This window comes from Oncorhynchus gorbuscha, linkage group LG21 (assembly GCF_021184085.1).
Source record: "Oncorhynchus gorbuscha isolate QuinsamMale2020 ecotype Even-year linkage group LG21, OgorEven_v1.0, whole genome shotgun sequence".
NCBI lineage: Eukaryota > Metazoa > Chordata > Actinopteri > Salmoniformes > Salmonidae > Oncorhynchus > Oncorhynchus gorbuscha.
In genome coordinates, this window is record NC_060193.1 from 40,490,882 (window position 1) to 40,779,239 (window position 288,358).

The window sequence follows — 288,358 nt, forward strand, 5'->3', positions numbered from 1 at the left end:
ATGGCCCTATCCCTCACCCTCCAATCCAACAGGTCCCAGAAGTGTTCAATGGGACTGAGATCCGGGCTCTTCGCTGACCATGGCAGAACATTGACATTCATGTCTTGCAAAAAATCATGCACAGCACTAGCAGTATGGCTGGTGGCATTGTCATGCTGGAGGGTCATGTCAGGATGAGCCTGCAGGAAGGGTACCACATGAGAGAGGAGAATGTCTTCCCTGTAACGCACAGCGTTGAGATTGCCTGCACTGACAAGCTCAGTCCGATGATGCTGTGAAACACCGCCCCAGACCATGACGGACCCTCCACCTCCAAATCGATCCCGCTCCAGAGTACAGGCCTTGTTGTATCGCTAATTCCTTTGACAATAAATTTGAATCCGACCATCACCCCCAGTGAGAAGAAACTGCGACTCTTCAGTAAAGAGCACTTTTTTGCTAGTCCTGTCTGGTCCAGTGACGGTGGGTTTGTGACCGTTGTTGCCAGTGATGTCTGGTGAGGACCTGCCTTACAACAGGCCTACAAGCTCTCAGTCCAGCCTCTCTCAGCCTCTGTGCTTTCCTGGTGTAATTTGAGCAGTTCAAATCAAATCAAATCAAATTTTATTTGTCACATACACATGGTTAGCAGATGTTAATGCGAGTGTAGCGAAATGCTTGTGCTTCTAGTTCCGACAATGCAGTGATAACCAACAAGTAATCTAACTAACAATTCCAAATTGTTGTTGTTGCCATCCTGTACCTGTCCCGCAGATGTGATGTTCGACTGTACCGATCCTGTGCAGGTGTTGTTACACGTGGTCTGCCACTGTGAGGACGATCAGCTGTCCGTCCTGTCTCTCCTGTCTCCCTGTTGCGCTGTCTTAGGCGTCTTACAATACGGACATTGCAATTTATTGCCCTGGCCACATCTGCAGTCCTCATGCCTCCTTGCAGCATGCTTAAGGCACGTTCACGCAGATGAGCAGGGTTCCCTGGGCATCTTTCTTTTTGTGTTTTTCAGAGTCAGTAGAATGGCCTCTTTAGTGTTTAGTTTTCATAACTGTGACCTCAATTGCCTACCGTTTGTAAACTGTTAGTGTCTTAACGACCGTTCCACAGGTGCATGTTTATTAATTGTTCATGGTTCATTGAACAAACATGGGAAACAGTGTTTAAACCCTTTAAAATGAAGATCTGTGAAGTTATTTGGATTTTTACGAATTATCATTGAAAAACAGGGTCCTGAAAAAGGGACATTTCTTTATTTGCTGAGTTTATTTGACTGTGCATGACTGCACTTTAGTGTGTCATCCTGCAGCACAGCATTTTGGGGAAAGTTTGGTTCAGGTCCAATATTGGCTATGCACCCAAGAGGGCCATCCTAGAGATGTTTTAAAGTAATAGAATATAATTTACAAACTGGGTGATTCGAGCCCTGAATGCTGTTTGGCAGACAGCCGTGGTATATCAGATCGTATACCACCGGTATAACAAACCATTTATTTTTACTGCTCTAATTATGTTCGTAACCAGATTATAATAGCAATAAGGCACCTCAGGGTTTGTGGCATATGGGCAGTATAACACGGCTAAGGGCTGTGTCCAAGTACTCTGCATTGCGTCATGCAATAAAAACAGCCCTTAGTCATGGTATATTGTCCATATACCAATCCCCCCCCCCTGGGCCTTATTGCTTAAATTTATCCAAAGCGATTTCAGTCATGTGTGCATACATTTGAGTATGGGTGGTCCCGTGAATCTAACACACTATCCTGGCATTAGAATGCTCTTCCAAGAAGCTTGACATGGTTTTAAATTCATTGTGAAGCCTCAATTGAATATGATTTCTAAAGTCTTTATTCGGCAGTGCTTATGCCACCCTTTATAAAGCACAGGTTTATGCCATATTTAACATAGTGGGTTTTGTCACATTTGGCTAGTAGATACCCATAGATTTCCAGTCATTGTGCTAACGCTAGTTAGCATTGGCTCGCAAAGCCACCTGAAACTTCCTGCATACTTGACACAGAGACATACAAATGGTATCTACAAGTTCATCTGAATCTGGGGAAGTAGATACAGGGAAGTAGATATACATTGCCAAAATCACAAAGTATACCTTTAATCCCCACATTAAATAAATTATTTCCCCACTCACAATAGCAAGAGAACCTGGAAAAGGTCTACATTTTTCTCTATATACATATATGTATATGCATTTATTTATTTAAAAATAAAAAATAATAATTTCTCCCCAATTTCGTGGTATCCAATTGTTAGTAGTTACTATCTTGTCTCATCGCTACAACTCCCGTACAGGCTCGGGAGAGACGAAGGTCAAAAGCTGTGCGTCCTGCGAAACACAACCCAACCAGGCCGCACTGCTCCTTAACACAGCGTGCATCCAACCCGGAGGCCAGCCGCACCAATGTGTTGGAGGAAACACCGTGCACCTGTCGACCTGGTTAGTGTGCACTGCGCCCGACCCGCACAGGAGTCGCTAGTGCGCCATGAGACAAGGATATCCCTACCGGCCAAACCCTCCCTAACCCGGATGACGCTAGGCCAATTGTGCATCACCCCATGGACCTCCCGGTCGCGGCCAGCTGCGACAGTTTTATATATTTTTTAACCTATATTTAACTGTGATTGAGGCACCCTTACCAAAAAACAGGCTTCTGGCAAACAATTGTGGCAAATATTTTGCCAATTTGCCCCAAATTTGCGCCAAGCTCATATTTTCACATGCAAATGATTTTTGTGGCAACATGATTCCATATATGTTATTTCATCATTTTGATGTCTTCACTATTATTCTACAATGTAGAAAATAGTAAACATATAGAAAAACCCTGGAATGAGTGGGTGTGTCCAAACCTTTGACTGGTACTGTATCTATGACTAAAAAAAATCCATGTGTACGTGTGTGTAGAGTGCGTGTCTTATCCGTAGAATGTATGCACACATGACTGTAAGTCGCTTTGGATAAAAGCGTCTGCTGTGTTTTATCATGTGTATGTGTTTCTGTGCCTGTGTGTGTGTGTGTGTGTGTGTGTGTGTGTGTGTGTGTGTGTGTGTGTGTGTGTGTGTGTGTGTGTGTGTGTGTGTGTGTGTGTGTGTGTGTGTGTGTGTGTGTGTGTGTGTGTGTGTGTGTGTGTGTGTGTGTGTGTGTGTGTGTCTTCACAGTCCCCACTGTTCCATAAGGTGTATTTTTAACTGATTCTAGTGCTTTCATCAGTTACCTGATGTGGAACAGAGTTCCATGTAGCCATAGCTCTATGCAGTACTGTGCGCCTCCCATGAATTATTCTTGAATTGGGGACTGTGAAGAGACCTTTTGGTGGCATGTCTTGTGGGACATACATGGGTTTCAAAGCAGCTAGTAGTGTGAACAGACACCTTTTTACATTCGATATGTGAACACTTCTTATAAATACAAGTAGTGATGAAGTCAATCTCTCCTACACTTTGAGACATGAGAGATTCACAGTAAATGCATATTGTTAATGTCAGCTCTCCATGTACATTTAAGGGCCAGCCGTGCTGCCCTGTTCTGAGTAAACATTAGAGATGGCAGACTTGTGGAAGTACTTTGTCTAAAGCTTGTTGAATGCAGGGCACTGAAACAATCAGAAAACACAAAACAAAAACAACATTAAGATAGAGAAAACAATTACTCAAAACATGTTCTATTTTGGCATCTTGAAATGTGGACTGGGAGGCTAATGGGCAGGTTTGGCTTTGGAAAAGCAGGGTCAGCTGTTAAAAAATGGTGCTGATGTTGCTATGCTTCTCACTTAATAAATTGGAATTCTATATATTTTTCAGCATGGAAACAATTGTATCAATGCTGTATAAACAAACAATTTAGCTAGCAGAAACTGGGATTTAGGCCTACTAATTCTACATTTAAATGTGTACCTAGAGAGCCACAGTATACACAATTTTTCTCCAGTCGAGCCTCAACACAATTGATTCAAACGGATCAACTAAATATGATCTTCTGTCTATACTGGGGACGTCATCATCAAGAGCCAGTTGCCTACTAGTTGTCTATTCTTCCTGACTCCAGTGTATAAGGCTTGGGTGGAAGAAAAGCTAAATCAAATGTTATGTTTATGGAAATTGATATTAATTTTTCAAAAAAGTATTATTGTTAACTTACATCAAGGCCATACATGCAAGAAGTATTAACCCTGTGCACCCATATTTCTCTGATCCTCACTTTGATTGAAGGTCTCAATTTGTATTTTTGCCTGGTAACTGCTTCTAGAAAGAGCAGTTGGTTCAAAGAAAATGAGTTGGCTACAATTATGAGAATAATACATGCATTTGCTTACCTTATCAAGACGATACACAAATGTATCACAACAAAGAGTGTTATGAGGGAGTGCACCACAAACATCTTTCCAGGGTGTTGATGTATCCTCATTCCCATTTAACCTCTTTCAACACCATGGGTAGAGAAAAGGTATCCATCTGCAAAAGCAAAGTTTTGCTGTGATGTCAAGTCAGCTCATATTGTTGCTACCCTTAGCTTTTGTGCTAGCTAATATGCTACTCAACAGTGACACAAGGATATTAAAATGCATATACAAAGCCTTCAGAAAGTTTCCCATCCGTGGACTTATTTAAAATTGATTAAATATAGATTTTGTTTTGTCACTGGCCTACACACAATAACCCATCATTTCAAATTAGATTTTTTTTTACATTCTAAATGTTTACAAATTCATAAAAATTGAAAGCTGAAATGTCTTGACTCTTGAAGAACAATCTGGCCTTAATAACCATGTGCTCTTTCCATCCAGCACAGCCTGAAGAGGACTGACAACTCATCAGAGCCTGGTTCCTCTCTAGGTTTCTGCTGATGTAAGAAGGGCTTAATAAATACATTTGATTGATTGATCGAGTCAATACGTATTCAACCCCTTTGTTAAGGCGTGCCTAAATAACTTCAGAATAAAATAGTTGCTTTAACAAGTCACCGAAGTTCATGGACTGACTGTGTGCAATAATAGTGTTTAACATGATTTTTGAATGTCTACCTCATCTCTGTACCCCACACATACATTTATCTGTAAGGTCCCTCAGTCAAGCAGTGAATTTCAAACAAAGATTCAACCACAAATACTAGAGAGGTTTTCCAATGGCTCGCAAAGAAGGGCACCTATTGGTAGATGGGTAAAATACAAAAAGCAGATATTTAATATCCTTTTGAGCATGGTGAAGTTAATTAATTAATTACACTTTGGATGGTGTATCAATGCACCAAGTCACTACAAAGATATGTGGGTCCTTCCTAACAGTTGCCAGAGAGGAAGGAAACAGCTCAGGGATTTCACCATGAGGCCAAAGGTGAATTTATCACAGTTACAGAGTTTAAATGGCTGTGATAGGCGAAAACTGAGGATGGATCAACAACATTGTAGTTACTCCACAATACTAACCGAATTGACAGAGTGAAAAGAAGGAAGCCTGTTAAGAAAAGCATTCCAAAATAAGAATCATGTTTAAAATGTAACTGCAAAAAAATGTGGCAAAGCAATTAACTTTTTGTTCTAAATATAAAGTGGTAAGTTTGGGGCAAATACAATACAATACTTTACAGAGTACGACTCTCCACATTTTCAAACATGGTGGTGGCTGCATCCTTTTTATGGGTATGCTTCTAATTGCCAAGGACTGGTGAGTTTTTCCAGAATAAAAAAAATAAACAGAATGGAGCTAAGCACAGGGAAAATCCTAGAGGAAAACCTGGTTCAGTCTGCTTTCCACCAGACCCTGGGAGATTACTTCACCTTTCAGTAGGACAATAACCTAAAACACAAGGCCAAATCTACACGGGAGTTGCTTACCAAGAAGACGGTGAATATTCCTGCATGGCCAAGTTACAGTTTTGTCTTAAATCTACTTGAAAATCTATGGCAAGGCCTGAAAATGGTTATCTAGCAATGATCAACAACCAATTTGACAGAGCTTGAAGAATTTTGACAGGAGTAATGGGCAAATGTTGCACAATCCAGGTGTGGAAAGCTCTTACCCAGAAAGACTTACCCCGAAAGACTCAAAGCTGTAATTGATTCCAAAGGGCCATTTACAAAGTGTTGACTCAGGGGTGTGAAAACTTATGTAAATTAGATATTTGTGTATTTCATTTCCTATAAATGTACAGACATTTCTTAAAACATGTTTTGACTTTGTCATTAATGGGTATTGAGTGCAGATGTCATGTTTTGTCTTATATTGTCTTGTCATTTTGCTTTTCCCTCTGTTCGTTTTCCCCCTGCTGGTCTTTTTAGGTTCGTTCCCCTTTTTCTCTCTCCCTTCCTCTCTCTCTTCTCTCTATCGTTCCGTTCCTGCTCCCAGCTGTTCCTATTCCCCTAATCAATCATTTAGTCTTCCCACACCTGTTCCCTATCTTTTTCCCTGATTAGAGTCCCTATTTCTCCCCTTGTTTTCCGTTTCTGCCCTGTCGGATCCTTGTCTATTGTTCACCGTGCTGTGTCTTTGTATCGCCCTGTCGTGTCGTGTTTCCCTCAGATGCTGCGTGGTGAGCAGGTGTCTGAGTCTGCTACGGTCAAGTGCCTTCCCGAGGCAACCTGCAGTTCATGATCGAGTCTCCAGTCTGTTCTCGTCATTACGAGTGGAATTGTGCTTTATGATTGTATATTTACTTTACTGGATTAAAGACTCTGTTTTCGCCAAGTCGCTTTTGGGTCCTCATTCACCTGCATAACAGCAGATGCATGATTTGTTTATTTTTTAATCAATTTTGAATTCAGGCTGTAACACAACAAAATTATCAAGTGCTATGAATACTTTCTGAAGGTACTGTAGATTTTAAAAGACAGCCACGTCTTCACCAAAAAATATGTGTTGAAAATATCCAGCAAATCATGAATTCGCAAGCTAGCTATCACATGCAAAAAAAATATATGATAGCTAACTTTAGCTAGTTAAGCGCTAGATACTAGCTAGCTAGCCAGTCAGTGGCATTGACAGTGTCACGTTCTGACCTTTATTTCCTTTGTTTTGTCTTTATTTAGTATGGTCAGGGCATGAGTTGGGGTGGGCAGTCTATGCTTGTTTTTCTATGTTTGGTTTCTGTTTCGGCCTAGTATGGTTCTCAATCAGAGGCAGGTGTCGTTAGTTGTCTCTGATTGAGAATCATACTTAGGTAGCCTGGGTTTCACTTTTGAGTTGTGGGTGTTTATTTCCGTGTGAATGTTTGTTGCCACATGGTACTGTTTCGGTTTTCGTTCATGTTCACGTTTATTGTTTTATATTTCATAGCGTTCAGTTATGAATAAACGTTATGGTCACTTACCACGCTGCGCATTGGTCCTCCGATCCTTCTCGCTACTCCTCCTCAGAAGAGGAGGAAGAATTCTGTTACAGACAGGTTGAAACTGATATAAAAATATGTGTTTCACTCTATCCCATGAAACATGACATTGCTAACCAGGCATTAATTAGCTAACACATTAAAAATGTATTAGGAAGTTTAATTAATAAGTTTAGACACTCCCCGGACAACATTGCAAGGTAGCTATATCCTTGGTCTCCATTAGCAACATATTTTTCTTCTCCCTCTGACTCGTCGTCAATGGTTGCTGGTTTGGAACACGTGTGTTCACCAGAGACGTCTACTGGTAAACTGTTTGCTACTAGTGGCCACAGATTCAAATATAATCTTGAGAGAATTGTTTGCAAAAAAATTGTTTGGCACCAATAATATTTATTGCCACTAGAGGCAAAGGTTTTCTGGCAACATTTTGTGGCACACTATTTAGTTTGTATCAAATTGGCCACAAACATGTGGTAAATTTGCAGCAATTTTGGTAAGGACACTGCTTATATGTTGAGATCAGTTTAATGAAATATGTCTGCCCGATTGAGCGATCATCAAGCATATGGGGTAATTACCTCAGTCATTCTTTGAACGACTCTTTGATCCATAGGTCTCCACTTAACACTGCAGCTGTCATGCCTGCTCCCACTCTCCCTCCCTGGTGCACGGCAAGGCTCCCCAGCATTACGCACTCCTGCCACCTGCCTTTCCCCGTCACGCACATCAGCGTATTATTTGACTCAATCACCTGTTTATTACTTCCCCTATATCTGTCAGTTCCCCATCCCTGTTCCCCGCTGCTGCTTTAATTGTAATTTGTCCTTGTATACCAATGTGCTGACTCTGCTCCTGTCCTGTTCTCTGTCTATTCCTAATTAAATGTCAACTCCCCATACCTGCTTCTCGAATCCAGAATCGGTCCCTACAGTAGCTAAATTCCTATCATTGTCAGGGTGAAGTCAGGGGTCATTGGGATCGACATCACTGCATAGTGAGCACAATAGCACGGGACTGTTCTCTTGGAGGTTGATTTGAAGAGGGGCCACTATTGCCTTCCTCCTAGACGGCAGCCCGAGCAATGACCCATCATACCCTCCCCAACACACCTCACCCCCTTCAAGCCTCCTGCCCAGGCCCAAACCACAGCCTGTCATACACCCCTCCTCGCCTGGTGATGGAATCGCAGTGATTAGAAATGTACTCCTACGGTTCTCTGAGCTCACCCCCCAGTCCAGAATGGCCATCACTTAACTCTCTGAGTGAAGTAAGAGGGTTTGTCAGGCGTTTAGCATAGGACTGGATTTGTCAGGCCCCAGCCCAGAGGTTGCAGCAAAGCAGCAGCCTTTTCACAGTTGACTTGGCAGCATGGTTATAAAAATGCCACATGACTTTACCGGGTCAGAACACCAGGGCTTGCCTGAATAGGCCCCATCTAGTCCAAATACTGTACAAGACAGGGACACAGTGCTTTGTAGAATGTTTACGATCTCTGCCCTTGCCATTGACTTCTTCTGCTTTGTTCTCCACCTTCATTCTCTCTCCCTCTTTCTTTCCACAGAGTCCTCTGTCATTTACAAGAGAACATCAGAGGTTCCTCAAAATAGCTTTTCCTTGTGCTTAGATAAAAGTGAACCTACTGAACAGTGTCCCAGAAATCAATGATCTGTCTGCAATTATGACTCACCATGGTCGCTTTGATTGAAGTCAGATCATCGATTTCTGGGACTGTTCAGTAGGTTCACTTTTATCTAAGCACTAAGGAAATGCTCTTTTGAGGAACCTCTGTTCTCCTATAAATGACAGAGGACTCTGTGGAAAGAGAGAGAGAGATAGAAAGAGAGGTCAGGTATATGCTGGAATATAACAGTAGGTAAAGGCATTCATGAGATGCAGAAGTCAACTGATATTCTATTGTGTGTCGTCTGTAATTATGACTCACCTTGGTCGCTTTGATTGAAGTTTACAGACGATAGAATGTCAGTTTACTTTTGCATCTCATGAATGCCTTTACTTACTGTTCTCTTCCAGCATATTCCTGTCTGTGTCACGTGTGCTCCCCCCTCAAGCCTCACCTCAAGGTCACCAGGCTGCTCATTAAGGCGTACACCTGTCACCATCGTTACACGCATTAGTGCAATATTACATTCCCTGATTACCTGCCCTATATATATATATGTCACTCCCCTTGGTTCATTCCCCAGGCGTCATTGTTTCTGTTTCATGTCTGTGCGTTGTTCGTATTTCTTGTTTTGAGTTATGTTGCGTTTTTTTCATTAAAACACTCACTCCCTGAACTTGCTTCCCGACTCAGCGCACAACGTTACAGTCTGTGTCAAACAGTACTATAATTATAGTAATGATTAACATTGACACGGACATCCATCTCAGTTGTTTGTGTACTTGCAATATTTACAGTGCCTTGCGAAAGTATTCGGCCCCCTTGAACTTTGCGACCTTTTGTTTAAAGCTTGGGAAATCTTTTTGTATCCAAATCCGGCTTTAAACTTCTTCACAACAGTATCTCGGACCTGCCTGGTGTGTTCCTTGTTCTTCATGATGCTCTCTGCGCTTTTAACGGATCTCTGAGACTATCACAGTGCAGGTGCATTTATATGGAGACTTGATTACACACAGGTGGATTGTATTTATCATCATTAGTCATTTAGGTCAACATTGGATCATTCAGAGATCCTCACTGAACTTCTGGAGAGGATTTGCTGCACTGAAAGTAAAGGGGCTGAATAATTTTGCACGCCCAATTTTTCTGTTTTTGATTTGTTAAAAAAGTTTGAAATATCCAATAAATGTCGTTCCACTTCATGATTGTGTCCCACTTGTTGATTCTTTACAAAAAAATACAGTTTTATATCTTTATGTTCGAAGCCTGTAATGTGGCAAAAGGTCGCAAAGTTCAAGGGGGCCGAATACTTTCGCAAGGCACTGTACATTACGTTTTATAGTTATGTTGAAATTGAAATGGGGCTCAGGTGGTTTTTAAAATGATTGCTGGGAATATAAAGTTGTCAATCAAAAAACAATCACATCAACATTTATGTAAACGCAAATAATTCAAATCACAAGGAAAAGTTCTCCAAGTTTCAGGAAGACAATGTGGATATTTGTGATTTAGGGCTGATGCACATAGTGGTCAGTGCTGAGGGTAGTAGAGCATTATGGCAGGGCAGAGCACAGAGAAAGCTGCCGATACTGTTTATATAAATTATTATGTATGGTCCTGTCACGAGTGGCGCTCGGCGGTCGTCGTCACCGGCCTATTAGCTGCCACTGATCGTCTTTCCTCCCCCTCCTTGTATGTTGATTGGTAGCACCTGTTTATATATGATTAGTTTGTCTTTATTAGACAGCCGGCCCGCATGGTTGTTGTGCGGGATTATTTCAGTGTAATCTTCGGCTCTGTTGTAGAGGAACGTGTTAGTGCCTGGTCGTGACTTTTCCGTCGTACATTTTCATTCCCTGTGTTTGGGGCCATTACTATTGTGAACACCCTGTGGTGCGTTGGTGCTATTAAAGACGCACAGCATTGCACTCTCTGTCTCCTGCGTTTGACTCCACACCCACGACACCCACAGCATTACAGGTCCTGTGTGGTTCAGTTGGTAGAGCATGGCACTTGCACTGATAGAGTCGTGGGTTTCATTCCCCCCTGTGGCCACCCATATGAAAAAATCTTTGCATGCACTTTAGTAAGTCACTTTGGATAAAGCATCTGCTAAATGGCATATATTATATAAATAATCAAAGTAACTGGTTATCACCACACACAGATCTTACAGTTGCTGTAATATTATCAAATTATGTCTATATTAACATGACCTTCGATTGGCATCATCAATCTCGAATTCATTCAAGTCTTCTTACAAAATCGAATGTCCAAATAACTACTGTGATTTACCGTCGGATAAAACAAGTGTTTAAAATACCCAATTACGAAGGAGCTATTAATTAATTTTATGCGACAATAAAATATCAGAGCTTACCAGTGAGAGCTAAAATCAGCGGGAGGAGTAACATTTGTAAGCAGCTGAGCACTCACATTTCTATACAGTCCCTCTGCATCATCTGAGATGGTCAAATACAGCTATATTACCAAACAAAGCGTTGGTTCACTTTTAAGCATTGTATAGCCGCACTTCATCAATTTAACAAAAAATGCCCTCCCACCCCATAAAAAAACATCCAAAAAGCAGTACTTTCACAAACTATCCACTAATCCCTCTGACAGTAGAAAAAGACTAACCAAGCCTTTCTCCTCCAACCTTGGGCAGTTCCTTCAAGGTTGCGACAGGATATTTGAATGTGTTATAGCTCATCTAGTGGAGAAAGTTAAGTTTGGAGCAATGATATTGGTCAGGGGGATGAGGGGAAGAGGGGAATGGGAACTCTTGGTAATCGGCCAAGCACACACACACACCTTTCACAGTCCCTCCACAGAACTTTGAGGGAATGTTGCACCTCACCCTCTGAGGCTAATTCCAGGAGCCTGTGTCATTCAGTCACACTCTGTGTGTAATTGTCGAGTCTGACTGAGCAATTGTCAGCGATGGCTCATGTGTTATTATCACTATCTCTCTTCAGCGAAGATGTGCTGCGTTTAATCACAACGTTCATCACCGAGGGGATACTAATATATATATATACAGTATATACAGTATCAATGTCTTATTTCTCTAAAATGGCTTCCTCTGAACAATGTCTTATAAGCGTGTCAGAAGCACTTGATGATCAACTGTACTGTACGGCTGCTTTCACATACAGAGAGAATCCTTGACAGAGAGGTGAGGCAGGCTTGGCACAAGACAGAGCGAGAGAGAGAGCGAGAGAGAGTGAGAGAGAGAGAGAGAGAGGGTCTGTAGCAGGGGTGAGTATGGTGCTGGACTAGCTCGTACCAGAGAAAAGTATTTCAGACACACACACACAGGCCTACCTCCCTATGTTCTCTAACCTCCTCTCACGGTTGCAACTCTTGCTCTTAGCAGTAATATGAATTGGATAACAACACCTTGTCCTGTGTCTAAAGGCACCATCAGGAATACTCCTAATAACCTCTTTGCTTAGCAGCCTTTTCTTCATGGCCTTCAAGATAACTAGCCATCATGTTCAAAATAACTACTGTACACTACATTACCAAAAGTATGTGAAAACCTGCTCATCGAATATCTCATTTCAAAATCATGGACAATAATATGTGGTAGGAACACACCTATGCTGCTATAAGAGCCTCCACTCTTCTGGGGTTTTCCACTAGATGTTGGAACATTGCTGCGGGGACTTGCTTCCATTCAGCCACAGTGAGGTTGGTCAATGATGTTCGGTGATTAGGCCTGGCTTTCAGTCATTGTTCCAATTCATCCCAAAGGTGTTCAATGGGGTTGAGATCAGGGCTCTGAGTAGTTCTGTCAAGTTCTTCCACACCGATCTCGACATTTCCGTTTGGACCTTGCTTTGTGCACAGAGGCATTGTCATGCTAAAACAAGAAAGGGCCTTCCCCAAACTGTTGCCACAAAGTTGGAAGCACAGGATTGTCTACAATGTCATTGTATGCTGTAGCTTTAAGATATCCCTACACAGGAACTAAGGGGCCTAGCAAAAACAATGAAAAACAGCCCCAGACCATTATTCTTCCTCCACCAAACTTTACAGTTGTCACTTTGCATTTGGGCAGGTAGCGTTCTCCTGGAATCCTCCAAACCCAGATTCATCCGTCGGACTGCCAGATGGTGATGCATGATTCATCACTCCAGAGAATGCGTTTCCACTGCTCCAGAGTACAATGGCGATGAGCTTTACCCCACTTCAGCCTAAGCTTGGCATTGCACATAGTAATCTTTCGCTTGTGTGCGGCTGCTCAGACATGGAAACCCATTTCATGAATCTCCTGATGAACAGTTCTTGTGCTGAGTGTTGCAACCGAGAACAGAATATTTTTACACGCAACACGCTTTCAGCACTCGGCGGTTCCATTCTGTGAGCTTGTGTGGCCTACCACCCTGCTTTGAGCCGTTGTTAGTCCTAGACGTTTCCACTTCACAATAACAGCACTTACATTTGACCGGGGCAGCACTAGCCAAATCAAATCATATCAAATTGTATTGGTCACAATACACGTATTTAGCAGATGCTATTGCGGTTGTAGCGAAATGCTTGTGTTTCTAGCTCCAACAGTGCTGTAATATCTAACAAGTAATATCTAACAATTTCCCAACAATATACTCAATACACACAAATCTAAGTAAAGGAATGGAATTAAGAATAAGAATTAAATATTTAGAGGAGCAATGTCAGCACAACATAGACTAAGATAGAATAGAATACAGTGCATACATATAAGATTAATAATGTTGAAATATTTTGCATTACCAAAGTGTCTAGTGTTCCATTATTAAAGTGGCCAGTGATTTCAAGTTTATGTATATAGGGCAGCAGCCTCCAATGTGCTAGTGATTGCAATTAAACAGTCTGATAACCTTGAGATAGAAGCTGTTTTTCAGTCTTTCGGTCCCAGCTTTGACGCACCTGTACTGACCTCGCCTTCTGGATGATAGCAGGGTGAACAGGCAGTTTCTCAGGTGCATGTTGTCCTTGATGAGCTTTTTGGCCTTCCTGTGACATCGGGTGCTGTAGATGTCGAGGAGGGCAGGTAGTTTTCCCCTGGCGATGCGTTGGGCACCACCCTCTGGAAAGCCCTTCGGTTGCGTGCGGTGCCGTTGCCAAACCAGGTGATAAATCCTGACAGGATGCTCTCGACTGTGCATCTGTAAAAGTTTGAAGGTTTTAGGCGCCAAGACAAATTTCATCAGCCTCCTGAGGTTGAAGAGGTGTTGTGCCTTCTTCACCTCGCTGTCTGTGTGGGTGGACTATTTCAGTTTGTCAGTGATGTGTACATTTAAGTCACTGACTGACTTGAAACTTTCCTCCTTCTCCCTCTGCTGTTTCCTGAAGTCCACAATCAGCTCCTTTGTTTTGTTGACATTGAGTGAGAGGTTATTTTCCTGGCACCACACACCCAATGCCCTCACCTCCTCCCTGTAGGCTGTCTCGTCATTGTTGGTAATCAGGCCTACTACTGTTGTGTCATCTGAAAACTTGATGATTGAGTTGGAGGCGTGCGTGACCACGCAGTCATGGGTGAACAGGGAGTACAGGAGGGGGCTTGAGTACGCACCCTTGTGAGTCCCCAGTGTTGAGGATCAGCAAAGTGGAGGTGTTGTTTCCTACTCTCACCACCTAGGAGCGGCCCGTCAGGAAGTCCAGGACCAAGTTGTACAGGGTGGGGTTCAGACCCAGGGCCTTGAGCATAATGATGCGCTTGGAGGGTACTAGGATGTTGAATGCTGAGCAACAGTCAATGAACAGTATTCTTACATAGGTATTCCTCTTCTCCAGATGAGATAGGGCAGCGTGCAGTGCAATCACGATTGCATCGTTTGTCGATCTATTGGGGTGGTAAGCAAATTGAAGTGGGTCTAGGGTGTCAGGTAATGTAGAGGTGATATGATCCTTGACAAGCCTCTCAAAGCACTTCATGATGACCGAAGGGAGTGCTACAGGGTGAAAGTCATTTAGCTCAGTTACCTTTGCTTATTGGGTACAGGAGCATTGGTGGCCTTTTCGAAGCATGTGGGGAAAGCAGACTGGGATAGGGGGAGTTTGAATATGTCCGTAAACACTCCAGCCAGCTGGTCTACGCATTCTCTGAAGATGCGGCTAGGGATGCCGTCTGGGCCGGCAGCCTTGTGAGGATTAGCACTCTTAAATGTCTTACGTCGGCCACAGAGAAGGAGAGGTCACAGTCCTTGTTTAGCGGGCCACGTCGGGGGCACTGTGTTATCTTCCAAGCGGATGAAGAAGGTGTTTAGCTTGTCTGGAAGCAAGACGTCAGTGTCCGATGTGTCTGGTTTTCCCTTTGTACTCCTTGATTGTCTGTAGACCCTGCCAGATATGTCTTGTGTCTGAGCCATTGAATTGCGACTCCACTTACTCTCTATACTAACGTTTTGCCTGTTTGATTGTCTTACAGAGGGAATAACTGCACTGTTTGTATTCGGCCATATTTCCAGTCACCTTGCCCTGTTTAAATGCCGTGGCTTGCACTTTCAGTTTTGCGCAAATGCTGCCATCTATCCATGGTTTCTGGTTAGTGTAGGTTTAAATAGTCACAGTTGGTACAACATTTCCTATACACTTCCTGATAGACAAATACACCGACATGGTGACTGAATTTATATGTAATGCTCGGAAGCTACCCAGAACATATCCCAGTTTGCATGATCAAAACAGTCTTGAAGCATGGATTCCAATTGGTCAGACCAGCAATAGTCCTTAGCATGGGTACTTCCTTTTTGAGTTTCTGCCTACAGGAAGGGAAGAGCAAAATGGAGTCGTGTTGAGATTTGCCAAAGGGAGGGTGGGGGAGGGGGCATTTTAGCCATTCCGGAAGTTGGAGTAGCAGTGGTCGAGTGTTTTACCAGCGCGAGTACTACAGTCAATGTGTTGATAGATTTTTTGTAAAATGTTCCTCAAATTTGCTTTGTTAAAATCTCCAGCTACAATAAAAGCTATCTCAGGATATGTGGTCTCCAGTTTGCATAGTCCAGTGAAGCTATTTGTAGGGCCGTCATGGTACTGGCTTGGGGGGGAAGATACACATATATATGCCCTTAACCAACACAAAAACATCCTATGGCGTTCTGCATTAGCATCGAACAGACCTCGTGATATGCAGCTGTTCAGGAAAGCTAGAAACCATTATACACAGGCAGTTAGAAAAGCCAAGGCTATCTTTTTCAAGCAGAAATTCGCTTCCTGCAACACTAACTCAAAAAAAGTTCTGGGACACTGTAAAGTCCATGGAGAATAAGAACACCTCCCAGCTGCCCACTGCACTGAAGATAGGAAACACTGTCACCACTGATAAATCCACCATAATTGAGAATTTCAATAAGCATTTTTCTACGGCTGGCCATGCTTTCCATCTGGCTACTCCTACCCCGGTCAACAGCACTGCACCCCCCACAGCAACTCGCCCAAGCCTTCCCCATTTCTCCTTCTCCCAAATCCGTTCAGCTGATGTTCTGAAAGAGCTGCAAAATCTGGACCCCTACAAATCAGCCGGGCTAGACAATCTGGACCCTTTCTTTCTAAAATAATCTGCCAAAATTGTTGCCACCCCTCTTACTAGCCTGTTCAACCTCTCTTTCGTGTCGTCTGAGATTCCCAAAGATTGGAAAGCAGCTGCGGTCATCCCCCTTTTCAAAGGGGGGGGGACATTCTTGACCCAAACTGCTACAGACCTATATCTATCCTACCATGCCTTTCTAAAGGTCTTCGAAAGCCAAGTCAACAAACAGATTACCGACCATTTCGAATCTCACCATACCTTCTCTGCTATGCAATCTGGTTTCAGAGCTGGTCATGGGTGCACCTCAGCCACGCTCAAGGTCCTAAACGATATCTTAACCGCCATCAATAAGAAACATTACTGTGCAGCCGTATTCATTGATCTGGCCAAGGCTTTCGACTCTGTCAATCACAACATTCTTATTGGCAGACTCGACAGCCTTGGTTTCTCAAATGATTGCCTCGCCTGGTTCACCAACTACTTCTCTGATAGAGTTCAGTGTGTCAAATCAGAGGGTCTGCTGTCCGGACCTCTGGCAGTCTCTATGGGGGTGCCACAGGGTTCAATTATTGGACCGACTCTCTTCTCTGTATACATCAATGAGGTCGCTCTTGCTGCTGGTGAGTCTCTGATCCACCTCTATGCAGACAACACAATTCTGTATACTTCTGGCCCTTCTTTGGACACTGTATTAACAACTCTCCAGGCAAGCTTCAAACAACTCTCCTTCCGTGGCCTCCAATTGCTCTTAAATACAAGTAAAACTAAATACATGCTCTTTAACCGATCGCTACCTGCACCTGCCCGCCTGTCCAACATCACTACTCTGGACGGCTCTGACTTAGAATACGTGGACAACTACAAATACTTAGGTGTCTAGTTAGACTGTAAACTCTCCTTCCAGACCCATATCAAACATTTCCAATCCAAAGTTAAATCTAGAATTGGCTTCCTATTTCGCAACAACTACCTCTTTCCCGACTGTATATAATTAATTTATTTATTTTGCTCCTTTGCACCCCATTATTTTTATTCATTCTATCACTGCAAATCTACCATTCCAGTGTTTTACTTGCTATATTGTATTAACTTTGCCACCATGGCCTTTTTTTGCCTTTACCTCCCTTATCTCACCTCATTTGCTCACATCGTATATAGACTTGTTTATACTGTATTATTGACTGTATGTTTGTTTTACTCCATGTGTAACTCTGTGTCGTTGTATGTGTCGAACTGCTATGCTTTATCTTGGCCAGGTCGCAATTGCAAATGAGAACTCGTTCTCAACTTGCCTACCTAGTTAAATAAAGGTGAAATAAATAAAATAAATAAATAAATAAAATACACGGCTGTGTCTATAACCGAAAATAATTATCTTGGGAGGTAATACGGTCGGCATTTATTGTGAGGTATTCTAGGTCACGTGAACAAAATCACACCATGTGTAGTTAATCATGAAACATACAATCCCGCCCTTCTTCTTCCCAGAGAGATATTTATTCCTGTCTAAGCGATGGACTGAGAAGCCACCAAGCTGTATGGACTCAGACAGTACTGTATATCCCGAGAGAGCCATGTTTCCGAAAAAACAGAGTAAGTCCTCAGCCTGAGCTCTTCAACATTACTATCCAGAGACTGAACATTAGCGAGTAATCGGCGCACTCCAAGAAGTCCACTCCGAATACATCCTCTCCGCCGGTGTCCTTTGGGATCGGCTTCTGCAATCATTTATATTTCCCTGGGGGATACGAACAAAGGATCCGATTCGGGAAAGTCATAATGCTTGTGAGTTACCGCCACTCTGATATCCAAAAGTTATTCTCAGCTGAATGCAATAACACAAAATAATTCTGAGAAAGTAATGTAAGAAGTAACACATAAACAAAAATACTGCAAAGTATTGAAACTGCCGAATACACCGATTTGAAGTGGTGTCCACATACTTTTATATATTCAGTTGAAATTTTAAGTTTACATATACCATAGCCAAATACATTTAAACTCAGTTTTTAACAATTCCTGACATTTAATCTTAGTAAAAATTGCCTCTCTTAGATCAGATAGGATCACCACTTTATTTTAAGAATGTGAAATTTCAGAATAATAGTAGATAGAATTCTTTATTTCAGCTTTTCAGAATGCTGTTAATTTCAGCTATTTCGTTCATCACATTCCCAGTGGGTCAGAAGTTTACATACACTCAATTAGTATTTGGTAGCATTGCCTTTAAATTGTTTAACTTGGGTCAAACGTTTCAGGTAGCCTTCCACAAGCTTCCCACAATAAGTTGGGTGAATTTTGGCACATTCTTCCTGACAGAGCTAGTGTAACTGAGTCAGGTTTGTAGGCCTCCTTGCTCTCACACGCTTTTTCAGTTCTGCCCACAAATTGTCTATGGGATTGAGGTCAGGGCTTTATGATGGCCACTCCAATACCTTGACTTTGTGGTCCTTAAGCCATTGTGCCACAATTTTGGAAGTATGCTTAGGGTCATTGTCCATTTGGAAGACCCATTTGTGACCAAGCTTTAACTTCCTGACTGATGTCTTGAGATGTTGCTTCAATATATCCACATACTTTTCTATCCTCATGATGCCATCTATTTTGTGAAGTGCACTAGTCCCTCCTACAGAAAAGCACCTCCACAACATGATGCTGCCACCCCCGTGCTTCACAGTTGAGATGGTGTTTTTTGGCTTGCAAGGTTCCCCCTTTTCCTCCAATCATAACGATGGTCATTATGGCCAAACAGTTATATTTTGTTTCATCAGACCAGAGGACATTTCTCCAAAAGTACGACCTTTGTCCCCATGTGCAGTTGCAAACTGTAGTCTGGCATTTTATTGCGGTTTTTGAGCAGTGGCTTCTTCCTTGCTGAACGACCTTTCAGGTTATGTCGATATAGGACTCGTTTTACTGTGGATATAGATACTTTTAGACCTGTTTCCTCCAGCACTTCACAAGGTCCTTTGCAGTTGTTCTGGGATTGATTTGCACTTTTCGCACCAAAGTACATTCATCTCTAGGAGACAGAACATGTCTCCTTGCTGAGCAGTGTGACGGCTGCGTGGTCCCATGGTGTTTATACTTGCGTACTATTGTTTGTACAGATGATTGTGGTAGCTTCAGGCGATGAACCAGACTTTTTTTAAAGTATTGGCTGATTTATTTTGATTTTTCCATCATGTCAAGCAAAGAGGCACTGAGTTTGAAGGTAGGCCTTGAAATAAATCCACAGGTGCCTCCGATTGACTCAAATTATGTCAATTAGCCTATCAGAAGCTTCTAAAGCCATGACATAATTTTCTGCATTTTCCTAGCTGTTTAAAGGCACAGTCAACTTAGTGTATTTAAACTTCTGACCCACTGGAATTGTGAAAATATTTGTCTGTAAACAATTGTTGGAAAAATGACTTGTGTCATGCACAAAGTAGATGTCCTAACTGACTTACCAAAACTATAGTTTGTTAACAAGTAATTTGGGAAGTATTTGAAAATCTAGCTTTAATGACTTTAACCTAAACTTCCGACTTCAACTATATAGTATATCTGCAGACATACATGGAAAGCAAATTTGCTAAATAATAGTTAAAGTGTGGGTCTGGTCTGATGTGACATTTATGCTTAAATCCAAAAATGAAACAAAAAATGGGCTAAAACATCATAATCAGTGAAGACATCTCATGGATACATTCACAACCTAAAATTGACACTACTCCACATGGCACACAACAATTCTAAAGGAAAACACACAAAATCCAATTTAATTTGTTTCATCTTTCAGTCCAGACCTTTAAGGCTAGGTGTCCCGCTAAAGAGACAACTTCCGGTTAAAGTGGAGGGCCCACAATTCAAATAAATAATCATAAAAATTATGGATATTAAACATTTAGGAACATACAAGTGTCTTATATCGGTTAAAAGCTTATTCTTTTTAATCTAACTGCACTGCCCGAATTACAATACGCTTTACAGTGAAAGCATTTTAATGCCCTGTGATTGTTGAGGACGGCACCCCACATCAAAATATTTTTCCATCAGCACAGGTTTCATAAATTCACAAATAGTGGTTAAATATTCACCTACTTTAAAAAAATCTTTCTCTGGTATGTCATCCAAAGAGGCCCAGCTACAACATGTTGTGTCGTTTTGTTAGATAAAATCCTTCTTTATATCCCAAAAAGTCTGTTTAGTTCGTGCCATCTATTTAAGTAATCCACTTGTTCAACATGCAAAGAAAGGCATCCAAAAAACTACCGCTAAACTTTGTTAAAACAAGTCAAAATACATTTCTATGTAATCCTCAGGTATCCTAAAATGTAATTAAATTATACTATTTCATATGGAAAGAAGTATGTTCAATAGAAAAACGATATTAGCAGCTGCGCGTCATCTTCGTTGCACGTGGATAGACTAATTTCCAAAACTGTATCCCAGTACTAAAACTCATAATTCTTCTTTGGGAAGAAACCAGCCTGAAACATTGAACAAAGACTACTGACATCCAGTGGAACCCATCGGAATTGCATACTAGGAGCTAGATAAACATTTTTCCCTATACGTTCTAATGGAAGAGCATGGGCTCTCAAAAAAAATAATTCTGGTTGGTTTTCTCCTCCCATATCTACTGTGTTATAGTCTCCTACATTATTTTTAAAAATTCTACAAACTTCAGAGTGTTTTCTTTACAATGGTACCAATTACATGCATATCCTGGCTTCAGGGCCTGAGCAACAGGCAGTTTACGTTGGGCACGTCAATCAGGCAGAAATAGAGAAAAATAGAGGCTAGCCTGAGTTAGTGTTTAATGCTCTGATTTCTCCACTTTCACAGGACATATTCTATTCAATAATTTTGAATGGTGTAAAATGTTTTTGAATAAGACAAAGGACATGTCACATGTATCAGTTTGTAGCATATTGTTGATTTATGTATTATTTATTTTATTTAGCCATCATAATTAATATCTTATCATATAGGCTATATCTCATATGCGGGTTTGGATGAGGCTGGGATACCTTGTTAGCGTCCCAACTATCTGACCATCAGATGCATAATCTCTAACACGTTATCACATCAAGATCACTTATTTTGTCATTAAACCGCACATAAGTGCACGGCGCAGTCAAGGAGAAAAAGTAGGACAACCGTCTGGTAAGGTAGTACAGTAGCCCCCTGAATCCTGCGGGTGAGCATGCGTAGAAAGATTGCAACCGAACATGAATCACATCGCCGTCCAACATTTGGAGCGAACAACAACGCAACGTTATCATCAGTGTTTGACTCGGCATTCCACTGGCATCTGTTGGAAAATTTGCCTATCACTTGTCCACAGGTAAGGATATATAACGTTTATTTAAATAGCTTGACAAATGCAGTGCGCAAGTTTTGTTCTTACTTCTACCCTGGCTGTTGATCGGAAAGAGTAACTTTAATGTCAAAGAGAAATGTCAAACAGCGTTTTTAATGTATGTTGTGGCTGTTTTGTTCACGAGCGAATAATCTGTCAGTGCCCAAAAAAATAATATGATAATGTGCCTGACACTGTTCAAATTTATCCGGTCTATTTCAGGACATCTTACCTGGTCATACATTAAGACAGTCTACAGTAGTGCATTTTGTTCCACCCCAGAATTGGGATCTTGGTTATAGTTGCCAGCATGATGATATATGTTCTGGTATTTCTGGCTTTGTGTACCTTTGGCGTCATAAAATCCAAAAGCTATCCGTTTGTTTTGTGTAAGAGCTCAATTATGAAAAAAGGTGTTTTGCGACACTCAAACTTTTATCTCAATGGGGGATTCAGATACTGTAGATTTCAGCCACGTTTTGATTTTAATCCTCTCTGGTCCATCTCAGTCTGGTCTATTTATGTAGTATAAATATGTATCCAGATACGTACCTTTCATTAAAAGCTTTCCTGCTGTGCTTGGACACTTGGACCAACCTACGTTATCAGGAGTGCTGAGTGCTGTTCTCTTTGTATTTTGTAATTCACAACAAGTGTGTGTCAAATTTAGCACTCACCAGTCCATTGAGAGCCAGAGAGAGTGTGTAAAACGTAACACCTTTTAAAACAGATTACAGTTGTCCTCACATAAGAAAGAAAAAAAGGTGCCAAGTTCACATAATTCTACTGTTAGCTGGTTATGTGTTGCTATTTCTGGGTATCAAACAAGTCACACATGGAAAAATTACTCATTTAACATATCTCAAGCACTGTGTCTGAAGCATTCAGATCATTGAAGAATACTAATGTAATGCAGCTCATGCTGTTTGGTATAGAGGGCACTTTATGACCTCCCAAGAGGTGTTTGCAAATGTGTGAATATGGAGCGAGATTCATATTTGTATTACCAGGTAAGGATCTGTTTTGTATATATGTTATGTAGATCATTAGTAGGTTTGTAATGCTGCCAGAGCGCATGTCAGCGGCTCTCCCTTACTTTTTTCAATTTGAGAATACATGAAGCTGGTAAAACTATTTACTTAAAAATGATAGAATGACAAACAAAATAAATATGTATAGCAGCCTAGAGGTAGGCCTAGCTACAATGTGGTTTCTTCCTTGTCTTCTCTATGGTGGTGGAGGGAATGATGAAGAACTATAGGCTATTTGTGTGAACTGCGGAGGCCCATCACATGTTTTACCACTTTGGCCAATCAGAACGTTGATAAAAAGCTGCTGTTTTCGGTGCGTTCCGACATGTGGGCATTTCTGCATCTGCAGTAACCCCTCTTTATACTTCAACTGGTTAATATTTAATTTAGGACAGGTGGGAGGAGAGGGTGTTCCAGTACAGTAAGTGGTGTTAATGCACAATAATGTTGGATGCCAGCCACCGATAATCCCCAGGCTCTGTCGTAACCGGCCGTGACCGGGAGGTCTGTGGAGCGACGCACAATTGGCCTAGCATCGTCCAGGTTAGGGAGGGGTTGGCCGGTAGGGATATCCTTGTCTCATCACGCACCAGCAACTCCAGTGGCGTGCCGGGCGCAGTGCGTGCTAACCAAGGTTGCCAGGTGCACTGTGTTTCCTCCGACACACTGGTGCGGCTGGCTTCCGGGTTGGATGCGCGCTGTGTTAAGAAGCAGTGCGGCTTGGTTGGGTGGTGTATCGGAGGACGCATGACTTTCAACCTTCGTCTCTCCCGTGCCCGTACGGGAGTTGTAGCGATGAGACAAGATAGTAGCTACTAAAACACTTGGATACCATGAAATTGGGGAGAAAACGGGGTAAAAAATAATAATAATAAAAGAAGGGGCGGAGGCGAATACGGTAGCTAGCTTGCTGGCTTGCTGTACACTGGTACAGTGTCCTTCGCCCCCACAGTTCTGTTAACAACAGCGAGGGCAGGTGCTCGGCACGCGGGAGCAAAGGACACTGTGTGCTAGCTTAGCCAGCTAGTCCTAAGGTGGACTCTAGTACACAGCAGCTGGGAGGTGAGCAAGCTAACAAGCATACTGTGTCACTAACTATCAAGCTAGCTATTATACGGTGTTGCCCAAGCCTCGTGTGCTAGAGGGAGACGGTGATGACCTGTAGACAGGGTACTTCACCCCCACCTGTCGCAGACAGTTTTCTCTGGTACACAGCAGGCGGGAGCGACACAGTGTGCTAGCTAGCTAACTAGAAAGCTAGCACACTGTGTCACTAACTAGTATACGGTGTCACCCTAGGCTCCTGTCTGCTGTGCTAGTGGGAGGCAGGGAAAACTGGAAGAGAGTGTCCTTCGTCCCCACCTATCGGGCACTGACTGAGGGCAGGTGGGAGGGAAGGACACTGTTGAAAATGTGAATGCATTTAGGTTATAGAACAACAGGTTTTTACCTCATCAGCTCGGGGATTTGATCCAGCAACCTTTCGGCTCCTGGCCCAACGCTCTAACCACTAGGCTACCGGCTGCTCCAAGATTCGTTCCCATACCAGGAGTCGAATCTGGGCCGCCAGGGTAAAAACCACGAATCCTAACCGCTAGACCATATGGGAAATGCATGAAGAGCGTCTGCTAAATGACTTAAATGTAAATGTAAATGTAATACACCACACCAAAAGCTTGATTTTTATGGGTGTTTTAAAACTATTTTCCTGCAATTCTATGTTGTAAAGATTTATGTTTACTACTTGGCCAATTGATTTGATAGGTGGGAAATGTTCTTGTTACTTATGCTCATGCTAGTCACATTAGCTCAACAGTCCTGAGGGTGAACCACCAATCTGTAGAGATCCTTAAGAGGATTTATTAACCTCTAAAGGACCATTGCCACCTAAAGCGCAACTCTAAATTGTGCCTAGATTCCTAAGTCATATTGGCCTTTCTCATGCATTTCAAAGATGATGGAACCAAAAATAATGCATGTTTTTGTCTTTGTATTATCTTTTACCAGATATGTGTCATTCGCCTACATTCATTTCACATTTCCACAAACTTCAAAGTGTTTCCTTTCAAATGGTATCAATCATATGCATATCATTGCTTCAGGTCCTGAGCTACAGGTAGTTAGATTTGGGTATGTCATTTTAGGTGACATTTTAGAAAAAGGGTCCGATCCTTAAGAGGTCCTTTAAACAGTAACAGCAGCATAGGCGATGAGTCAAAATAGTTAGTGCAAAAAGGGCAAATGCAGATAGTTAACTATTTAGCAGTTTCCATTCCAAGTGGTGATGCTGCACGTCAAGATGCTCTCAATGGTGCAGCTGTAGAATGTTTTGAGGATCTGAGGGCCCATGCCAAATCTTTTCAGCATCCTGATGGGGAAGAGGTGTTGTCATGCCCTCTTCAGGACTGTGTTGGTGTGTGTGAACTAGGGCTGGGTGATATGGCCAAAATATCATATCTCTTTCTAAATTTAGTTTATAAATAGTGAGTGACCCTAGGGTGGCAACACATACGTTCTAAGTGATTTCAATGTGTCTTTTTCCATTCTGATTGTTTTATACTGTTCAGTTCAACTTCAACTGAAAATAATTTTTAGCATTTTCATCAACTTCTGCATTTCGGGCACTCATTTCAGATCATTTCCACACTGCCACGTAGGGCTGCACGATATGGCCAAACAATCTAAGCTGTATTTCTAACCAAATGTTGCAATTGCGATGTTAATTGCGATTTAGAGCAACACACTTGGGTAAGCTGTTGAAATAACGGAAATAGAATGATAATTCAAATTCTATAGTTAGAATATAATAGTGGGCATTTTCAATAGTGTTTGACATGACAACGAATGAAAATGAAGAGTAGGAACCAAAGTGTTTAAGTGTTTCCTTGTGGACTGTATAATCTTTGGATGCATTTCATGTTTTCTCTTAGCTACAAGATGTAGCTGACATATTCTTGCTTCGCATATTCCTCTTTGATTTAGAAGATACTGTTGCAAAAACATGCTGATTTAGGTCTACATCATCACTGGTATTATCAGGCTGTATAGCTAATTGGGTTCGCTCTGACTCAGTACAAGTATTAGCTAGCTAGCAATTAGCATTAGCAATTAGTATGGACTATTAGCGGATAACAAGATTGTATTCAGCAAGTTGGGCATCAATCTAGCTGTTTCCAGATGTAAGAAGTCACAAACTAATAGTGTAATTACAGAATGCTAGTGGATTTACCATTGAAGTCAGAAGTTTACATATACCTTAACCAAATACATTTAAACTCAGTTTTCATAATTACTGACATTTTCATGCTAGTAAAAATTCCCGGTCTTAGGATCACCACTTTATTTTTAGAATGTGAAATGTCATAATAATAAAAAGATCTCATCCAGGCCTGACTGTTTGACTCTAAATACCTTGCTTGTTGTGGTAATAATCCTTCTCAGCATGTTTCTCTGGCTAACAGTGGTATTGCCAAATCAACAAACAATACAAAAAGTTAAAATACTCTCATTAAAAGATTTGTAAAAGAGAGTCAATATAGTAGTCTACATTAAAATATCCCAGCTTTTTGAGAAAGTTCAGTCTCTATTGGCTCTTTTTGTAGATCAGGTCTGTACATTTACTCCACTGAAGCTTATTGTCCAAAAGGACACCCAGATAATTGTATTCCTCTACAATTTCTATATTCTGACCTCTGACAGATGTTGCAGAGGTAGGTGTTGTACGCTTCCTGAAGTCTCTGCACATCTATTTGGTCTTGTTGGTATTGAGGACCAAGTGTGATTCCTAACACCACTCTACAAAGTCATCATGGACCGGGCCATGATGTTCTTCGTCATCATGCAACAAGCTGATCAATGCAGTGTCATCAGCGAACTTAACGAGGAACTAGTACAACTGTTACTGTACAGGAGTGGGGACAAAACACATCTCTGAGGAGAGCCTGTGTTGGTATTGCGTATATCCGACACGCGGGGACCTATTTTGAGCGTTGGCTCAGGAAGTCCAACAGCCACAAAACCAGCCCCCCCATCTAAGGAGACGTCCCGAATGACATTCTGGCACAGAGACTAAGGCTGGATTGTGTTGAAGGCAGAAGAAAAGTCAACAAACAGAACCCTGACATGGGATTTGGCACCCTCTAAATGTCTATAGACCATGTTAAGGAGGGTAAGAATGGCATCATCAACTCTGCTAGGCTGATAGGCAAACTGAAATGGGTCGAGAAGCTTCTGGGTGACACTGAGTATGACTTTTCGCAATTTTCTCAAGGCATTCCATTACTAAGGATGTCAAGGCGACAGAGCTGTAGTACAGAGGGATTAAATGCTTTAGGAAATGGTATAATTATTGTTTTTCCACAATACTGGCACGTGTTGCTGGTCGAGTGAGGATTGGAAAATGTCTGTTTAACACCAGCCAATTGTTCAGCACAGTGCTTTACCACACGTCCACTTATTTTTGTCTGGGCCTGGGCTTTTGTATACGTTAAATCCCCTGAACAACATTAAAACATCAGACTGTTTAACAAATACTCTCTCAAACATTTGTAATGATGCTTCCATTTAAAAATATATTTTTTTACCTCCGACACAAAGTTGTCCGATTCAAATCTTGAGAAGAAAACATTCAGTTCATTAGCCATGTTCTGGCCCTCATATCCCCCAAGATCTGCACTGTTTTTTTCCACTGCCTATATGGGGGGTACTAGCCATGGATTTAATCCCTTGCCAGTCCGCCCTTGGGTTTCTTGAGAGGGTCCTCTCCACCCTTTGCTTATATGCCTCCTTGTCCACCAGTATCTGTCTTTTGATCTCACATTGTATATCCCTTAAAGCCTGTCTATCACCCACAGCATGAACTGTCTTCTTCCTAGCAAGTAGCGATTTTAGATATTTTGATACCCAAGGGTTATTGTTAGGGAATACAATACAGGTTTTAGTAGACACAACTGACTCAACACAAGTTTACGTAGTCTGAAATAACATCTGTGAGTTCATCAAGATCAGAGCTGCTGTGCTCAAATACCTCCCACATTGTACAGTCAAAACACCCCTGGAGACAAGTGATACTGTTGTCATTCAAGATCTGGACAGTTCTAACAGTGGGTTTCTCCCTCTCCAGGAGCTGACAATAGATTGGCCTGAGGTAGACCACATTGTGGTCTGATGTCCCCAGGGGAGGTCTGGTGGTGGAAGAGAACGCATTTGGTATTGTCCCATAAGCACAAATCAAGAGTCCTATTTTTGCTAGTGTGACGTTTCACATACTGGTGGTATGTGCGCAGGACTTTGCAAGGTATAGTTGTTAAAATCCCTTAAAATAAATTTGGGAGCGTCGGTGGAGATGGATTCCAGTTTATGTGACAGATTATAAATGATCTCTGATGCCTTTTTTATATTAGCTTTCGGTTGAATGTGCACAACGGTCACAAACAATTGGGGGAACTCACAGGGCAGATGGTAAGGTCGCAGTGATACAGAAAACAATAGTATGGGTCTTGCCTGTCCTAGCCACTCGGGGGGCTCACCATCTAACGCTTCTAGCCCCTTCTATTTAATGGTATCTGTTGCTTTTATACATGTCTTGCTACTCAAGTTGTCTTAATTCTCGCTCAGAAAGCATCTGTGGCTTATTTTTCAAATTGGCATGTTTATTGTTTCTAAATTTCTTCACGAGTGAAGGTTTCAACGAGTTGTGAGAGTACTTTTGCACGTATAACACACTGTGGCTGAGGAAAGGCACTACTCCCAATATAAGTGAACCCCACATGTGGAATTACTAATGCTTGCATTGGATGTGCTCGTGGAAGCGGAACAACTTGTTTCGTCGACACGTGCAGGTGTAGAACTGCTGGTAGAAACAGTACTACCACCAGTAGAGCTGGAATGTGTCTCTATGGATGCGGGCATTACTACTTCTTTTTTTTACCATTTTATGCATTTTTGAGCAAAAAGAATGAGCAGCAGCTACGTTTGGCTACATACGGACCGTTAGTGGAATTCCCGTGAGAGAGTAACGGTTAATGTGATTGGATTATTTATTTGACTAGGCTACCTGTATTTGACATGGTGTTGTTATTTCGCTGACCACTAGATGGCTACATTTTATTTTTGGGCAGTGAAACAAGGCTACTCAGGCAAGAATAAAACCTCACAAATGTATAGCACCGTTGGACGGCAGTGTGCGCACCCATGGGGGACACGTACCCCAGTTTGAGAATACCTGTTGTAGATTACAGCATGCCCTTGTTTTGCTGTAGGTAAGCACACTGTTCAAAGAAATAGGATATTAGCTGCGTATCCCAACTCCCGAAGTGACTTGGCTATGTTTTAGAAATGACTGGGAATCTGGTCAAAACAGTCCATGTATTTCAAATTGGAAATCGGAGGTGGATACTTTGAAAACAGGGTTATGTTAAGTTGGCACCAAACAGTAAAAACTGTGAAATTGAGAGGTATCTCTAATTGTCAAATAAGAAGTGCTTGTTTTCATTTTCTGAAACATTTTGCTACAGTATGCTCTTGTGAACATGACCCAGGCCTCCTGGTAGATACAGGGTGAACTCGGATGCTGCAGGGGCCCCTATACTCGGCCTCCAGGGTTCTCTATATGGCCTGCGCATGATTGAGAAGATGGTGTGGGAAGATTCATACTGTTTGTGAATGTGCCATTTAGGCAAATCCCACTCCCATGAGAAAAGTGCAATCCAGGTGAGCTGTGCTGACTCTAGCCGTGAGGTCAACCTCCATCCCCCCCTATCCATTCCCACTTCCCCCTTTCCCTCTCTCTCCCAGGTGTGCACTGTCTACTAGATAAGAAAGCGTCAGGTGCACCATGGGAAAATAAGTCATAAATCAGCAGAATAGGCCTGGGAAAAATTATAGATGCAGGGCTATGCACGTGAAATGCAGAAGCACAAAAAAACACTTTGAATGCAAACTATGAACTTGACTTGATACTTTCGTATGTTAGAATGGACCCGGACGATGTTGGGCCAATTGTGTTCCGCCCTATGGGACTCCAATCACGGCCCGATTTGAAACAGCCTGGATTCAAACCAGGGATTGTAGTGGCACCTCTTGCACTGAGATGCAGTGCCTTAGACCGCTGCGTCACTCGGCAGCGACCCCGTAATGGGTTGCTCTGTGATCGCTGTGAGATCCTATACCAGCTTTTGTTTACTGTAGTGGTTCTCATTGACTGGTATGAGACTGGACTGTTGTGCCTTTTTACTGTGAGGGTGGGGTTCATTAGGCACTAGACAGAGAAACTGACAGACAGCCAGGGAACACCTGGACCTGTAAGAAACGCTCATTTACATGTTCTGTTGATTGCCCTCATGAACACAACACTGAAGTAGAGTGTTTTTGCACAGTAGTGGGGATAAGTAGTTCAACAAGCTAGAATTGGGAATACCTTACTATTTGAATGAGCATTTGAGTTGAAGTATCCTGAAGGCTACAATATAGAAATCAACAATTGTAATGTTAATAGGTCAAATGTATGCAATATTGGAATGCTTTCATAACCTTACAATTTACATTTACATTTAGCAGGCGCTCTTATCCAGAGCGACTTAGTTAGTGCATTCATCTTAAGTTAGCTAGGTGAGACAACTACAAATCACAGTCGTAGTAAGTCTTTTTTTTCTCAGTGAAGGAGTTATCAGCAAAGTCAGTGCTATTACGAAAAGACAAGTGCAGTAAAAAACAAACATTTATGGGGGTAACAATGAGATGTCTTATTTAAGATACTCTTTGAATAGGTAGGGTTTCAGAAGTTTTCAGAAGATGGGCAGTGACTGCTGTCCTAGTGTTAGGGGGAAGCTTGTTCCACCATTGGGGTGCCAGGACAGAGAAGACCTTTTAATTAGGCTGGGATGGCCAAGAGACCAGACGTGGCAGAAAGGAGTGCTCCCGTTGCGGTGTGGGGTTTGAGCATAGCCTGAAGGTAGAGGGGGGCAGTTCCCATTGCTGCTCCGTAGGCAACCCTCATGGTGTTGTGGTGGATTCAAGCTTCGAATGGAAGCCAGTGGAATGTGCAGAGGAGTGAGGTGACCTGGGAGAACTTGGAAAGGTTGAACACCAAGTTGCAGGGTTTTGATGGCGCAAGCAGGGATCCCAGCCAACAGAGAGTTGCAGTAGTCCAGACGGGAGATGACAAGTGCCTGGATTAGGACCTGTGCCGCTTCCTGTATGAAGAAAGGTTGTACTCTACGGATTCAACTCTATAGTATGTACCGATCTTTGAGTTTGCCACATTATGTTGCTCTAACATTAGTAAAAAGGTGTTGAGATTTATTTTGAGTCCAAATCTAGACACCACTATCAGCATAAATCAGAGAAATGAGATTCAAAGCTACAGACTACATTGTTATCATGTGGAGTCCCCCCCCACCCCCATGTACTTTACCATTGCCTTTGCATTGTGGGGCCTTGTGTTCACCATGAAATGTACATGTTTATACGACACTCGACGGAGCCCGCCATAGAGGTTGCTGCGTAGTGAACTGCACATAAATAAATTGGCTCCATGTCTCGGGTGTCTCGGCGGACCTAAACAAATGGTCGCTGTGGAGATGAACTAGGATATTGGGAAGGTCAGATGGTTCCAGCAATTAGCTGCAAGGATACGGAGAGTGAAGGAGTCTAGGTCTACGTCCCAACTGGCACCCTATTCCATATGTAGTGCATTACTTTTGATCAGGCTCTTGTCAAAAGTAGAGCAGTATGTAGTAGAGGTCGACCGATTACGATTTTTCAACACCAATACCAATTATTGGAGGACCCCCCCACAAAAAAACGGTACCGATTAATTGGCCGATTTTTAAAATGTGTGTGGGGATATATATACACATTTTTGTAATAATGACAATTGCAACAATACTGAATGAACAATGAACACTTTTTTTATTTGAACTTAATACATATGGGTGTTCTTAAGGTGATTCCACAGGTTGGTGGTATTGTTCCGGGCAGCCGAGCGGAAATGGAGGAAAACTCGCCTCCCTGCGGACCTGGCATCCTTTCACTCCCTCCTCTCTACATTTTCCTCCTCTGTCTCTGCTGCTAAAGCCACTTTCTACCACTCTAAATTCCAAGCATCTGCCTCTAACCCTAGGAAGCTCTTTGCCACCTCCTCCCTCCTGAATCCCCCCCCCCCTCCTCCCTCTCTGCAGATGACTTCGTCAACCATTTTGAAAAGAAGGTCGACGACATCCGATCCTCGTTTGCTAAGTCAAACGACACCGCTGGTTCTGCTCACACTGCCCTACCCTGTGCTCTGACCTCTTTCTCCCCTCTCTCTCCTGATGAAATCTCGCGTCTTGTGACGGCCGGCCGCCCAACAACCTGCCCGCTTGACCCTATCCCCTCCTCTCTTCTCCAGACCATTTCCGGAGACCTTCTCCCTTACCTCACCTCGCTCATCAACTCATCCCTGACCACTGGCTACGTCCCTTCCGTCTTCAAGAGAGCGAGAGTTGCACCCCTTCTGAAAAAACCTACACTCGATCCCTCCGATGTCAACAATTACAGACCAGTATCCCTTCTTTCTTTTCTCTCCAAAACTCTTGAACGTGCCGTCCTTGGCCAGCTCTCGCTATCTCTCTATGAATGACCTTCTTGATCCAAATCAGTCAGGTTTCAAGACTATTCATTCAACTGAGACTGCTCTCCTCTGTATCACGGAGGCGCTCCGCACTGCTAAAGCTAACTCTCTCTCCTCTGCTCTCATCCTTCTAGATCTATCGGCTGCCTTCGATACTGTGAACCATCAGATCCTCCTCTCCACCCTCTCCGAGTTGGGCATCTCCGGCGCGGCCCACGCTTGGATTGCGTCCTACCTGACAGGTCGCTCCTACCAGGTGGCGTGGCGAGAATCTGTCTCCTCACCACGCGCTCTCACCACTGGTGTCCCCCAGGGCTCTGTTCTAGGCCCTCTCCTATTCTCGCTATACACCAAGTCACTTGGCTCTGTCATAACCTCACATGGTCTCTCCTATCATTGCTATGCAGACGACACACAATTAATCTTCTCCTTTCCCCCTTCTGATGACCAGGTGGCGAATCGCATCTCTGCATGTCTGGCAGACATATCAGTGTGGATGACGGATCACCACCTCAAGCTGAACCTCGGCAAGATGGAGCTGATCTTCCTCCCGGGGAAGGACTGCCCGTTCCATGATCTCGCCATCACGGTTGACAACTCCATTGTGTCCTCCTCCCAAAGCGCTAAGAACCTTGGCGTGATCCTGGACAACACCCTGTCGTTCTCAACCAACATCAAGGCGGTGGCCCGTTCCTGTAGGTTCATGCTCTACAACATCCGCAGAGTACGACCCTGCCTCACACAGGAAGCGGCGCAGGTCCTAATCCAGGCACTTGTCATCTCCCGTCTGGATTACTGCAACTCGCTGTTGGCTGGGCTCCCTGCCTGTGCCATTAAACCCCTTCAACTCATCCAGAACGCCGCAGCCCGTCTGGTGTTCAACCTTCCCAAGTTCTCTCACGTCACCCCGCTCCTCCGTTCTCTCCACTGGCTTCCAGTTGAAGCTCGCATCCGCTACAAGACCATGGTGCTTGCCTACGGAGTTGTGAGGGGAACGGCACCTCAGTACCTCCAGGCTCTGATCAGGCCCTACACCCAAACAAGGGCACTGCGTTCATCCACCTCTGGCCTGCTCGCCTCCCTACCACTGAGGAAGTACAGCTCCCGCTCAGCCCAGTCAAAACTGTTCGCTGCTCTGGCCCCCCAATGGTGGAACAAACTCCCTCACGACGCCAGGACAGCGGAGTCAATCACCACCTTCTGGAGACACCTGAAACCCCACCTCTTTAAGGAATACCTAGGATAGGATAAGTAATCCCTCTCACCCCCCCCTTTAAGATTTAGATGCACTATTGTAAAGTGTCTGTTCCACTGGATGTCATAAGGTGAATGCACCAATTTGTAAGTCGCTCTGGATAAGAGCGTCTGCTAAATGACTTAAATGTAAATGTAATGTAAATGTTTGATTTAGCCGTTGCTGACCCCATGCTTACATCTTTATCACAAATATGACACCTTGCTTTGCCTGGTGCCAATTCCATGTAATAGTCCCACACTGGTGCACTGCTTTTCTCTGCCATCTGTAAAACACACACAGCTCTGAAGTGACAATGATACTGAAGAGTCTGCTTAGGAGACAAATTATCTCAATTGTTTGAATAAAAATAGAGTTTAAGTTACCTGTGATGAATGTTGAAAACAAAAACTGTAATTTCTACGTGCAGGAAATCCTATTTTATTTTAATAATGGACATGGTAAGAATTGACTACCAAAGTGCGAGTTATAATTCCCATGACACCAAGCAAAATCTGAAAAGCGGTTCCTTACACCACCTTGGCAATTTTATAACTGTGTAGATATCCATAGGACAAGGTAACTCTGATCAATATTGGCTAAATATAAGCGAATATCACAGACCTTATTTGAAGTAGATCAAGACATTCTCTATGGAAGACATGAACGGTAAAATAACGAAGGAACCCCTTTCAAGTTCAGCCGCAAGTTATTACAGGAATTATAACGCGTCGACTATTTCTCTCTAAACCATATACCTTTGACTATTACGAGCCTGCTGCTGCCTACCACCCCTCAATCAGACTGCTCTATCAAATATCAAATCATAGACTTAACTATAATAATCACACAGAAATACGAGCCTTCGGTCAAATCCGGAAACTATCACCTCAAACAAAACGTTTATTCTGTTCTGTATTTTATCTAACGGGTGGCAACCATGAGTCTAAATATTCTGCCAAATTAGTTCGCAAAAAGCCAGGCGGCCCAAACTGTTGCATATACCCTGACTCTGCGTGCAATGAACGCAAGAGAAGTGACACAATTTCACCTGGTTAATATTGCCTGCTATCCTGGATTTCTTTTAGCTAAATATACAGGTTTAAAAATATATATTTGTGTATTGATTTAAAAAAAGGCATTGATGTTTATGGTTAAGTACACATTGGAGCAACGACAGTCGTTTGATTGATTTGTTTTTTATAAGATAACTTTAATGCTAGCTAGCAACGTACCTTGGCTTACTGCATTCGCGTAACAAGCAGGCCCCTCATGAGGCAGGTGGTTAGAGAGTTGGACTAGTTAACTTTAAGGTAGCAAGATTTGATCCCCCGAGCTGACTTGGTAAAAAACTGTCGTTCTGCCTCGTTCCTATGCCGTCATTGAAAATAAGAATGTGTTCTTAACTGACTTGCCAAGTTAAATAAAGATTAAATAAAGGTGTAAATAAAAAAAGCAAGGAAATTCGGCGCCCAAAATACCGATTTCCAATTGTTATGAAAACAACTTGAAATTGGCCCTAATTAATCAGCCATTCCGATTTAATCGGTCGACCTATGTAGGGAATAGCGTGCCAGTTAGATGCAGCCTGGGAGCTCGGAGGGGCGGTGCAAGAAGACGGGAGGGCTGGGGAAGACCCCTACTGTTGGGTGATTAATTCATCATTCCTGTCAGCTACAGAGCTATTATGGGTAGAGAACAGAGGGAAAAAGGAGTTCTTGAACAGCAATGGTCTATGTAAACTCATGTCATTAGCACACACACACCCACACACCCACCCCCCCAAAAAACACCTACGTCTATCCGTTGGCCTTCTCACAGATGCGTGAGGAGAGGGCAGGCAAGTAGAGGTATGCTGTGAACCGTAGTTCATCTCAGGTTGCCAGTGACTATATGCTAGCCCATCTTGTGTAAGGTTCTCTTTATTGGTTTGGTCATTTTGTCCTGCTCTGCCCTTCAGTTGAGCTGTAGAAGCTACCCCTGCACTCCCCCACTCTGCGCTTCCCCCATAGGTTAAAGATGCCAATCTAGGCCCCTCTCTGGCTGTCAGATCTGGAGGTCACGTCCCCCACAACATCGACAGCCCTTAGATGTGAATGTGTGATAGTGCAGATGTAAATGTGTGATAATTCACTCAATGCCCATCAAGGGCAGAGTGAAGGAGAGGAGTTGACGCATATTTGACTGCTGGAGTGCAGAGCAAGAGGCTGCCACCCTCCTCTCTGTTACCTCACCCTCTCCACACTCTCTGCTCTAGCAAAGGCTATTATGTAACTTCAAAACATGGCTCATTCTCCCTTGTTTTCGAAGAGGTATAACTATTCCCTGGGCTGCCTTCGCTTCATTAAACTGAGGTCAGGTTATGTGGCATGTTGAAGCTCTGCCAGTCATCAGGTCTGTTTGGAGAGGCAGTCAGATGGAAAACACTCCTCACAACAAGGCACTGGTTGCAAACGCAGCCCTGTCTCCCACACAATACTTCAACTCAGTCCAGTAGTATTTTCATACCTACAGTAGCATCTGGGTCATATTCATTAGTGCACACTGCTTCAAACCCTTTTGCAACGGAAAAGGAAAACAAGCATTCAGGTTACCCTCTCTGTTACATTGTGTTTTTAAAATTTGGTACCTGATTAACAAAACCCAGTCAGCAGATGATTCTCTGAAGACCACAAGGCCAACTTAACAGAAGTGATGTCATGGAGTAAAGGTCTACAGAGCCAAAATAGCTTCAATCAGTCCACTTAATCCTATGTTGTGCCGGAATACTTACTAATCAATGTTTACAATCAATATAAAATTGATTTGTCAGCCTGTTTAAGCAACGACTAACTTCATTAACTGATTATCTTAAATTCAATGAATTACAGGCAAACTGAATAGCAGTCAGTCCCATAAATGCCCTACATTTATTAATATGTTTCTGAACAGGGCAGAGGTCACCTCAAGTAAGAAAGTAAAGAGTTATTGCATGAAGTAGATAGAAAGAAGGTAGAGGTCTCTTCAGTAAGGTATAGGAGCTGAAGGCACACATCCAAACACGTAACTGGTGCAGACCAACCTCATAAGGTTATGATTATATACTGCAGAGTTAACCTTTAGCACCTCCAGTGGTGTAAAATACTTCAGTAAAAATAATACTTTAAAGTACTACTTAAGAAGTTGTTTTTGGGCATCTGTACTTTACTATTTATGTTTTGGACAATTTATACTTTAACTCCACTACATTTTTAATGATAATAACACTTTTTATGCCATACATTTTTCCTGACACCCAAAAGTTATATTTTTTATGCTTAGCAGTACAGAAAAATGGTCCAATTCACATGCTTATCAAGAGAACATCCTTGGTGATCCCAACTGTCTTCAATCTGGAGAACTCTAAACTAAACACACATGCTTCATTTGCTAATTATGTTGGAGTGTGCCCCCTGGATATCCGTAAAAATAAAAAAATAAAAATTGCTCCATCTGGTTTGCTTAATATAAGGAATTTGAAATTATGTATACTGTTATTTTTGACACATTAATACATTTGAGGGATTACATTTACTTTGATACTTAAGTATATTTAAAACCAATTACTTTTAGACTTTTACTCAAGTAGTATTTTACTGGATGACTCACTTTTACTTAAGTCATTTTTCTATTAAGATATCTTTACTTTTACTCAAGTATGACAATTGGGTACTTTTTCCACCACTGAGTACCACACATTACTTGTAGCTGAAACATTTTTTAATGACATGAATCAGCATTAGCTGACACTTCAACCGTCTTTAGTTTCACCTTTAGTACCCGCAGTGACTCTTTATCAACTCTTTGCTCGTAAATGGCAGAATAAAATCCCTCTACTCCTTAACTGTGTCACATCCTCCAACGGACACTTCCTCATTTCCACTATGGCGGAGAACGAGAGAGCAGGGAAAGGGCTCCAGTAGATTATGTGTTTAATTACTTCCACAGTAGGAGATTCACAGGCCAGCAGAAAGCCCCTCTACAGCTGAGACCATAATAATAGAATGATTTTAGAATGGACAATCCCATTCAAGTGAATATCCTGTGATTGGGTGGACAGGCAGCTATATTGATTTTGAAGATATTCCTGGAGGTTTAAGTGGACCGAAGTTTTTTTGGGGCTCTGTTGACCTTTCTCTATAGCAGCACTTCTTTTAAGATGACCTTGTGATCGTTAACAGAGATGAATCTGTATCTCAACCTGGGTTGTGTTCATTAGGCCCCAACCAAAGAAAATGGACAGAGACAGGAAGGGAGTACCTGGACAATAAGAAACGCTCCATTCAAGTAAGAAAATACAAGTAAAGAGTTATTTCATAAAGTAGATCGAAAGCAGGTAGAGGTCTCTTCAGTAAGGTAGCACACACCGAAACACATAAGCAATTTCAAATAACAAAATCGAATTAGATTCACTACCCTTAACTCCATAAAGAAAAATAATTGTAGCCATACGGTCATAGTAAAATAGACTTATAACAGCCTAGCCTTAGTCATATGCAACGCCCTCTCCTTCTTCCCATTTGGTCCAAATCACAAATAGGGCTAAGAACTAGAAGCTTCATAATAATCATCAATATTACAAATTACCTTCAAATCAGTATTACAAATTACTTTAAATTCATTTTTAAAATGTCTTTCCAGTGAGGGTGATCAAACCACATTGGAAAGTCAGGACAGAGATCATACAAACCCTTCAAAGAGGTTTCTTAAAATATTAGACAAACATTTAATATCCCAGATTTCCAGTAAGTTCCCAGTACATGTCTTATCAAAATAATTCACGTTTTCAATTAAAACTCAAAAAAGAAAAACTTCCATGAGTGTGTGTGTGCCTCTTTAAAATACCTTGGCACGAAGACAAAAGGAAAACTCACTAAACCCAAATGAAATAGAACACTCACAATAAATCAAATGTAGTATTTTAAAAACACCAACAAATTGTCATATCAGGTGTGTTGTGTGTGTGTGTGAGTATTTGCAAAACTAAAGGTAAAAACAAACAAAAATGGTCAGGCCTTATTTAATTTGGCAGTGTATGGCCTTAATCTCACTCACTACTCTCCCCAAGACCATAGCCCCAGGAAACATTTCAAAGAGAGAAAATGACTACATTATCCTGGGAAAAAAATAAAAAATGTCCATTTCATTAGCATTCACTATAATATCAAAATCAGTAACCCAAAGGTTTATGATAAGTCCATTGTACTCCCTCAAATCATGAATCGTTTGTTTTAATGTACCGCAGTGCTTATGTGCGCTCAATTTAGCATGTGCTACCCTTAGACTCTGTGGCGAGATACATTTTGCTGTGTATAACAATTCACTCCCATATTATGACTGGTCTCTTTTTCATAACCATATAACATTATTCTGGTATCGTTACTAAATGTACTACTTTTTTAACTATCACAAATGTCAATTTCTCAGCGTAAGGAATCAGTGATATCTGATCCCAGGCATCTATTAAAGTAGTTTGAGACATGGTCTCCTACGTCTCCCTTAAGGGTTTGTTTATTTTAAGTTTCAATTCCACTTAACATACATACTGTAGGGGACTTCCATCAGTCCTGGAAGGGAGAATCCTACTCAAAACACATCAGATAACACTGTTTCAATAACTTCTTATGGCTGCAGGGGCAGTATTGAGTAGCTTGGATGAAATGTGCCCAGAGTAAACGGCCTGCTCCTCAGTCCCAGTTGCTAATATATGCATATTATTAGTAGTATTGGATAGAAAACACTCTGACGTTTCTAAAACTGTTTGAATGATGTCTGTGAGTATAACAGAACTCATATGGCGGGCAAAAAGCTGAGAAGAAATCCAAACAGGAAGTGGGAAATCTGAGATTGGTCGATTTTCAACCCAGCCCCTATTGAATACACAGTGGGATATTAGTTCTGTTGCACTTCCTAAGGCTTCCACTAGATGTCAACCATCTTTAGAAACTTGTTTGGGGATTCTACTGTGAAGTGGGGCCTCATAAGGGCTGTTTGAGCCAGGTCTCTGGCAGATTGCCACAGGCTCTGAGCCACGGTCACGAGAGAGTTAGCTCTCGTTCCATTGCTTTTCGACAGACCTAGGAATTCTCCGGTTGGAATATTATTGAAGTTTTATATTAAAAACATCCTAAAGATTGATTCCATACATCGTTTGACATGTTTCCACGGACAAAATGTTTCCACGGACTAAATCAAACATTTAATGTGGAACTGGGATTCCTGGGAGTGCATTCTGATGAAGATCATCAAAAGTTCAGTGAATATTTATACTGCTATTGAGAACTAATGTTGACTATCCAATATGGCAGATCTTTTTGGCTGCTTTGTTGCATGGTTTGCTTTTTCCGTAAAGTTTTGTGAAATCTGACACAGGGGTAGCATTAAGGAGAATGTATCGATATTTCCATGTCTAACAATTGTATTTTCATCGACATTAATGAGTATTACTGTAAAATGATGTGGCTCTCTGCAATATCACAGGATGTTTTTGGAACTAGTGAACATAACGTGCCAATGTATACTGAGATTTTTTAAAATATAAATATGCACTTTATCGAACAAAACATATGTATTGTGTAACATGAAGTCCTATGAGTGTCATCTGATGAAGATCATCAAACGTTAGTGATTCATTTTCTCTTTTTGCGACTCCTCTCTTTGGCTGGAAAAATGGCTGAATTTTTCTGTGACTTGGCGGTGACCTAACATAATCGTTTGTGGTGCTTTCTCTGTAAAGCCTATTTGAAATCTGACACTTTGGTGGGATTAACAACAAGATTATCTTAAATGGTATAAGATACATGTATGTTTGAGGAATTTTAGTAATGAGATTTCTGTAGTTTGAATTTGGCGCTCTGCACTTTCACTGGCTGTTGTCATATCAATCCTGTTAACGGGATTGCAGCCCTAAGAAGTTAACCTGTTAAGTCGACCCTCTACTTTTTCGAACATTCTGTTAAAAATCGTGCAGCATTTCAGCGCCCTGCTACTCATGCCAGGAATATAGTATATGCATATGATTAGTATATGTGGATGGAAAACACTCAGACATTTATAAAACTGGTTAAATCACAGCTGTGACTATAACAGAACGTGCGTTTCATCGAAAAGTGCAGGAATATCTGATCACTGAAAATGGAAAAAAATATCCATCCGCGAATTCAAGGAATTGTTCAAAGTGAATCGAATTAAATGAGGCTGAGGTTGCAGTGCCTACAGCTTCCACACGTTGTCTAGAGTCTTGTCATTTGATTCGCAATTGATTCTTGGTCTAACCGAATCAAGGGAATCGATTCCCTCCGGTCTCCGACCGGATGTTTTGGTCGAGCTCTCTCCAAGACATTTTTTTCGAAACAGACACCTATAGAATTGTCATCGCCTCCTGATGAATTTTATCGCTTATTAACGTGTACTAATACCTAGAGTTGCATTACAAAAGAATTTCGAAGTGTTTTGTGAAAGTTTATCGTCGACTTTTTGAATTTTAAAAAATGACGTTACGTTATGAAACGCTATTTTTTTCCGTTTATCACACAGTCTACATAGAACGATATCTAGGCTATATATGGACCGATTTAACCGAAAAAAGACCCAATAGTGATTATGGGACATCTAGGAGTGCCAACAAAGAAGATGGTCAAAGGTAATGAATGTTTTATATTTTATTGTGCGGTTTGTGTAGCGCCGAATATGCTAATTATTTTGTTTACGTCCCCTGCGGGTCTTTTGTGGTGTTACATGCTATCAGATAATAGCTTCTCATGCTTTCGCCGAAAAGCATTTTAAAAATCTGACTTGTTGCCTGGATTCACAACGAGTGTAGCTTTAATTCAATACCCTGCATGTGTATTTTAATGAACGTTTGAGTTTTAACTAATACTATTAGCATTTAGCGTAGTGCATTTGCATTTCCAGAGCTCTAGATGGGACGCCTGCGTGCCAGGAAGGACCAAGAGGTTAAACACTTGAAACTTCTCTTGAGCTTTTGGTCTCAACTCCTTATTACAGAGAGGTTGCAATAGTATTTTTCTTTTTAACAATCTGCATACATTTGAACTTCAGACCCAAATACAGACAGAAGGCAGACCATTAATGTACAGGCTGAATAGTACTGATCCTTGGGGAACACCCACATCATAATTAAGAGTCGGCGACAGTTAGTTTTGACTGTTACAGTGATGAGACAGCACCAACTTTTTGAAGGTTCTAGATTTGTTAAACAACAGGTTTATATTTTTACTAAATTAATGCGACAGGTTTAAATGATTAGATTACTGGATGACTAATACCAAGGATACAGTCAGCTGCGTGCATGCATTTAGAAAGTTTACAACGCATCTTCCCTTGTGTGCGTCACCTCCCCAGCTACATTGGGGCAAAAAAGTATTTAGTCAGCCACCAATTGTGCAAGTTCTCCCACTGAAGATGAGAGAGGCCTGTAATTTCCATCATAGGTACACTTCAACTATGACAGACAAAAAAAATCCAGAAAATCACATTGTAGGATTTTTAATTAATTTATTTGCAAATTATGGTGGAAAATAAGTATTTGGTCACCTACAAACAAGCAAGATTTCTGGCCGTCACAGATCTGTAACGCCTTCTTTAAGAGGCTCCTCTGTCCTCTACTCGTTACCTGTATTAATGGCACCTGTTTGAACTTGTTATCAGTATAAAAGACACCTGTCCACAACCTCAAACAGTCACACTCCAAACTCCACTATGAACAAGACCAAAGAGCTGTCAAAGGATACCAGAAACAAAATTGTAGACCTGCACCAGGCTGGGAAGACTGAATCTGCAATAGTTAAGCAGCTTGGTTTGAAGAAATCAACTGTGGGAGCAATTATTAGGAAATGGAAGATATGCAAGACCACTGATAATCTCCCTCGATCTGGGGCTGCACGCAAGATCTCACCCCGAGGGGGCAAAATGATCACGAGAACGGTGAGCAAAAATCTCAGAACCACACGGGGGGCCCTAGTGAATGACCTGCAGAGAGCTGGGACCAAAGTAACAAAGCCTACCATCAGTAACACACTACGCCGCCAGGGACTCAAATCCTGCAGTGCCAGACATGTCCCCCTGCTTAAGCCAGTACATGTCCAGGCCCGTCTGAAGTTTGCTATAGAGCATTTGGATGATCCAGAAGAAGATTGGGAGAATGTCATATGGTCAGATGAAACCAAAATATTACTTTTCGGTAAAAACTCAACTCGTCGTGTTTGGAGGACAAAGAATGCTGAGTTGCATCCAAAGAACACCATACCCACTGTGAAGCATGGGGGTGGAAACATCATGCTTTGGGGCTGTTTTTCTGCAAAGGGACCAGGACGATTGATCCATGTAAAGGAAAGAATGAATGGGGCCATGTATCGTGAGATTTTGAGTGAAAACCTCCTTCCATCAGCAAGGGCATTGAAGATGAAACGTGGCTGGGTCTTTCAGCATGACAATGATCCCAAACACACCGCCCGGGCAACGAAGGAGTGGCTTCGTAAGAAGCATTTCAAGGTCCTGGAGTCGCCTAGCCAGTCTCCAGATCTCAACCCCATAGAAAATCTTTGGAGGGAAAAGTCCGTGTTGCCCAGCAACAGCCCCAAAACATCACTGCTGTAGAGGAGATCTGCATGGAGGAATGGGCCAAAATACCAGCAACGGTGTGTGAAAACATTGTGAAGACTTACAGAAAACGTTTGACCTCTTTCATTGCCAACAAAGAGTATATAACAAAGTATTGAGAAACTTTTGTTATTGACCAAATTACTTATTTTCAACCATAATTTGCAAATAAATTCATAAAAATCCTACAATGTGATTTTCTGGATTTTTTTCTTTCTCATTTTGTCTGTCATAGTTGAAGTGTACCTATGATGAAAATTACAGGCCTCATCTTTTTAAGTTGGAGAACTTGCACAATTGGTGGCTGACTAAATACTTTTTTTCCCCACTGTATATATTTTATGACTCCCAATGAGCTTCCCTCTGGCTCCCCTGTGGAATGTCCATGGTCCTCTGTTTGTTAAGCCAGATGTCAGAATCACAACCCTGTCCATCTTCTGTTCTGGGCCTGACCCTGCTCTCCTCCTCTTATCTGATTAGGTCATGGTTTCTAAATTAGCTTGCACACAGTTTCATGCCTAAACTCCATTAATACTCACAGTAATCATTATCTGATTAGGTCATGGTTTCTAAATTAGCTTGCACACAGTTTCATGCCTAAACTCCATTAATACTCACAGTAATCATTCACTAAACAGGATACAAACTACATTTTTTACCTTGAAACATGTTACATTTTAATAGAATCCATCAGTCCCCCCTAGTAAAGACACAACAGTTTATTATCATTAACTGAAGACTGATAGTTTTTATCAAAGATTCTCTGTAATTAGTTATTACGCGATTAGACTGATTAATCATGTAACCGTAATTACTAGGAAGTCGGAGCACCAAGGAAAAATATTCCGATTACAAAGTTATCATTTCCTAAAATAACTTTTCAGATATTTTATCTGATCAATTAGTCTTCGAATTAATGAATAATTTACTTTACCTCACGTTAGTCTCATTCCAAACGTTATTTGCACTAACCCAGTCTTCACTATGAGTCATCCATACATCAATTGTCTTAAATCATTTATTTATTACTAACTAAGTAATTCACAGAAACACATAAACAAACAAACAAACAAGGTAAATGTGGTTACATGAAATGAGAGGAGAATGTGCCCTAGTAGGCTGAACCGGCATGGCGGCTTGTTAGACAAAAGGGGAAGTGGGGGTCGACTAAAGTCACCAAAAAGTGATAATTATAGCAATTGAAATGCTAATCATTTGCACATGAATGGTCACTCATTCGGGAACAATTGCAATCAGTATATATATTTACGCTCAGTGTGTTGTCTTGATCGCTGTTGAAAAGTTTATTTATTTTGTAGAATTGTCCATCTCTCTCTCTCGGTTGTGGTTAGAAGGGATTGTTCAGAGTGACATTCGTAATAGAATAGATGTTTCGGCGGTTGTCGTTCTTTTCTTTGTTCAATGATACCAAATTCCTAGCTGGAGACTAGTAATTAATATCAAAGACTTGTTCTTATTCTGTCGGTATCGATAGTCTAAGAGTTTAACCACGTGGTATGGTTAAAAGATTCAGCAATGGTCTACAACCTTTGTCCTCCTAATGGAGAAAAACACGGTTTTCAAACTTTAGCCATCTCATAATTGAGGTAAGCTCGGTCTACTGATAATTTCTCAAAGTTGGGTTTTATTCGGAATGACAGAAAAGGGGCTGTCCCAGGAGGCCTGACCCTAACTGGGCTCAGGGGCGGTCCTCTGATTTAGTTCAAATCAAAAGGGAATTCTATTTGTCTTTATTAAACAGTCAAATAATATTACACAATTATACAAACAGTATCATACTCATTCATCTTATACAACAATTAGATGTAAAACTCATCTGAGGCTATTATATAAATAGTGTTATGGTAATGTGGCCACACCGTCTCCCATGAGCTTCCCCAAGTTGTGACAAACGGACCAGTTCGTAGCTGGATTCTTCACCGATCTTTTATACTTTCTCCGGAACATGAAATTTGTTCGTACCTCAAGTTCTGTGAGGTGGAAGGATTTCGTTTGTTTCCCATGAAAATCTACTCTCTATACTGTGTGTCCATGAGGAGATTCTCAGGAATTTACGACATCTCTCTGACCACAGCAACCTAGTTGAAGGAGGAAAGGGGGAGGCAGGGAGAGGGGGATGGGCTTGCTATACCCAAAGAGGCCAATGTCATGACAAAACCATAAACACATCGTTTAATATCACTAAACAATCATTCAACTGCTGTTAAGGCTTTCTTCCGTCAAAGGAGATGCAGACCAAAATGCAGCGTGGTTAATTCGATACATGTTTAATAAAAGATAAACATGAACAAATACAAAACAATAAACGTAATGTGAAAACCTAAACAGCCTATTCTGGTGCAAACTAACACAATCACCCACGAAACACTCAAAGAATATGGCTGCCTAAATATGGTTCCCAATCAGAGACAACGATAAACACCTGCCTCTGATTGAGAACCACTCCAGTTAGCCATAGACTATTCTAGACAACCCCACTAACCACAATCTCATGGCCTACAAAAACCCCAAGACAAAACACACCACATAAATAACCCATGTCACACCCTGGCCTGACCAAAATAATGAAGAAAACACAAAATACTAAGACCAGGGCATGACAACTGCCTGCTGCAGACTTTCTTCTTTGGTTTTCTCCAGACCGGAGAGTGTGATAGAATCAACAGACTTGATAGAGAAAAAAGAAAATACTAAACACAAAACAGAAACAAAAAACAATCATAAGTTAAAACAATCCTACATTTTACTGATTATCATAAGCTTCTATGTAGATACATTTATAAACTAAATCTCTGACCACAGCTTGAAGAGCCCGGCTGACGCAATCTCCTGCTACCCATGAACACTATGCCCACTGATATGCTTTTCTGCTAAGGTCCACAAAGATGTTTTTCAGCCAAGTCCTCCTCACTGCGTCCACCTCCTAAAGCTACCCTGAAGACGCGAGCCGGAGCCTGAATCAATTTCACCTCCTACTGTGTCAGTTCCTCACTATAGATGCGTTTCAACAACAAAAAATTTACTATATGGATTCCTAACAATGCCATCAGAGCTACCTCGTAACTGCCAATGCGGCATAATCCAAAATCCACCTTATTTGATTAATAGTCCAATACCATGCTGTTCCTACAGCATCTTCCACAACCTTAAGTGTATTTTGTTATTACTCCCAATGTAACTGCAGTAAGTATTGTTACAGCTGTAACTCTGTCACTGTCAGTAACTTTCATCACTGGCTTTACCGCTAGATCTATGATTGAGTTTGTGAGATATTCTCTGCCTTTTTCCCAGTCCTCTCCTAATGTTTTCCTGACCATCTCATCTATTGCCTCCTTATGTTGTGCTATAGTAGGGACTGGTGGGTAATAATTACCATTACTCGGATCTGGATCACATCTCTCATCCCATTGCATACCTATCCCCCAACCCCTTGTGAAAACCCTGTTTGTGACATAGATTTTAGGGCCTAAAGGTTGTTTTTCCACAATCCCTCTACAAATTCCTGTTAACCGTGTGTTGGTCCCAGTTCTCTGGGAGGTATGTCAATGGATTATCTGCTCTTTGATATGGAGGAGAGAGCAGTGGGTTTGAGAGTGTGTCCATTTCAACATATCTCTGAGTCACATGCTTCCTGATTGTCCGCTGCAACAGATGAGCTGCCACAACTACTGCAAGCTTTTTCCTCTGGGAATACAGCTTCCTGTATACATGGGTCTGTGGCAACCCTCTCAATTGTTGTTCCCTCATCAGTAAAACCGTCACCATATGTGGATATTAAAGTCTGAAATGACTAAACTATTTCAGCGACGGTTATGATCACTCTCCTAGAGTCCTCCATGTTGAGCTTATCCTCATAGTAGTCCTTCCACTCTGCACAGTGGAGTGGTATCATTCTCTAATGAGTCTATCACCCATTTTCTTAATTTATAGGCGAGTCACATTTATTCCTCTATTTCCTGTCCCGGTAAAGACTATGGCCTTGGTTTTCAGAATACCCTGGTGAAGCCTTACATGGGTTACCCCCACATCTGACATCAACACTCCATATAAATGTCCAGTACTTCCCGCACTCTGCCAAAGGCATTGGTGTATATGCGTCTCATGAACTAAAGTAGGGCCTAACCGAGCCTGTAAATGAGCCTTCATCTGCTCATATCCCTCACTTTGCTCATGTCGTTTAACAATAAGGACTATCTGGTCATTATACTCTCTTTGCATAATATCATCCAGGGTCTGATTACCCCAACAAGCTATTTCTCACCAGGCCCTTAGCCTCTCACTATCTAAAATCTTCCCAGACCATTTCATTCCTGTTGGTGTTGGGTAATATGGGGTGACAGGTATGTAAAACCTCTTGCTCCGATATAATCTCCTCTTTTGTTTCTGTAGCTTCACCTGGCTTGACGTCCTGTGTCGTATAACTCTCAAAAGTGTTGTCCTCTGCCTACACTAACTTGAATGTTATTCATTGAACTGCTGTTCTTATATCTGGAGTCTATCGCACGCAATGCCAAGTTGAGGGAGGGTCGAGAATCTGGTTTCATCCCTCAAACTATCTGTTCCACTGCGCTCTTTAGAAATGCATGTTCGTAAGAGAACCGTCCTCTTATCAGAACGTCCTACGTCTAGGACACTAGACCTATTTTCCAATGGTGCCTCCCATATCCCCATGCCCTTATTATTAGTCACGCTCATGGCTTCAGCAACTTTGGATGTTACTCTCTCCCAATGAACCCGAGTATCGAGCTATCCACTCTATATGAAGTGGTATTTGGATTTTCTCCCCTTGGAGTAGTAGTGATTATAGCAGCTGCCGCAAAAACTACCCCAACTAAAAAATGTCCCTAGGCCCCACATTAATGCCCTTCTACAGTGTGATCTACACTCCTTTTCCATTATCACCTCTATCAAATCTTGCTCTAGCCTCTCCCAATTTTGACTCCCATCTAATTTCCCCTGACCCATACAGCCTTTCATCAATTCATTAAATCTATTTCAGAATATGACGAAATATGCCTCACAAGATTAAAACATTTCCCCCAATCCTCCATTGTCTTTGATTCTCGCAAGGATTTTCCAACCCCCCCCCCATTTGGCTCCACATCCATCCATGTCAAATTATTTGGATATTGTTACTGGATCTATATTCAATGACATGGTTAATAGCTTTATCGCCTTAGATGATGACAATATTACCCTGCTAAATTAAGTTGTTTCCTGTCGCAAATGTAGCATATATCTTATCTTATTTAATCCCTGGCATCTTAAAATGTTGCGTGAGACGTGTCCTCCCACGTCTCCCTTCACGTAACTCTATGAACCACTATTGATCGAACTGAGGCCATACAACGCTATTTAAAAGTTTCCTGCTCCTCTGCCTTCAACAGTTGCTCTGTTCTTTGGTTAAAGATGCAAACACTTGCATTGCTGCATTCTCTCCAAATGCACCGGGTGTAGTCGGCTCCATTACTACTCTACACTCATTCTTCCAATGGCCCCACATCTAAAACAGGGATCTATCACCTTAGAAACCAGGGTCTGGCCCTGAGCCATCGCTCCCTGGTACCTTATGGAACAGAAACGCCAACTCATGCTATGGAATGCGGTCACCCAAAGCATCGTACATCTTCTGTCAGCATTAAGCCCCCCCAGAGGCCCACTTTCAGTTCACACAGACACAATAGAGTTATAAGAACCATCGATGTTGCATTAAACAACCATTGATGCAATACAGTATTATAGGAATCTTGCAGACCATCATGAGGTTATGATTGTATAGAATTAACCTTCAGTACCAGCAGTGTTAAAACATTTAGGTAAAAACTTGTTCTACTTACGAAGTTGTTTTGGGGTATCTGTACTTTACTATTTATATTTTGTGTTCATTAAGCCCCAACCGAAGAAAATGGACGGAGACAGGAAGGGAGTACCTGGACAATAAGAAACACTCCTTTTCATGTAGAAAAGTCAAATGAATACTTAGACAAGGAGTACCTGGACAAAAAGAAACACTCCTTTTCATTTTCCGTTGCAAAGCTTCCTGCCCGAATGAACATGACCCAGGTGATTTTGATTTCTTAATGTACATAATGGCAATCCAGCATAGAGTCCCCACAGGGTAGTCTATGCAGTCTGCATATTTGTGGAAATTAATTGGACTTTATTACTGCAATCCCTGGGGTGGAAATTAAGAGCACACAAACATAATAACAACACATTATAAACAGTATTGGTCCACTCCACTCTCAGTGATGTGTGTGTGTGCCATCACTGACATGTCCACCTCAATGTATTGTTTTATTGACAGCTAAGTCAGAAGGCAGAGAGTAGGGGCTGAGGTGAGGTCTGGAGTCGGCAGTACAACTAGGCCAGACTTCGGCACGGGCGTGTTTGTGAGTAAGAGAGAGTCATACAGTCCTACTGACATTGGTTTTGCATGCAGCAAGTGTGTCCGTCAGAGTAATGATATCATGCTCGGCCGGATGCTGTGCTGAGCAGGTGCATACACCGCAGACACTTTGACCTCTGACACTCCACATGCCAGCGTGGCAGATGGAGGAGAGTTTAGTCCTACCCACCCCCCCCCCCCCTCCCCAAAACCCCTCCTCCCACCGACCGACCATCATCACCTTGTCCACAGCCCTCCGAGGAGAAACTAAATGAAATGTTCCGTCACTGTGTTGGCGCTGCCTCCTCTTCTCCTGGTTCCCTGCCTGGCCATTACCTCACAGCCCTGTGTCGGCACAAAACCTGGCTACATGCATGGCCCGAGTTTCACTAAGTACCTCCCTATGGAGAGACAGTATGGCCAAGCCGCTAGGGAAAAAGACAAGGCATCAAAAGGATGCTGATTCAAGCCCCTATTTGGGATTTGAAGCCCCTTTTGGGATACATAAGTTTTATACAATTGTTTGTTGTTTATCACAGTGAATATATATATATATATATATATATATCGCTTTCATCCTTTGTTTTCTGTTTGGAACAGAGGTATTGTGGACATGTGAAGACTAATTTGCTGAATGAAAAAAAAAAACCTGAGGCAAGTACTGACCTGGATGGGAGAATTAAGGGTTGTTGTCTCCAGCTGTTACCCTCCTCATAGGGATTGTTAGCAAACACAGAGGTTGAGTCCTGAATGGAACCCTGTTCCCTTTATGGTACACTACATTTGGCTAGTGCCCATAGGGCTTTAGTCAAAGTAGTGCACTATAAAGGGAATATGGTGCCATTTGGGATGCATCCAGAAGCACTGGAGAGATTAGTCAAATAAGATTATTTAACTTGATTTGGAAAGATGAGTAGAAAATGTTTTGTACCTTTTCAGAAATATAAAATACAACTGTATTGTCCATATGTTACACCGCCGAAAGATGGACATTTGTCTTCTGCTCCATTCTCAACCCATGCATCCCTGTTGATATTTTAAGTCGAAATTGTGCACCAATATTGAATTATAAAAGCCTGTTATATTAAATGAATTGCCTTTTAATAAAGAACACATTCATTTTAATATGAATAAAGGCTTGGTAAAGTGCCAACAATCTGCATTTTGACATGTCCCTAATGTTTTCCAATTTCTAGGAAGATTTGTACACACTTAACAAAAATTAATATCATTGTAAAGTTACTTTGTTACCATTTCTGAAGATGATTATTAATTTCACATGATTCGTTTTCATTTGTCCTTCATTTTAAGGTCAACTCTGTCACGTGAACTGAACTCTTGTTTTAATATGGTGAAAATATTCCTTTCAAAAAATGTTCAAACGAAACATTGAACATCTAATAGTCAAATCATTATGTAATGGCCAGTGAGCTGATTCTACTCTTTTTGGAAATTTTCTGGTGTTTTGTGGTGGAAAACTGAGCGGGTCGAACACATGTCAACTCTGTTACCCATAGACAGATAGGCCATTTGAGTTTTTTGTCAAACTTGCATTCAATTGCCCTCCCTGTTGCATACAACAAGCTTCCATTTCCCCTGTCACTATGGGATTTATGACCGATTTAAGATTACGTCAACCCTGTTACTTTAATTGACACCAGTCAGGGGTGGACATGGGAAATCAGCAAATTATATCACAAATTGGCTTAAACTACGATGCATTGTATTGAAAACTTTTTTCAACTGTTAATTTGTATCTGTCCCTAGTCTATTCAAAACATCTATTTGAAAATGAAGACAGAAAATATTCAAGTTAGATACATGTTAACTTAAGTAGTAACTGACTCCCATTGAATAATTACCAACCTTTGAAAGCAGTAAGGAAATTCCAAGGTAACTTAGACTTGTCCAGGGGCGCGCCATTCACTGGGGACATAATCCCCCCACATTCTGAAAGTGCATTTTTGTCCCCGTCCCCTGGAGTTTAATCATTGCACTGTGATACAAAAAGCAGAACCGGGGTGCCTTAGGACCACGCAGACACCTCAGAGCGGTTGGGTAGGCTGTTTGGTGGTTTTCCCAGACTGGATTTAGGTTGGCGCGGATACCACAGAGCGTGCGAACAGAGGTAGTTGTTGTCTATGTGTGTTTTGCTTTTTATCAGAGTTGTAAAGCAAGCAGAGCAGAAACTGGCTACTCTTTATTTGGCTAATGAAGCTGGCAAGGTAACTGCTGTTTGACTTAACAGGAAACAAGTGTTTGCTCTGTGCTGAACTGGTAGTGTAACAGACATGTAAAGTAAGCTAATGTTTCATCCCCTCTTGACTGAAGTTCTGTCTGAAGTGAATTAACTAGCTAGCTAGCTACAATAGCCAGTTCAGCTGTAGCCTCGAGCTATCTGCGAGGTAGCAGTATCTAACAGCTGTTGTATGTATGGTCATGTTTTGTAGTCTTTGTTTTGTCCCCTGCCTTTTGTTAAAAATCGCGCAACATTTCAGCGCCCTGCTATTCATGCCAGGAATATAGTATATGCATATGATTATATGTGGATAGAAAACACTCAGACGTTTCTAAAACTGGTTAAATCACGGCTGTGACTATAACAGAACGTGCGTTCCATCGAAAAGTGCAGGAAAATCTGATCACTGAAAATGGGAAAATATATCCATGCGCAACTTCAACCCATTGTTAAAAGTGACCCACATTAAATGGGGCCGAGGTTACAATACCTACAGCTTCCACACGATGTCAACAGTCTTGTCATTTGTCTCGGATTTGTTTCTTGGTCAAACCGAAACAAGGGAGCCGATTTCTTCCGGTCTCCGACAGGATGTTTTGGTTGAGAAATATCCGGACATGATTTCAAGACGTGGAGCTAAAGAATAAACATCGCCCCATGATCATTTTGATAGATTATCAACATTTACTAATACCTAAAGTTGCATTACAAAAGTATTTCGAAGTGTTTTGTGAAAGTTTATCGTCAACTTTTTTCATTTTTAAAAATGACGTTGCGTTATCAAACTCAGTTTTTTCCTTGATTACGCAGTCTTCATTGATCGATATCTAGGCTATATATGGACCGATTACATTGAAAAAAAGACCCAAATAAATGTTTATGGGACATCTAGGAGTGCCAAGAAAGAAGCTCGTCAAAGGTAATGAATGTTTTATATTTTATTTCTGCGTTTTGGGTAGCGCCGGCTAACGCAAAATCAGCCTGTGAAGGCTGGCTAAATTCGGGCAGTGTTCTTTTATCTCAGCATGTCTACAGATTCCCTGTTTTTGTTTGCTTGAGAATGTTGATACTGGAGACTCTTACCTGAATAATCTCTTTAACCAAGCATTTGTGTCTAAGAAATGCTTTGCAATTAATTGGATGGTTGGTTATCCTCCCACGATTAATGGCAGAAATGTCAAGTTATGTATCACTAGATGAATTACAAGATTAAGAGTATACTGTGCAACTTTCATAAGGTCTAGATGCCTTATATAGAATACTGTAAGACAAAAGGAGTCTGTATTGAAAACATGCCCATGTCAGGGGAGATACCTATTTAGGCAATCCCTAGCTACTGGGCTGTTCAGTCCTGGCTCAGGGGGTCTGCCGTACTGTCACTCTGGCCTTTGCCTAACACGCCTGAAACCAATAATGAATGTTTCACTGAGATCCTAAAGCAGACTGGGATGTTGGGTTGGGACGGTGGACCTCTGAGGGCAGGACGAGATGATCCAGCTATATTGTGTACAAGTAAAAAGAGCTCTACAGTAAGATTAGGCCTATGGTATGAATGACAGTGCCTTCTGTAATTATTGGGACAGTGAAGCATTTTTTTTTCTAATTTGGCTCTATGCTCAAAGTTTTGATTTGAAATTAAACATTGACTATGAAGTTAATGTGCAGACAGTCAGCTTTCATTTCAGGGTATTTAAAAAAAATCAATATCGGAAAACTTATTTAAAAATTACAGAACTTTTTGTACATCGTTCCCCCACTGTAGGGAGGCAAAAGTATTTGGACAAATTCACTTATGTCTATTAAGTTAAAGTAGTAAAACGTTAAGTATGTGGTCCCACATTCCATACACACAATGACTACATCAAGCTTGTGACTCTACTAATTTGTTGGATGCATTTGCTGTTTGTTCATCCTGACTGAATAGTGATGAGTGAGAAAGTTTTATATGCACAAATGTCATAACTCCAAGACATGCTAATCTCTCACCAATACAATAATAGGGGAGGTTAGCATTTTTGGGGGGCATGATATTCGTGCGTCTAACCTTCTCACTCCTCATCATTCACAATTCATTCAGGATGATCCATAATCATAGTAACATCCACATTCATGTAAAAGTGTATAGAAATAAGTGATCCCAAAAGGGTCATATTAGATTGTATCAATGCAGGAAATTAGCTTTAGATCCCCCAGACCCCTACCAGGTTGTGTCCCCATGTCCCCCCCACTTCTAAAACCAAAGTTGCACCCCTGGATTTTTCACATTAAAATATACAGTACCAGTCAAATGTTTGGATACACCTACTCATGCATTCCAGGTGACTACCACATTAATTATATTTATCACATGTGACGAAAACAACGGTGAAATGCTTACTTAAAAGCCCTTAATTAAAAAGCAGCAGTAAAATAACAGTAGCGAATACAGGGGGTACCGGTACAGAGTCTATGTTCGGGGGCACAGGTTAGTCAAGGTAATTGATGTAATGTAGTTAGAGTTAGTGGCTATGCATAGATAATATACCCAGAGTAGCAGCAGTGTACTGTATAAGAGGGGTCTGGGTAGCCCTTTGATTAGTCTCCTGAGGGGGAATAGGCTTTACCGTCCCCTCTTCAGGACTGTCTTGGTGTGTTTGGACAATGATAGTTTGTTGGTGATGCAGATACCAAGGAACTAGAAGCTCTCAACCTGCTAGACTACAGCCCCGTCGATAAGAATGGGAGTGTGCTCGGTCCTCCTTTTCCTGTAGTCCACAATCATCTCCTTAGTCTTGATCACATTGATGGAGAGGTTGTTATCCTGGCACCACACGGCCAGTCTCTGACACATAGGCTGTCTCATTGTTGTCGGTGATCAGGCCTACCACTATTGTATCATCGGCAAACTTAATGATGGTGTTAGAGTCTTGCCTAACCATGAAGTCATGAGTGAACAGGGAGTACAGGAGGGGCCTGAGCAGGCACCCCTGAGGGGCACCCTTGTTGAGGATCAGCGTGGCGGATGTGTTGTTACCTACGCTTACCACGTGGGGGTGGCCCGTCAGGAAGTCCAGAATCCAGATGCAGAGGGAGGTGTTTAGTCCCAGGGTCCCAGTAGCCATTTAGGCAGGTTACCTTTGTGTTCTTGGGCACATGGACTAGGGTGGTTTGCTTGAAACATGTTGGGATTGCACACTCAATCAGGGACAGGTTGAAAATGTCAGTGAAGACATTTGCCAGTTGGTCAGTGCATGCTTGGAGTACACGTCCAGGTAATCCGTCTGGCCTTGTGAATGTTGACCTGTTTAAAGGTCTTACTAACATTGGCTACGGAGAGCACAATCACAGTCATCCGGAACAGCCCTGCAAGCCCTGCCACAACCAACGAGCGTCAGCACCGGTGTAATACGATTCAATCAAAACAGTTCTGTAGCTGAGCATCTGTGTCATCTGACCACTTCTTTACTGACCGAGTCACTGGTGCTTCCTGCTTTAGATTTTGCTTGCAAGCAGGAAACAGGAGGATAGAATTATGGTCAGATTTGGAAAGACAGTACCGTGCAGTATCGAAGAGCCCTCACTGCTGCTCGATCATCCTATTTTTCCAAATTAATTCAGGAAAATATGAAAGATCCAGAATTTATTTTTGATACTGTCGCAAAGCTAACAAAAAAAGTAGCGTTCCCTAAGAGAGTAAGGCTTACACTTCAGCAGTAATAAATTCATGAACTTCTTTGAGGAAAATATCATTAGAAAGCAAATTACAAACTCCTAATTAAGTCTGCGTCTTCCTCCAAAGCTCAGTTGTCCTGAGTCTGCACTACTCTGCCAGGACCTAGAATCAAGAGAGACAATCAAGTGTTTTAATGCTATATCTCTTGACACAATGATGAAAATAATCATGGCCTCTAAACCTTGAAGCTGCATACTGGATCCTATTCCAACTAAACTACTCAAAGAGCTGCTTCCTGTGCTTGGCCCTCCTATGTTGAACATAATAAATGTCTCTCTATCCACCGGATATGTAACAAACTCACTAAAAGTGGCAGTAATGAAGCCTCTCTGGAAAAAGCCAAACCTTGACCCAGAAAATATAAAAACTCAAATTGGCCTATATCAAATCTCCCATTCCTCTGAATTTAAAAAAAACTGTTACACGGCAACTCACTGCCTTCCTGAAGACAAACAATGTATATGAAACGCTTCCGTCTGGTTTTAGACCCCATCATAGCACTGAGACTGGACATATGAAGGTGGTAAATTACCTTTAAATGGCGTCAGATCGAGGCTCTGCATCTGTCCTCGTGCTCCTAGACCTTAGTGCTGCTTTTGATACCATCGATCACCACATTCTTTTGGAGAGATTGGAAACCCAATCTGGTCTACACAAGTCTGGTTTAGATCTTTTCTGTCAGAAAGATATCAGTTTGTCTCGGTGAATGGTTTGCCCTCTGCCAAATCAACTGTAAATGTCGGTGTTCCTCAAGGTTCTGTTTTAGGACCACTATTGTTTTGACTATATATTTGACCTCTTGGGGATGTCATTCGAAAACATGTTAACTTTCACTGATATATGGATGACACACAGCTGTACATTTCAATGAAACATGGTAAAGCCCCAATATTGCCCTAGCTGGAAGCCTGTGTTTCAGACATAAGGAAGTGGACGGCTGCAAACTTTCTACTTTTAAATTCGGACAAAACAGATGCTTGTTCTAGGTCTCAAGAAACAGAGACTTTCTGTTGAATCTGACAATTAATCTTGATGGTTGTACAGTCGTCTCAAATAAAACTGTGAAGGACCTCGGCGTTACTCTGGACCCTGATCTCTCTTTTGACGAACATATCAAGACTGTTTCAAGGACAGCTTTTTTCCATTTATGTACCATTGCAAAAATCAGACATTTTCTGTCCAAAAATGATGCAAAAAATGAATCCATGCTTTGTTACTTCTAGGTTAGACTACTGCAATGCTCTACTTTCCAGCTACCTGGATAAAGTACTAAACAAACTTCAGTTAGTGCTAAATACGGCTGCTAGAATCCTGACCAAAAAATGTGATCATATTAATCCAGTGCTAGCCTCCCTACACTGGCTTCCTGTTATGGCAAGGGCTAATTTCAAGGTTTCTCTGCTAACCTACAAAGCATTACATGGGCTTGCTCCTACCTATCTTTGCGATTTGGTCCTGCTGTACATACCTACACGTACGCTGCGGTCACAAGATGCAGGCCTCCTAATTCTCCCTAGAATTTCTAAGCAAACAGCTGGAGGCAAGGCTTTTTCCTACACAGCTCCATTTTTATGAAATGGTCTGCCTACCCATGTGAAAGACACAGACTTGGTCTCTACCTTTAAGTCTTTACTGAAGACTCATCTCTTCAGTAGTGGGGGCAGTGCTATGGCAAAGTGGGTGGGGTTATATCCTGCCTGTTTGGCCCTGTCTGGGGGTATCATCAGATGGGGCCACAGTGTCTCCTGACCCCTCCTGTCTCAGCCTCCAGTATTTATGCTGTAGTAGTTTGTGTGTCGGGGGGCTTATCTTGTCTTATCCGGTGTCCTGTATGAATTTAAATATTCTCTCTCTCTCTCTCTCTCTCTCTCTCTCTCTCTCTCTCTCTCTCTCTCTCTCTCTCTCTCTCTCTCTCTCTCTCTCTCTCTCTCTCTCTCTCTCTCTCTCGACCTGAGTCCTAGGACCATGCTGCTGCTCCAGTTTCAACTGTTCTGCCTGCGGCTATGGAACCCTGACCTGTTCACTGTGATTACTATTATTACTATTATAATCTCCACCCGGCACAGCCAGAAGAGGACTGGCCACCACTCAAATCCTGGTTCCTCTCTAGGTTTTGGCCTTTCTAGGGAGTTTTTCCTCGCCACCATGATTCTACACCTCCATTGCTTGCTGGTTGGGTTTTTAGGCTGGCGGCAGGGTAGCCTAGTGGTTAGAGCGTTGCACTAGTGCCTGGAAGGTTGCAAGTTCAAACCCCCGAGCTGACAAGGTACAAATCTGTCGTTCTGCCCCTGAACAAGCAGTTAACCCACTTTTCCTAGGCTGTCATTGAAAATAAGAATTTAGGCTGGATTTCTGTACAGCACTTTGATATATCAGCTGATGTAAGAAGGGCTATACTGTGGGGCAAAAAAGTATTTAGTCAGCCACCAATTGTGCAAGTTCTCTGTAATTTTCATCATAGGTACACTTCAACTATGACAGACAAAATGAGGGGAAAAAATCCAGAAAATCACATTGTAGGATTTTTTATGAATTTATTTGCAAATGATGGTGGAAAATAAGCCTAAGAAGCCCATGCGCAATGCCAATCTTCGGTTGGAGTGGTGTAAAGCTCATTGCCATTGGACTCTGGAGGAGCAGTTGAAACACACTCTCTGGAGTGATGAGTCACGCTTCACCATCTGGCACTCCGACGGGCGGATCTGGGTTTGGCAGATGCCAGAAGAACGCTACTTGCCCCAGTGCATAGTGCCAACTGTAAAGTTTGGGGGGGGGTAATGGTCTGGGGCTGTTTTTCATGAATTGGCCTTAGTTCCAGTGAAGATAAATCTTAACGCTACAGCATACAATGACATTCTAGGCGATTACCAACCTTGTGGCAACAGTTTGGGGAAGGCCTTTTCCTTATATCAGCATGATAATGCCCCCATGCACAAAATAAGGTCCATACAGAAATGGTTTGGAGAGTGGAGGCTGGTATAGCAAAGGGGGACCAACTCCATATGAATGCCCATGATGTTAGGATGAGATGTTCTACGAGCAGGTGTCCACATACTTTTGGTCATGTTGTGTGTATGTGTGTATATATGTATATATAAAAAATTCATTTTCTTATCATATGAGCATTAATGATTCATTGAACTTGGTTTATTCTGGCACAAAGAACCAAATCAAATCAACCTTTATTTACACAGCCCATTTCAGACATGGACTGCAATGCACTTCACAATATTTTTTTAAATAAAAAAACATTAAAATAAAAACAAATATTTTCTACAGAACATAAGAGGATAAAAATAAAAATAATAACAATAAAAACTGAATGACTACAAGGGACCCTAAAGAAAAGCAAAGCTAAAAAGCTGTGTTTTAAGATCTCTTAAATATATCCACCTTTTCAGCCCTCCTCAGGTTCTCTGGCAGGCTATTGTAGAGGCTGGGGGCTAATAAATAAAGGTTGCCTCTCAATGCCTCTTGGTCCTAGGCTTTGGGATATTTAAACGGTCAGTGCCAGAGAACCTTTTGGCTACATCTCCAACAGAACATGGGAGGGGTCTTGGCAATTTAATGGGCATCGCCCCCACATGACGTCTACTCAAATCACAATGAAGAAAAGAGCTAGGAGGGATTGAGGAGGTAGAGGGGAAGGGAGTTATCAGACCATGAACATGAACACCAGGATACATGGTGGATTGCATCCTGCAAGGGGTGGCTGCAGCATGGCCTTGTCTTAGCTGTTCTGTGGTGCCAGCTTGGCCAGTGGTCTGAACAGAAGTGGACACCAGAGAAGCTCTGTGCAAGGAGTTGTGCCTAATGGAGGCCATGTCAACAGACACGTCATCCAACATTAACACAATTAGAGCTCTGTCTGCAAGTGGTCTACAGTGTTAACCAGAGGAGGAAAAAACAGAATTAACATCCTTGAGGACCTCAGTGTGGTGATGTTTCAGGCGCCACTGGAGAGTGACAGTGAGTTGGTTTTGTTGGTAGTCAAACTGCCTGTCCATGACACCAGTAATATCCCATCTTCGAACTCTCACTGAGCTCTGTCAGCATGGGAGTTAGAGTGGTCAGTGAGTTTCTGAAATCCATTGTACTCTGTTGTTGGTCTTCACTCAGACATTTGAATTTATGGTGGATTAGAGTTTGGAGATGTTGAGTCCGACGAATATCAAGGATGTCACCTTGAAGTTGTAAGACTACAACCTCTGGAGATAAACCGGACCATGGAGGAAGATTGGGTGTCAGAGGGAGGGCTAGCTCAGTACTTCCACACAGATCCCTGTCAATAAGTGAGTAACTGGTTCGACATCCTGTGGTCCAGACCGAACATTCGGATTCCCAGGGTTCAGACAAATTCAGGGCCGTCACAACAGGAGCATCAAAACCTCTACTACCAGGTTCAAGAATAGCTTTTAACCCAGTGCAATCCGCCTGCTAAACCAAGCAACCTGAGCTGGGGTTTTTTTCATCCTACTTTTAGCACTTTGGCACATATGACTGAACTGTTTTTATGACCTTACCACTTAGCACTTTTAATTGATGTTATTTTTATTGTATTTTTACTGTATATGTGTATGTACTGTCCTGTATGTGAGAGAGCCCCAACAAAGATGTCCAATGTATTTATTACTTCTAATGCCTGCAAATGTCAAAGAAACTACTTGAGCATGAACTAATGACGTGTGTGTGTGTGTGTGTGTGTGTGTGTGTGTGTGTGTGTGTGTGTGTGTGTGTGTGTGTGTGTGTGTGTGTGTGTGTGTGTGTGTGTGTGTGTGTGTGTGTGTGTGTGTGTGTGTGTGTGTGTGTGTGTTAATGACCTGCCGCGCGCTTATATGTGTGTGCATTTTGGTTGACTATTTTTTTCGGCATTTTTCAAACGTTCCATCAACATGAAAATATATGTAGCTGCTCTCTTGGGTAAATGAATAAAACTAGCTCCAGAAAGCTAATCGTTTTGAGTGTGAACTGTATTACTGTACTGTATTTTGTTGCTGGATCGAATCCCGGAGCTGACAAGTTACAAATCTGTCGTTCTGCCCTTGAGCAAGGCAGTTAACCCACTGTTCCCCGGGCGCCGAAGACGTGGATGTCGATTAAGGCAGCTGCCCGCACCTCTCTGATTCAGAGGGGTTGGGTTAAATGCGGAAGACACATTTCAGTTGAATACATTGTTGTACAACTGACTAGGTATCCCCCTTTACCTGTATTATATGGACTGGATTTACGCACATTGTTTAAAGCAGAAGAGGACATGCGATTCTGGTGCAGCACATGCGGCCTACAAAATTACAAGTATAGGCTAGCAAATTTTATTGACATTTTTTTAAATATAATATGGGGCTATTTGTCTAATTAGTAGGCTGACACATATAAACCTTTAATAATATTTCCCCTAATGGTATTAGCCTACCTCCTAATTTCCTCTCTATTGTTGCTTAATTCCTCCCTCACTTTCAACAGGTAAATGAAATAAGTTTCGTTAGCCATGTCTTCCTCATTCCAATTGCATCCTTGAACAATATAGGACCAGCAGTAGATGGAGACGGTTTTCACTTCTCTTGACAAAGATTGAATGGTTATGCGTCTGAGTCTGAATCGTTAACTGCTATAGCCTACCGTGCTTGCACGTTCAATCTTCTTTCTCATATATAGGGCTATATCAATCTTGAACAGGATGATCTGTTTTGGTGCAATTTGAATGGAGTTGATAGAGCGAGAGAGAGAGAGACTGCGAGAGGGTCCTCACGTGTGCACCGATTTTTAAAGCAATGACATTCAAGTGATTAACTGTTATAACACTCTGCAGCTGCAATTCATTTTTGGGGATCTTTACAATTAAAAAACAAGGTGAGCATAGGATATGCTGCAGCAACTGTAGGCCTTCCTGTCACAAGAGTGACATGATGAGATGATAGGTCTACATCCATTGTGAATTGCTTTCCATACTGAGATGGGTTGTCTGACCCCACCCTGAGCATTGATTCATCTTGCAGAAGCCGTAGATAAGCAGATTTAGACATTGCATATAATTTAACAGTTCCATTTCATGTAATGCTGTTCATATAAATAATTTATTATAATTCACCAGCTTCTCGCAGTTATTTATCCCGGATAAAGGGAGTGGTAACCGGGTTCCCCGCCATTCAACCCTAGTGTGTATGTGCTTGGATGTGCGCCTGAATGTTTGTAACTGTGTATGCACGAGATGTGTCGCTGTTTGCATGAGAACGTGTGTATCTGGAAGGTTGCGTTAGCAGTTGATGTTATTCTTCAGTAACACACACCCCAAAGCAAATCGTGGGGAGTAAAATATATTTATTCAAAGAGAACAAATCATAGTTGTTATGCTGGAAAGTAGATGTTAGATGTTTATTCTTCCCTGTCCTCCAGTGTTTTCTCCAGGGAACAAAGAGACAGGATGTAGTTTATCCCCAAGCCTGTCACGCCCTGACCTTAGAGAGACATTTTATTTCTCTATTTGGATAGGTCAGGGTGTGATGTGGGGTGGGCATTCTATGTTTTGTTTTCTATGTTTCTTTATTTCTATGTTTTGGCCGGGGTATGGTTCTCAATCAGGGACAGCTGTCTATCGTTGTCTCTGTTTGGGAATCATACTTAGGTAGCCATTTTTCCCTCCTTTCAGTGTGGGTAGTTAACTTTGTTAGTGGCACTTAGCCCTGTAAGATTCATGGTTGTTTCGGTCGTTCGGTTGTTGTTTTGTTGGCGACATTTTTAAATAAAAGGAGAAATGTACGCTCACCACGCTGCACTTTGGTCCACTTATTTTGTCAACCGTGACAAAGCCTAGCCTTTGGTTGACCAATTAGAATTCCTTGCAGTAAAATTGAGCCAATTGCAAAATACCATGTTTTCCATTTCAGGCTCAATGTAAAAACAGTTTGGACCAATGATAACTTGCTATGTGTCCCGGACTGGAATTCCTACACAGATCCAAAATAGATGTTGAACTGAAAAACACGAGTTCCATTCCATTGCTCTCTAGCTCTCTAGCCCTCTTGATCTCTAGTCCTCTGCATTGTGTATTTATATTAGAATATTCTTACAGTTGGGGTGTATCTGTTAAGTACTCAGGCCCCTTGACCTTTTCCACATTTTTATACAAACCTTATTTCAACATTTATTAAATTGTTGTATTTTTCCCTCAACAATCTACACACAATACCCCATAATGACAAAGCAACAATAGGTTTGTAAGAATTTTTGAAAATGTATAAAAACTGAAATATCCCATTTACATAAGTATTCAGACCCTTTACTCAGTACTTTGTTGAAGCAGCTTTGGCAGCGATTGCAGCTTGGAACACCTTTATTTGGGGAGTTTCTCTCATTCTTCTCTGCAGAACCTCACAATCTCTGTCAGCTTAGATGGGGAGTGTTGCTGCACAGCTTTTTTCAGGTCTTTCCAGAGATGTTAGATCGGGTTCAAGTTTGTGATCTGGCTGGGCCACTCTAGGACATTCAGAGACTGAAGACAGTCCTGTGTTGTCTTGGTTGTGTGCTTTGGGTCATTGTCCTGTTGGAAGGTGAACCTTCACCAAAGTCTGAGGTCCAGAGCACTTTGGAGTAGGTTTTCAACAAGGTTCTCTCTGTACTTTGCTCCATACATCTTTGCCTCAATCCTGACGAGTCTCCCAGGCCCTGCCGCTGAATATCATCCACGCAGCATGATGCTGCCACCACCGCGCTTCACCGTAGGGATAGTGCCAGGTTTCCTCCACACGTGACACTTGTCATTGAGGCCAAAGAGTTCAATCTCGGTTTCATCAGATTAAAGAATCTTGTTTCTCCCCCTATTGCTCAGTTTGGCCGAGGGGCCAGCTCAAGGTGATTCCAAACTTTTTCCATTTAAGAATTATAGAGGCCACTGTGTTCTTGGGGATCCTCAATTCTGCAGACATCACCAACGAACTGGTCCAAACACACCAAGACAGTCGTGAAGAGGGCACAACAACACATTTTCCCCCTCAGGAGACTGAAACGATTTTGGCATAGGTCCCCAGATCCTCAAGAAGTTCCACAGCTGCACCATCGAGAGCATCCTGACCTGTTGCATCACTGCCTGGTATGGCAACTGCTCTGTATCTGACCATAAGGTGCTACAGAGGATAGTGTGAATGGCCCAGTACAACACTGGGGCCAAGCTTCCCACCATCCAGGACCTATATAATTGGGGCGGCAGGGTAGCCTAGTGGTTAGAGCATTGGACTAGTAACTGAAAGGTTGCAAGTGCAAATCCCCAAGCCGACAAGGTACAAATCGGTCATTCTGCCCCTGAACAGGCAGTTAACCCACTGTTCCTAGGCCGTCATTGAAAATAAGAATTTGTTCTTAACTGACTTGACTTGTTAAATAAAGGTAAAAAATAAAATAATAATAATAGGCGATGTCAGAGGAAAGCCCAAAAATGGTCAGATACTCCAGTCACCCGAGTCTTAGACTGTTTTCTCTGTTACTGCACGGCAAGTGGGACCGGAGCGCCAAGTCTAGGACCAAAAGGCTCCTTAACAGCTTCTACCCCCAAGCCATAAGACTGCTGAACAATTCATCAAATGACCACCGGACAGTTTACATTGACATTGACTTTTTATAATTTTTTACTTTAGTTTATTAGGTAAATATTTTCTTAACTCGTCTTGAACTGCACTGTTGGTTAAAGGCTTTTAGGTAATCATTTTACTGTAAGGTCTACACTTGTTGTATTCGGCACATGTGACAAAGTTTGATTAGATTTTTTTTGGTACCCTACCCAGATCTGTGCCTCGACACAATCCTTTCTCAGAGCTCTACGGAAAATTCCTTCAACCTCAGGGCTTGTTTTTTGTTCTGACATCCTTTCAAATGTGGGACCTTATATAGACAGGTCTGTGTCTTTCCAAAACATGTCCAATCAACTGAATTTACCACAGGTGGACTCCAATGAAGTTGTAGAAACATCTCAAGAATGATCAATGGAAACAGGATGCACCTGAGCTCAATTTCGAGTCACATAACAAAATATCTGAATAATTATGTAAATAAGGTATTTCTGTGTTTTATTTGTAATAAGTTTGCAAAAATGTCAAACTGTTTTAGCTTTGTTATTATGGGGTATTGTGTGTAGATTGATGTTGGTTTTTTTAAATGTAATCCATTTTGGAATAAGGCTGTAACATAACAAAATGGGGGTAAAGTCAAGGGGTCTGAATACTTTCCGAAGACACTGTTTCCCAGGCCTTTCTGCATGTGAATATGTAGATGTGAGTGGAGGTGACCTGGTGTTTACCAACTAGTTGCTAATCCATTCGGAACGAGCGGAGTGACAGTGCTTTGATAAGCACCAGGTTCACCTCTGGCCCCCGGGAAGCCTGCACCCTCTGTTTAACACAACGAGTGTCTGAGAATCATCATTTTTCATCTCTGTCAAAGAAAAATCACTTGACCTTTTGCTGATAGGCAATTTGGCAGTGAGTAATGCTGGGTCTGGGCTATAGCTTTGTCTTTGTCCCAAATGGCACCCTATACCTGGGATAAAAGTAGCACACTGTATAGGGAATGGGTACCATTTTGGATACACGTTTTGTGTTGACTAGCAGTTTTTGAGTGGAACTCAAAAGTAATGGCCTGTGAAGACTTTGTGCAGAAGGTGACGCTAAAAAAATCGCAACATAAGTTGTGGATATGTGGTTTGGAGAGAAGACTTCTCTCCCTCTGCAGTTACCGTCCTCATATTTTTTGCCTGTATCTATGCTCTTGGTGTTTACCTGAGGAGTTTTGCTATGAAATCCCAGCCGTTTGCACCCGAGTTGGAAAACTGAAAGGCAGCACACTGTGAGATGTCTAAAGAAGACCTTGCCAATTCTGTACCTATTACGCATCTCTTGACTCACCCTGTTCCCCGCTGTGTTAATTTCTAGGTATGAAAAGGCCTCGGAGTCCAACCCAGTTGCTGCAGAAAGGCAGTGGCGGCGGCCATGGCGGAGGCGTGTGCTTGCCCTTCAACCTGTGTGGCGAGCTGCTACAGGAGCCCGAAGAAGGACACCCAGATGGCCCTCAGCAGAAGAAAAGGCTGCTCTACTCCCTCTGCGAGGTGTGCAACCTCCAGCTCAACTCAGCCGCCCAGGCCCAGGTCCACTACAACGGCCGTTCCCACCTGCGCAGGGTCAAGCAGCTCAACAATGGAGAGCTCCCCCCGAGCACAGGCAGCGGCACCAGTCCAGCACCGGCCGGCACTCTCACCTGCTCCAGCACAGGTAAGCTGGGACAACTCGCCATTCACCGATTCACTGGAACATAGAATAAAATAGAATAATATGTTATTAGTCTGTCTACTGAGAGATAATTATTCTGCTCTACTTCCAACACCCAAAGAGTTGTTTGTCTCTGTTCATCTGTCTCTCTCTCTCTGGGCGTGCATGTGTGTGTGTGTGTGTGTGTGTGTGTGGGCACTGTGCACGCATGCAATTGTGGACGGAGGTGTGTGTGTTTTTGTGAGTGAGAGAGAAAAGTACATCGTGTCCTGTGGGTTACTCATGGTGAAGAGATTCCCTGCCCCCCATGGTTGACGAGGCTTGTGATGGGCTGTGCCCTCTCTCTCCCCTGAATTAACCCAGCTGGAGATGCCTGGTTAGGGCCAGAGTCTGAGCATCATGCACCCGCACACCCTAGAGTAACGAGCTCTCACGGAGGAGAGAAGCCATGGAGCTGGGGTTGGAGCTGGGGTTGGAGCTCGGCTAGAGCTGGAGATTGAGGGTCAGGCTGGAGCATAGGCTGTGGGTCAGTTGATGCGGAGGTTGGAGCCCGAAGTCGGGCTGGGGCTGGGATTGTGGGTCGGCTTGGGCTTGAGTTGGAGGTCGACTGTTGCCTGCTCATGGCAGAGCTGCAGCTCAAACACCACTCTCAGTGTATTATTGGTGAGAGAGCAGGGAGGAGAGAGTGAGAGGATTACATAGGTCAGGTGCAGTGGGGCAGAGGAATATAATCACAGTTACCAGGGCAGATGTACTGTAAACAGCATGGAAAGAGCACTTGCGGGTGAAACACCATTTGATAACACTGATGTTGTAGAGGGATGCATTGGGGAAACCAGATTAAACCCTTACGAGTAGAGTAGGTAAGGTTAGATGTTATTAAAAAACATTGAAGCGATTTGTAGAAACATTTAAATGGAACACCACTAGCTAAACAGTAACAGAGTTTTGGAAGAAAATGACTGGGACCATCCAGCAGAACTAGGTTCAAGTATTATTTATTTTCTCTCAGATTATGAACCAATGGAATAGTCCCCCAAAAAATGCTAATCCCACCCATCTGCCACACAATTGATCAAAAAGTATTTGAAAGAAAACAAGCTATGCTATTTGAACCCAGGTCTGTTTTAAAGTCTGTTCATAACTCTCCTTTCAGTCAGGAGGTCCACACTGCTGCTGTTGTGTCTTTGTAGAGCTGTCTGAGCCAAACAAATGTAATTACTGCAGACTCAGGCTAGAACTGGAGATCCTCTGTTATGCAGGTGAATGAGGACCCAAAAGCGACTTGGCGAAAACAGAGTCTTTAATCCAGTTTAAGGAAATAGCAATACTCCTAGACAAATCGGAGCAGTAAATAAAGCATCAGAAACAATTTCACTCGTAATCACGAGAACTGACTGGAGACTCGATAATGAACTGCAGGTTGCCTCGGGAAGGCACTTGACCGTAGCAGACTCAGACACCTGCTCACCACGCAGCATCTGAGGGAAACACGACACGACAGGGCGATACAAAGACACAGCACGGTGAACAGTATACAAGGATCCGACAGGACAGAAACGGAAAACAAGGGGAGAAATAGGGACTCTAATCAGGGGAAAAGATAGGGAACAGGTGTGGGAAGACTAAATGATTGATTAGGGGAATAGGAACAGCTGGGAGCAGGAACGGAACGATAGAGAGAAGAGAGAGAGAGAGGGAGAGAGAAAAAAGGGAACGAACCTAAAAAGACCAGCAGGGGGAAAACGAACAGAGGGAAAAGCAAAATGACAAGACAATATAAGACAAAACATGACATCCTCCTCAGTAATACTATATCATCCTAATCAGGAAGTGATGCAGAGCGCCTGGAAATCTCCTAAAGTCACCACACACCTTGTAAATAAATGAGTCCTTGACCTGCAGTGAACCAATCCGTGGCGTGCCTGGGGCCTGGGCCTTCAGTGAAGTCCTACACAGTCCCACCCAAATTAATCCACCTCTTATTACCATCATTATGATGCCATGGCTCTAGACACTATACATTTAGACAGAAACACCGTATAACCAGGTCGTTGCGTCACCTTGAAATTTACATTTTTATTCAGAGAATTGCAGGGGAAGAGTACAATACCTTTTCATTGTGCAGCTTCGTTGCCCTGCGCGCTTGTTCGTTGAGCTGTAGATCCACTCGGGTGTCCCCAAAAGTTTTCAAAAGCACCATTGCTTGTAAGTGCCCAGCCGTACTTTGGTGTCTCGTTGCTGCCTTTGTTAGACAACTCAGGTTTGCAAAGCCAGTGTGGCTCCAAAAACCAAATTGATCTCTTGCAAATTATAGGCATGAGCAGTCTGGGTCAGCATGTAATGCTCTTGTGCAACAATGTACCAACATCCAGTGGAAAGCCTTCCCAGAATAGTGAAGGCTGTTATAGCAGTAAAGGGGGGACCAACTCCATTAATGGCCATGATTTTTTTGGAATGAGATGCTCAACGAGCAGATGTTCACATACTTTTGGTCTTGTGGTGTAGGTAGCCTAAACAGTACCAACTACCAGCCTACAGGATCCAGATAACACTGGCCTCACCACTAGATGGCAGTGCTGACAAAAAGCAGTAGCCAAGACACTGCACCATAGAGCCGCGGAAAGGGTTTATGGTAAGTGTTGGTGTTATGAATATAAAATATATATATTTGCACAGTAGCCCTTTTTGTCCCATGGTTGATTTAAAAACCAAATAATTGCTGTGGTGACTTTACTCCCCTCACAGGTATATGCTTACAGTGATCAGAATATCAATAATTTGTAGACAAAACAATTTGCCTCGGGTTTTCATTGAAATTCTAGCAATTCTTTGAATTTGACCTTTCATGTTCATTGGCATTTATATGTCATTTGTAAATACAACATTGACATTTCTCTTTGATGAGAGCTCAATAATAGAAATATAGGAATGTCACCGTGCAAATGGTGGGCAACATCATCCGTGTATATACAAAAATATTATCTGAAAGTACAAATGCAATTGTCTTATGTGCATGTATTTAGGCTACACACAAGCACTGAGGTAAAAACGGTTCTGGTGCTTTGGTAGGTTCCTGAGCTCTGAAGCTATTGTACAAGTAAAATGTAAAAGAGTCATGAGCAACAAAGCACATTTTCACCCATAGTCGATTTGCATCACCTCGAGATTAGTATGACAGAAACAATGACCTTATCAAACCTAGGCTGGGAGCATAACTGTTTGGAAAGTCAATTACTTTATTAATTAATGAATGTGTTGTGTCTCTTGGGCCATGCTGTAAATATAATCATGTAATGGGATCTTGATTACCAACAACGACGAGACGGCCTACAGGGAGGAGGTGAGGGGCCTCGGAGTGTGGTGTCAGGAAAGTAACCTCACACTCAATGTCAACAAAACGTGTGTGTGTGTGTGTGTGTGTGCATGCGTATATGCTCGTCTATACATCTCCCAACATTGATGACTAAAAAAACGAACAAACACACGCACAAACACATCCCTCTGCCTGTCCCTGAGGAGAGTGTTTCCGCAGTGTTTTGTCCTTCTCTTCTGATATAGTCATCGAAAAGACTTTCTGAATCGCACCAGTGACTAATCAGTGACTAATTCATTATTCCCCAATTGCACTTCCCAAACAGTGTTGCAATCACATGGTACTGGTACTGTATAATTCAAAGTCATTTGTTCGCCTCTTTATTTACAATTGTAACGGACACAATTTGAAATCGCCCTTCGAGCATGAAAGCAGACATTGGCAAGATGCCAAGTTGGCCCCCTCTTGGTGATAATTGAAGCATTGCATGATTTTGGGGAATAGGGTGCCATTTGGAACGCAACCTTTAATTGATTTACTCACCAGTGAGGGCAATCAGACAGGCTTTATTTGTTTCTGTACTTGGCACGGTCAATGGAGAAATGAGCTGCTAGCTAGGTCAGGGAAACTGCTGACACGTCATTGGGGAGCATCAAGATGCTATTGGGACAGATTGCACAGAGGACATTGGCACTCACTCAGACACACACACTCTTGTGTGCACACACACACACACACACACACACACACACACACACACACACACACACACACACACACACACACACACACACACACACACACACACACACACACACACACACACACACACACACACACACACACACACACACACACACACACACACACACACACACACACACACACACACACACACACACACACAGATGACGGCAAGAGCAGTGCAGCATTCCGGGCTGTGGTGTGGGATCTCTCTATTTACTTTCCATTAAGGACAACTTCTGTTTAGGTTAGAGAAATAATGCACGTGAAAAGTGATCTAATTTTGGTGTGAGTGGCATCCAGTGCCGGTGATTTGGTATTCAGGCACTGTCAAACTGCCTCCTGTCAACAGAAGCAGAGCAGGGTCAACACGGCAGGTTAGGGGGAAGGGAAGCGGGAGGAGAGGGGCGAGGACAGACTGATTTGGGCTTTGGGACCAGTAGGACCTCTAGAGAACGATCTTGAGAGAGCTAGATGTTTGACTGACATTTCTGTTGCTCCTGTCCACCAAGCTCCTTCCTCCCTCTGCCTCAACAGACTCCACTCGGAACACAAGGTCGTTTTCATTAGGACAGGGTATGGAGTACAGCTGGTCCAAATTGCTCCCTATAACCCCTCAATGTGGTTAGCATGTCTGGATAGGTATAAGCAGTGTAGTAGTAAAGCTTCCACCATATTTCTTCCTGCAAGGATTATGGCCAAGTAAAGTGATAGGGAACGAACTGGGACTAGCTTGTTGTGTAGTGTACCCAAGTATAGCGTAGCATTGTGTAGTGTCGAGGGTTGTGGCGGACTGCTGTGCATGCATTGCTTTCACACGCCAAGGTCACTTTCACACTCTAAGTAGCACGTTATTGTCTGCTCTTGTAGATTGACATGAGAGAGAGGTTGAAATATATCCCACATGAAAAAAGTTGTTTGAACCAGCGACACCCCCTATGGCTACTGTCCTTGTATTTCATCATTCTCAGAATTACTCCTGGCCAGCACCATTGACTTGGCAGCACACAGTATATTTGAGGAGCTTTACATAGCCAAGATCTTTTCAGAAGCTTTGTTTTATTTCGGCCATAGTACATCCCTCATGTTTTTCCCCAAGGCTTGAGACATATGTTTGCTATATCAGAAGGTGGAACATTTGTGGCGTTTGGCGCATGTCGAGGCTCTCACTCTGTGTCAGTGAGAACACATGCTCTGTCTCTGTCGGGAGCTCAGTGTTTGTAGTTCTCGTCCGTCATCTCTCTCTCTCTCCTCTCTCACTCTCTCTCTCTATTCAATTTCAATTTAAGGGACTTTCTTGGCATGGGAAACGTGTTTATATTGCCAAAGCAAGTGAAATAGATAGTAAGCAATACAAATGAACAGTAAACATTACACTCACAAAATTTCCAAAAGACATTTCAAATGTCGTATTATATCTGTATACAGTGTTGCAAATAGTTAAAGTACGTGTTAAAGTATTAAAACATAAATATTGGTTGTATTTACAATGGTGTTTGTTCTTCACTGGTCACCATTTTCTTGTGGCAACAGGTCGCAAATCTTGCTGCTGTGATTGCACACTGTGGTATTTGACCCAATAGTTATGGGAGTTTATCAAAATTGGATTTGTTTTCGAATTCTATTTGGGTCTGTGTAATCTGAGGGAAATATGTGTCTCTAATATGGTCATACATTTGGCAGGAGGTTCTCTCTCTCTTTCTCTCTCTCTCTCCCTTTGTCTCTTGGCACAGGCCATGCCATCACACTGTGGCCACGGCCAGGCTCCCTGGTGCTGTGTGCCTGGCTCTCCGTGCCAGTCCTGCTTTATATATCCCATGCCTTGACCGTGCCAGGCCCTGCTGACGCCAGGAAGACCTCAGCCCTCCCACTCCTTCATACAGGGATTAAACTTGGCAACCACTAATAGGGACTCACAGGCACTAAAGGTTCGGAGATTAAAAAGGAAATGCCGATAGGGATATGTCAGTTGAAATTTGATGGAGATGTCTTCTTCCTCTTTAAAAATGCGTATGTGTGTGTGTCACCGGCATACCACGCTTGCTCGCACCTTGCGGGTGGCCCCGCAAAACTACGTGCACGTGTGTCATTTGATTTCTCTCACTTTAAACCGTGTGTGCATACATGTGTGAGAAAGATGACAGAGACTAACAAGAGTAGACAGGCTATCGGCTTGTTAGCTGCTTGGTCAGATAGAGAGGAATGTTATGTTATAACATGTTCTGAACGTCAAACACACTCTCTCACACACACACACACACACACACACACACACACACACACACACACACACACACACACACACACACACACACACACACACACACACACACACACACACACACACACACACACACACACTTATTTACAACTTACTCAGAAGTGTCACTGTGAACTAGTCTCTCCTCACCTCATTTGTTATCTCTAGTGGCATGGCTTATCTGTGTTTGTGTGTACGTGCATGCGTGTGTGTGCGCCTGTGCACGTGTGCGTGCCAGCTTGCGTGTGTGTGTGCGCGTGTCACTCTCTCTTTCTTCCCACTGAGTGAAGGGTTTTGCTCAGGGGGAAATGAGCCAGTGTCTAGGGAGCTGCGGAGGTGTGCTGATCTTAAAGTGTGTTGTCACACTGACGATAAGGCTCAGAGGCAAGGCGCACTAGTTCTTCACCACTCAACACAGTGCAGCATTTCTTTCTCTCGCTCACTCTCTCTCCCTTTCTCTCTCTCCCTCAGCTCTCTCTTTCTCTGTCTGTTCCTCTCCCTTTTCCCCTACTCTCTCTTTCTTAGTCCACCTCTCTCTCCTTCAATCTCCTTCTCTCTGTCTCTCTCTGCCCCCCCTCACACACACACACACACACACACACACACACACACACACACACACACACACACACACACACACACACACACACACACACACACACACACACACACACACACACACACACACACACACACACACACACACACACACACACACACCCACCTCTCTCTCTCTCGATCTCTCTTTTAACATAGGAGGACACAGATTCTATTCAGCATTGGGAGGGAGGAGTTGTGTGTGTGAATATGTGGACCAGTCTACTGAGCCGAGGTGAGCGACGCTGTTCCGTTGTTGCTGATTGTTTTCAGTAGTGATGTGCTTGACAGAATTCGAAGCTGGTAACAGTACAGCAAATGCATGACTTTGAAATTTCTTTCAGTTTATTGATTTCATAGTAGTTGTTCCCTTGCTTTGAGTGAATATGTGTTTGATATACAGTGTCTCTGTTAGGTTACAGTATGCCAACAGATTTTTTGATTTATTGTCTTTTTGTATTGACATTTGAGAAGTATTTTTTTATGATGTATAGTACATTTACATTTACATTTAAGTCATTTAGCAGACGCTCTTATCCAGAGCGACTTACAGTATTTTGAATACACAGTTATGGACAACTCTTTATAGCACACTGTAAAGAGGATGTCGTGAATTTGACAGTAACTTACAGGCAGCTAGTGGTAAGTAAGTTACTGTATTTCATATTGGAGTACAACTACTGTAATCTAAATGCAGTATCAAAGCAATTACTGAGTAATGACACACAGTAAAATACATACCGTAGAATTGATTGTATTATACTGTTTTAAAAAAAGTAAATGCTAATGTAATTGTATAGAATGAATGATTGAATTAGTTAAATTCTTTAAGGGCAGATGGGATTTGTATTTCACAGTATTATACTGTAATTACATGGGATTGGTGCAAGCAGGTTTGTTGATAGCTAATGTGTTTACACATTACAGCATATCAATTCATATTTGGTATGTTAAATCACTTGCACTTCTAGAGGTCTTATCAAATGCTTTCAAATTGGCTGCGACTACAGGGCAACACTGACCAAAAGGACATGTCAAAATGCTCAACAAGGTTTAAGACTTGATGCCATTCCAATCTGTCCCCTATACATTTTCATTTCATGGGGCGCTACTACTACAAACCAGTTCAATTGGTGCAGCATTGTTTAAATATGTTAATGTGCCAGAAACAGCAATACCATGCACCCACTGTTGGTCAAAATGGTTTTGCACAATAACACGTTACTAGGACAGTATTCTGTGGGATGGAATTACTGCACACAAACCTTTCCCACAACGCATCATAGATTACAGTATGCTTCAGTAAATCTTTTTACACTATTTTACTGTTGATAATACCCCAAATTACCAGATAAATGACAGTTTTCCATTAGTGTGTCTGTATGTACTCTACTCATGTACTTGGGAATCAGAAGGTGTGTGTGTGTGTTTGCACACAGCTTGTGACCATAGATTGTTGATACTAGAGTAAGGGCTGTTGTATTCTGTAACAGTCAATCATGACTGTGTGTGTCTGTCTGTGTGAGGGTTTGTGACTGTGTGTGTATTTTCTTTGGTTGTGCGTCTGTGCATGCGTGACTGTGTGTGTTTGTTTGCTGAAAGAGCTATATGGAGTCTGGAGTTTTTTCCTCTGTCATTATGCAGAAAGCTCATTCAATAGGTCAATATCACACCGTCTATCTATGTCTGCCTACCTGTCTGTATGTCTGCCTGTCTGTCTCACCATGGGCCATCAGAAATGAGTGAGGCTGCCCTGAACCCAGTATATTGGTCAATTCTAATGCCTGTTGATTGTATTTATTGGTGTTGTCTGGATTTGAATGTATGTCCAGCATTATACATTATGTTCTTCAAGCTTATGTACTTCAATTACTGTAGATCAATAGACTCAGTATTAATGTGGAGAATAGCTTTAAATCAGCCTTACGGTGGTAGGGGGGGGGGCTCCATATCGCCTTCTCACACCATGTCACTTTTATGGGGGGGGGGCTGAAAAGTAGAGTCAGTCTGCTTAATACTCGCCCCTAGGCTCCCTTATATTGGGTTGCATTCATTAGGGTACGCAGCAAAAAAAGTCTTTAGCATTTTGCAAGGGAAAAAGGAAAATTAACATTTCTATTGGACAAATCCAGGTAGTACCTACCTGTTTCACTCCATTTCCCTTTATTTCGGACCACTTTCTTCTGTTTCTTGCCTAATGAACACGACCCTGTTGGTGTAACGCTTTAGCCTCGCAGTCCACTGCTCCTCCACAGTATAACCAGCTCATAGTCTGGAGGAAGCATGGTGAAATGGTTTCTCAGACGTTTGTCCTCAGACTGGCTGGCTGAAATTAATACAAAAATGTGCATTTTCATGTGCATGTGAGTTCCTCTGGATCCTTTTTATTTGGTCTCTCTGCTGAGTTAACCCACCCGTTGTGTTCCGGTCGAATTGGACCGATTTTACAAGGTTTCTCTCTGAAAAAGGTACACAAGGCATGCGAACACACAAAATATATTTTGATGATTTTCATTACATTTTGGGTTTTTTATTTGACTTTTGTACACCTGTGGTTTTCCTGGTCAAAAATGACCAGTGTATAAATTGAGTGCAGGAACATGCCCATTCATCAGATGGACACACTTCCTCTCCCAGACCCCCACATGCATGTGTGTTTGAGCACACACACACACACCTCACTCCCCTTCTTCTCTTCCGTAGCAACCCCCTACGGGAACCTTTCCCAAATAGAATCTTTCCCCCACGGGAACCACACCTGTTGGCATTCTCACAAACAATCACAACATTTTAACTTTTCTCGCAGCTCTGGAAAATAAAGCTTTTTTGAGGCCTTGCTCACAATTCATTCTGTGGCAGCACAATGACCAACCGATATACCCTATGTGAGGTTCTTGATCATATCTTTTAATCATGACACTGGTGAGGAGGAGAGAGGCCAGGAAACTGACAGTGAAGATGCATTAGAGGAGGAAGTGTCAGAAGTTGAAGACAACACAGAATATGATCCAGACCAAGAGACGACCGATGTGGAACAATCCAGTGATGAGGAAGAGGGCCCTGCTGAGGTTGTTGTTACTCTCCGGGTCAAAGAATGGGAATTTGTCCTGGTCTTCATCCCCACCTGAGAGGAGAGGTCGGCTGTCAGGATGTTATCAGGATGACCCCAGGGCCAACGAGATACGCCATATCCCGGGTTGATGACATAAAATCCTGATTTGAACTGTTTCTTACAGTCAATTGAAACTATAGTGATCAACATGACCAACTTGGAGGGGGAGACACATTTACAAAGACAACTGGAAGTAGGTAGACCAGACAGATGTTCAAGCATTCGTGGGTCTCTTGATTTTGGCTGGCGTATACAGGTCAAGAAACAACCTACCACCAGTTTATGGGATGCAGAGTCTGGTCGTGCCACTATGTCATTTCAGACATTTCACCCGTGTTGTCAATGGTGATTCGCTTCGACAACCATGATGCATGACCAGGCCGCCGTCAACCAGACAAGCTGGCAGCAGTCGGATAGGTTTGGCACAAGTGGGTGGAGAGCCTGCCACTCATCTATAACCCAAGTCCAGGCACATGCAACAACCACCACGCATTTTCCAACATGTGCATGAGAACACACAAAATGTTACCACCATTGATTGACAGATTGTGAACATTTTAATGTTTGTTATTGTTAGTAATACTGTTATTTTTTTACTTTTGTTCTTTAGTGCGTTCAGACATACATTTTGTAATATGGTAAAGTTTTCAAGTGTGGTTTTGGGCCTATGTCCTTTCTTTACTTATAAAATCATACCGGTCAGTTTTGACCGGGAACTCAACCGATGTTATTTTGTGCCACTATTTAAAATGTTGAAATGGTTTCAAAACAAATGTCCTTAATTAACTTTGACACAAAGTGATAAATATCACAATATGTTTCATCTGAGTATTTGTTATAGTCAAAATAATCCAAACATTATGCATTTTCTTTTACTCAAAAACGAGTTGTATGAGCTCAGGTCAATTAATAACAAATAGAAGTTCAAAACGTGTAATGTTCCCAAGAACCTAAGTTGATAAAAAGATCTAACACAACATTAGGTGATAATATGTATAATTATGGCTATATAATCAGCTGTAATGGGGTGGTCATTTAGGACAAGGAACACAGAATGAATTAACATGAAACAAACACAACAGGAGGGTTAATTGAATCTTTGAAGTCTCTTCTGTGATGTTAAGCCCTGAGAACAACTAAGTGGTTGGGGCGGGAAAAATGTAATATAATACACTCATATTCATAGACGGAGCAATGGATGCAAGGATCAATGGCAATATATCATTACTTTAAAAGTCCAAATTTGTATGAACCAATCCCAGATTGCAATTTCAGTACAACTGAAGTGGGTACTTTTTGGAAATTTGTGCGTCTTTCCACGTTAATATGAGAGTTCAATGCAATTTAATCACTTTTAGTCAAGTCAACTCTAACAACCGACACATTGCTGATTTAGTGTTGTACCAAGATCAAATATTAGATGAATAATGTGAGGAATGTCTTTAGAGATCAAATAGTAGCTTTGGTATTGCCAGTAGCGGTGCGTGGGTAAAATCAATGGGGGGGGGGAAAGCCATTTAACAATCTATGTGGTGTTATAATTGTGTTGTTTGCTCTATAACCGGTTCGTTTATATGCCTTGCAACCGTGATATATAGGCCTGAGGCCAAAACAATAAGAATACACAGTGGCAGAATAAATTCAACCACACCTTGGCTTCATCACGAAACCGAAGAGCAACCTCTGTCCGGTAAGGCCTGTTTCAAGCCCAATACAATTAATGGGCAATAGAAAATGTGCGTGTCTGCTATCTGAAAGGTTATAGTTAGTCCTGAGCAATTAGTACTTTTCTAGGTCTGTTCGGTTTCAGTTTGATTATTCAGTTTTGCGGACCCCCACAAGTGTCAGGGGACTCATATAAAGGTAACCGTACTGGTTAAGGAAATGAGCCTCCACCAAAACCTCCAGCGACTGTTCACGGCCCGGAACCTCCACCGACTGTCCGCGGCCCGGAACCTCCAGCGACGGTCAACGGCCCGGAGCCTCCAGCGACGGTCAACGGCCCGGAGCCTCCGCGACGTCAACGGTCCGGAGCCTCCGGTCAACGGTCAACGGTCCGGAGCCACCGGTCAACGGTCCGGAGCCTCCAGCGACGGTCAACGGTCCGGAGCCACCGGTCAACGGTCCGGAGCCACCGGTCAACGGTCCGGAGCCTCCAGCGACGGTCAACGGTCCGGAGCCACCGGTCAACGGTCCGGAGCCACCGGTCAACGGCCGGAGCCATCCTCTGCGCTGGGTGCCCAGTCCAGGCACGGCGTCCAGTCCCGCACCATGGCCGGCGCCTTTCTCTGCTCCGGAGCCGCCACCAACGCTAATTGCCCACCCTAACCCTTCAGTTTTGCGGTCGGCGTCCACACCTTTGGGGGGGGGGGGGGGGGTTCTGTCATGCCCTGACCATAGAGAGCCCTTGGGGTTAGCAACTGCTGAAATAGCTTAGCGCAACAGTCAAATAATATTACTAAAAAGTATTCGTATTCATGAAAACACAAGTGCAATATTGCAAAACACAGCTTAGCTTTTTGTTAATCCACCTGTCGTCTCAGATTTTGAAATTATGCGAAAGCAATCCAAGCGTTTGTGTAAGTTTATCAATAGCCTAGCATAGCATTATGTACACTTAGCTCAGGAAGCTTGGTCACGAAAATCAGAAAAGCAATTAAATTAACCATTTACCTTTTGATCTTCGGATGTTTTCACTCACGAGACTCCCAGTTGCACAACAAATGTTCCCTTTGTTCCATAAAAATTATTTTTATACCCAAAATACCGACGTTTGTTTGTCGCGTTATGTTCAGAAATCCACAGGAAAGAGCGGTCACGACAACGCAGACGGAAATTCCAAATAGTCTTCATAATGTCCACAGAAACATGTCAAACGTTTTTTATAATCATTCCTCAGGTAGTTTTTAAAATATATATTCGATAATATATCAACAGAGTGTGTAGGTTTTTCAATAACAGCGGGAGGAACAATGGCGGCTTTACTCTGTAGCGCAAAAACTCACTCTGAGAGCTCCCACCTATCCACTTACGCAATGTGATCTTTCACGCTCATTTTTCAAAATAAAAGCCTGAAACTATGTCTAAAGACTGACACCTTAGGGAAGCCAGAGAAAAAGGAATATGGTTGATATCCCTTTAAATGGAGGATAGGCATGCATAGGAACAGAAGGGTTTCAAAATAAGAGGCACTTTCTGATTGGATTTTCCTCAGGGTTTCGCCTGCAATATCAGTTCTGTTATACGCACAGACACTAATTTGACAGTTTTGGAAACTTTAGAGTGTGTTCTATCCTAATCTGTCAATAATATGCATATGCTAGCATCTGGTCCTGAGAAATAGGCCATTTTACTTTGGGAATGTTATTTTTTCAAACATAAAAATAGTGCCCCCTAGTTTCAAGAGGTTAACACTTTTTTTGGTTACGACATCATTCCATGTGTTACTTCATAGTTTTGATGTCTTCACTATTACTCTATGGTGTAGCAAATAGTTAAAATGAAGTAGGTGTAGGTTAAAAATAGAAAAAGTAGGTTCAATTGAGTAGGTGTGACCAAACTTTGGACCGGTACGGTGTATATGTATTTATTTCTGTATGTTTTGCCATTTATGAATGTGTTATTCAGTGTGTTTCTCTGGGCTATAGTAGTAATGTCCAAATTCAATATATTATCCCCAAAGAATTATCCCTAAAGGGGTCCTAAAATTCCAAATCAAATAGTTCAATGATCCATAGTGTGACCACCTTAAAACATTCCAATATGTCAGTTTGGGAACCCCCCCCCCCCCCCCCCCCAACGGCTTCGACTTTTAAAATGTAAGGATTAGCCCCTTTTTTTCCCGCATAAAATGACAAAAGTAGTGCGCTATGTAGGGAATAGTGTGCCATTTGAAGAAGCACACTGTATTGGAATAAGGTGCATTTTGGGACACACACACAAAATGCCAAATCCTAGGCACTAGATCCCGAGATCAAGAAGAACCCAATGAAAGTTTCAGAAGGCTCCCACCCAATTACTGGCATTATTCAAATCCCAAGCTTGCTAAACACTGCATTGATAAACGGTACATATATTTGATGTTTATTTCAAGAGCTTGAAGCTTTCAGAAGTTCCCACCTCAGACTGGTCAGACTGAGACATTGAGGGTATTATTATGTTGTGAATGGTGCCAATAAAAATATTGGAATGGTGGACTTGTTACTCTTTGAATTTGTAATTATACAGCACTATAGGTCAAAACACACAGCATTGTAAAAATGCCTTCAATTTGGTTGTTTGTTAGCATTGGCCCAACCACATTCCTTTGTTTGATAAATCCTGACTTTTTGTGTGGTTTGGGTTTTGTTGCACTGCACAGCACACCTATTGTTGGTCTACCTGTCTACCTGTCTGTCTACCTGTCAACCTGTCTGCCTGCCTGGTTGTCTGCCTGTTTTGTCTTTCCTTTGGTCTATTCTCATCTGGCACTGTATGAAGCAAAGCAAAACTGCACTTTTACCAACCTCTTTCCATAGTATGTTCCGTCAGCTCAAATGACAGTGACAGTTGGAGAGCGATGACATCATTGCCTCATTCACACTGTCACACATACAGCACCCCCACCAATGCTGAAAGGGTATTTCAGCACAAAGATTATCTGGAAGGTCTGTCCCGTTCTACTCAATGTTAATGATGTTGTGAACATTGTGGAAATTAAAGCTGGAGTGTAAGAACTGTGATTGATGAGTGTGTCAGCTGTTTGGGATGAAAGGCCATTATCACTGGGAGATACAATTATAGATCATGACACGGTTGAATTTCACTGGGAGCTCTGTTACTTAAGTCTAGTAGCTTAGTCTACACACAGCATCACTCAAGTTGTGTTAAGGGGAATACTTAAGCTTTTGTATTGGTAAGGAGACAGGACAGCATTATGTTAGCCTCAGAACATCTTTACTAAGACAATACTGGATATGGTGTAGAGAGCATATGGGTTCTGTAGCATAAGGCTTCAGCTCTGGTTAATGGTATGATGGTGTGAATAAATAAGAGGTGCTTGTATATGCTTCAATTCAAGATGTCTAAGTCAGGGGTTTCATTGACCCCCACATGACACCATATTCCCTATTTAGTGCACTTCTATTTTAACCAGGGCCCATTGGACTCTGGTCAAAAGTAGTTTAGGTAATAGGTTGCTAATTGAGACACATACCTATAATGCATCCAGGGCGAAACCAGGAGGCAGATGGTATTTATTGAAATACAATGGGCAGGTCGGGTACAGGCAGAAGTTCATAAACCAGGTCAGAGTCCAAAAGGTACAGTGGGGGTAGGCAGGCTCGAGGTCAAGGCAGGCTGAATGGTCAGGCAGGCAAGCTCAGTGTCAAGGCAGGCAGAACTGGTCAAAACCGGGAGGGCTAGGAAAACGGGAGCACAGAAAACACGCTGGTAAGCTTGACAAGACCAGACATACTGGCAACAGACAAACAGAGAACACGGATATAAATACACTTGGGATAATGAGGAAGATGGGCGACACCTGGAGTGGGGTGGCGAAAAGCACAAAGACAGGTGAAACAGATCAAGGTGTGACACATACCTAGTTTTACAGAAGACAAGAAAGGAGTTGTCCTTGGCCACGTTTTATGTTTGGGACCTTGGGAGAGCAAAGACAGCTGCTGTCATCGCTGTGGTTTACCCATGGCATTACGATGGTGGAGTTACAGGCTGGGTTGGGTTACACAGGATAGCATTTATGCCACACATGACATAGGTTCTCCAATATGACCAACCATTCAAAATATATAAGCCTGCTGTTTGTGTGAGAGAGTATATAACCTACACATTTGTATGGGGCCTTTTGTGAAAATCTGACATTTGAGGAGTTGCTTGTGAAGGAAAACCAGATCTGTTTGAAATAAAGGACAAACAGCATTGTATGACCACTACAAACTGGAGAATGGAGTTGCTTAGCAGGTTAAAGGTCACGTATTAGCTTATTTCTGATTTACCAATAGGATGATATAATTGTATTTAATTTCACGTTTGTTTCTCATGTTATGCTTCCCCTTCCACCTCTCGTTCCTCATACTTTTCAATGCACCGCAGGCTGATTCAATCCATTTCCACTAACATTGCTACATGTTCAAAACATTTTTCAGAAAGGAAGTTGAAAGTCAAAAGCAGTACATGCTACAAATTCACACACGGTGAACTATCCCTTGAAAAATCCTCAGGTAAACTTATTTCTGATAACAGAGAATTCAATCTGTATGTGTCTCTCCTTTTTGCAGCCATGGGCTCTTCTCTCTAAAGAGAGATGTTAAATTTAAATATGAGATTCATTTCAAAGGGGATTCAGGATTCCAACAGCAGCACTGAGCACTTTGTCTCTGTACACATATTTGACTTTCTTGTTTGCTACTTCAAAGGCATCATTGTGCTTCTGGCTTGGTGTTCACCAATCGTGTATTCTAGTCCTGACGTTTCTGTCTCGTACCGAATTGTTATTGTGCAAGAAAGTCCTTAGAGAATAAACTGAATGGTGTGATATCATACAATATACAATATTCTTAATGTGAACCCACTTTTTCCTATTTTCTGCAAAATTAAGGATTTATGCTCTTACCAAGGGGGGGGGGGCGAGAAACAGACTTCAATTTGAGGTAAACGCCACTACAGCTTTGATATTCTTCTTTAAATACTGCTGTCAGGAATCCACAGGGAACCATATGGATTTTAGGGTTGAAAATAGTGTGGTTTATTATAATTGCCACTCAAGTTTCCCTTTATAAGACAGTCTGAGGACTCCCAGTTGAAGTCGGAAGTTGACATACACCTTAGCCAAATACATTTAAACTCAGTTTTTCACAATTCCTAACATTTAATCTAAGAATGTTCTGTCGTAGCTTAGTTAGGATCACCACCTTATTTTAAGAATATGAAATGTCAATAACAGGAGAGAGAATTATTTATTTCAACTTTTATTTCTTTCACCACATTCCCAGTGGGTTTGAAGTTTACATACACGCAATTAGTATTTGGTAGCATTGCCTTTAAATTTTTTAACTTGGGTCAAACGTTTCGGGTAGCCTTCCACAAGCTGAATTTTGGCCTATTCCTCCTGACAGAGCTGGTGTAACTGAGTCAGGTTTGTAGGCCTCGTTCCTCGCACACGCTTTTTCAGTTCTGCCCACACATTTTATATTGGATTGAGGTCAGGGCTTTGTGATGGCCACTCCAATACCTTGATTTTTTTGTCTTTAACCTCTCTGGGATATGTGGAACATATGGATTCCCAATGAAAACTCATTGAAAAGAGTGACAACAAAAAAAAAGAGATGTGAATGGTTTGTCCTAGGGGTTTCGCCTGCTAAATAGGTTCTGTTATACTCACAGACATGATTCAAACAGTTTTAGAAACTTCAGAGTGTTTTCCCACCTGACCAAAAGCCAGGGAAAATGCAGAGCGCCAAATTCAAATAAATTACTATAAAAATCAAACTTTCATTAAATCACACATGCAAGATAGCAAATTAAAGCTACACTTGTTGTGAATCCAGCCAACATGACAGATTTCAAAAAGGCTTTTCGGCGAATGCAAATGATGCTACTATCTGAGGATAGCACCTCCGTAAATAAAGAGAGAAAAGCATCTTTCAACCCTGCAGGCACGACACATTTACATTTACATTTACATTTAAGTCATTTAGCATACGCTCTTATCCAGAGCGAACGCAGAAATACAAATATAATTCATGCCTTACCTTTGACGAGCTTCTTTTGTTGGCACTCCAATATGTCCCATAAACATCACAAATGGTCCTTTTTGTTCGATGAATTCCGTCGATATATATCCAAAATGTCTATTTATTTGGCGCGTTTGATCCAGAAAAACACCAGTTCCAACTTGCGCAACGTGACTACAAAATATCTCAAAAGTAACCTGTAAACTTTGCCAAAACAATTCAAACTACTTTTGTAATACAACTTTAGCTATTTTTCTACGCAAATAATCATAACATTGATGACCTGATGATCTGTGTTCAATACCGGAGGAAAACAAACTGGAACTATCTTTCTGGTCACGCGCCTCTATCTAACAGTACACTACAAGTGACCCTCGTTCTGAACAGGGCTACTTCTTCATTACACAAAGGAAAAACCTCAACCAATTTCTAATGACTGGTGGCATCCAGTGGAAGCGGTAGGAACTGCAAGAAGGTCCCTTAAAAATCTGGATTCCCAATGAAAACCCATTGAAAAGTGACAAAAAATAAATAAATCTGAATGGTTTGTCCTCTGGGTTTCGCCTGCTAAATAGGTTCTGTTATACTCGCAGACATGATTCAAACAGTTTTAGAAACTTCAGAGTGTTTTCGATCTAAATATACTAATACTATGCATATCTTATATTCTGGGGATGAGTAGCAGGCAGTTGAATTTGGGCATGCATTTAATCCGGATGTGAAAATACTGCCCCGTCACCAAGAAGTTAAGCCATTTTGCCACAACTTTTTAAGTTTGCTTGTGGTTGCTTCAATATATCCACATACATTTCCAGCCTCATGATGCCATCTATTTTGTGACGTTCACCACTCCCTCTTGCAGCAAAGCACCCCACAACATGATGCTGCCACACCCTTGTTTCACAGTTGGGATGGTGTTCTTCGGCTTGCAAGCCTCCCCCTTTTTCCTCCAAACATAACGATGGTCATTATGGCCAAACAGTTCTATTTTTCTATCATCAGACCAGAGGACATTTCTCCAAAAAGTACGATCTTTGTCCCCATGTGTAGTTGCAAACCTTAGTCTGGCTTTTTTATGGTGGTTTTGGAGCAGTGGCTTCTTTCTTGCTGAGTGGCCTTTCAGGTCATGTCGATATAGAACTTGTTTTACTGTGGATATAGATACTTTTGTACCTGTTTACTCCAGCATCTTCACAAGGTCCTTTGCTGTTGCTCTGGGATTGATTTGCACTTTTCGCACCAAAGTAGGTTCATCTCTAGGAGACAGAACGCGTCTCCTTCCTGAGCGGTGTGACGGCTGCATGGTCCCATGGTGTTTATACCTGTGTACTATTGTTTGTACAGATGAACGTGGTACCTTCAGGCGTTTGGAAATTGCTCCCAAAGATGAACCAGACTTGTGGAGGTCTACAATGTTTTTTCTGATGTCTTGGCCACCTCCTCCCCCCACCGCGCTCCAGCGTGTGTTCCCCTGTCCTCACAGTAGAGCTAGCAGTGACAGCAGAATGCCAAAGTGGACCAGGAGGGGAGTTGCATGGATGCACTCAGGCGTATTCACGATCACACTACATAGTGCAAGCATGCTTTTAGGTGAGTTGGACCGTTGGATTCCTTTTGATTTGATGGGAGCATGCAGTGTGTGGTGAAGGCGTCTGTTGACATGGTGTAGGCAGTTTGTGCTGATGTCAGAACACTCCTGTGTCTGTAGAATTGTCTGGGATTAATTGTTTGTTTGATCTAAATTTGAAAAGGTTTTTGAAATGTGGAAATGTCTTAAGTTGTCCAACCAGGATGTGTTTGAAGACTATATCTGTGCTGTCCTCTGTTACATAATACTTGGTTGTTGTTGCATTCTTATGCATTCTTATTCTTATGTCTTATGTCTCCTACTGTCACCGTGACAGTGTTCCTTAAATGAGCTGCCAGCAGAACAAAGGATGTTGAAGTGAATTGTGAAGGTGTTTGAAAGAGCATTGATGATGATCCTACTTCTGCTTCAAATTCTAGATGGCATTGAGCTGAGAAATCAAGCTGAGAAATTCCCCTCCTGCTGTCAATCGCAGATAGGAGAGTACATCTGAAATAACAATGCGCCACTCTGAATATAGCAGCAATCATCTGTAACATCACCCTGACTGAATGACTGAACTGTCACTTGGCGACTCGATGAAATGGTGTTCGCACCGCTATCGAATAGCTGGTGTAACATACTACCCTGCTGTCCTAGTAGATCTGTTTCCACTGCTAACAGTGAAAGGATGTATTGTGTGTGTGTGTGTGTGTGTGTGTGCGTGGTTGTGTTTGTACGTGAGCATGTGTGTGTGCTTGCGTGTGTGTGCTTGCGTGTGTGTGTCTGTGCGTGTGTGTCTCTGCTTGTGTGTGTGTGTGTGTGTGTGTGTGTGTGTGTGTGTGTGTGTGTGTGTGTGTGTGTGTGTGTGTGTGTGTGTGTGTGTGTGTGTGTGTGTGTGTGTGTGTGTGTGTGGTGTGTGTGTCCTCATAGGGCCCTGGAGAACACCAATGGGGTCTGTACCAGACTGACCCTGAGATAGAGCACTGCTGGGACCACTTGGCCATTCTGGCAAATGGTCCAGGGGGCTAACAGTTACTCCTTTCAGACACTGCTTGGTTAAACTGAGGTATAAATGCCAGCATGTTCAACTGCAGTTGTACAGTTTTGAGCTCATGGCAATATGAGTGTATTACAGTATCTACTTTTATATAGTCTGTTTTGTTACTAATTACAAATTTGCAGCAGTAATTACATTGGTTGTGTCTCCAGCATCTAGGACATAACTTAAGATCTGTGTGCGCGCGTGCTCCTGTTTCACTGCCAGGAGAAAATTAAGGGAAGTTCCTCTCCTTATGTAGGCCCTTTGTTTCCATGGAAATCTTAAAGCTGAAACAACAAGAACATGCCCCTATTAAAATCATTATTTTTTTTACACAGCTTACACTGTTTTGTGATGGGAATTAATTGATTGCTGTAAGCATGTGCTTGCCTATTTGTTTTCTTTGTCAAACCCCTTTGTTCAGAATTTAACATTTGGTTAACTTTGGGAAAGGTGGGGCGCCAGCTCCCCATCTCGACAACATCCGGTGAAATTGCAGAGCGCAAAATTCAAAATACAAATATCGTAATATTAAACATTCATGAAAATACAAGTGTCTTACATCATTTAAAACCTTAACTTCGTGTTAACCCAGCCGCTTTGTCAGATTTCAAAAATCCTTTACGGCGATAGCATACCATGCGATTATCTGAGGACAGCACCCCACACACAAAAGCATTAAAAACATTTTCCAGACCAGCAGAGGAGTCACAAAAGTCAGAAATAGTGATAAAATAAATCACTTACCTTTGAAGATCTTCCTCTGTTTGCAATCCCAAGGGTCCCAGCTACATAACAAATGGTTGTTTTGTTCAATAAAGTCCTTCTTTATATCTCAAAAAAGTCAGTTTAGTTTGCTCGCTTGATTCAGTAATCCACCTGTTCCACTCATCCAAAATGCATACAAAGGAATCCCAAAAGTTATCAATAAACTTTGTCCAAACAAGTCAAACAACGTTTCTAATCAATCCTCAGGTACCCTAATATGTAAATAAATGATCAAATTTAAGACGGAGAATAGTATGTTCATTACTGGAGATAAATAACGAAGTGCAGGCCCTCATCCACGCGCGACAAAACACTACAGTCAAAATGAGAACCACCTAGAAAAACTACAAATGCTAACTTATTTTTCAAAAAACAAGCCTGAAACTGTTTTTAAAGACTTTTGGAATCTGGTGGAAGCCCAAGGAACTGCAATCTGGGAGGTAATTCCTTTGATTTTCCCATAGACCGGCATTTTAAATGATGGTCACCTCAAATAATTCAGGATAGATTCTCATTGGGTTTTTGCCTGCAATATCAGTTCTGTTTTACTTACATACATTACATTATTTTAACAGTTTTAGAAACTTCAGAGTGTTTTCCATCCAATACTACAAATTCTATGCATATCCTAGCTTCTGGGCCTGAGTAACAGGCAGTTTACATGGGAACCTCAATCATCCGAACTTCAGAATACTGCTCCCTAACCCAAAAAAGTTCTAAGGTTAGCTCATTGCATTCAATGAATGCAATGGTAGGCTATGGCATTGTGCTTTATATCTTTACATTGTGTTTCATGCCAGCTTATGAAAAGTGCATCTTGGGCATTTTGTTGATTCCTTTTGGTAATATGTGGTCTCAAAATAGTGAAGAGAATGCAATGGAAGGCAATTTCATTTGATCAATTTTATTGTGTATGCTACTGTATTCAGCATCTCATTTACAGTGTGAGTCATACAACTGTTTTTGTGTTTTGTCTCGTGTTTTTCCCATGTTGAGTGGACTTTTCAAGGGCATAAAGTGCCTTGATATTCATCCAAATGAACGATTTCACTGAGATACACTCTGTGTGTGAGACTAATAGTGTTGTTGGCTGCTAAATGGAGACGGGTTTGCATTTAGCTACAGCTTAGATGTGCCTGGATTGGTGTCTGCAGTGGTTTACCTGCATGTTTGATTCATTGGGCATCGTCGCCTCTTCCTGTCCTCATCTTGTGAACTTCACATCTAAGCATTTTCATGTACTGTATGTATTTCATTGTATTTGTCACTGTTTAATGCAATGACTGGTAACAATGATACTAGGAAATAATAGGAAAATAAAAACCCAATACTTTTTTATTATCCAAAAGTTTTCGAGCAGATGTGAACTTCACAGACCCACACTGACTGGTTCTCTACCACCTTTGGTCTTTAAGTTGGGCCTAATTGCAATGGTAGATTCTATTTCTCATAAAAGCATTACTGTAGCCTGTTTTTCAATTGTTCTGCCACTGGCTTTGACTTATGAAGGCTGTCTGTTTATTTCCCATGTGGAATCTGGACTTTCTTTTTCTATAGAGCAGCATTTCCCAAACTCGGTCCTGGGGAACCCAAGGTTTGCATGTTATGGTTTTTGTCCAAGGACTATACAACTGATTTAAATAATCAACTCATCATCAAGCTTTAATTATTTGAATCAGCTGTGTATTGCTAGTGCAAAAAAAATAAACCTGCACCCCTTAGGGTCCCAAGGACCCGAGTTTGGAAAACGCTTCTGTAGAGAGAGATCCCAGGTACTCCCGTATTTATGGTTTCATTCACACTAGAAATTACTAATATTTTCCACGTTGAGATGAACCACTCTCCTTTCATTTTATTCCAACATGTTGGATTTGTCTTTGCATTTGTCCATATTAGCAAGCAATATTTAATTATGACTTAATTATGTGGAATGTAGCCTCAGTGTTATACACAGATGCTCTGAATTTTAAATGTTTTAAGGAAGTGGAGCATGTTTTCTGTTTAGTGACCCTGTTCACTGCTCTAAACCAACTCTGCCTTATGACTGGCAGCTATCTACTTATTAACCTCTGCTCCCACCAGGTCGTCTGCCTCTGCAATTAAATTAGTCCTCCCTGGCATGCGGACCCAAGTTTGTGATAAGCCCTAATTTAATTTCACCCAGCCTGCATCAGGTGCTTCTAATAGAAGGGAACCTTCAATCTTCTCACAAAATCGTATGTAGCATCCGAACGGTTTGGCCTACAAACTATTATGACCCCTCTATGGAAAGATGAGACTCTCACGAACACATTTGCTCTACGACCCCCACATGTATCTTAGGACTCTGTCTGAGTCGGTACAGCCAATCTGCCAACTTCTGTCTGTAGCGCCCGAACATTTTGAGCTACACACAAATAGACTCTCGCGAGACTCTCACGAACGCATACATGTTGGTTGTTTTGCTCTAGGATGCCCACAGTCCTCAGAAGACCCATTTGAAGGTCCACGGGTACCAGTTGAAAAAATGAATGGAAGTACAGAGCCTTCGGAAAGTATTCAGACCCCTTGACTTTTTTCCACATTTTATTAGGTTAGATCCTTATTTTAATGTCAGGAGTCTGCAAAGCTCTCAAGGCAAAGGGTGGCTACTTTGAAGAATCCCCCCCAAAATAATATTTTTAATGTTTAACACTTTTTTTAGTTACTACATGACTCCATACAGTGCCTTGCAAAAGTATTCACCCCCCTTGCCATTTTTCCTATTTTTTTTTGCATGACAACCTGTAATTTAAATATATTTTTATTTGGATTTCATGGACATACACAAAATTGGTGAAGTGAAATTGAAAAAATTACTTGTTATCAAAAATAAATAAAAAACGGAAAAGTTGCTTTCCTATGCTATGAAGCCCCTAAATAAGATCTGGTGCAACCAATTACCTTCAGAATTCACATAATTAGTTAAATAAAGTCCACCTGTGTGCAAACTAAGAGTCACATGTTCTGTCACATGATCTCATTATATATACAACTGTTCTGGAAGGCCAGAGTCTGCAACAACACCACTAAGCAAGGGGCACCACCAAGCAAGCGACACTATGAAGACCAAGGAGCTCTCCAAACAGGTCAAGTTGTGGAGAAGTACAGATAAGGGTTGGGTTATAAAAAATATCCAAAACTTTGAACATTCCACGGAGCACCATTTTTAAATCCATTATTAAAAAATGGAAAGAATATGGCACCACAATAAACCTGCCAAGAGAGGGCCAAAACTCACAGACCAGGAAAGGAGGGCATTAATCAGAGAGGCAACAAAGATACAAAAGATAACCCTGAAAAAGCTGCAAAGCTCTGTCCATAGGACCAGTTTAAGCCTTACACTCTGCTGGGATTTACGGAAGAGTGGCCAGAAAAGAATAAGAAAACATGTTTTAGTGTTCGCCAAAACGCATGTGGGAGACTCCCAAAACATATGGAAGAAGGTACTCTGGTCAGATGAGGCTAAAATTAAGCTTTTTGGCCATCAAGGAAAATGCTATGTCTGGCGCAAACCGAACACCTCTCATCACCCTGAGAATACCATCCCCACAGTGAAGCGTGGTGGTGGCAGCATCATGCCTTGGGGATGTTTTTCATAAGCAGGGACTGGGAAACCGGTCAGAATTGAAGGAATGATTGATTGTGCTAAATACAGGGGCATTTGTGAGGGAAACCTGTTTCAGTCTTCCAGAGATTTGAGACTCCAGTAGGACAATGACCCTAAGCATATTGCTAAAGCAACACTTGGCACACCTGTATTTGGGGAATTTACCCCATTCTTCTCTGCAGATCCTCTCAATCTCTGTCAGGTTGCTGCACAGCTTTTTTTCGATCAGGTTCAAGTCCGGGCTCTGGCTGGGCCACTCAGAGACATTCAGAGTCCCGAAGCCACTCCTACGTTGTCTTGTCTGTGTGCTTAGGTCATTGTCCTGTTGGAAAGTGAACCTTCGCCCTTGTCTGAGGTCCTGAGTGCTCTGGAGTAGGTTTTCATCAAGGATCTCTCTGTACTTTTCTCCGTTCAAGCTTCACGTCTGGAGGAAACCTGGCACCATTCCTACAGTGAAGCATAGTGGTGGCAGCATTATGCTGTGGGGATGTTTTTCAGCAACAGGGACTGGCAGAGACTAGTCAGGCTTGAAGGAAAGGTGAACGGAGCTTAGTACAGAGAGATCCTTTATGAAGACCAGGTCCTGAGTGCTCACTACATCCAAACCACTTGAAAAATGATCATGTAAATCTGAAATGTCAGACTACAAATTGCAAGACAGATCGCTTTAGGGTAAAATGTTATCAGAATGTGTCATTTGTCCTATTAAACACAAACGATATGTTTCAAGTTAAAATTAGGCAGGTCTGATGCAAAAATAGAAAGTAATTTATTGCTTACTTCCCCCATATTGTATTTTCTTTTAACAAAAAAAGCAGTGTGTAGTTCCCGTAGTTAGCTACACCTCTACATGTCAAAAAAAGTTATTAACCACTGAAAACACTACCTAGATTTGAATTACGTTCAACTACCACCAAGCTACTTCAAAAATGTGATTACATTACTAGTTGAACTACAGTACATATCACTACTCTCCAACACTGTCACTAAAGACAATAATTAGACCTTTGATTTTAGCAATTTAAGACTTAAGACTTGGGGTTATGTCCCTCGAATTGGAACAATGTGTCTGCACTTAACCAGTGGCAGCCAATAGTTTGGGAAGGAAGAGGTTGTGGTAATGTGGTGGCTGTTTGTCTTTTTAACAGAGCTCAGGACTTAATTGTAATAGATGACGTACTGGCTATTTAGCGAACATTGCCAGCTCTGAACAACCAACTGACCAGCATTTACAATTCTTGTCATTTTTAGGTTCCCTCTAGCCTGGTCCCAGATCTGTTTTTTTGCTTTTGTCAACTCCATTGCTGCCATTGTCAAACCATGCTTTTTGTCATGACAATGAGTGACAAGGAGTTGGCATAATGGCACAAACAGACTGGCACTCAGGCTATCTTCCATATCATATGAGATCAAATGTGACCAACCGGCTCTATTCTGTTTTAGGCAGCAAAATTTGAAGTTGTGTTTTTTACATTGTATAAAAGTACAGTCAGATCTACAAAATGGTATATCATACACTACAGTTGAGGAACAATGGGAAAGTAATTCTGCTTTGAAAGTTGAGAAATTTGTTAACCCACTTTTGAGAAAATGGCCCTTGAATGTCTGGGTAATGTCACGCTTGCTCCCGCTCTTCTCCCCCTGGTGCTCGAGGACGCCAGGCTCCCCAGCGTTACACACTCCTGCCAGCATCATTACGCACACCTGCCTTCCCCCATAACGCGCACCAGCGATTATTGCACTCACCTGGACTCAATCACCTCTGTCATTACCTCCCCTATATCTCTCCGTTCCCAGCTTCAAAATTGATTGTCATATGTCCTTGTATACCCGTGTGCTAGCGCTGTTCCTGTCTTGTTCCATGTCTGTTCCAATTAAATGTTTGACTCCCTGTACCTGCTTCTCTACTCCAGTGTCGGTCCTTACAAGTGCACCTACTGGAGAGCTCTTCTTTGTCTACACACATTCATAATCGTCACACACTTAAGCCTTATGCCCACTCATCACTTCAAGGATTCACATGTGAGGCCATGTGCTATACAGAGTAAGTACGGTAGTGTACTAAACAACCAAAGATTTCAAGATTAAAGGCTGGTTTATAATATGTCTATCGACATGTCTGTAGACAGTTGTTGCAGTGACATTATGAACATTCTAGTGTCGTCCGACATCCAACTTGTCGTTGTCTTGATGAAAAAGTATAAACACAAAAATGATCAGGGTTGTTAGTCCAACATATCATAACTGGTGTATTTTAACACGAATAAATCCATTACTGTAAAAATGTATTTTGTGTAAGTCAATCTAACAAACCAATCAACTAAAACCAACTCTCGAAACAATGTTTTGGTTAGATTCTAGCTTGTTAGCTAGAACCCCACTTTTTTTTTGGACCATAACATAAAGCTGACAATGTCTTAACTTTAGCTAATTTGTATTTGTTATTAAAGGAAAATAAACTCGCAACAATAGTTAATGGTGAGCTAATTACAGAAAATAGCTTACAGTTGTGAGTGTGAAGAAATAAAACGAGGGCATTCTACCAGAGAATTTTAGAACTTAGACAATGTCTCATTGGCCTAATGCTATATCCTAATTTGACTTTGGTGCAGTTCATGTTGTTCTTCACATTACCATTAACAGTGACGCTGAGAAAAATGGCTTTACAGATTTTTTCTAGCTAGCAAGTAAATATGTTGTAAGAGAAAAATGCACTGATTTCTCATCTTATTATTAAGTAATGTTTATCATATAAACCATCACCACTGATTTGGAACCAAATGTAAGTTGTTATAACGTCATAACGAGTCAAGCAAAACATGTACAACTGAGAGGAATATGTTAGTTAATATAGAGACAAATGTTTATGCATATGTTATTAACAAAAAGTTAATTTACGAAAATTGCTATTTAGCAAGTTATCTGACTAGTTAACATTAGCCAGCTAGCTAATGTTAGGATAATACATTTGTAATTTGTGTTGTTTAATGTTTTAGGGACTCCTGAGAAAACCAGCAAACCAGACTGTCGTCTTGTGAAACAGTGGATGTAAAGAATCTAGTTTGCTAAAGCATTTACTGCAAATTGAATGTACAATTGTGTAAGCATGCCTTGCAATGCAGATGGAGTAATATAGCTAACTATTTACTTGCTTATTATGTGGTGGAGGATTAAAAATAACTGTATGCCTATGGATGTGTAGCTAGCTACAGTATGTAGCCGATCTGTGTATGGAGCTAAAATGTTAGATTCTGAACTAATATTCATACCAATCTATGAACCTCAGCTATCATAGTTGTTGTATCAAGTCTGGCATTAATGAAGCCTATGTGTAATCGATGTGAAATGGCTAGCTAGTTAGCGGGGTGCGCGCTAATAGTGTTTCTATTGGTGACGTCACTCGCTCTGAGACATTGAAGTAGTTGTTCCTCTTGCTCTGCAAGAGCCATGGCTTTTGTGGAGCGATGCTTCCGAAGGTGGCTGTTGTCTGTGTGCAGAGGGTCCCTGGTTTGAGCCCAGGTAGGGGGAATGAGAGGGACGGAAGCTATACTGTTGCATATAGATAGAGTAGAATATAATATCTTTATTGTGCCAAGGATGCAAGTCCTATATACAAATGTACTGGAGATATTACCACGCATGAGATTCCCACATTGTAGCCTGTACATTGAATATATTCGCTGATCATGTACTCTACCTTGGCAAATAAAGGTGTGGTTCAGGTATGAATCTCTGAGACATTATTTTTCAGTCATATCCAATACCAGGTGTATCAAACTCCATTATTTGAATGATGCTGTGTCTGCATGTATGTATTACAATTATACACTTCAACAGTGTTTACCACTACTGCTCCGAGGTGGGGAGAGAGGTGTAGAAGACAGAAAGGGAAAGAGGGAAGAACAGCGGCAGACAGCTTTACAGTGCTACCCTAAAATTCTCTCCGTTCATCACAATTGCGGTGTCTCCTAACCAGCCTTGGGCCCTCAGATGGCCCAAGGGTTATCTTAAGAGCGGTGAGGTGATGATGACGGGACTGGCTTCCTCTCTCACAACAAAACATACCTGCAGACGAGTGACAGATGGATAGAGAGAGCTCACCTATGATCATGCTGTGCCCTCTGTGTCAGCCAGTTCAGATGTGGGAGGGGTTCACCAAAACAGCTAATATACTGTAACCTTGGGGATTTAGGGAGAAGGGGGAGAGAGATGAAGTGAAGGAGAGACTTGTTGTGTGTGGTCTCACCTGGTGTGCACACTAAGTGGCTACATAGTACTTTATGCTGAAAAACAGACACATGAGGACAAACAATAGAAGATAATGTCAGTAGAAGATCCTGTATGTGACGCAGACACCTATCAGAGTGTACCTGAAACATTTAAATATAAAAGGCTATGTGTCTCACCACTTGGTAATTGCAAGGCTAACCCTCAGGGAAATAATGACTTGGCAGCAACAGACAGCAACACATAGTCTTGTGAAAATGGTTGTGTTTATGTGGTGTAAATCTGAAAATTAGCAGCTGACATCTTAAGGTTTTTTTAAATGAATGAATGTGAAACAGGTTCCATGTAAAACAAGACAGGCAGAGATGGAGAAAAAGAACACAGAACAGTTTAATTACCTCTGGTTATGGACACTTTTGCCAGCAATAAAGCTTCCTCGGCCTGTTCCTCGGACAGTGAACATCTGGCAATATCTACATTTTCGACCCCTTGATCAGCTCGCTCTCTGAAAGTAAAGAAAACAGCTTATTTTTTATAGATGTAAAAACAATAACTGAGTTATGACCGTTGAATCTAAAGCAGCAGATGTCATTTTTAGGATCCGTCAATACAGCCCAGTGCTGCTCACCTGAGATGACTTGTCCGCTTTAACTTCCTTTGTGTCGGGGAAAAAGTTGCCTTCAGAACAATTATTTTTGATTGAAAATAAAGGTTTTGCTCTTGACAAAAAGACACACATGTATCTCCATGGCATATAACAATCTGCACGTGAATGATTATTTTACCTTTATTTAACTAGGCAAGTCAGTTAAAGAATAAATTCTTATTTTCAATGACGGCCTAGGAACAGTGGGTTAACTGCCTCTTCAGGGGCAGATCGAGAGATTTGTACCTTGTCAGCTCGGGGATTTGAACTTGCAACCTTCTGGTTACTAGTCCAACGCTCTAACCACTAAGCTACCCTGCCGCCACTGAATAACCACACCTTCATACAAATCTAATCAAATCAAATCAAATTTTATTTGTCACATACACATGGTTAGCAGATGTTAATGCGAGATGCTTGTGCTTCTAGTTCCGACAATGCAGTGATAACCAACAAGTAATCTAACTAACAATTCCAAAACTACTGTCTTATACACAGTGTAAGGGGATGAGGAATATGTACATAAGGATATATGAATGAGTGATGGTACATAGCAGCATACAGTAGATGGTATTGAGTACAGTATATACATATGAGATGAGTGTGTAGACAAAGTAAACAAAGTGGCATAGTTAGTGGCTAGTGATACATGTATTACATAAGGATGCAGTCGATGATGTAGAGTACAGTATATACATACACATATGAGATGAATAATGTAGGGTAAGTATCATTATATAAGGTAGCATTGTTTAAAGTGGCTAGTGATATATTTACATCATTTCCCATCAATTCCCATTATTAAAGTGGCTGGAGTTGGGTCAGTGTCAATGACAGTGTGTTGGCAGCAGCCACTCAATGTTAGTGGTGGCTGTTTAACAGTCTGATGGCCTTGAGATAGAAGCTGTTTTTCAGTCTCTCGGTCCCAGCTTTGATGCACCTGTACTGACCTCGCCTTCTGGATGATAGCGGGGTGAACAGGCAGTGGTTTGGGTGGTTGATGTCCTTGATGATCTTTATGGCCTTCATATTAGGATGAGGTAGGTAGCAGCAATCGTTGCTAAATAGCTGATGTTTAAAGTTAGTGAGGGAAATGTAAGTCTCCAGCTTCAGCGATTTTTGCAATTCGTTCCAGTCACTGGCAGCAGAGAACTGGAAGGAAAGGCGTTCAAAGGAGGTATTGGCTTTGGGGATGACCAGTGAGATATACCTGCTGGAGCATGTGCTTCAGGTGGGTGTTGTTATCGTGACCAGTGAGCTGAGATAAGGCGGAGCTTTACCTAGCATAGGCTTATAGATGACCTGGAGCCAGTGGGTCTAGTGACAAATATGTAGCGAGGGCCAGCCGACTAGAGCATACAGGTCGCAGCGGTGGGTGGTATAAGGCACTTTGGTAACAAAACGGATGGCACTGTGATAGACTACATCCAATTTGCTGAGTAGAGTATTGGAAGCTATTTTGTAGATGACATCGCCGAAGTTGAGGATCAGTAGGATAGTCAGTTTTACTAGGGTAAGTTTGGCGGCGTGAGTGAATGAGGCTTTGTTGCTGAATAGGAAGCCGACTCTAGATTTGATTTTGGTTTGGAGATGTTTGATATGAGTCTGGAAGGAATTTACAATCTAACCAGACACCTAGGTATTTGTAGTTGTCCGCGTATTCTAGGTCAGAACCGTCCAGAGTAGTTCAGAACATCTGCGATCTGGTTTTGGGTGAAGGAGAAGCTGGGGAGGCTCGGGCAAGTAGCTGCGAGGGGAGCGGAGCTGTTGGTTGGGGTAGCCAGGAGGAAAGCATGGCCAGCCATTGAGAAATGCTTGGTGAAATGTTCGATTATCATGGATTTATTGGTGGTGACCGTGTCACCTAGCCTCAGTGCAGTGGGCAGCTGGGAGGATGTGCTCTTGGTCTCCATGGACTTGACAGTGTTCCAAAACTTTTGGGATTTAGAGCTACAGGATGCACATTTCTGTTTGAAAGAGCTAGCCTTTGCTTTCCTGACTGACTGTGTGTATTGGTTCCTGACTTCCCTGAACAGTTGCATATCGTGAGATTGCGAGCATCTAGCTTAGATTGCAGGACTGCTGGGGTGTTAAGCATATTCCAGTTTAGGTCACCTAACAGAACGAACTCTGAAGATAGATGGGGGGCAATCAATTCACATATGGTGTCCAGTGCACAGCTGGGAGCTGAGGGGGGTCTATAACAGGCAGCAACAGTGAGAGACTTATTTCTGGAGATATTCATTTTAAAATTAGAAACTCGAACTGTTTGGACATAGAACTGGAAAGTATGACAGAACTTTGCAGGCTATCTCTGCAGTAGATTGCAACTCCTCCCCCTTTGGCAGTTCTATCTTGACGGAAAATGTTGTAGTTGGGTATGGACATTTTTTGGTGGCCTTCCTAAGCCAGGATTCAGACACGGCAAGGACATCAGGGTTGGCGGAGTGTGCTAAAGCAGTGAGTAAAACAAATTTAGGGAGGAGGCTTCTGATGTTAACTGTCATGGAACCAAAGCTTTTTCAATTACAGAAGTCAACAAATGAGAGAGCCTGGGGACACGCAGGGCCTGGTTTAGCCTCCACATCACCCGAGGAACAGAAGGATGAGGGTAAGGCTAAAGGCTAGCAAAACTGGTTGTCTAGTGCTTTGGGGACAGAGAATAAAAGGAGCAGATTTCTGGGCGTGGTAGAATAGATTCAGGGCATAATGTGCAGGAAGGGGTATGGTGGAGTGCGGATACAGTGGAGGTAAGCCCAGGCACTGAGTGATGATAAGAGAGGTTGCATCTCTGGACACGCTGGTTATACTGGGTGAGGTCACAGCATGTGTGGGAGGTGGGACAAAGGAGGTATCTAAGGCATGTACAGTGGGACTAGGGGCTCCACAGTAAACTAAAACAATGATAATTACCCTAAACAACAGTATACAAGGCATATTGACATTAGAGAGGCATAAAACGAGGCATAAATCAATCACAGGTGTTGATTGGGAGATTGCTAAGTCATCAACGTGTAAGACAACAAGATCTATTCAGCTAAGACAACAACAACAGGTAAAATGTATGGGCAGGGAGGGTCGGTTAACTACACACAGGGTTAACCACACACAGTTAACTACACAAAGCTAGGGCCGACAGATAAACTTAGGTAAACAAAGTGGAGTACCGTGATAAATGAACAGTCCAGCAGGCATCAGCTATGTAGCCAAGTGATCATAGGGTTCTTACTATGCTTACTACGCTAGCATGCGGGAGACACTGCGTTTAAAGTTAGCAGTCCGGGGTAAGTAGAAGCATCTCCTCCGTCGTCCGGCAAAGACCGGTTGAAGGCACAGCTGATGAAAATACGTCTGCGGGCCACTTGTGGTGGGGCGGGGCGCCGGGCCAGATGGCGAAAGAGGTAGTGTAGATGTGGTAATTTCGTTTGCTAGCCGGGAGATGCGCCTGGCTCAGGGCTAGCTTCGGGGCTGGGTCACTCAGTGGCAGCTAGCTAGATGTGATGATCAATGGTCCAGGTTTTACGGCAGGAATCTGGCGTTGTAGTGGAGAAAAACGGTCCAGGGCTGGCAGGTATTATCCAGGCTAAAATAAATGGTGTGTGCGTGCTGCCATTAAATCATTTTGTTTTGGTTTTGTAATTTGCGCAACATTTCTTTGAATCGTCATTGTGTTTCCTTAGTGACTATTTCAGATTTCAAATTGCCTTGATGTTATTCAGAACAGATGGGGCCGGCTGTTTTTGTCTCTCTCCAGTCTGGCTGTGGAGCTGCGATCACTGCTTTGAATATTGATGTGAGTTCAAAGAGATTGTTAGCATATGTTTCTTTCTGATTACAGCATCACTAATATGACCAGTGTATATCTGCTACTGGTGTGCTGTGCTATAACTTATATTGATATTTGAGCATAATCTCTCAATCATGTTTTAATGAGTAAAATTATACCTGCAAAATGTTACTGTCCATCCATATTTTATTGTTTGACAGATATAGTATGAAATGAAGGGGAGATAGAGAGAAGGGAGCTGCAGTGTATGGCCGGTAGATGCTGAGATTTGTACCATGGCAGGCAGAGGAATCATACACATGCTTTAACGACAAGGCCAGCCTCAGGCACCAATAGCTTTTGTTCAAAACATTTTTTTTCTATGGCCTGACATTGTCAAATTAATATTTCATCAAAAGAGATGAGAGGGATGCTCTATTGCATCGAGAGTTTGGTATGACCTTAGGAAAGAGGATCTAATTGAGGCCGTTAACCTAAAGCTCTGGATTAAGCTGTCAGTTAGCCTGCTCCATGTTTTCAATAATTTTCAATAAACACTCTTTACGTTGACCTTATTCCATGCAGATGTGCATGAGTTATTGGTTCCTTTAAATGACACGGCAAGCTTTTCATCCACTTCAACGGGAATGGCAACTGGAAAATGTTAGATGTCTCAGAGACTTACCTAAAAGGTTGGCTGGTCTAAATTAAAGTCCCGTAAATCACTTCTGTATTCCCTTTTTGTTTGCTAAGCTCTAATGACCTTAACTTTGCTGTTAAAATATAAAAACATGAGATACCATGGGATTGGTTAACCGGAGGTTCCTCAGGTCTCCACCGACATTGGTAAATCCGCATTTAATTTTAAAGCACCTCATACCTGGAACGGATCGGCGTCCTGTCAACGGGACAGTTGTAAATCATGCAGCGCCTTGTGTCACGATCGCAGATTTTAGAGAAGCAATAAATGTCGGTACTTATAAGTGTCTTATATCGGCTGAAAGCTTAAATTCTTGTTAATATAACTGCTTTGTCCAATTTACAGTAGCTATTACTGCGAAAAAAATGCCATGCTATTGTTTGAGGAGAGCTCCTAACAACAAAACACTTTTCACGCACATTAGGTTTGATAAATTCACCTCTGAAGGTGAAACGTGTACTTACATTCTGAAATCTTGCTCTGATCTATCATCTAAAGGGTACCAGAGATAACATGAGTTGTTGTTTTGTTAGAATAAATCATTTTTCATATCCTAAAAAGGTACATATAGCATGCGTGATCGATTTTGTATTTCCACTCGTTCAATTTGCAAAGAAAGGAATCTGTAAAAATCTAACCCTAAACGTTGTGTCAACCAGCCAAATCACATTCGCTTGTATTCCACAGAGATCCTAGAATGTAACCAGACTTCACTATATCATTAGCGGTGTAGTATATCCTATAGGACACTATATTTGGTCAGAGACCGACGCCTTCATGGCACGCCGATGACGCGGGCGTTCTTCACTTGAACGACTCTAACTTTGTCAAATAAGCACCCATCAGGGTCAACAAAGCTAGCTAGATAGCCAATGAGCTGGGCTTTATGGGAGTATCCGGTAACCCTGTATGTGTCCTAAAATGTAGCTACTAACCTTGTACAACAGCATGCCTTTTCCTTTTGGACAAAAATTAGTATTAATGTTCAGAGTTATGAAGTTATAAAAATTGTTTTTTCGCAAATGTTGAACTTATAATATGGCTACTAATACCGGGAAAGTTCAATCAAAGTCCAAGTATACATATTTGACAATATTCTTGCAGAAAAATGTAATATGAATGCAAATGTCTCCTTCACAATTTGCCCAAATGTACCTGGGTGACTTCACACTAGATGTCATGTCGTTCGCTCATACTTCAAGTTATCTGTCTGAAACTTTGCACATACACTGCTGCCATCTGGTGGACACCATCAGACCTACAGAGTGATTTCTTGAACTGGGACCTTTCCCTTGCATTTCAAAGATGGTTGTAGAAAAGAAACGGTTGTTTTTTTCTTAGTATTTTCTTCCACCAGATCTATTGTGTTATATTCTCCTACATTCAATTCACATTTACACAAACTTCAAAGTGTTTACTATCAAACGGTAAATATACATATCCTTGCTTCAGGGCCTGAGCTGAGATAGATTTGGTATGTCATTTTAGGCGAAATTGGGAAAAAAAGGAGACTATCCCTAAGAAGTTTTAACTCTTGAGGTTCCTCAGGTCTCCACCAAACTAGGTGAATCCACATTTAATTTTAACCTCTTAGGGATAGGTGAGACGTCTGCGTCCCACCTAGCCAACAGGAAATGGAAATGAGAAACGCCAAATGCTAATAGTACTCGCTAAAACTCAAACTTTCATTAAAACACACATGCAAGGTACTGAATTTCACTGAATACTTGCGCTCCCAGGTGGCGCAGCAGTCTAAGGCAGTGTCGGCTGTCATTGTAAATAAGAATGTGTTTGTAACTGACTTGCCTAGTTAAATAAAGGTTAAATAAAATAAAATACTTATCCACGCTCCATTTCCTCTTCCTCCGTCCTCTTGATGCCATCCGTAGAAATGAATTACATGTGTGTGCAAGCACTGCTGCAGATATAACCATGGTTTCCTGTGAGTTTGGAAGACATTTACGTATCTGATTTCTCTCTGTCTCATCCTCCCCTCACTATCGCTTTGTCTCTCTCTACTGTTGCTAAATTGTGTTCTCTCTCTCTCTCTCTTTCTGTAGGAAGTGACTTCTATAGCAGCTGTCTCCCGGCGTTGGTGCGGACCCCTCCTGTTATGATGCAGTCCACTCTGGCTATGAAGTCCTTCATGTCCTTCCCGGTGGACACCACATCAGCAGTGGGACTCTTCCCCAACTTCAATACAGTGAGTCTCCTGCTATCACTTCCTATCTCGCTGAACTGCTCTGATCTGAATTGATAAGTGATGCTTTGGGCTGGACAATTAAAGCTAAAGTTGGTGATTGGTACATCCATTTTGGGATTTTAAAACTAATACAAATTAATACAACCTATATACAAATGGCTCATAAGCTTGGATCGACTGTCTTACCCCATCAAAAATGTCTTGTTTTTAGGAGCATTTATGTCCACTTGTTCTCATGTTGTCTTTTTGGTCTCATCTCTTTCACTTCATTCTGTGCTGTGCACACATTCCCATTTACTCACAAACGCCAAGCCCCTTTCCCTGCCACTCACAACAACAAAGGTGAAAGATCACTTCTTCCTTTCTGACAAGCGGTTTTAACTCGCCATTTGCATTTGAGGTTTGATCCAACAAAATCGGTCATAAGGACACTGAAAGACATTTTGACATTATTTGTTAACCTTTCTAACAATACCCTTTTTATGTCTCAACTCCTTAAATTGCATGCAAAACAGACACTACTAAAACAGCACTATTAATGAAAATTGATCCTGGAAAATTCATGCTCAGTTTGTCGTGCAGTACCAAGTACAGTTTGTCGTGCAGTACCAAGTACAGCTTGTCGTGCAGTACCAAGTACAGCTTGTCGTGCAGTACCAAGTACAGCTTGTCGTGCAGTACCAAGTACAGTTTTGTCGTGCAGTACCAAGTACAGTTTTGTCGTGCAGTACCAAGTTCAGCTTGTCGTGCAGTACCAAGTACAGTTTGTCGTGCTGTACCAAGTACAGCTTGTCGTGCTGTACCAAGTACAGCTTGTCGTGCTGTACCAAGTACAGCTTGTCGTGCAGTACCAAGTACAGCTTGTCGTGCAGCTCCAAGTACAGTTTGTCGTGCAGCTCCAAGTACAGTTTGTCGTGCAGTACCAAGTACAGCTTGTCGTGCAGTACCAAGTACAGCTTGTCGTGCAGTACCAAGTACAGCTTGTCGTGCTGTACCATGTACAGCTTGTCGTGTGTGGCATTGCGGTACCAAGTACAGTTTGTCGTGCAGTACCAAGTACAGCTTGTCGTGCAGGACCAAGTACAGCTTGTCGTGCAGTACCAAGTACAGCTTGTCGTGCAGTACCAAGTACAGCTTGTCGTGCAGTACCAAGTACAGCTTGTCGTGCAGTACCATGTACAGCTTGTCGTGTGTGGCATTGCGGTACCAAGCACTGCTCGCAGCATTTTAGCCAAAGACTGTTATACTTTGTTTAGATGTTGAAATCAAGTGGCCTCCCAATTCCGTTACATAATTGCAATTTATGCTTATTGCGCCTATGAAATAACACATATAACACAAATGATAGTCCCACTAAGCCCAAACCAGATGGGATGGTGCATTGCTACTGAATGCTGTGGTAGTCATGCTGGTTAAGTGTGCCTTTAATTCAAAATAAATCACAGACAGTGTCACCAGCAAGGCCACACCATAACACCTCCTTCTGTAACGGCGTTCGTCTGTTGAAAGAAGAGAGTCGGACCGAAATGCAGCGTGTAGGTTACTCATGACTTTAATGAAAGAATCGCGGTACATGAAATAACTGAAACTAAATACAAAAACAACAGAACGGAACGTGAAACTAATTACAGCCTATCTGGTGACTACAACACAGAGACAGGAACAAACACCCACGAAATACAAAGAGAAACTATGGCTCCCTAAATACGGTTACCAATCAGAGACAACAAGGATCACCTGACTCTGATTGAGAATCGCCTCAGGCAGCCAAGCCTATACAACACCCCTAATTAGCCGCGATCCCAAATACTACAAACCCCAATACGAAACACAAAATATAAACCCATGTCACACGCTGGCCTACCCAAACATATAACAAAAACACAAAATACAATGACCAAGGCGTGACAGAACCCCCCCCCCCTAAGGTGCGGACTCTGGGACGCACCTCAAGAGCATAGGGAGGGTCCGGGTGGGCGTCTGTCCATGGTGGCGGTTCTGGCTCGGGACGTGGACCCCACTCCATTAATGTCCTAGTTCCTCCCCTTCGCGTCCTGGGATAATCCACCCTCTCCGCCGACCATGGCCTAATAGTCCTCACCCAGATCCCCACATAACTGAGGGGCATCTCGGGACAGAGGGGCATCTCGGGACAGAGGGGCATCTCGGGACAGAGGGGCATCTCGGGACAGAGGGGCATCTCGGGACAGAGGGGCATCTCGGGACAGAGGGGCATCTCGGGACAGAGGGGCATCTCGGGACAGAGGGGCATCTCGGGACTGAGGAGAAGCCCAGTACTGATAGGAAGCCCAGTACTGATAGGAAGCCCAGTACTGAGAGGAAGCCCAGTACTGAGAGGAAGCTCAGGCAGGTAGTAGGCTCCGGTAAATCCTGGCTGGCTGGCGGAACTGGAAGATTCAGGTTGACAAGCAGATCTGGAAGAGACTGGTTTTCTGGCAGATCTGGAAGAGACTGGTTGTCTGGCGGTGCTGGGCAGACTGGGAGCACTGGCGGCGCTGGGCAGACTGGGAGCACTGGCGGCGCTGGGCAGACTGGGAGCACTGGCGGCGCTGGGCAGACTGGGAGCACTGGCGGCGCTGGGCAGACTGGGAGCACTGGCGGCGCTGAGCAGACTGGGAGCACTGGCGGCGCTGGGCAGACGGGAGACTCCGGCAGCGCAGGAGAGGAGAAAAGCTCTGGCTGCGCTAAACAGGCGGGAGACTCCGACAGCGCAGGAGAGGAGAAAAGCACTGGCTGCGCTGAACAGGCGAGGCGCACTGGAGGCCTGGTGCGTGGTGCTGGAACTGGTGGTACTGGATCGAGGACACGCACAGGAAGCCTGGTGCGGGGAGCTGCTACCGGAGGACTGGTGTGTAGAGGTGGCTCTGGATAGACCGGACCGTGCAGGCGCACTGGAGCTCTTGAGCACCGAGCCTGCCCAAGCTTACCTGGCTCGATGCCCAATCTAGCCCGGCCAATAGGAAGGGCTGGTATGTGCCGCACCGGGCTATGCTCCCGCACTGAAAACACCGTGCGCTCCATAGCATAACACGGTGCCTCCCGGTCTCTCTAGCCCAACGGTGAGCACAGGGAGTTTGCGCAGGTCTCCTACCTGGCATAAACATACTCCCTTCTAGCCCCCCCCCAATAATTTTTTTGGTCTGCTTTTCAGGTTTCCTTGCCAACCGTGTTCCCTCGTATCGTCGGCTCCTATCTCCGGCTGCCTCTGCTCTCCTTATTAGTGCCTCCACCTGTTCCCATGGGAGGCGATCTCTTCCGGCCAATATGTCCTCCCAAGTGTAACAACCTTTACCATCCAACACGTCTTCCCATGTCCATTCTCCTAATAATTCGTCCTCCTTTTGCTGCTCCAGCTGTCTACGTCGTTGCCAGTTTACACGCTGCTCGGTCCGTGAGAGGTGGGTGTTTCTGTAACAGCGTTCGTCTGTTGAAAGAAGAGAGTCGGACCGAAATGCAGCGTGTAGGTTACTCATGACTTTAATGAAAGAATCGCGGTAATGAAATGACTGAAACTAAATACATAAACAACAGAACGGAATGTGAAACTAATTACAGCCTATCTGGTGACTACAACACAGAGACAGGAACAAACACCCACGAAATACAAAGAGAAACTATGGCTCCCTAAATACGGTTCCCAATCAGAGACAACGAGGATCACCTGACTCTGATTGAGAATCGCCTCAGGCAGCCAAGCCTATACAACACCCCTAATTAGCCGCGATCCCAAATACTACAAACCCCAATACGAAACACAACATATAAACCCATGTCACACCCTGGCCTACCCAAACATATAACAAAAACACAAAATACAATGACCAAGGCGTGACACCTCCTCCATGATTTACTGTGGGAAATACACTTGCAGAGATCATCCGTTCACCAACACCGCGTCTCACAAAGACAGCGGTTGGAACCAAAAATCTCTGATTTGGACTCCAAACCAAAGGACAAATTTCCACCCGTCTAATGTCCATTGCTCTTGTTTCTTGGCCCCAGCAAGTCTCTTCTTATTGGTGTCATTTAGTAGTGGTTTCTTTGCAGAAATTATCGACCTGATTCACACAGTCTCCTCTGAACAGTTGATGTGAATTGTGTCTGTTACTTGAACTCTGCGAAGCATTTATTTGGGTTGCAATTTCTGAGACTGGTTACTCTAATGAACTTATCCTCTGCAGCAGAAGTGACTCTGGGTCTTCCTTTCCTGTGGCGGTTCTCATGAGAGCCAGTTTCATCATTGCGCTTGATGGTTTTTGCGACTGCACAAAGTTCCTTAAATTTTCCGTATTGACTGACCAAATTTTCTGTATTGACGGACCTTCGTGTCTTAATGTAATGATGGACTGTCCTTTCTCTTTAATTATTTGAGCTGTTAACCATTTCAGCGTGGATGATCTCCACGTTCTCTGGTCTTGTCCTTTGGTAGAGTTGCCAACCATTTCAACATTTAGCGACAGCTTCCATGTTTTCTGGTCTCAATGGTGGATCATTCAGGTCACAGGTAGAACCACTTCACACACCGGAAGCAACGCGGCGTGTTTTGTTCTAATATAAATTTTGTCGGAAGTAGGTTTTATACTTTCAGTAGAAAAGGGGGCGCGTTCCATGACGCCGTGTAATGTCTTTGCTCACGTGAGCATGGCCACTGACTGATCGTAACTTACTATGAAAAACAATTATGTGTATACTTCTCAATGTGTGTCTCCTGTCTTTCATGAGGTCACCAAATAAAACCAATTCGACATGGTCATTTTTTGCTTCCCCACTGACCGGTTCCACATTCTGAAAAAATTTGGGGATGTAGGAGTTTGTGGGAACAGCTTCTTTGTTCCACTGTGAAGTCCTCTCTCCCCATACTGCATGTCCAAACGGGGAGAGGGTCTCTTCAAGGAATTTACAACCTGCCATTTAGTAATAAAGCTGTGGAGAGATAGAGAAGGGGGGTGGGCGTCATGACAGACGCTTGGCCTGAAGAGCAGTCAGAAGGACCTAGAACTGTTTTGTTTCTCAGTTTTTTTGGCACACAATATTTAATAACGTTATTTTCTGGTTGTGAATTTGTTTTCTGGTTAAGAAGACATCATACAACCAGTTTACAACCAACTAATCAAATCAAAGTTTATTTGTCACGTGCACCGAATACAACAGTGAAATGCTCATTTACAGGATCTAACCAATAGTGCGGAGAAAAAAAGTATGTGTGTGTGTGGTAAGTAAAGAAATAAAACAACAGTAAAAAGACATTTGAAAATAAGAGTAGCAAGTCAATATACAGACACCGGTTAGTCAGACTTATTGAGGTAGTATGTACATTAATGTATAGTTAAAGTGTATAGTTGACTATGCATATAAGATAAACAGAGAGTAGCAGCAGCGTAAAAGAGGGGTTGGGGGGGGGCACACACAATGCAAATAGTCCGGGTAACCATATGGTTACATGTTCAGGAGTCTTATGGCTTTGGGGTAAAAACTGTTGAGAAGCCTTTTTGTCCTAGACTTGGCACGCTGGTTCCGTTTGCCATGCGGTAGTAGAGAGAACAGTCTATGACTGGGGTTGCTGGGGTCTTTGACCATTTTCAGGGCATTCCTCTGGCACCGCCTGGTGTAGAGGTCCTGGATGGCAGGCAGCTTTGCCCCAGTGACGTACTGAGCCCTATGCACTACCCTCTGAAGTGCCTTGCGGTCAGAGGCCGAGGAATTGCCGTACCAGGCAGTGATGCAACTGGTCAGGATGCTCTCAATGTTGCAGCTGTAGAACCTTTTGGGGATCTCAGGACCCATGCAAAATCTTTTTCGTTTCCTGAGGGGAATAGGCTTTGTCGTGCCCTCTTCACGACTAATTTGTTGTTGATGTGGACACCAAGGAATTTGAAGCTCTCAACCTGCGCCAATACAGCCCCATCGATGAGAATGGGGACGTGCTCGGTGCTCCTTTTCCTGTAGTCCACAATCATCTCCTTAGTCTTGGTTACGTTGAGGGATAGGTATTTATTCTGGCACCACCCGGCCAGGTCTCTGGCCTCCTCCCTATAGGCTGTCTTGTCGTTGATGGTGATCACTGTTGTGTCGTTCAGTAAACTTAATGATGGTGTTGGAGTCGTGCCTGGCCATGCAGTCGTGGGTGAAAAGGGAGTACAGGAGGGGACTGAGCTCGCACCCCTGGGGAGCTTCAGTGTTGAGAATCACCGTGGCAGATGTGTTGCTACCTGATCTCTGTTATAACAAGTTAATTAAAGAGACCTTTTTCATGATTTAAAAAATTTGAGAAAAAATATGTCATATAACCAGATGACAACCAGATAGACAGCCTTTTCTGGCTGCTAGAAATATCTTAGTAAAACGTCCTTATATGACCGGTATACAACCTGACCATGCGTTGTAAAATAAAACAGCGTTGTGGTGGAGTGTAAGAGATACTCCGCTGCCCTGGCATGAGGTCAGCAGTGTCCATTCATCTTTCATGGGAACAGCGAGCAGTTGTCCATAGTTATAATTCGCAGTGGTTACTCTTTTTCCGAGCGAAGAGAATAGGCAGGGCAATAGGTGGCATAGTATTGTAGCGTCACGAAAGTCAGAAATAACAATAAAATAAATCGCTTACCATTGAAGATCTTCTTCTGGTGGCAATGCCAAGTGTCCTAACTACCCAGTGAATGTTCGTTTTGTTTGATCAAATCAATTTGTATAGCCTAAGACAAAACATTTGTAAACCGGTTGCGTCGTGATTTCCGTCTCATTCAACTTTGGAAGAAGCGTTCGTAGTAATTACACACACTAAACAATGGTTGGTTTCGTTGCAATCCTCTGGTTGTTACAAACACAAACATACATGATGGTTCTTTTCCCGGGACGTATTGACCGAAAAAACCCGATTTGAAGACACCAATCAATGACCTCATTGGGCACCAATGGTAGGACCGGTCTATCGTTGATTGACTGTATTTTGGCCCAATGACCACTGATCCTCTTGAAATATAGCTTGGAAGATAGCCAATGAGCTGAGGTAAATGGCAATATGTAATGGTTATACGTTCGAAGACCAGCCTTTGTCGTAAACTCTGTGCCAACGACCCCTGCTGTCTCCGGGTCCACACCTACCTGGCCATCTAGAGTTGTGAAGTCAGTGACAAAGAAGAGGAGGTGGGGAAGAGAGAAACCTGCAGACAGAGGTCCACAGGGTCGTTGGCACTCTGTGTTAGAAGATGATGTGGAACCAAATCCACCAGTTTTTAGACCCAAAAGGCAGCCAGGACCTCAACTAACCATGACTGCAAAGTGCAGCCCCCTTCAACTTTTTCAACTGTTTTTCACCTCGTCAGTTGTTGATTCCCTGGTGTCGAACACCAATAAGTATGGGGCTAAGAAGCAGGCAGGAAAGAAAGAGGCATGGAAGACCATTTCCATGTCAGACCTTTTCTGCTACTTTTCAATGGTCATTTACATGGGGCTGGTGAAGTTGAAAACTCTAAGGGACTACTGGAAAACGTCAGCTCTCTATCAACTGCCTTTCCCCATGACTGTCATGTCTTGTAAAAAGGTTTCTATCTCACGGGCGCTTCACATCAGTGACCCAGAAGTTGATGGGGAGAATGACAAGAAGAGAGGCACACCAAGGTTTGATAGGCTCTATAAAATAAAACCTCTCTACCCCAGCATCGTTGATGCCTGCAAGACTTATTTTCAGCCCGCCCAGAACCTGTCCATCGATGCGAGGATGGTAGCCTCAAAGGTCAGAATCAGCCTTGAACAATACATGCGTAACAAGCTGTTTGTTTTGGCTGATTCTGTGTGTGACTACACTTGCATTTTGTTATGAGGGAAAAAACACTTTTGCTACCGGAAATGGACTGAGTTATGAGTTACGGTCATGTGCTCCAGTATCCACAAGTCCTTCAGTGGAGATCACGTCGTCAGGCGTGTGAAGGATGGTGCCGGGGCATGGACCACAAAAAATTCCCCCATTCCAGCTGCTGTGAAGGACTACAACAAGGGCATAGGAGGTGTGGACCGGTCAGATGCGCTGATAGGATACTACAATGTTCTTCACAAGAGCATGAAATGGTACAAAATATTTTTCTATCATTTCATTGACATTGCTGTGGTGAATTCCTTCATCCTCCAGAAGGAAATGGCCAAGAGCTGTGGACAGCCCCCCATCTCACAGTTAGCCTTCGGGGAGATGCTAATCCAGGAGCTTGCTAGCTACAACAAGTCCACTGCAGCACCTTCTGCTCCAACCAGTGGTGTTCACTTGCCCAGATTCATCTCTGTAGGCATGAATGTGCCTCAGGGCAAAAAGGGCACAGTAGGGAGACGTCGTTGTGCCGTTTGTCACAGGAAATGCCCCATCACCTGCACCACCTGTTCGGTAAGCCTCTGCTTTACAGCAGAAAGAGACTGCTGTGGGCCATGGCACCAGCAGCACAATATTGTGTAGAGGACTGAGGGTCTTCACAATATTGTAAATAGTAAAACTTTAAATAGTTACCCTTGTTATTAGTTTGTTTATTATTATTTATTATATTTTATTTTTCATATATATATCTACATTTTTGAGGGTGTGTTAGAATAGCATTTATGTATTTTGTATATAGTTTTTTCCTTCAAAATGTATCACTGTACCAATTCGGCCACTTGGGTACATTTGTGTGGGACACCGGGGTGACTTCATGCTCAATGTAATGTAGCTCGCTCATTTTTGAAGTTATATGTCTAAAACTTTGCTCAGCTATTGTTGCCATCATATGTTCTTCATTCAAATCATCCACAGCATCCTATCTGTATGTTTGGCTGTTCTTGGCCATTTGAAAGATGATGCGGCAACAATAAAAAAAACAGAAAACTTATGTTTATTTCCTTGTATTTTATTCTACCAGATGTATTGTGTTATATTCTCCTACATTCAATTCACATTTCCACAATTCAGAGTGTTTCCTTTCAAATGATACCATCATTTGAATATGCATATCCTTGCCTCTGGGCCTGAGCTACAGGCAGTTTGATTAGGGTAAGTTTTTAGGCGTAAATTGAGAAGAATGGGGGGGTACCCCAAAGAAGTTAAGGTTAGAATTAGTGTTAGTGTTAGAATTAGGGTCAGGAGCTAGGGTTAGTTTTAGGGTTAGGGTAAGAGTACCTGTACAAGATTGTGTGTGTGTGTGTGTGTGTGTGTGTGTGTGTGTGTGTGTGTGTGTGTGTGTGTGTGTGTGTGTGTGTGTGTGTGTGTGTGTGTGTGTGTGTGTGTGTGTGTGTGTGTGTGTGTGTGTGTGTGTGTGTGTGTGTGTGTGTGTGTGTGTGTGTGTGTGTGTGTGTGTGTGTGTGTACTGGGATTCATGTTTGAACCACCAGACTAAAACCTATACACATTGATATGTCTGTTCAGAAAGTGAAAGCCCTTGATTTTCTGGTTGAACTACTGTATCTCCGTTAGTAATCTAAAAGGGCAGTCTGTGTGTGAATGTGTCTGTGTGTGTGTATGCGTGCTTATGTTTGCACACGTAAATATATACACACACTACTTCCTGTGATGAATGACTAGGCAAGACTTCATTAGAACGATTCCGCGTACCCATCTATCAGGCTGATTAGTGGTGTGTGGCTGGGCATGCTGAAAATGATTTCTACATGATTGCATCATAGCCCCAGAGCCGGTGCTTGCCCTCCATTCTGAGACTGTGTAATCAATACTTGTTGGAAAGCAAACACAGCAGATAATGTCTGCGTTCCAAAGGGTAGCCTTTTCCCAATATAGTGCACTTCCTTTGACTAAAGCTCTTTGGACCATGATCAAAGTTGTGCACTAAATAGGGTGCCATTTGGGACGTAGACAATGGGCAACTAGAGGGCAGCCAAGCCAAAAAAAGGCCCTGATCAAAAATTTAACGGACGTGATTCAACTGTATCCAGGGGGCTAGGCAAGAAGTGCTAACTTGACTTATATTAGTGGATGGACAATAAACAAGGTAATAGACAAACACACTCACACACACTCATCCATAGACAGACAGATACCAAAACAAGCAAGCACTCCCAATAGCAAGCCAGCGACAAACCAACACGTGTGAGTGACAAGCCTGAACACACCGACAAGCACATTCGTGACTATTGCCACCGCTTGATCAAATGAGTTTTTCTTGTGCATGCCGTGTCGGAATATATTTGTCTTGTTCCAAGCGTCTGTTACAGTCAGGTGTGTGTTAGGTTGAGCCTATTAGGCTTTAATGGTCTATAACACTGCAACAGCGAGAACCACAGCTTTGCATGTGTGTGTGTGTGCGTGGGAATGTGCGTTTGTGCATCTGTGTCGTTAGTTGCCTTTTTCTGCTAGTGTATGCTACAGCCTGCATCTTTATTTGCTGCTCATGTTTTATGCATCCCACAGCACACAACCTCTTTGTTCCCGCGCCAGGATATGTAAAACTGGCGAGCCTCAGCTCTTCATGCCAAGCATTCCTGACTCCAGACTTGACATTTGCCACACAGGACCTCTCAATGCCTGTTAAGTCAACAAACACTCAAACACTGCACCTCTCCTGTAATGGGGTGCGTGCTGGTGGCTGGGAAGTCAGGCGCAGGAGAATGAACTTGGTATAAACGAAGCAGTTTAATAAGTACTCAGAAACTCCATTAACCAAAATGTACTAAATAAAATAATGGGGTGAAACACCCGTCGTGCACCAGAACATAATCTTGCACAAACATGCAACAAACAATCACCGACAAGGACATGAGGGGAAACAGAGGGTTAAATACACAACATGTAATTGATGGGATTCAAACCAGGTGTGATGTAAGACAAGGCAAAACCAATGGAAAATGAAAAATGGATCAGCGATGAGAGGGACCAACTTCGGCGGAAGTCGTGACATCGCCACTTGTTTTAAACATTATATTCTCTCTCTCTTGCTGCTTTGCTCTGCCCAAATGATAAAGTATTGCTCCTACACATACCCTTATAAGGTGTTTGAGTTAGAACCAGTAGTGGAAAAAATACCCAATTGTCATCACCCAGTAAAATACTACCCGAGTAAAAGTATTTGGTTTTACATATACTTAAGTCTCAAAAGTAAATGTAATTACTAAAATATGCTGAACCCTTTGACGCGTATGATCACGTATTTGTTGAGTGGTCCCTGCAGCGTATGCTCTCCAATATGTGACTGGAACAGTAGCAACAGAATGTACGACGCAACAAGCGCGTCTAAACAGCATTGTTGTCTGAACAACATCTACATGTTTTTTTTGTACTGATGGAAAATTAAGGTCTTAAACTTTATTCCTCAATTTGACCTTTTATTATGAAAGGAACAGAATGTAAAAGATAAATGCGAACTTCATCATCCTAGAAATCACGCGGAACACATCCACAGTCAAACTCATTCCATAAACTGTAATGAATACTCAGGGAGAAAAAGGTGTAGATTCATGCGCAGAGGGCAGCAGGTGTTTATTTCGCCCTCGCAGAACACATGAATCGTGGTCAAATGCAGGCAAGGCAAACAGGCAGGTGAATCAAAACTAGGACTGAAGACTATAACTGGTTCGCACAAACGAGCTAGGAAACGGCTTAGTTGAGTCAAATTGAACAATACCTCACAAAGGCGTGGTCCACTTGTTCAAGGGTCACTGGGATCAGAGGAAGAGGGAAACGGTTCTTGACCGTGACGTCATTCAGGGAACGGTAGTCAATACATGGAGGAAGACCACTGTCCTTTTTTTCCAACGAAGAAGAAGCTGGACGCAGCCGGGGAAGAAGAAGGATGAATGAAACCATTGAGTGTTTTGATTTGAGTGTTTCATTAATGTAGTTCTCCATTGCCTAATTTTCTGGGATAGATAGGGGGTTAACACAGCCCTTTGGTGGGGACACTACAGGGAGTAAGTCAATAGCACAGTCCCCCGGCAATGTGGAGGCAGAGTGGAGGCCTTGATTTTGCTGAAGACATTTCTGTACTGGGAATATTCAGATGGTATGGTGGGTGGCACTGCAGGGTAGGCTGAGACAACTGGTGAAGCAGGTAGAAGACCAGGACAGTAGTTCACCTTGTCGCCACGAGACGGCAGGGTCGTGATGACAAGGCCAGGGGTGTCCGAGGATGAGTAGCTGTTTGGGGGATGAGAGTTCCATGAGTTGAATGGTTTTGGTGTGGAAGACTTCAATCTGGAGGGTGAGGTTGACTATGAAAATAAATAAAGAACCTTTCATAAAAGAGTCTAAATAACAGGTTGCGCTGACAAAAACAAAACACAAGTTAGCGACCTAACAGCTAGACTAGTTTACAATGTACAACTTCTCTGGTGAGCACAAGAGCCTAATGTAATGTTGTTTAGAAAATAAATGTGTGCCAGCAAAGCTAACAACAGCTAAATTCCTTATGATGGCAGCCATGTTTGTTTATGTTTCACCTGGCGAAAACTCCATAATCCCAGAATGCCATTCACTATGAGACGCAAATAAATAAAGTCAAAGACGGCTGCGCCCATTTCCTGGAAAATATTAATTTAATTTAGCCACTTTTCAGCATATCATCGGTGTACTTGTTACAGTGTATACAAGAACCGGAGCACATGGTTAGACAAGTCATTTATATCATAAAGCAAATAAAATATTTTCACCTCACAGCTTATCACATCAAATACAAGCCTACTGCCGAGCCTAACCGTAGTGCATAAGCTAAACAGGGATTAAACTATTTTAGGGGTGTTTGTGAGTGGGGGTAATTTCATTTGTAGGGGATTTTCAAGTCCATGGGGGGTAGAAATGGGGGAAGGTATCGTGGGGGGATATGCTGCAGGAAATATTACTATGATGGAGGATTTATCAATAAATGGGGGGCAAACACAGGATAAGTTTTTAAACCAAATATAAATAAAAACCCTGGAAAGGGGGAGGGTCTGAGCTGGCAACCCTGAGGTACCAAAGTTACAATCTGATGCCGTGTTCAAAACAACTGGGAACTGGGAAATCTCTGACTTCCGACTTCAGTACGTTTAAGACAACTGGGAACTCGGAGAAAAAACAAGCTCCGACTGAGAAAAATTGTTTGGAACGGTCTTCCAACTCGGAATCCCAACTCTGGAACTCGGACCTCTATCTTGAGCTCCGACTTTCCGACCTGAAGATTATTGACATGATTTGACCTAGTATTTTTCCAAGTTCACAGTTGTCTTGAAAGCACCATAAGTCAGTCAAGTGAACTATCCCTTGTTATAACATCTTTGGTCTGACAGACGCTTACATGACAACCAGAATGCATTGTATGATGTCAACAAACATGGCGCCACATATAGCCGGAAAATAGCTTAGCATTAACTCCTCATAATCAGTACAACATTCGAAAAAGTAATGTGTCTGTTACAATCTATACAAGAATTGGAATGCATGATTTGTCACCAGTACTTGAAAACATTTGAATAAAACCGTGAATACATTATGATCCATATATACATATGGTGTGCTACATCAGAAACAGCAACAAAATATACAGCAAATAAGCCACTTACTTTGATAGGAATGCACACATGTCCAAGGTCCAATGTTCAAGGAAAACAACCATGAAGGCAATGCGGGCGCCAGCCAGAAAATGTGCTGGTGGAAAAGATTTGTGCCTGTTCTGACTAGAGATGTGCAATGTCTTTATACTTAATCTGTGGAAACACTAAGGAAGTACTCAGGCTCTCAATGAAGAGAGAATTTTATCCTCTCTGTAAAGCCTCAAACATAAATTGTCCGCAAACAGTGAAATGGGCCACTTCTTATGTGAATTAACGAGGGACGGAACACACCTCAATTCAAACTGTTTTTAGAAAATAAACTTGTTAGAAAATAATTTGAAAATAACAAGTTGAAGCATAGCCTATAGATAATTAGCAGGCAGCGTGCCTTGGTTTGAGGGCAGCGCGGGTAGCTGTCCTGTTGCTGAACAATCACATTTTGGAACAGTGATAGCATTCTGACAGGAGCGACGGTTGGTATATTTGGAACTCAAGCGTGAAAAGGTTCAAGGAAAATTCCACCCCAAACTATCTTTTTTTAAATTTGTTTCATTAGTCCATTGTTGACATAGTCCCAACATGTTTTGCTTGTCAGAAATCAAATTTTCCCTGACATGTAACTTTTAAAATACAGAAATCATCCCCGGTGCATTTTGCATCATGTGATTTCTGTACTTTGAAAGGTACATGTCTTTATAACTTGATTGCTCACAAGCAAAACATTTTGGGACTATGTCAATAATGGACTAATGAAACAAATACCAAAAGATAGATTTGGGGTGGCGTTTTCCTTTAAGTATCAAAAATAAAAGTATGAATAATTTCAAAATCCACAATATAGCAGGGGTGTAAAAGCCATAACATACTCTATATATTTTTCCAGCAGCATACTATGATCGATAATGTCAAAAGTCTAACAAAATAGCTCCCACAATATTTTTATTATCAATTTCTCTCAGCCAATTATCCGCCATTTGTGTAAGTGTCGTGCATATAGAATGCCCTTTCCTATAAGCGTGCTGCAATTCTGTTGTTAATTTATTTACAGTGAAATAGAATTGTATCTGGTCAAACACAATTTCTTCTAAAGGTTTACTAAGAGTTGTTAACAGGCTGATTGATTGGCTATTTGAGCCAGTAAAGAGTGCTTTACTATGCTTGGGTAGTGGAATTACTTTTTCTTCCCTCAAGGCCTGAGGGCACACACTTTTTGTACGTGTAGATTGAAAGATGGCAAAATCATCCGCTATCATCCTCAGTCATTTTCCATCCAAGTTGTCAGACTTAGGTGACTTGGCATTGTTGATCGACGACAAAACAAATCACCTCTTCCACACTCACTTTAAGGATTTCAAAATTACAATGCTTGTCTTTTATAATTTTGTCAGTTAAAGTTGGATGTGTAGGTTCGGTGTTTGTTGCTAGCATGTCATGCCTAAATTGGCTAATCTTGCCAATTAAAAAATGTGTAATTGGCAATATCAGTGGGTTTTGTGATGAATAAGCCTTCTGATTCAATGAATGATGGAGCTGAGTTTGCCTTTTTGCCAAAGATTACATTTAAGGTGCTCAAAAGCTTTTTACTATCATTCTTTATATAATTTAGCTTTGTTTCATAGTATAGTTTCTTATTTTTGTTCTGTTTACTCACGATTTCTCAATTTGCAGTAGGTTCGCCAATTGTTTATGCTGCCAGACTTTTTTGCCATTCCTTTTGCCTTATCCCTCTCAACCATAAAATGTTTCAATTCCTCTTCAATCCATGTGGATTTAAGTTTTTCCAGTCATTTTCTTAACTTTTCTAATATTCTCTTGATAAGTGTGTGAATTGTACAAATGTCCTGCTAAATATTCAAAATATAACTAGTACTTTTGGGTGTCAAGAGAAATAAATGGACTAAAAAGTATACTATTTTCTTGAAAAATGTAGTGAAGTGAAAGTAAAAGTTGTCAAAAGTATAAATAGTCAAGTCCAGAAGATTAAACTACTTAAGTTAATTTCCCTAAAATGTTGTGCACAAAATTGTCAAGATAATCCATCAACCAGACAGGTGTGGCATGTCAAGAAGCTGATTTAAACAGCATGATCATTACACAGGTGCACCTTGTGTTGGGGCCAATAGAAGGCCACTCTAAAATTAGCAGTTTTGTCACACAACACAATGCCACAGATATCTCAAGTTTTGAGGGAGCATGCAATTGGCATGCTGACTGCAGGAATGTCCACCAGATCTGTTACCTGAGAATTGAATGTTAATTTCTCTACAATAATCTGTGACGGGATCATGAGGCCCATTGTCATGTCATTCATCCTCCGCAATCACCTCATGTTTGCTGCTCCATGCTGCAGGATCTGTACACAATTCCTGGAAGCTGAAAATGTCCCAGTTCTTCCGTGGCCTGCATAATCATCAGACATGTCACCCAATGAACATGTTTGGGATGCTCTGGATTGGCATGTACGACAGCGTGTTCCAGTTCCCAGCAAATTCACACAGCCATTGAAGAGGAGTAGGATAAGCATTCCACAGGCCACTGATTAACTTTATGTGAAGGAGATGTGTCACGCTGCATATGGTGGTCACACCAGATACTGACTGCTTTTCTGATCCAGTCCCCTACCTTTTTTTTACATTTACATTTACATCTAAGTAATTTAGCAGACGCTCTTATCCAGAGCGACTTACAAATTGGTGCATTCACCTTATGACATCCAGTGGAACAGTCACTTTACAATAGTGCATCTAAATCTTAAAGGGGGGGGGATACTTATCCTATCCTAGGTATTCCTTAAAGAGGTGGGGTTTCAGGTGTCTCCGGAAGGTGGTGATTGACTCCGCTGTCCTGGCGTCGTGAGGGAGTTTGTTCCACCATTGGGGGGCTAGAGCAGCGAACAGTTTTGACTGGGCTGAGCGGGAGCTGTACTTCCTCAGTGGTAGGGAGGCGAGCAGGCCAGAGGTGGATGAACGCAGTGCCCTTGTTTGGGTGTAGGGCCTGATCAGAGCCTGGTATCTGTGATCAACAGATGCATATCTGTATTCCCAGTCATGTGAAATCGATAGATTAAGGCATAATGAATTCATTTCAATTGACTGATTTCCTTAAATGAACTTTAACTTTATAAACTCTTATCAATTTTAGCTTGTTGCGTTTATATTTTTGTTCAGTACTGTACAGTCGTGGCCAAAAGTTTTGAGAATGACACAAATATTATTAATGTCCACAAAGTTTGCTGCTTCAGTGTCTTTAGGTATTTTTGTCAGATGTTACTATGGAATACTGAAGTATAATTACAAGCATTTCATAAGTGTCAATTTTATTGACAATTACATGAAGTTGATGCAAAGAGTCAATATTTGCAGTGTTGACCCTAAGACCTCTGCAATCTGCCCTGGCATGCTGTCAATTAACTCAATTGATGGCAGCCCATTCTTGCATAATCAATGCTTGGAGTTTGTCGGAATTTTTGTTTATCCTCCCGCCGCTTGAAGATTGACCACAAGTTCTCAATGATTTTCCTGGCCATGGACCCAAAATATCGATGAATTGTTCCCCGAGCCACTTAGTTATCACTTTTGCCTTATGGCAAGGTGCTCCATCTTGTCTTTTACGGACTAGTTTTTTTCCGGTTGCCCCAAGCAATGGGGTAAAGTCAGAGAAAATGACTTTATCCCAGTCCTCAGCAGTCCAATCCCTGCACCTTTTGCAGAATATCAGTCTGTCCCTGATGTTTTTCCTGGAGAGAAGTGGCTTCTTTGCTGCCCTTCTTGACACCAGGCCATCCTCCAAAAGTCTTCGCCTCACTGTGCATGCAGATGCACTCACACCTGTCTGCTGCCATTCCTGAGCAAGCTCTGTACTGGTGGTGCCACGATCCCGCAGCTGAATCAACTTTAGGAGACGGTTCTGGCGCTTGCTGGACTTTCTTGAGCACCCTGAAGCCTTCACAACAATTGAACCACTCTCCTTGAAGTTCTTGATGATCCGATAAATGGTTGATTTAGGTGCAATCTTACTGGCAGCAATATCCTTGCATATGAAGCCCTTTTTGTGCAAAGTAATGATGACGGCACATGTTTCCTTGCAGGTAACCATGTTTGACAGAGGAAGAACAATGATTCCAAGCACCACCCTCCTTTTAAAGCTTCCAGTCTGTTATTCGAACTCAATCAGCATAGAGTGATCTCCAGCCTTGTCCTCATCAACACTCACACCTGTGTTAACGAGAGAATTACTGACATGATGTCAGCTGGTCCTTTTGTGGCAGGGCTGAAATGCAGAGGAAATATTTTGGAGAGATTCAGTTGATTTACATGGCAAAGAGGGACTTTGCAATTAATTGCAATTCATCTGATCACTCTTCATAACATTCTGGAGTATATGCAAATTTTCATCATACAAACTGAGGCAGCAGACTTTGTGAAAAGTATTATTTGTGTCATTCTCAAAACATTTGGCCACAACTATACACCACTGGTTATGACTCATAGCCTTAAGGGGTGCCTGGGAATGGTTAGGCCGGGCAGATGCATTAAAAGATGAGGCGTGACACTCTTTATTATCAAATATACACTCAGTGGCCAGTTTATTAGGTATCCCACGTTTACATGCCTCTAAGAAATCAGGCTATTGTGGAGGAAAAGGGGGTCCAACCCGGTTCTCGCTGTACCTAATGAATTGGCCACTGAGTGTAAATAGTTCATTGTATAACCAAACTTATAAACATACTGTGAAGATCACACCTCATCTTCTAATTCATTGTTCGATTTTTTAAGGTAGCACCAGCAAACACCAGTTTTCTCCTAGCCGAGGATGATGGGAATAGGTTTTTATTGGCTTTGGTACAGGAGTGGAGAGCAGGATGGGGAACATATCTACTATTGAAGTCTGAAAAACACTGAAACCCTGGATAGTACAGTATCTGGCAATAATACATCCCTGGATTATGTTCTATATGATGACAAAGTTTAAATTGATCCAATTGAGTAGAGCACAGAATAAGATCATTTGACAAGGATCGGCACAGTGCATCCTCCCAATCATCATTTGATAAAGGATATATCATCATTGGAATAACATGAATTACATTTTATTAAGAATAACACCACAACATACTGTGTAAATATAACTCATTATTGTGGCATTTAGTGTGGTTTAAATATTGCATGCACACACACACATACACAGACTCACTGCGGAAGGGAGCTAACAGATTGGCATCACTCATGCGTATCGTGAGTGGTAATTATCTTCTTATATGAAGAGTGGCAGCTAAGGTAGTATGAAGAGTAATGAATGTTGTTTTTACACAGGAACAGAAACAATTAGTCACATCCACTAATCCCCACAGCTGTGTGTGTGTGTGTGTGTGTGTGTGTGTGTGTGTGTGTGTGTGTGTGTGTGTGTGTGTGTGTGTGTGTGTGTGTGTGTGTGTGTGTGTGTGTGTGTGTGTGTGTGTGTGTGTGTGTGTGTGTGTGTGTGTGTGTGAGTGTGTGTGTGTGTGTGTGTGTGTGTGAGTGAGTGCGTGAGTGCGCAAACTCACAACCATCCATTTCTGTGTCCATGACGACAGTACACCTAGATCTCAGGAAGGCAGTAGCAACGTACTAAGCTAACATATGGAAATGTTTTAAGATGGTCATACCAAGGATCATTTAGCAATTTGATTTTGAATTTTAGGACCTCTTTAAGTATAATATAAATACATCCATTCATTGTTACCATTCATTGTGTAACAATGAGCATTGGGATTGCAAACAGAGGAAGATTGTCAAAGGTAAACTATTTATTTTATTGCAGTTTGTGATTTTGTTACGCCTGTGCTGGTTGAAATAGTTGTTTTTTATGGGGCTATATCCTCAGATAATCGCATCGTATTCTGTCACAATAAATCATTTTTTAAATCTGACAACGCAGTTGGATTAGCAAGATTCTAGGCTTTTGAAACATGTGAGACACTTGTATTTTCATGAATGTTTAATATGACTATTTATGTAGCGATCACCGTATGTTGTCGAATTTCATCCCGCTACCGGGTTCGGTGCGCAGAGAGGTTAAGCCATTTTGCCACAATTTTGGAAATATGCTTGGGGTCATTGTTCATTTGGAAGACCCATTTAACCCAAGCTTTAACTTCCTGACTGATGTCTTGAGATTTTGCTTCAATATATCCGCAGAATTTTCCATCCTCATGTTGCCATCTATTTTGTGAAGTTCACCAGTTCCTCCTGCAGCAAAGCACCCCCACAACATTATGCTGCTACACCCGTGCTTCACGGTTGGGATGGGGTTCTTCGGCTTGCAAGCCGCCCCCTTTTTCCTCCAAACATAACGATGGTCATTATGGCCAAACAATTCTATTTTTGTTTCATCAGACCAGATGAAATTTCTCCAAAAATACAATATTTGTCCCCATGTGCAGTTGCAAACCATAGTCTGGCTTTTTCATGCCGTTTTTGAGCAGCAGCACAGTGAATTGAGTGTATGTAAACCTCTGAACCACTGGAAATAGTGAAATAGTGAATTATAAGTGAAATAATCTGTCTATAAACAATTGTTGGAAAAATGACTTGTGTCATGCACAAAGTAGATGTCCTAACTGACTTGTCAAAACTATAGTTTTTTAAAAGACATTTGTGGAGTGGTTGAAAAACGAGTTTTAATGACTCCAGCCAAAGTGTATGTAAACTTCCGACTTCAACTGTGCACACATACACATGGAACCGAACCATGGTCTGTAGTGGCGCTTCCAGCACTAAGATGCAATGCCTTAGACAGCTGTGCTACTTGGAAGAATTAAGAACAATATCTTCTTATTTTCACAATACGATGTGGCACATTGACAACTTAAATCGCTTTGAAAAAGAGCCTTCTAATTAGGCTTCATAACTAATGTTAGCCTATCAGAACATAACAAAACAAGACCTTTATGTCCAATATAGAGATAATGAAATAGTTAAATTGAAACTTAAATAAACAATTCCCAGAATCGAATAGGCTATAGGCTCAATCTTCTATCAGCCGTACAGGTTTAGTCTAAACTTTATATGGCCTGCTTATGGTCTAAATGAGCGAAACCCTGAATTAACTAAATGATTGACTGAATTATCGTAATCAAATAGGCCTACCTCCTTGCACGTTCTGCAGGCTGTGTATCCATTTACCTGGTTGTTGGCCTCCACAAAGACTCCAAAATTTCAACATTTCACTCACACAGCACCTGTTTCCACAATAGTGTATTCCACGATCATAACCTTTTTGTTCATTAGCTATTTTAAAGTAAGCTGGGCTAGCCAGGGAAAGTACATTTGGCAACGTGTTGTCGTGTGGGGGGAGGTAATATAAGCTCTGCACGTGGACAAATTAGGAATGTTTTAGCACCACACAAATAATAGACAGTTCCTAGCTCTCGCTGCGTGGCTGTTAGTCTAGGCCTAGGCTACTATGTCTGCCTCACTGCTCACAGAATGGAATTCGCAACACAAAACAACAAGCTCCTGGTTTTGTAAAAAACAAATATTATCTTGATTTCTGACACAATAATTGTTCAATAATTGTTCAGAACCGCAACCGCAGGTTGAAATAATGTTTTCATTCACCCGCCAGCTGAATCTTTTGCGGGTCACCTGCGGGGAACAGTGGGTATCCGACCCAATGCAGGACTCTACTCTGTGCTGTGCTGTAGGGCTAGGTATACTCTTCCACTTCCTTTGACTAACAAAGAGCCCTTTAATTGCAGCACACAGTAAAGAGAAAGGCCAGCCTCTTCCTAACACGGGCATTCTAATGTTGACAACAGCTCCATGGGCTGACGACTATCAGTATATGCACAAACCCGCAGAAGACTAAATAATGAAGCTCTTCAGTTTATAGTACGAGAGAGAATGGGAAGAGAGAGCGATGGAGGGTGAGGGATTGAGAGAGCGAAAAGGGGAGTAGAGCGATATGGGAGGCGAGTTAAAGGGGAGAGAGAGACAGAGGCTCAATCCCCATATTATTACATGTCCCCCCCTTTAGCCGTCCCACTTAGCCCTACCCACTCCATTTTGTGCAATCCCGTGAGCTGGATGGAGAGGAAGTGGTGTCCCGATTGAACTTTGGCATAGTTCCTTTTCATTCTCTAGTTGGCCCTCCATGCAAATCGAATCGAGTTACTGACTTGCTAGCGAGTGGTACCCAAAATTCCCATGAAGCTCAGCAACCCAAGGCTGAAGAGTTGCTTCAGGAAAGATGGCAGCCAAAAACACTAGGATGGAAGCAAATATATGTAATTATAACTTCATAACAAATCATGAAACAAATGTACAGTTAAGAAGAATATGTTAGTTAATAGAGAGACAAATGATTGTGCATATTTAGCAAGCTAGCTGACTGGCTAACTTAGACAGCGAGCTCTATATTTAGCTAGATACAGTTGTCGGAGGTTTACATACACTAAGATTGAAGTCATTAAAAGTCGCTTTTCAACCAATCCACAAATTTCTTGTTAACAAACTATAGTTTTGGCAAGTCGTTTAGGACATCTACTTTGTGCATGACACGTAATTTTTCCAACAATTGTTTACAGACAGATTATTTAATTAATAATTCATTGTATCACAATTCCAGTGGGTCAGAAGTTCACATACACTAAGTTAACTGTGCCTTTAAATAGCTTGGAAAAATCCAGAAAATTATGTCATGGCTTTAGAAGCTTCTGATAGGCTAATTGACATCATTGGAGACAGTGCCTCTTTAATTGACATCATGCGAAAATCAAAAGAAATCAGCCAAGACTTCAGAAAATAATTGTAGACCTCTACAGGTCTGGTTCATCCTTGGGAGCAATTTCCAAACACCTGAAGGTATCACATTAATTTGGACAAACAATACTACACAAGTATAAACACCATGGGACCACACAGCCGTCATACCGCTCAGACGCGTTCTGTCTCCTAGAGATGAACAAACTTTGGTGCGAAAAATCCAAATCAATCCCAGAACAACAGCAAAGAACCTTGTGAAGATACTGGAGGAAACGGGTACAAAATATCTATATCCACAGTAAAACGAGTCCTATATCAACATAACCTGAAAGGCCACTCAGCAAGGAAGAAGCCACTGCTCCAAAACCGCCATAAAAAAGCCAGACTACGGTTTGCAACTGCACATGGGGACAAAGATCGTATTTTTTGGGAGAAATGTCCTCTGGTCTGATGAAACAAAAATAGAACTGTTTGGCCATAGTGACCATCGTTGAGTTTGAAGGAAAAAGGTGGATGCTTGCCAGCTGAAGAACACCATCCCAACCGTGAAGCACGGTGCTGGCAGCATCAAGAAGGCATTATGTGGATATATTGAAGCAACATCTCAAGACATCAGTCAGGAAGTTAAAGCTTGGTCACAAATCGGTCTTCCAAATGGACAATGACTCCAAGCACACAAGTTGTGGCAAAATGGCTGAAAAGGACAACAAGGACAACAAAGTCAAGCTCAGGACCTGAAGCTAGGATATGCATATATATTCTTGATACCATTTGAAAGGAAACACTTTGATGTTTTTAAATGTGAAATTAATGTAGAAGAATAACACATTAGATCTGGTAAAATATAATACAAAGAAAAAATATGCGTTTTTTTGTACCATCATCTTTGAAATGAAGAGAAAGGCCATAATGTTTTATTCCAGCCCAGGCGCAATTTGGATTTGGGCACTAGGTGGCAGCAGTATCTGTTCTAAATGTTGTATCAAGACTGCCCAAATGTGCCTAATTTGTTTATTAACCTCCAGCGACGAGCAATCCCGTATCTGGGAGCGGAATCATAGCCTCAAGCGCATTACCATAACGCAACGTTTCCTGTTCTTGAAAATTGTGAATAAAATCAAATAATTATATTCAAACACAAGCTTAGCCTTTTGTGAACAACACTGTCATCTCAGATTTTCAAAATATGCGTTACAGCCAACGCTAGACAAGCATTTGTGTAAGTTTAGCATGGCAAAATGCTATGCTAGGCTGTGCTGGCAGCAGGCAACATTTTCACAAAAATAATAAAAGCAACCAAATTAAATAATTTACCTTTGAAGAACTTCAGATGCTTTCACTCAGGAGACTCCCAGTTAGATAGCAAATGTTCCTTTTTTCCAAAAATAATATTTTTGTAGGTGACAAACGTCACATTTGTTCATCCTGCTTGGCTGAAAAATCGACCGAAAATACTTAAACTATGACACCAAACTTTTTTCAAAATTTGCTCCATAATACCGACAGAAACACGGCAAACGTTGTTTAGGATCCATCCTCAAGGTGTTTTAAACATATGTATTCGATAATATATCTGTGGAGGCAGTTGGTTTCTCATAAGAAACGATTGGAAAAATGGCTACCTCAGTATTTTCTGCGGGAGACACCATGCGTCCACTCGCCCTATATGGTCTCTTACAGCCATTCTCCAATGGAAATGCCTAAAAAGACGTCAAAATGCTGCAGACACCTTGGGGAAAACGTGGAAAATGTAAGCTGACTCCTAGCTCCTTCACAGCCATATAAGGAGTCATTGGCATGAGGCGGTTTCAAAAAATGCGGCACTTCCTGATTGGATTTTATCTGGGTTTCGCCTGTAACATCAGTTCTGTGGCACTCACAGACAATATCTTTGCAGTTTTGGAAACGTCAGAGTGTTTTCTTTCCCGAGCTGTCAATTATATGCATAGTCGAGCATCTTTTCGTGACAAAATATCTTGTTTAAAACAGGAACGTTTTTCATCCAAAAAGTTAATACATGTTCAAGTTCATAATTGTGCGCTCTCCTCAAACAATAGCATGGTATTCTTTCACTGTAATAGCGACTGTAAATTGGACAGTGTAGTTAGATTAACAATAATTTAAGCTTTCTGCCCATATCAGATATGTCTACGTCCTTGGAAATGTTTTTTGTTACTTACAACTTCATGCTAATCACAATAGCCTACATCACGGTTGGCGACACGCACACCGATTCCGTAGAGGTTAATATTGAACACTAGTCACTTTATTAATGTTCACATACTGCTTTACTCATTTCATATGTATATACTGTATTCTATTCTACTGTATTTTAGTCTATCCCACTCTGACATTGCTCATCCTGATATTATTATATTCCTTAATTCCATCCTTTTATTTTTAGATTTGTGTATATTGTTGTGAATAGTTAGATACTACTGCACTGTTGGAGCTAGGAACCCAAGCGTTTCGCTACACCCGCAATAACATCTGCTAAATATGTGTATGTGACCAATAAAATTGGATTTTATTTCATTTTGATCCCAAATGGCATTTTCCCTGAGCCTTATTGAGCGTGGTTCAGAAGTATGCCTACGGAGCTGTGAGGGGAACGGCACCTCAGTACCTCCAGGCTCTGATCAGGCCCTACACCCAAATAAGGGCACTGCGTTCATCCACCTCTGGCCTGCTCGCCTCCCTACCATTGAGGAAGTACAGTTCCCGCTCAGCCCAGTCAAAACTGTTCGCTGCTCTGGCTCCCCAATGGTGGAACAAACTCCCTCACGACGCCAGGACAGCGGAGTCAATCACCACCTTCCGGAGACACCTGAAACCCCACCTCTTTAAGGAATACCTAGGATAGGATAAAGTAATCCTTCTCACCCCCCCCCCTTAAAATATGTAGATGCACTATTGTAAAGTGGCTGTTCCACTGGATGTCATAAGGTGAATGCACCAATTTGTAAGTCGCTCTGGATAAGAGCGTCTGCTAAATGACTTAAATGTAAATGTAAATGTAAGTAGTGGGATCATTGCACAAATGAGTGCTTTTTGCTTCCCTTTGATATTTTAAGTAGAAATTGTGCACCAATATAATAATAATAATAATATAGTATTTGAAAAGCCTGTTATATTCAGTGTGCCCTTTAATATAGACTAGATGGAGAATTACTATAAATCCAATTTTTTATATTTGAATTAAGACATGCATTAAGACTGCATTTTCACATATTCCTCCATGTACCTTCTGTAATTTCTATGAAGATTTTAAACTAAACCTCAACATTTCTTCAAGTTTTCACTATCATTGTAAATAAATCCCTAGTTATTTTGTCGCTTTGACAAGGTCATTTCTGAAGGGTATTATTTCGTTAATGTGATTAGTGAAAGAAATAATAACCTGTCCCTCATTATAAGGTCAACCCTGTTACGTACTCCTGTTTTAATATGGTAAAACTATTTATTTTAAAAAATCTAAAGAAACATTGAACATCTAATAGTCAAATCATAGTGTCAAAGCAGGTGGGTTGGTTTTTCTCTTTTTGGCCATTTTCTGGTGTTTTAGTAGTGGAAAACTAAGTGGGTCGAAGCATAACACATCAACCCTGTTAGCTAGACAGCTTTTTGTGAAGCTTGATTTCAATTGATCCTCCCTGTTGAACACAACAAGCTTCCATTCCCCCTGTTACAAGGGGATTTATGGCTGATACAACATGAAATCGTCAACCCTGTTACTTTATTTGGTGCTTAACTGGCACTTTTTATTTTTATTTAACCTTTTGAGATGGAAAACATGTTTTTCATTGCATTGAAGATGTGGTCTTTATGACAGAATGTCAAATAGTGGTGAAATCATACGTTTTTTTTCAAGAAGTTTAACATATCAAAAGGCACCGAATTGGTGGATATACCTGGTGCACTAACAAGGGAATAGGATGCAATTTTGGATGCACCCATAGTCTTTGATGCCCAAAAGGGTTATGGTGGTACTCTATCATTGCTTTTATGGGTTTATAACAAACACCCACTTTCTTTTGTTCTTCAATATGGTTTCTTGCTATTCAGTTTCTTTACTTTGAAGGTGAGATCTAAGACAGTGGAACAGAGAGACTGGGACTTTGATTATACTCTTGTCAACTGAACGTTTATTCTATTAAAGGATAATCATTGTGGGTAAACACGTTTGATATTGATCGCTGCTCTGGCATTCACACAGAGAATCAATGACTATGCTGATTTTCCACCTCTCTGCCTCCCTGCTGTTTGCTTTCATCCCTCTAGTGGTTCTAATGGTTTTACTTACATAAACAAAAACTGTTGGTTTGACTTGATATCCCCTGTTTTTCTGTATACACATCTGTGTACATCATCCTTTTTCACCCAAACTCTCTCTCTCTCTCTCTCTCTCTCGCTCTCGCTCTCGCTCTCGCTCTCGCTCTCGCTCTCTCAATCTCCGTCTTCCTCTCCATGCTCTTTCCCTCCCCTCTCTCTCTTTGTCCCATTTCTATCACACAGCGGTGCAACTTTGGTTTTAGAAGTGGGGAGGGGGAAGATCAGCTTTAACATTATCATAAATTAAATTGTGAATTTTAATGCTTGGTTGCAAATCCTTTGCAGGCAATGACTGCCTGAAGTCTGGAACCTATAGACATAGACAGCTGGGTTTCTTCTCTGGTGATACTCTGCCAGGCCTTTACTGCAGCTGTCTTCAATTCCTGCTTGTTCTTGGGGCGTTTTGCCTTCAGCAAGTGAAATTTATGATCAATTGGATTCAGGTCAGGTGATTGACTTGGCCATTGCAGAACATTCCACTTCTTTGCCTTAAAAAAGTATTGGGTTGCTTTCGCAGTATGCTTCGGTCATTGTCCATCTGCACCGTCCAATGAGATTTGAAGCATTTGGCTGAATCTGAGCAGATAATATATAGCCCTAACACGTCAGATTTCATCCTGCCGCTTTTGTCAGCAGTCACATTATCAATAAATACAAAGGGACCAGAATCATTGGCAGCCATACATGCCCACGCCATAACACTACCTCCACCATGCTTCACAGATGAGGTGGTATTTTTCGGATCATGAGCAGTTCCTTCCCTTCTCCATACTCTTCTCTTACCATAATTCTGGTTCAAGTTGATCTTTGTCTCATCTGTCCATAATTTCTGTTCCAAAACTGTACACGCTTTTTTGTTGTTTTTTTGGAAAACTCTCTAATCTGGTCTTCCAGTTTTTGAGGCTTACCAATGGTTTACATCTTTGGTAAACCCTTTTTATTTGGGTCAAAGTAGCAAAAAAATACAACAGCAATTACAAAAGCCATTTCAAGGATTGTTTTATGTTCATTGGAGTGTCACCTATGCCTTTATTTTAGTTATATTCAAGAATAAAGCCAATAATTCATTTTCATTGGGATTCTTATGAATGTACCCTAGTAAAACTGTTGTTTTTTTTTAAAATTCATTTTATGCCCATTTTTCATAATCACAAGGTTATATACACATGCCTAGAGTGGCAGAAATATAACTACGTAGAAAAAAAGACATTTTATTTTGAATACCACATATTTGATGTATCACGTGTACAACTCAACATTTGTTGAAGGTTTTTTACAAAAACTTCCTGCCTTACACTGAAAAAATGAAAATATCTATGAAAATATCTTTCACCTCAACCTTTGAGATTTGTTTTTGTCTCTCTGAGTCAACAAAACAAAGTTATTGTACTTTAATATAAAATACTGATGTTATACTGTATGACAATATTTTGTTACCCTGAATGACACATATCACTATGGCCCACAAATATTGATTAAATGTGATTCCTTCAGCAATAACAATTCTGATCCTATGAACTATTATTAATAGCAGCAAAAGTATTTTTCTTTTAGCAATTATTTAGTTGTTATAAAACTATGTAAAAAAACAGGATAAGATGTAATAAAATGTGCAGGCTAGCTGGTCACTTCCATACTAGAGAGAGAGAGAAATGACCCATATGCCACACCCCTAAAAAACGTGGGTTTTACTATGCAACAAACATAGTTTTTACTGGTACATGAGATACAATTTCATTCACGTTGGATTAAATCAGCATTGAACATTTCAAACAAAACATTAATTTAACATTGTGCAAAAAAACTGTAGTTTTGCTTAAAATCATCACGAAACAGTGGATATCTTTCTCAAATCATATCAGGCATTTGAAAGAAAATGCATAAAAAGTATTCCACCAACATCAAAACAAAACATTTCTGTATTCTGAACATCAGAATATTAACCAAATCCATTGTCTGAACATCAAATGGAACTCATCAACATGACTTGGAATTTGGACTAATAAAGCTCTGTAAACTTTTCCCAGTCAGAGTTGCAGAGTTTTGAATTCCTTCGTTTTAAACGGCTCTGGTTCCTTAACTTGAGGCCACGCAAATGAATTATTTCTTTCAGCTGCTTGTTGCATGCAACATCAGATTGTATTATTGTATGGATTGGTGAATGATCAGGATTGACATCCTTCTTTCTTCTCCGAAAATGTCATAGTTATGACACAGAATAGGATTCGCATCTATTAAATGTTATTAATAGTCTATTGGTAGTAGGCTATACAATGATAACACTTAATAAAAGTTTAAAAGTTAAATCAATTCCATCTCCCTTTCTCTCTCAAACTTGTTTTGTTACTATTTCATTGCTAATGTTAATAATAATCACTTTACTATAATTTGAGCCTACGGCAACACTTTCCGTTGCATTGAGTTGCATTATTACACGATTATTACATGATAGTTAGTTATAATTATGCATTGTTACACTAACTGGTAAATATCAATTAATGCAGGTACACAAATGCAATTTCAAGATACCTACACAAAATGGCTACATAAAATGCCCATCAAACTCCTTCAATTCAAACTTGTACAGTCTTGATTTTTCACAAAAGTGCCCAAAATGTGAGCAGCTATTAACTAATTTAATTCGTAATCCATTTTTTTTATCCATAATTGTGTGTGTGTGTGCGTGCGTGCGTGTGTGTAATATTATATTGACTCATATAATCCATCAGTTATACGTTACCTGCAGTGAAATAAAACATTTACTACAGTGTAATAGTGCAACTTAAAGTTAAGTTTTATCCACCCATCTTTATATCCTATTGTATTCTATTCTGTTGCTGACAGTAGCATGAAACCATGAAAACAAAACCTTGCTTTTCTTCTGGCTATTCTTTCCCCCTTCTCCTTACTAGACAACGGCATCTACAGTATAAAGATCATGTGCCTTGAAATACCTTAATGCCATAAAATAGTTTAAAAGTATATTATTCAGTATTCATACAACAAGTAAATATGAAAGCTACTGTCATTCAGCATAATGGTGACGTTGTGGTATTACATTACATCAGGCCCTACACCCAAACAAGGGCACTGCGTTCATCCACCTCTGGCCTGCTCGCCTCCCTACCACTGAGGAAGTACAGTTCCCGCTCAGCCCAGTCAAAACTATTCGCTGCTCTGGCCCCCCAATGGTGGAACAAACTCCCTCACGACGCCAGGACAGCGGAGTCAATCACCACCTTCCGGAGACACCTGAAACCCCCACCTCTTTAAGGAATACCTAGGATAGGATAAAGTAATCCTTCTCACCCCCCCCCCTTAATAGATTTAGATGCACTATTGTAAAGTGGCTGTTCCACTGGATGTCATGGGGTGAATGCACCAATTTGTAAGTCGCTCTAGATAAGAGCGTCTGCTAAATGACTTAAATGTAAATGTAAATGTACATTAAACTTTTGTTGTGCTGAAGGACAAAGTCTAATACTGAAGAACGGATTTCATACATAAACATATTTAACAGGCAGTTCCTTATAAAGTAATGATCTTGACCTATAAAGACTATCCTTACTTTTCATATTTAATCTAGCTTTTTATAAAATAATAACATAAAAAGTATGTTTTCTGTGTTGTTGTTACAAAGGTTACTAGACGGTGAAAAGGTGAAATCATCAAATATTTCAGAGAGATTTATTCACCTCATCACATTCATAGAGCGTCTTCAATGGGTCTTCTTTGATGTCACACACTGTCACATGATTACCATCATGTGATATGCTTTAAAATGGCTTTTTTCCTTTGTTATACTGAATGACATTGATAAAGGACAAAAGTCCGGACAAAGGTTATTCAAGTTTTTAAATATTTTATTAGAGACTGTATGTAGATACTGTAATATAATAATGCCATGGGTGTTCATTTATATTTTTAGGATGAATTTCTACATTGTAAAAACACATTTATCATTCTAATTTTAACCCGGACAGTTACACTAATGGACATTTTGACACTTTAGACCACAATAACTCCCTTAATTTAATAGTTTGCAAAACAAATATTTCTGGGTCAAAAGAAGGGTAAGAGTTGAGTGATTTAATATTTTATTTATACGTATTTATATTTTGATGTTAAATGAATGGACTTCGGACACCAAATGTACATGTCTCGTCTTTAACCCATTTACTCTGGTGAAGTCTTCTCTTGATTGTTGACTTTGATACAGATATGCCTACCTCCTGGAGGGTGTTCTTAATCTGGCCAACTGTTGGAAGGGTTTATTCTATCATCCACCACCATTGTTTTCTGAGGTCTTTCGGGCCTTTTGGAATTGCTGAGCTCACCATTGCGTTCTTTCTTAAGAATGTACCAAATAGTTTATTTGGCCACACCTACTGTTTTTGCTATCCCTCTGGTGGGTTTGTATTAATTTTTCAGCCTAATGATGGCTTGCTTCACTGGCAGACTGCTTCACTTCACATCAGACTTATTGAGGGTTTACAGCAACAGATTCCAAATGCAAATGGCACACTTGAAATCAACTCCAGACCTTTCATCTGCTTACTTGTAAATGCACTAATGAACACACACCTGGCCATGGAACAGCTGTGCAGCAATTACTTTTGGGTGACAGCTAAAATAATAAGAACTTGGTGAACGTCCAAATATTTATGGACCTGACTGAATGTTTTAGAAAATATATACAGTATCAGTCAAAAGTTTGGGCACCCCTACTCATTCAAGGGTTTTTCTTTACTTTAACTATTTTCTACACTGTAGAATAATAGTGAAGACATCAAAACTATGAAATAACACATATGGAATCATGTAGTAACCAAAAAGGTGTTAAACAAATAAAAAATATATTTTAGATTGTAGATTCTTCAAAGTAGCCAAGAGTGTACAAAGCTGCCTTGGTGACAGCTTTGTACACTCTTGGCATTCTCTCAACCAGCTTCACCTGGAATGCTTTTCAACAGTCTTGAAGGAGTTCTCACATAAGCTGCTTTTCCTTCTCTCTGCGGTCCAACTCATCCCAAACCATCTCAATTGGGTTGAGGTCGGGTGATTGTGGAGGGCAGGTCATCTGATGAAGCACTCCATCACTCTCCTTCTTGGCCAAATAGCCCTAACACAGCCTGGAGGTGTGTTGGGTCATTGTCCTGTTAAAAAACAAATGACTAAGCGCAAACCATTTGGGATGGCGTATCGCTGCAGAATGTTTTGGTAGCCTTGCTGGTTAAGTTTGCTTGGAATTCTAAATAAATCACTGACAGTGTCACCAGCAAACCACCATCACACCTCCTTCTCCATGCTTCACGGTGAGAAACACATAGGCAGAGATCATCTGTTCACCTACTCTGCATATCACAAAGACACGGTGGTTAAAACCAAAAATGTCAAATTTGGACTAATCAGATCAAAGGACAGATTTCCACTGGTCTAATGTCCATTGCTTGTGTTTCTTGACCCAAGCAAGTCTCTTCTTCTTATTGATGTCATTTAGTAATGATTTCGTTCCATGATTTTGACCATGATCGCCTGATTCACGCAGTCTCCTCTGAAAATTGATGTTGAAAGGTGTCTGTTACTTGAACTCTGAAGCATTTATTAGGGCTGCAATTTCTGAGGCTGGTAACTCTAATGAACTTATCCTCTGCAGCAGAGGTGACTCTGGGTCTTCCATTCCTGTGGCGGTCCTCATTGAGAGCAAGTTTCATCATAGGGCTTGATGGTTTTTGTGACTGCACTTGAAGAAACTTTCAAAGCTCTTGAAATTTTCAGAGTTCACTGACCTTTATGTCTTAAAGTAATGATGGACTGTTGATTATCTTTGCTTATTTGTGCTGTTCTTGCCATAATACGAACTTGGTCGGTTACCAAACAGTGCTATCTTATGTATACCAACCATATCTTGTCACAACACAACTGATTGGCTCAAACGCATAAAAAGGAAAGAAATTCCACAAATGAACTTTTAACATGGCACACCTGTTAATTGAAATGCATTCCAGATGACTAACTCATGAAGCTGGTTGAGAGAATGACAAGAGTGTGCCAAGAACCTCAAATATATAAGTATATTTTGATTTGTTTCAAACTTTTTTGGTTACTACATGTTCCCATATGTATTATTTCATAGTTTTGATGTCTTCACTATTATTCTACAATGTAGAAAATAAAATTTAAATAAAGATAAACCCTTGAATGAGTAGGTGTGTCCAATCATTTGACTGGTACTGTATACATTTGAAGTTGGATGTTTACATACACCTGAGCCAAATATATTTAAACTCAGTTTTTCACAATTCCTAACATTGAATCCTAGTACAAATTCCCTGTCTTAGGTCAGTTAGGATCACCACGTTATTTTAAGAATGTGAAATGTCAGAATAATAATCATTATTATTTATTTCAGCTTTTATTTATTTTATCACATTCCCAGTGGGTCCGAAGTTTACACAAGCTTACCACAATAAGTTGGGTGAATTTTGGCCCATTCCTCCTGACAGCTGGTGTAACTGAGTCAGGTTTGTAGGCCTCCTTGCTTGCACACGCTTTTTCAGTTCTGCCCACAAAGTTTCTATGGGATTGAGTTCAGGGCTTTGTGATGGCCACTCTAATACCTTGACTTTGTTGTCCTCAGGCCATTTTACCACAACTTTGGAAGCATGCTTGGGGTCAATATCCATTTGGAAGAACCTTTTGCAAACAGGCTTTAACTTCCTGACTGATTTCTTGAGATGTTGCTTCAATATATCCACATATTTTTCCCACCTCATGATGCCATCTATTTTGTGAAGTGCACCAGTCTCTCCTGCAGCAAAGCACCTCCGCAACATGATGCTGCCATCCTCGAGCTTCACGGTTGGGATGGGGTTCTTCGGCTTGCAAGCCTCCCACCTTTTCCTCCAAACATAATGATAATATAATAATAATAATATATGCCATTTAGCAGACGCTTTTATCCAAAGCGACTTACAGTCATGTGTGCATACATTATGATGGTCATTAGGGCCAAACAGTTCTATTTTTGTTTCACCAGACCAGAGGACATTTCTCCAAAAATGTCCCCTTGTGCAGTTGCAAACCGTAATCTGTCTTTTTTAAGGCAGTTTTGGAGCAGTGGCTTCTTCCTTGCTGAGTGGCCTTTCAGGTTATGTGAATATAGGACTCGTTTTACTGTGGATATAGATACTTTTGTACCTGTTTCCTCCAGCATCTTCACAAGGTCCTTTGCTGTTGTTCTGGGATTGATTTGTACTTTTCGCACCAAAGTACGTTCCAATCTAGGAGACAGAATCCATCTCCTTCCTGAGCGGTATGACGGCTTTTACCTGCATACAATTGTTTGTACAGATGAACGCGGTACCTTCAGGCATTTGGAAATTGCTCCCAAGGATGAAATAGACTTTTGGAGGTCTACAATTTATTTTCTGAGGTCTTGGCTGATTTCTATTGATTTTCCTTGATGTCAATTAAAGAGCCACTGAGTTTGAAGTTAGGCCTTGAAATACAATCCACTGTTACACCTCCACTTGACTCCAATGATGTCAATTAGCCTATCAGAAGCTTCTAAAGCCATTACATAATGTTATAGATTTTTCCAAGCTGTTTAAAGGCACAGTCAACTCAGTGTATGTAAACTTCTGACCCACTGGAATTGTGATGCAGTGAATTATAAGTGAAATAATCTGTCTGTAAACAATTGTTGGAAAAATTACTTGTCATGCACAAAGTATATGTCCTAACTGACCAAAACTATAGTTCATTAACAAGAAATTTGTGGAGTGGTTGAAAAATGAGTTTTAATGATTCCAACCTAAGTGTATGTGAACTTCCGACTTCAACTGTATATATTTATATTTATTTATACTTCTGATAAGTCTCCAGATTCAACATTTCCAAGCAAATAAAAAAAGGGAGAATCTGTAAACATGTTGAAATAAATGAACATACTCTTTGCCAGAATTCAGCCAGCCTTCACAAGACCACAACATATGCAAATATGTCCCCTTTGTGCTTTAAACCTCCAGCAGAATAATACAATTCCTGAGTGCATGATATTCAGTTTCACTGGCATATAGTACATTCAATGGATGGTTTTACCTGCAGTAATTTATGCCAGAGATTACTGCAGTTTAAACTTAAACTGCATAAACTGTAGGTCTACCCATCAATTCGATATGGAACTTTATATCATTCACAACATATACTGCAAAATTCACCTGAGCTCCGTAGACTGGTCTTCCCTGGCTGTCTGACCCTGCTGGGACCCTGTCACTATCTGATCCTGCTAAGACATGATGAGCATAGTGTTGGGTACTGACTGCACTAAAGGGCTGCATTCCCAAGGGATGCCTGTGAGACCTGCGAGTCACCACAGAGATCATTGCGGGGCGGGCAGCTTTTTTCATGCTGCAGGCAGGTGCGGGCGGTCAGACAGACAAAAAATGAAAAATGAAAATAGTTTTGTTGTCCAGCAGATTATTTTTTGAAACGGTCCTTTTTCTGCTTTGTTTGCTTTTGCCTAGCTATTGTATTAAAATCACGTATTTTTCGCACTATTCACACACTCAGAATGCCCAGCTTCACCTTCAGTAGCCTGCCTCTCCTAGTTGGGCGTGAGAGCTCAAGTGCGCCTAGAATGTGTGGTCTCAACTACGTTGTAGTTAAACCTGAATTGGAAATGAACTTAAATATGATTAGACTGTACTTTACTAGTGTCTGTAAATACATATTGATAATGAAAAGAAGCGGAGGGCGCTCACCCAACGTGAGTCAAAGTGAAATTCAAAAAATGTAATCATCATTGAAAAGGAAAAGGCACAACGCAGCACATAAATTGGGCTTCTATGGTAAGCGGAGTGTTGCCCCTTTTTATTTTCAATAAGTATGGATTACCCTAATATTTGTCTATGTCTGCAAATCGTACTCCTAAAAGGTAGGCTATATCATATAGGATTATGCAAAAATCACAGGTGTCGCTGTCATAATTCTCGCTGCTTCCAGTTCAGTAGCCATACTTACGAGATCAGGTGCGCGTTTGCTCCCAATTAAATAGAGTAGGCTATAGGCCGAGGTAAAGATAGTTTTAAGTGGGATATTCGATGGGAATTCGCGCTTTCAAACCTCAATAGCTTTCAAACCACTTGAGCCGCAGACTTCAAATAAATGTCATGATGCTGGGAAAATTATTTTCACCATTTCGACATTAATTCGCTTTCCAAAGCTAATAAACATAGAAATGTGAGCAGCATTTTGTATTCCTAGTTGAATTAGTTAGGGAGTGTAAACAAACTTTTTTTACATTACATTTTTTAAACATTCAATAGGTCCTTGCTCATGTGACCTACTTGACTCAAACAAGGTTCAGAATATCCACTTACTACCCTTCTATATTGCACACCCTTTGGTTTGTCCATTTTCATCTCACACGTTTTTTAAATTCTAATTCTAATTTCAATAGCTCCTTGGTAATGTGACCTACTGACTTCAAACACGGTTCAGAATGTCAACTCAGTGGTCCTACACATTGCACACCCTTTAGTACTATTAAACTATTACTATTGAAAATTTAAATTTAGAAAAATTAATGTAAAATGTGTGAGATGAAAATGGACAAACTAAAGGTGTCCACTGAGTGAACATTCTGAACCTTGTTTCGATTCAATAGGTCAGATGACCAATGAGCTATTGAAATTCAAAAATGTAAATAAATAATTAAAAATAGTGCGAGATGTAAATCGACTAAACAAAAGTGTGGAAAATGTGTGTCTATGCCATCGGGTTAGCTACAACCAGTTTTGAAAGTTTTAGGAGTAATGGTTAAAGAGCTATTGAAATTAGAATATTTTGATTTGTCACTATGTTGACGGTCCCTAACTGCTGTTCGTGGCCATGAGGAAAGCTACAGGCAAATATCAGTCGAATATCCAACCTGAAACACTATTTATCTCGGTGGCTACAACCTGTGTATACATGGGCAGAGAAGCACAGGGCAGTTATCCTAAATAGGCCCACGATAAGGCTATAGGTTAGGCTATAGTTTACTACATTGAATAGTAATAGGCCTAAATATTGATCACACATATTTCACCGTCTGAAAATCTTCCCACTCCTAAAGGATAGGCTATGAAAATAGCTCAAGAGAAAGTGCAAGTGTCTCCAATTCTGCTCTCTTCAAACTACATCTACACATATTGGCTGATATAGCCCAGTAATACAATGCAAGGGCCATGTCAGAATCTCTGGTATTTTAACTTATTTCTTAAGTTATTTTTACACATTTGATATTGCCTATAGGGCGCAAAATCCCTGGGAACATGGCAGGCAAGTGAGCTAAGTCACATACGCCTAAAATAACATTGCGGGACTGCGGTTGGGTTTGAGACCAGTTCTTGCAGTAGGGAGTGGGAGTCCGACAGAAAGCCAACAGGTGCGGGCGGGAGCAGGATGAAGAAATCGGTCCAGCGCAGATCACTACTGTGCACCATGACAGTGAAGCCTGTAATGTTAGAGCTGTTTTTTACTGTGTCAGTGTGAACAGTAGGGAATTAGCTTGGGATACTGACAGATCAATAACGTTACATTGACATACTGACTAATATAACTCTCATAGCACTGAAAAAGCATCCGAATGTCAATCTTCGATTGTATGGCTGATGGTTTCATCGTTTGATTCAGGTCTAGTTTGATTGAGGCAAAAATAATGGTACATCAACTGGCGAAAGCTTGCCAGGTTCATTTACTTCTGAAACATGACAACACAAAGGCTACAAAACTTTTCCATACAAACAACTGCTGTTAGATAACGATATGAGGTGGTTACTCCAACGTCATGACACTACTATCTGACAGATAACTACAGGCTAGGGCTGATCTGGCTGTGGTGGCTACTGTAATTTATTCATTCACCTCAGTCGAAAGGGGATGAAACATGAGATAACGTTACATGTCAGTTACAATACTAGCTCAGCAGCAGTTACCAGCAGTTACCAGCAGTTACCAGCAGTTACCAGCAGTTACCTTGCCAGTTACATCAGTCAACTAAAGAGTAGCAAGTACACACTGATTACTGGGGGTAATTGGGGGGGACATTTCCCACCCGTTGCCAGTCAAAGTTGCGCCCCTGCTCTCACACACACATACTCTCTCTCCTTTTCTCTTTCTCCCCCTTTATTTTTAATCTGGTCTCTATGTGCTCTGCTTGTTCTCCAGATGGACCCTGTGCAGAAGGCCGTAATTAATCACACATTTGGAGTCTCCATCGCGCCGAAGAGAAAGCAAGTTATTTCCTGCAACATCTGCCAACTGCGCTTTAACTCAGATGTGAGTACATGGGAATCCCTTCTCTCTCTCTCCCTCTCTCTCTCTTTCTCTCATGGACAGCTTTGTGCATTGTCATTTGTCTTCAGGTAGCTATATTAAGTGTGTGAAGTGTGTGTTCCCCAGGCAGTCTACTCTAAAGGTTCAGGGAGTACGATAATGTATGATTAATACAATTAATGGTATCAAGACATCTATTTGCTGGCATCCATATTAGGACAAATGTAAGTTGTCAGTAAGTTCTCTGACAGTCAATCAACTCTATAGGATGTTATGGATCATGAGAAGGGGAATTTTTTAAATGTGTTCTTTATTTAACTTTTATTTAACGAGGCTAGTCAGTTAAGAACAAAATCTTATTTACAATGACGGCCTACCCAAGCCAAACCCTTCCCTAACCTGGACGACGCTGGGCCAATTGTGCACCGCCCTATGGGACTCCCGATCACGACCGGTTGTGATACAGTCCGGTATCGAACCAGGGTCTGTAGTGATGCCTCTAGCACGGAGATGCAGTGCCTTAGACTGCTGTGCCACTCGGGAGCTAAAAACAGTGGGGTGGACCACTGTCTCTAGTGGGGCGATTTGCTATTCGTTAACATACTGCTTGTTGTGTCTCCTGTTTAATGCCTCTTGAATTGACAGCAGCTGGGCTCTATTGTCCTCGGTCCAAGTGTTTTCCTCTCTCATACTCTCGCCAGACATGTGAAATGACTGAGGGTGTTTGAGACTGTTGTAGACAGGCATTGTTCAAGAGAGCTTAAGTGTTGCAGTGTATTGTGGAGTTGACATTCTCTGCCCTGTGTAATTAGTTAGCAGTTGACTCTGAAAGGCTCATCAAATAGATGCAGTCAGAGAGAGAGAGAGAGAGAGAGACAGTGACAGTGAGAGGAGGAAAAAAGAGCGAGATCTTGTGAAATAAGCCCTACTGTGGAAGAGGAGGGTTCCACTGTCCTCCACTCATCATGGTCATAAAATCAAACAAACCACAGCACTATGGGTGAAACAGGACTTGGATCATTGACTTTTAAGATTCCTTACCAACTCCTTTGGTACATAATGGAAGTTTCAAGGGAGGGTATTAGGGGAGGTTCTTTCTTGTCAGTGCATTTCAATGATTATCCAAGAATCTTCCGTTTCTACTGAACTGTGGTGCTGAACTCTTATTCCCGACCTCGTCAGTGTTTCGGAGCAAGAGTGCTGATCTAGGATCAATTTTGTATTTTCAATCATGATGAATTAGATTACATGGACATGGGGTGGACCTGATTCTAGATTAGCACTCTTACTCTGAAACGCTTTATGAAAAAAGTTGGTTACTATGTGCCATGGTTATTGTGTGATTGAGAGCATAGCTGATTCAATATCAACAACATTGCAGAGGCATTCCACGCCAGACTACCCAAAATATAATTATGATGTTTTGCGTCTTCCCCAAATTAAATTCATAGAAAGGTCCGGGATTCAATCTGCAATGTACGTTTTAAAGCCAATGTTCCCGTGTTCGCAGAGACCAAATTCACAGGAAATGCTGCAAATGGCAGATTTGGTCACTGATAAGTGCCTAAATTGGAACTTAGTGGCTGTAACATTCTATACAGTACATGATGTCGGAGCCCAGGGTCTCCACTTTACAGCTCTGTATACTATTCAACTGACAGCTGTTCTAAACTTGAGCAGCAAGTGCAACAAGAAGATGCCCCCCATCCTCGCAGCAAATTGGGCTACTTTGGCAAATATTTTGTTGTCTGAGTGAGGGGAATGTGCTCTTTACATTTCCATATTATAAAATTCATGTAATTTACAGTATCAATGTTTATGATCACTATGTTTGATGCACAATTACAAGGATGTCATGGCATTTTTCCTGTGTTGTTCTGAACAGAATGGGCCTATGTTTGTCATATTTTGGAGAAAATGTGCCATGGAACACTCACTTGAATGCACTCATGACTCCATTCTGTGAGCACCAAACGTGTTATGTCTGAAGAGACTTGTGAAAGGCTATCACTGTAAGATCGTATTTTATAGCTAGTCATGTCAGCAATTGAATAAGCTTTCAAATGTTGCCCACCTGACGCAGATTGCGATTTATAGTGGGCTGTTTTTGGATTGCGTAAACAACAGTAATTGTGTGATGGTGGGGATGCAGGGCTGTGTTCCAAACAAAAAACTACAAGAATGCTTGCTTCAGTTCCTCAATGGCACAACCAAACGAGCAAAGAAAATCACATATTAATTAAATTACTTAAGAACTGTGCACACTTTGGAGAGATGTGTGGCCACTTGGAGACACCAGTGAGACCTCTAATTCGAACCCTTGTCATTTTTTGTCTTATGTTGCACTTACCCTAGATTTCCATGAATTCTTATTATATTAATGAATGTATCCAGAGTATTTTCAGATTTCATTATTGACAAATGCTGCAAAAAGTACAGTAAATGTAAAATGCACATTAAACCAACAGTGTAATGTGTGATGTCTGGACTATCATTAAATGTGAAGACGTATTTAAATCAAATCAGTTCTCTAGGTTTAATTATTACGTGATTAAACTAATCCCGTAAACATTAATTAACTAGGAAGTCGGGGCACCACGGGAAAATTAAAATCTGAACTAGAATGTGTAGAGGGAGAAAGTTGGTTTTATGACCCTCACCCAACAGGGCAAAGTCATGACAAATGTTTGGATTCAGTCTTGTGTCAGGTGAACTGTTGTGTCCTCACCTTTTGGTTGAATCATTTCTCCATAATCTCCAAAGTGATCCCTTTCAATTGCTACCATGGTTATGCATATGCTTCTCATATATATTTCAATTTGACCCTTTCCAATACTCACACTCATATTACAGATGGCGTCCTGAGTAAGGCCAAAATGTTTTTAACTTTAATGAATTTTTCTCAAATTATTTTGGATACAGATTTCAAATGTATGCCAAACACCCTTCCCTCAATGACCTTTCTACAGATTTTAAAGAATATCCAAAACATCATGATTATCATTTGGCCAAACCGGCATGCATTTGCCCTGCATTATTGATCAAAGAGAATTTAAAAAAATATATATATAGAAAGTCAGAGGCTGGAAATATATAACTAACTAATACCATTTCTTAAGGATTGAAGGCTCTCAGTGTCACTCTGAATGGGCCTTGTCAGTTTCTGTATAAATTCTATAATCAATGGCTTTGTCAATTTTATATTGCCCTTCATCTCTCTCCATGCAAAACCATGTCATTTAATATTGCCTCGCCCCACTTGTCAGGCGATTCAAACCCCACAGGCTGTGTGGTGTCCTCTGGGAGGCAGGTAGAAAAACAGAGGTACAGTGCATTCGGAAAGTATTCAGATCCTTTGACTTTTTCTACATTACAGCCTTATTCTAAAATTGATTAAATTGTTTTTTTTCCTTCATCAATCTACACACACTACCCCATAACTACAAAGCAAAAACAGGTTTTGAAATGTTTTGCTAATTTATAAAAAAAAAATATTGAAATATCAAATTTATATAATTATTCAGACCTTTTACTCAATAACATTGTTCAAACACCTTTGGCAGTGATTACAGCCTCAGGTTTTCTTGGGTATGAAGCTACAAGCTTGGCACACCTGTATTTGGGGAGTTTATCCCATTCTTCTCTGCAAATCCTCTTAAGCTCTGTCAGGTTGGAATGGGGAGCATCGCTGCACAGCTATGTTCAGGTCTCTCCAGAGAGGTTTGATCGGATTCAAGTTTGGGATCTGGCTGAGCCACTCAAGGACATTCAGAGACTTGTCCCGAAGCCACAATTGCATTGTCTAGGTTGTGTGCTTAGGGTCATTGTCCTGTTGGAAAGGGAACCTTCACCCCAGTTTGAGGTCCTGAGCGCTCTAGAGCAGGTTTTCATCAATGAGCTCTCTGTACTTTGCTCTGTTCATCTCTCCCTCAATCCTGACTAGTCTCCCAGAAACTGCCACTGAAAAACATCCCCACAGCAGGATGCTGCCACTATGCTTCACTGTAGGGATGGTGCTTGGTTTCCTCCAGACATGACGATTGGCATTCAGGCCAAAGAGTTCAATCATGATTTAATCAAACCAGAGAATTTTGTTTCTCATGATCTGAGAGTCTTTAGATGCCTTTTGGCAAACTCCAAGGGGGCTGTCATGTGCCTTTTACTGAGGAGTGGCTTCCGTCTGGCCACTAAAGGCCTGATTGGTGGAGTGAGGCAGAGATGGTTGTCCTTCTGGAAGGTTCTACCATCTCCACAGAGGAACTTTAGAGCTCTGTCAGAGTGACCATCGGGTTCTTAGTCACCTCCCCTGACCAAGACCCTTCTCCCCCAATTGCTCAGTTTGGTCGGGCGAACGGTTCTAGGAAGAGTCTTTGTGGTTCCAAACTTCTTCCATTTAAGAATAATGGAGGCCAATGTGTTCTTGGGGATTTTAAATGCTGCAGACATTTTTCAGTACCCTTCCCCAGATCTGTGCCTCGACACAATCCTGTCTCTGAGCTCCAAAGACAATTCCTTCGACCTCATGGCTCTTAAATGCACTGTCAACTGTGGACATTATATAGACAGGTGTGTGCCTTTCCAAATCATGTACAATCAATTGAATTTACGACAGGTGGAATCCAATCAATTTGTAGAAACATCTCAAGGATGATCAATGGAAACAGGATGCACCTGAGCCCAATTTTTTACATTTAATATATAATATAATATATATCATTTCAAAAAACCTGTTTTCACTTTGTCATTATGGGGTATTGTGTGTAGATTGATGAGGAAATTGTTTTATTTCATCCGTTTTAGAATAAGGCTGTAACGTATCAAAATGTGGAAAAAGTCAAGGGGTCTGAATACTTTCCGAATGCACTGTATTGTCATATTTCTGAGGTGGAATGACAGGTGATTAGGGTCATTTTCATTAGGACACACAATGGAAAACAAAAATGAGCTTTTCTTATTGGACGAGTCTAAGTAGTCCCTCCCTATTTCCGGCTGTTTTCTTCAGTTTGGTGCCTAATAAACACGACTGTGTTTCAGTAAGGATGCATGGAGGGACAGAGACCTGTTAAAGTAGACAGCTAATGGAGGAAACCCAACCAATCATAAATTCAGTAGTGTTTGCAACTTCCTGACATCCCACAAGTTTGCCTCATGCGCGCTTTGGTTAGGGCTGAATATAATTACCTTTGACACTGAAATATGACACTGTGTGTCTGTGTGCCCGTGCGTGTGTGTGTGTACATGCGTGTGTGCGTGCATGCATGCCAAACTTGGTTAAATACTTTTGAAATCATTATAAATATAGGTTTTGAGATTGCCTGGCACAATGGAACCAATAGAATAGTCACAAAAGTGCAAACTGCACCTTCTGCACTTGAAGTAGGCTAAAGCAAATGCTAAAAGTATTTGAAGGGTTTCAAATAGTATTTGAACCCAGGTGTCTGGCGCGTGCATGCGCGTCTGTGTTTGGCACTATAGATTAAAATGTTATTGATATAATCCGGTTCCATGTATGTTCCCCTCAAGGCACGTACTCTGAGTGAAGATCTAACCCCAAGAATATTTCCCAAAGGAAGCTAGTGATGTTAGAGAGCAATTTACAGCATTAAATCCGCTGCCACTGTTATTGTATTTTTGGGGGTGAAGCTTTAGTGAATTGAAAAGGAATGAGATAACCACGAACACTTTGATGTATTACTTCTATGTCTGAATCCCACATGGCACTCTATTCCCTATTTAGTGCAAGACCTATGGGTTCTGGTCAAAAGTAGTGCACTTTATAGGGATAGGGTGCCATTTGGGACGATACCTAAATCTAGACGGCAGAGAATAATCAGATAGGATAGAAGCTGATTCATTGAAGAGACGGAAGAAGCTTTTATTCACTGAAAAGAGGATCCATTGTTCTTTCTACGGAAACTTTATTGAGTAGTTTTATATGTAGGCTTCTACTATACCTGTAGAGTCTCTAAACACTACAGCTATAGTGGCTTCCAAAGAAATAAATTCAGCAAAAAAAGAAACGGGACCCTGTCTTTCAAAAATAATCCATAAAAATCCAAATAGCTTCACAGATCTTCATTGTAAAGGGTTAATTAATTCATTAATTATTAATGAACATGCACCTATGGAATTGTCGTTTAGACACTAACAGCTTACAGACGGTAGGCATTTAAGGTCACAGCCATGAAAACTTAGGACACTAAATAGGCCTTTATACTGAAACACACCAAAAGAAAGGTGCCCAGGGTCACAGCTCATCTGCGTGAACGTGCCTTAGGCATGCAAGGAGGCATGAGGACTGCAGATGTGGCCAGGGCAATAAAATGCAATGTCTGTACTGTGAGACGCCTAAGACAGCGCTACAGGGAGACAGGACGGACAGCTGATCATCCCCGTAGTGGCAGACCATATGCAACAACACCTGCACAGGATTGATACATCCGAACATCACAACTGCGGGACAGGTGCAAGATGGCAACAACAACTGCCCGAGTTACACCAGGAACGCAGAATCCCTCCATCAGTGCTCAGTCTGTCCGCAATAGGCTGAGAGAGGCTGGACATGACTTTTAGGCCTGTTGTAAGGCAGGTCCTCACCAGACATCACCGGCAACAACGTCGCCTATGGGCACAAACCCACCGTAGCTGGACCAGACAGGACTGGTAAAAAAAAGTGCTCTTCACTGATGAGTTGCGGTTTTGTCTCACCAGGGGTGATGGTCAGATTGCCGTTTATGGTCGAAGGAATGAGCATTACACCGAGGCCTGTACTCCGGAGCGGGTTCGATTTATAGGTGTAGGGTCCATCATGGTCTGGGGCGGTGTGTAACAGCATCATCGGACTGAGCTTGTTGTCATTACAGGCAATCTCAACGCTATGCGTCACAGGGAAGACTTACTCCTCCCTCATGTGGTACTCTTCCTGCTAGCTCATCCTGACATGACCCTCCAGCATGACAATGACACCTGCCATACTGCTCATTCTGTGCCTGATTCCCTGCAAGAACGGAATATCCATGGCCATGACCATCGAAGAGCCCGGATCCCATTGAGCACGTCTGGGACCTGTTGGATCGGAGGGTGAGGGATAGGGCCATTCCCCCCAGAAATGTCCGGGAACTTGCAGGTGCCTTGGTGGAAGAGTGGGGTAACATCTCACAGCAAGAACGGGCAAATCTGATGCAGTCACTGAGGAGGAGATGCACTGCAGTACTTAATGCAGCTGGTGGCCACACCAGATACTGACTGTTACTTTGATTTTGACCCTCCCCCCCTTTATTCAGGGACACATTATTCATGTCTGTGGAACTTGCTCAGTTTATGTCTCAGTTGTTGAATCTTGTTTTGTTCATGCGAATATTTAAATGATGTTAAGTTTGCTGAAAATAAACGCAGTTGACAGTGCGAGGACGTTTCTTTTTTTGCTGAGTTTAGAATCAAGATTCTGTTTCTATGGTGGCAGCTATAACAAGGCTGACGTGGCCTGTGATTACACATTTGGTACAAATCAAGGATTATGCCACGCCTCCAATAGCCAGGTATTGCCAGGTGTACAGGGTGAAAGAGGGTAGGAGGGAGCATGAGTTTGCTCTGGAGCACTAGACTGACAAGTGATTCAGATGTCCATGCAAAATCAAGGAGGTATAAAGTATATAGGTAGCCTGGTCCCAGATCTGTTTGTTGCTACAGCAACAAACATACCTATAGCACAAGCATATATGGGACCAGGCTAGAGTAGTAGTGTTGGGGATCTTTACTTGGAATGACTGTGATATGGTTGTCTTACTTACCTTAGTGAAATGCACTGACTGTAAGTTGCTCTGACTAAAATGTCAAATTTAATCCTAGGTCTTCCTCATGTCATGATATTCTCTCTGTAAACCAATAAGGAAACTGTAGTTTTGGGCATGCGTAGGAATGTATTCTTTCTCTGATATTCTGCCCAAACTCTGTATGCCATGGGCTCTCCAACCTTGTTCCTGCAGCTACCCAGTGCATAATTTGGGAAACCAAGTGAAATCTGTTCGGCAACATCGATAGTAACATGTTTTCTCCACAAAACCCATGTCATTTGACTGTAGACAGCCCCTCTATATTTTTTGTTGTACTTTGTACCCCTGATCTCCAATTGGTAGTCCCATCGCTGCAACTCCCGTGTGGACTTAGGAGAGGCGAAGGTTGAGAGCCATGCGTCCTCCAAAACACGACCCTGCCAAGCCGGATTGCTTCTTGACACACTGCTCGCTTAACCCAGAAGCCAGCGGCACTATTGCGTCAGCGGAAACCATACAACTCCAAAGTCAACGTGCATGTGCCCGGCCCACCACAAGGAGTTGCTAGACCGCGATGGGACAAGGACATCCCGCCCTGCCAAACCCTACCCGGACGATTGTGCACCACCTCATGGGTCTCCCGGGTTGTGGCTGGCTGCGATACAGCCTGGTATTGAACCCGGGTCTGTAGTGATGCCTCATGCACTGAGATGTAGTGCCTTAGAATGCTGCGCAAATCGGGAGGCCCTACTTTCACGTTTCGATGTTGGTTTATTGTTTTGTTTTGGAATTTCACCGAAATAAAGATGTGGAACTCTACACATGCGCCTTGGTCCATCTCTCCTCACAATCGTGACAGGATCAAGCAGCGTGTGACAGAGGTAGTTTTGGACCTGGGAAGAAACGTTGTGAGGTTATGAGACCCTTCCTTGGAAGGAGACACAAAGGAAGGTGGAAGGACAGCGATGACGCCGGGGATCTTGGCCACAGAAACCCCAACATTTTATTTTTGGGGGGGGGGGGTGGCACAAGGGGTGGTCGGCGGAGCAGCAAAGAGTGGAAGAGCGGGGCATCAGCCATTTGTGCCAGCTCACCGTGAAGAGCCAGAGACCGTCAGGGAGGTGATGGAGAAGTTGGGAGAGATGAGAGAAATGTTGTGTAGGTGTGTTCTGCACGGCATCCGACCTGAAGAGCCTGTCAGCAGTCTGTTGAGTCCTGTGCCAGTTCTCCACACCCTTCCTGAAGTGCGTGTCACCAGCCCGGTGGCACCTGGCCTCCAGTGCGTCTCCCCCGCCCGGTACTTCCGGTGCCAGCTCCAAGGCTGGTGTCTTCCGATTGCGCCGGTGCCAAGTCCAGGCACGGTATACAGTCCCGCTCCAGGGTAGGAGCCTTCCGCTGCGCCAGTGCCCAGTCAATGCACGGTGTCCAGTCCCGCTCCAGGGCAGGAGCCTTCCTCTGCGCCGGTGCTCAGTCCAGGCACGGCGTCCAGTCCAGCTCCAAGGTTGGAGCCTTCCTCTGCGCCGATGCCCAGTCCTAGCACGGCGTCCAGTCCCGCTCCAAGGCCGGAGCCTTCCTCTGCGCCAGTGCCCAGTCCAGGCACGGCGGCCAGCCCAGCTCCAGGGCCGGAGCCCTCTGCTCCGGTGCCCAGTCCAGGCACGTCCTGTGCCAGCTCCCCGCACTAGCCCTGAAGTGTGTATCACCAGTCCAGTGCCCAGGCCTCCAGTGCATCTCTCCAGCCCGGTCCTTCCTGCGTCGGTGCCCAGTCCAGGCACGGTGTCCAGTCCAGCTCCAAGGCCGGAGCCTTCCTCTGCGCCTGGGTGTCCAGTCCAGGCACGGTATCCAGTCCAGCTCCAAGGCCGGAGCCTTCCTTCTATGTTGGTGTTGTGTATGGTTCCCAATTAGAGGCAGCTGGTAATCGTTGCCTCTAATTGGGGATCATATTTAGGTAGCCATTTTTGTGGGATATTGTTTGTGTGTGTGCTAGTTTCCAGACTTTTTTTTTTTTAAGTTTCACTGAATAAAATACGTGGAACTCAGAACACGCTGCGCCTTGGTCCGTCTCTCATAATGATCGTGATAGATATTCTGTAGCTAAAGGTAATTTGTCAGGCTATTAATTATGAAAACATAAAAATTCCCTATTACTAGGCTATTCAAAATCAAATACAAATTTGCTACAATTTTAGGGTAACTGTAAATCGTCCTGAACAATCAATAAACCAACAGCTCGCCTAGGCCTATACGTTCTCTCCCAGACTCATGGATAAAACATTTGGAGTGTAGTATAAGGTAACCAGTCCATCCAATATGCATTATAATACAATCCACAGTCAAAGATGATTACTAGAATTTGTTTAATTTTGCAATAGATGCTAAACCAATTATGTAACAAAGACATCTTAAATCATTTTTCAAATTTGTATTTCTGCTTTGCGTAATATGCTGTAGGCTAAAGTTGTATAACATCACAGTCATTATTTTAATTTGTGGTTTGAATGGGTGTTTTGAATTAATCATCACCTTTCATTTTGTTAGGCTTTGAAACAACATCCACTTAGTTTCAACCTGTTGTTCAACTTCTTTCTTCAAATGAATCAATCACAGTGAGGTGAGTTGTTAAAGCACATACTATTTTGATGAGTGGCACAGCGGTCTAAGGTACTGCATCTCAGTGCTAGAGGTGTCACTACAGACCCTGGTCAATTCCAGGCTGAATCACAACTGGCTGTGATTGGGAGTCCCATAGGGCCGCGCACTGTGATTGGCCCAGCGTCATCCGGGTTAGGGTTTGGCCGGGGTAGGCCATCCTTGTAAATAAGAATTTGTTCTTAACTGGCTTGCCTAGTTAAATAAAGGTTAAATAAAATAGAGCCCTGAGTACTAGGTCCTTAGCGACCTGATGATTGTTAGGGAGTTGGGTTGTACCAATGTATGTCCAGAGTGCAAGGAGATTACTGTGACTCAATGGTCACATGTAATTGTACTCCGGTCATAACTTATGACTGCCAGTGTGGCAGTAACAGCAACAGCCTTAGGGGGAAATGAACAAGTATGTTCTTGTACACAACCGTTGGTTTAGAGAGTGACTGCTGGGTGTACACTTTGGAAGTGTGTGTGTGTGTGTGTGTGTGTGTGTGTGTGTGTGTGTGTGTGTGTGTGTGTGTGTGTGTGTGTGTGTGTGTGTGTGTGTGTGTGTGTGTGTGTGTGTGTGTGTGTGTGTGTGTGTGTGTGTGAGCCACATGATGAAATCACATGCTATCAATACATTTGGGTTTAAATTTCGCTTTCAAGTTCATTATTTTTGTTTCCAATACTAAGAATTTTGTTCTCTACTTCAGAAGTTTTGCTTGATATTAATGGCACAAAAGTAATTCAGTCTAGAGGATTGCGTCGTATAACAACACTATTACTCTACTGAAGGTATTTATAGTGGCAATCCTTAATTGAAACATTAACTAAGTGTACCCAACACCACAGTTTCAGTAAAGAGCTGAAGGATGTGGCTGGAGAAATGCAACCACTCTCAAATTCATAGACTAAATCAAATCAAATCAAATTGTATTGGTCACATACACATGGTTAGCAGATGATAATGCGAGTGTAGCAACATGCTTGTGCTTCCAGTTCTGACTATGCAGTAAAATCAAACAAGTATCTTACAAATTCACAACAACTACCTTATACACACAAATGTAAAGGGCTGATTAAGAATATGTACATAAAAATATATGGATGAGCGATGGCATAGGCAGATGCAGTAGATGGTGTAGAATACAGTATGTACAGTGCCTTGCGAAAGTATTCGGCCCCCTTGAACTTTGCGACCTTTTGCCACATTTCAGGCTTCAAACATAAAGATATAAAACTGTATTTTTTTTGTGAAGAATCAACAACAAGTGGGACACAATCATGAAGTGGAACGACATTTATTGGATATTTCAAACTTTTTTAAGAAATCAAAAACTGAAAAATTGGGCGTGCAAAATTATTCAGCCCCCTTAAGTTAATACTTTGTAGCGCCACCTTTTGCTGTGATTACAGCTGTAAGTCGCTTGGGGTATGTCTCTATCAGTTTTGCAAGGGGGCCCGAATACTTTCGCAAGGCACTGTATATTCAAACACAAACTTAGCCTTTTGTTAACAACACTGTCATCTCAGATTTTCAAAATATGCGTTACAGCCAAAGCTAGACAAGCATTTGTGTAAGTTTATCATGGCATAATGCTATGCTAGGCTCTGCTGGCAGCAGGCAACATTTTCACAAAAATAAGAAAAGCAACCAAATTAAATAATTTACCTTTGAAGAACTTCAGATGCTTTCACTCAGGAGACTCCCAGTTAGATAGCAAATGTTCCTTTTTTCCAAAAATATTATTTTTGTAGGCGAAATAGCTCCCGTTTCTTCATCATGCTTGGCTGAGAAATCGACTGGAAAATGCTGCAACTATAACGCCAAACTATTTAAAAAATTTGCTCCATAATATCGACAGAAACACGGCAAATGTTGTTCAGGATCTATCCTCAAGGTGTTTTAACATATATATTCGATAATATATCCGTCGAGGCAATTGGTTTCTCATAAGAAGCGATTCGAAAAATGGCTACCTCAGTATTTTACACGAGATTTTCTGCGGGAGACACCATGTGACCACTATATATGGTCCCTTACAGCCATTCTTCAATGGAAATGCCTAAAAAGACGTCACAATGCTGTAGACACCTTGGGGAATATGTGGAAAACGTAAGCTCATTCGTAGCGCATTCACAGCCATATAAGCAGTCATTGGCATGAGGCGGTTTCAAAAAATGCGGCACTTCCTGGTTGGATTTTTATCTGCGTTTCGCCCGTAACATCAGTTCTGTGGCACTCACAGACCATATCTTTGCAGTTTTGGAAACGTCAGAGTGTCTTCTTTCCAAAGCTGTCAATTATATGCATAGTCAAGCATCTTTTCGTGACAAAATATCTTGTTTAAAACGGGAACGTATTTCATCCAAAAATTAAAATGGCTGCATTGCTCCAAAGCACCTCTCGCTCATGTTGCTCTCTCAGATATCTCAAATCTTATTAGCCGATGCCAGTCACATGATCATTTCAGATAAGAAGTAGGTAACAAGTGAATGAAGACAGACACATCAGGGATGCAACTGCGTGTGTCCCTCTTATCAAATTCCGAAGAGCATATTGAAGATGTTAGAAGTGTCCACATTTATCCTACTTTTCATCAGCCAACAAGATGAGTTGGCCTAATGAACAGCAAAAGCACTAGCCTATGTCAATCTACTATTCCTCCATAGTACAAAAGTTGATCTATTCTTGTAGTCAACTTGTCCTTCTGTGCAATAAATTAATATTCCAAACATACTCGCATCAAGAAAACTTTTAAAAGCATTGAGGCTGATGTAACAGATCAGAACCATTTAGCTTAAAATGTTGATAAACTATTAGGCTATTTCTTCACATTATAAGCGCATCAATGCGCACAAGGTAGTAGGCTATAAATGTGAATATTACAAAATAAAATTAATCAGCAGTAATACACTGTTCTCGAAAGTAACAGCAAATGCAATTATGCATGTAGTGCTGTATTATAAAGGTGCATTTTTATGGTGAAAATTATCTTCCCCAAACTTGAAACTCACATGCAGCCTATGTACAGATGCCAGTTAGGCTCTACACCGGTTATAAAGCAGACTAATGTGCTTAATTTTAAGAAGCTATTTGGCCACAATTGTGATACAAACCTTATCAAAACATATAGGCCTATGGTCTAGGCTACATAAGGTGTGTGACTATGATTTGAAAAAGTCGCAATGCTCTGTTTCTTACCTTACTGTACAAGCTGGGCATCATTCACAAGTGAAAATATATCATTCACAAGTGATATATTGTCACCCCATCAGACTCTTGTTAATTTAATGTTGTCTTTACATATACTAAATAATATATGTGTGTAATGATCATATTAATATTAGGACAGTTGATAAATGAATATAGTAGGTGTAACGGCATTCTTCGTTTGTCGAAAGAGAGTCGGACCGAAATGCAGCATAGTGGTTACTCATGTCTTTAATGAACAAAGATCGTGATACATGAAATAACTTATACATATACAAAAACAACAAACAGACCGTGAAACCTATTACAGCCTATCTGGTGAAACTACACAGAGACAGGAACAATCACCCACGAAATACAAAGCGAAACCAGGCTACCTAAATACGGTTCCCAATCAGAGACAACAAGAATCACCTGACTCTGATTGAGAACCGCCTCAGGCAGCCAAGCCTATACAACACCCCTAATCAGCCGCGATCCCAAATACTACAAACCCCAATACGAACATACAATATAGCATAAACCCATGTCACACCCTGGCCTGATCAAATAATTAAAGAAAACACAAAATACTAAGACCAAGGCGTGACAGTAGGCCTAGCCTATAGAAAGCTGATGGGATCATCCTCTTTTTAATAGAGGCTTTCAAAACTCTGTTTTCTCACGCAATTACATAGCCTATAGAATTGTTCTGCAACATGAGCTCATGGGCTCTCATTAAGTGTTTGATAAATATTTTTGAGTGATGAGTGGGACAATAGAGTCCCCAGTACCAGGCAGTTAGCAAGTCTGGTAGGCTACTAATGACCATCAGTAGAATCAGAGCTTAGAGAAGCCTAGTTACCGTCACGTGGAATTTGACCTTGGTCATCATGACTCGTGACTGCTGGTGTGGCGGTAGTAAGGTCACATTAACAGCCCTTGGCCTGCCTGCGTGCGTGGGTGCGTGTGTGTGGCAGTAACCTCTGTGTTAGAAATTAGCCTGACGGAACAGTTAATTTCTTCCCCTTTGTAGAGCCAAGCCGATGCACACTACAAAGGCAGCAAACATGCCAAGAAGTTCAAAGCGCAGGAGACCCCTAAACATAAGACCCTGAAGAACAACAGCACACCCAGCCAGGACAGAGGAAAGAGATTCATATCCTCCACCACCTCCTCTTCCTCCTCCAGTATTGCTGTCACTGCATGCAGCTCTGAACAACCAGGTTAATAGCTCATCTTGTTTAAGGTTGAGTTCCAAATGGCATCCTATTCCCTACACAGTGCATTACTTTTGACTAGAGCCCTATGTGGGCTCTGGTCAAAGGTAGCGCACGATATAGCGAATAGTGTACCATTTGGGACAGGCCCATTGTCTACTCCGAATATTTATGCTGCATGCTCTATACAGCGGTTGTCTTATTGGCCTTTGTCTCAAGCGTTTGGACTTGTGATGATGTTAAGTGTGTTTGTGAATGTGTGTATGTGCTTCTCTGTGTGTTATTGTTATACCTCAGCTTAGAGGAGCTTGTGAACATGTGTCAGGGTCATTTGAATGTGCTGCCTACATCAATGTGCCGCGTTGGATTGCTAAAGTCACTGACAAATGAAAATTATGTTGGATTGCAATACCCATTGATCTGAGTTGGGAATGGTAGGCTACGCTACCACCTGGGCTGTTGCTTGGTTTAATGATAGATGTATTCGTGCTGGATAAGTAGTGGTGGATCCCAATATCAATTATTTGTTATGATATCGATATGAGCAAGGCATATTGTGAATAAGTTTAACCCCGCTACAGCTTAGGGATGTGGCTGGATAAATGTAAGCACCTGCAAATTCATAGACAAAGCTATGGATACAGGGAATGACCTTCCATGATATCAACATTATAGGCAAAGTGGCCATCAACAGTTACATTGTTTACAAACAATGGAGTAAAACAAGCTTATATTTTGGGTTCTGATCGGTCACGACAGTTGAATTAAGCTCATGTGGCATTCAGAATTTACTGTGTATTCTTAAAGAATCCATGGATATATATCATTCATTTATGTACCAATTGCAGATTGCCTGTAAAAAAATATATATATATATACTTTTAAAAAGCACCAATCATCATGTGTACGGTCTGTTCCTCCGCAGGTCAGCTCAAATTTACTGGCTAATTCATAGTCACGAAAAGGAAGAAACCTGTCATGTTTTGTCTTATATTGTCTTGTCATTTTGCTTTTCCTTCTGTTCGTTTTCCCCCTGCTGGTCTTTTTAGGTTCGTTCCCTTTTTCTCTCTCCCTCTCTCTCTCTCTTCTCTCTATCGTTCCGTTCCTGCTCCCAGCTGTTCCTATTCCCCTAATCAATCATTTAGTCTTCCCACACCTGTTCCCTATCTTTTCCCCTGATTAGAGTCCCTATTTCTCCCCTTGTTTTCCGTTTCTGTCCTGTCGGATCCTTGTATACTGTTCACCGTGCTGTGTCTTTGTATCGCCCTGTCGTGTCGTGTTTCCCTCAGATGCTGCGTGGTGAGCAGGTGTCTGAGTCTGCTACGGTCAAGTGCCTTCCCGAGGCAACCTGCAGTTCATTATCGAGTCTCCAGTCAGTTCTCGTGATTACGAGTGAAATTGTTTCTTATGCTTTATTTACCGCTCCGATTTGTCTAGGAGTATTGCTATTTCCTTAAACTGGATTAAAGACTCTGTTTTCGCCAAGTCGCTTTTGGGTCCTCATTCACCTGCATAACAAAACCGGTCCAAAATGGGGAGTCTCTGACTCATCAATCCTGAACAGATGGAAGTAAGATGACGTTAGGTTTGAATAAGGTTAGATAAAACCATAGAGGGAGTCTTTTCTTATGGTAACAACGGCATGTATCAATACCTTACAGACATGCAATTCAGACTAGTTTGAGAGAGAAAAGGCTCTCAACTCATTCATTCAATTGATCACAGATTGCGTGTATCAATGCCAATTCTGTGGCCTGTCGTGGTCAAGGGGTCTAAGCCGCTGCCTCCAGAATACAGCCGTGCAAGCGTGGTTTCGAGCTCGTGTCCTATCTAATAAAACACACACACCAAAAAAGCCCAATACCCCTATTTACTAACTCTGTAGCACAACACTGTGTTAAGTGGGTTATGAGGTGGTTTAACTGTTGTATCTGTTTGATTTCCAGTTAAAATAGGGTCACATCCAAACAATCTCTACACCATGGCGTCTTCAAAATCATTTTTCCCAGCTGCTGGCCTGGCATTGGCGCCCTCATCTATCCTGTGTAAACCTCTGTGTGAGCCCACACCTGCCAGTCCGGCCCCAGAGATGTCAAAGCCCACCCTCGCTAAACCAACCCCAGTGCCTGCTGTGCCTGCTGCCCCCGCCCCGTGCAAGCACTCCGACGAATCAGAGGAGGAGAAGGCCAAGAAGCTTCTCTACTGTTCGTTATGCAAAGTGGCCGTCAACTCCCTCTCCCAGCTTGAGGCCCACAACACAGGTCGGCTAAATGGAATCTACTAGTTGCTAATTGTTGACGTGAAACTTTGGCTATGGTTCATACACTGTACATATAATCTAATAATATGTGTATTGTCTGGGGAGGTGTAATTTCTGTCCATCTATGGGATGTGCCCCTTTTGACTCAAGAGCACCCTTTATACGTGACGAATAGCCTCTTTAATTTGCTTGCTTGTTATTCCACATCCTTACCAGGTTCCAAGCACAAAACGATGCTGGAGGCGAGGGATGGAGCAGGGCCCATCAAAGCCTATCCCAGGCCAGGGGCTAAGCTCAAGGTCCAGGCCACAATCACCAAAGGCTCAGGCCTGCAGAATAAGATGTTTCACTGCGAAATCTGTGATGTCCACGTCAACTCAGAGATCCAGCTCAAACAGGTAAAGAAATAGACAATTACAGACAATCTCAACATTTATTCATTGAATTGATCACAAATCCAAAATAATAATTTTTACCTCTGTACAACAAGTGGATTGAGTTGGCAGAACAATTGCCTCAGTGTGTATGCAACACAACACTCCGTCTTTGTCACAAAATCCTGTACCGCGGTATAGTTTTTTATTTCTACAACTTTTTGTGTATGTTGCCATGCCATTGCCTGTGTAGTCAAATTACATTTGAAATGTCTATAGTATTATATGTCATCTTGCAAAGTTGATCATATGAAGTCTCTAATTCATAGAATATGGACTCCATGAGTCAAACACTAGGCGGGTGGCTTTTATATTTTTCTCCCACAGGTATCTCATAATTACACTGTCAATCTCCACCAAAATTAGCAGTTAATAACTTCACATTTATAATGAACAGGCCTAAGGCATGGGTTGTCATTTTTGGGATGGCCGCAGTGTGTGCAGGCTTTTGTTCCAAATGTTAAAAAACCTGATAAACTAGTCTTGATTTAAAATGTATTATTTCAATCAATCATGTGTTAGTACTGGGCTGGAATAAAAGCCTGCACATACTGCGACCCTGTAAGACCAGAGCTTCCCATCACTGAGATATGTCCTACAATCAACTAGATCAAACTGATTTGTCATGTATTGTCATATATTGTCATGTCTTGTCCCTGTGCTTTCTCTTCTCTTCGTTTCCCCCTGCTGGTCATATTAGGTTTCTTTCTCTCTCTCTATCCCTCTCTCTCTCTATCGTTCCGTTCCTGCTCCCAGCTGTTCCTCATTCTCCTAACGACCTCGTTTACTCTCTCACACCTGTCCCCTATTTTGCCCTCTGATTAGGTCTCTATTTACATTTAACATTACATTTAAGTCATTTAGCAGACGCTCTTATCCAGAGCGACTTACAAATTGGTGCATTCACCTTATGACATCCAGTGGAACAGCCACTTTACAATAGTGCATCTACATATTTTAAGGGGGGTGAGAAGGATTATTTTATCCTATCCTAGGTATTCCTTAAAGAGGTGGGGTTTCAGGTGTCTCCGGAAGGTGGTGATTGACTCCGCTGTCCTGGCATCGTGAGGGAGTTTGTTCCACCATTGGGGAGCCAGAGCAGCGAACAGTTTTGACTGGGCTGAGCGGGAACTGTACTTCCTCAGTGGTAGGGAGGCGAGCAGGTCAGAGGTGGATGAACGCAGTGCCCTTATTTGGGTGTAGGGCCTGATCAGAGCCTGGAGGTACTGAGGTGCCGTTCCCCTCACAGCTCCGTAGGCAAGCACCATGGTCTTGTAGCGGATGCGAGCTTCAACTGGAAGCCAGTGGAGAGAGCGGAGGAGCGGGGTGACGTGAGAGAACTTGGGAAGGTTGAACACTAGACGGGCTGCGGCGTTCTGGATGAGTTGTAGGGGTTTAATGGCACAGGCAGGGAGCCCAGCCAACAGCGAGTTGCAGTAATCCAGACGGGAGATGACAAGTGCCTGGATTAGGACCTGCGCCGCTTCCTGTGTGAGGCAGGGTCGTACTCTGCGGATGTTGTAGAGCATGAACCTACAGGAACGGGCCACCGCCTTGATGTTAGTTGAGAACGACAGGGTGTTGTCCAGGATCACGCCAATGTTCTTAGCGCTCTGGGAGGAGGACACAATGGAGTTGTCAACCGTGATGGCGAGATCATGGAACGGGCAGTCCTTCCCCGGGAGGAAGAGCAGCTCCGTCTTGCCGAAGTTCAGCTTGAGGTGGTGATCCGTCATCCACACTGATATGTCTGCCAGACATGCAGAGATGCGATTCGCCACCTGGTCATCAGAAGGGGGAAAGGAGAAGATTAATTGTGTGTCGTCTGCATAGCACTGATAGGAGAGACCATGTGAGGTTATGACAGAGCCAAGTGACTTGGTGTATAGCGAGAATAGGAGAGGGCCTAGAACAGAGCCCTGGGGGACACCAGTGGTGAGAGCGCATGGTGAGGAGACAGATTCTCGCCACGCCACCTGGTAGGAGCGACCTGTCAGGTAGGACGCAATCCAAGCGTGGGCCACGCCGGAGATGCCCAACTCGGAGAGGGTGGAGAGGAGGATCTGATGGTTCACAGTATCGAAGGCAGCCGATAGATCTAGAAGGATGAGAGCAGAGGAGAGAGAGTTAACTTTAGCGGTGCGGAGCGCCTCCGTGATACAGAGAAGAGCAGTCTCAGTTGAATGACTAGTCTTGAAACCTGACTGATTTGGATCAAGAAGGTCATTCTGAGAGAGATAGCGGGAGATTATTTCTCTCTCGGTTTCTGCCTCTGTCCTTGTCGGATTCTTGTTTGCTGTGTCCTTGTTCCGTCCTGTCGTGTTTTGCCTTTTCATCAGATGCTGCGTGTGAGCAGGTGTCTCTGTCCGCTACGGCCCGCGCCTACCCGAAGGGACCTGCAGTCTGTTGCCGCTTGTCCTGCAATTCTCCTCAACAACTAGAGGATTTATGTTTTCCCTGTTTGGACATCTCCTGTAAAGGATTGAGGATTATGTTTTCCCTGTTTGGACTTTAATAAACTCAGTTTCTGTTAAGTCGCTTTTGGGTCCTCACTCACCTGCATAACAGAAGAATCCGACCAAGAATGGACCCAGCGACTACGGATCCTCGCTACTCAGCCGTCGAGATCCAGGGAGCGATGCTCGGCAGACACGAGCAGGAATTGTCTGCTGCTCGGCATGCCGTTGAGACCCTGGCCGCTCAGGTCTCCAACCTCTCAAAACATTTTCACAATCTCCGTCTCGATCCACCAGCTACTTCCTGGGCTTCCGAGTCTCCGGAGCCCAGAATTAATAACCCACCGTGTTACTCTGGGCAGCCCACTGAATGCCGCTCGTTTCTCACCCAGTGTGATATTGTGTTCTCTCTCCAGCCCAACACATACTCAAGGGGTAGAGCTCGTATCGCCTACGTCATATCTCTCCTTACTGGATGGGCTCGTGAGTGGGGCACGGCAATCTGGGAGGCAAGGGCTGAGTGTACTAACGAGTATCAGAACTTTAAAGAGGAGATGATACAGGTTTTTGATCGTTCAGTTTTTGGGAAAGAAGCTTCCAGGGCCCTGGCTTCCCTATGTCAAGGTAATCAATCCATAACGGATTACTCTATAGAGTTTCGCACTCTTGCTGCCTCCAGTGACTGGAACGAGCCGGCGTTGCTCGCTCGTTTTCTGGAGGGTCTCCACGCTGAGGTTAAGGATGAGATTCTCTCCCGGGAGGTTCCTTCCAGCGTGGATTCTTTGATTGAACTCGCCATCCGCATAGAATGACGGGTAGATCTTCGTCACCGAGCTCGTGGAAGAGAGCTCGCATTAACAGTGTCCCCCCTCTCCGCATCACTACCATCTCCCCCCACTGGCTCAGGTGTTGAGCCCATGCAGCTGGGGGGTATTCGCATCTCAACTAAGGAGAGGGAACGGAGAATCACCAACCGCCTCTGTCTCTATTGCGGTTCCGCTGGACATTTTGTCATTTCATGTCCAGTAAAAGCCAGAGCTCATCAGTAAGCGGAGGGCTACTGGTGAGCGCTACTACTCAGGTCTCTCCATCAAGATCCTGTACTACCTTGTCAGTCCATCTACGCTGGACCGGTTCGGCAGCTTCCTGCAGTGCCTTGATAGACTCTGGGGCTGAGGGCTGTTTTATGGACGAAGCCTGGGCTCGGGAACATGACATTTCTCTCAGACAGTTAGGGGAGCCCACGGCCATGTTCGCCTTGGATGGTAGTCCTCTCCCCAGTATATTATGTGAAACACTACCTTTAACCCTCACTGTTTCTGGTAATCATAGTGAAACCATTTCTTTTTTGATTTTTCGTTCACCTTTTACACCTGTTGTTTTGGGTCATCCCTGGCTAGTGTGTCATAATCCTTCTATTAATTGGTCTAGTAATTCTATCCTATCCTGGAACGTTTCTTGTCATGTGAAATGTTTAATGTCTGCTATCCCTCCTGTTTCTTCTGCTCCCTCTTCACAGGAGGAGCCTGGTGATTTGACAGGGGTGCCGGAGGAATATCATGATCTGCGCACGGTCTTCAGTCGGTCCAGGGCCACCTCCCTTCCTCCTCACCGGTCGTATGATTGTAGTATTGATCTCCTTCCGGGGACCACTCCCCCCCGGGGTAGACTATACTCTCTGTCGGCTCCCGAACGTAAGGGCTCTCGAAGATTATCTGTCTGTTGCTCTCGACGCCGGTACCGTAGTCCCTTCTTCCTCTCCCGCCGGAGCGGGGGGTTTTTTTGTTAAGAAGAAGGACGGTACCCTGCGCCCCTGCGTGGATTATCGAGGGCTGAATGACATAACGGTTAAGAATCGTTATCCGCTTCCCCTTATGTCGTCAGCCTTCGAGATTCTGCAGGGAGCCAGGTTCTTTACTAAGTTGGACCTTCGTAACGCTTACCATCTCGTGCGCATCAGGGAGGGGGACGAGTGGAAAACGGCGTTTAACACTCCGTTAGGGCATTTTGAATACCGGGTTCTGCCGTTCGGTCTCGCTAATGCTCCAGCTGTCTTTCAGGCATTAGTGAATGATGTACTGAGAGACATGCTGAACATCTTTGTTTTCGTTTACCTTGACGATATCCTGATTTTTTCACCGTCACTCCAGATTCATGTTCAGCACGTTCAACGTGTTCTCCAGCGCCTTTTAGAGAATTGTCTTTATGTGAAGGCTGAGAAGTGCGCTTTTCATGTCTCCTCCGTCACATTTCTCGGTTCTGTTATTTCCGCTGAAGTCATTCAGATGGATCCCGCTAAGGTCCATGCTGTCAGCGATTGGCCCGTCCCTAAGTCACGTGTCGAGCTGCAGCGCTTTCTCGGTTTCGCGAATTTCTATCGGCGTTTCATTCGTAATTTCGGTCAAGTGGCAGCTCCTCTCACAGCCCTTACTTCTGTCAAGACGTGCTTTAAGTGGTCCGTTTCCGCCCAGGGAGCTTTTGATCTCCTCAAGAAGCGTTTTACATCCGCTCCTATCCTTGTTACTCCTGACGTCACTAAACAATTCATTGTCGAGGTTGACGTGTCAGAGGTGGGCGTTGGAGCCATTCTGTCCCAGCGCTCCCATTCTGACGATAAGGTCCACCCTTGCGCGTATTTTTCTCATCGCCTGTCGCCGTCGGAACGTAACTATGATGTGGGAAACCGCGAACTGCTCGCCAACCGCTTAGCCCTAGGAGAATGGCGACAGTGGTTGGAGGGGGCGACCGTTCCTTTTGTCGTTTGGACTGACCATAAGAACCTTGAGTACATCCGTTTTGTCAGACGACTCAATGCGCGTCAGGCTCATTGGGCGTTGTTTTTCGCTCGTTTCGAGTTCGTTATTTCTTATCGTCCGGGCACTAAGAACACCAAGCCTGATGCTTTATCCCGTCTCTTCAGTTCTTCTGTAGCCTCTACCGACCCCGAGGGGATTCTCCCTGAGGGGCGTGTTGTCGGGTTGACTGTCTGGGGAATTGAGAGACAGGTAAAGCAAGCACTCACTCACACTCCGTCGCCGCACGCTTGTCCTAGGAACCTTCTTTTCGTTCCCGTTTCTACTCGTCTGGCCGTTCTTCAGTGGGCTCACTCTGCCAAGTTAGCTGGCCACCCCGGCGTTCGGGGTACGCTTGCTTCTATTCACCAGCGTTTTTGGTGGCCTACTCAGGAGCGTGACACGTGCCGTTTCGTGGCTGCTTGTTCGGACTGCGCGCAGACTAAGTCAGGTAACTCTCCTCCTGCCGGTCATCTCAGACCGCTTTCCATGCCCTCTCGACCATGGTCTCACATCGCCTTAGACTTTATTACCGGTCTGCCTTCGTCAGCGGGGAAGACTGTTATTCTAACGGTTGTCGATAGGTTCTCTAAGGCGGCTCATTTTATTCCCCTCACTAAGCTTCCTTCCGCTAAAGAGACGGCACAAATCATCATTGAGAATGTGTTCAGAATTCATGGCCTTCCGTCAGACGCCGTTTCGGACAGGGGTCTGCGATTCACGTCTCAGTTTTGGAGGGAGTTTTGTCGTTTGATTGGGGCTTCCGTCAGTCTCTCTTCCGGTTTTCATCCCCAGTCTAACGGTCAAGCAGAACGGGCCAATCAGACTATTGGTCGCATCTTACGCAGTCTTTCCTTTCGAAACCCTGCGTCTTGGGCAGAACAGCTCCCCTGGGCAGAATACGCTCACAACTCGCTTCCTTCGTCTGCGACCGGGCTATCTCCTTTTCAGAGTAGCCTTGGGTACCAGCCCCCTCTGTTCTCGTCCCAGCTCGCCGAGTCCAGCGTTCCCTCCGCTCAGGCTTTTGTCCAACGTTGTGAGCGCACCTGGAAGAGGGTCAGGTCTGCACTTTGCCGTTATAGGGCGCAGACTGTGAGAGCCGCTAATAAGCGTAGGACTAAGAGTGCTAGGTATTGTCGCGGTCAGAGAGTATGGCTCTCCACTCGTAACCTTCCTCTTACGACAGCAAATTGACCCCGCGGTTCATTGGTCCGTTCCGTATTTCTCAGGTCGTTAATCCTGTCGCAGTGCGACTTCTTCTTCCGCGACATCTTCGTCGCGTCCACCCAGTCTTCCATGTCTCCTGTGTCAAGCCTTTTCTTCGCACCCCCGTTTCTTCTCCCCCCACCCGTCCTTGTCGAGGGCGCACCTATCTACAGGGTCCGGAAGATTATGGACATGCGTTCTCGGGGACGTGGTCACCAGTACTTAGTGGATTGGGAGGGGTACGGTCCTGAGGAGAGGAGTTGGGTTCCATCTCGGGATGTGCTGGACCGTTCGCTGATCGATGATTTCCTCCGTTGCCGCCAGGTTTCCTCCTCGAGTGCGCCAGGAGGCGCTCGGTGAGTGGGGGGGTACTGTCATGTATTGTCATATATTGTCATGTCTTGTCCCTGTGCTTTCTCTTCTCTTCGTTTCCCCCTGCTGGTCGTATTAGGTTTCTTTCTCTCTCTCTATCCCTCTCTCTCTCTATCGTTCCATTCCTGCTCCCAGCTGTTCCTCATTCTCCTAACGACCTTGTTTACTCTCTCACACCTGTCCCCTATTTTGCCCTCTGATTAGGTCTCTATTTCTCTCTCGGTTTCTGCCTCTGTCCTTGTCGGATTCTTGTTTGCTGTGTCCTTGTTCCGTCCTGTCGTGTTTTGCCTTTTCATCAGATGCTGTGTGTGAGCAGGTGTCTCTGTCCGCTACGGCCCGCGCCTACCCGAAGGGACCTGCAGTCTGTTGCCGCTTGTCCTGCAATTCTCCTCAACAACTAGAGGATTTATGTTTTCCCTGTTTGGACATCTCCTGTAAAGGATTGAGGATTATGTTTTCCCTGTTTGGACTTTAATAAACTCAGTTTCTGTTAAGTCGCTTTTGGGTCCTCACTCACCTGCATAACATGATTAGCTCTGAAGAAATACGAAATCAGTGCCAGTTTAGTGATTTTCTTACATCGGCCATATTGAGTTTGTATATACACTATGTTTCAACTGAGTATGAACGACTTTGAAAGGTAATATTTAATGCGCCTACAGGACTTATGTCAACCCTTTTTTGTACTTGTTTCAGCACATTTCCAGTCGCAGGCACAAAGACCGAGTGGCCGGGAAACCCTTGAAGCCCAAATACAGTCCTTACAGCAAGCAGCAACACGGCACCGCCACCACCACACTAGAAGTAAGGCAGTATTATCATCAGTCATTTTCCTCAGTTTTGGTGATTTGTCAAATCTACACTGAGTGCACAAAACATTAAGAACACGGCAGGTAGCCTGGTGGGTAGGAGCGTTTGCCTGTAACCGAAAGGCTGCTGGATCAAATCGCCAAGTTGACAAGGTAAAAATCTGTGATTCTGCCCCTGATCAAGGCAGTTAACCCACTTTTCCCCGTGCGACGATGACGTGGATGTTGATTAAATCAGCCCCCCGCACCTCTCTGACTCAGAGGGGTTGGGTTAAATGTGGAAGATGTATTTCAGTTGAATGCATTCAGTTGTTCAACTGACTAGTTATTTCCTTCCCACCTTCCTAATACTCCACCTTCCACCTTTCCACCTTCCTTTTGCCCTCAGAACAACTTTAATTTGGCAGTGCATGGCCTCTACAAGGTGTCGAAAGCGTTCCATAGGGATGCTAGCCCATGTTGACTCCAATGCTTCCGACAGTTGTGTCAAGTTGGCTGGATGTCCTTTGGGTGGTGAATCAGTCTTGATATACATGAGAAACAGTTGTGTGTGAAAAACCCAGCAGTGTTGCAGTTCTTGACACGCTCCAACCGGTGCGCCTGGCACGTACTACCATACACCGTCCAAAGGCACTTAAATATTTTGTCTTGCACATTCATCCTGTGAATGGCACACATACACATTTCCATGTCTCAATAATCTCAAGGCTTAAAAATCCTTCTTTAACCTGTCTACTACTCTTCGTCTAAACTGATTGAAGTAGATTTAACAAGTGACATCAATAAGGTATCATAGCTTTCACCTCGATTCAGCTGGTCAGTCTGTCATGCAAAGAGCACACTCAGTGTATATACACTATGTTTCCAGATGAAAAGAGAATAGCAACTCACTGAAATAATATCCAGTATCCTGAGATAATGTCCTGAGATAATATCTGTATTAATTCAGTTGACAATGTACAGAATTAACTGTATTATCTCACCCGGTGGCTGTTCTCTTTTAATTGATATTACACATTGCCTATGGGTAGCCTGTTTGAGCAGAGAGGCAAGAATCATCTCTCTGATGGATTCGTTTACAGATTTATTTATTGACTAATCAGTCAATTATAGAATTGGTTAGCATTTACACACCTTGCCCCCATGTGAATTGTTGTGTCTCATGGAGTTGCTCTCTTCCCCTCAGGCTAAACTGGCATTCCAGAAGGACCTTCTGAAGCCCCTGTCTCAGGCTTTCCTCTCCAGCCAGTTCATCCCCACCACAATACCCTCCATCTCCCTCCACCCGCGGCCCAACACCTCCATCTTCCAGAAAGCCGCCCTCCCGCCCTCTTTCCTGCGAGCGGCTCCTGGCCCTATCCGGCCAACAGGAGGGTCCATCCTCTTCGCCCCATACTGACTCCTCATCCCGACCACCTGAGCACCAAGGGAGGTCCAGCTTCGTGTGTACAGTGTCCATATTATGACAGCCTCCGAGTCACAAGTAGTTGGTGTCAAACTGTTCCTCAGAGAGCTCTGAGATGTGTATGAGAGGTGTTACCATGGCAATGTTCACACTGGTGCAGTCAGAATTACGGAGCTTGACCCTTAACCGAGGGGAGCATTGAACTGTCTACACTCTGATTGACTTGAATTACCGCGGTTTCTCGGGCACAATGTAAGGACAACACCAGTCATGTATACGGTGACCTATTAGGACAGCCTCAGTGTCAGGACTTCTTTCAATCTCACCTTACACATGATCGGTGTGAATTTGTGGTAGTGCTGGACAGCAGAGGAAGTGCTGTGTTGTTTTAGACCGATGATGGGGGCTAGCTTGTCTCCAGTGTTTGTATGGTGGAGAAAGCTATGCGATACAGTGCCATGATTGACCTCAAATCAGGCTTTTTTCTAACTCTTGTGGGCTGAACAACTGACACCAGCTGTGATTAACAAATCCACAATAAACATCCCTGCAAAATCTGGGATGTTTTCCTTCGGTCCTTCAATTTCAGTGTTATTATAAGATAAACAACTGTTTGTTTTTCCAAAGACAAAATGGAGAATTGCACATTAATAAATTAACCTGCCTGTTGTCTGGCAGGGACGTCATGGGTATTTGATTTCTATGTGATGTTAACATTTTTGTCAGGGCACTGTATTGTGACCCCTTTAATGCAATAATGTACAGAGTTTAAGATACATGTACAGTATATACAAAACTATGTTCGGTAGTATTGTAACAGAGTACTAGAAATAGAGTTTATGCACACATTGTGGTTTGGAGAGTTCGGAAAATACTGCTTTAAACTTTTTTTTAAATCAAGGAACGAGATATGAATGTTATAATTGTGCTCCTTTAAGTACGGAATTGTGAGCTTAGGATCAAAATGGAAAAACTGCCATCTCTGGATGATACAGTGATGTCCTTTGCTATGCAAGAAGTTGATAACTATTATCACCACATTTTAAGCAATATTGTGTACGGTTTTAACTGCGGCAACAACAGCAAGATTTAACCTGTATGGTGTTAATATTGCGACACCCTCATTCTCAGCAGGACTTGTTTCAATCTTAGCAGGCAGTCCTAATATAGACACCGTCAAACAGAGTTGATTACAATAGAAGGTGGCTAGATGTTTATCCATAGGAATTCTTTGAAGGTATGCCTTCAGAAAGTATTCACACCCATTGACTATTTCCACATTTTGTTGTGTTAGAAAATGGGCTTAAATTGGATTTAATTGTCATTTTTGATAACGATCTACACAAAATGTAATGTGAAAGTGGATATCTTTTTTGAACATTTGTAAAAACTATTCATGAAAAATAAAACACTAATATATCTTGATTAGATACAGTTGAAGTTGGCAGTGTACATACATCTTAGCCAAATACATTTACACTCCGTTTTTCACAATTCTTGACATTTAATCCTAGTAAAAATTCCCTGTCTTAGGTCAGTTAGGATCACCATTCAGAGAAAATGATTTATTTCAGCTTTGATTTATTTCATCGCATTCCCAGTGGGTCAGAAGTTTACATACACTCAATTAGTATTTGGTAGCATTGCCGTTAAATTGTTTAACCTCGGTCAAACATTTCGGGTAGCCTTCCACAAGCTTCCCACAGTAAGTTGGGTCAATTTTGGCCCATTCCTTCAGACAGAGCTGGTGTAACTAAGTCAGGTTTGTAGGCCTCCTCGCTTTTTCAGTTATGCCCACAAATATTCTATAGGATTGAGGTCAGGGCTTTGTGATGGCCACTCCATTACCTTGACTTTGTTGTCCTTAAGCCATTTTTTCAGAATTTTGAAAGTATGCTTGCGGCCATTGTCCATTTGGAAGACCCATTTGTGACCAAGCTTTAACTTCCTGACTGATGTCTTGAGATGTTTGCAAGCCTCCCCCTTGTTCCGCTAAACATAACGATGGTCATTATGGCCAAACAGTTCTATTTGGGTTTCATCAGGCCAGAGGACATTTCTCCCAAAAAGTACAATCTTTGTCCCCATGTGTAGTTGCAAACAGTAGTCTGGCTTTTTTGTGTTGGTTTTGCAGCAGTGGCTTCTTTCTTGCTGAGCGGTCTTTCAGGTTATGTTGATATAGGACTCGTTTGACTGTGGATATAGATACATTTGTACCCGTTTTCTCCAGCATCTTCACAAGGTCCTTTTCTGTTGTTCTGTGATTGATTTGCACTTTTTGCACCAAAGTACATTCATCTCTAGGAGACTGAACGCATCTCCTTCCTGAGCGGTTTGGCAGCTGCGTGGTCCCATGGTGTTTATACTTGCGTACTATTGTTTGTACAGATGAACGTGGTACCTTCAGCCATTTGGAACTTGCTCCCAAGGATGAACCAGACTTGTGGAGGAGGTCTACAATTTTTTTCTGATGCTGATTTCTTTAGATTTTCCCATGATGTCAAGCAAAAAGGCACTGCGTTTGAATCTTCTAAAGCCATGACATCATTTTCTGGAATTTTCCAAGCTGTTTAAAGGCACAGTCAACTTAGTGTATGTAATCTTCTGACCCACTGGAATTGTGATACAGTGAATTATAAGTTAAATAATCTGTCTGTAAACAATTGTTGGAAAAATTACCTGTGTCATGCACAAAGAAGACAGCGGCAATGTACCCTAGTGGTTAGAGTGTTGGACTAGTAACCGAAAGGTTGCAAGTTCAAATCCCCGAGCTGACAAGGTATAAATCTGTTCTGCCCCTGAACAAGGCAGTTAACCCACTGTTCCTAGGCTGTCATTGAAAATAAGAATTTGTTTATAACTGACTTGCCTTGTAAAATAAAAAGTAAAAATATGTCCTAACCTACTTGCCAAAACTATAGTTTCTTAACAATAATTTTTTGGAGTGGTTAAAAAATGAGTTTTAATGACTCCAACATAAGTGTATGTGAAGTAAGTATTCAACCCCATGAGTCAAAACATGCTAGAATCAACTTTGGCAGCAATTACAGCTTTGAAGTCTTTCTGGGTAATGCTCTAAGAGCTTTGCACACCTGGATTGTACAATTTTTGCACATTATTATTTTAAAAAAATGTTCAAGCTCTGTCAAGTTGAGTGTTGGTTATTGCTCAACAGCCATTTTCAAGTATTTTTAAGTCATAACTGAAACTAGGCCAATTAGTAACATTCAATGTCGTCTTGGTAAGCAACTCCAGTGTATATTTGGCCTTTTGTTTTAGGTTTTTGTCCTGCTGAATGGCGAATTTGTTCCCAGTGTCTGTTGGAAAGCAGACTGAACCAGGTTTTCCTCTAGAATTTTGCCTGTGCTTAGCTCTATTCCATTTATTTTTATCCTAAAAACTCCCTAGTCCTTGCTGATGACAAGCATACCTATAGCATCATTCAGCCACCACTTTGCTTGAATATATGGAGAGTGATACTCAGTGATGTGTTTTATGGATTTGCCCCAAACGTAATGCTTTGTATTCAGGACAAAAAGTTAATTTCTTTGCCAAAATGTTTGCAGGTTTACTTTAGTGCCTTATTGTAAACAGGATGCATGTTTTGGAAGATTTTATTCTGTACAGGCTTCCTTCTTTTCACTCTGTCAATTAGGCTAGTATTGTGGAGTAACTACAATGTTGATCCATCCTCAGTTTTCTCCTATCACAGCCATTAACCTATGTGACTGTTTTAAAGTGACCATTGGCGTCATGATTAAATCCTTGAGCAGTTTCCTTCCTCTCCTGCAACTTAGTTAGGAAGGACGTCTGTATCTTTGTAGTGACTGGGTTTATTGATACACCATCCAAAGTGTAATTAATAACTTCACCATGCTCAAAGGGAGTTTTAATGTCTGCTTGTCCCTTGTCTTTGTGGTTGACTCTGTGTTTGAAAGTAATTATTGACTGAGGGTTCTTACAGATAATTGTATGTGTGGGGTACAGAGATTAGGTAGTCTTGCAAAAATCATGTTATTGAGTCCATGCAACTTATTGTGACTTCTTAAGCAGATTTGTACTCCTGAACGTATTTAGTCTTGCCATAACAAAGGGGTTGAATACTTATTGACTCAATACATTTCAGCTTTTCATAAAAATATGTTTTGTAAAAAGCTCTAAAAACATAATTCCACTTTGACATTATGGGATATTGTACATAGGCCAGTGACAAATTTAATACATTTTAAATTCTGGCTGTAACACAAAAAAATGTGGAAAAAGGCAAGGGGTGTGAATCATTTCTTAAGGCACTGTGCCTCTATGGGTCCACAGTGGGATTTGTAATATGGTGTGTTAACCAGAATTTACAAAGTCCTCCTAAAAAAATTGGTACCATACATGGGTATTTCTAGAATATTAAGTCATTTACACTGCTCAGATGAGACAACAGAGGTTATTTGTGAGGATGTGGGGACTTGATAAGTGTATAAGATGTATGTATGAGAAAAAAGTATACATTGAAAGTATTTCAATAAAATAATATATTTGTTTCACAACCACCTCAATGTTGTGGTTTTTACTGCACATTAACAATACTTCTCACCTGTATACAGTATGATAATCCCTGAATTTGAGTGTAAATAGAAATAAATAAAACTGTGTTTGGAAAATGTAGGAGATAATCAATTAAACTACCATCATTATCCACTTATCAGGTGCAATGGAACACGAAATTGCTGCAAGTCTCTTAGGGGTATGTCTCTATAAGCTTGGCACATCTAGCCACTGGGATTTTTGCCCATTCTTCAAGGCAAAACTGCTCCAGCTCCTTCAAGTTGGATGGGTTCTGCTGGTGTACAGCAATCTTTAAGTCATACCACAGATTCTCAATTGGATTGAGGTCTGGGCTTTGACTAGGCCATTCCAAGACATTTAAATGTTTCACCTTAAACCACTCGAGTGTTGCTTTAGCAGTATGCTTAGGGTCATTGTCCTGCTGGAAGGTGAACCTCCGTCCCAGTCTCAAATCTCTGGAAGACTGAAACAGGTTTCCCTCAAAAATGTCCCTGTATTTAGCGCCATCCATTAGCGCCATCAATCATTCTTCTGACCAGCTTCCCAGTCCCTGCCAATGAAAAACATCCCCACAGCATGATGCTGCCACCACCACGCTTCATTATAGGGAAGTGGTTCTCGGGGTGATGAGAGGTGTTGGGTTTGTGCCAGACATAGCGTTTTCCTTGATGGCCAAAAAGCAAAATTTTAGTCTCATCTGACCAGAGTACCTTCTTCCTTATGTTTGGGGAGTCTCCCACATTCCTTTTGGCGAACACCAAACATGTTTGTTTTTTGGCCACTATTCCGTAAATCCCAGCTCTGTGGAGTGTACGGCATAAAGTAGTCCTATGGACAGATACTCTAATCTCCGCTGTGGAGCTTTGCAGCTCATTCGGAGTTATATTTGGTCTCTTTGTTGCCTCTCTGATTAATGCCCTCCTTGCCTGGCCCGTGAGTTTTGGTGGGCGGCCCTTTCTCGGCAGGTTTGTTGTGCAATATTCTTTACATTTTTTTAAATAATGGATTTAATGGTGCTCTGTGGGAGGTTCAACGTTTCTGATACTTCTTTATAACCCAACCCTGATCGGTACTTCTCCACAACTTTGTCTCTGACCTGTTTGGATAGCTCCTTGGTCTTCATAGTGCTGTTTGCTTGGTGGTGCCCCTTGCTTAGTGGTGTTGCAGAATCTGAGATCATGTGACAGATCTTGTGACACTTAGATTGCACACAGGTGGACTTTATTTAACTAATTATGTGACTTCTGAAGGTATTTGGTTGCACCAGATCTTATTTAGGGACTTCATAGCAAAAGGGGTGAATACATATGCACGCACCACTGGTCCATATTTGTTTTTTCTTTCTCGAATTTTTAAAAAATTAATTTTTTTCATTTCACTTCACCAATTTGGACCATTTTGTGTATGTCCATTACATGAAATCCAAATAAAAATACTTGTAAATTACAGGATATATTGCAACAAAATAGGAAAAACGCCATGGGGTGTGAATACTTTACCAAGGCACTGTATGTCATATGGGTTTAACCACAAATGTGAGTAAGTATTAGTGTGACTCATGCGGCAGCAGGATTTCGTTATGCAAGCAGGTTATGTAAAGAACATGTGTGTCTTTTGATCCTCCTGCCGAGTGCTGTGTAAGAAGCTCAGCAGCACTCCACTGACACCACATCTAGCTTATACTCATGTTTACATAAAATCACTTAGTACAGGCTACACTGCATGAGAAAAGCATACAAAAACAAAAATATGCAATGGCTGAAATGACCAGTTAATGTTTTCAGCCATATCAGCGAAATCACCAGACATTTCATATTTAAACCATTTACACATTATCTACATTGGCCATGTTGATCATTTAGTTCTGCAGTATAGCTTTGAGCCTTAATGCTGCTGTTATGACAGGCAAATCTTACCACATATGTCAAAGAACACAATCTTACCCTAGAAAAGCTTTAAGAAATCTTAGGAAAGTATTTTAGCAGTGTGAAAGACTCAAGTCCTCAAGTCTTTTCCCCTTTTTCCTTTGAAGTGAATGCTGAGGTTAAACTGTGGTTGTCATAGTATTATGAAAGCCTTATGTCAGCTTATCTCCTCTTTTCACTCGCGCTTGATGCGGTTGATCCCACTTAAACACTCAGGCCCCATGCATAATGTTGAAAGCAAGTCATTACAGTCAAGAGCGCTGAAAGAGGAACACAAGTGGAACAAGTGTCGCAAATCTCCCTTGATTGCAGCTAATGCCAGATTTAGAAAGCATAGTTCTCTCCCTTCATATTTTTTAAATGTCAGTACTTATTAACTTGCACAATTGATCTGATAGGCATGGTAGGCTGGTTTGTGCTACTGTAGAGTAAGAATTAATAGTAAATACTAAATAACAATAACACTGGGTAGTTCTCATCATTTTATGCTTGGCCCTACATGAAAATGACCTTGCAAATAATCCAATAGTAAATCATAGAAACATGTACAGTATGTAGGCTACTGAATATTAATGCTATGCCTGTAATGAATACAACAGGAGACAGAGAGCTGGTTTCAAGCACATACAAATCATAAAAATCCAGACAGAAAATATTTACACAAGAAGCAATCTAATATCACAGTCAAAACTCTCCGTCGTTTAGTTAAGTTCACCAGGTGTTTATTTGTAAAGGACTACAGGAGGAGGCTGGTAGCTGGGTCCAGGGGCAGGCAGAAGGTCATAAACAAGGGTCCAAAAAGGCAACAGTACAGGCAGGGAGAAGGCTACAGACATTGTCTGGGAGATCAGGCAAGAGATTGATGATAGGAAATCCAACAGGCAAAAGTACAGGCAGTGAATAGGCAAAAAGGCATGGTTAGTGAGGATGGCCAAAACTATGGTACACAGGAGGACTAAAGCGGGCAAACCCATCACTCCAAGTAGACATGTGTATCAACACAAACAATTCCTCACAATGATGGGGTGCTCGGGAACTGAACTAAATAGTGTGTGTAAATTACATACAGGTGTGTGAACAGGTGATCAGAATTCAGGTGATTGGGATCTGGAGAGTGAGCTGCGTTCAGGGGATCTATGTGTTTGAGAGTGTGAGTTGGAAGCCGACGTTACAATGCCTTGAAACACAATTTCTGCCTACTATGAAAAGGACTCCAAATTGCAACATTTTCTCTATATAGTGTACTGACCAGAGTCCTATAGAGCCTGGTGAAAAGTAGAGCTTATATAGAGAATAGGGTGTCATTTGGGATGCAAGCACTTTGTTAACAGTCTGCCTGGAGTGCTTTATATGCACAACCATTAGTCTGTTAATCCTTGTGAGACTGGGAGCAACAGCTCGACTCTAGCCTTCTGTTATGAAAGATGACACCATGGAATCTCTCAGTTTCTCTCAGAGCTAATATCACACTGACATGACTGAACATACCAGAGTATGATACCATTCAGGTAGGAAAGGGAGAATGGACCTCTGTTAAAAACGATTGGGAAAATAAATACAGTAGTTTGCATATGGACATAAACATTTAGAAGAGCATCACTACTTTCAGTTATTCTGGGCTGGCTGCTCACTTCCTCCTGATATAGAAAGCTCTGTGTTAGTCTTATTGAGTTGACCCTGGCATCCTCTCTGCAGGGAAGCCCCATTTTGTTCAGCAGTGAGTAATCCAGACAGAAAATATTTACACAAGAAACAACCTAATATCACACAGTCAATCTCTCAGTCATTTAGTAAGTTCACCATTCTGCGATTCTCCCTCTTAAACATGTCTACTACCAATGTTCATCAGTGCTCAGAAACAACCCCAAGCCCTCCTCCACCTTAGACACTTGAAGATCTGAGAGGATATGCTAATAGCTCTATCTTACCCTTGTTGTGTCTTTGGCTATGCCGGATTCAGTGATATGACATGCTATTCTATAAAATAATTTATCCGTAATTAATATCACCTGATTGAGCTAATCATGTAAATGTAATTAACTAGAGAGTCAGGCACCACAAAATAATGTTTATAGAGCTGTTATCTTCCGAATAAACTCTTAAAGACCTAGTAATATCTACCGGGTGACGCAGTGGCTAAGGGCACACATTGGCGCGGCTGGCTTCTGGGTTGGATGGCGATGTGTTAAGAAGCAGTGCGGCTTGGTTGGGTTGTGTATCGGAGGATGCATGACTTTCTACCTTCGTCTCTCCCGAGCCCGTACGGGAGTTGTAGTGATGAGACAAGATAGTAGCTTGGAATTGGATACCACGAAATTGGGGAGAAAAAGGGGGAAAAAAATAAAATAAATTAAATACATTTTTTTTAATTAAAAGACCTAGTAATATTTTACATAAATAGCAGTCAATATTAATCATCATCTTATTTCAGTCTCATCTGAAAGTTGTAAATTCTTGGTTATCTGCACGGAGCCTGGCTAACAAGTTGAATCAGTAATACAAAATTGGGGTTAATTATTTATTTACTAACTAACTAATCACACAGAATTACATATACAAAGAATGAATTATACCTCGATTACAAATTACGTCATAAAGGAAAACCTCCCTAGCGGAACAGATATGACAGCTGGTTACACAAATGAAAAGAAACTAGGGTGAAACTTTGAGTGAAAGAGCGGGAAGACTGAGGGACACAGGGAGAAGCTGTGCTATCCTAAATACAGTATCTTATGCATTCTAAATTACTGCCCATTTGGAAAAGGAAAATGCAATAAATATTTACTTTGAGCTGCGCTTCGGTAGGTTGGTGGTAGATGGAAGGTCATGTTGCCAAACCAAGTCCTTTGTCCTTTGAAGAATGTCTCTGGTGGTCAATTGGATACGTTGTAATAGAGTCGTTGTGTGATAGACGGGATACTCTGTCTGTTCCTTCCTAACTCTTGTTTGCAGCTTCTGTTGCTAACTCAACGGCTAGTAGGTATCACCTTTGTAGTGAAGAGTTCAAAATTCATACCATTCGCAACCAAAGCTCACACTGATGTTGGCTTCGTTCTGTAGTTATTATCTGAACCATTCTGACATAGGACAGTCGTCCTCACGTCCTCGGAACAGGAGGTTATATTGTCGTCAAGGGCTTATATAGGAAGGGAGAGGAGGGCGTGTTTGAAAAGTTTTATAGCCCATGTCCCTTCACAGGGGCGGGCCACTGATTGAGCAGAGCCCTATCTTATGAAAACCCAAATCTCACATTTTAGAAGCTAAAATCACATTTCATCCCATCACAAATAATTTCATATTCAAACATTTAAATTGAACAACAATTCCATGTGAATCCGATAACTCTGATGTGTAGACTTTCCACTGTAGAGTTTATGTCATCTTATCATTGATGTGAATGTCTCAGATGACAACTGAACTGACATCATATTCATTAATAAGTACCATCGCATATGTTTAATTGATTGGATTGCCAGAATATAGTTCATTTCCCCCCCACCTTCTGATGTTCCCAGAATCTCTATGTTAACCAAGGGTTTTGCAAATGTAACCTCAGTAGGGTAGAGAGAGGGAAAATGGGGGAAGAGGTATTTATGACTGTCATAAACCTAACCCCCAGACCAACGTCATGACACCCTCTTATAGGCTAGGTGGAATAAACAACTGTGCAATCCTCTCACATCTCCACAAGTGCCTAGGCCAGAGGGTAGTGGCGGGCACCTATGTGAAGGTAGCCACAATTAGGATTAGCCACAATAGTAGAATTTACGATTAGCCTCCAAAATAAAAATCACTAATTGAAAGTGATGCAAATGGTTACAAATAGTGTTATCAAGACATATTTGGACGAGGTAGGTAGCCTCAAGGTTAGAGCATTAGATCAGTAACTGAAAGGTTATTGGTTCAAATACCAGATCCAACAAAGTAAAAAAAGAAAATAGAAATCTGTCACTGTGCCTTGCCTAATTTCTGTACAATGGTGCCACTGAGTAGGCTGATACCAACTTCATGGGTGCACAATCCATAGCTTGTACTGTGCATATAAGTACGCCCCCAATGCAATTTTAAATCCACAGTGGAATTTTAACCGACTTTAAAAAAAAAAATATTAACTATTGTCATCTGTTTAATATATATAACAACATTCCAACCTTTGTCATTATCTAGTCCAAATATGATTCCATTATTTTTAATTAGTTTGAATCATTTTCAATTGGGCACTTTTATTTTGGAGGCGATTCTCAAATTCCACCATTGTAGCTAATCCTTATTGTGGCTAGCTTCACACCGGTGTGGCGAGCAAGGAGTTGTTTCTGGATAGGGCCTATAGACCTTTATTCTAAAAGCCTAAAGAGAAGCACATGACTTGTTGCCAGTGTAAACAAGCTGATAAATCACTTCGGGGCGGCAGGAAGCCTAGTGGTTAGAGTGTTGGACTAGTACCCGAAAGGTTGCAAGATCAAATTCCTGAGCTGACAGGGTACAAATGTGTTGTTCTGCCCCTGAACAAGGCAGTTAGCCCACTGTTCCTAGGCCATCATTGAAAATAATAATCTGTTTTTAACTGACTTGCGTAGTTAAATAAAGGTTTAAAAAAAGTTAAAAGATCTATGACAGTTTATTACAGCTCTCAGATGAATGTGTGGCTGATCATTTTGTGAATTCATGCATTTAATGACATCACTCTGTGTTCCACATTTGTTCGATGATGGCTCCTGATTTGGAGCAATTTACAGCCAATCAGTACAATGCAATTCAAAGTGAAAAGCTTTGCAGGCTCATTTCTCCTGAACATAGTCCAATCAAACCATTTCCATTTCACATTCCCTACACTCAATTGCTCCACAGTGACAGTAAGCAGTGAAGTGAGGTGTATATGATAGTACAATGACAACAGACTTTTCTACAGTTCAAATGATCTTGTCACACCAGAATTACACCACATCTCAACTGCAAACGAGAATGATTTTGGAACTGGGCCCTGAACTTGTTTTCATGATAGTATGGCGCCCTCTACTGTTATATGTGATATAACAAAAGCGCATTGAATAAAAAAAAAAATTGTTTTGGACATCCCTTGTGTTTTATGATCTTTGATTATTCCCATTTAATGCTTCTTGTTTGCTTTTACTTCTTTTCATTTTACTATTTTACTGTAAGGTATACTGCAATTTTAAATGCACTGCAATTATAAATGATTTTAAATGCACTGCAATTATAAATTATTTTAAATGCACTTTAAAGCTTGATTTCACTTTTAATTTGACCATCTTTCTGTACTAACTACAGGTGGAAGATCTGATTTAGAATGCAAATAGAGCATTCATCACCACAAAAATGACCAGCCTTTTGTCATGACGTGGCCCTTTCTGGGTATAGATCGTGGCATCCCCCTCTCTATCTCCTACACCCAGGTTCTGTTATCTCAGGTCGTGCATTTCTGGAGGAGACTCACTTCCTTTGGGAATGCAGAAAGAGAGCCACATAGAGAGAACAAAGGATTTCAACATGGCAAACTCCTAAATTTCCAAAATGGGAATTTGATACAAAAGGTCCACTTGTGAGAAGGTGGGAATGGTTCGTGGACACTTAAGGGACGAGTGTGTTTCATTTGGTGACCTCAGAGAGGACAGGAAACACACATAACTATATCTCTGAATATCTAAATTTCTCAATTATGGGGTTTGCATCTAATTCTTGTATAAAATGAATGAGTAAAGATTAAACTATTTGTGAAATTATATAAGTTTTCCTTTAAAGTTTAACTAAGTCATTGGCCCTCCCCCATGAGCACAGACATGATCTGGCGTCATGGAACAGTCCTCTTCTACTGTTACGAATAAAACCACCTCCTGAGGAAATCCTCTTCAGACCACAAAAACAGTATAAGCTAAGGTTGTAATGGTTGTTGAATTCCTAACCATACCACATGGAGCATTGGCTACACAGCTGGAAATGGTTAAACCATGAGACTATCGATTCCTACAGAAAAAGAACAAATCTTAGATAATAATTACTATTCTGCAGCTAGAAATTATGTCAACCTGGGATGTGAAGATAGACAACCACCGAAACATCTATTCTAAATGGTACTCTGAAGTAACCATTCTAACCAGGAAATACTTTGATCTTCAGGGAAGCAGAGAGAGCGACGATGATGAACTGACTCCAACAGACGGACCGGATTCCAACAGAAATCACGACGACACACTGGGCGTAAATATATATTGATTGCAATTATTCCCAAATGAGTGAGCGTTCATGTACAAAGGATTAGCATTTCAATTCATATAATTATCAACTGTGTAGTGATTCCTTTTTGTCTTTCCGGCCTGTTCTCAGTCCACACCCACTTCCCTTTGTCCACCAAGCCGTCATATCAGCTAGCCCACTAGGGAACCTCCCCTATCATTTCCTTGTAACCATAACTGTTGTTTGTTTATGCGTTTCTGTGCGTTTAGTAGGTAAATAAATTATTAATAATAATAATAATAATAATATATGCCATTTAGCAGACGCTTTTATCCAAAGCGACTTACAGTCATGTGTGCATACATTCTACGTATGGGTGGTCCCGGGAATCGAACCCACTACCCTGGCGTTACAAGCGCCATGCTCTACCAACTGAGCTACAGAAGGACCATACTACTATGGATCTTGGTGGGGCGCCGCTGGGGGGTTTTGAGGCCAGAGCTTGGGTGTGCTCTCTCGATTCCCAGGTCAGTGTCGTCTTCAAGTATGCCCTTGAATAGACCCTCCACGAAGTTGGGCGTAGTCTTTTTCTGCGTCCTCTACTACGTTATAAAGTCTAATGTTGTTTCGACGTGAGAAACCTTCGAGTTCTGTCACTTTGGCCTGTAGTGCGTGTTGGCTTTTCAGTGACTGTTCAAGGATTTCCTTGACTGTGGAGGTCCATGTGTCCATTTCCCCAATGCGCTGTTCTGCGTCCCCCATTCTTGTAGATATTCTGTAAAGTTCCATGTGTCCCTTTCCCCAATGCGCTGTTCTGCGTCCCCCATTCTTGTAGATATGCTGTAGAGTTCCATGTGTCCCTTTCCCCAATGCGCTGTTCTGCGTCCCCCATTCTTGTAGATATGCTGTGAAGTTCCATGTGTCTGTTCTGCATCCCCCATTCTTCTAGATATGCTGTAAAGTTCCATGTGTCTGTTCTGCGTCCCCCATTCTTGTAGACATGCTGTGAAGTTCCATGTGTCTCTTCTGCGTCCCCCATTCTTGTAGATATGCTGTGAAGTTCCATGTGTCTGTTCTGCGTCCCCCATTCTTGTAGATATGCTGTGAAGTTCCATGTGTCTGTTCTGCGTCCCCCATTCTTGTAGATATGCTGTGAAGTTCCATGTGCCTTTTCTGCGTCCCCCATTCTTGTAGATATGCTGTGAAGTTCTAATTAGTTTTCTTCCAGTTTCTGGTTAATGTCCTTCTTGAACTCGTTTAGTTCTTTTCTTACATCTTCTCGAAGTTCCTCTCGTAAGCCTGTGAGCGCCTCGCGCAAATCCTCCTTCATCACCTCACGAAATGAGGGTTCTTTTGCTTCTGCTATCTTATTTGCGCTAGCATTAGCCATTTTGGGTTCATCGACGATTATATCTTCTGCTGTCTTGTTACGGGCTGTTGTAGTAGCTCCGAGACCTTTTCCTATTTTCCCCTTCTCCATTTTGCGTAAGTTATTATAATGCTCAGAGTACATACTTGAATTTAGGGGGGGGAAATACCCAACCGATGTGCAGTACGAAAAACTAGGCAGCCATTTCCTAAGTTGCGTCACCAGAAGACGGACAGTTATATAATTTTCATAACAGTACAATAAATTCACAACAGATTTCACAACACATTTTGGTATGACTCAGCAAGGCAACATTCCAGCTTTTCAATCTGTGTCCTGGTAGATATTCACCTTGTTTTTCTATTTTCTTTTTATCTCTAAAGTAATGGAACATTCTGGATGTGAAAAATGTTAAAGACATTCTGTACGTCCAGTTTTTTGGGGAAAATAAATATGTTCAGTTGTTTAGGAACGTCAGAAGCAGAGAGTTGAGGCAAGCTATGTGTGGTGCACTACTTGTGACCAGGGCCCACAGAGCTCTGGTCCAAAGTAGTGCTCTTTATCGGGCAATGGGTGCCATTTTGGGACACAGCCAGTGAGACACCCAGGGAGATAGATGGCTTTAAAACGGGGAGCCTGGGGAAGAGCTCAGCTGATTTGTGTTGTTAACAACTCTGAGCAAAGAGCAGAGTGTTCAGCGGTACAGAGAAGATAAAATAGAAAAAACAAATCATCAACTATTCATTGACGCGAAACTCCGGACCATCAACCATCCAATATGGCTCCGGTCAGCGCCTGATGAGAGATGGCTTTTACCTGTCTGTCTGCGCCTGATGAGAGATGGCTTTTACCTGTCTGTCTGCGCCTGATGAGAGATGGCTTTTACCTGTCTGTCTGCGCCTGATGAGAGATGGCTTTTACCTGTCTGTCTGCGCCTGATGAGAGATGGCTTTTACCTGTCTGTCTGCGCCTGATGAGAGATGCTATTACCTGTCTGTCTGCGCCTGATGAGAGATGCTATTACCTGTCTGTCTGCGCCTGATGAGAGATGCTATTACCTGTCTGTCTGCGCCTGATGAGAGATGCTATTACCTGTCTGTCTGCGCCTGATGAGAGATGCTATTACCTGTCTGTCTGCGCCTGATGAGAGATGCTATTACCTGTCTGTCTGCGCCTGAGCTACTGGCACCAGAAAATGGAACCATATCACACCTATTCTAGCTTCTCTACACTGGCTACCAGTCACTTTTAGAACAGATTTAAAACGTGTATTAATCACGTTTAAGGCTTGTTTTAGCCTCGTCCTATATCTCTGATCTTTCATCGCCCTACGAGTCAGGTCAACGCTAACCGTTCCAAAGTCTTGAAAGTGAAAGGAGACCAGGCATTTTTCATTAGATCAGGCTTGCAGATACAGTGCCTCTTTTTAGATCCCTGCTGAAAACACACTTTTAAAAAGAGGCTTTTAATGTATGACTTCACTGTAGGCAGCCTAGCGGTTGGAGCGTTGGTCTAGTAACCGAGGCGACAAGGTGAAAGATCTGTCAGAGTCCTCCTGTCTATGTTTCTTTCCTTTATTTTATAATGCAAACACTTTTTAACTTGTATTGTAAAGCACTATACCAATTAAGTTATTATGACTACTGTAGAGACATATTGGGGTGTGTGTGTGTGTGTGTGTGTGTGTGTGTGTGTGTGTGTGTGTGTGTGTGTGTGTGTGTGTGTGTGTGTGTGTGTGTGTGTGTGTGTGTGTGTGTGTGTGTGTGTGTGTGTGTGTGTGTGTGTGTGTGTGTGTGTGTGTGTGTGTGTGTGTGTACCTGGTGCAGAGGTAGGTTTAAGACAATTGGTATATGGATGATTCATAGTAAAGGTTGGGTTCGTGCAGATAACCAACAATTTATGACATTTGGAATGAGACTAACCTGAGTTAAATAATAATTCATTAATTATTTTATTTTTATCTTTATCTTTATTTAACCAGGCAAGTCAGTTAATAACACATTTTTATTTTCAATGACGGCCTGGGAACAGTGGGTTAACTGCCTGTTCAGGGGTAGAATGACAAATTTGTACCTTGTCAGCTCGGGGGTTTGAACTCGCAACCTTCCTAGTCCAACGCTCTAACCACTAGGCTACCCTGCCGCCCCTATTAGAAGGCTAATTGATCAGATATTAAAATATCTGAAGAGTTATTTTAGGACAATTATAACTTTGTAATCTGAAGATATTCCTTGGTGCCCCGACTTCCTAGTTAATTAAATTTACATGATTAGTTTAATCATGTAATAATAATTACAGAGAATTGATTTGATAAAATAAGTCTTCACTTTAATGATGCCAAAGACAAAACACTTTCTTTGAAGGAATGAAGTTCCAGTAAGTGACGATAAAACATTAAGGATCTGTTGGTAATAAAATCAAATGGAAAATCAACAAGGAAATGAATCGAATTGACAGCAATCACCTTTTTTTCCCTCTGCACTACATTTTGAGAGTAACAGAATGTTCAGTTCACTTAATTGGCCTTTGTGGGTGTTTGACTCACATTTCTTAGAAATAAAATCAACTGTTGTCAACTATGTGTCCTAAAGACTAGTCTCTCATGACAGGCGTTAACATAGGTGTAACTGAAATATAAAGGTGAATAAAAACACATGGCTGACTGACTGTTTGCTATGATGCTGCAATCAAGAGACAGTTCAGACCTCTTGAGCTGGCTCACCTCGTGATTGACAGGAGGACTATCCTTCAACCACTCCGCTGTCAGGAGGGCAGAAAAGGAACACAGACACCTTACTGTCATAGGATCTGGCCTGCACATGATGCACAGCACTCTGGGCCAGAGTGCTGCAAGACATGCGGTTCAGCTCGGGATCCGACACAACCTTCTGAGATGAGCCTGGACAGTCAACCTCCCTCAGGATCATCAGAGGGGTTTCTGGGGTCGACACACAGGATGGACTCCAAGAGGAATTTAGCCTTGCACCGGTCAGCAGTTCCTGCACGGTGAGTGACTTTGAATTCGGAACCAAGAGATGAAGCTGTAGCCGGGTTGTTACCATTGGAGACTTGAGCAGTATGCTACTGTTACTAGAGACTGAGTTGCATCCTGTGGTAACCTCAGATCCAAGAAAATGCATTTTCTGTCACAAGAGACTATTCCTATGGATTCCTGAAAAGTGAGTAGAGTATTTGGAGATTACAAACTAGGCCTAGTTGAATTTACACTACTTCTAAATAAACTGACATCTTGAATTGAAATGCTGTGAGAAATGTTTTTTTTTACATTTTAGAACTGCTTTTAGGCATAAGCGACAGAAGCTGTAAGTTCAACATTTGGTTGTGCAGCAGCAGTTTTTCTTGTTTTGTCAGTCACTGACAGTCACACAACAGTGCTTTCAGAAAGTATTCATGCCACATGTTGTTGCGGTGTGAACAAACTACTGTACAATTCCTAAGCTATCATTCATTACATTAACACGTAGACCTAGTTCCATGTCAGTGATGCTTTGACCTACTTGCTCTTAAAAGGATCACTTTCCCCCAAAAATCATGTTTGGGTATAAGTCCGCTGTTGATATGGTCCCAAAAATGTTGCATGTCAGCAGGAAGGTTTTTATGATAGAGCTTTTTTTGAGTAAAAAGAAGTTTAAAAAAGCAACCAACGTTTTTTTTAGTAAAAAGCAAAAAATTGGAGATGCAACATGCACCATATTATTGTCCATGGAAGAACGGGCCACAGAGGTCATCCTCAGTGTGGGACCCTTACGGTCACTACACTGACATAGGGAGAATTTCAATTGGATTCCTTGCATCCTCTCGTTGCCTCCTTAAAAACCATTGGATGAGATCAGAAAGGAGGGACCTCCCTTCTGATCTTTCAAACCCCAAAAGGACGCCGAAGGACACAAGGAAAGGCAATTGAGATTCTCATTGTGTGACATGTAGTAAATTGGTCTCCTTCAAAGTGGCAGGTGCGTGCAACCCTGGAGGTCAGGTGCTTGAAATGGGTCATCAATATGTCAGCAGCACCCCCTGCTGGCATAGATATGTGGCTGTGTCACTTCATTGTCGGTACTCTCCGAGAAGCTTAAAACTGACTGGCATCTGAAATTCTTTCACAGATAATGAATGCATTGCATAATTCATCTTATTCTTAAGATGAAAAGGGGTTAGGCTATTTGTGACAGCCTTTCAGAATAGAGACACTATATGACAGGTTAACTGCTAAACTGATCCTAGATCAGCACTTCTACACTGAGGCACTATGAAGATGAGCCCTGCTTCTCATTGCAACATATTTCCAAAGGACATTTTCATAGTGCTAAATAATTGTGGGAAGTGCAAAAAATGCCATAACCCTCATTATATAATCTGGCAGCATACTTTAATTAGGAACTTTTCTTCAACAATGTGTTATATTTTTAAAAAAAAAAAAGGTAATCACCTGCAAGATGAGGTTGACAGTAATTTGACATTGCACAATTATTTTGCATTACGAAAACATCGACCTTTGTCTGTCAGATTTAACAGTATTATGATACAATCAATGTAGAAATGATATACAAACAAGTGATTTCACTTCATCTTTAAGACACATCTTCACATTTTACACATCAACATCATACAGTCACATAACTCCTTCCATGCCCAGAATCTCTGTTAAGGCATTACTCTTTTTTGGTGGATGTAATGAATGGCAAACATAACTTTAAAAAATAACAATAAAAAGTGTCTGTCACATAGCAATATGGTGAACACTGGGGGCGTGCCAAATTTGAAATATTGGGCAAGTTTGTTTTGCATCTCCCAGTGACTTGGGGGGGTGGAGATTTCACTTTAGGACCAATGGAATGGTCTAAAATAGACAAAACTCTGCCCATCCGGGGTACCAGGAGATGCATGTGAACTCAGCCCATTGATGAAAATGTACCCACATCCACACATTCTGAATTGGTCCTTGGCACAGTTAGCAACCCTAACATTTAAGGGTTTTGGTTAAAGGCTAATATGTCCCACCTCTGTGTTTCAAGGACAATGTTTCACTCCATAGTGAATGAACAGTAATGTTGCATATCAAACATTTTATTCCGCAATAATAACATAAAACTTCCTGGAATAGTACAAACATTCAAAAAGGACTTTGTTTTGATCCATAATTCTTAAAGTGCAAAGCAATGCTTCCACAGGAAAAAATACAATACTTTTTGAAAATACCATTAACGCATTGCCAAGCAGTGACTGCATTGCAGTATGTGAGCAATAAAAGCTGGGGAGTGTTCATTAGGCACTGAAGGGAAGAAAATGACAGGGAAGGACAACTAGAGTTGTTCAATAAGAAACACTAATTTTATTTTTTATTTTTACAACGTTTTTCCATTGCGTGCCCTAATGAACACAACCTTAGTAACACCTCACATTACAGTAGCCTCAGATCAGTCTAACTTCAGTAGAGTAACTGAAGTTCCTGATACATTCAGCTATTCACGCTTTAGCCAAGTCATTATTCAGAAAAGATAGACAGTACTATGCCTACAAGTTTGCACAGGCCTACTGACCAGACGGACCAGTCACTTGACAGCAGACGACCAATCTCAACTCCAGGACCTTGATTCACAAAACACTTCGAAAGTCTCTTTATCTGAAGATACTGCAATGTATTTGGTGAGTGACAGGACAGGTCAGATGGACAGGTCAGTATCTGGAGTGTCTGACATAGCTCGGGGACTGGTAGGACTGATGGCACCACACTCCTCGGGGATACTGTGGGAGGAGTCCCCGTTCACACTGGCATTGAGACACAGCACAGCAGTGCCTGTATGGATGAGACAAAATGGAGACCAGGCTCATTTTCAGCAGGAGAATACAGGAGAAAGTATTTTGAAATGGAGGTGCCTCGTCATACATGAACTTGTCCAATTAGAACCCAAAGTGTTTAGGTACGTTGTGCCCTCCCCTACTACACACCAGCCCCGACTAACAACTTAGAAAAAGGGAATGTATGTGTGCAAGAGAAATACTGAACTAACATAACAAAATGCTAAAAAAATACATTTTTTATTTATTTCACCTTTACTTAACCAGGTAGGCTAGTTGAGAACAAGTTCTCATTTACAACTGCGACCTGGCCAAGATAAAGCAAAGCAGTGCGACACAAACAACACAGAGTTACACATGGAATAAACAAACATACAGTCAATAACACAATAGAATAAAAGTTTATATACAGTGTGTGCAAATTAGGTAAGATAAGGGAGGTAAGGCAATAAATAGGCCATAATGGCAAAATAATTACAATTTAGCAATTAAACACTGAAGTGATAGATGTGCAGAAGATGAATGCGCAAGAACAGATACTGGGGTGCAAAGGAGCAAAAATAAATAACAGTATGGGGATGCGGTAGTTGGATGGGCTATTTACAGATGGGCTATGTACAGGTGCAGTGATCTGTGAGCTGCTCTGACAGCTGGTGCTTAAAGTTCGTGAGGGAGATACGAGTCTCCATTTTCAGTGATTTTTGCAATTCATTCCAGTCATTGGCAGCAGAGAACTGGAAGGAAAGGCGGCCAAAAGAGGAATTGGCTTTGGGGGTGACCAGTGAAATATATCTGCTGGAGCGCTTGCTACTGGTGGGTGCTGTATGGTGACCAGTGAGCTGAGATAAGGCGAGGCTTTACCTAGCAAAGACTTGTTGATGACCTGGAGCCAGTGGGTCTGGCGACAAATATGAACCGAGGGCCAGCCAACAATAGCATACAGGTCGCAGTGGTGGGTAATATATGGGGCTTTGGTGACAAAACGGATGGCACTGTGATAGACTGCATCCAATTTCCTGAGTAGAGTGTTGAGGCTATTTTATAAATGACATTGCCGAAGTCAAGGATCGGCAGGATAGTCAGTTTTACGAGGGTATGTTTGGCAGCACGAGTGAAGGATGCTTGGTTGTGAAATAGGAAGCCGATTCTAGATTTAATTTTGGATTGGAGATGCTTAATGTGAGTCTGGAAGGAGAGTTTACAGTCTAAACAGACACATATTCTAAGTCAGAACCGTTCAAAGTAGTGATGCTGGATGGGCGGGCAGGTGCGGGCAGCGATCGGTTGAAGTGCATGCATTTATTTTTACTTCCATTTAGGAGCAGTTGGAGGCCATGGAAGGAGAGTTGGATGGCATTGAATCTCGTCTGGAGGTTAGTTAACACAGTGTCCAAAGAAGGGTCCGAATTATACAGAATGGTGTCGTAAAGGGTAGAGGTGGGATCAAGGAATCACCTGCAGCAAGAGCGACATCATTGATATATAGAGAAAAATGGGTCAGCCCGAGAAGAGACTACCACACCGTGCTTCTACAACTGCATTGCTTGCTGTTTGGAGTTTTAGGCTGGGTTTCTGTACAGCACTTTGATATATCAGCTGATGTAAGGGGGTTATATAAATCAATTTGATTTGATACCAGAGGTCCGGACAACAGGTCCTCTGATTTGACATGTTGAACTCTATCTGAGAAGAAGTTGGTGAACTAGGCGAGGCAGTCATTTGAGAAACCAAGGCTGTTGAGTCTGCCGATAAGAATGTGGTGATTGACAGAGTCGAATGCCTTGGCCAGGTCGATGAATACAGCTGCACAGTATTGTCTCTTATCGATGGTGGATATGATATCATTTAGGACCTTGAGCGAGGCTGAGGTGCACCAATGACCAGCTCGGAAACCAGATTGCATAGCAGAGAAAGTACGGTGGGATTCAAAATGGTCAGTGATCTGTTTGTTAACTTGGCTTTCGAGGACCTTAGAAAGGCAGGGTAGGAATATGAATAAATCAAATGAAAACACATGGAAGATGTCTTGTATGTGAATTCACAAACGTAGAGTCTGAGAAGTGACATAATTTGGTAATTACTGTAATGTTTGAGGGGAGCAGTGTGCGTGTATGTGTTTGTTCGTTCAAATATCTCTTACGGTCCATCTCATAAACACAGCTGTCACTGTGAGCCTCTGTGTCCGAACAAGTCCGTATCCTCCTCTGGGTTGACCTTTGACCTGATAACACACCCTCCTTTGGCGGGAGACCAGACCTGGAAATGACAACGGCTTCACTTAGAAACACAGCTCCAGGGTGAATTTTCCCCTAGATACAGATCTAGGATCAGCTTCCCCAACCCTAACCATTAGTGGAGGAAATATAAAACTGTCCCAAGATCAGCGTCTAAGGACAAATTCACTCTACACCTAGAAGCACACCGGTAATGACAAGGACCTTTGTAGTAGAACCAGCGGAATGTTTTCTGTACGCAATAATACCTGTCGAAGTTGTACGTGCCCGGGTAACTTATGGACCGCTTCATCTGCAAATGAAAAAAGGAAATGGACACCGTTAGTACTTGTGCCTATCACTGAATATTAAGGACTTTAAATTGACAAAATATTATTCCTATATTGTGCCTATTCACAGCAGCATAAAAGCGAACATCCGTAATTGTGGTATATTCCAAAACGGGTGTATAAAAAAGTAAGTAGCATAGGAAACTAAAACACAGTCTTTGTTCAAGTCTACAGAAACGACTTAGTATCTTGTTCAAACAACTTTTAGTATCTTTTTCAAACAATTATCTAATTTGTCATTCAAACGGTAGTACCTATTTAGAAACAAATTAGTATAAGTAGTTTCAACCACTTATCTTGTTTGAATGACAATTGTTATTTTGTCTAATTAGACCTCATTTGTTAGCTTGTCAGACCATGTAATGGTTGTTGCAGCCATTCCATCCATTGATATGATTATTAATTGACAGTTCTTTGATCGTGCAGAGCTGCTTTTGAATGCCAGAGCATGTAAGTAGGCCGCAGAGCGTAATTTGAGCAGATTTTTTAAATGTTGTCGGCCTTCTCTCCCACTCCAATGTCACTCTGGTACTGCTCAGCCACAAGCTCGGGCATGCCCCACCAAGCATTTTGTTTCCTTTATCACTATTTCAATTAGGCCTATTCGGTTGTAATCATTTAGCCTACTCCACCCACCGTAGTAGTCTATATCTAGTTTATATTCTACTTTCTAACTGTAGGAAATGTAATTTCAATTTTGAAGGACTTCAAATGTATTAACATATGTTTTAGGTAGGCAATACATAGGCTACTGTCAAATGTTTTTCTTGGAATAGAAACACCATAACATAAATCAATTTAATTAAGCTAAAATATCAGAAATAAAAAGTAAATAAAAGGCCACTATGAGCTTCTTTTCATAAATAATCATCTCAAACTGCCAGTCAATTGATTTGTGCGCAGCAACAAGCACCAACAAGCTTCACATGTGCAATGAGTGTGGGAAATGTGCTCGACAAATATATTCTAATTATTATAAAAAGACAGAAAAATACACATGTAAAAGCTTAATTACATAAAGGAATATTAGTGAGAATATAGACAAGAGAAAGTAATATATTTGAAAAGCCTCAAATTGAAAAAAAATGCATTGATAAAGCCGCCCCCGTGTGTGGATGTTATTTAAGTAGGGACCGGCACGGAGTTCAGCAGGACCGTGTCAAAAGGCTGCATCTTCGTAGGCCTACACTTCACCACTGCTGGAGGGAATACACAGCCGTCCTTGACTGTGAGCTAGAATTTAAATGTTGAATTTAAATGTGTGCGACACTACACGTAAACAATAGAATCAATGTAGGGAGGTAACGCGATAAGGAAATTGCTTTAGACTGCATTTACCGGTAGGACTAGTTATCTTGCGCGCTCTGGTAGAGAAATAGCCTGTTTAATAGTAGCCTAAAGTAAAGTATCCATCACCAACAAATTCAGGAATTTCAGAGATAATAGGCTGGTTTATGCTGCGAACAACATGCTTTTATCAGCCTACCAGAATCACCTACAAAAACAGGGTTGTGATAGGCCTTTAATTTAATTGTTCTAGCCCACAGTTTATAAAAACAGGGAAAAAATTGATTTAAATCACTGAAATAAAATGAAGCGATAGTAAACTTTGTGTTGGCTAATGGTTTACTGAAACATAAAGGAAGGTATCTGATTTTCAACAGCACCGATGACAATAACCTATTAACTTGATGGAAAGGCAAAAAAATATATATTGATTTGAACGCATCCTTGAGAAGGAGCACTTGAGGGAGAACCATGTGTGATGGATGGAGTGTTGCTAAATAAATCCTTGCATTGCAGGGATCCACTTGATTTTTGAATGACTACCTCATCTATGTACCTCACACATACAGATAATTGTCCCACAGTCGAGCAGTGAATTTCAAACACAGTTTCAACCACAAAGACCAGGGAGGTTTTCCTATGCCTCCCAAAGAAGTGCACCTATTGGTAGATGGATACATTTTTTTTAAACAGACATTGAATATCCTTTTGAGCATGGTGAAGTTATTAATTACACTTTGGATAGTGCATCAACACACACAGTCACTACAAAAATACAGGCATCCTTCCCAACTTAGTTGTCAGGGATTTCAGCACGAGGCTAATGGTGACTTTAAGACAGTTACAGAGTTTAATGGCTGTGATAGGAGAAAACTGAGGATCAATCAACAACATTGTAGTTACTCCACAATGCTAACCTAATTGACAGAGTGAAAAGGAAGCCTGGACAGAATAAAAATATTCCAAAACATGCATCCTGTTTGCAACAAGGCACTAAAGTAATAATGCAAAAAAATATGGCAAAGCAATTCCATTTTTTCCTGATTACAAAGTGTTATGTTTGGGGCAAATCCAATACAACACATTACTGAGTACCACTCTCCATATGTGCAAGCATAGTGGTGGCTGCATCATGTTTTGGGTATGCTTGTCATCATTAAGGACTGGTGAGTTTTTCAGGATAAAAAGAAACAGAATGGAGCTAAGCACAGGCAAAATCCTAGAGAAAAACCTGGTTCAGTCTGCTTTCCACTAGACACTGGGAGATTAATTCAACTTTCAGCAGGACAATAACCTAAAACACAAGGCCAAATCTACACTGGAGTTGTTAACCATGTTCATGAGTGGCCGAGTTACAGTTTTTACTTAAATCTGCTTGAAAATCTATTGGCAAGACATCAAAATGGTTGTCTAGCAATGATCAACAACCAATTTGACAGCATTTGAAGAATTTAGAAAAGAATAACGAGCAAATATTGCACAATCCAGGTGAGGAAAGCTCTTAGAGACTTACCCAAAAAGACTCACATCTGTAATTGCTCCCAAAGATGATTCTAACATGTATTAACTCAGGAGGTTGAATACTTATCTAATCAAGATATTAGTGTTTCAATTGTGAATCATTTATTACAAATGTTATAATTTTTCTTCCACTTTGACTTTACAAAGTATTTTGTGTAGACCGTTTCCATTTTAATCCGACTTTGTAACACAACAAAATGTTGAAAAAGTCAAGGGGTGTAAATACTTTCTGAAGGTATTGTAATTAAACAGTATTTTAGGGAGTGCAGATTACCAGCGTAGAGCTGTTTTTACACAATAATCTGTGTTCTCTTTTGGTGATATCATCATTGCGCATGCCCTTGGTGAGTGTGTTAGATTACAGCCAAACATTGTTTTGTCGAGTTAGTAGTGAGTCTCTTATAGAACTTGGATAATTAAGTTGCCTGAGTAATTCAGTTTTATAGACAGGATATTCTTGTACAGTAAAAGCACCTCTCTTGTCCACTGGGTGGAAGGTTATAGAGGTGTCATTCGGCGGGTAAAGTTATTCCTAACATGGGGAATATGAAATGCAAATCTTTGAAATTGTTGCATGTTGAGTTTATATTCTTGTTCAGCATACATAGGGGACTGTATAGCTGTGCTTTGGATCAAGTCAAGCAAGGATGCAGCAGATAAAATTAGGCACCAAATGGGAGAAAACGGATTGAAACGGAGTGACAACCTGTAATCTTCCAATACGAAATGCTCATTTTGCAATATGTTTTAAAACGTCTGTTGCATGCCCTAATGAACACCCCTGTGATGAAGCTGTACAGAGTATGGTGAAGTTGCCCCTAGACATTGATCATGGGTGAAGTTTTGCATTTGCCCCACCAATTGGATTGGGGAGGGGAATCTGATCCAAGATCTGTACCTAGGGGAAACTTCACTCCGGAGCTAGACAGTACATTGAATACCATCCTACCCGGGCCATCTGTATTGGGGACGGAGAAACAGGGGACATCATCATGTCATCTGGAGGGTTCAACAGCACCATGTCTGTCTTGAACTTGGAGTTGGCCATCTTCATACATTCTTCCAGTGTTTTGATGAAGGTGTTACACGTGGCACTCAGTAAAGAGGACGCCTCATTCAGAGTCTGGAGCAACAAAGAAAAGACAAGGAGAGGCAAATCAGTCAACTACAATTGGAGATAGGGCACGGACGAAAATACAATTCATAAATATACACGGACGAAAATACAATTCATAAATATACACAATATTAAGCCTAATATATTACTACATGTGCCTCAGGCTTTCTTAGCTGGTGTGAAGAAACTACTCCTTAAATTGGCAACACAATTTGTTTCTAAAAAGGGCTTGAAGAGTTTACAATGCTCCAAACTACAACCATTTAGCCACATTTCACGACCCTTTGACTTGGTAGTGAAGGTTACATTTTTAAAATTGGACATACCGGTGAGAGTTGCACATTTTAGCTGGTCACCTCAATCAAAACTTCAAGATGTTTTGGGTGGATAAACCCATGCTTTTGTCAAACAGTAAAGTGCATTATCCTCATGGTTCCTGTCATGAAATTGTCTGCCCTGCCACTGTGCCTGTTTTGACAGGGCCGGCTGATGCAATGAGTGAGTCTCTCACACCCTCTTCTCCCCCCCTCGTGCACCCCGAAAAATGCATTATGATTGTATAACATTTAAAAAATGCAATAGCGGGGGTAAAACAACTTTGGAAGCAAGCCACTGTCCATGCAAGAAAGAGAGGAGGAACTCGGCTTCCTGTAGGTATACTTTTTATTTCTCAACTCTCAATATTTAGCTCAAAGCACACAGTTTTACAATCAAGATGTCTGATATGGCTTTGAAATACGGAGCACACAAACTGCATATCGGCCATCACAAGTGCACTAGGCCTCGTTGGCAACATTTAATATACTGTTAGATTAATACATGGCAACACTAGCAGTAGGTGTTATATTTTTAGTCAGCAACCTAGCTAATGTGTTTGAAATGTTCACTTCCTTAGGTGGTGAATTTAGTACCAATTGAATTCTGGAGTCCTATTTTGACATTAAAACATAACAATAATAATTATCAACCCCAAATTCATGACAATTGCTGGATTATGTTACATATCAAAAATATATTGAATTACGCATTCCTGCTTGGACATGTTATATGTAACAACGTATTTATTGAATACTATAACAGTCCATTACACTAGCATTGTACATCTAAATTACTTTCCATTGCGTGACCCCGCAAAAATGTTGTGGTGCGACCAAATTGCTGCTAGTGCCACCAACTGAAGAAGTTACTGGCTCCAGTGCCACCAGGGGGAAATGTTAGTCTGGAGCTCTGGTTTAACATTTACATTTACATTTAAGTCATTTAGCAGACGCTCTTATCCAGAGCGACTTACAAATTGGTGCATTCACCTTATGACATCCAGTGGAACAGCCACTTTACAATAGTGCATCTAAATATTTTAAGGGGGGAGGGGGGGTGAGAAGGATTACTTTATCCTATCCTAAGTATTCCTTAAAGAGGTGGGGTTTCAGGTGTCTCCGGAAGGTGGTGATTGACTCCGCTGTCCTGGCGTCGTGAGGGAGTTTGTTCCACCATTGGGGAGCCAGAGCAGCGAACAGTTTTGACTGGGCTGAGCGGGAACTGTACTTCCTCAGTGGTAGGGAGACGAGCAGGCCAGAGGTGGATGAACGCAGTGCCCTTATTTGGGTGTAGGGCCTGATCAGAGCCTGGAGGTACTGAGGTGCCGTTCCCCTCACAGCTCCGTAGGCAAGCACCATGGTCTTGTAGCGGATGCGAGCTTCAACTGGAAGCCAGTGGAGAGAGCGGAGGAGCGGGGTGACGTGAGAGAACTTGGGAAGGTTGAACACTAGACGGGCTGCGGCGTTCTGGATGAGTTGTAGGGTTTAATGGCACAGGCAGGGAGCCCAGCCAACAGCGAGTTGCAGTAATCCAGACGGGAGATGACAAGTGCCTGGATTAGGACCTGCGCCGCTTCCTGTGTGAGGCAAGGTCGTACTCTGCGGATGTTGTAGAGCATGAACCTACAGGAACGGGCCACCGCCTTGATGTTAGTTGAGAACGACAGGGTGTTGTCTCACGCCAAGGTTCTTAGCACTCTGGGAGGAGGACACAATGGAGTTGTCAACCGTGATGGCGAGATCATGGAACGGGCAGTCCTTCCCCGGGAGGAAGAGCAGCTCCGTCTTGCCGAAGCTTGAGATGGTGATCCGTCATCCACACTGATATGTCTGCTAGACATGCAGAGATGCGATTCGCCACCTGGTCATCAGAAGGGGGAAAGGAGAAGATTAATTGTGTGTCGTCTGCATAGCAATGATAGGAGAGACCATGTGAGGTTATGACAGAGCCAAGTGACTTGGTGTATAGCGAGAATAGGAGAGGGCCTAGAACAGAGCCCTGGGGGACACCAGTGGTGAGAGCGCGTGGTGAGGAGACAGATTCTCGCCACGCCACCTGGTAGGAGCGACCTGTCAGGTAGGACGCAATCCAAGCGTGGGCCGCGCCAGAGATGCCCAACTCGGAGAGGGTGGAGAGGAGGATCTGATGGTTCACAGTATCGAAGGCAGCCGATAGGTCTAGAAGGATGAGAGCAGAGGAGAGAGAGTTAGCTTTAGCGGTGCGGAGCGCCTCCGTGATACAGAGAAGAGCAGTCTCAGTTGAATGACTAGTCTTGAAACCTGACTGATTTGGATCAAGAAGGTCATTCTGAGAGAGATAGCGGGAGAGCTGACCAAGGACGGCACGTTCAAGAGTTTTGGAGAGAAAAGAAAGAAGGGATACTGGTCTGTAGTTGTTAACATCGGAGGGATCGAGTGTAGGTTTTTTCAGAAGGGGTGCAACTCTCGCTCTCTTGAAGACGGAAGGGATGTAGCCAGCGGTCAGGGATAAGTTGATGAGCGAGGTGAGGTAAGGGAGAAGGTCTCCGGAAATGGTCTGGAGAAGAGAGGAGGGGATAGGGTCGAGCGGGCAGGTTGTTGGGCGGCCGGCCGTCACAAGACGCGAGATTTCATCTGGAGAGAGAGGGGAGAAAGAGGTCAGAGCACAGGGTAGGGCAGTGTGAGCAGAACCAGCAGTGTCGTTTGACTTAGCAAACGAGGATCGGATGTCGTCGACCTTCTTTTCAAAATGGTTGACGAAGTCATCTGCAGAGAGGGGGGGGGGGTAGGGGGAGGAGGATTCAGGAGAGAGGAGAAGGTGGCAAAGAGCTTCCTAGGGTTAGAGGCAGATGCTTGAAATTTAGAGTGGTAGAAAGTGGTTTTAGCAGCAGAGACAGAGGAGGAAAATGTAGAGAGGAGGGAGCGAAAGGATGCCAGGTCCGCAGGGAGGCGAGTTTTCCTCCATTTCCGCTCGGCTGCCCGGAGCCCTGTTCTGTGAGCTCGCAATGAGTCGTCAAGCCACGGAGCGGGAGGGAGGACCGAGCCGGCCTGGAAGATAGGGGACATAGAGAGTCAAAGGATGCAGAAAGGGAGGAGAGGAGCGTTGAGGAGGCAGAATCAGGAGATAGGTTGGAGAAGGTTTGAGCAGAGGGAAGAGATGATAGGATGGAAGAGGAGAGAGTAGCGGGGGAGAGAGAGCGAAGGTTGGGACGGCGCGATACCATCCGAGTAGGGGCAGTGTGGGAAGTGTTGGATGAGAGCGAGAGGGAAAAGGATACAAGGTAGTGGTCGGAGACTTGGAGGGGAGTTGCAATGAGGTTAGTGGAAGAACAGCATCTAGTAAAGATGAGGTCGAGCGTATTGCCTGCCTTGTGAGTAAGTAACATAATTAACTTAATTTCTGTACTCATCAAAACAAATATATATTTTTGTTGACTGTTTTTAATTCCCAACCCTGGGCTTCCAGACACACCACACCAAACACACACAATGAGTGCCTTGCTCAAGGGCAAAACTGCAGTACCAGCTTGCACCAAATATTTTCTTGCCAGCCCAGGGATTCACACCGGCAACCGTCCAGATCTTGGCCTGTCGCTCTGATCTCTATCTAGTACAGTGTCACTACCACGACTTCATTTGGCGTAGATGAAGAGTAAAAGAGCAAATAGGGAAAGGTGGATACCTAGTCAGTTGTACAGGGGGGGGGGGTGTATTTGATCTCCTGCTGATTTTGTACGTTTGCCCACTGACAAAGAAATGATCAGTCTATCATTTTAATGGTGGGTTTATTTGAACAGTGAGAGACAGAATAACATTTTTTGTAAACATGTCAAAAATGTTATAAATTGATTTGCATTTTAATGAGGAAAATAAGTATTTGTCCCCAGATTTCTGGCTCCCAGGTGTCTTTTATACAGGTAACGAGCTGAGATTAGGAGCACACTCTTTAAAGGGAGTGCTCCTAATCACAGCTTGTTACCTGTATAAAAAACAGCTGTCCACAGAAGCAATCAATCAATCAGATTACAAACTCTCCACCATGGCCAAGACCAAAGAGCTCTCCAAGGATGTCAGGGACAAGATTGTAGAGCTACACCTGGGCTACAAGACCATCGCCAAGCAGCTTGGTGAGAAGGAGACAACAGTTGGTCCGATTATTCATAAATGGAAGAAACACAAAAGAACTGTCAATTTCCCTCGGCCTGGGGCTCCATGCAAGATCTCACCTCGTGGAGTTGCAATGATCATGAGAATGGTGAGGAATCAGCCCAGAACTACACGGGAGGATCTTGTCAATGATCTCAAGGCAGCTGGGACCATAGTCACCAAGAAAACACTATGCCGTGAAGGACTGAAATCCTGCAGCACCCGCAAGGTACCCCTGCTCAAGAAAGCACATATACATGCCCATCTGAAGTTAGCCAATGAACATCTGAATGACTCAGAGGACAACTGGGTGAAAGTGTTGTGGTCAGATGAGACCAAAATTGAGCTCTTTGGCATCAACTCAACTCGCTGTGTTTGGAGGAGGAATGCTGCCTATGACCCCAAGAACACCATCTCCACCGTCAAACATGGAGGTAGAAACATTATGCTTTGCGGGTGTTTTTCTGCTAAGGGGACAGGACAACACCACATCAAAGGGACGATGGACGGGGCCATGTACCGTTGGGTGAGAATCTCCTTCCCTCAGCCAGGGCATTGAAAATGGGTCGTGGATGGGTATTCCAGCATGACAATGACTCAAAACACACGCCTAAGGCAACAAAAGAGTGGCTCAAGAAGAAGCACATTGGCTAGGCCACTCCAGGACCTTAGTCTCCAGAACTTAATCCCATAGAAAATCTGTGGAGGGAGCTTGAAGGTTCGAGTTGCCAAACGTCAGCCGTGAAACCTTAATGACTTGGAGAAGATCTGCAAAGAGGAGTGTGACAAAATCCCTCCTGAGATGTGTGCAAACCTGGTGGCCAACTACAAGAAACGTCTGACCTCTGTGATTGCCAACAAGGGTTTTGCCAACAAGGACTAAGTCATGTTTTGCATAGGGGTCAAATACTTATTTCCCTCGTTAAAATGCAAATCAATTTATAACATTTTTGACATGCGTTTTTCTGGATTTTTTTGTTGTTATTCTGTCTCTCACTGTTCAAATAAACCTACCATTAAAGTTATAGACTGATCATTTCTTTGTTAGTGGGCAAACATACAAAATCAGCAGGGGATCAAATACTTTTTTACTTCTCTGTATAACTGAATGCATTCAACTGAGATGTGTCTTTCACATTTAACCCAACCCCTCTGAATCAGAGAGGTGCGGGGGGGCTGCCATAATCAACATCCACGTCTTCGGCGCCTGGGGAACGGTGGGTTAACTGCCTTGTTCAGGGGCAGAAAGACAGATGTTTTTACCTCGTCAGCTCAGGGATTTGATCTAACAACCGTTCAGTTACTGGCCCAATACTCTAACCACTAGCCAACACTTGGGCTGCATCGATATGGCACCCTATTCCATACAGTGCACTACTTTTGACCGGGGCCCATAGGTCTCCGGGCAAATGAAGTGCAGTATGTAGGAAAAAGGGTGCCATTTGGGACACAACCTAGCTAAAACCTTGCAGGTATAGTTACCTCCGAGCTGGAATTGGAGTAGTCTCTTTCCTGGTCCTCCTGGCCCACAGACTCCTGTATCGTGTGGACCTGCTGCATTAGCAAGTCACAGTAGAGACGCAGCTCGGACATCTTTGTTTTCAGAGATTCTGTCGTCTCTGTTATTTCTTCCAATAAAAAAACAGAACACTTATGTTAGTGAGAGGACCTTTAAGGTAAGGTACTGTAACTCTAGCCTGGTCAGTGGTCCTAGATCTGTTGGTGCTCTTCAGTTTCCCCCTAGGATTTTTTTCCAGCAGCAGTGTCAGAGTTAGCGGTGAGGGGGGTCTCCCTTCAGGGGAGATGGGGTCTTTCTTGGGCATACATCTATACATCTCCATATGTTTTTTTACCATTGCGTTTCTGTCATTTGGCATCACAATTCCATAAGGAGTAGTCAGCAAGAGAGCATAAACAGACTGGCATCCAGGCAAAGGTAACACATGATCACTCATCTAAGGGTGTTTTTAGTTTGGTTCCCTTTTTAAGAGCATTGTGAACATAAAGCTCCCCAGGTTCGCTTGTCATTATTCCCGCACCACACAGACTACTGCAACACTGTTTCCCCTGCCCCTCACATTGGTGCCACAAAACAGAGATGATGATGTGAAAGTTCGTGGGAAAAACGTGTGCCGTTATTGGATATTGATTAGCGATTTTCAAGGATGGAAAGAAATTCCCAAATATGTGTAGAGATTTGTACTGGCACGATAATATGTTATTTGTTTGCAATATGTGATATACTCCAATGTAGATTTGGCCATGTGTTTTAGGTTATTGTTCTGCTGAAAGTGAAATTAATTTAAGCAATTATTTTACTGCTGAACTTATTTAGTTAGGCTTGCCATGCCAAAGGGGTTGAGTACTTATTGACTCAAGACATTTCATTTTTAATTCATTGTAAACATTTCAGAAAAACATAATTCCACTTAGACATTATTGGATATTGTTTGTAGGCCAGCGAGAGAGAAATTCAGGTTTACCCTGGGAGCTTGAGTGTGCGGCTCTCTTTATCTATTTTTATAGCCTATTTTTATAGCCTATAGCCTACAGGATGTAACACGACAAAACACGTAAAAAGTCAAGGGGTGTGAATACTTTCTGAAGGCACTGTACATGAATGATCCCAATTCAAGTTCAAAGACGGCGGCAATTAGAGAAAAAAAATGAAAAAGTAGATTGTGCTGATTTATAGGTACATTGAATGAACCGTATCACGTCATAGATTAAAAAGTCTGGGAATAGTGCCCAAACAAAGACGTCATATCTGAATTCCTCCATCTTTATGCACCTTCGCCATTACAGCATTACTTAATCTGCAGTATTCTTCTGCTAATTATTCTGTTACCAATAATATTTACATGCTAATATGTTCTGATTAGAATTGTCTCATCTTTTAACTAAATGCAACCAGTCCTGTCTGGTCCAGCTACGGTGGGTTTGTGTCCATAGGTGACATTGTTGCCAGTGATGCCTGGTGAGGACCTGCCTTACAACAGGCCTACAAGCCCTCAGTCCAGCCTCTCTCTATTGCGTACAGTCTGAGCACTGATGGAGGGATTCTGCGTTCCTGGTGTAACTCGGGCAGTTGTTGTTGCCATCCTGTACCTGTCCCGCAGGTGTGATGTTCGGATGTACCAATCCTGTGTAGGTGTTGTTACATGTGGTCTGCCACTACAGGGATGATCAGCTGTCCATCCTGTCTCCCTGTAGTGCTGTCTTAGGTGTCTCACAGTACGTACATGGCAATTTATTGCCCTGGCCACATCTGCATGCCTCCTTGCAGCATGCCTAAGGCACGGTCACGTAGATGAGCAGGCACCCTGGGCATCTTTGTTTTGGTGTTTTTCAGAGTCAGTAGAAAGGCCTCTTTAGTGTCCTAAGTTTCATAACTGTAACCTTAATTGTCTACAGTCTGTAAGCTGTTAGTGTTTTAATGACCATTCCACAGGTGTATATGTTCATTAATTGTTTATGGTGCATTGAACAAGCATGGGAAACAGTGTTTAAACCCTTTACAATGAAGATCTGTGAAGTTATTTGGATTTTTACGAATTATCTTTGAAAGACAGGATTCTGAAAAAGAGATGTTTCTTTTTTTAGCTGAGTTTATATGCATAAGTGAGTTTGTGTGTGCTAAGGTGCAGAGAATCAGAGCAGGTCGTCAGTCCAGTTCAAGTGTTCAACAGTCTGATGGCTTGTAGACAGAAATTGTCTCTGAGCCTGTTGGTATCTGACTTCATGCTCCATTCCCTCCCTTACCGTAGGGCAGATGGTAACAGCTTGTGGCTGGGGTGTGTGGGGTCCTTGACGATGGGGTCCTTCCTCAGGCAACATTTTGAGTAGATGTCCTGGATGGGTGGGAGTACGGTCCCAGTGATGTATTGGGCCATCTTCACCACCTGCTAGAGGACATTGTGGTCGTGGACGGAGCAATTAACGTACCAGGCCGTGATGCAATTGGTCAGGACGCTCTCGAAGCGGTAAAAGCCCTGACCTCAATCCCATAGAAAATGTGTGGGCAGAACTGAAAAAGCGTGTGCGAGCAAGGAGGCCTACAAACCTGAATCAGTTACACCAGCTCTGTCAGGAGGAATGGGCCAAAATTCACCCAACTTATTATGGGAAGCTTGTGGAAGGCTACACAAAACGTTTGACCCAAATTAAACAATTTAAAAGGCAATGCTATCAAATACTAATTGAGTGTTTGTAAACTTCTGACCGACTGGGAATGTGTTGAAAGAAATAAAAGCTGAAATAAATAATTCTCTACTATTATTCTGACATTTAACATTCTTAAAATAAAGTGGTGATCCTAACTGACCTAAGACAGGGAATTTTTACTTGGATTAAATGTATTTGGCTAAGGTGTATGTAAACTTCTGACATCAACTCTACCTCCTTGCTATAGGCTGACTTGTCGTTATTGGTTAAAAGGCCTACAACCTTGGTGTCGTCAGCAAACTTGATGATGCAGTTGGTGTCGTGCAAAGCCACGCAGTCGTGGGTGAATGGGAAGTACAGCAGAGGACTGAAGAGGGGCCCCTGTTTTAAGAGTCAGTGTAGGGTAGGTGTTGTTGCCAATCCTCACAGCCTGTGGTCTGGCCATCAGGAAGTCTAGGATCCAGTTGCAGAGAGTGGTGTTCAGGCCCAGGGTTCTAAGTTTGGTGTTGAGCTTGGAGGAAACAATATTGTTGAATGCTGAACTGTAGTCAATGAAGAGCATTCTCACATAGATTTTTCTCTTTCTCTTGCCGTTTGAACAGTGATGGAAATAGCATTTTCCGTGGATCTGTTGGAGTGGGTCCAGTGTGCCTGGCATGATGGCCTTGATGTGGGCCATGAACAGCCTCTCAAAGAACTTCACGATGACAGAGGTTAGCGTGACGATAGTTATTTGGGCACAACAGTAAATATACAATTAGGACACTGAATGACAATGCATGAGGGTCAATGTGAGAGGGAGACAAGCACAAAGAAAACGAACAAAGAAAACACTGCTGGGTCATTACCTTTTTCTTTATTGGCCCTCGTGTCAGCAAGGCCAGCTTTGGAACTTCCAAGTGCCACAAGCCACTTCTGTCGTTCGGCAGCATTGACAGCTTTGACGTAAAAATGCTGCTCTCCTGGTATGATCAGTTCCAGTCTGTTATTGTCGGTGGGGTGAACTAATGAAAAATATGTCAACACAACCCTTCAGCACAAGAATCAACCATAAATTGAGATTTCAATAGCAAATACTTCCTGTACTGAGATTAGAGGGGTTTAACTGTCAATCTGGGATTTAAAACAACAATGAAGCAGAAACCCTGCCAATGTTTGGGAAAACAGCTGAGGGATGGGAGTTGAGAAATGTAACCACTATCAAATTCATAGGGTGAGTGGCAACAATATAGGCCTTTCAGAAACAAATCATACCTTTGATTTCACAGACGGACATCTTAATACTTCCTTTGCTCCCTTTGCAGACATCATCTTGAGAATCATAGTAGGAAATTATTCCATCGTCTAAAACAAACCAGCGTGGCTGCCACCCTGTAATCATTTCAGATAAGCTAGGTTAGTTCTTCTTGCACTGACAACTTCTGTTTTTACAGGTTGGTTCTTCCTGTGCAGACAATTGATGAATCAAGCTAGCTAGATATCAACACAACCAACCAGTATTACCAAGAACACCTAGTGAAACATTCTCTTCCAGGTAGCCGGCGGGATAGGTAGCTAGCTAGCACACCGGTAGACAGTATCCCTCGCCCCTGCCTGTCAGGCACTGCTTTTCCGCAGTTCTGTTAACGATGGTGAGGCCAGGTGTTTGGCAAGAGGGAGCAAAATACACTGTGTGCTAGCTAGTTAACTGGGTCATTCCTACATTGCGGTGCCTGTTCTGTCGCCAGGAAATATCAGTTCTTATTTCGTTTAAAATGTGAATCTTAAAAACTTTAAATATGAGATCAGGTGTCCTTTACCTTAAAAACACCCAAGTATGGCTATTGAAAGGGCATTTTATGCATTTTGAATATTTTTTCTGTGGATTTGGGTGTTTTTGCCATGTACCCAGGTGTTATTCATCAATTTCTAATAGAAATATAAGCCAGTCCTAGTTAATAAAATCTCTCAAATGTTTTTTTTCATGATTGTATTTATTTTTATTGCATTTAAAATGTTCTGTGTCCTTTATCACTTTCCACCTTGTTAGTTTGTCGTAATTCTCCTTTAAAGCTGTAAAATGTAACTGTTTGGGTGACCTGACCAAATTCACACATAGAAATGAGTTATAGAGATGTAATTGTCATAGAAAGCAAGTCTATGTGCACTATTTCTATTCAAATCAAATATTATTTGTCACATACACATGGTTAGCAGATGTTAATGCGAGTATAGCGAAATGCTTGTGCTTCTAGTTCCGACAATGCAGTAATAACCAACAAGTAATCTAGCTAACAATTCCAAAACTACAACCTTATGGACACAAGTGTAAGGGGATAAAGAATATGTACATAAAGATATATGAGTGAGTGATGGTACAGAGCGGCATAGGCAAGATACAGTAGATGGTATTGAGTGCAGTATATACATATGAGATGAGTATGTAAACAAAGTGGCATAGTTAAAGTGGCTAGTGATACATGTATTACATAAAGACACAGTAGATGATAGAGTACAGTATATACATATACATATGAGATGAATAATGTAGGGTATGTAAACATTATATTAGGTAGCATTGTTTAAAGTGGCTAGTGATATATTTTACATCATTTCCCATCAATTCCCATTATTAAAGTGGCTGGAGTTGAGTAAGTGTGTTGGCAGCAGCCACTCAATGTTAGTGGTGGCTGTTTAACAGTCTGATGGCCTTGAGATAGAAGCTGTTTTTCAGTCTCTCGGTCCCAGCTTTGATGCACCTGTACTGACCTCGCCTTCTGGATGATAGCGTGGCTCGGGTGGTTGTTGTCCTTGATGATCTTTATGGCCTTCCTGTGACATCGGGTGACATCGGGTGGTGTAGGTGTCCTGGAGGGCAGGAAGTTTGCCCCCGGTGATGCGTTGTGCAGACCTCCCTACCCTCTGGAGAGCCTTATGGTTGTGGGTGGAGCAGTTGCCGTACCAGGCGGTGATACAGCCCGACAGGATGCTCTCGATTGTGCATCTGTAGAAGTTTGTGAGTGCTTTTGGTGACAAGCCAAATTTCTTCAGGCTCCTGAGGTTGAAGAGGCGCTGCTGCGACTTCTTCACGATGCTGTCTGTGTGGGTGGACCAATTCAGCGTGTCTGTAATGTGTACGCCGAGGAACTTAAAACTTACTACCCTCTCCACTACTGTCCCATAAATGTGGATAGGGGGGTGTTCCCTCTGCTGTTTCATGAAGTCCACAATAATCTCCTTAGTTTTGTTGACGTTGAGTGTGAGGTTATTTTCCTGACACCACACTCCGAGGGCCCTCACCTCCTCCCTGTAGGCCGTCTCGTCGTTGTTGGTAATCAAGCCTACCACTGTTGTGTCGTCCGCAAACTTGATGATTGAGTTAGAGGCGTGCGTGGCCACGCAGTCATGGGTCAACAGGGAGTATAGGAGAGGGCTCAGAACACACCCTTGTGGGGCCCCAGTGTTGAGGATCAGCGGGGTGGAAATGTTGTTGCCTACCCTCACCACCTGGGGGAGGCCCGTCAGGAAGTCCAGTACCCAGTTGCACAGGGCGGGGTCGAGACCCAGGGTCTCGATCTTGATTAGAGCTTTATTTGGGCGGTAAGCAAATTGGAGTGGGTCTAGGGTGTCAGGTAGGGTGGAGGTTATATGGTCCTTGACTAGTCTCTCAAAGCACTTCATGATGACGGAAGTGAGTGCTATGGGGGCGGTAGTCGTTTAGCTCAGTTACCTTAGCTTTCTTGGGAACAGGAACAATGGTGGCCCTCTTGAAGCATGTGGGAACAACAGACTGGGATAGGGATTGATTGAAAATGTCCGTAAACACACCAGCCAGCTGGTCTGTCCTCAAAGCAGTATTGTCCTCAAAGCGGGCAAAAACGTTATTTAGTCTGCCTGGGAGCAAGACATCCTGGTCTGTGACTGGGCTGGTTTTCTTTTTGTAATCCGTGATTGACTGTAGACCCTGCCACATACCTCGTGTCTGAACCGTTGATTTGAGATTCTACTTTGTCTCTATACTGACGCTTAGCTTGTTTGATTGCCTTGCGGAGGGAATAGTTACACTGTTTGTATTCAGGCATGTTTCCGGTCACCTTGCCATGATTAAAAGCAGTGGTTCGGGCTTTCAGTTTCTCGCGAATGCTGCCGTCAATCCACGGTTTCTGGTTTGGGAATGTTTTAATCGTTGCTATAGGAACGACATCTTCAACGCACGTTCTAATGAACTCGCTCACCGAATCAGCGTATTCGTCAATGTTGTTGTCTGACGCAATACGAAACATATCCCAGTCCACGTGATGGAAGCAAAACTCTTGAACGTGCCGTCCTTGGTCAGCTCTCCCGCTATCTCTCTCAGAATGACCTTCTTGATCCAAATCAGTCAGGTTTCAAGACTAGTCATTCAACTGAGACTGCTCTTCTCTGTATCACGGAGGCGCTCCGCACCGCTAAAGCTAACTCTCCTCTGCTCTCATCCTTCTAGACCTATCGGCTGCCTTCGATACTGTGAACCATCAGATCCTCCTCTCCACCCTCTCCGAGTTGGGCATCTCCGACGCGGCCCACGCTTGGATTGCGTCCTACCTGACAGGTCGCTCCTACCAGGTGGCGTGGCGAGAATCTGTCTCCTCACCATGCGCTCTCACCACTGGTGTCCCCCAGGGCTCTGTTCTAGGCCCTCTCCTATTCTCGCTATACACCAAGTCACTTGGCTCTGTCATAACCTCACATGGTCTCTCCTATCATTACTATGCAGACGACACACAATTAATCTTCTCCTTTCCCCCTTCTGATGACCAGGTGGCGAATCGCATCTCTGCATGTCTGGCAGACATATCAGTGTGGATGACGGATCACCACCTCAAGCTGAACTTCGGCAAGACGGAGCTGCTCTTCCTCCCGGGGAAGGACTGCCCGTTCCATGATCTCGCCATCACGGTTGACAACTCCATTGTGTCCTCCTCCCAGAGCGCTAAGAACCTTGGCGTGATCCTGGACAACACCCTGTCGTTCTCAACTAACATCAAGGCGGTGGCCCGTTCCTGTAGGTTCATGCTCTACAACATCCGCAGAGTACGACCCTGCCTCACACAGGAAGCGGCGCAGGTCCTAATCCAGGCACTTGTCATCTCCCGTCTGGATTACTGCAACTCGCTGTTGGCTGGGCTCCCTGCCTGTGCCATTAAACCCCTACAACTCATCCAGAACGCCGCAGCCCGTCTAGTGTTCAACCTTCCCAAGTTCTCTCACGTCACCCCGCTCCTCCGCTCTCTCCACTGGCTTCCAGTTGAAGCTCGCATCCGCTACAAGACCATGGTGCTTGCCTACGGAGCTGTGAGGGGAACGGCACCTCAGTACCTCCAGGCTCTGATCAGGCCCTACACCCAAATAAGGGCACTGCGTTCATCCACCTCTGGCCTGCTCGCCTCCCTACCACTGAGGAAGTACAGTTCCCGCTCAGCCCAGTCAAAACTGTTCGCTGCTCTGGCTCCCCAATGGTGGAACAAACTCCCTCACGACGCCAGGACAGCGGAGTCAATCACCACCTTCCGGAGACACCTGAAACCCCACCTCTTTAAGGAATACCTAGGATAGGATAAAGTAATCCTTCTCACCCCCCCCCCTTAAAAGATTTAGATGCACTATTGTAAACATTTACATTTAAGTCATTTAGCAGACGCTCTTATCCAGAGCGACTTACAAATTGGTGCATTCACCTTATGACATCCAGTGGAACAGTCACTTTACAATAGTGCATCTAAATCTTAAAGGGGGGTGAGAGGGAATACTTATCCTATCCTAGGTATTCCTTAAAGAGGTGGGGTTTCAGGTGTCTCCGGAAGGTGTTATTTATGTTATTTAGATGCACTATTGTAAAGTGGTTGTTCCACTGGATGTCATAAGGTGAATGCACCAATTTGTAAGTCGCTCTGGATAAGAGCGTCTGCTAAATGACTTAAATGTAAATGTAAATGTAAGCAGTCTTGGAGTGTGGAATCAGATTGGTCGGACCAGCGTTGAACAGACCTCAGCGCGGGAGCTTCTTGTTTTAGTTTCTGTCTGTAGGCAGGGATCAACAAAATGGAGTCGTGGTCAGCTTTTCCGAAAGGAGGGCGGGACAGGGCCTTATATGCGTCGCGGAAGTTAAAATAGCAGTGATCCAAGGTTTTTCCAGCCCTTGTTGCGCAATCGATATGCTGATAAAATTTAGGGAGTCTTGTTTTCAGATTAGCCTTGTTAAAATCCCCAGCTACAATGAATGCAGCCTCCGGATAAATGGATTCCAGTTTGCAAAGAGTCAAATAAAGTTCGTTCAGAGCCATCTATGTGTCTGCTTGGGGGGGAATATATACGGCTGTGATTATAATCGAAGAGAATTCCCTTGGAAGATAATGCGGTCGACATTTGATTGTGAGGAATTCTAAATCAGGTGAACAGAAGGACTTGAGTACCTGTATGTTGTTATGATCACACCACGTCACGTTAACCATTAAGCATTCGCCCCCGCCCCTCTTCTTACCAGAAAGATGTTTGTTTCTGTCGGCGCGATGCGTGGAGAAACCAGCTGGCTGCACCGATTCCAGTGAGCCATGTTTCCGTGAAGCAAAGAACGTTACAGTCTCTGATGTCCCTCTGGAATGCTACCCTTGCTCGGATTTCATCAACCTTGTTGTCAATAGACTGGGCATTGGCGAGAAGAATGCTAGGGAGTGGTGCACGATGTGCCCGTCACCGGAGTCTGACCAGAAGACCGCTCCGTTTCTCCCTTTTACGACGTCTTTGTTTTGGGTCGCAGGCTGGGATCCATTCCGTTGTCCTGGGTGAAAGGCAGAACACAGGATCCGCTTCGCGAAAGTCATATTCTTGGTCGTACTGATGGTGAGTTGACGCTGCTCTTATGTTCAGTAGTTCTTCTCGACTGTATGTAATGAAACCTAAGATGACTTGGGGTACTAATGTAAGAAATAACACGTAAAAAAAAAAAAACTGCATAGTTTCCTAGGAACGCGAAGCGAGGCGGCCATCTCTGTCGGCGCCGGAAGTATTCTTCCCATTCTTAAATTTAGTTTTAGCCTCGGTTTTGTACACCAGCTTCAAACTGCTGAAAATACTATATTTTTGGTTGTGGAAAATATATTTCGCAACAGTTTAGATGGTACAATGATTCTCTATAACAACCTTGCTTATTTTGTCACATGAACTGAAAATAGCCCATTATATTTGAATTTTAGCAACCAGAAAATGACAGAGCGATTTCTGCATAGCACATCTTTAGATTTGCTTTCAATGACAATATCATATCCATAACACCTATTTCTATGTTCATGTTGTTGTTTGGTGGGAAAACAATGGTGCGAAGCTAAATAAATATAAAACACTTGGTTTGATTTATTTTCCCACGTTTCATGACACTTGTCTGTCTCACACATGCATTTCCACCCTATTGGGCTAAATTAGAGAAGATTTAACATATTTTCTAAATCTTAAAATACATTTCATATAGAAGTTCAAAACCTGTTCAAATGTTTACCATTATGCTAGTTTAATCTCAATCACCCACAGAGTTACGGCTAATTAAGGCTACACATTTCCACCCTGTTAGGTTTTGGCGGTAGGAGGTGGAGATGGGGTATCCACAGGAAAGTGTTGTTTACCCTACTTTTTGTGGTGCGGGTGGGTTCTGTCGTTTGTGTTTTTAATCTGTTGACGCATTGCACGTGATGCTCAATATGTAAAAAATAGCCGAACATAAACGAATGTAGTAGACCGAAGCACATTTCCTCACAATCAGCTGGAAGTGTTTGCCTGTTCGGTTAGGCTCGGCCATATGTAAGTGTTTGTCACATACGAATTGCATCAGTATTGAAAATAAAAACCAGAAATACAAACGATAAACATACCAGCATAGGCCTACTTAATGTCTGGTTGATAACACTACTCTGAATATTTAGTCTCACATTCCTATCTGCAAAAGGACCAACCACACGGACAACCGGTGACGTATTTTATTCAGCATTCTGTCTCAGAGGTCGTGAAAGGAAACTTTCCTGGTCCAAACGCTAATTTCTGTCTAGGGTCTTTAGGCTAGGTTCCACCCTGTTATTATTATGCAATAAGTATGGGATTATGCACCTAAAATAGATCAAGTGCCTTAGTTTGACCAATATGTTTTTCTGAAAGTCAAAGATGTGCTTTTTCTGAATAAAAATACAAATATTTGTTTTGTATTCCAAAATTATGAGGTCCAAAAGGTACTGTAATGTAGGTATGACCCAGCTAGGAGGACTCCGATACACAGCAGGCCGGAGATAGGGTGACACCGATAAATATCTAGGACACTTGTATTTCCCTTTTGACAACATTTTAATCGCATAGACAAATCAGGGGAAATCCAGAATATCAAAAGTGTCACAGAAGCATGAATATGGCGTGCACGCAGGAACGCCCCGAATTGCAGGTCGCAATCATACACAATTGACTAGTGTGGGCAGACTGGAACATCAACGTCACATAAAAAAACGACTGATTTCAGCACCCAAAGAACAGCCCGCAATTACACACGACATTGGTAATTGGTATGTGACAGCTCTAGTCCGCCCACAAGCACAGCTCCATCGTAAATCGTTGAGTTTAGTCGGTTAGTGCAGAGTTAGCTAACTTACATAAGTGTAGGTTGTAAGTTATAAAATACTTACTAAGTTAGTTACCTTACACATGTATCAAAATGACACAGCAAGGGCTGTGAAGGGCAGACAACTAAGCTAACGTTAGCTTAGCTAAATTTAATGTCAATGTGACAGCTATGCTAACGAGATAGTCAAGCTAGCTAGCTAAACTATGGACCAAACACATTAAATGCATAACGTTACCTGTCATATAATTTGTCCACTTATAGAGAACTCCTTCCATAATGAGCTTGCAGAAATACCACACGATCCACGTCCCCCAAAATCTCGTCACTAGTTAATACTGATATCGTACCAAAGCTAGTAAGCAATTTAGCTTGTCAACTTCATGATGCTAGCTAGCTAAAACCAAACGAAATATGTATGTTAACCTCAAAGTATATAGTGCCATGTGAATGACTATGCGTCAGCCAACAACACAGTGTGAATTCCGCTCATGTTGTTATCTTGTTGTAATTGAACTGGCGTTGAATAAACAATTGCCAGCGGATTGCTTCTTAGGTAGCTAGCTAGCTATATTTGTAAACAAAAATAACGTCACGTCCGTTTTGAGACTTCAAAATACAAGCTCCGGTTTTATTTAGATGCTTTCTTTACAAGCGCAATTTTACACTCCATAATTATCCTACATGGAAGAGAGAAATAGTAATAGCGTCTTTTTGTATGTTTTTTTAATAAACTACGAAAATAAGTTATGTTCTAAACACACGTTTAGATCTTATACTTTTTCTTCTATGCGTTCATTTTCACTTTTTGTGAATTTTGATGAATTTATGTAATAAAAGAAAGCACAAAGGCTTATTCATAAAGGTAATGTTAACTGACTAATATTACCTCATACAACAAAAAGTATAACATCTCATAAACCTGTGTCAAACTCAGACCTAATTTTCGGCATTTATACCAAAGGGATGGTTGAACAAACCAGAGGTAACTAATTTCCGGGTTGTAGGACTACAAACTGATTTCATGCCCCCTGCTTTTGGTGGGATGGGGTAACTGGCAGTTAATCCAAGAAAGAAGACAAGTAGGCTGCCAGTCCATTGCAATAAAAACTATTTATCTTAGCTTCCCCTGTAAACTAAAGTGCACTTTAAAATGCTCAATAATATTTATCCAGGCTTCGTTTCAACCTTGGCCAAAACTGCGGACCATGCATATTCTTCTCCTGTACCTTCACCCAAACATGCTGGACACCTCTTCAAGACTGGTTTGCGCTTTATTTTTCGAGATATTATATCATATACTGTATATGGTGCTATTATAAAATATTCAAATTCGGAATTTCTAACCAATATAATAAATATTGTCGATTTTTTATCGACAAAGTGACATTTATGAAGACTAACCCCAACTCTGTTTTCCAACGTGAATTCCACATTTATACGGAATCCCTTAAATTGCTGAAGAACAAATAAATATGTAAACTTCAGACAACTGTTATGGATGCAAATCCGTTTTTATGAGAACCCCTGCTACAGTATGTATTGTTGTCCTACTCTTCATTGTAAATCCTGCGCAGGCCTTTGTTTGTATGATATTGTGAAACTATTGTGCCTATTGTTGTAAATTGAATTATTATGAATATTTTTTCTTCTTCTTAAAACTTCTCATTTGATTAGAAGACATTACAATTTTACATAAAATAATAATGTTCACAGTTATTGTTTAAATCATCAAATGTAATTATGATTAATACATATGGAATACAATAATAACACATTTTTTGACATAATAAATTACCAGACAGTTATATGGACTGATTGAAACTAACATCAAAATGTTAATTTCAAGGTCCCTAAAGAAATAAAATAACTTACTACAACAAATTCTAACAGAAAGTTAGCAAAAATAGATACGATTTTGCTACTACGGTAAGGATGTCTATTTGTGGAAAAATCACCATGATTCATTCTTTAGTCACATCCCAGTTTACCTATCTTATTTATGTCCCGGCACATGGAAAACAATTTGTCTTCAATATTTCCACATAATTTTCCTGCCTCATGATGCCATCTATTTTATGAAGTGCACCAGTCCCTCCTGCAGCAAAGCTCCCCCACAACATTATGCTGCCAACCCCATGCTTCACGGTTGGGAGGGTGTTCTTCGGCTTGTAAGCATCCCCCTTTTTCCTCCAAACATAACAATGGTCATTATGGCCAAACAATTCTATTTTTGTTTCATCAGACCAGAGGATATTTCTCCAAAAAGTATGATGTTTGTCCCCATGTGTAGTTGCAAACCATAGTCTGGCTTTTTAATGGTGGTTTAGGAGCAGTGGCTTCTTCCTTGCTGAGTGGCCTTTCAGGTTATGTCGATATAGGACTCGTTTTACTGTGGATATAGATACTTTTGTACCTGTTTCCTCCAGCATCTTCACAAGGTCCTTTGCTGTTGTTCTGGGATTGATTTGCACTTTTCTCACCAAAGTACGTTCATCTCTAGGAGACAGAAGACGTCTCCTTCCTGAGCGGTATGACGGCTGCGTGGTCCCATGGTGTTTATACTTGCGTACTGTTGTTTGTACAGTTGAACTTGGTACCTTCAGCCATTTGAAAATTGCTCCCAAGGATGAACCAGACTTGTGGAGGTCTACAATTTATGTTTTGAGGTCTTGGCTGATTTCTTTTGATTTTCCCATGATGTCAAGCAAAGAGGCACTGAGTTTAAAGGTAGGCCTTGAAAGACATCCACAGGAACACCTCCAATTGTCTCAAATGACGTCAATTAGCCTATCAGAAGCTTCTAAAGCCATGACATCATTTTCTGGAATTTTCAAAGCTGTTTAATTGCACAGTCAACTTAGTGTATGTAAACTTCTGACCCACTGGAATTGTGATACAGTGAATAATATGTGAAATTATCTGTCTGTAAACAATTGTTGGAAAAATTACATGTGTCATGCACAAAGTATATGTACTAACCGACTTGCCAAAGCTATAGTTTGTTAACATTAAATTAGTTGAAAAACGAGTTTTAATGACTCCAGCCTAAGTGTATGTAAACTTCAGACTTCAACTGTTGTAAACAGTGAGTAGCAGCAACATAAAAACAAACAGGGGTGTCAATGCAAATATTTGATTAATTGTTCAGCACTCTTATGGCTTGGGGGTAGAAGCTGTTAAAGAGGCTTTTGGATCTAGACTTGGCGTTCCGGTACCGCTTGCCGTGCGGTAGCAGAGTGAACAGTATATGACTTGGATGATTGGAGTCTGATATTTTTGGGTGTTCCTCTGACACCACCTAGTATGTAGGTCCTGGATGACAGGAAGCTTGGCCCCAGTGATGTAATGGGATATTTATTTTACCTTTATTTAACCAGGTAGGCTAGTTGAGAACAAGTTCTCATTTGCAACTGCGACCTGGCCAAAATAAAGCGTAGCAATTCGACACATACAACAACACAGAGTTACACATGGAATAAACAAAACATACAGTCAATAATACAGTAGAACAAAAGAAAACAAAAAGTCTATATACAGTGAGTGTAAATTAGGTAAGTTAAGGAAATAAATAGGCCATGGTGGCGAAGTAATTACAATATGTCAAATAAACACTGGAATGGTAGATCGGCAGAAGATGAATGTGCAAGTAGAGATACTGGGGTGCAAAGGAGCAAAATAAATAAATACCAGTATGGTGATGAGGTAGATAGATGGGCTGTTTACAGATGGGCTATGTACAGGTGCAGTGATCTGTAAGCTGCTCTGACAGCTGATGCTTAAAGCTAGTGAGGGAGATGTGAGTCTCCAGCTTCAAAGATTTTTGCAATTCGTTCCAGTCATGGGCAGCAGAGAACTGGAAGGAAAGACGACCAAAGGACGAATTGGCTTTGGGGGTGACCAGTGAGATATACCTGCTGGATCGCGTGCTACGAGTGGGTGCTGCTATGGTGACCAGTGAGCTGAGATACGGCGGGGCTTTACCTAGCAGAGACTTGTAGATAACCTGTAGCCAGTGGGTTTGGTGACGAGTATGAAGCGAGGGCCAACCAACGAGAGCGTACAGGTCGCAATGGTGGGTAGTGTATGGGGCTTTGGTGACAAAATGGATGGCAATGTGATAGACTGCATCCAGTTTGTTGAGTAGAGTGTTGGAGGCTATTTTATAGATGACATTACCGAAGTCGAGGATCAGTAGGATGGTCAGTTTTACGAGGGTATGTTTGGCAGCATGAGTGAAGGATGCATTGTTGCGATATAGGAGGCCGATTTTAGATGTAATATTGGATTGGAGAAGCTTAATGTGAGTCTGGAAGGAGAGTTTACAGTCTAACCAGACACCCAGGTATTTGTAGTTGTCCACGTATTCTAAGTCAGAGCCGTTCAGAGTAGTGATGCTGGACGGGCGAGCAGGTGCGGGCAGTGATCGATTGAATAGCATGCATTTAATTTTACTTGCGTTTAAGAGTAGTTGGAGGCCATGGAAGGAGAGTTGTATGGCATTGAAGCTCGTCTGGAGGTTAGTTAACACAGTGTCCAAGGAGGGGCCAGATGTATACAGAATGGTGTCGTCTGCGTAGAGGTGGATCAGAGAATCACCAGCAGCAAGAGCAACATCATTGATATATACAGAAAAGAGAGTTGGCCCGAGAATTGAACCCTGTGGCACACCCATAGAGACTGTCAGAGGTCCGGACAACGGGTCCTCTGATTTGACACACTGAACTCTATCAGAGAAGTAGTTGGTAAACCAGTGTCGTGGCAGAATCAGAATTCTTTAGGTAACATTTATAAATAAGATGTTTTATTCATTTTATAGCATGCTTATGTGGAAAAAGTTACTTGGGCCCAGAGAGGGGAGAGGTCTGGTTAGTCTTATCTGTGAATGAGTCATAAATGTATCTTTTAAACCATGTGAATGGATGATTGAGGGGGAACCAATTATCTCTTGGCTCCACAATGTCTGTGTGCCAGTTACTGTCTCTCTGTGATCGTGTCCAGGAGGGGGTGTATTTAATATATGCCATTGGAAGAGGTAGTGTTTTTGGTTCTGAGTGGTACCAAGAGCGAGATAAGAACATAGTTTAGGAGACCAAAGCTGAATGATAATTTATAGCCAATGCTGTCTGGCTATGTGTGTCTTTGCTATAATGGATCTCAGTTGCAATGTGTAAGCACTCTCAGATAATTAATTTATAGACACTGAATTGATCTGAGAGTCACAGGGTTGTGACGGAGCTCATATAAATAAAGATGGACTTTATGATAACTCTGTCTTGTGTGTGGTTTGCTCTCTAATACAGGAAATTTCCACTACACCAGTCGAGCAATCATTTGATAAACCAAGGCTGTCGAGTCTGCCAATAAGAATGTTGTGATTGACAGAGTCGAAAGCCTTGGCCAGGTCGATGAATACGGCTGTACAGTAATGTCTCTTATCGATGGTGGTTATGATGTCGTTTAGAACCTTGAGCGTGGCTGATGTGCACCCATGACCAGCTCTGAAACCAGATTGCATAGCGAAGAAGGTATGGTGGGATTTGAAATGGTCAGTAATCTGTTTGTTAACTTGGCTTTCGAAGACCTTAGAAAGACAGGGTAGGATAGATATAGGACTGTAGCAGTTTGGGTCTAGAGTGTCACCCTCTTTGAAGAGGGGCATTACCGCGGCAGCTTTCCAATCTTTGGGAATCTCAGACGACACGAAAGAGAGGTTGAACAGGCTAGTAATAGGGGTTGCAACAATTTTGGCAGATAATTTTAGAAAGAGAGGGGCCAGATTGTCTAGCCCAGCTGATTTGTAGGGGTCCAGATTTTGCAGCTCTTTCAGAACATCAGCTATCTGGATTTGGGTAAAGGAGAAATGGTGGGGGCTTTGGCGGGTTGCTGTGGAGGGTGCCGGGCAGTTGACCGGGGTAGGGGTAGCCATGTGGAAAGCATGGCCAGCCGTAGAGAAATGCTTATTGAAATTCTCAATTACAGTAGATTTATCGGTGGAGACAGTGTTTCCTAGCCTCAGAGCAGTGGGCAGCTGGGAGGAGGTGCTCTTATTCTCCATGAACTTTACAGTGTCCCAAAACTTTTTTGAGTTAGTACTACAGGATACAAATTTCTGTTTGAAAAAGCTTGCCTTAGCTTTTCTAACTGCCTGTGTATATTTGTTCCTAACTTCCCCGAGAAGTTGCATATCACGGGGGCTATTCGATGCTAATGCAGAACGCCACAGGATGTTTTTGTGCTGGTCAAGGGCAGCCAGGTCTGGAGTGAACCAAGGACTATATCTATTCCTAGTTCTATTTTTTTTGAGAGGGGCATGCTTATTTAAGTTCGTGAGGAAGGCACTTTTAAAGAATAGCCAGGCATCATCTACTGACGGGATGAGGTCAATGTCATTCCAGGATACCCTGGCCAGGGCAATTAGAAAGGCCTGCTCGCAGAAGTGTTTCAGGGAGCGTTTGACAGTGATGAGGGGTGGTCGTTTGGTCGCAGACCGATTACGGATGCAGGCAATGAGGCAGTAATCCCTGAGATCTTGATTGAAAACAGCAGAGGTGTATTTGGAGGGCGAGTTAGTAAGGATGACATCTATGAGGGTGCCCGTGTTTACTGATTTGGTGTTGTGCCTGGTAGGTTCATTGATCATTTGTGTGAGATTGAGGGCATCAAGCTTATATTGTAGGTTGGCTGGGGTGTTAAGCATGTCCCAGTTTAGGTCACCTAGTAGCACAAGCTCAGAGGATAGATGGGGGGCAATCAATTCACATATGGTATCGAGGGCACAGCTGGGGGCAGAGGGAGGTCGATAGCAAGCGGCATCAGTGAGAGACTTGCTTCTGGACAGGTTCATTTTTAGAAGTAGAAGCTCAAATTGTTTGGGTACAGACTTAGATAGCCTGTAGAGTTCTGAATTACTATCTTTGCAGTAGATTGCAACACCTCCCCCTTTGGGAGTTCTATCTTGGCGGAAAACGTTATAGTTAGCGATGGAGATTTCAGGGTTTTTGGTGGTTTTCCTAAGCCAGGATTCAAACACGGCTAAGACATCTGGGTTGGCAGAGTGTGCTAAAGCAGTGAGTAAAATAAATTTAGCAAGCAGTTAGCAGGGGCTAGCAGTTAGCAGACCGGGCAGGCAAGCTAGCAGTTAGCAGACCGGGGCCGGCAAGCTAGCAGTTAGCAGACCGGGTTCGCAAGCAGATAGCAGGGGCAAGCAAGTTAGCCTTTGGGGGACGTCGCAATGGGGGTAAGTCTGTTTTTGCCTCTTCGTGCGGTGACGTCGATAGACAAGTCGTGGAATTAGTAGGGTTCCAAGTAGCTCTAGGTAGCTAGCAGGCCTAGCTGGTTAGCAGAATGGGTCTTCAGCGGGCGTCACGCCTGAGGGGCCTGTTGGTGTCCTCGAGCAGATTATGTCGGTATTCCAGTCGTAGGGGATCTGCCGGGTTCCGTGCCCCATACCAGCTATAGAAGGGTTCCGGATATTGTAGCCCAGGAATATGCTTTGGTGGTATGACAGGAGCCCTGGCCGAGCTAGCTTCAAGCTAATCGGTGCTTGCTCTGGGATGGAAACGCTAGCCAGGAGTAGTCATCCGGGATTGCGGTTAGCTAGTTGTGAAGATCCAGATGAAAATGTTCAGTTTGCTGACTGATAGCTGGTAGTTAGCTGGTTAGCTTCAGTTGACGGATTCCAGATCCAAAGTAAATATAAATACTTTTGGGAAAAAAGCAGATCCACGCCACATTGGGTGAGGCGGGTTGCAGGAGAGTATTTAGAAGTTGAGGTTTAGCAAAATATATTAAAAGATGTGCAAAGAAAAAGATGTAAAACGATATATACAAGGGACACGACAGGACAAAGACGTCTGACTGCTACGCCATCTTGGATCAGTACGCACTACCCTTTGTAGCGCCTAACGGTCGGATGACCAGCTGGTGCCATACTAGGCGGTGATAAAACATATCAGGATGCTCTCGATGGTGCAGCTGATGAACTTTAAAAAATAAAAAATAAATGTAAATTTTACCCCGTTTTCTCCCCAATTTTGTGGTATCCAATTGTTTAGTAGCTACTATCTTGTCTCATCGCTACAACTCCCGTACGTGCTCGGGAGAGACGAAGGTTGAAAGTCATGCGTTCTCCGATACACAACCCAACCAAGCCGCACTGCTTCTTAATTAACACAGCGCGCATCCAACCCGGAAGCCAGCTGCATCAATGTGTCGGAAGAAACACTGTGCACCTGGCAACCTTGGTTAATGCGCACTGCACCCGGCCCTCCACAGGAGTCGCTGGTGCACGATGAGACAAGGATATCCCTACCGGCCAACCCCTCTCTAACCCGGGCAATGCTAGGCCAATTGTTCGTCGCCCCACGGACCTCCTGGTCGCGGCCGGTTACGACAGAGCCTGGGTGCAAACCCAGAGTCTCTATTGGCACAGCTGACACTGCAGTACAACGCCCTTAACCACTGCGCCACCCGGGAGGCCGCTGATGAACTTTTTGAGCATCTGGGGACCCATGCCAAATCTTTTCAGTCTCCTGAGGGAGAAAAGGTGTTGTCGTACTATCTTCACAACATTCTTGGTGAGTTTGGACCATGATAGTTTGTTGATGATGTCGACACTAAGGAACTTGAAACTCTCGACCGCTCCACTACAGCCCCGTCGATGTGAATGAAGGCATTGTTCGGCCTTCCTTTTCCTGTAGTCCATGATCATCTCCTTTGTCTTACTCACGTTGAGGGAGAGGTTGTTGTCCTGGCACCACACAGCCAGGTCTCTGACCTCCTCCCTAAAGGCTGTCTCATCATTGTTGTAGGCCTGAGGAGGCACCCCCGTGTTGAGGATCAGCGTGGCAGATGTGTTGTTGCCTACCCTTACCACCTGGGGGAGTCCCGTAAGGAAGTCCAGGATCCAGTTGCAGAGGGAGGTGTTTAGTCCCAGGGTCCTTAGCTTAGTGATGAGCTTTGTGGGCACTATGGTGTTGAACGCTGAGCTGTAGTCAAAGAACAGCATTGTCACATAGGTGTTCCTTTTGTCCAGGTGGGAAAGAACAGTGTAGAGTGCGATTGAGATTGTGTCATCTGTGGATCTATTGGTGCGGTATACATATTGGAGTAGGTCTAGGGTTTCCGGGATGATGGTGTTGATGTGAGCCTTGTCTAGCCTTTCAAAACACTTCATGCCTACGGGGAGGTAGTTATTTAGGCAGGTTACATTCGCTTTCTTGGGCACAGGGACTATGGTGGTCTGCTTGAAACAGGTAGGTAGTACAGACTCGGTCAGGGATTGAAAATGTCAGCAAAGACACTTGCCAGTTGGTCTGCACATGCTCTGAGTACACATAGTGATAATCCTTCTGGCCTTGTGAATGTTGACCTGTTTAATGGTCTTGCTCACATCGGCTACGGAGAGTGTGATTACATAGTCATCCGGAACAGTTGGTGCTGTCATCTATGCTTCAGTGTTGCTTGCCTCGAAGCAAGCATAAAAGCAGCTCGCAGATGGGTTTCCCTTTGTAGTCTGTAATAGTTTGCATAGCGAGATTTCTTATAAGTGTCCGTATTAGTGTCCCTCCTTGAAAGCAGCAGCTCTAGCCTTTAGCTTGGTGCGATTTTGCCTGTAATTCATTGCTTCTGGTTGGGATATGTACAGTGGGGCAAAAAAGTTTTTAGTCAGCCACCAATTGTGCAAGTTCTCCCACTTAAAAAGATGAGAGATGCCTGTCATTTTCATCATAGGTACACTTCAACTATGACAGACAAAATGAGAAAAAAAATCCAGAAAATCACATTGTAGGATTTTTAATGAATTTATTTGCAAATTATGGTGGAAAATAAGTATTTGGTCAATAACAAAAGTTTCTCTCAATACTTTGTTATATACCTTTTGTTGGCAATGACAGAGGTCAAATGTTTTCTGTAAGTCTTCACAAGGTTTTCACACACTGTTGCTGGTATTTTGGCCCATTCCTCCATGCAGATCTCCTCTAGAGCAGTGATGTTTTGGGGCTGTTGCTGGGCAACACAGACTTTCAACTCCCTCCAAAGATTTTCTATGGGGTTGAGATCTGGAGACTGGCTAGGCCACTCCAGGACCTTGAAATGCTTCTTACGAAGCCACTCCTTCGTTGCCCGGACGGTGTGTTTGGGATCATTGTCATGCTGAAAGACCCAGCCACGTTTGATCTTCAATAACCTTGCTGATGGAAGGAGATTTTCACTCAAAATCTCACGATACATGGCCCCATTCATTCTTTCCTTTACACGGATCAGTCGTCCTGGTCCCTTTGCAGAAAGACAGCCTCAAAGCATGATGTTTCCACCCCCATGCTTCACAGTAGGTATGGTGCTCTTTGGATGCAACTCAGCTTTCTTTGTCCTCCAAACACGATGAGTTGAGTTTTTACCAAAAAGTTATATTTTGGTTTCATCTGACCATATGACATTCTCCCAATCTTCTTCGGGATCATCCAAATGCTCTCTAGCAAACTTGAGACGGGCCTGGACATGTACTGGCTTAAGCAGGGGGACACGTCTGGCACTGCAGGATTTGAGTCCCTGGCGGCGTAGTGTGTTACTGATGGTAGGCTTTGACGCGAGCATAAAAGCAGCTTGCAGATGGGTTTCCCTTTGTAGTCTGTAATAGTTTGCATAGCGAGATTTCTTATAAGTGTCCGTATTAGTGTCCCTCCTTGAAAGCAGCAGCTCTAGCCTTTAGCTTGGTGCGATTTTGCCTGTAATTCATTGCTTCTGGTTGGGATATGTACAGTGGGGCAAAAAAGTATTTACTCAGCCACCAATTGTGCAAGTTCTCCCACTTAAAAAGATGAGAGGCCTGTCATTTTCATTATAGGTACACTTCAACTATGACAGACAAAATGAGAAGAAAAAAAAACAGAAAATCACATTGTAGGATTTTTAATGAATTTATTTGCAAATTATGGTGGAAAACGGAAGAGTTGTTGTCTGTCCTTTTGCGTTTTGATGTTGACACTGCCTAACAAAGTGCTGTTAGGATAATAAATTATCCCGTATGAGCTTTGTGCCAAATACTTTAAGTTATTATAGGTGTCAAGCTTATGGGCATGTTGCAGCAGTGTGTAAGAGGGAGGTTCCTAGGTGTGAGAAATGTGCAGAAGGGGGAAAATAGTGGTCCTTCTGTAGCTCAGTTGGTAGAGCATGGTGCTTGTAACGCCAGGGTAGTGGGTTCGATCCCCGGGACCACCCATACGTAGAATGTATGCACACATGACTGTAAGTCGCTTTGGATAAAAGCGTCTGCTAAATGGCATATATTATTATTATTATTATATATTATAGTGGTATTTGTTAATTGTAGGGGTGCCCATGGGGCTGGGGATCAGAAATGTCCGTTGTAAGAGTGGCAGATTGAGGTTTCCAGGGTTAGAGTAGTGCAGAAGTTGTTGTATGCTGAAGCAATGAAGAAAGTAGAGGAAGATGGATGAAGGAGGAGGGATCCTGAGAGGAGCGGTGTGAATAGTACAGCTGTACAAGGATAGGCCAACAAGTGATATGTTTCAGTAAGATTTGATTTTTAGCATTTCTAGCAATGGTTATCAACTCTACTGCAGGGATAGAATGTAAGTCACAGAAAATTGAGGTTGTGGTGGCAGCTGCAAGGAGGTATTTGGATATGCAAGACTGGACGTCAGAAGAGTAGGGTGAGAACAGGGTATGTTAAGTGGTATCCCATCCTTTCAGGCTGTTGGCCTGAGGTAGGACTAAATTGATTTAAACAGTTGAGTAGGATGGTGAGTTTTTAGTGAGTGTAGGGTTAGATGGTAGGGTATTTATTTATTTGTTTATTCATATGTATTTATTTTTTAATTCTCCAGCAAAGTCTAAGGGAGTTATATTCCGGTCTAATAGGTGGCGGTAATGCAACATTTATTGGATGCCAACCGCCGTTAAACCTCATCGACAAAGAAGAAGATTTAACAAAGGACTCCATGACGGGTTTTGATAGAACCAAGCAGCCAAGAAAAAAAAACAGTCCGTGTTTTGCGATTCGCGCCAAGTTGAAAGCGCGAGCTCTCATCTCTTCCTTTCCTTTGTGTATGTATCACTTGTGCATGTTCCTGTAGGGGCGTGCGAAGCGGGTTAAATTCTTGGCGACTAAGGCAACTTGATACGGCTACTTTTCTCCCAAACATCTGTACACACCGTATCGCAACCATGTCCGTCAGCGTGGAGTCTGGATTTTCAAACGACGAGGTGCTGAACATTCGTTACCCTCTCCACCGGGCGTGCAGGGATGGAGACGTTGTTGCTTTGTGTTCGCTTCTTCAGTGCACCACAAACCAAGCAGACCTCATCACGGAAGACTCCGTCTATGGCTGGAGTCCCATTCATTGGGCAGCACATTTTGGAAAGGTATCTTGCAAACATTCTAAAACTAATAGAGATTATTCATATTGTCACATTGTTAGCAGGCGTAAATCTAGCAAGAAATGCTATTATAATTTTCGAAAGAACTGACATAGTTAGATTTTCCGATTTGTGATGCTAATCCGATACTTAAATGGTATGTATATTTGTATCAATGTATATTTGTATCAATGTATCTAAAACGTTACAATGTAGCAAGCTGTCTAGCTGAACAGCGATTTGCGTCATTTGTCTCAACACTCATAAGAATGTTTTCTAATATTTTCTAATTGTTAGGTGTTTGTTCATCTCCATAATGTGAAATCAAATGTTATCACCTAATGTCGTGAAACGTGCGTGCGTTCACACCTGAAAGCAAAGATTGTGTGAATGTACAGCTATGTAATGTCGACATTGATTGTCCTAATAGTGCATTCGGGCTGCTGTTGAAGCCTAGTTGTCAGTATTTCAGTTGGGCCATAGCGCTAACGTTAGTCTTCCCGAGAAAGTAGTTAGTCTTCCCTTCCTGTCAGTTTATTTCAGGAAATGTCCAATATTTTATAAAGCACTGCATCGTTTTCTATTGGCTGTGCATGGGCCAATGGCAAACAACCCGCCAACAATATCTACAGTTGAAACAACTTGCACGTACCTGCTCTGCATACTATGCTGAGTTCATGGAACAAACCATTTTCTCAAAAGTCTTGCATGACTGTGGCATTGCTTTATTCAAACTTTGTTTTACAAGTATATCCCATAAAAAAATTACGTAACCCCCCCCCTTTCAAACTTTTGACTTGTCTAATTGAAATGTACTGACAGGCTCCCAACTGAGAGCACTGGTACTCAACTTTAAGAAGTTAAGAACGCAACATTACATTTAGGAGCACCAGAATGTTTTATTTGTATCGGTTGAGATATAGCCTATATGAATTCTAGCTACTTCTGAAGCACATGCTGTGCCCAAGAAAAACAATATTTAACTGTGTAAAAGCTACATTTTTTTACAATTAAACAGTAATGTGTCATATGAGGTTTCAACATGTAAAATCACAATTTTTCTATTGCAATACATTCTAGAACATTTACACGGTGTCTTTAAGTAGTCAAGATTCTGATGACAACATGCTAGATCTCCTGAAGAAGCTTTTCCTTTCTTTTTGTGCCCCCAAATGTAGGGATATACTGGTAATGTTACCAGGTTGTTAGCTAGCTAATGAGGTAACAAACATCACTGAACAAAGTGTAAAACAAATGGTTAAACTTGCCAGCAATTAGCTTTAGAACAACCTGTGACATGGTTTATGAATAACGGGGGTTGTTTTTCTGGCCGGGTTACCCCCGTGGGAAGAATTTGAGCCGGGTGAAATGTGATTGCATTTGTTTTAGAATGCTGGGGGTGAGCCAGGTGCCATGCTCTGGCCTATGGTGTCTGCTCAAAACTCTGCTCAAAACAAAAGGGAATAATTACAGTGGTTTCAAAATACTTAAATGATACTTAAGTAGTTTTTGGGCTATCTGTACTCTACTATTTATATTTGACAACTAACTTCTACATTCCTAAAGAAAATAATGTATTTTACTCCATACATTTTCCCTGACACCCAAAAGTACTCATTACACTTTGAATGCTTAGTAGGACATGAAAGCTCTAATTTGTTAAACTTATCTATAGATCATCCCTGGTCTAACCTACTGAATCTGATCTGGCGGACTCACTAAACACACATGCTTAGTTTGTAAATTATGTTGGAGTGTGCCCCTGGCTATCCGCAAAAAACACAAGGTGCCGTCTAGTTTGCTTAATATGAGGAACTTAAAATGTATACTTTTACTTCTGACAAAGTATATTTTCACAATTACTTTTAGGCTTTTACTCAAGCCGTATTTTAATGGGTGACATAATTGAGTAATTTTCTAATTAAGTTCTCTTTACTTTTACTCAACTATGACGATTGGGTGCTTTTTCCACCACTGCGTAATTAAGTGATGAGTAGGATTCTGTTTACATATGGAAAAGTGTTTAATTTGGAAAAAAACGCTGTATCGGCCATTCCAATGATAACTAGTTTTGAAGTTTCAAACATTTATTTAATGGACAATAGATGCATGTTTATGGACGATGCACCATGCTGCCTTGTTGACAACATGACCGAGCGGTGCAGATTTCTGTTTGATTTGTGAATGGCGCTCCTCCCTCCCTGCTTTCGCTCAGTGATGTGACGGGCCAATGCTTGGTTCAACCTGGGCCAGCGTAATAGAGCTCCCTCAATATAAAATGCATGCCCACAATCCTCGACAGGAAGAAAAAAGACATTGCGCTGGTGATATGGGTCAGATCTTTTTAAAGGGATGGTTCGGGACTTTGGCAAGGAGGGCCTTTTTTTACTTTCCCAAAGTCAGATGAACTTGTGGCTACCATTTTTATGTCTGTTTCCAGTATGAAGGAAGGCAGAGGTTGTTTTGTGAGCATTGGCTAGTGCAATGACTGGAAGTCTATCTGCTAGCATGCAAAACGACCTCTAACTTCCTTCATACTGGACATGGAGACAAAAATGGTATCCACAAGGTCATCGGACTCTGAGGAAGTAAAGGGCCTAATTGCCAAAATCCTCGAAGTACAGTGCCTTGGGAAAGTATTCAGACCCCTTGACTTTTTCCACATTTTGTTATGTTAGCCTTATTCTAAAATTGATTAAATTGAATTTGACTCATTCTACACATAATACACGAAAAAATATGTTCTCCCAATCTATTAGGGAGGTGACCAAGAACCCGATGGTCACTGACAGAGCTCCAGAGTTCCTCTGTGGAGATGGTTGTCCTTCTGGAAGGTTCTCCTCTCTGCAGCACTCCACCAATCAGGCCTTTATGGTAGAGTGGCCAGACGGAAGCCACTCCTCAGTAAAAGGCACATGACAGCCTGCTTGGAGTTTGCCAAAAGGAACCTAAAGACTCTCAGACCATGAGAAACAAGATTATCTGGTGTGATGAAACCAAGATTGATCTTTGGCCTGAATGCCAAGTGTCACAGCTGGAGGAAACCTGGCACAATCCCTTCAGTGAAGCATGGTCGTGGCAGCCCCATGCTGTTGTGTTGTTTTTCACCGACAGGGACTGGGAGACTAGTCAGGATCAAGTGAAAGCTGAACAGAGCAATGTACAGAGAGATCATTGATGAAAACCTGCTCCAGAGTGAAGGTTCATCTTCCAACAGAAGTAGGACCCTAAGCACACAGCCAAGACAACACAGGAGTGGCTTTGGGACACGTCTCTGAATGTCCTTGAGTGCCCCAGCCAGAGCCCGGACTTGAATCCAATTGAACATCTCTGGAGAGACTTGAAAATAGCTGTGCAGCGACGCTTCCCATCCAACCTGACAGAGTTTGAGAGGATCTGCAGAGAAGAATGGGAGAAACTCTCCAAATACAGGTGTGCCAAGCTTGTAGCGTCATACCCAAGAAGACGCGAGGCTGTAATTGCTGCCAAAGGTGCTTCAATGTACTGAACACTTATGTAAATGTGAGGTTTCTGTTTTTTAATTTTAATAAATTAGCGAACATTTCGAAAACTGGTTTTACCTCGTCATTATGGGGTGTTATGTGTCGATTGATAGAACAATTTAATCCATTTTAGAATAAGGCTGTAACAGAATGTGGAAAAAGTCAAGTGATCTGAATTCTTTCCGAATACATTATGTATATTTTGTCGCATATGCGACCAAATTGGTCACACTAGAGCTCTGTGTGTCACTGGCAAGGTTCCCCAGAGTGAGGTGGTTTGGAGAAAGTTCCACAGATGTTGGAGAAGGAACAGGACACAAGAGGAAAGGAATGAGGCAGTTATTAGTTACTATTGTGCCCAAAGCCGAAACAACAAATTAAACGGCGACGTTCTCTGACCCATGTCCACAGCATGGCCATCCGGACTATCATATCTGCATTTTATCTGAATCATATCGGCACTCCTGAATCTCGAGATGCACGTTTGACAGGAGGGAGAGAGATTGTTTAGTTAAGCCAGTCAGGCATACACATTTTGAACCGCTGCTTGGATCATGTTTTTAAACTACATGTACTGTATTTACCAAGCCCGGTTTTGAAGTGGGACTTCGGTACAATATCAACTATGACTCATGGCCTGGTCTTTGTTGCAGAGCTATTAGGCTACAGGTCCTCCCAGACAACATTATTTGATATGGTGGGGTTAAAGTGTCTTTGTTTGCCAGGAAAACTGCAGTGTGTCCCGCCAAAACTGCTTAGGCTGGGTGTGCTCACTCTTCCCACACAGAGGCTGGCCTGAACATAAGTCAGTGGGAGTGACTGCAGTTGAAGCCCCTATACTGTGACCAAATATGGACTTAGGTGTCCTCTTCGGTACAATAAGCTCAATACAGGGGGAAAAAAGGAGACCAACAAGATTAGGGTTGGGATAATGCCAGTATCGCGATACTCATTACTATCGCAGCAAGGAAACAAAACACGTAGTGTATTGAACTGCTTTAGGAAAACAGCCCTAATGTTGGAAACAAACAATTTATGTTGTCATCCAGAGTCACATTTTCCAAGCTATAGCACACTATTTGACATACAGCAGGGTTTTAAAGGACTGAATCAATCAAATGTATTTATAAAGCCCTTCTTATATCAGCTTATGTCACAAAGTGCTGTACAGAAACCCAGCCTAAAACTCCAAACAGCAAGCAATGCAGGTGTAAAAGCACGGAAGAGTTTGCTCTTCGTGTTTTCATTTTTTGGCATGAAAACAATATTGCGATACTGGTATTGTCCAGGCCCTAATAAAGATGCCACTGTTTGGTTAGTGTGCCTTTGGGGTTTACCTCAAACAAACACACTTTCTTTGCTGTGGTTTGGTTTCTGTAATGACATAGAGCTTTGAATACAACAGTCTGTAGTGATAATCTCACTGTGATTTGCGTAATGGCTGTGTGTCTTGTCAATCATTAACTCTGCTCTCAACAGAAAAGCTTTTGTGATTGGTCAACTACAGTATGTTGACTCACTCACTTTCTTTACAGTTGGAGTGTGTAATGTGCCTGGTGCAGGTGGGCTGCAAGGTGAACGCCATGACGACGAGGTTTGCCCAAACGCCCGCACACATCGCGGCTTTTGGAGGCCACCCAGAGTGTGTGCTGTGGCTGTTGCAGGCAGGGGCCGACATCAACAGACAGGTGGGTCTCAGTCTCACAGGTTACAAGACAATGGCACTTATGACTGGATATACCAAATAACAAGACAGACTACAAGTACTTTCCCTGTTTGCAAAAGTGATTCAAACCTATGTCGTCTATCTTTTCCATGTGGCCCAAGTAGGCCAGAATTATCCTACTATCTAGGGATCAGGCTTTCTGGGAGACAAGAGCTATAGTTCATGCTGTGTGTCGGTTTATCTGAGACTGTCTCTTCACACCAGACTGTTTGACTAGAGACTATGTATGGCCTCGGAGTCACAGCATAGAGCCAAAAGGCAGGCAGCGGTGTCATGACCACGGCTCAAATAGGGTCTGCCCCCGGCCTGCCGGTGCTACTGTTTGTCTGTGACTACCTTTTTTTTTTAAAGCACCTAAAGGAAGCAGCCAGGGAAGCTCTGCTCGGGAATTCAGATTAGGAGGTCATGATTGCATAACATTCTACTGCTTCATCCTTTCCACCTGGCTCTCTCCACTGTGACATTTAGAGGTTTTATGGGTCAAGTTCAGCAGTCTGATCCAATGTAATGGGGTAAGTAGGAGAAGATTGTGATGCCTCAGAGCTATGGGGGAGCATCGCTACACTGGCCTGCACCAAACATACACACATAAATAAATAGTAGGGATGTGGGTCGTTCCCTTTTAAGACGATTTGATACGCTTCTAGATACATGGCTCTGAAACGATTCAGGAATGGTAAGTTTTAGTTTGAAACTATTCTGTACGATTCCGTTTACTGCGATATGATTCGATGCACTAATATTTGCTACATAAACGCATTAATTTTCCATTCGATGTATACTGAATATACCAAACATTAGGAAAACCTTCCTACTATTGAGTTGTACACCCTCTCCCCTCTCTTTGCCCTCAGAACAGCCTCAACACCTCAGGGCATCGACTCTACAGGGTGTCGAAAGCTGGCCCATGTTGTCTCCAAAGCTACCCACAGTTGTGTCAAGTTGGCTGGATGTCCTTTGGGAGGTGGACCATTTTTGATATACACAGGAACCTGTTGAGTGTGAAAAACCCAGCAAGTGAATCCTGTCCTAGTTATGAAATGATCAACTTTACCCTGTGTATCTAAAAATGACCATACACCCTGATTTTTTTAAAGCAAAACTACCAGAACTATTGGTGAATCTATAAAACAATATAACAATTAAAATAAAATAAAAACTATTGTAAGCCCCCTTGTTCAGCAGGTATAGCCAGCTGAGAGTTGTCTCCAGTAGCTTACTTGTATTATGCTAAAACAACCACCTAGCAAATTACATAGGGTGTCACTCAACTAATAAAGCCTAATATCTAGCCATTTTTGTGTTTGAATGTTGAAGATGCCACCCAGATGTGTGGTCCTTCTGTAGCTCAGTTGGTAGAGCATGGCGCTTGTAACGCCAGGGTAGTGGGTTCGATTCCCGGGACCACCCATACGTAGAATGTATGCACACATGACTGTAAGTCGCTTTGGATAAAAGCGTCTGCTAAATGGCATTTATTATTATTATATGTGCAAGATCAGGAACAGGCCATGTACTTCACATTGGTTAGCTCGCTAAGCTGGGCACAGTTTGACTAGGCTAATGATATTCCCTGGGGTTGTTCGGTATGCAAAATGACTTGTAGATCAATGACTGTCAACACAGTAACATGCTTAATTTGACACTGAAGGTGAAAAATGCATCAGTTGTAACAAAAGATTAGGTATTTATGGAAGATAGAAAAAGTAATTGGCAACAGTTGTTGATTTTTGGACCACCGCAAGCTTAATTTGGATCAGTTTGGGGTCCGCCGACAAATGTAATCATATCTTATGCATCTGTCCCTTATTCAAATGTTTTTCAGTGAATGTTACATCCCTAATACATAAACACAGAGCCCCTTATCCCTTCACCACCATTAACTGTTCACTAACAGTGGAATTGTGCAGCCTGACTTACATTCTGGCTGCATGGAGCAGAACGGGGTGGTAGCTGGAGGGCGGGTTTGCTGGCTAGAGTGCAATGTGTCAGTTCTCCTTGGCTTGAGGGGGTGCCGGAGAGCTGGGTGAGGAGTTCAGCGGCTGTCTCCAGTGCCCACTGTCTCTGTTGGCAGCAGACACCTTTTCACAGCCTCTCTCTGATGAGGACTGTTGCTGCTGTGCTCAACTGTTGGAGCATGCCACACAGATAATTGCCCCTTTCAGCAGACACTTGGAGCCTTATTTATGAGTGGCCACTATCAACATAAGCGGCATGTGGTTAATAGCCTAGTGGTTAAGAGCGTTGGTCGCTGGTTTGAATCCCTGAGCCGACGAGGTGAAGAATCTGTGAATGTGCCCTTGAGCAAGGTACTTAATCCAAATTGCTTCTGTAAATCGTCTGCTAAATTACTAAAATGTAATAACAATGCCTTGTATATTGATATATTGCAAGCAATAATGTTTTTCCATTCTCCCCATTGTACTGTTTGAGTGCATGATTATGATTTTCTATCACTTTGTATAGTGATATGTTTTTGCCTTTTCTTGTTCCAGGACTATGTAGGTGAGACCCCTATCCACAAGGCAGCCCGGGCTGGTAGTATGGAGTGTGTCAAGGCCCTCTTGATACAGGGTGCTAAACCGGAGTAAGTCCCCCACTTCAATGTGCCCGTTTACACCAAACTGTACCACACAATACTTTGTTACCACAGCAACAACATTATTGTTGAAAGGGGAACTCCACCAGATGGCCTCCATTCTGCCCCCCCCCCAGTGAAGTCAAGGCAATTTAGCTGTGTGAATTTGGCACCCCGTTTTGCTCAATGATTGTCTTTGTGCCACTTCTGTGCTGGGTTGTGTTGTAGAAAATGTTTGTGCCAGTAGGGTGTCTTTACAAGCATGCCTGTTCAAACAAATTATTTTATGAACCAAATCAGTACAAACATGGCAGAAACTAATGATAAATCTGGTTATTTCTGAGTGACCTACTTCTCTTTTTGAATGTAATCACTAATTGACACAATTGTCACAGCGCAGGTGCCAGATGGCTCTGTAATGAAAGGCCTGAACACACTGATGATTCGTTCGGGGTGCTTCTGCAGCAAATGGAGCTTTGTAAGGATTTGGCTGTTAGGCTGCTCCATAAGCTCATTTGCATTTCGGTGGGTGACATCCAAATCCTCTGTGTCCATAAGGTGACTCATGATAAAGCCCCTTTCCCGAGGGGTTGATGAGGAAGTTGTTTCTGTGTGATTTATTAAAAAACAGCTTAGTTGGTGATGGCAGTGCCAATTAGTCAGTTCCCAACCTTCTCAGGAATACTCTCCCTCGCTGCACTGTATCATTACCATGTGCCATCCACTTCAACCACTCCAAATTATGGTCTTGAATTCAAATCTGCCACCACAACCACACTCATACTTATTGTAGTTGACATTTTGTCCCAGTTGTCTACTGCCCGTTTGTGCGATACAGATGGCTTTTGGAGAATGTTTGTTGGTGGTGTTCCTCATCAATAAGTCTGCTGCTGTAGTGGTGATTTCAATGTTTACGTTTCATTGTATTTTATAACTCGGCAATGTTAAATAATGTAAGTTTATGCTAACTGAATGTGTTTAAAATGTCTGTAAATATATACTAGAAATATACTATTTAGAGTTAATGTACTTCTCTTAGCAGGGCATAGGGCAAATGCACATTTCCTCCTGGCTTATACGGAGTCTGGATTTCTCCCTCCTTGCTAGTGCCATCTAATAATTATCTCACCATGTGAGGGATGTGACAACAGAACTATAGCATATATGTAGTGTTACGGAACTACAGGGGTATGTGATATCTTAACTTAACCTAGGCCTAATGTCTCGATCACACCAATCGCGTCAGTGCATTTTGGTACACCAGAAGTACATTAATTTCCAATGGAACACTGCGTTTTCCTTGCAGCGCGTTCTGTATGGTTCCAATGTATGTGTCAAACTGTATCCGGAGACGGCTTGACAGAAATGGTAGCAGAAGGTGAATGTTGAAGTGTACGTGTTTACTTTGGTATCTTTTGAACTTATTCAGTTGTCATGTTGAGTTTTTTAAACTGCATCTTATCGGATACTTTTCATTAGTGCAGACGCACAAACTTGTATCTGGCGCAAACAATTAGGCCCTGTACTAATTTAGTATGTTTGCTGGTATTAAGGAATGCAGTGTTAAGACGGGCATACCCCACCTTAAGTGTTGAGTATGTTGTCAGCTTGATAACAAGCATTGTACCTTGACACCTCGCCTAATTGATTTGACCACATTTACTGTCAAGTTTCACAGTCAAGCCCATTAGTCACAATGAAGATTTCACTTCCTTGTCATGTTTTTGTCACTATTTCATAAATCTCCACAAGGATTATTTAATCATGAAATAATTGAAAATGAGGAAATGTGCATTTGGTCCATGTTTCCTTCCAAAACTATCAATGAAAAATGATTTGTAAGAAATGTGGTACAAGTCATAATATAACTCTTAGTAGTCTGCATCTGTGTATATTTATAGCATTATGTATTGCCCATGCTTTTTCATGCCTTTGACAGCTACTAAGATCTAGTGTATTAGTCCTTATGTTAGTGAAAAGTTTAGGTAAAATGTATAGTGACTATTAAAGTGAAGGAAGCTCATGTTTTGTAGACTATTTTAATTTGCAGTCACTCAAGAAGATGACATCTGAGACTGACATCATTAGTTTGAGATATTTTCAACCATTTTGAAAATTAAAGATCCATGGTAATTCCTTTAATTAAAGTAACTTGAATTGGCACAATACGAGAACCTTAAATCCAATATTTATTCTACATCCATCAATTTAGAATATGTCGATAAGATAAGAACTCACCATTTCTATGGCTTTCAAAAGCCTGGCAAACCTAAATTAATTTCTGTAGCAGGGATTGGTTCTAATTTTAATGGACAACGCTTCTGTATTGACTTCCCCAGGCCAATTGAGCCAAAATACTGGATTAGCGGCTTCCATGAAAAACAGACTATTCAACTGTTTATACCTCAGAGTTGATATTGCCTCCAACTTTGGCACAATAAGAGTTGAGGTTTTAAATAATGTCTCTCAAAAGTGTGTCCTTCCTCACCACACTCAATCAGGACTGTAGTGTCTTTCAAAAGATGGAAACTTTTGATTTCTCTTGAATCCCTTATCATGACTTCAAAGATAACACGTACCAACCAAAGCCACCATGGAAAAATTATTAAATGTTATGTCCTTGCTACACCATATTTATTCTCGTTCAAAGCCTGGAGATTAAGGCAGATTTTTACTTGTTCACAATTCTTTCCTTGTTGTGTCCATGGAGAGACTGTTTATATTGATCTTATTGGACATCTCTCCAAATCGTGGGTTTAACGTTGAACTTTATAAGGAGCTTTTTTTGTGGTAGGATGACTCTGTCCTAGACCACGTGATTACTCAGTTTTTCTCTTAAAATAAATCGTAATTCCAAATAGAACGTTCTGAGCAGAACAAACCTTTACATTCCTTACTCAAATTACGCCATTACATTTTTTTTATAACACCCTCCTCAACCATACCTGAAAACAACATTGCTTGAACAACTATACATCTTGAAGATGTCATTATCAATAAAACATCACAATAAAGTGCAGAGGATTAGATTTGCTTGCTGGCGGGAAAGGAGACTCCAAGCTCTGCCAAAACCATTGACAACTGCGTGACGTTTTCAAGGGATTGTTAAATAAACGTTAACTATTGGGTTGTAATATCATCACCTCTTGAAGAACATAGTCAGAATTACACATTTCTGATTATTCCGTGCAAAACAATTGCTCACATTTAGCTACATCATAGTTGTACAGAAAGTAATGGCATGCTTTAAAAGATCAGTAAACATCCATTTATCATGTCCAAATATTGTTTGTTTTGCTTGCAATCTATAGTGATGATGACAGTCGTCCGACTGACAACTTCACTAAGACGAGGACTTGCCAATGTCAAGCTCTTTCCAAAGCTTAATCTTTGTTAAAGCAAGCTAAATGACACGTTGCTTAGCTAGCTACATGCCAAATGGATAGGCTACCCTTGCGAATCTGAAAATACATTATCAATTGATGTTTACTGATCACGAAAAGCATGCAGTTACTTGCTGTATAACTCTGATGGAGCTAAATGTGAGCAATTGTTTTGCATGGGATAATCAAAGGCCTCTACATTGTTCCAAATTCCTGCATATACTTTTCCAAAATCAAGTTATGTACATGCCAGTGCCTTGATCACCGGGCTGTAGGTAGCCTAGCTGTTAGAGCGTTGGGCCAGTAACCGAAAGGTTGCTAGTTCAATTCCCGAGCTGACAAGGTGAAACATATTGACGTGTCCTTGAGCAAGACACTCAGCCCTAATTGCTCCAGGGTTACAGTTGATAATGGCTGACTCTGGCTGTGACGTTATTCTCCAAGGTTGTCTCAGGGAGAGTTGGGATATGCAAAAAAAACACATTTCAGTTCCATGCGTATAATACACACTTGTGCATATGCGAAACAGGACTAAGTACCCATCAAATGTTTATTTATATTTTATTATTAACTACCCCATGCATTCCAGTTCTTTCCATTATTTATACTGCCCGATTCACCTGGACATGGAGCAGTATTTCTTTTGGTCATTTCTTATCAACTTATTAACAATCCTCCATGTGCCATAGTTACTAGATTTTGACTAGACTTTTCAACTTCCATGTCTTTGCAAAAATTACTCATTAATTTAAAGATGCACTTTCAAGAGAAACCAAATGCATAGTCCTGAAATTTATACATATACAGTTAAGTGACTGCTATATTATTATATTTTTCTACATCATGAGCTTTCAGGTTCTTGAATTCAGTGGGAAAGTCAGTGAAGGGGTGATAATATAGAGATATGTTAGGACAGCAGTTCCTGTGTGGGTTTAGGTTGCTTACTTATTACAGCATAACTGATTCATTAATGTTTCCATGTTTTATGTAGGATTGTTTCACTGTTTTGAATGTTCATATATTTGATTTAGATCTTTTTGAAATAATTTGCTAAATGGCCATCTAAGAATTGATTGAAAAAAAATTGTACTGTCACTAAAAAACAAATCCCCTGCACGTTTCGATGTTTTGCAGCTATTGAATTTGAATTTCCCAAGTAATCCCAGAAAGGGGGAGCATTCCAAATAGGCACTGCAGAATCTGCCACAAGTGCTACAGCGAACATCTTACAGTTGTGGCATTGAGTGTTCTCACTATCGCTTGGTTTCTACACACTGGCAAACTGTCAAGGTATTTCTTGCAGTGATTGGTTTTAATGCTAGGATAGCAGTCATGATAGTCATGTCTAGACCTGCATGTTTAGTTTACCTAATTGTTAATCTATTTTTTTCCAGATACTTGCTAACTAACCATAGGATTATTGGTCAAGCTCAGGATTTACAAATCAGTAATAGTGCAGAATGCAGTCCAATTGAGTCATTAGTATGCATTTAGCAAATTTGTTACAGGTCTTACTCTCAATGCCAGACAAGAAAAGTAAGCCTAATTTAATACCCAATCTTGAAAGGGTATAAATCCCATAGAGCCAATCAATGTCATTAGAAAAAGATCAATCCTTGTTTATAAGAAGCCTGATAAGCATCTTGTTCATTTTATAATCAGACTAAATGACAACAGTAGCCACTGGCATACATGCAATGTGTACCAGGCCCAAGTCCATCATAGGATATTGCGTATACAGACTTCTCTATTAATAGCAAACACTGTTGCTATATTGGTCTGTTTTCATGGTCCCCTGGTATCCGGATGTTAGTGGTGCAAGGCAAAACAGTAGTCCTATTCTTCCCGCGCCGAAAGAAAGCCCAAACAAACATGATCACTGAGTTTTTTTTTTTTTTTTGACAAAGACTAAATTGTGCTTTCCTAACTGATTTTTATTAGGATCTATGGATTTGTTTACAACCCACCTCCATTCAACTTGAACGCAAATAGGTGAACTGATTGGAAAATAGATGAGCAGACCATTCAAAGGTGTTGGGTTAGGGTTCTTCCTTGCAGGTTGCCTGGCATTGAGAGCGACTCTCCAGGTGACTCCCCAATACTAAGTCATGTCTGTTATTAGACAGTTAAAAAAAAAAAAATCTGATCATGTTTGGAAACATTTTATTTGTATATAGTGGATAGCTGGGGTATACTGGGGAAATGGCTGTATGCACATCTGTTCGTTTAATTTGTAATGTAATATGATTGTGCACTTGAAATTCTAACTTACAACTAATTGCATTTTGCTGTTTATTTTACTACATTATTTGAGCTTGTTATACAAGTGATGAGGAATAAAGTAGCGCTTAGGCCTATGTTGCATTTGTCTGAATTCATAAATGATCAATCTCCATAAGTAGTAGTAATGACCAAATTTATGTCAAAGGACCTGTAGGGCCTATTTCAACGAACATTGGTCAGCGCACTAATACAAGTTTTATCTCCTGCACAGCTGATCTCAATTACAACCATCATTGGCCACCAATTTTTACAACTCCCTAAAGTAGATGCCAAGGTTATCCCTGCACTGTGCATATTTGAAATATGTAACTAAATCAAGTCAATCATGATGAGTTACATATCTTAATTTATCAAATTAAAAAGTTATTTCAAATGTCACACATTATTTTGCAATTTTAAGATGAAACGTTTGAATGAAGTCTACTACTACTTCTATATTCTTAAGTATTTTACATTCATCAGGCCCATGGTTTCCGATGCTCCTGATAGGTCATTATTTCGTTGATGGGTGGGAATAGAGAACCTGGACAACAAAAGAGCAGCTAAATCACTTTCTTATTCTTATTCTTGTTGGTTTTTCATTGCAATCAAGCTCATTTTTGCACGCATGTGCAGTGTGCTTGTAATCGTCTGGTAGTATAGTTTTGAGAAGAGAGAAAAACGTGCTAACACAGGGCTCAATGTAAAGTCCCTCGTCTTTGTTGCAATACACCCAAAATTCTGTTTCGACATTAATATAGGCTGCCATAATGAGCAAACCTGTACTTGACTGGTGCTGCAGTGTTGGGAGACAGTTTAAATTTTTTTTTTTTTTTTACATTCCCTAATTTCAATGTAATTTCAGAAGCTATCGCCAGCAGGAGAATTTCCCTGACAGAACCAATGTTCTGCCCACAGCCCTCTGAGTGCCAAAGCTTCTGATGCCAAACAAGTTTGATATTTACCACCTGTGGAAAATACAGTGCATTCTGAAAGTATTCAGACCCCTTGTTACATCCTTATTCTAAAATGGATGAAAATATATCAATCTACACACAGTACACCATAATGACAAAGAAAAAATAGGTTTATAGACATTTTTGCAAATGTATTAAAAATAAACTGATTACGTTTACATAAGAATTCTGACCCTTTACTCAGTACTTGATCGAAGCACCTTTTGCAGCGATTACAGCCTCGTGTCATATTGGGTATGATGCTGCAAGCTTGGCACAACTGTATTTGGGGAGTTTCTCCCATTCTTCTCTGCAGATTCTCACAAGCTCTGTCCGGTTGGATGGGGAGCGTCGCTGCACATCTATTTTCAGGTCTCCAGAGATGATAGATTGAGTTCAAGTTTGGGCTGTGGCTGGGCCACTCAAGGACAATCCGAGACTTGTCACGAACCCACTGCTGCATTCTCTTGGCTGTCTGCTTAAGGTTGTTGTCCTGTTGGAAGGTGCACCTTCGCCCCAGTCTGAGGTACTGAGCACTCTAGAGCAGTTTTTCATCAAGGATCTCTGTATATTGCGCCATTCATCTTTCCCTCGATCCTGACCAGCTTCTCAGTCCCTGCCGTTGAAAAAAATCCCCACAGCTTGATTCTGCCACCACGCTTCACTGTAGGGATGGTGCCAGGTTTCCTCCAGACATGACGCTTGGTATTCAGGCCAAATAATTCCATCTTGGTTTCATCAGACCAGAGAATCTTGTTTCTTATGGTCGGAGAGTCTTTTAGGTGCCTTTTGGCAAACTCCAAGGGGGCTGTCATGTGCCTTTTACTGTGGAGTGGCTTCTGTCTTGCCACTCTAGCATAAAGGCCTGATTGGTGAAGTTCTTCAGAGATGGTTGCCCTTCTGGAAGGTTCTCCCATCTCCATAGAGGAACTCTGGAGCTCTGTCAGTGACCATCAGGTTCTTGGTCACCCCCCCTGACCAAGCCCCTTCTTCCCAGATTGCTCAGTTTGGCTGGGCAGACAGCTCTGGGAGAGTCTTTGTGGTTCCAAACTTCTTCCATTTAAGAATGATGGAGGGCACTGTGTTCATGAACCTTCAATGCTGCAGAAATGTGCTCTGGCATGCACTGTTCACTGTGTGACCTTATATAGACAGGTGTGCTTTTCCAAATCATGTCAAATCAATTGAATTTACCACATGTGGACTCCAATCAAGTTGTAGAAACATCAAGTACGATCAATGGAAACAGGATGCACCTGAGCGCAATTTTCGAGTATCCTAGCAAAGGGTCTGAATACTTATGTAAATAAGGTATTTGTTTTATTTGTAATTCATTTAAACAAATTCTGAAACTGCTTTTGCTTTGTTATTATAGGTTGTGTGTAGATTGAGAAAATCTATTTAATCATTTTAGAATACAGATGTGACGTAACAAAATGTGGAATAAGTCAAGGGGTCTCAATATTTTCCAGAATGCACTGTATATTGTAATGTTTTTGGCTACCTCTTTTAAATATGAGGTAGACGGGGCCAAAGGAACTGACAGTTTAGGTCAGGTGGAAAATGTTCTCTAAACATTTTGTTTACACTGAAACCAAGTAGGGCTGGGAATTGCCAGGGATCTCATAAGACGATATTATCACGATAATTAGGTGCCGATACGATATGTATTGTAATTCTCATGATTCTGTATGTATTGCAATTTGATACTGTGATTATAAAAAACTATATATATTATGTATTGCAATTGAACATTCTAAACGTATTGCTCTCCATATGTCTGCTGCAGAGGAACGGGAGAGCTCAATTTATTTTGATCAGTCCTACAAATAAACGTGCTGATAACAAATTTGCTCCCCTTTCAAAAAAGAACAAGCTATGCAGAGTTTTGGTGCAGGTACAGCCAACTAGCACACAAATAATATTGCAATATTCTCAAATTGATACCATAAGAAATATCGTCAAATGATTTCCCATCACTAAAACCAAGGGTATTTTAGTCAGTTTCTTCTCAGAACATATTTTCTTAAGTGACAAGATAAAGATCAAGTAATATCTTCTACTTTTCGAACCAGCCATATTAAAAAATATATAAGTATTTAATTAGATTTCTGAACATCTTGATGTATTGTGGTACAGACAAACCCATACTAGTGACATGCACTTTATGACATGATTTCTTCTATGAATAGTATTGGGAGGCCCATCATACAAGTGAGTTACGAGACTAATTAAAGGGTTTTGTTCATTCATGAATTCAGACCAGGATTAGCTCACACTGCAGTGGGAGATGGTCAGGTCTAAGGTGAGGATGCTACAATCCATGTTGATGCTGTGTCCATTACAAACGGTCACTTGGCCAACATGCCTTTCCTGTGTGTCTCAGGCTGTGTTTACACGGGCATCTCAATAATGGGAATAAAATCTGTATTGGGCTGCTTGTGTTAACACAGCCTTACTACTTTCACATTATTAATTTAGGGTGAAGGAATACAGTTCCTTAACTTCAATTAAACATTATTTTGGTCTCTTCTCTGTTCCTGCTTTGACATTCTGAATATCTAACCTTCTTGTTCGCTATGAATATGGACTGAACTTCTAGGCCTATTCAATGCCTGAAATACCATCTTGGATCATGGCTTTGACGCAGATGTACATTCCGGCAGGGCCTTTCACTTGAACATTCTCCTGTCCATATCCAGAAAGCTTGACGATCTTGGCTTCTCTAATGTCTATAATGAAGGGACACCACACCAGGTCTTCACTTTCTCGATGGATCCCACTCTTACTTCCTCTGCAAATTATCATATTTTTCCATCATCAACCACATCATGAAGATCTGGACTTCGTGTAGCTTGTTGACATGGCATCCTCTTGGAAAGACTTTTTGAACATAAGTTACTGGTAGGGCCCAGAGAAATGTTGACTTCTATTTTAACTGGTAGTTTAGTCAACCAGCACCAATAGGTTGTTGCAGTAGCCTACATTCTCAAGTCTGTTCTTAAAAGGATAGTTTTCTTACGTGTGTTAACTCTTCTTACCATGGAGTCAATGAATGATTAATTGCAACAACCGAGTATTGTAGTGAGTTTCAAAGCAGAGAAATGCTACATATTTGAATCCTTATAAACAACTAAGATGCTCTGTCTACATGGTGTAACATTTTATGCAGTCTACCTTGCTATCCAGAAAATATGTAAACGGAACACTTTTTCTACCAATTGGTTTCAGCACAAGGTTTTTTTCACAATTATATCTTTTTGGGACTGCATTCTCTAAAACCTCACTTTTGGGTTACTTTTTAGTTGAAGCTCTGGTCCTCTTCTGTCTAGCTGGACCTACTCTATCCACTGAACTACTACAAAAAGTCAAATTATTTCCTGGATTGTCACGTTTAATGCTACCCATAGATGGACATTAATCATCTCTTACTGCAGTGTTGGTTTCTACCATCCTTCGTCTATTTTTGTTTTGTTATTTCAGGGTAAGATTTGGGTCAGTTTCAGTGTAACTGAGTCAGTGCAATAAAATGTAGAATGATAGCAGAAGTAGAGCAGACAGGGTTGGATATAGAGGGGGCTGTGTGACTTGTCTTGTACGTGCTTGCTTTAGCTTGGGGGAATTCCTAACTTTGGTCCCATCTCACCGGGCAGCTTAAGGAACGCTAATGGCTTGACGGCGGCAGACCTGGCCCACGCCCAGGGCTTCTGGGAGTGCGCCCAGCTGCTCTCCAACGCTCAAAACCACCTCAACCAGCTCAATGGTTTCCACTCCAACGGGGCGCTAAACGGCCACCGCTCTCTCAGCCAAAGCCAGGGTCTCCTCAATGGGCTGGCCAATAGAAAGAGGCTTCTGGACAGTGTGGAGCCCAATCACATCAAGAAGGCCAGAACAGACGGTAGGGGCCTATCTAGTCTGTTGCAGGGCCTGAGAAATGTTCAAATGTGTGTATTTTTCTTTGTCAATGTGCTGATTCGATATGAATCAGTTGGACTATCTTTCTAGCTCTTACAAAAATGTAATTGCCTGGCAAGTCAGTGGGCATTAAAGTCTGAACGGCAACTCCTATAGATACCATATGAGAACAAAATTTGATCTGAAGACATTCTTACAGTAGGTCCTTAACTATGCCTAATTCCACTCTGTCTGTCCGTCGTCCCTCAGGAGTGGACCTGCCCAAGTGGATGCAGCATGGCTGCGGGGAGGAGCTGGAGACCATGTATATGGAGTCTGCAGACCCTGTCTCAGGTGTGACTGGCCCCTCCACAGCCCTGATAGAGCTGGATATCTCTACTGTGGTCTCCATGCAGATCCTATGCCGCTGCACTAACTCCTGCGCATATTTGTAGTGGCCTTTCTTAAGCCAGTTTCACACTCTGAATCATGTGTATGTATAAGCTAGGTTGTTATCGTCTTGACTTTAATATCTTGTCAAGATCAAGGCATCTGAAAATGTTCAATGGTTCAGAAATGTATTAAGCTTCTAGTAATGTTAACTTTCATTATCCCTGAGCAGCTCATCCTACACCTTCTGCATTTATGGCACATTCATGTTCAAGATGTAGGAATGCACACAAATCCAGACATGCATATTTTATGCATGGAATGCATTTTCCCATTCCGTGTGTACCCAAATGTCCTTTCCTTACTGTTCAGTTTGAAATATTTCCCTTGTTCTTGATAGGCCTCCACAATATGGTAGTTGTGTGAATGAACCTCAAATTACATTTGTTTTTCACAACCGTCTGTCATCCACAATTTGGTTATGCCCTAGTCGAATCATGTGTACCATTTATGCTTTGGCAACAACCAAATGGCAGAATTGCTACCTGGACTGAAACTATAAGGCTTTAATGAATGTATTCTGTAGATTTACGGTTGTCTTGAAAGAGGGTGTTTATGAAGTACATTTTGACTGATTACATGGTATAAGTGTTATTCCAAGTTCGCCCCCTCCATATTCCCTTCTGTCAATACTGAGGTTATTATAGTAAACAAAATTGTTTTTCCAATTTTTGTTAAAATAATGAACATTTAGTTTCAGTATTTTTCTAACATTTACTTGGTTATTTTTTATTTGTTATCAATTGCTACGCCACTTGGAGGACAGTCTAAAGCATTGCTGCGGTGCACAATTGGCCTAGCGTTGTCTGGGTTAGGGAAAGGTTTGGCTGGGGGGGGGGCTTTACTTGGCTCATTGCACTCTATCGACTCCTTGTGGCGGGCCGGCCGCCTGCAGGCTTGACTTCAGTCGTCAGTTGAATGGTGTTTTCTCTGACTCATTGGTGAGGGTGAGCAATGGTGGCAGCAACAGGTAAAGCGCTGAATGGGATTGTTTTGAGTACATTGCTGGAAAGGACCATGTATTATAGTGTCAGCAGTGTGTATGGAACAGAGGTAAAAGGGAAGTCCAAACCAATCTCTTAAATTAATCTGAACAGTGCCCACAAAGAATCATACAAACAATTTCAGGCTAAAGACCAGGTGAGACAGCCAGAAGCTACAAGTAGCTGCACGTCAACGTTAGGACAACCAACTAGCAGTTTGAATGAAAAGAGCAGAAACATGGAAACCTCGTTCAAATCTGTAAAAAAAAAAAAAAAACAGCACTGGTTAATTTATTCATCCAGTCTGGCAAGTCCATAAGACTGTGTGATGAACCAGCCCTCAGACAATTCAAACAAATACCCCACTGGGCATACATTGGTTGAATCAATGTTGAATTGACGTCTTTGCCCATTGGGACTTGATCCCAAAATGTAAAACTCCTGCCTCTGCTAGAGTAAACGTGTTGATTGCTTTGCAAATGGATACAGCAACACAAAGTTAAGGACATTCTAAAAGAGGCATGAAAATCAACCCTGTGTTTTGACTGCTGGAGCAAGAAAGGACTGACTGCTTTGTTTATGTGCATATCACCCCTCCAACAAGACACCACGTGTTGCTCAGCCTCTATTGGATTTAACATCCACACACCAGAGTGGTAATTGACTGCACATTGGACGTATAGGACAGAGAAGAGCCTACTCGTAACTGACAACGGGGAGAACATGGCTATCAAGCTTTCCAAACAGGCAAAAGAATACCCATGAACAAGAACCCCCAGAGCTGGCCATGACTAACGGCGTGGCAGAAATGTTTGAATCAGACACCGATTATCCTTTTAAATCCAAGTCACATTAAGTTCCTTTAAACATTGCCAAACCTTCAGCTTGTATTACTGCCCCCAGTGGCAAGATGTGAAAATCCCCAAAAAACAACAAAAGGCCAACAACACATACAGTGGGGCAAAAAGGTATTTAGTCAGCCACCAATTGTGCTAGTTCTCCCACTTAAAAAAGATGAGAGGCCTGTAATTTTCATCATAGGTACACTTCAACTATGACAGACGAAATGAGAGAGATAAAAATCCAGAAAATCACGTAGGATTTTTTAAATGAATGTATTTGCAAATTATGGTGGAAAATAAGTATTTGGTCACCTACAAACAAGCAAGATATCTGGCTCTCACAGACCTGCAACTTCTTCTTTAAGAGGCTCCTCTGTCCTCCACTCATTACCTGTATTCATGGCACCTGTTTGAAGTTGTTATCCTTATAAAAGACACCTGTCCACAACCTCAAACAGTCACACTCCAAACTCCACTATGGTCAAGACCGAAGAGCTGTCAAAGGACACCAGAAACAAATTTGTAGACCTGCACCAGGCTGGGAAGACTGAATCTGCAATAGGTAAGCAGCTTGGTTTGAAGAAATCAACTGTGGGAGCAATTATTAGGAAATTGAAGACATACAAGACCACTGATAATCTCCCTCGATCTGGTGCTCCACGCAAGATGTCACCCAGTGGGGTCAAAATAATCACAAGAACGGTGAGCAAAAATCCCAGAACCACATGGGGGGGACCTAGTGAATGACCTGCAGAGAGCTGGGACCAAAGTAACAAAGCCTACCATCAGAAACACACTACGCCGCCAAGGACTCAAATCCTGCAGTACCAGACGTGTCCCCCTTCTTAAGCCAGTACATGTCCAGGCCCGTCTCAAGTTTGCTAGAGAGCATTTGGATGATCCAGAAGAAGATTGGGAGAATGTCATATGGTCAGATGTAACCAAAATATTACTTTTTGGTAAAAACTCAACTCGTTGTGTTTGGAGGACAAAGAATGCTGAGTTGCATCCAAAGAACACCATACCTACTGTGAAGCATGGGGGTGGAAACATCATGCTTTGGGGCTGTTTTTCTGCAAAGGGACCAGGACGACTGATCCGTGTAAATGAACGGGGCCATGTATTGTGAGATTTTGAGTGAAAACCTCCTTCCATCTGCAAGGGCATTGAAGATGAAACGTGGCTCTGTCTTTCAGCATGACCATGATCCCAAACACACCGCCCAGGCGAAGGAGTGGCTTCATAAGAAGCATTTCAAGGTCCTGGACTGGCCTAGCCAGTCTCCAGATCTCAACCCCATAGAAAATCTTTGGAGGGAGTTGAAAGTCTGTGTTGCCCAGCAACAGCCCCAAAACATCACTGCTCTAGAGGAGATCTGCATGGAGGAATGGGCCAAAATACCAGCAACAGTGTGTGAGAACCTTGTGAAGACTTACAGAAAACGTTTGACCTCTGTCATTGCCAACAAAGGGTATATAACAAAGTATTGAGAAACTTTTGTTATTGACCAAATACTTGTTTTCCACCATAATTTGCAAATAAATTAATTAAAAATCCTACAATGTGATTATCTGGATTTTCTTTCTCATTTTGTCTGTCATAGTTGAAGTGTACCTATGATGAAAATTACAGGCCTCTCTCTCATCTTTTTAAGTGGGAGAACTTGCACAATTGGTGGCTGACTAAATATTTTTTTGCCCCACTGTAAATGGCTCCTAGCTTCCCACACATGGGCTACTTTCTGTCCGTAACACAAACTAAATAATACAACAACAAAAAATAGGTTTTAGATTTAGTTTTATGAAATCATAACTGAATTTCAAATAAAATTTGAAGAACTAATAGAAACTAATACAAAATCCAAACTACACTGCTCAAAAAAATTAAGGGAACACTAAAATAACACATCCTAGATCTGAATGAAAAAAAATATTCTTAATACTTTTTTCTTCACATCGTTGAATGTGCTGACAACAAAATCACACAAAGTATCAATGGAAATCAAATGTATCAACCCTTGGCGGTCTGGATTTGGAGTGGCACTCAAAATTAAAGTGGAAAACCACACTACAGGCTGATCCAACTTTGATGTAATGTCCTTAAAACAAGTCAATAGTGTGTGTGGCCTTCACGTGCCTGTATGACCTCCCTACAACGCCTGGGCATTCTCCTGATGAGGTAGCGGATGGTCTCCTGAGGGATCTTCTCCCAGACATGGACTAAAGCATCTGCCAACTCCTGGACAGTCTGGTGCAACGTGGTGTTGGTGGATGGAGCGAGACATGATGTCCCAGATGTGCTCAATTGGATTCAGGTCTGGGGAACGGGTGGGCCAGTCCATAGCATCAATGCCTTCCTCTGGCAGGAACTGCTGACGCACTCCAGCCACATAAGGTCTAGCATTGTCTTGCATTAGGAGGAACCCAGGGCCAACCGCACCAGCATATGGTCTCACAAGGGGTCTGAGGATCTCATCTCGGTACCTAATGGCAGTCAGGCTACCTCTGGCGAGCACATGGAGGGCTGTGCGGCCCCCCCAAAGAATTGCCACCCCACACCATGACTGACCCATCGCCAAACCGGTCATGCTGGAGGATGTTACAGGCAGCAGAACGTTCTCCACGGCGTCTCCAGACTGTCACGTGCTCAGTGTGAACATGCTTTCATCTGTGAAGAGCACAGGGCGCCAGTGGTGAATTTGCCAATCTTTGTGTTCTCTGGCAAATGCCAAACGTCCTGCACAGTGTTGGGCTGTAAGCGCATCCCTCACCTGTGGACGTCGGGCCCTCATACCACCATCATGGAGGCTGTTTCTGAACGTTTGAGCAGACACATGCACATTTGTGGCCTGTTGGAGGTCATTTTGCAGGGCTCTGGCAGTGCTCCTCCTGCTCCTCCTTGCACAAAGGCGGAGGTAGCGGTCCTGCTGCTGGGTTGTTGCCCTCCTACGGCCTCCTCCACGTCTCCTGATGTACTGGCCTGTCTCCTGATAGCGCCTCCATGCTCTGGACACTACACTGACAGACACAGCAAACCTTCTTGCCACAGCTCTCATTGATGTGCCATCCTGGATGAGCTGCACTACCTGAGCCACTTGTGTGGGTTGTAGAATCCGTCTCATGCTACCACTAGAGTGAAAGCACCGCCAGCATTCAAAAGTGACCAAAACATCAGCCAGGAAGCATAGGAACTGAGAAGTGGTCTGTGGTTGCCACCTGCAAAACCACTCCTTTATTGGGGGTGTCTTGCTAATTGCCTATTTCCACCTGTTGTCTATTCCATTTGCACAACAGCATGTGAAATTTATTGTCAGTGTTGCTTCCTAAGTGGACAGTTTGATTTCACAGAAGTGTGATTGACTTGTAGTTACATTGTGTTGTTTTAAATAAAGTTTTCCCTTTATTTTTTTGAGCAGTGTATAATAATAGCCTTGTCCAAAACTCTGTTTGATCTTTAGAAAATTAAGAGAATGAGATCCAAGCTGGTGCTTTGGTTTAACTCCTTGTAAATCCTTTGTTTAAGAGCCAAAGGATATACTTCTTACTCCCCTGACTGAGAAATGAACTTGTTTGTACTATCAAATTGGCCAGTTGTGGTTTAATCAGTTCAATGAAACATAATATGGACTGCATTGTATAATAATTAAGGATTTGTGCTGTGCCACTGTATTTGACAAACCTCAGCAAATAATACATTTTCAATTTTATTTGCATGGTATGGTAGTTATTAATCTGACAGTATCTTTCAACTGTACGTTACAGAAATAATTACCAATGTTTATAGAACACCTAGATTTATTTCTGATTTTGACAGGTGTATTAATGTTTTGTTAGTGTAAGTACAAATCTAGTTTGGCCAGGGGTATGTATTTCTGGTACATTGTCATGTGTTTGAAAGGCACATCGATAGAGAATGTATACTCGAAAGTCATATTTTTATTAACCTTTTTGATGACCTTGACGTGATGAAATTTCATAGGCATTTAATTACATTGAAATCATCTGTCTAGGGTAAAGTAATTGTCTGGGTCATATTCAATGGTTTATTTTTTGTAAAAGTATCATGAGAATCGGACAAGGATATGTTTGCAAAACAAAATCAAGTTGCTTACCTCGTATTTATGTGTTTGGAGAGTTGCTACCAAATCCTGTTTATTTACCTGCCAAGTGTGTTCTTTCTATGTGCCATCCAACATTTGAATATGACTAGTCATGTCTTTTTTTCAACAGCAGATGACCCCAAAGCCACCACGGGTCAGACGAACGGCAACAATGGGCCACAGAACGGTGCCATCTCCACCAATGGCCACATGCCAAAACACCTAAGTGGGGACAACCCTGCTGTGCTGTCAACCGGCTTCTCCACGCCATGGGGACTACCGGCCTTGGCTACTTCCACTGAAAACGGTCTGTCGTCATCACGGCTAGCTAATCAGGAGGCGGAGGAGACCCGGCGGCATTCAGCCCACGAGATGTGCGGTTCGCTACACCTGACTGGAAGCCCCAGCAGCTGCGTGTCCCACCGACCCTCCTGGGAGGCCATGGCCAGCGACCTGGGAGACACCCTGCACTATGGACATTACCATGGCTTTGGGGACACAGCAGAGGACCTGGCTGAAGAGCACAGCAACTCTGTGTGTGTGGAGCAGTGTTACGACCAGGCCGTGCTCAGTGACATGCACCTCTACCACGGATCCTAAATTGGGGGAGGCTGGCCCTTCCCAAGTAAGTAGTCAGTCTATCTACCTACCCCAGCGGTGACACAACTTTGCATAGAGCCGCTAGCCTGCCTTAAAATCCAATGGTTACCATAACATCATTGTTGCACTGGGGATGGAGTGGAGAGAGACACTTTGGCCCATCTACCAAAGGGAACAAGCACAGTTGAAGTCGGAAGTTTACATACACCTTAGCCAAATACATTTAAACTCAGTTTTTCACAATACCTGATATTTAATCATAGTAAAAATGGCCTGTCTTTGGTCAGTTAGGATCACTTTATTTTAAGAATGTGTTGTCAGAATAATAGTAGAGAGAATTATTTCTTTCAACATTTATTTCTTTCATCACATTCCCAGTGGGTCAGAAGTTTACATACACTCAATTAGTATTTGGTAGCATTGCCTTTAAATGGTTTACCTTGGGTCAAACTTTTCGGGTAGCCTTCCACACGCTTCCCATAATAAGTTGGGTGAATTTTGGCTCCAGTTTTCTATGGGATTGAGGTCAGGGGTTTGTGATGACCACTCCAATACCTTGACTCTGTTGTCCTTAAACCATTTTGCCACAACTTTGGAAGTATGCTTGGGGTCATTGTCCATTTGGAAGGCCTATTTGCGACCAAAGCTTTAACTTCCTGACTGATGTCTTGAGATGTTCAATATATCCACATTATTTTCCATCCTCATGATGCCACCTATTTTGTGAAGTGCACCAGTCCCTCCTGCAGAAAAGCACCCCCACAACATGATGCTGCCATCCATGTGCTCCACATTTGGGATGGTGTTCTTCAGCTTGCAAGTCTCCCTCTTTTTCCTCCAAACATAACAATGGTCATTATGGTCAAACTGTTCTATTTTTGTTTCATCAGACCAGAGGACATGTCTCCAAAAATTACGATCTTTGTCCCCATGTGCAGTTGCAAACTGTGTCTGGCTTTTTTAATGGCGGTTGTGGAGCAGTGGCTTCTTCCTTGCTGAGTGACCTTTCAGGTTATGTCGATATAGGACTTGTTTTACTGTGGATATCCAGTCATGGCCAAAAGTTTTGAGAATGACACAAATATTAATTTCCACAAAGTTTGCTGCTTCAGTGTCTTTAGACACTGATGTTACTATGGAATACTGAAGTATAATTACAAGCATTTTGTAAATGTCAGACTTTTATTGACAATTACATGAAGTTGATGCAAAGAGTCAATATTTGCATTGTTGACCCTTCTTTTTCAAGACCTCTGTAATCCACCCTGGCATGCTGTCAATTAACTTCTGGGCCACATCCTGACTGATGGCAGTCCATTCTTGCATAATTAATGTTTGTCAGAATTTGTGGGTTTGTTTGTCCACCTGCCTCTTGAAGATTGAACACAAGTTCTCAATGGGATTAAGGTCTGGGGAGTTTCCTGGCGATGGTCCCAAAATATTGAGGTTTTGTTCCCCAAGCCACTTAGTTATCACTTTTGCCTCATGGCAAGGTTTGCCATCATGCTGGAAAAGGCATTGTTTGTCACCAAACTGATCCTGGATGGTTGGGAGAAGTTGCCCTCGGAGGATGTGTTGGTACCATTCTTTATTCATGGCTGTGTTCTGAGGCAAAATTGTGTGTGAGCCCACTCCCTTGGTTTAGAAGCAACCCCACACATGAATGGTCTCAAGATACTTTACTGTTGGCATGACACATGACTGATGGTAGCGCTCACCTTGTCTTCTCCGGACAAGCTTTTTTCCGGATACCCCAAACAATCAGAAAGAGGTTTCGTCAGAGAAAATGACTTTACCGCAGTCCTCAGCAGTTCAATCCCTGTACCTTTTGCAGAATGTCAGTATGTCCCTGATGTTTTTCCTGCAGAGACGTGGCTTCTTTGCTGCCCTTCTTGACACCAGGCCATCCTCCAAAAGTCTTCGCCTCACTGTGCGTGCAGATGCACTCACACCTGCCTGCTGCCATTCCTGAGCAAGCTCTGCACTGGTGGTGCCCAGATCCTGCAGCTGAATCAACTTTAGGAGCAATTCATCTGATCACTCTTCATAACATTCTGGAGTATATGCAAATAGCCATCATACAAACTGAGGCAGCAGACTTTTGGTCACGACTGGATAATTTTGTACCTGTTTCCTCCAGCATCTTCACAAGGTCCTTTGCTGTTGTTCTGGGATTGATTTGCACTTTTTGCACCAAAGTACGTTCATCTCTAGGAGACAGAATGCGTCTCCTTCCTGAGCGGTATGACTGCTGCGTGGTCCCATGGTGTTTAAACTTGCGTACTATTGTTTGTACAGATGAAATTGGTACTTCCAGGCGTTTAGAAATTGCTCCCATGGATAAACCAGACTTGTGGATTTCTACAATTTATTTTCTGTGGTCTTGGCTGATTTCGTTTTAATTTTCCCATGATGTCAAGCAAGAGGCACGAAGTTCAAAGATAGGCCTTGAAATAGATCCACAGGTACACCCCCAATTAACTCAAATGATCAGAAGCTTCTAAAGCCATGACATCATTTTCTGGAATATTCCAAGCTGTTTAATGGCACAGTCAACTTAGTGTATGTAAAGTTCTGACCCACTGGAATTGTGATACAGTGAATTATAAGTGAAATAATCTAGTCTGTAAACAATTGTTAGAAAAATTACTTGTCATGCACAAAGTAGATGTCCTAACCAACTTGCCAAAACTATAGTTTGTTAACAAGAAGTTTGTGGAGTGGTTGAAAAACAAGTTTTAATGACTTGTTTGTGTATGTAAACTTCTGTCTTCAACTGTAGCATTGTCGTTTTTGTATTTGATATTTGAAATTCTTATTTTATTACTGTCTGTTGTAGCGCAAGAGATGTGATTGTGGTAAGCTGATCCTAGTTTGTCTGGTGATGGTGTTGCATAAAATGCAGGTTATTAGAAGTATGAGTTATGATAAGTCGACGATGCCTGTTTTTGTTTTTTTTTAGACCAAAAGGGTAAATTACTTGTGTTTGGCATGTAGGTTCTGTGCCAACACTTATGTTAAATCTATTATGGCATAAAAAAGTGTTTTACTCAGTTTGTTTTACCTTGTTGTTCATTGTCTGTACTTGGAGCACTGCAAACAGTATTTATCATGTAGACAATCTGTAAACTGACTTATGACAGTCCTTTTTAGATTCATTTTTTTGGGTCTTCTGAAATAAATGTGTTACCAAATTGCATACTTGACCATGTCTTCCCTTCTGCTTCTATGACGTTGCTAAAATGTTTGAATGATTTTGTTGAATGACCTTGTCTTATCTTGCTTGTGCAACTAGCATTTATTTTAAATGGGAATTATAGGGTTGTGTTGGACTTAATAATACAAACTCAATCATGTCTGAAGATGAGGATACTACTGTAATCAAATCAAATTTGACCACATGCGACAAATAAAACTGGTGTACACTTTACAGTGAAATGCTTGCTTACGAACCTTTCCCAATGATCCAGAGTTTTAAAAAGAAAATGGTAACTAACACATGAGGAATAAAATAACATGCACAAGAATGGAGCTATATACAGGGAGTACCAGGTCAATGTGCAGATGCACTTGAGGTAGATATGTACATGAAGGCAGGGTGAAGTGACTAGGCATCCGGATAGATAAGAGTAAAATAAGAACCGTAGCAGCAAATGAGTGTGTGTGTATATGTTTGAAGTCAGTATGTGTGTTGTGTGTGTGCATATCTAGTCTCAATGTGTGAGGTATATGTTTTGGAGTGACAGTGTAGTGTGTGTGTGTGTGTAGAGTCAGTGCAGATATTTTGGGTACCCATTAATTGACTATTTAGCGGTCTGGCTATTTAGCAGTCTTATGGCTTGGGGGTACTCGCGGTCTCGATGCCTGTTGATTCGAGAAGGTACCGTGTGTCAGACAACAGTACATGGCTTGGGTAACTGGAGTCTTTGGCAATTTTTAGGACCTTCCTCTGACACCACCAGATGTAGAAGTCCTGGATGGACAAGGTGTGACCACAAAATGCATTTGTCAAATCTATTTCAAGTTGTTCTTCCCATGCATACTAATTGTAGTCCTAAAAGTACATGCCATCCCTTGAGAGCAATCTCGAACTCACATGGCTATGCATTCCTGTGCGTCACCTTGTCACCTCCGCAGTCAACCTTTTTGTACAACCCGTAACGTTCCAAGGCCACGCCTCCAGCTGAGTCTGTTCCATTTTACACCTAGAAATAGGGGTCTGCATTTGTAGTATCTCTATACGTGATATTAGCCACGCTGATTGACATTATTGTAGATTTTGTCTTTGAGGATGACAACTATATACAGAACTCCTATCTATTTTGAGAATGCGATATCGCCGCTCATATTTTGGGGGCATACAAAGAACATGTTTTGTCGTCAGGAAGAAAGGGTGAATTTTGTGTCAAAACATAAACTACTGAAACAATTATAGACCCGAAAAGATGTGTGCATAGTCTTCAGTGATGTCCACTCCAGCGAGAAGGCGACTCATGAGGGATTTCAAAAGGTGATTTGTTGCGGCGGTGTCAAGGCATTGAGCTTGTTTACTGTTTTAAAACAAACCAGCATAGTGATCTGGCTACAGCACTGCGTACATATGTTGACACATTATAACACTCTGTCCCTTGTCACTTTGTATTGATTTATTTTCTCATGCATCTGACTGACTGCAACAAGATCCGCTTGAGTTTGTGTCGCTCCATCTGAGAACAACATCATGGTGTGGAATGCTGTCATATTTGGGTATGAAAATTTGCCTATATTTGCATGTCAAATCAAAGTATATTGGTCACGTACACAGTTTAGCAGGTGTTGCAGTGGTGCAGCAAAATGTTTGAGTGTTAAATGACGAGACAGAGGCATTGATGCGAGTAACCAGCCTTGTTCAGTACATCACAACACATCCGGGTATCTCAAGCACCCCGGTAAAAACACAAGAGTTGCAGTAAATGAACATTTACCAACAGATGGCATCACTGTGCCATCTTAAACCCATAACATCTTCCATTTAATCAAATAGGACAGGAGGTGTCAATTCACTAACAAAACAAACCTATTAACAATTTCCAACATAAACAGTTTAGTATTTTTTATTCTCAGGTAACAACACATTTTGATATTCTCTTCACTTTTATCTCTGTCTGTCAACAATCCCTGATGGGAAACCTACAGATGAAGTGTTTTTGGTGGCTGGGACAGACACCCGCAGCGTGAAGGACTGCTGGGTTCCTGCACAGGCGTGTCACCTGACCGTCTAAGGGGAGAATTGATAGGCGAGGGAGCGGCCGACCTGTGATCCCCTGGCTCTTCGCCCAGTGCCTCAGGCCCCATGTGACTTGCTGGGGTTCTGTCTTTTGTCATGCGACCCCTTTGGCCATCAGGGTTCGGAGTAGGTGCTGGCTCAGCAATCCGATGGTCAACCCTGTTACGACGGTACAGTGATCCATTCACTTTGACCAAGTAGGAGCATGGTGCCACTTTCTGTACACAGGATCTGAGTCTCCAGAGGCCTGTCCGGTCCCCTGGTAGTGGCTTCATTCGCACCGTTTCACCTACCCTGAGCTCAGGTAAGTCTTTTGCTGATTTGTCGTAGATGAACTTGGAGACCTGTCTTCTGTGTCGTAGCTTCACCAGCACGTCTGTCACCACACATGGCTCCAGGAGAGTGCTGGCTACTGGCAGAGCTGCTTTTAAGCGCCGTGCCATGAGGTGCTGTGCCGGGCTGCTATCCATGCCTTCTGTCGGGGTATTGCGCCACTGCAGGATTGCTTTCCAGGCATCTTTGCCCTCTCACAGAGGCTTTTTGCAGAGGTTCTTTGCAATTTTTACTGTGGACTCCGCCTTCCCATTTAGCTTTTGGGTGTCGTGGTGATGAAGTGACGTGCTCAAATTCCCATCCTGCAGCAAATTTTCGGAACTCAACTCTGGAGAATTGGGGTCCATTGTCTGAAATTACCCTATCTGGCTGGCCATATCGGGCAAACTGAGCCTTGCAGCGTTTGATCGTTGTCTCTGCTCCTATGTGACTTGACTGCACGCACGCCAACATCTCAGGGCACATAGACCGGGGAATCTCTGACACTTGAATATTACTCCGTTTTGAACACTGAGCTCCTCTTTGACTGGCCAATATTCTCTGACGGCTAAAGCAATTTCTTCCCTGCAGTCGGGCCAGCCCATCAGAATCACAGACCTCAATGCCTGGAGTTGCTCGTCCCTGTCTGTGTGCTGTCTGATTTGTATAAGGCGCTGGTCCATAACATTGAGGTAGTCAGCCTGGTTGATGTGTTCAACATCCACTTGCTCTGTTTGTAAGCTGCACACTGCGTGTTGTTCATGCATGGAGCGTGTGTGAGTGCCTGATGCAGTAGCCCTGCTGAGTGTGTCACTCACATACATCTCTGGCCCTGGCTTATACCCCACCTTGAGGTTGTAGTTTTGTAGGGCCAGTAGCATGCTCTGCAGTCGTTTTGGGGCATTCAGAAGAGGCTTGCTGAATATAGCAATAAGGGGCTTGTGATCTGTCTCTGCGGTAATATTGTCGCGCCCGGACAGGTAGTGGTGGAGCGTTGGCATGCAAACACAATGCTGAGGCACTCCTTCTCTATCTGGGCATAGTTCTGCTCTGTTGGGGTCAGTGCCCTAGAGGCAAATGCCACAGGCTGGCCCTCTTGCATGAGGCAACAGCCAAGTCCATACTGGCTTGAGTCACTCTGAATCGTGACAGCTTTTGACACATTGTAGTATCGCAGTACAGGTGTCTGGATGACCAGTTGTTTTATTTCCCTCACCGCTGCGTCATGTTTTGGGAGCCAATGCCAGATGGTGTCCTTGTCCATGAGCCTCCTCAGTGGCTCACACACTTCAGAGAGCCGCGGTAGGAATTTGGCCAGGTAGGTGACGAATCCGATGAAGCTTTTTTATGCTTCGCCTTAGCTTGACCTGTCTGCATCTGACCATCAGGGCCAGCAGCTTATCGTCATGGTCACATTCTGCCTCATCATTGTCCCCACAGCCTACTTCGAGGATGTAATCTGCTATGGGTTCCATGCCACTGAGTCCCATCAACAGCTCATGCTGTTTCCGCAGATACACCCCTGGAGCCACAGAGACACCAAACGGAAGCTTCAACCACCTCTTCCTGCCCCAGGGTGTCATGTAGCTGCTGGGCTCGTCGAGCTTGCACTGCAGGAAGGCGACGGATATGATGTGGCCATCTGCTTCGTATTTGTCAAGCTGAGCCTTCGTAGCTGCTTTCATGGCCACTGGTACATTGCGGGGTGCACACTGGACAGGCTCAAATTGGACTTCCCCGGGAACTGACTCGACCGGTACGTTGAAGACATCATGGTACTTGCTTAGGAGTGTCTCCTTGCTCGGGGCCCAGCCTGGACTTTGTCTATAATGTTAAGATCAGCTGGGATGGTGAAGTTAATAAGCCCAAGGCGCTTGCATGTAGAACCTGACAGTAATGGCTGTTGACTAGCCTCAACTATTTCAAACTCAAGGGTGTGTTTCTGGCCACGTAAAACACACTCTGTCACAAACAGGCCAAAAGAGGTCATGAACTGGCCTGAATACAGTTTCAGCTTGGTGCTACTCTGTGTGAGTTTGTCTCTGGGTGCGAGCCACCTTTTGTCTTTAAGGCTCATAATGTTGCATGTGGCCCCTGAATCTAGCTGGCATTGCTGTGGTGTATTATTAAGTAGCAGAGTGACAACCACTTTTGTCCCTTTGCCCTCACTGCCCCTATGCACTCGTTATCATATACATCCTCTGTGCTGTCTTTCCCTTCATCTGTGTTTGTTTCCATGGAGTGCACTTTACCCTCCTTTCTCTTGCTTTTCATGCAGACCCTTGCGAAGTGATTAGCTGTACCACAGGATTTGCATATTTTTCCATAGGCTGGGCAGTGTTCTTTTCCTCGTCCATGAGAAATACCACAATATCGGCATGTATTGGGGTTGTCCACTGCAGAGTTGGCTGTAGTATTAGCATTAGCTGTGGCAAAGGGGAATTTCTTTACTGGCTGCCTGCATGTAGCATTGATATTGTCCATATGTTGCCTTTCTAGCTCCATGGACCTTATCCGTATATCAGTAAGCTCTGCTGCACGGCATGTCTCCACTGCCAAGGCCAGCGTCAGGCCATGTTTTCTCAGCAAACGTCTGCAGGTGCCCTCATCAGTTATGCCAAGCACAATCTTCTCTCTGATCAGTTCATCACTTAAAGCACCATAGTCTCATGTAGCTGCCTTTTCCCTTAACCTAGTGACAAAGCTGTCAATGGACTCCCCGTCCGCCTGTTTGCAACGACCGAAAACATAACGCTCATAGATGACGTTCTTTGCTGGCGTAAAGTAATGTTCAAGAGCATCAAGAATAGCTATAGCGTTACCTTGCAGAGCTGCTGTTAGGTTCAGGTTGTGTTTGTATACATGTCGGCATTCAGTTCCCATTATAGTCCTCAAAGTGGCAGCCACTACATCATCGTCCTTTTCCAGAAGTCCCGTTGCTAGCGCATAGTCCTCCCATTCACCTCTAAACGTATCCCAGTTCGTGCTACAATCCCCGCTGAGCTTCATAACGGCGGGAGGGGGAATGTTCGCTGCCATGTCTAACCGGTGCTAACAACACTGAAGCTAACTAGCTCACGAGCTAACTAATTCACTCTAGCTAAGGCCAATTCCGGGCAAAATTTTACACAAATAAGCATTTGTTTGGTAAACCAGAACAGGTGACTCTAATTTGCGGAAAGCATGGTTAGTTATCCGACTCTGACACCATGTTTGAATGTTAAATGACGAGACAGAGGCATTGATGCGAGTAACCAGTCTTGTTCAGTACATCACAACACATCCGGGTATCTCAAGCACCCCGGTAAAACACGAGTTGCAGTAATGAACATTTACCAACAGATGGCATCACTGTGCCATCTTGCACCCATAACACAAAATGCTTACATTACTAGCTCCTAACAACGCCGTCAAACAATTTAAAATTAGCCTAAAAAAGGCAAGGGCTGCAGTCCAAACACTTAAAAGACACCCTCGTCCACTTGCCCTCGAGGAATCCCCGTCGCCATCTTGGAGGGTGGTCCAAATGATTAGCCAAGCAGGCGAAGTTTGCAATTTAAGCCCTTCAGCCCTCCTTTTTAGTCGGCTTTGCGAGTGTACAATTATGTTCACTTCGGGGCCTGAAACTGCCCATAATTCAATTTGCGACGGTTGTACATCTAAGAAAAGTCAGCAGAAACTTAACTCCAACATTAATATGGAGAAGTCAACATACAAGTGTAAAGTGAAAACGAATGTAAATAAATTTGAAATGGTGATATTAATGCAAATTGCGGAACAAACATGTTTTGTAAAAGTAATGTTTTTGTTTGGTTAGCTATTGGAAAATGTAGAAATAAAACATTTTCCTTCGTCAGATGTTCCAGCTATGCAGACTGTTAGTTAGCGAATTGATTTGCTGACTATCATACAGTGGGCATATGTAAACAAAACCAAAAATAAAAAAATGTAATTATAATTGACTGTGGTTGAAAACACAATCATCGCGGGATGAACGAGTGATGGATTTCCGGCCAAGGGTGGGCCATTTAAAAATCATTCCTTCCTCCCTTGAGCTGCAAGTGTATACTCATCAGACATCATGATACGTCGTCAGAAGAGTCCACTTAATTTGAGGGCTGAGGGGATAGGGTGGGTATTTTAAGGGTTTGGACTGCAACCATCGTCACTCCTGGCCTGAAACTCCCCATAATTCAATCTCCAACGATTTTCATCCGCTAAGAAAAGTCATCGAAAACTTTAAAACAACATCAATGGAGAAGTCAACATACGTAAATGTAAGTAAAAACTAATGCAAATAAGTTCTAAATTTTGCTTGACTACGTAAAAAGTAAATATGTTTTTGTTTGGTTACCTTTTGGAAATTGTAGATGTAAAACATCCTTCTTCAGAAGTTCCAGCTAGGCAGGCTAACGTTAGTTGGCAAATTAATTTGCTAGCTATCATACAGTAGGCATATATTAATAATTATATACAATTATGCACTCATAATTGACTGTAGCGCATATAAAGCACCCACAAGTTACCGGTGTCAAAACGCAATCATCCAGCGGTACAAACCAGTGACGAATTTCCGGCCAAGGGTGGTCCATTTAAAATGAATTCCTTCCTCCCTTGCCCTGCAAGTGTATACTCGTCAAATGTCATGATACGTCCTCAGAAGTGTCCACTTAATTTGAGGGCTGAGGGGATAGGGTTTGTCTTTTAAGTGTCTGTACCACACAAGGAAATAAAGAACGGTGGAACGAATCCAATTTACAGAAATATCACTGTAGCAGTATCAAAATCTATACATATGTACACATATTTACACAAGATAAACTAAGAATGATATTTACAGCAGTAGATATATTATAGTAAGTGTCAATAATTAGGTATATAAATGAATATGCGGTGTGTATAAACAATGTAACTAAAATACAATATACAGTAGTAGAAATATTAGAATACACTATGTTGGGGATACAGTATTTTAAATACACAGTGTGAAACGGGAAGTGACCGGTGGTTCAATGTCTCTATAACATGGTACAGCAGCGTTGTCTGTGTGTGAGTGTGCATCACCAGGTAGACGGATATTGATGGCGGTTTATCAGACTGGCCTGGTAAAAGAAGCTGTTTTTTTGGTCTTGGTTTTGATGCAGCTGTACGTCTCAATCTGTCAGATGGTATGAAGAGTAAACTCTGGCGACTGTGGTCCTTAAAGTGACAAAGGAGCAGTGTCGATTTTATCATGTAAATCTTGGTGGGGCAAACAAACAAAAACAGTGGGATGCATGACAGCAAAGCCAAAACACTAAACAATACATGAATTGTACTATAACGGTGACAAACAGTGCCCACAAACTATTAGGGCCCATTAGAGTCCCAGCAGCAGTCCCAACACCTTACCACCACAACACCTGGCTTTCAGAGGAGCCTTGTCTGGCAGCGAAACAGTTAATTCACCTTCATTTACTGCCTTTTTAAAAAAAAATAGGAAATGCGTGATTTCGATTAAGACATTAATGAGCGAGCGACGATGGACGTAGTAAATATAACTATTTGTTCAACACGTTTGAAATGTACAGCAACAGAATTCAGAACATGGGCTGTTCTTACAGTACAACAAGTCAGAACCGTTGGATAAATAAAGGGGGCAGATAAACAGACAATGAAAGCTATTACAATATTCAATGATTGTGGAGACCAGGTCATCTGATGCAGCACTCCATCACTCATCTTCTTGGTAAAATAGCCCTTACACAGCCTGGAGGTGTGTTGGGTCATTGTCCTGTTGAAAAGCAAATGATAGTGGGACTAAGCACAATCCACATGGATGACGTATTGCTAGAGAATGCTTTGGTAGCCAAGCTGGTTTAGTATACCTTGAATTCTAAATAAATCACAGACAGGGTCACCAGCAAAGCACCCCCACACCATAACACCTCCATGTTTTACGCTGGGAAATGCACATGCAGAGATAATCCGTTCACCCATACCGCGTCTCACAAAGACATAGGGGTTGGAACCAAAAATCTCAAATTTGGACTCCAGACCGAAGGACAAATTTCCAACGGTCTAATGTCCATTGCACACGTGTTTCTTGGCCCAAGCAAGTCTGTTCTTCTTATTGGTATACTTTAGTGGTTTCTTTGCAGCAATTTGACCATAAAGGCCTGATTCACACAGTCTCCTCTGAACAGTTGATGTTGAGATGTGTCTGTTATTTGCACTATGAAGCATTTATTTGGGCTGCAATTTCTGAGCCTGGTAAATCTATTGAACGTATCCTCTGCAGCAGAGGTAACTCTGGGTCTTCCATTCCTGTGGCGGTCCTCCTGAGAGCCAGTTTCATCATAGGGCTTGATGGCTTTTGTGACTGCACATGAAGAAACTTTCAAAGTTCTTGAAATGTTCCATATTGACTGACCTTCATGTCTTAAAGTAATTATGGACTGTTGTTTCTCTTTGCTTATTTGTGCTGTCCTTGCCATAATATGTATGTGGTCTTTTACCTAATAGGGCTATCTTCTGTATACCCCCACCCACCTTGTCACAACACAACTGATTGGCTCAAACGCATTAAGAAGGAAAGAAATTCCACGAATGAACCTTTAAGAAGGCACACCTGTTAGATTTTATTTCAATTGCTAACAAGCATCGGTCAATACTGAAGACACTTTTTCAAAACTCTTCACACAGTCTGCATTACCAACATGCATCAAACCACCAAAACGCTTTATACATGTCTCAAAATAAGCTCATTCGACCATAACACTGACAACAATTCTCACTCAGAAAGAATACATTGTCACCCATAACACACTGACCTAAAAAACACTAACAACAGGGACCATTACATAAATTATTAACTTTTTCTTTTAAGTTTGAATGATTTTTCACATAAATAAGTATTTCATGATAGAATAAGAATAACACCGTTTCACTTTAATGACTGTATTAAAATATATTTAACAAGAATTAATCAGAAATGCAAGCTATTTGCTTCAATAGCCTTTATATTTTTTCTATATCTTTACATATAGTAATTTTCTTCTACCCCCAAGCCAATAGACTGCTGAACAATTCATAAAAATAGCTACCTGTTTGTTTGTTACCTACACTGACTCGGTACCGGTGCTCCTTGTATATAGCCTCATTATTGTTACTTTTGATTATTTATTTTTATTTTAGCCTACTTGGTAAAACATTTTTCTTGATGTGCACTGTTGGTTAAGGGATAGTAAGTCAGCATTTCACGGTAAAGGCTACACTTGTTGTATTCAGTATTTCACGGTAAAGGCTACACTTGTTGTATTCAGCATTTCACGGTAAAGTCTACACTTGTTGTATTCAGCATTTCACGGTAAAGTCTACACTTGTTGTATTCAGCATTTCACGGTAAAGGCTACACTTGTTGTATTTGGCGCATGTGGCAAATAGAGTTTGATTTGAGATCTGCTGCACTGTATCAGCACAATGAACAGCGTGCTACAGAAAGGCCGTTGTGGTTATGGATATACGCCTCAAGCTAATAATAAATAATAATAATATATGCCATTTAGCAGACGCTTTTATCCAAAGCGACTTACAGTCATGTGTGCATACATTCTACGTATGGGTGGTCCCGGGGATCGAACCCACTACCCTGGCGTTACAAGCGCCATGCTCTACCAACTGAGCTACAGAAGGACCTAGATAGGGCAATTCACCTATTACAAATAGTTTTTGTGAATGCAAGCCACACACACAGCTGTCTTACCAAAATAATGCAAACTAAATGCTGAAAGTGATAGCCTAGTTATTCATGCTTGCAACAAAAAAAAACAGAAAAGCAGTTTGGCTTAGAATACAGACACAGTAAACTAAAGGTGAATGGAGATCCAAATAACCAAAATGCAGCCTACTAGGTGAGATGCATTCATGCACAGCTGTCTTCCCAAATAAATACACATATGCAGGCCCGCTTCAAACATGGAAAATCATGCCCCTAGCTTGTGAGTTCAACATAAACACTTTTCCAATACGTACGTAAAGTAACATCTACAGCAACGAAAACCAATAGTAGAATGTATATACGTCTATGATGAAACATCCTGATATGTGGTTCTTCCTTTCAAAGACAGCTCTTCTCTGTATCACGGAGGCGCTCCGCACCGCTAAAGCTAACTCTCTCTCCTCTGCTCTCATCCTTTTAGACCTATCGGCTGCCTTCGATACTGTGAACCATCAGATCCTCCTCTCCACCCTCTCCGAGTTGGGCATCTCCGGCGCGGCCCACGCTTGGATTGCGTCCTACCTGACAGGTCGCTCCTACCAGGTGGCGTGGCGAGAATCTGTCTCCTCACCACACGCTCTCACCACTGGTGTCCCCCAGGGCTCTGTTCTAGGCCCTCTCCTATTCTCGCTATACACCAAGTCACTTGGCTCTGTCATAACCTCACATGGTCTCTCCTATCATTGCTATGCAGACGACACACAATTAATCTTCTCCTTTCCCCCTTCTGATGACCAGGTGGCGAATCGCATCTCTGCATGTCTGGCAGACATATCAGTGTGGATGACGGATCACCACCTCAAGCTGAACTTCGGCTCTTCCTCCCGGGGAAGGACTGCCCGTTCCATGATCTCGCCATCACGGTTGACAACTCCATTGTGTCCTCCTCCCAGAGCGCTAAGAACCTTGGCGTGATCCTGGACAACACCCTGTCGTTCTCAACTAACATCAAGGCGGTGGCCCGTTCCTGTAGGTTCATGCTCTACAACATCCGCAGAGTACGACCCTGCCTCACACAGGAAGCGGCGCAGGTCCTAATCCAGGCACTTGTCATCTCCCGTCTGGATTACTGCAACTCGCTGTTGGCTGGGCTCCCTGCCTGTGCCATTAAACCCCTACAACTCATCCAGAACGCCGCAGCCCGTCTAGTGTTCAACCTTCCCAAGTTCTCTCACGTCACCCCGCTCCTCCGCTCTCTCCACTGGCTTCCAGTTGAAGCTCGCATCCGCTACAAGACCATGGTGCTTGCCTACGGAGCTGTGAGGGGAACGGCACCTCAGTACCTCCAGGCTCTGATCAGGCCCTACACCCAAATAAGGGCACTGCGTTCATCCACCTCTGGCCTGCTCGCCTCCCTACCACTGAGGAATTACAGTTCCCGCTCAGCCCAGTCAAAACTGTTCGCTGATCTGGCTCCCCAATGGTGGAACAAACTCCCTCACGACGCCAGGACAGCGGAGTCAATCACCACCTTCCGGAGACACCTGAAACCCCACCTCTTTAAGGAATACCTAGGATAGGATAAAGTAATCCTTCTCACCCCCCCTTAAAATATTTAGATGCACTATTGTAAAGTGGTTGTTCCACTGGATGTCATAAGGTGAATGCACCAATTTGTAAGTCGCTCTGGATAAGAGCGTCTGCTAAATGACTTAAATGTAAATGTAATGTGTCATACTGCGGTACACCTTGCGTGCTGCTCCAGCATTCTGTTGCACGTCATTCAATTCTCAGCCATTCTTTCTGTTACTGCACGTTATTGCTAGTTTGACCACCAGAGGGCAGATTTGAGAAGCATAGTATTCTGTATTGGCATTACCAGAGAATTTCAAACCTTTCTTGTAATAACATAGTATATGGGATTGATTTTAAGAAATTTGGCCAAATTAATTAGATTCATATTATCGTGTTTCCATTCAAAGAAAAACGAAACCCTAAGGGTTTGTGTTAGGATGGCATGGAAAATACAGCGCTGTCGGGAGTAGGCTACAGGATTGGAGGATTCTAAATTGTTTGCCTTCATTAGACAACTTTGTTCCAATATTTCTGTAAATCAGTGATATTTATTCCCATAGTAATTCGTTATGGATCCATAACTAAATCAACATCTGCATTTTGAACGAGTATTTTTTTAAATCTTTATTTAACGAAATGTGTTTTTGTTTATTAGGATACTGTGCAGTCCACAATGCATACTGTAGTAAACATGGGAAAGTGCCTAATTCCTTACATATGGGAGAGCAGGCAATCTCTGTAATACAGAATGCAGGGGCATGCGGGAGGCCAGTGTTATTTCATAGTTTTGATGTCTTCACTATTATTCTACAATGTAGAAAATAAATAAATATCCTGGAATGAGTAGGTGTGTCCAAACTTTTGACTGGTACTTACTTTTAATTTAATTAATATTATGGTGTTTCTACTCCATAAAACATCCTGTTTTTCCGTTAGGGTAGAACAGAAAATATAGCTCTGTACAACGTGACGCTCATAAATTCAGAGCATTGTCAGTTTGTAAATTCTGACCGTTTTGCTCTCGGAGTGCACACTGGACGTTCGGGCCGAGGTGTAGGGTTGATTTGAGCGTTCTGGCCTTACAACGGTCATAACGCTGGATAGCTACTTCCAGACACAAATGAGACCACTCTGAACATTTTACTCGCCCTAACAGAGCTGGGTAAGGCAGTGTTTGTGTTAACCAGAGCGTTGGGGACTGCTGTGCTGCTGGAAACAATTTAATTACGCGTTTTTTCCAACATTTCCTGACACCGGCCATATTCAACGGGTGTTGAGCGCTCGTAAAGTAATTATTCTGCACTCTGGTACACTGACCAGAGTGCTCTGAAATCCGTGTAGATAATAGGCTGGACACGTGAAATTTTTAACGTTATTTTCTGATTTAAAAAAACTAGTTAATTGCATCCGCCATGGAGCCCAGTTTCATAATATGACCATATTTCCCAGCTTCTTGCTGTCGATTTGAAGTAATCGCGAAAAAAATCAGACTTTAGTTCATTTTTCAAACTGTCTGCTCCTATTAGTTCTATTGAGCACGGTGGCACCAACTCGCCTTCCGAACGTCCTATTCCCAGTTTATTGTTGAACGTCACAACGCTATTGTTGACAACGAGACCTGCTCATATTGTTTTATAGTTAAAATGTAAACAACAAAAATATAATATTGGAACTCTGCAGTCTTCCCATTGTTTCCTATGGGGGAAATATAGGCATGTCTGTCTATTTCACAAAATATCTCGCAATGTGTATACTTCGATTTTTTTTCCAAGTCGGGGACGCCATTTTAATAATGAGGATCTCCTCTTTCTAATTATGTAAGCCTGGGCAGCTAACTTGGTTATCATCATGCTAGCCCCAAAATACTTTTTTCCCTTGGAATGCTGAGCTCCCCCCATTGTTTTTTTCAGAAGTTTTCATTTCTTTCCCAACTTTGTCATTACGGAGTCATAAGCACAGTTGACACCATCAAGGTGCGGATGATACTTTCTACACAAGTAGCTTTTTTTTCTTCCAGTTTTGACTCATTCTATTGTCCAGCCTATAGATAGCCAGAGCGAATTTACAAAAGCACCCAAATGTCCATTGAGAAAGCACAACGACTATACCATTTAGCTAAGCTAAGAATGACGATTATAATCAAGTCAGGAAACGTTGGGCAGTTAGTTAGCCGAAAGTTAATATACTGGCAAGTTTGATGTATAACTACAAATGTTAGGTAGCTAGCTGACTGTGACGACCCTCCCACTCTGTGTGACGAAATCTTTCTCTTTACTCTTGTTTTCCCTAATAGGATGTCGGTGGGCGGAGCCGGGAGGGTCGTCAGTGAGGTGGGGGGGGGGGGGGGGGGGTTAGCTCGGCTATTAGACTATTCTTTAGTAAAGGTTTTATAGTCTGTTGTTCAGCTAAGGGCCCCCCTCCCCAACTTGCAACAAATTGTTGTTCCCATCTCATTCCTTTCCCTCTTCCATGTGTTGTCATTCTGCTCCTATGGCAGGATATGGCAGCATCTTCGGTTGTGTGTCAAGAATTCTGCATAAAGTAGCACGTTAGTTTGAAAGTGTGGTTATTCACAGGCAAATTGTTATACGCTATGGAGGTACATTTTGTGTCTTTTTGTCAAGAGCAAAACCGACACAAAGGAAGAGCAAAACCGAGCAAAACCGACACAAAGGAAGTCAAAGTTCACACCTACGAAGACGTCATCTCAAGTAAGCAGCACTGATGTATCCCAAAAAGGACCTCTGCTGCTTTAAATTAAATGGTCATATCTCAGTTATTGTTTTCATATCTAAACAAAATAAGCTGTTTTCTTTACTTTCAGAGAGCGAGCTGATCAAGGGGTCGAAAATGTTGATATTGCCAGATGTTCACTGTCCGAGGAACAGGCCGAGGAAGCTTCATTGCTGGCAATAGTGGCCATAATTAATTAAACTGTTCTGTGTTCTTTTCTCCATCTCTATTTGTCTTGTTTTACATAGAACCTGTCTCCCATGCCTTAATTTTAAAAACCTTAAGATGTCAGCTGCTAATTTCCTGATTTACACCACATAAACACAGCCATTTTCACTGGACTATCTGTTGCTCTGTTGCTGCCAAGTCATGATTTCCATGGTGGTGAGACACATAGCCCTCTATATTTAAATGTTTCAGGTACGCTCCGATAAGAGTCTGCGTCACATACAGTATCTTCTATTGACATTATCTTCTATTGTTTGTCCTCATGTGTCTGTTTTTCAGCATAAAGTACTCTGTAGCCACTAACGTGGACACCAGGTGAGACCACACACACACACAATAAGTCTCTCTTCTTCACTTCATCCCTCTCCCCCTTCTCCCTAAATCCTCTAGGTTATATCAGCTGTTTTGGTGAACCCCTCCCGCATCGGAACTGGCTGACACTGAGGGCACAGCATGATCATATGTGAGATGTCACTTGGTCGGGTCAACAGGAACTATTATTAAAGAGATGTTTTACATTGAAATACAGACAGATGTAGTAGTCCCAGAGTTAATGATCCAATGTCAGTTTTGCATTTCACCTCCTGATTATGATGACTGACTGTGTTAGAATAAAATAAAAACAAGGCTTAATCATGCTCTCTCTCTATACATATGTCACTCGTCTGCAGGTATGTTTGGATGTGAGAGAGGAAAGCCAGCCCTGTCATCGCCACCTCACCCGCTCTTATGATAACCATCGGGCCAACAGGGGGCCCAAGGCTGGTTAGGAGACACCGCAATTGTGATGAACTGAGAGAATATTTGGGTAGCACTGTAATTCATGAATCATATGCTGTCTGCCACTGTTCTTACCTCCTTTCCCTTTCTGTCTTCTACACCTCTCTCCCCACTTCAGAGCAGGAGTTGTAAACACTGTTGAAATGTATAATTGTTATACATGCATGCAGACTTGCAGATATGCAAGCAGACAGTATTTGAACCACATTCAATATGCCCTCAATTTTAACTGAGGTATTATCAGAAACCTGTTTCATCGTTTTCTCAGCTTCTCATTTAGTTGAAACCGGTCAAACTGAAGACCTTTGAACATTTCGCACAGGAACAATCTTCCCGCTGTTTTGGAGTTGCATTTATTCGGTCTGTAAACGAAATACAACTTCATCAGTGTTAACTAGAATACTAATGCATTAATTCTATTGATGTAAGACATTATTATGGGGAGCACTACTTTATTTAGTCTTCTGGAGCAACAAGTTATGACAGAAGAGAACCTGCATGTATCTAACTACAGTTGACAAATAAATGGCCTACCAAATGTCCGAAATTATAAGCAGAAATGTATTTTATCCAGGTTTCTCATAACCGGGATTCAAGGTTTTCCGGGTTATTGTAAACGGGATATGATGTTTATATGTGTCAAAACAAAATACTTGAGTATCCCGAATAACAATGGGATATTGGAGTGCATGTAAACGTGGTCAGTGATATGCATGGGCATATTTTAGGGAGGTTGAGATGCAGCTCTTCCTCAGAGTAGAATCAACTGGACTTGTACTATTAGTGTCGTGACCCCATACACTTGATTGCAATCCACAATCTGCCACACCATATGCATGAATGCCTCAGGCAGGGTATGTCTGTCTCAAACATGTATATAGCGAGAACACATCTGACTTCATGTACAGTATCAGCACAGGTTTTTTAAATTACTTTTTTTTGCACTTGTAATAAAAAGGGCAATCATCAAAAAAAATATATCATTTTTAAACAAGCATTTTGTTTTCTTTGTTTTCAACGAGAAATACCAGGATGTAATGCAGAGATGGAGAAATTAAGAGATGTCACCGTGATATTTTAACAACCATCTAATATGGAATATTAATTGTGTAGCTCCACTGTGTAACCCACAGTAGATCAGGTGAAACGAGCAATGTTAACTTTGCTGCACATTATGCACATGACAAAAGGCTACATACAACCACATGACATGCTAATAATATCCAAAATAGCTCATTATAAAACACAGCAAAACAATTGGGACCTTATTTGGGGATAAACATCTGTTGAAACAACACAGGAAACCATTTCAGGTTGTTTATTAGTAAAGGAGTCATTCACGTTTTCTGGTACATCTTTTACATATGACTCAACACTATACACGACAGCAACTGAAATGACTGCAACACTTAACAAAGAGCTGCAGTTAGTTTTGGAATGGGTAGCAAGGAATAAGTTAGTACTAAATATTATTAAAACTATTGTATGTGGGACAAATCATTCACTAAACCCTAAACCGCAACTACGTCTCGTAATGAATAATGTGGAAATTGAGCAAGTTGAGGTGACTAAACTGCTTGGAATAACTGTCATGGTCAAAACATCTGTATCTTTTGTTTTATATGTAATGTGGGTGCTTTGGTGTGTTTCGACCCCAGGAAGAGTAGCTGCTGCCTTGGGTTAGGTTGAAAAGCTGTGAGGTTGAGCATCCCACTGCTACACGTTTAGATGACTGTTGGGAATATACTAGTAGACAGGCAGTGGTTTTGGTTGGACATTTGGAAGCTTGCTGATGAGAGTGGTTTGAAGGAGTTGGAGGTTGGCCCTTCTGTGGTGATAGGGGATGATCCTCCATGGTTACTCCCAGATCCTGTTGTTGATCTAACCTTGGTAGAGAAAAGGGACGTTTGGTCACAAGTCAGGGAAACTGGTTAACAGTTACATTGTCAGAAGTTTTTCACAGATGGATCCAAGTACTCAGAATGTGGGTGCACAGTAGCAGGCGTTTATGTTCCTGAATTTGATGTGCAGATGTGTAGAAGACTAACAGATGAACTGTCAGTATACTCAGTTGAACTATTGGTGATAATAGTTGCCTTCCAGTGGGTGGAGGAAGTGCAACCTGTTAGAATTATAGTATGCTCAGATTTGTTGTATGTATTGAATAGTTTATCATCTGGTAAATCGAATAGGAGTGACCTACTATTGGAGGTATTCATGTTATTATAGAGAATTGAGAGAATTGGTGTAGTAGTGAGATTATGCTGGGACCCAGCACATTTGGGTGTGGGTGGAATGAAGTTGTAGACCAGTTAGCCAAAAGAGCTTTAAAACGAGATATAATTGATATTAATGTTCCACTGGGTAGAGGTGAGGCCAAACATAAGATGTGTGGCAGAAGAGATGGGACTCTGAGAATAAGTATTTACAGTGCATTCAGAAAGTATTCAGACCCCTTCCCTTTTTCCACATTTTTTAAAATCGTTATTGCCTTACTATAAAATGTATTAAATAAAACAATATCCTCATCAATTGACACTACCCCATAATGACAAAGTGAAAACAGGTTTTTAGAAATGTTTGCTAATTTGTTCAAAATAAAAACCAGATACCTTACACCCTCTAGTGGTGTGGGGGCTGTGCTTTGGCAAAGTGGGTGGGTTATATCCTGCCTGTTTGGCCCTGTCCGGGGGTATCATCAGATGGGGCCACAGTGTCTCCTGACCCCTCCTGTCTCAGGCTCCAGTATTTATGTGTCGGGGGGCTAGGGTCAGTCTGTTATACCTGGAGTATTTCTCCTGTCTTATCCGGTGTCCTGTGTGAATTTAAGTATGCTCTCTCTAATTCTGTCTGTCTTTCTTTCTCTCTCTCGGAGGAGCTGAGCCCTAGGACCATGCCTCAGGACTACTGGACGTTCTACCTGTCCCAGACCTGCTGTTTTCAACTCTCTAGAGACAGCAGGAGCGGTAGAGATACTTTCAATGATCGGCTATGAAAAGCCAACTGACATTTACTCCTGAGGTGCTGACCTGTTGCACCCTCGACAACTACTGTGATTATTATTATTATTTGACCATGCTGGTCCTTTATGAACATTTGAACATCTTGGCCATGTTCTGTTATAATCTCCACCCGGCACAGCCAGAAGAGGACTGGCCACCCCTCATAGCCTGGTTTCTTCCTAGGTTTTGGCCTTTCTAGGGTGTTTTTCATATCCACCGTGCTTCTACACCTGCATTGCTTGCTGTTTGGGGTTTTAGGCTGGATTTCTGTTCAGCACTTTGAGATATCAGCTGAGGTAAGAATGGCTATATAAATACATTTGATTATTTACAAGTACTTACAGACACTTTGCTATGAGACTCGAAATTGAGCTCAGGTGCATACTGTTTCTATTGATCATCCTTGAGATGTTTCTACATCTTGATTTGTGTCCATCTGTGGTAAATTCAATTGATTGGACATGGGCTCCTGAGTGGTACAGCGGTCTAAGTTACTGCATTTCAGTGCTAGAGATATCACAACAGACACCCTGGTTTGAATCCAGGCTGTATCACAACCAGCGGTGATTGGGAGTCCCATAGGGCGGCGCACAATTGGCCCAGTGTCGTCTGGGTTTGGACAGTGTGTAGGCCGTCATTTGACCTTAATTGACTTGCCTAGTTAAATAAAGGTTACTTTTTTTTCTTTAAAAAATGTTAAGGCACACACCTACCTATATAAGGTCCCACTGTTGACAGTGCATGTCAGAGCAAAAACCAAGCCACAAGGTCAAAGGAATTGTCTGTAGAGCTCTGAGACAGGATTGTGTTGAGGCACAGATCTGGGGAAGTGTATAAAATAAATTATGCAGCATTAAACATACCCAAGAACACAGTAGCCTCCGTAATTCTTAAATGGAAGAAGTTTGGAACCAACAAGACTCTTGGTGACTCCTTGCTGTCCCCAGTCTACAGCAAGTGTGTTGTTATATTTTTGTAAGTATGTTGAAGAGAGGGTTGGCATGAAGTGTAGGGTCATTCAGGTTGGAAGGGTTGGGAAAGGATTTTGTGGATGGGGGAAGGGTCTATTAGAAGTTATTAGTGCTCTTTTTTTATCTTCTCAGATGTTCTGCGTTAGGTAGGAGGATTTAGAAACGTTATAAACCGTGAATGACCACACCCTCCAGCACAGTAGGTGGCGGCAGGCACCTTTAACGTTGGTTTGCGGACCACCATTATATCATAGAAGAAGAAGAACTCGCGAGATCTGGATGTGTGGTACAAGGCTAGTTGTGAACGGGATGCAACTTTTACGCCGAGTACAGCAGCTTTCAAGATTCGGTTTATGGACGTGCACTTTACAATCAAATATTGAAGCATGTCGAGGTAGCGATCAGGCACAACGGACGACTTAACGACACATTTGGAAGTGGCAGTTGAGTTGCCTGCTAATCTACATTACTTAGCTTTATTGAGAACTGTCAAGCTAGGTAGCTACTTGTCTGTCACACTTGACACGAGAGACTGGAAGAGTGGCTCCATCGCCAGGTACATCCTATTCTTTTGCACTCAGTTGTAACCATGTGGCCCTGCATGACAATATGTAGGCCGCTTCTATTGAACTTAAGAAGCAGGTATGCTTTCTCAAAGGACACTAGGCAAACGTTAGTGTCACCAAGCAAACTGATCTTCAGACCCAGTGCATCATGTACAGGGGTGGGGAAGAAATGGACTCGACCAACAGGATACGACACGGGGTTGAAGACCTACAACAGCCTCACCAAACAGAAAGAACCACTGGTATTGGCGCAGGAAGGAATTGCTACTTGGTATGGAAAACATGGGATTTCATATAGCTACTGCTGCTGACCGGGTATTGACGGTAGTAACTATTTGTACTGTTACTGCAGGTATAGCTGTGGACCCACTGTCTACGACCATGCTCACCTGGGGCATGCATGGTAACCCACTCTCAAAGTATATTTTCAATGATACAAAATGAAATGTCATAAGTTGATTTTGCTGTACTGAAACAGTTGAACTTTAATCTCTCTCATAGTTCCTATGTCAGATTTGACATCATCCAGAGGGTTCTATCCAGGGTCTTTGGCATCAATGTCATTCATGTCATGGTCATCACTGACATCGATGATAAAATCATTAGAAGAGCTTTGGAGGTAGGCTTATTCTCCAATGCAGCCCCTATAATTGAGATGCTGATGATATTGATGTAATTTTCGTACGTTGATTGTATTTTTGATGTCATTGCAGAAAAGCGTATCTCCAACAGTCCTGGCCAGAATGTACGAGGAGGAATTTAAAAATGACATGCTAGCCCTGAAGGTGTGTGAGTATGTACTGTTTGCTGGGTGGAAAAAATGTGAGCTTTTGTTAGCTGTGTATTATATAGTACTTACCCTGCATACATTAATTACTGCACATATATTTGATATGTTGGCAAAGATATGCATGTTTATTTATATTTTTCAAGGTTCTTCCTCCTGCTGTGTACTTAAGGGTCACTGAGAATATACCTCAAATCGTGGCTTTCATTGAGGGCATCATCAGAAATGAACACGCCTATGCCACAAAACAAGGTATGTCTATATGTAAAAATCGTTATTGATACATTCTCGTTGTTACTTTCTCAAGCCAAGATCAGTTTGCAAATAGTTGCAGGATCTGAATTCTGGGTGTTCATTCTGCTGCAGGGGACGTGTATTTCGATATCCGGTCCATCGGGGACCGTTACGGCAAGCTTATGGGTGCTGGAGATGCAACTGGTGAGCCTGGTACGTGTTTACATCACTTCATTGTGACATGTTTTTGTCATACTTTAAAAAAATGTATTTCACCTTTATTTAACCAGGTAGGCCAGTTGAGAACAAGCTCTCATTTACAACTGCAACCTGGCCAAGATAAAGCAAAGCAGTTTGACAAAAAAATAAGAGTTACACATGGGATAAACAAAAGTACAGTCAATAACTATAGAAAAATCCATATATAGTGTGTGCAAATGGACTAAGGAGGTAAGGCAATAAATAGGCCATAGTGGCGAAGTAATTACAATTTAGCAAATTATCACTGGAGTGATAGATGTGCAGATGATGATATGCAAGTAGAAATACTGGTGTGCAAAAAAAGTAAATAAAAACAATATGGGGATGAGAGAGGTAGTTGGATGGGCTATTTACAGATGGGCTGTGTACAGCTTCAGCGATCTGTGAGCTGCTCAGATAGCTGATGCTTAAAGTTAGTGAGGGAGATATCTCCAACTTCAGCGTTTTTTTTGTTGTTTTTTTTGCAATTCATTCCAGTTAATGGCAGCAGAGAACTGGAAGGAAAGGCAGCCAAAGAGGCATTGGCTTTGGGGATGACCAGTGAGATATACCTGCTGGAGCGCGTGCTACGGGTGGGTGTTATGGTGACCGGTGAGCTGAGATAAGGGGGTGCTTTACCTAGCAGAGACTTGTAGATGACCTGAAGCCAGTAGGTCTGGGGACGAATGTGTAGCGAGGGCCGGCCGAAGAGAGCATACAGGTCGCAGTGGTGGGTGGTATATGGGGCTTTGGTGACAAAACGGATGGCACTGTGATAGACTGCATCGAGTTTGCTAGGTAGAGTGTTGGATGCTATTTTGTAAATGACATCGCCGAAGTCGGGGATCTGCAGGATAGTCAGTTTTACGAGGGTATGTTTGGCAGCGTGAGTGAAGGAGGCTTTGTTGCAAAATAGGAAGCCGATTCTAGATATAATTTTGGATTGGAGATTCTAAATATGAGTCTGGAAGGAGAGTTTACAGTCTAGCCAGACACCTAGGTATTTGTAGTTGTCCACATATTCTAAGTCAGAACCGTCCAGAGTAGTGATGCTGGGCGGGCGGGCAGGTGCGGGCAGCGATCGGTTGAAGAGCATGCATGTAGTTTTACTAGCGTTTAAGAGTAGTTGGAGGCCACGGAAGGAGAGTTGTTTGGCATTGAAGCTCGAAGGTTTGTTAACACAGTGTCCAAAGAAGTGCCAGATGTATACAGAAATGTGTCGTCTGCATAAAGGTGGATCAAGGAATCACCCGCAGCAAGAGCGATATCATTGATATATACAGAAAAAAGGGTCAGCCCGAGAATTGAACCATGTGGTACCCCCATAGAGACTGCCAGAGGTTCGGACAACAGGCCCTCCGATTTGACACACTGAACTCTGTCAGAGAAGTAGTTGGTGAACTAGGCGAAGCAGTCATTTGAGAAACCAAGGCTGTTGAGTTTGCCGATAAGAGTACGGTGATAGACAGAGTCGAATGCCTTGGCCGGGTCGATGAAGATGGCTGCACAGTACTGTCTTTTATCGATGGCGGTTATGATATTGTTTAGTACCTTGAGCGTGGCTGAGGTGCACCTGTGACCAGCTCGGAAACTGGATTGCACAACGTAAAAGGTACGGTGGGGATTCGAAATGGTCAGTGTTCTGATTGTTCACTTGCCTTTTCAAAGACTTTGGAAAGGCAGGGCAGGATAGATATAGGTCTGTAACATTTTGTGTCTAGAGTAGAGGTCGACCGATTAATCGGAAACTAACGATTAATTAGGGCTGATTTCAAGATTCCATAACAATCTGAAATCGGTATTTTTGGACGCCGATTTTTATTTTTATACCTTTATTTAACTAGGCAAGTTAGTTAAGAACACATTCTTGTTTTCAATGACTGCCTAGGAACGGTGGGTTAACTGCCTCGATCAGGGGCAGAACGACAGATTTTCACCTTGTCAGCTCGGGGACCCAATCTTGCAACCTTACAGTTAACTAGTCCAACGCAATAACGACCTGCCTCTCTCTCGTTGCACTCCACAGGGAGACTGCCTGTTATGCGAATGCAGTAAGCCAAGGTACGTTGCTAGCTATCATTAAACTTCTCTTATAAAAAACAATCAATCATAATCACTAGTTAACTACACATGGTTGATGATATTACTAGATATTATCTAGCGTGTCCTGCGTTGCATATAATCTGACTGAGCATACAAGTATCTAAGTATCTGACTGAGCGGTGGTAGGCAGAAGCAGGTGCGTAAACATTCATTCAAACATCACTTTCGTGCATTTTTCCAGCAGCGCTTCGTTGTGCGTCAAGCATTGCGCTGTTTATGACTTCAAGCCTATCAACTCCCGAGATGAGGCTGGTGTAACCGAAGTGAAATGGCTAGCTAGTTGGCGCGCGCTAATAGCGTTTCAAATGTCACTCGCTCTAAGCCTTATAGTAGTTGTTCCCCTTGCTCTGCATGGGTAACGCTGCTTCGATAGTGGCTGTTGTCGTTGTATTGCTGGTACGAGCCCAGGGAGGAGCGAGGAGAGGGACGGAAGCTATACTGTTACACTGGTAATACTAAAGTGCCTATAAGAACATCTAACAGTCAAAGGTTAATGAAATACAAATGGTATAGAGGGAAATAGTCCTATAATTCCTATAATAACTACAACCTAAAACTTCTTACCTGGGAATATTGAAGAGGAACCACCAGCTTTCATATGTTCTCATGTTCTGAGCAAGGAACTGAAACAGTAGCTTTCTTACATGGCACATATTGCATTTTACTTTCTTCTCCAACACTTTGTTTTTGCATTATTTAAACCAAATTGAACATGTTTCATTATTTACTTGAGGCTAAATTGATTTTATTGATGTATTATATTAAGTTAAAATAAGTGTTAATTCAGTATTGATTAATCGGTATCTGCTTTTCTGGTCCCCCAATAATCGGTATCGGCGTTGAAAAATCATAATCGGTCAACCTCTAGTCTAGAGTGTCTCCCCCTTTTGAAGGGGATGACCGCGGCAGCTTTCCAATCTTTAGGAACCTCGGACGATATGAGAGGTTGAACAGACCAGTAATAGGGGTTGCAACAATGGCGGCGGATAATTTTAGAAAGAGAGGGTCCAGATTGTCTAGCCCAGCTGATATGTACGGGTCCAGGTTTTGCAGCTCTTTCAGAACATCTGCTACCTGGATTTGAGTGAAGGAGAAGCTGGGGAGGCTTGGGCAAGTTGCTGTAGGGGGTGCGGAGCTGCTGGCTGGGGTTGGGGTAGCCATGTGGAAAGCATGGCGAGCCGCAGAGAAATGCTTATTGAAATTCTCTATTATGGATTTATCGGTGGTGACAGTGTTTCCTAGCCTCAGTGCAGTGGGCAGCTGGGAGGAGGTGCTCTTATTCTCCATGGACTTTACAGGGTCCCAGAACTTTTTGGAGTTAGAGCTGCAGGATGCAAATTTCTGTTTGAAAAAGCTAGCCTTTGCTTTCCTAACTGTGTGTATTGGTTCCTGACTTCCCTGAAAAGTTGCATATCGCGGGGACTATTCGATGCTAGTGCAGTACACCACGGGATGTTTTTGTGCTGGTCGAGGGCAGTCAGGTCTGGAGTGAACCAAGGGCTATATCTGTTCTTAGTCCTACATTTTTTTTAAAATTGGCATGCTTATTTAAGATGGTGAGGAGGGGGGAACAAAATGGCGCCGTAGAGAGAACACGGTGTTTCAGCGAGCTCTCGTGGCATTCGTAAATTTATATTCTTACATTAATCTCCTAGCTTGAAAAAGTGGTAGAATTGGCTAAATAAGTTACCATATAATGAGTCTTGACGACTATTTCGCAAAAATCTCCGACAACATGCCCAATAGAACTACTAAGAAGTCGACCAAAACCACCACCCCTGTGGATGTGCACGAGGAGCTAGCTAACGTTAGCGAAGCTAACACCATTGCGGACCCAGGCACAATGGACCTGATAATTCAAAAGATGACTGATAACATTACTAAAGTGATCGATGCTAAAATAAGAACGGTCTTGGAAGCAATAGCAAGCCATTCAGCCGAAATACAGAGCGTTGTGAAACGTGTTGTTGAGGCGGAAGGAAGAATTGCTGCAGTGGAAACTTCAACTACATCTATGGACGCTAAGATAAAAGCACTTGAGAAACAGGTGCGCGAAATGGCGGAGCACATTGACGACTTGGATAATCGAGGATGCAGATGCAATATTCGTGTTGTGGGACTCCCGGAAAATTCTGAAGGGACACGTTCAGTAAAATTCTTTGAGGAATGGATCCCTGGCTACCTACAAATGGACACTAAGGCTGGTCGTGTGAAGCTGGACAGAGCCCATCGCTCTCAAGCACCGATACCGGGCCCCAATCAGCGCCCACGGCCGGTGGTTATAAAGTTCCACAACTTCACCGACAAGCAGCGCGTCATGGATGCGGCTAGAAACATTGGTTCTGTTGGTAGTCAACATAAAAGTCCAAAGGTCTCATTCTTCAATGATTACTCCACAGCGGTTGTACGAAGACGCAAAGCGTTTGATGAGGCGAAGGCTCGACTCAGGAGAATGAAGATGGACTACGCACTGTTGTACCCGGCCACATTGAAGATTATGGTCAACGGATCACCTAAAAAGCTCTACACACCTGAAGAGGCTGCTGCGTTTGACTCTCTCGGGTAAATAACTCTAAGCTGCGCCTCCACAGCATTGAATAACTTTGCTTATTTTTGGTTGAATCTGATCATGAAACAGTGGTGTGAGTCCTCACGTACTCCAGCTCAGTAATATTCGTATCTTTATTATTTTTCTTGCTAAAGTAATAGCCGCTATAGCTCAGGCTGAGATATGTGTGAATCCATATTGGTGCCCAGGCTTGGTTTTAGGTGGAATAGCCTCAATCTTCTTCTATTGATTTTATTTTCCATATATATAAAGGATGAGGCTATTGAGCGGCAATGCGGACTTAAGAGTCTACATTTGAGAGTGGAAATCCCCTGTATGTTAGCTAGTGGGAAAACCCCTTTTGGATCTTTACATGTTTAATTTTTGGGTTCAGTATAGTTCGAGTTCAGGGTTCATATTTTTGTTTATGCTCAGTGAGATGGAGGAGAGTTCAACACATGGAAAAAGGTACCACCCCACTTTTACAGTAGGATCCAGTCTGAATATTGAATGGTCAAGATGCAATGGCAGATAACAGACTGCGTGTATGCACGTGGAACATTAGAGGGAGCCATAACCCCATTAAGAGGAAGAAAGTATTGTCTTTTTTGAAAAAAGAAAATATTGATATTGCCCTGTTACAGGAAACCCATTTGGATGATAAGGAGCACTTGAAATTACAGCAAGGAGGATTTGGTCAAGTGTTTTTCTCATCATTTACATCCAGAAGTAGAGGGGTAGCAATTCTGGTGAAAAAGAACTTACCACTTAAGGTCTTGAATTGTGTGAAAGATAAATTTGGTCGCTTTGTTATAATTAATGGTACTTTACAAGGGCAGAACATTTCCATAATGAATATTTACTTCCCCCCTGCTCACCCCCCTGATTTCCTCACTAAAGCATTTCTAGACTTTTCAGAATTAAACTCAGACACTGCAGTGGTTGGAGGAGATTTTAACTGCTTGTTGAACGCCCTTATTGATAAGTCTCCCAGCGGTATAGCTTCACTCTCTCCCCAAGCAAAGTCACTTACAGCTATTTGTGATGATCTGGGGTATGCGGATGTCTGGAGAGCTTTCCATCCCTCCAACAGAGAGTTCACTTTTTTCTCTGCACCTCATGGATGTCAGACTAGAATAGACTATTTTTTTATGCCCAGGACGTCTTTGCAGTCTGTTTTATCTGCTAGGATAGGAAGCATAGTCATATCTGGTCATGCTGAGGTGATCCTGGACATAAAACTCAACGGGGCATTCAATCGGTCAAGACATTGGAGGTTGAACACAACCATTCTTAAAGACCATACATTCACATCATATTTTATAACAGAGTTTAAAGCATTTTTCTCTATTAACTCTCAATCAACAGATAACCCCTCGCTCCTTTGGGAGACCTGTAAAGCGTATGCCAGGGGTCTGATTATGTCATACACAGCTACTAAGAGACGGAAAAAGCGGGAAAAGCAAAAAATGTTAGAGGGTGAATTAGGAACTAAAGAGAAGGACTACATTAAAACGCCCACTCCTGCCCTATTAAAGGAAATATCAGTCATTAGATCAACGTTAGACTCTCTCCTAACACAGGACGCTGAAAAGAAAATGAGATTTGTCAGGCAAAAGCTATATGAACATGGCGATAAGCCAGGAAAGTACTTGGCATACCTAGCTAAAAAGAGGGCTGACTCTCAGTCAATTGCTACTATTACTGATTCTGATGGTAATCATTTATATGAAAATAAATTGATAAGTGACTCATTTAAGAAATTTTATACAAACCTTTATGCCTCAGAACTGCCAAAAGATGCACCCAAATTAATGGAGAACTTCTTTGGTAAGATTGAGCTCCCTACTATCTCCGAAGAACAGAGGTCCCTCCTCAATGCCCCTATTACCAAGGAAGAGATAATGTTCGCAATTAAGAATCTGCAAAATGGTAAGGCCCCAGGACCAGATGGGTTTTGTAGTGAGTTCTATAAAGAGTTCCATGGCCTGATCCTTGAGCCATTGCGTGATATGTTTAACCACTCATTTTCAAATGACCAACTCCCTCAAACGCTGAGAGAAGCCAACATTTCACTTATTCTCAAAAAGGGAAAATGTCCAGAGTCTTGTTCCTCGTACAGACCAATTTCCCTTCTGAATGTGGATAGAAAATTGCTTTCTAAAATTCTAGCCACAAGATTAGAGGACTCATTGCCACTAATTGTGAAAGGAGACCAAACTGGCTTCATTAGGGGCCGTAAGTCATGCAACAACGTCAGGCGGCTTCTTAATGTAATTCAAGCCTACCAACAAAGTGCTGTGGATGGTCTTGTGCTCTCCCTAGATGCTGAGAAGGCATTTGATCGTGTGGAGTGGTCTTATTTATTTGCTCTAAATAAATTTGGTCTGGGGGACAACTTTATAAAATGGGTGAAAGTTTTATATGATGATCCTCAGGCTGCTGTCCTTACTAATGGGCTACGGTCAAATAGCTTCCCTATACACAGAGGTACCAGACAGGGCTGTCCTTTATCCCCCTCCTCTTTGCACTCGTTATGGAACCACTAGCCGAGGCCATCAGGGTAACGCCTGCTATACAGGGGCTGCTCATTGGTGATGTTCACCATAAAATAAGCTTGTATGCTGATGATGTCCTGATATTCATCTCTAGTCCCGAGACTTCAATTACACCTCTTATTAATATTATTGAATTATTCAGCGGATTCTCAGGCTACAAGATTAACCTTACTAAGTCAGAGGCTATGCCACTTGGTAGCCTGCATTCTGTACCTAATACTTCTCCCCCTTCCCTTTTAAATGGTCTCCCTCAGGTTTCAGGTATCTGGGTATATTTGTAACTCCTAAATTCCAGCTAATGTACAAAGCCAATTTTGTTCCTTTGTTTGATACAATAAGACAGGATCTGGAGCGCTGGAACTCCCTCCCCATTTCTTGGTTGGGTAGAATATCCCTCTTGAAAATGAACGTTTTACCCAGACTACTTTACCCAATCCAAATGATCCCAGTATTACTCTCCAATAAGGTAATAAAGGATGTAAATGGATGGCTAAGTTCCTTTATATGGAGTAAGCGCAAGCCAAGACTTAAGATGGCAATATTGCAGCTGCCAAGTTCTATGGGCGGCTTGGACCTGCCCAATATCAAGTTCTATCAATGGTGTGCCCACCTTTGTTATATTTCTGACTGGATCACAAATGATGACTCCTATTTGGTTAGACATTGAGACTTCTCTTTCAAAATACCCCTTACAGGATCTTTTATTTTTCAGAAGTTTCAAGTCTGTAGAAGAACACTGCAATAATCCAGTTACACTTAACACACTCAAAGTATGGAGGTCAGTTCAACGCTTCCTGGGAAGGTCCAAACTAACCTTTGCTCTTACCCCAATTCTTAACAACCCAGATTTCAGCCCAGGATTGCTGGATGCTGGCTTTAACTTATGGCTTAATAAGGGCATACGCAGGCTAAATGACTTATTTGCTGATAAGATTTTGTTGTCATTTGAGCAGATGGTCGAGAAATATCGACTCCCAAAGCAGGACTTTTTCCGCTTCCTACAAGTAAGACATTATATTCTGGAGAGCACCACCTTAATTGGTAACCCTGATGTGTCTGTCATTGAAAGAATGCTTTTTTTCCCACAAAGGAAGATGTCTGTAAGTCTGTTTTATGATACTTTAAGGTCCTTTTCTGCTGTCAACACACAGAGGGTGAAACAAGTGTGGGAGAAAGAATTGTCTGTTACTATTGACGAAGAGATGTGGGAGGACATTTGGAGATATGCAAAAACAATATCTATATGTAACCGTACTAGAGCAATCCAATTAAGAATAATACACAGATTGCATATATCCCCAAATCGCAGACATGCTTTTAGCCCCACTTCCTCTTCCCCTCAGTGTCTCAAATGCAAAACTGATACAGGCACCCTAACACATTGTTTATGGTCATGTACCAAAATACAAAGATACTGGTCTGGTGTCCTGCAAGAAATTGAAAAGATCCTAGGGGTTGATCTAGAATTGGACCCAGTTTCTTTACTGTTGGGTCTCCCTAGTAGGCATGTTACTTCTGTCTGTAAAAGGAGGCTTTACAACATCCTTACCTTCGCAGCGAGGAAAAACATCCTTTTACAGTGGATTAGTGATAAGGTTCCTTCTATTAAAGACTGGCATAAGATACTATTTGAATGGGTGCCTCTGGAATATCTGACATGTACATTGCATTCTAAAACAGACCAGTTCTACAAAGTATGGGAACCTTATCTAAATTATCTAGAACCTGAGGTATCAACTATTATGCTGCAAGGTTTCTCTTAGAATGGCGGGGATCTATGTATTTCAGAACTACACTGTACGTTCCATGTGTGGAACCTAACCTCTTGGTTTAAACTGAGCTTTTTTGTTTAATTTCTGTTTGTAAGTTTGTTTAAAATGTATGTATTGAGAGACGCAATGATGGTGATGGGGTGAGAGAGGCACAGAGCGGGAAGAGAAATGGTGTACGTATGTATAGGTGGGTGCGTGCGTGCGTGTATGTATGCATAGGTGTGTGTATATGCATGGGTATATGTATGTGTGTATGTATGTATGTATGTATGTATGTATGTATGTATGTATGTATGTATGTATGTATGTATGTATGTATGTATGTATGTATGTATGTATGTATGTATGTATGTATGTATGTATGTATGTATGTATGTATGTATGTATGTATGTATGTATGTATGTATGTATGTATGTATGTATGTATGTATGTATGTATGTATGTATGTATGTATGTATGTGTATATATATGCACGTAGATATGGGTAAGTGGGGGCTGTTTTTCTTTTTGTTCTGTGTGCTTTGTCTCTGTATCTCTTAATATGGGTGAAAATTGTGAAATTTCAATAAAAATACTGTTACAAAAAACAAAAAAAAGATGGTGAGGAAATTAATTTTAAAGAACAACCAGGCATCCTCTACTGACGGGATGAGGTCAATATCCTTCCAGGAAACCCGGGACAGGTCGATTAGAAAGGCCTGTTTGCAGAAGTGTTTTAGGGAGCATTTGACAGTGATGAGGGGTGGTCGTTTGACAGCGAACCCATAACGGATGCAGGCAATGAGGCAGTGATCACTGAGATCCTGATTGAAAACAGCTGAGGTGTATTTGGAGGGCAAGTTGGTCAGGATAATATCTATAAGGGTGCCCATGTTTATGGATTTAGGGTTGTACCTGGCGGGTTCCTTGATCATTTGTGAGTTTGAGGGCATCTATCTTAGATTGTACTTCCTTTGTGTTTGGAAGACTACAGTATGCTTTTTCAAAACCATAGGCAAGGAAATGATTGACTAACTGATACATGCTTTGGGTGGGAACTTAGCTTTAACATACTGTTTCCTAGGGGACAGAGAGAAACGGGACAGCCGAGATTTTGCCCTGTGGAAGGCTTCCAAGCCGCAGGAGCCCTCCTGGGAGTCTCCCTGGGGCAAGGGAAGACCCGGCTGGCACATCGAATGCTCCACCATTGCCAGGTGCCAACCTCATTTTACTAACCCTTGGTTATTGAAGAATAACCCAATATTCATCATTTAGGATAAACATAGTACCAGATCTGCTTGTGCTGTCTTGCCAATGGAAATGACCACTGGAGTTGGCAAGATGACCCAAACCGTTCTGGAATCAGGCTATTTTAGGTCATCATCATGTATTTGCTTTTGTTTTAAACTCATTCTCAGTCACATCAAGAAATATTTGCCTACCTACCATGGCTTCTGTTAATCTGATAAAATATGCATTTTATTATCACCATGTAATTTATATGTTGGGCATTCACTGTATGGAGTTAAATAATCCCCCTGATGTCTGTATCTTTGGGCCGAAAGTATATGGGAATGCATATAGATCAGTTTCTGAAGATTTACTTTCACCTCTCTGGTCTCCAAGCTCTGTGTTTGGAAGTCAGCTGGACATTCACTCTGGGGGCATCGATTTGGCCTTCCCTCACCATGAGAATGAGATCGCCCAGTGTGAGGCCTACCACCAGTGTGGCCAGTGGGGGAACTACTTCCTGCACTCAGGTAGGACTCCACAGTCTTGTGACACGTAGGTCGTATTCAGTAGGGCACACCGTAGCAAACGAAAAGGATTATTTCTTATTGTCCATGTCCAAGTCGGTATTATTTAGTTTGAAAGATAACAAACATGACTGTGATGTCCACTTACATTGATTATGCTTTACTTACGTCCTCCATGGCTATGATTCATATCTGCATTTCCACTTTGACTTTATTTTCTTACGCAGGACATTTACATCTTAAAGGAAGTGCTGAGAAAATGTCAAAGTCCTTGAATAATTATATAACGATAAAGGTAAGGTGTTGATCTACAGTACATTACTACTTTTAAATAAATAAACATTATTAAATGGTTTCAGGCTTGCACTATAGAAAAGGTAATTTTGTTTTATAACAAGTCTTCGTTCTTCCTAATCGAGGTAATATGTACTTCATGTGTATTCGTCTCTCTCACTTGTAGGATTTCCTAGAATCTTACTCCGCCAATGAATTCCGAATGTTCTGCCTTCTGACCAAATACAGATCAGGTGTGAACCCTTTTTGGTTGTTTTTATGATGGTAAACTGGTTTTCATTTTACTCAAGTGATTTGAGCTCAGAGGTCGTTTTACCACAGCAATCGACTACAGTGACGCCAGCTTGAACGAAGCTCGGAGCTCCCTGGCAACCATTACTGCCTTCACCCATGATGCCCAGGCCTACATGAGGGGCCAGCTGCAGTGCCAGGCTGTGGAGGAGGGGGCATTATGGGAAAGGTAGGGTCTACATCTCCTTTCTGCTATTGTACTTTATATGTAGTGTAGTACAGCATTGAATATACACACACACAAATTCATTCTAGTGCAGGAACATCACATCAGGAGAGTCACATGCATTCTCAGTTCATTGAGACATTACTGCCATTTTAGTTTCTGATGACGCCTTTGTCAGGGTGATACATTTACTGGCATATTTTACACAAGGTGGGTCACTTATCTATGTTTAACTGTCATAGGTCAGGTTGAACAGTTAATTTTCCTACCACATCCCATGTCCTTCAGAAGGTAAGCAGATAAACCTTCACCAATTCCTTGGCGTCTGTGTTTTCAAGGTTAGCTGAAACCAAAGCAAACGTTGTCAGAGCACTGGCAGATGACTTTGATACGCCAAGGGTCGTTAATGCCATCATGAGCCTTGTTTCCCATGGGAACCGCCATCTTCAGCCCATCACTAAGGTAACCTGTCAAGATGAGAACCATAACAAATGTGGCAAAGAAAATCAACGTCTCAGCATGTCAACACACAACTAACCTGAATAAGATGTAACATAATCACAAGTCATACCTTCACACATTGCATTGAATTGTTACAAAGATGACACAATTTCTCATGTAGATTTTCCTATGTTTCATAAGGGGATGGCTTGTACTGTATGGTAAATGGTTCACTGTTACTTGTTGTACCTTGTCTGAGTAGCCTGACAGATCACCAAGGAGCCCAGCTGTGTTTGGGGCCTTCCTCGCCTACATCAGGGAAGTCTTTGAGGTCCTGGGGGTCGATCTGTTGGACAGAAAGGTCAGAGATTAAAGTTCATAATAACACATAGTTGACTGACATTATGACAGCACAATAGGAGTGTATCTCCTCAAATACTCAGCGCACCACAGACCAGGGTTCAATCCGATCGAGCTTGGCACGTTTTAAAGCAATGTTCCCTCGTTCGCGAAGACCGTATTCACAGTAAATGCAGCATGTCTGCTCAATCAGAAATATAATTTAAATATCAAGACGCACTATTATACGGATCCACCACTGATTGGATTGAATCCTGGCCTTATTCCAGTGCAACATATGATTGTGTGTCTGCACCATTTTAATGGTAAATGTCCATAAACGATTGCCAACATCTCTTTGATATAAATGCCAGCAGTATTGGTAGTATGGGGTAGTATGTTGTCTTTTTGTTGCAAGTTTCTTTTTTTTCTGTGGTTAAAATGGCACCTATTATGGGCCTAAAATCAGGTTAATTATAACCATTTTACGTAACATTTGACATTTTAGTAATTTAGCAGACACTTACGTAAGTGCATACATTTTTCTACTGGTCCGCCGTGGGAATCGAATCCACAAACCTGAGCCACACAGGACCATAAGGGACCATAAACCCTAACTGGTTTACTTGTTCCATATCTCACCTCTCTTCATCTTCAGGAGGCTCATTCTGTTGATTCTTCGGGGACCCTAGAGAACGTGGTGGAGCAGTTGGCTCGTTTCCGTAGCGATGTGCGGGCCTTCGCTTTGTCCGTGCAAGACACGCCCTCTGGAGAGCCCGCCCATGCCAGTCCAAGTCCATGCTCAGAAAAGTTACCCCTTCTCAAGGCCTGCGACACCCTGCGGAAAGACCTTGCATCTATGGGAGTGCACATAAGGGTTAGTGCGTGTGTATGTCAGTGGGGGTTCCTCAAAGGAGGAAAGGGAAGACGATCCTACTCAGTGAGTTTCATAAAAATAATGAAACATTAAGAAAGTTATCCTTTTTAGATGAATCTATACTAAATATTTTCACACCAAATAACTGATTAAAACACAATTTTTTAAAATGAAGGTCTACAGTAGCCTCAACAGCACTTTCTCGGGTAGTGTAGCCAGAGAACAGCTAGTTTCCGTCCTCTGGGTTTGACTTTAATGCAAAACCTAGGAGGCTCATGGTTCTCACCCCCTTCCATATAACGACTTGCAGAGGACGTCCTCCAACATATCAGAGCTCTTGCAACATTAACTGACACGTTATCCGACCAATCAAAAGTGTGGACATTTACAAGCTAAAATGAAGGAGAGAAACTGTGCAAATTACTTGTGCTAATTTTGTTAGCATTTTGTTAATAGACGCCCAATGGACTTTTTGTATTTTTAGCGCCCCCTTGTATGCTAAACTGGTAATAGTGTAAATCCCGGAATGGCAGAATAGCAGTATAAAAATCTGGATAACACCCAAGCTTATTGTAGTGTGCTTACTAACGCGTTTACTTCTAGTAGCTATGTTGACTGAAATGGCTAATATGGTGATAATTGTAGGCTGTGTGTAGTGGTTATGGGTATGTTATGAAAGTTAATCTTGGAGAGGTTTTTTCACTGGGTCACAGACAGCTGTTGTGCACCAAGGTCCACAAGCAAAGAGAAAAGGTGAGATGCGAGAAGGAATTATACATCGAGCAAGGTGATGATGCTGTTTGTATGTGGCTGCTATGAAAGTGAACTGTGTGTGCGGGTAATCAGGGGTGTATTCCTTCTGCCAATTCTGTTGCAAAACTTTTCTTAAACGTAAGTAAACGGGATGGACCGACCTGCAATAGAAACCCTTGTTTTGGTTGTAAAACAGAACAAATGTTTGGTCTAATGAGTACACCCTAGATCCGCTAGATGCAGGCAAGAGTGTGCAAGGCGGTATTGAATGTCACTGCCACCTTTCTCTCAACCGCCTGTGCACCTATGTTAATACGTTATAAACTTACATATGTAAGTTACCTTGTTGAAACCTAATGATGGGTATAGGGCAAATTTCAGTATCATGTAGTAGCCTAAACCTATCGATGTTACATTGAGCTGGGTGAATGGAATATGAATGACATGAGTAAAGAAAGTTTTGGAAGCACTGGATGACCTCTCATTTAGCATTTCATTGTCAGATTTCCTTTAGGCAAGTAATATTTGAATGGAGAAAAAAAAATCACATTTAACACATGAAATATTTTTCCTCAAAAGTAAAACCATAGGCTAAAACTAATCCAAGAAGTTGAACACTTTATGCCATCTAGTGTCTAAAAATACATCCTGCATAGCTATGTACTGATATTGCAAAATAAACAATACTGTTATAACTTGCTTGAAAGACTTGAGTGTTTGTAGTATGAAGAGGTTTTAACTGGGTGACATTCCTTCATTATGACTCAAGTTGTTCTTTTTTTTCTGGATTCAGGACAGAGGCCCCAACTCCACGTGGGAGATTTCGCAGAAGAGGCCAGCTGGCCAGGACAAGAAATAATAGAACTGAATTGCAAATAGAATGAGCTTAGATTGAGTTTTGTATGCCCTGGTTTGGATGAAGATTGAGGACTACCACAAAGACTGGGAGACATGGAATTGTGGGTTGGAGCTGCTATGATGTTGTTGACTGTTTCCTCAAGACTTTGGAAGGATTGGTATAATGGAATTTGTCATAGGGCAGGTTGGACTATATCACTGGCATTGGAAATGATACTATCGCATAAATTATAAATGGGATTGTCATAAAATTATACGTAGGTCTGCAATAAAGTGTTGATAGAATTGTATATAAAATATTGTTAATGTAAAATATTTTTCACTTTAAGCTACTTGATTCAAAGTAAAATGTATTTCAGGGGAATGACTTATCAAATATGTAAATCTTTTCAAATCAGAATTGTCAAATTATTCCTGTGCAAAATGCCATTTAAAGTATTACACACTACATGTTGTATTTATATTTTGTTTTAAAGTCTTGGTTTCATGAGCTGAAATAGAAAATGAGACATTTTCCATATGCACAGAAAGCTTATTTTCTCAAATGTCACCTTTGCCAAGATAATCCATCCACCAGACAGGTGTGACATATTAAGAAGTTGATTAAACAGCATGGTCATTACACAGGTGCACCTTGTGCTGGGGACAAAAGGCCACTTTAAAAGGTGCCGTTTTGTCACCCAAAACAATGCCACAGATGTCTCAAGTTGAGGGAGCATGTTATTGCCATGCTGGCTGCAGGAATATCCACCAGAGCTGTTGCCAGATAATTGAATGTTCAATTTTCTACCGTAAGCTGCTTCCAACGTTGTCCAGTGAATTGTGCCTGCTCTTTTTGTTCAGTGTTTGTCTTTCTGTTGTTACAGTATACTAATTGCTACTGATTTCATCAACACACACACATTAGAGGGGGTGGAAATATAGAAGTAAAAAGATGCCAACCTTTGTGATTTCTCAGTTTATTAATTGTTATCAAATAAAGGTCACGACAAATACAATAGCTACACCCATGCGAATATAAAGGGAAAACCCTCTTTGGGCTGGTCGAGTACATATCTGGCTCGTTGGCCAGATACTGCTTTAAAACTTCCAGCAGTCGTGCGCACAAATTTCCCCTGTCGTCATTTTTTGAGTGAACTCTGATCATTGAGCAAGCTGTTTCACAATTTCATTGATATATCCGTTCATGTAGAAACGAGTCATATGCCTTTTATTCTGCGGTGGATGCTAAATGGGTAGAAGTTGACGCACGATTGGTGTGGTAAATCCTATGCATTCTTTCGCTTTAGA

The 288,358-nt window shown here is 42.2% G+C and overlaps 5 protein-coding genes across 10 annotated transcripts in view; 4 read left to right on the forward strand and 1 right to left on the reverse strand.

Moving 5' to 3' along the window:
* The first annotated feature begins 21,682 nt into the window (after window positions 1–21,682).
* On the forward strand, window positions 21,683–168,226 carry LOC124008367 (zinc finger protein 385B-like). Of its 4 annotated transcripts, none has more exons than XM_046319592.1 (9): window positions 21,683–21,811; window positions 65,618–65,953; window positions 102,114–102,256; window positions 140,062–140,172; window positions 154,796–154,985; window positions 156,926–157,240; window positions 157,456–157,637; window positions 165,196–165,303; window positions 166,495–168,226. In XM_046319592.1, the coding sequence occupies exons 2-9, from the start codon at window positions 65,620–65,622 to the stop codon at window positions 166,705–166,707; spliced, it is 1,596 nt and encodes a 531-aa protein (XP_046175548.1). In that variant the 5' UTR covers window positions 21,683–21,811; window positions 65,618–65,619; the 3' UTR covers window positions 166,708–168,226. The 4 variants fall into 4 exon arrangements, with proteins under 4 accessions (XP_046175548.1, XP_046175549.1, XP_046175551.1 ...); XM_046319593.1 differs by having other exon boundaries at window positions 156,989–157,240; XM_046319595.1 differs by lacking the exons at window positions 21,683–21,811; window positions 65,618–65,953 and adding an exon at window positions 72,915–73,102.
* Window positions 168,227–186,083: 17,857 nt separating this feature from the next.
* Window positions 186,084–210,869, reverse strand: plekha3 (pleckstrin homology domain containing, family A (phosphoinositide binding specific) member 3). The gene is made up of 8 exons (XM_046319995.1): window positions 210,517–210,869; window positions 202,922–203,038; window positions 202,516–202,671; window positions 198,986–199,131; window positions 192,894–193,067; window positions 189,056–189,099; window positions 188,714–188,829; window positions 186,084–186,571 (listed from the first exon to the last, which is right to left on the reverse strand). The coding sequence occupies exons 1-8, from the start codon at window positions 210,554–210,556 to the stop codon at window positions 186,438–186,440; spliced, it is 927 nt and encodes a 308-aa protein (XP_046175951.1). The 5' UTR covers window positions 210,557–210,869; the 3' UTR covers window positions 186,084–186,437.
* An 11,391-nt stretch (window positions 210,870–222,260) lies between these two features.
* On the forward strand, window positions 222,261–248,242 carry ankrd10a (ankyrin repeat domain 10a). Of its 2 annotated transcripts, none has more exons than XM_046319853.1 (6): window positions 222,261–222,668; window positions 227,701–227,853; window positions 230,387–230,478; window positions 240,724–240,968; window positions 241,235–241,318; window positions 247,469–248,242. In XM_046319853.1, exons 1-6 carry the CDS (start codon window positions 222,471–222,473, stop codon window positions 247,936–247,938), a joined length of 1,242 nt encoding a protein of 413 aa, XP_046175809.1. In that variant the 5' UTR covers window positions 222,261–222,470; the 3' UTR covers window positions 247,939–248,242. The 2 variants fall into 2 exon arrangements, with proteins under 2 accessions (XP_046175809.1, XP_046175810.1); XM_046319854.1 differs by having other exon boundaries at window positions 247,472–248,242.
* A 22,400-nt stretch (window positions 248,243–270,642) lies between these two features.
* On the forward strand, window positions 270,643–287,706 carry cars2 (cysteinyl-tRNA synthetase 2, mitochondrial). 2 transcript variants are annotated; one of them, XM_046319671.1, is made up of 15 exons: window positions 270,643–271,341; window positions 271,423–271,473; window positions 271,572–271,689; window positions 271,784–271,855; window positions 272,004–272,109; window positions 272,224–272,295; window positions 282,377–282,506; window positions 282,919–283,052; window positions 283,277–283,344; window positions 283,510–283,576; window positions 283,665–283,803; window positions 284,139–284,262; window positions 284,504–284,602; window positions 285,239–285,457; window positions 287,004–287,706. In XM_046319671.1, the coding sequence occupies exons 1-15, from the start codon at window positions 271,094–271,096 to the stop codon at window positions 287,067–287,069; spliced, it is 1,713 nt and encodes a 570-aa protein (XP_046175627.1). In that variant the 5' UTR covers window positions 270,643–271,093; the 3' UTR covers window positions 287,070–287,706. The 2 variants fall into 2 exon arrangements, with proteins under 2 accessions (XP_046175627.1, XP_046175626.1); XM_046319670.1 differs by having other exon boundaries at window positions 270,649–271,341; window positions 272,224–272,304.
* Window positions 287,707–288,115: 409 nt separating this feature from the next.
* Window positions 288,116–288,358, forward strand: part of LOC124008539 (ras-related protein Rab-20-like) — a 3,020-nt gene continuing 2,777 nt past the window's right edge. Inside the window, exon 1 of the mRNA XM_046319889.1 lies at window positions 288,116–288,358. This exon is cut by the window's right edge and continues 359 nt beyond it. The gene's annotated coding sequence lies outside the window, so the exon portion shown is untranslated.

Coding starts and splice junctions, on each gene's coding strand:
- plekha3 (XM_046319995.1), bottom strand. CDS start 210,556: ATGGAAGGAGTTCTCTATAAGTGGACAAATTATATGACAG. Junction 202,672..202,921: donor GTCCGTCTGTGAAATCAAAG/GTATGATTTGTT, acceptor ATTTTTCATTAG/TTCACCCCACCGACAATAAC. Junction 199,132..202,515: donor GAGGGCCAATAAAGAAAAAG/GTAATGACCCAG, acceptor TTTTATTGGAAG/AAATAACAGAGACGACAGAA.
- cars2 (XM_046319670.1), top strand. CDS start 271,094: ATGTGGCCCTGCATGACAATATGTAGGCCGCTTCTATTGAACTTAAGA. Junction 271,690..271,783: donor TCATTAGAAGAGCTTTGGAG/GTAGGCTTATTC, acceptor ATGTCATTGCAG/AAAAGCGTATCTCCAACAGT. Junction 272,110..272,223: donor CGCCTATGCCACAAAACAAG/GTATGTCTATAT, acceptor ATTCTGCTGCAG/GGGACGTGTATTTCGATATC.
- LOC124008367 (XM_046319592.1), top strand. CDS start 65,620: ATGAAAAGGCCTCGGAGTCCAACCCAGTTGCTGCAGAAAGGCAGTGGC. Junction 65,954..102,113: donor TCTCACCTGCTCCAGCACAG/GTAAGCTGGGAC, acceptor CTCTTTCTGTAG/GAAGTGACTTCTATAGCAGC. Junction 165,304..166,494: donor CCGCCACCACCACACTAGAA/GTAAGGCAGTAT, acceptor TCTTCCCCTCAG/GCTAAACTGGCATTCCAGAA.
- ankrd10a (XM_046319853.1), top strand. CDS start 222,471: ATGTCCGTCAGCGTGGAGTCTGGATTTTCAAACGACGAGGTGCTGAAC. Junction 227,854..230,386: donor GGGCCGACATCAACAGACAG/GTGGGTCTCAGT, acceptor TTCTTGTTCCAG/GACTATGTAGGTGAGACCCC. Junction 230,479..240,723: donor ATACAGGGTGCTAAACCGGA/GTAAGTCCCCCA, acceptor CTCACCGGGCAG/CTTAAGGAACGCTAATGGCT.